Genomic DNA, 244,570 nt, shown 5'->3' on the forward strand with positions numbered 1-244,570 from the left:
GGTTTCTGTTGACTCCAACATGGCGGCTAATTTGACTATTGTTCTGAGCGCCGTCTCAGATTATTGCATGGTTTGCTTTTTTGAAATCTGACACAGCGGTTGCATTAAGGGGAGGTATATCTATAATTCCATGTGTATAACTTGTATTATCATCTACATTTATGATGAGTAATTCTGTTGAAACGATGTGGCTATGCAAAATCCCTGGATGTTTTTGGAACTAGTGAATGTAACGCGCCAATGTAAACTCAGATTTTTTTATATAAATATGAACTTTATCAAACAAAACATACATGTATTGTGTAACATGAAGTCCTACGAGTGTCATCTGATGAAGATCAAAGGTTAGTGATTCATTTTATCTCTATTTCTGCTTTTTGTGACTCCTATCTTTGGCCGGAAAAATGGCTGTGCTTATTGTGGTTTGGTGTGACCTAACATAACCGTTTGTGGTGCTTTCGCTGAAAAGCATATTTGAAATCGGACACTTTGGTGGGATTAACAACAAGATTACCTTTAAAATGGTATAAGACACATGTATGTCTGAAGAATTTTAATGATGAGATTTCTGTTTTTTGAATTTGGCGCCATTTTGCCACAACTTTGGAAGTATGCTTGGGGTCATTGTCCATTTGGAAGAACCATTTGCAACCAAGCTTCCTGACTGATGTCTTGAGATGTTGCTTCAATATATCCACATAATTGTCCTACCTCATGATGCCATCCATTTTGTGAAGTGCACCAGTCCCTCCTGAAGCAAAGCACCCCCACAACATGATGCTGCCACCCCCGTGCTTCACGTTTGGGATGGTGTTCTTCGGCTTGCAAGCCTCCCCCTTTTTCCTCCAAACATAACGATGGTCATTATGGCCAAACAGTTCTATTTTTGTTCCATCAGACCAGAGGACATTGCTCCAAAAAGTACGATCTTTGTCCCCATGTGCAGTTGCAAACCGTAGTCTGGCCTTTTTATTCCTTGTTGAGCGGCCTTTCAGATTATGTCAATATAGGACCCGTTTTACTGTGGATATAGATACGTTTGTATCTTCACAAGATCCTTTGCTGTTGTTCTGGGATTGATTTGCACTTTTCGCACCAAAGTACGTTCATCTCTAGGAGACAGAACACTACTCCTTCTTGAGTGGTATGACGGCTGCTTGGTCCCATGGTGTTTATACTTGCGTACTATTGTTTGTACAGATGAATGTGGTATCTTCAGGCGTTTGGAAATTGCTCCCAAGGATGAACCAGACTTGTGTAATTTTTCTTCTGAGTTCTAGGCTGATTTCTTGTGATTTTCATATGTCGTCAGAAATAAGAAATAAAAGCTGAAATAAATCATTCTCCATACTACTATTCTGACATTTCACATTCTTAAAATAAAGTGGTGATCCTAACGGACCTAAAACAGGGCATTTTTACTCGGATTAAATGTCAAGAATTGTGAAAAACTGAGTTTAAATGTATTTGGCTAAAGTGTATGTAAACTTCCGACTTAAACTGTACATCCACAGGTACACCTGCAATTGACTCAAATTATGTCAATTAGCCTATCAGAAGCTTCTAAAGCCACAACATAATTTTCTGGAATTTTCCAAGCTGTTTAAAGGCACAGTCAACTTAGTGTTTGTAAACTTCTGACCCACTGGAATTGTGATACAGTGAATTATAAGTGAAATAATCTGTCTGTAAACAATTGTTGGAAAAATTACTTGTGTCATGCACAAAGTAGATGTCCTAACCGACTTGCCAAAACTATAGTTTGTTAACAAAAAATGTGTGGAGTGGTTGAAAAACAATGATGTTTGTTTGTGAGTGATTGTTTGTTTGTAATACTGTCCGTTATTGTTGGCTCGAATTATTGTGTTGTATTTGTGAATATTTGAGTAAATTACATTTATTACTCATATTTGCTGTCCTGCGCCTGACTCCTCTACACCAGCTACACACAGGCAATATTACAATTTTGAAAGAAAACAAATAGTTTGTGATCCCAGGTCTTTCTCTCAATATACAGTATGGTCTTACGCTAACTTCTCAGTTCACTGGTCCCGATGGCTACACCCACCCGTAGCACGCGCTCCAGCAGGTGTATCTCACTGATCATCCCTAAAGCCAAAACCTCATTTGGACGCCTTTCCTTCCAGTTCTCTGCTGCCTGCGACTGGAACGAATTGCAAAAATCTCTGAAGTTGGAGACTTATCTCCCTCAACAACTTTAAAAATCTGCTATCCGAGCAGCTAACCGATCGCTGCAGCTGTACATAGTCCATCTGTAAACTACCCACCCAATTTACCTACCTCACCCCCCATACTGCTTTTATTTATTTACTTTTCTGCTCTTTTGCACACCAGTATCTCTTCTTGCACATGATCATCTGATGATTTATCACTCCAGTGTTAATCTGCTAAATTGTAATTTTTCGATTTATTGCCTACCTCATGCCTTTTGCACACATTGTATATAGATTCTCTTTTTTTCTACCATGTTATTGACTTGTTTATTGTTTACTCCATGTGTAACTCTGTGTTGTTGTCTGTTCACACTGCTATGCTTTATCTTGGCCAGGTCGCAGTTGTAAATGAGAACTTGTTCTCAACTAGCCTACCTGGTTAAATAAAGGTGAAATAAATAAAATAAAATAAAAATAATTTAAAGTCCTTGAGGATAGCACGAAAACGTCAGACGGTGTCAAAGCCCATTGTGGTTCTCCTTTGTGAGAGCAAGCAGGACACGACAGGTGTTGTCCGGTACATTCGGCCACCCCAGCTTAATAGGGAAGCCCTGCTGAGACAGTTAAACCAATCACAGGTATGACATTCCTGGGTTCAAACACAGGCCTATTGAATTCCAGGAAATACATTCTAGGAAGCAAAAGGAAATAACATCTTGTTTGCCTGATAGTGTCTGCCATTGGAACGTTGTCACATTCTTAGCTGCACAATAAACTGGTGAACTGTAAAGCAAAGTGAAGTGAAGTGCAACGCAAGAGTGAGGAATTCACTGAATGACACCAACCACTCCACAATCAGTCTCTTGAACAGAACACTATCCCTAAAAAATACTGTATTATTAGACAAGACACTGCTCAAACAATGACTCATCATGCACAATCATATAGCATTATAATGACTCATAACAACAGTGCATCATGTCAGTCCGACCGACCATTTATGCCGTAACACTGTCGAGAGCATCTTGGTTGCCAAAGCAGTGGCTGCAGTTTGGCCCCTGCTGTGACAGAGATAGATCAAAGAGAGAGAGAGGGATACAGAGAGAGAGGCAGAGCGGCAGAGAGAGCTGAGCCAAGATCAATGGAGCCAGAGACTTCCTCTCTGATTCAATTTAGCTCTCAGTGCAATTCACAAGGCAAGGCCAAACACTGCCTATCCCCTACTGCCTCCCTCTCACTCCTTCTCCCCATTGCCTCATGAATGGCAGCCCAGTGATAACGTCACCACACAGAGTAGTAGTGTATGTGAATTGTGAATGGAAAGGTACGTTAGGGACTGTGGTTAAAACAGACATCCCTGATTCTGCAACATTTTACAGGTTTACTTTACCCACACAATGCATTATTATGTGTTTAGAATGCATTGTAAGAATATTCACAAGTATGCATTATAATGTGATTTTATCATCTCATAATGATCCTGACTAAATAATAGCCAACTAAAGTCCATTTAAAATTTGCTATAAACCAATTATAAGACAGGAGGGAGGTGTTAGAAAACTTCAGAAGAGGCTAAAGCTAAAGGCTCGTGAAATAAAGTCGCTTCTAAATCCCTCCCCTCCCTCCCCATTCATTTACTCAGGCACATCAATTATTTATAGAGGTCGTTGTTAGTTGTGCTGTTCATCAGAATCAGATCGATTCCACTGTAATATGGGAGCCCCTCTGTCCCTGGTCTGGTCACTGTGCTGCACTGCGATGATGAACTGTGCCCGCTTAGTGGGCATAGTAATGGGCATACTGGGTTTCCACTTTCCACACACTTCCTGAGCAAAGCTATTGTATCCTGGTGAGGTGAGGAGATACGGCCGTGTTTTACACGCCTGGCAAATTGCAATAACACTTATGCTGATTCACACTAGTGGAAAGTGGATATGTAATTTAATTATTCTGTTTTCCTATTGTTTTATATATCCAGGAAATGGTGCACTGCAACATTTTTTAGACATACTATAGTGCCTTTTCAGTCTGGGACCCCCAAGCCATATGATAGAAACATAATGCGTAACATTCTGCAATTTATTCCTCTCTTTCTTTCATCTTTCCAAACACATTTTAATGCATGCTGTCAATTAAAGTATAGTTCATGTCCTCATGGTCTCTGGTTCGTGTTACTAGAATCAATCCAAACATTTTGATCAAATTATTATTCATTTTTTTTATGAGACATGGCAGACCGTTTGAGACTGTCGAAGAATCGTGACACGGGCAGCACATAAAGAACATTCTCAAATTCCTTGACAGTGACACGACCTATATCTGCATTTTGTCGTGTTCTATTATGTTCATCGCTTCCTGTTTCATTCACAGGGTCTTCCCGCTCTGCCACATCCCCCGTTGTGTTGTGCTTGATCTCCCGTGTCACCTTGACGGAGCTTGTGTATGTGTGTGTGTGTGCGCGTGTCTGTCTATGTTTCATGATTAACTACTCATGGTGTGATTGTGATAACATACAGGAAGTCAAGTCATTTTGTTCACCCGACCTACAATACCTCACAATCAAATGCCGACCGTATTACCTCCCAAGAGAATTCTCTTCGGTTATAATCACAACCGTGTATATTCCCCCTCAAGCCAATACCACGACGGCACTCAAAGAACTTCCCTGGACTTTATGCAAACTGCAACCACATATCCTGAGGCCGCATTTATTGTAGTTGGGGATTTTACAAAGCAAATTTGAGAAAAACGTTACCGAAGTTCTATCAACACATTGACTGTAGTACTCACGCAGCTAAAACACTCGACCACTGCTACTACAAGGCCCTCCCGTCGGCAAATCTGATCACGACTCTATTTTGTTCCTCCCTTCTCACAGGCAAAAACTCAAACAGGAAGCACCTGTGCTCAGGACTATTCAACACTGGTCTGACCAATCGGAATCCACGCTTCAAGATTGTTTTGATCACGCGGACTGGGATATGTTCCGGGTAGCCTCCGAGAATAACATTGACGAATACACTGATACGGCGACTGAGTTTATCAGGAAAGTGTATAGGAGATGTCGTGCCCACTGTGACTATTAAAACCTACCCTAACCAGAAACCGTGGATAGATGGCAGCATTAGCGCAAAACTGAAAGAGCTTTTAACCATGGCAAGGTGACTGGGAATACGGCCGAATACAAACAGTGTAGTTATTCCCTCCTTAAGGCAATCAAACAGGCAAAAACAGAGATTCAATTCAATGCCTCAGACATGAGACGTATGTGGCAAGGTCCACAGACAATCATGGACAACAAAAGTAAAACCAGCCACGTCGCGGTCACCAACGTCTTGCTTCTGGACAAGCTAAACACATTCTTCGCCGCTTGAGGATAACACAGTGCCACCGATGTAGCCCTCTACCAAGGACTGTGGGCTCTCCTTGTCTGTGGCCGACGTGAGTAAAACATTTAAGAGTGTTAACCCTCGCAAGGCTACCGACCCAGACGGCATACCTAGCCGCGTCCTCACAGCATGTGCAGACCAGCTGGCTGGAGTATTTACGGACATATTCAATCTCTCCCTATCCCAATCTGCTGTCCCCACATGCTTCAAGATGTCCACCATTGTTCCTGTTCCTAAGAAAGCAAAGGTAACTGAACTAAATGACTATCGCCCTGTAGCACTCACTTCTGTCATCATGATGTGCTTTGAGACTAGTCAAGGATCATATCACCTCTACCTTACACGCTAGACCCACTTCAATTTGCTTACCGCCCCAATAGATCCACAGACGATGCAATCGCCATCGTACTGCACACTTCCCTATCCTATCTGGACAAGAGGAATACCTATGCAAGAATGCTGTTAATTGACTATAGCTCAGCATTCAACACCGTAGTACCCTCCAAGCTCAGCATTAAGCTCGAGGCCCTGGGTCTGAACCCCGCCCTGTGCAACTGGGTCCTGGACTTCCTTTCGGGCCGCCCCCAGGTGGTGAAGGTAGGAAACAACACCTCCACTTCGCTGATCCTCAACACTGGGGCCCCACAAGGATAGGTGTTCAGCCCCCTCCTGTACCCCCCGTTCACCCATGACCCATGATTTAATCATCACGTTTGCAGACGACACAACAGTAGTAGGCCTGATTACCAACAATGACGAGATAGCCTACAGGAAAGAGGTGAGGGCCCTGAGAGTGTGGTGCCAGGATAATAATCTCTCACCCAACATCAACAAAACAAAAGGAGTTGATCGTGGACTTCAGGAATTAGCAGAGGGAGAACCCCCCTATCCACATCGACGGTACCACAGTGGAGAAGGTGGAAAGCTTCAAGTTCCTCGGCACAACAGCGCCTCAGGAGACTGAAAAAATTTGTCTTGGCACCAAAAACCCTCAAACTTTACAGATGCACAATTGAGAGCATCCGGTCAGGCTGTATCACCACCTGGTACGGCAACTGCACCGCTCGCAACCGCATGGCTCTCCAGAGGGTGGTGCGGTCTGCCCAACGCATCACAGGGGGCAAACTACCTGCCCTCCAGGATACCTACAGCACCCGATGTCACAGGAAGGCCAAAAAGATCATCAAGGACAACAACCACCCGAGCCACTGTCTGTTCACCCCGCTATTTATATTTGCCAAGGCAGGAGCTACTCTTCCTGGGGTCCAAACACACCAAAGCACCCACATTACGTATAAAACAAAAGATAAAACAGTGAACTATGTTTGTACTGAATGAGCTAAAGATAAAACAGTACATCATATAACATCCCTACACCACCACATATCCTCAACACAAAATGTTCAATAGCACCATACAACAATATCGCAATGTGTGCGTATGCATGTGTCTGTACCTTTGTGTGTGTCTCTTCACAGTTCCCATTGTTCCATGAAGTGTATTTTTAACTGCTTTTTAAAGTCTGCTATCATCAAGAAGGCGAGGTCAGTACAGGTGCATCAAAGCTGGGACCGAGACTGAAAAACAGCTTCTATCTCAAGGCCATCAGACTGTTAAATAGCCATCACTAGCACATTAGAGTCTGCTGCCCTATATACATAAACTTGAAATCATCATTGGCCACTTTAATAATGGAACACTAGTCACTTTAATAACGTTTACATATTTGTCATTACTCATCTCATATGTATATACTGTATTTTATTATATTCTACTGTATCTTAGTCTATGCATCTCTGACATTGCTCGCACAAATATTTATGTACTCTTAATTCCATTCCTTTACTCTAGATTTGTGTGCATTGTTCTGAAATGGTTAGATATTACTTGTTAGATATCACTGCACTGTTAGAGATACTGTAGAAACACAACCCTTTCGCTACACCCACAACAACATCTGCTGAACACGTGTATGTGACAAATAAAATGTGATTTGATTTGAGTGTACCTGCGTGCTTGTGTGTGTATGCATTCGGCGTGTGCATGCATTTGTGTGCGTGTGTGTGTATAACTGGGGATGTAGTGTGTGGTTTATGCAACACCGGTAGTGCTGCTACCCCCACACACACTACTGTTTCAATTGATGGGAGTCAGTGCAGAGGACTAAAAGTCAAGCCTTTCCTTCAGTGGGAGGGGTGGAGGAGAACAAATATTTCAGAGGAAACGGGTGGTAAAGGTTGTATGGGTGCGGTTAAGGGTGTCTGAGTCTGATGTAGCTATGAATGGTGTCAAAATATAATGCTAAAATAAAACCTTTAACTTGACAAATGCCAGGCATCCTCAGGATTGAATGAACTGCTGTGAAAAGACTACCAGGGAATAGCATCATATTCAACAGACTTCCTGAAATGGGACAAAAAGGATACGTGTCATGGCCATATAAGGAGGACACATGAGAGGGAAGGAGAGGAGTCATCCTAGTAGTTCATCAATCATCACTGATCATTTGACTCAGTAACCAACTACTAACTGGTTTGATTACTCATTTGCTCGGTTGGTGGTCGACTGAAATCTACACCCCCAGTAAGTAATTAATAGAAAATATTTTACTACTTGAAGAGATGTATTACTCTATGTGGACTTCATAACAGCGCTCATCAAATATTAACCTGCTGTTTCATAGCAGGTGTCACACACACACACAAGTATTTTGGATACTCAATGGTTCCACTTTAATGAATAATACATACAGTACAATATGTCATCCTCTGCTTAATAGGCAGGGCCTCTTGTTAAACATGTACATGACATCACCTCATTAATGACAACAGAGGAGGGGCACTTATTGTATTAGTCCCGTTTAACCCTTTAAGTCCAGCGGGATGTTCAGCCTTCAAATGCTTATTTTGACATCTGATACCACAAGTTTCGTAGACTAACAGTGGGAAAACGGGGACTGTCATGTGGATCACACGCACACACCTACATTCAAATGCTATTGAAATCTTTCAAACACTTGCAAACGCTAAAATAAATAATGAGTGTTTGCTTTAGCCTTCCTGGAGTGCCAGATGGGCAGTGTTTGCCGTTTTGAGACTTTAGTATTGGTTCCATTGCAACAGGCAAGCTTAATCAAGCACAGATAAGGTATTTGAAATGTTTTCAGATAGTCTACGAACCCAAGTCTGTGGAGTATCCGGAGGTTTCTACGTCAAAATGACTTGTCTTCTAACTTGGAGCCACTCGGAGATCGCCTGGAAGCAGACAAACCTGTCGGAAGAGTCTTATTGATTGTTCAATCAATACATCAAGTGCTCGATGCAATCTAAAAGCCAGGCCGTTTCCTGTCTAACTAGGTTGAAAGGATAAACAGACAGAGGCTATCATTGTTGCCTAATTATCTCGAGGATGTCGTTAACGTGTGGGTGGGCTTACCATCAGGTGGCATTGAGAACAATATAGGCCTACAGTAATTTCTTTAAAAAGGTAATTATTTTTATTTTTTACATTTAACCTTTATTTAACTAGTACAAAAACTAATACAAATTCGTATTTACTATGACGGCCCACACCGGCCGAACCCGGAAGACGCTGGACCAATTGTGAGCCGCCCTATAACGAATGAGTGTCAGTTTATTTAAATAATCATTAAAACCGATTCTAAAATCCCAGATTGGACCTTTAAATATAATGGTCTATATAGGTCTAATGCACACAGGCTCTGCTTTCTGAAATAAATGAGCTAGATTAATCAAATTCAAGGCAAAATTCAATCCCTTAAAAATATCACCAGAGGTGTCGGGTAGGACTATCAAGTAAAATAATAGCATTTTGGTTGTGCGTCTTTACACGTATGCGCTGTAGTCTATTACATGCCTACAATATGCTACTGAGTAGAAGATGCAACTTTCTCACTCTCACAATCATCCCCGACAAATGAGGAAACGATCAAATCCCAAGAGGATTTGTCTATAAAGAGAGCGGAACTAGTCTACACAGGAGATGGGGTCTGGAAGGAAGACTGAATGCAAATGCAAGATTATAATAGAATTTGGCAACATGGACATGGAGATAACGTTGTCTCTAAAACGATTTTTAAAAGGTAAGACCATCTCGAGACAAAAGTAATCAAAAGTTAAATGATTTGTAAGATTTAGAAATAAAAACAAGGTGTAGGCTCCTCAATGTTATTTTAAACAATATAAAATGAGGTTTTCATTTCTTTTTTGTGTGGCTATAGGCTAACTCTTTTCAGAGCAAATTACTTTATACATTGTACAACTGTATAGTAAGTGTAATTTTTTTTATCATTGATATAAATCTGTGGGGCACTCTCAAACATCATGACTTGTCTTGACTCTGAAATTACACTGCCTTTGTCTGGTCCTCTCCTTATACATTCTAGGGCAGTGGTCACCAACCATTTCTGAGTCAAGATCACTTTCGCAGTCAAAAAGCAAGCTGAAATCTAATGCTCAGATTTTTTTTACATTATGCTCACACAAACAGTTTTGTAGGAATGAGGTTTGGGCAGTTGGCCTAATACATTATCACAACATATTGGCTATATGATTGGCCTGCCAATAGTGTTAATCAGACCATTTTACATTTCAAAACTCGAGCTTTGATAACAAAATTGATCAGTTGGTTTAGCACTTGTGAGGCACTGTAGAGCATGAATTGAAATAATTAGCTTTTTTATTTTACTGGACTGATGGTACCTGCAATCTGATGTTCAACGAGGTCAAATCACGACGTCAGTGATCTTCAGGTTGAAAAGTCGGGGCTCTAGAAAGATGCCCGAGTTTCCGACTTGGAATTGATGACTGTTCAAAACGATTTTTCCCAACCCCCTCTCACCGTCCCTGCTCTCTCCTTCCTTTCCTCCGGTGAGACTGACCAGAGAGAGGGGACACCGTCTTCCACCTGATGGCGAAACTCTCGAGTCACACCGCATCTGCGTCATGCACAAATTCATGTTGTTCCTATGACCAGAGAAAGTTCAATATTCCTTAATATTAAAATCGACACGACGAGCTGCTAATAATAATAATACAACGCAGGGCTATCGATACTTGGCTACTCATTCATTGCGGCTGTAGGCCGAGCGGAAGTACGGAAAAGCGAGTCATGTAAAAGTGTTGAATAAAAACAGTGACAGTGTGGAATATACACTTAAACATGAACTCACTGATAAAAACGGCAGCTCTTTGCTGTATTCGTTGACAGTCTTTCTGTGCTCATGGTTTTAAAAGTTATTAAATCTTACGTAGGCTAGTAGCCTACTTGGCTGTGGCCAGGGTCATGGAAGCTCTGTAGCCACTAGCCACGGTGATTTGAGCTATCCGATTGGGCAGCACAGTAGATGCACTCGATTTAGGCACAGAATTGCCGGTCCGCAGGGTAGGCAGAGTTTGTCTCATGGAAACTTACCCGGTGCGCAGGACTTTTGAATCAAATGCACCTACTGGCATAAACTCAACACGATTTCAATAAAGGAGAGCAAGCCTTTTTCATTCGTTGGCTTTTCTACAGAAATATTTGGTGATCGACTTGGAATGCTTTGTCGATCGACCGGTTTGCGACCACTGTGCTGGGGCATAGTAGAAGGTAGAAGGCAAGAAGGTAGAAGGCAAGAAATCTGTAGCAATAATATGTCTTCCCAAACTGACTATTAAAAAAAACATATATATATATACTTAAATATATTATTTCAGTATATAGAAGTATGTCTGGGATAAATATAGTTCAGTATATTTAAATTATCTAAATTGGAACAATTTTAAGTATATTTAATGCATTTAATGTCAACTTTAATTGTGTTTTATTAGCATTTAAGTATATTAAATACATTTACAATGATCTAAATTGGGACACTTTTTTTTCTTCAATCAATCATTCAATCAAATGTATTTATAAAGCCCTTTTTACATCAGCAGATGTCACAAAGTGCTTATACAGAAAGCCAGCCTAAAACCCCAAACAGCAAGCAATGCAGATGTAGAAGCATTGTGGCTAGGACAAACTGCCTAGAAAGGCAGGAAGGAACCTAGGAAGGAACCTAGGAAGGAACCTAGGAAGGAACCTAGGAAGGAACCTAGGAAGGAACCTAGGAAGGAACCTAGGAAGGAACCTAGGAAGGAACCTAGGAAGGAACCTATAGGAAGGAACCTAGGAAGGAACCTAGGAAGGAACCTAGGAAGGAACCTAGGAAGGAACTAGGAAGAAACCAGGCTCTAAGGGATGGCCAGTTTTCTTCTGTTGTCCGGGGTGGAGATTATAAGAGTACCTGGCCATTAAGGCTAGATTGTTCTTCAAGATGTTCAAATGTTTATAGATGACCAGCAGGGTCAAACAATAATCACAGTGGTTGTGAAGGGTCCAACAGGTCCACACCTCAGGAGTAAATGTCAGTTGGCTTTTCATAGCCGAGCATTCAGACAAAGATTTTTATAACTTAACCAAGATAGACCACAGCTTGTCGGTTCAACTGTTTTTATTTATTTTTTATTTCACCTTTATTTAACCAGGTAGGCCAGTTGAGAACAAGTTCTCATTTACCACTGTGACCTGGCCAAGATAAAGCAAAGCAGTGCGACACAAACAACAGAGTTACACATGGGATAAAAAACGTACAGTCAATAACACAATAGAAAAGTCTATACAGTGTGTGCAAATGTAGTAAGATTAGGGAGGTAAGGCAATAAATAGGCCATAGTGGCGAAATAATTACAATTTAGCAATTTAACACTGGAGTGATAGATGTGCAGAAGATGAATGTGCAAGTAGAGATACTGAGGTGCAATAGAGCAAAAGATAAATAACAATATGGGGATGAGGTAGTTGGTGGGTAGTATATGGGGCTTTGGTGACAAAACGGATGGCTCTGTGATAGACTACATCCAATTTGCTGAGTAGAGTGTTGGAGGCTATTTTGTAAATTACATCGCCGAAGTCAAGGATCGGTAGGATAGTCAGTTTTACGAGGGTATGGATTGGAGATGCTTAATGTGAGTCTGGAAGTTTACAGTCTAACCAGACACCTAGGTATTGGTAGTTGTCCACATATTATAAGTCAGAACCGTCCAGAGTAGTGATGCTAGACGGGCGGGCGGGTGTGGGCAGCGATCGGTTGAAGATGTTTATTTTAGTTTTACTTGCATTTAAGAGCAGTTGGAGGCCATGGAAGGAGTGTTGTATGGCATTGAAGCTCGTCTGGAGGTTTGTTAACACAGTGTCCAAAGAAGGGGGAGAAGCATACAGAATGGTGTCATCTGCTTAGAGGTGGATCAAAGAATCACCAGCAGCAAGAGCGACATCATTGATGTATACAGAGAAAAGAGTCGGCCCGAGAATTGAACCCTGTGGCACCCCCATAGAGACTGCCAGAGGTCCGGACAACAGGCCCTCTGATTTTACACACTGAACTCTATCTGAGAAGTAGTTGGTGAACCAGGCGAGGCAGTCATTTGAGAAACCAAGGCTGTTGATTCTGCCGATAAGAATGCGGTGAATGACAGTATCGAAAGCCTTGGCCAGGTCGATGAAGACGGCTGCACAGTATTGTCTTTTATCGATGGCGGTTATGATATCGTTTAGAATCGTTTAGATCGTTTAGGTGCACCCATGGCCAGCTCAGAAACCAGATTGCTTGGCTTTTGAAGACTTTTGAAAGGCAGGGTAGGATAGATTTAGGCCTGTAACAGTTTGGGTCTAGAGTGTCTCCCCCTTTGAAGAGGGGGATGACCGCAGCAGCTTTCCAATCTTTGGGGATCTCAGACGATACGAAAGAGAGGTTGAACAGGCTAGTAATAGGGGTTGCAACAATTGCGGCGGATAATTTTAGAAAGAGAGGGTCCAGATTGTCTAGCCCGGCTGATTTGTAGGGGTCCAGATTTTGCAGCTCTTTCAGAACATCAGCTATCTGGATTTGTGAACAAAAAATGTGAACAAATGAGTCATAGTGGGCAAAACGATGGCCCTCAAGTGGCACAGCGGTCTAAGGCACTGCATCTCAGTGTTAGAGTCCTTACTACTGACCCTGGTTCAATCCTGAGCTGTATCACAACCAGCTGTGATTGGGAGTCCCATAGGGCGGAGCACAATTGGCCCAACGTTGTCCAGGGTAGGGGAGGATTTGGCTGGGGGGTAGGCCGTCATTGTAAAATAAGACTTTGTTCTTAACTGACTTGCATAATAAAATAAAATAAAATAAAAACGAGCAAGGAGGTGGCCAGAGCCAAGCATGCGCTAAAGATATCCTATTGCCACATTCTAGTATACATCTGCTTGACTTTTAAAAACTTTTGTAAAAGGTGAAATCTATAAAACTTAGTCCACTCTGTTCATAACATATTCTAGATTTGGGAACAGAAAACTGTATTGAGATCAAATATTTAATTGATGAGAAAATTTGCAGAATGTTGGCCAAAATCCATCTCGTTCCATCTTCTCCCACTGTCTGGATGCAGAATGTAAGATGCATACCACATATTCTGAGTATAAGATTTCAGTCTTTGACTAACCGCAGCACCACAGAGTTTTGATAAACAATGTGGGAGACTGCTATGAACACCAGAAGCTGCTATTTATTTCTGACCAGCTGATGTCCCTAATGTGCATTGTGTTAAAAGCTCAGTGTGATGAACGGTTTTTCTACACATTTGGTGAAAGCCATAAATGTTTCAGAATGTTTTCCCATCACTAAAGTTTGATGTAGTTGACCAATCAATGTTATTATATTATTAGTATACTAGCATGATCAGTTATATGTTATTTTAATTAAAATTCCTGTATTTTCTTTACAAATAAAGTGTATTTATAATGTGTTTTAAGTATACTTTTACAAATAGACTTCTACTCATTAGCCACATTTTTTATTACCGTGCACTAGTGGTATTTCACACTTTAGCTGTTCACATTACGGTGATAAATTAACATTTCAAAAAAATTGTAATGTGTATTTAAAAGTACAACATTATTCAGTTGGAAAATGAACATCAACACTTTTGAATGAGTAAATACGAGGAACAACATCATATCACAGAGTTTATAAACTCAGAGACGCAACATCGTGAGACTTCCAGGAATGCTTGCGAAGCAGAACAAGCAGACCAGGCCGGGGTTTGAGAAGTCAATGAGAGAAGTGTAAAATTCTTCCTTACTTGTTAATTTTCTCAATCTAAAGGCACAACCTAGATTCGAGCCAATGTCTTAAGTATTTGAACATGTTATTACTCCAACCTCGTGAAAGTGACAAACTGACACTTTTTATCTTAATCAAAAACTACTTTATATCTACGATGGAGTCCCTTCGATTTGACGGCCTGCACAGGCAGTTCGGCGCGAGACCGTTCCACGGAACCCAAACCGGCTGCGCGTGTGCGCCATCGTGCGTTATCGTGCATAAATGTATTTTGTCCCAAAACACCAAACGCGATCACGACACGCAGGTTAAAATATCAAAACAAACTCTGAACCAATGACATTCATTTGGGGACAGGTCGAAAAGCATTAAACATGTATGGCAATTTAGCTAGTTAGCTTGCACTTGCTAGCTAATTTGTCCTATTTAGCTAGCTTGCTGTTGCTAGCTAATTTGTCCTGGGATATAAACATTGAGTTGTTATTTTACCTGAAATGCACAAGGTCCTCTACTCCGACTATTAATCCACACATAAAACGGCCAACCCGAATCGTTCTAGTCATCTCTCCTCCTTCCAGGCTTTTTCATCTTTGAACTTATATGGTGATCGCATCTACACTTTCATAGTATTACCACGACAACCGGCAAAACAGTTTGTCTTTCAACCACCCACATGGGTATAACCAATTAGGATTTAGCAAATCAAATCAAATCAAATTTATTTATATAGCCCTTCGTACATCAGCTGATATCTCAACGCGCTGTACAGAAACCCAGCCTAAAACCCCAAACAGCAAGCAATGCAGGTGTAGAAGCACTGTGGCTAGGAAAAACTCCCTAGAAAGGCCAAAACCTAGGAAGAAACCTAGGCTATGAGGGGTGGCCAGTCCTCTTCTGGCTGTGCCGGGTGGAGATTATAACAGAACATGGCCAAGATGTTCAAATGTTCATAAATGACCAGCATGGTCAAATAATAATAATCACAGTAGTTGTCGAGGGTGCAGCACCTCAGGAGTAAATGTCAGTTGGCTTTTCATAGCCGATCATTAAGAGTATCTCTACCGCTCCTGCGGTCTCTAGAGAGTTGGTGGGTACCTGCTCATTAAGAGTATCTCTACCGCTCCTGCGGTCTCTAGAGAGTTGGTGGGTACCTGCTCGTGGGTACCTGCTTCTATAAACTAATGGGGAGATGGGAGAGGCAGGACTTTCAGCACGATCTGCGTCAGAAATAGAAAATAGTTCTATTTTAGCCCTGGCAACGCAGACGCTCGTTGGCGTGCGCGAGCAGTATGGGTGCAATAATTGAATAACATGGATTTCTAAATTTATTTTGCGAAGCTCGCGCACGCGACGTGTCCGGTCTGGTCAGCATGTTAGACCCGACAACGTATTTCTATGCATGACTTTAGCTAGCCGTTGCCATGACATCACAGATAGAATAATGAGACAGATATTTCACCGGATGTATAAATGTGAAGCATCCGCTTGGCGTTCCACTCACTCCCAAATATGGTAGGGAGAGGAAGCCAACTGTTTGTCTCAATACAGTTTTCTGTTCCCAAAACTATAATATGGAATAGACTTTACCCTTTGCAACAATTTTTTTTTAAATCACGTTGTTTAGACAGAGTGCAAAGACTAATTAATTTATTGCACACGCACACTTACTTCACAGAGTAGGCATTCCCTAACGGAAATATGCATGCTTGAACGGGTCAATAGGATCTAGCTTGCTTATGTGTGGAAATGCCCACTTGTTCTGCCCACTATGACTAATTTGTTCCCATTGGAAACGACAGGCTGTGGTCTATATTGGTTTAGTTATAAAAATATTTATAAAATATTTGATGACATTGCCTACAAGTGTGATCTGGGATTTCTATTGGAGAATCAGTTTTAGCCTATCTTCATACTGTACTGTCTTTGATCATATTATAAATCAAAACTTAATCTGCAGATAAGGATGCTGGGTAATATGCAAAAATATTTGCACATTCTTTTAAGAAAGTATACTTAGAATATTAGATCTACATGAGTGCAAGTCTCACCATGGCACGGACCGTGGCGATACGTTGACACATGAGAATGATTAGATAATGGCAAATATTAGTCAATTATTGCATTCTATCCATACTGGCTTTTGTGGGCTACATGAGACATGAAACAGGTAGTTGGGAGAGGATACAGGCTTCGCCAATTTATTAATGTGCAATTTGCCTAAATGGACAACGGAAACATGTCAACTACTTCATTTTTATTCGACACTCTAGGTTTTGCAGCAAAAACATTTTTTTATAGGGGTGACGTCATTACTTTCAGCTGTTTTTACATGCACAAGACAGTGGAAACTAACCGTAGTAGTTAATTGTTGCATTTATTTCCTATGCAAACTTTCTAAACGTCAACACAAAATCACTGGACAAGTTAATGGGTTCATAGCTAATAGGAATTCAGAAAGTACTTTGAAACGCATTATTGGCACTGAAACTATACTTATAGTGTACTTGATCACTCGCAAGCAGAGTTTAATAACAAAAATCTATGTTTCAACTTAAAAACAATGCAAGTGTATTTGTAATTAAAATACAATTAAGTAGACTTTTAAGTGTAATGTGTTTAAAGGTCAACTGCCCCTTAGAATCAACTTATCTGGCTTTAAACAGCCTATGTGCCATTGATATTCTAACCTTTATTTAACTAGGCAAATCAGTTAAGAACAAATTCTTATTTACAATGACAGCCTACACCGCCCAAACCCGGACGACACTGGGCCAATTGTGCGCAGCCCTATGGGACTCCCAATCACAGCCAGTTGTGATACAGTCTGGATTCAAACCAGGGTGTCTGTAGTTAAACCTCTAGCACTGAGATGCAGTGCCTTAGACCGCTGCGCAACTCAGGAGCCCATGCCATATGTGCCAGAAACATTCATTCTAGTATCAACATTTACTACAATGCGTAAATAGGATAATTTTGGTCAGAAAGTCAGTCTCAGCTAAAACTGTTTTCAATTTGAGTCAGTCATGACTTACTGGAGGGTTGTGTATAGATTAAGATCATGCCAACTTGCCAAGTGCCCAGTAACACGAGAGAAGCAGCTGTGCTGATTGCCCTCTATCAGCTGAACCCACTCTATCCAATAGCAGCCAGAACCTCCAGACAGTGAGACAGACCTGCCCATTACACAGCGCCTCAGACTTGTTTACACAATACAACACATTACAAGTGGAGTGGCCACTTGCTGATGTGTTTGATAGTGTATTACTCAATCCGCCACTTTTTCGGGCAACATTAGAATTGAGATGATCACTTGTATCCGAACTGCAATCCGAGCGACCTGTTTTGTAATATGATTTACTGTAAAACACTGCCAGACAGTAATAGATAGTGAGAAAGTTGTAAAAAACAAAACAGCACCAAAGCATACATGTTGCCACTTGCCAGTGACTTGATAAACTCATTGTGGCCTGGCTGCTCAATGTGCCTGCTAGCTTGTGTCCATAGCCACAAGAAGTAAGGATGCTGAGGGTGCTGCAGCACCCCCTTAAAAATCGGAATAATAATAAAAAATATTTTTTTAAATCACAAAAGTGCACTGGGCCTTTAATAGTCCTGTATCAGGGACCAATTTAGCCATCTGCAGCGCGAGCAAAAAATGTTTGTCCAGCTCCAACGATAATCTTATTCTCCATTTCTTTTAACCAATCATCAGTCATCTGAGTCAGTGACGTACACGTTGAGTGACATTTTATGTATGCATGCTGAAAGTCAGGAGTTAACTTGTTCTCTGTTCTATGTATTTGGTCAAACACAATCCTCTCCATCAGTTTACTCAGAACAGGCAGCAAACTGATTGGGTGGCTGTTAGAGCCAGCAAAAGGATGCTTTACTATTTTTAGGCAGTGGAATTACTTTAGCTTCCTTCCACGCCTGTGGACACACACTCCTTTAGACTTTGGTTAAATATAGCAAATAGGGGTAGCAATTCAGATAGCTAACATTCTCATTATACCATGGAATTGTTGAATACTTGTTTCTGATTGGCTTGAAGGGCATTCTAGAGCGTGCATAATATTTGCACGGTAGAATTCAATGGCTATAGTTCATTCTTATATGTTCTATGTCTATGTCTATGTCTCGCTTTTGAAAGCAAAAGTAGAATTGGAAACATTATTGGCGTTGTTGAATTTTCATAACGGGAAACTAGGACTGATGGTTTGGTTAGCTAAACTACCAGGTCTGTTTGTTTGGTTACCACGGCAACTACTGTAGCTAACGTTATCTAGTAAACTTGCTAGCTACTTCAGTGTATGTTGAACACATTTCTACCGGCAACTGAACACATTTCTAGCGGCAAATGTGTTACAATTGTAGTCATGGTATAAAAGGGATAATCAACTCGGGGCTCTATGCGTTCTCTGGAAAATAATATTCCAGCTCTGTGGAAGGTCAGTTCTTTGTGAACACACCTTCCACGTCTTTTATTATTTTCCATAGAACTCAGTCACTCGTTTATTATCCCTTACATTGTTTCCCATCTAGGTTGTCTATACCTGGTGGCTTATCATTATTGATAGAAAACAATCGTTTTTTTCCACCTCTCCCATACTAACTTGACCAAATTCAAAACAGCAATCCTTCTCTTTCATTATTAAATATTTTATACAAAAATATGTTTCACTGTTCAATGTTGTAATTTTTTCCACCTTACTAGTGAAATAGTCATTGAAATTATTGGTGTAACAGTATAACTTTAGTACGTCCCCTCGCCCCGACCCGGGCGCGAACCAGGGACCCTCTGCACACATCAACAACTGACACCCACGAAGCGTCGTTACCCATCGCTCCACAAAAGCCGCGGCCCTTGCAGAGCAAGGGGCAACACTACATCTAGGTTTCAGAGCAAGTGACGTAACTGATTGAAACGCTACTAGCGCGTACCCGCTAACTAGCTAGCCATTTCACATCCGTTACACTCACCCCCCTTTCAACCTCCTCCTTTTCCGCAGCAACCAGTGATCCGGGTCAACAGCATCAATGTAACAGTATAACTTTAGTACGTCCCCTCGCCCCGACGCGAACCAGGGAACCAGGGCACACATCAACAACTGACACCCACGAAGCGTCGTTTTCTTATATATGACCCATCAACTTCAATGAACGATGGAGATGAACTGGGTTTTCTGCCCATGATATAATTTAAGGTACTCCAAAGTACCTTTTCTTTTTATTGTATGTCATTTATCTTTGTTTGGTAATAACATTTATTCTTTTTTGTTAAATTTAGTCACAACATTTTTCAATTTACAGTATGTTAACAAATCAGCTGAGCAGCCTAACTTGTTTAGGCTGTATAATTTTCTTTGAACAATACCATTTTTCAATTCATCGTCAACCCAGGGGGCTCTCACAGTTCAAATCAAATCAAATTGAATGTTTGTCACATGCCGTGAAGTGCTTACTTAGAAGTCCTAAACCAACAATGCCGTTTTAAGAAAATACAGTTAAGAAAATATCTACTAAATAAACGAAAGAAGAAAAAGAAAAAAAATAGAAAAATAGAAAAGAAAGTAACACAATCAAATATTAAAACTGAGGCTATATACAGGGGGTACCGGTACCGAGTCAATATGCAGGGGTACAGGTTAGTTGAGGAAATTTTTACAGGTAGGTAGGAGTAAAGTGACTATGCATAGATAATAAACAGCGAGTAGCAACAGTGTAAAAAAAAAGGGGGGGATGGTGGTCATTGTAAACAATCCTGTGGCCATTTGATTAATTGTTCAGCAGTCTTATGGCCTGGGGGTAGAAGCTGTTATGGAGCCTTTTGGACCTAGACTTTAACCTCCGTTACCGCTTGCTGTGCGGTAGCAGAGAGAACATTCTATGACTTGGGTGACTGGAGTCTTTGACAATTTTTTGGGCCTACCTCTGACACCACCTAGTATATACATGTAGGTCCTGGATGACAGGAAGCTTGGCCCCAGTGATGTACTGGGCTGTACGCACTACCCCCCTTACGGCCGGATGCCGAGCAGTTGCCATTCCAGGAGGTGATGCAACCAGTCAGGCTGCTCTCAATGGTGCAGCTGTCTCCTGAGTGGGAAAAGGCATTGTCGTGCTCTCTTCACAACTTCACAACACATCACCAACAATTATGTGAAATATCTGTATGTAAACAATTGTTGGAAAAATTACTTGCGTCATGCACAAAGTAGATGTCCTAACTGACTTGCCAAAACTATAGTTTGTTCACAAGAAATTTGTGGAGTGGTTGAAAAACGAGATTAAATGACTCCAACCTAAGTGTATGTAAACTTCCGACTTCAACTGTAACTCGTCTGGTAGGCTTGTGTCACTGGGCAGCTCTCGGCTGTGCTTCCCTTTGTAGTCCCTAATAGTTTGCAAGCCCTGCCACATCTGACGAGCATCGGAGTCGGTGCCGTAGGATTCAATCTTAGTCCTGTATTGACGCTTTGCCTGTTTGTTGGTTAGTCTGAGGGCATAGCGGGATTTCTTATAAGCGTCCGGATTAGTGTCCTGCTCCTTGAAAGCGACAGCTCTAACCTTTAGCTCGGTGCGGATGTTGCCTGTAACCCATGGCTTTTGGTTGGTATATGTATGTACGGTCACTGTGGGGACGACGTCGTCAATGCACTTATTGATGAAGCCGGTGACTGAGATGGTATACTCCTCAATGCCATTGGATGAATCCCAGAACATATTCCAGTCAGTGCTAGCAAAACAGTCCTGTAGCGTAGCATCCTCGACATCTGACCACTTCCGCATTGAGCGAGTCACTGGTACTTCCTGCTTTAGTTTTTGCTTTTAAGCAGGAATCAGGAGGATGGAATTATGGTCAGATTTTCCAAATGGAGGGCGAGGGAGAGCTTTGTATGCGTCTCTGTGTGTAGAGTAAAGATGGTCTAGAGATTTTTTTCCTCTGGTTGCACATGTGACATGCTGGTAGAAATGAGGTAAAATGAATTTAAGTTTGCCTGCATTAAAGTCCCCGTCCACTCACAGTTAGTTTCTTAACAGGTGCATGTTTGTCAACAATTGGAGCAAAGCTCTGCAGCATTTGTGAATATTTGATCAATACAAGTGGATGTCACAGACAGAACACTATTGGTATGCACTCTGGTTGGTTGAGTGATAACCTGGGTGATATTACAGGCATTAGTCACAGTGAGAAGCTACCTCTTGAAAGGAAAGCTAGTTGTTAACCAGTCAATGTTCAGGTCACCCAGAAAATAGACCTATCTGTTACCATCAGAAACATTATCAAGCATTGCACACATATTATCCAAACACTGACTGTTAGCACTTGGTGGCCTATAGCAGCACCCCAAAAGAAGAGGCTTTAGATGAGGCAGGTGAACCTGCACTTCAACAACATTTGACATGAGATCCTCTCTAAACTTTAGAGGAATATCTAATCTAACATAATACACTTTCTACTTGTACTGTTTGATATTGGATTTCAAAGCTTTTGTTGATAACCATCCCATTGTTTTATCAGTGAATGTTGTTTTATCCACATATTGACTTGGTTATCTCTGTCTATTAATGTAGCACAGAGCTGTATGAAGAAGAGGGAAGGCCATGTCTGAGAAGAAATCCCGAAGTTCGGACATCTGTCCCAAATGCAGCATCCGAAGCTGGAGTGCCGACAGCTACGCATGGAGCTGCAAGAAACGCTCCCGGAGTTCCCGAAACGATCCGGGCCTTCGGGGTCCGGAGGGGGTAGGGCCGATGGAGGAGCAAGGAGCGCGTTCCACCTCATGTCTACGGCGACGGGGAGAGAGGAGATGTAGCTGTACCGTAATGGGGGAAGTCGACATAGACGTCCCCTGTCGGAAAGCCCTTTCTAGGCGCTCTCTCCGGCAGAAGTTCCAGGATGCAGTGGGCCAGTGTTTCCCTCTCCGCACTGACCATCACCACCACCACCACGGCTGCCCAACGGGGGCCTACCGGGGAGGCTTTTCTGTGCTCCTCTGGTCCAAGCGTCCGATCCATGTCACGGAGCTCATGCAGGACATGTGCCCCTTCTCGTCCAAGTCAGAGCTGGCCCACTGCTGGCACCTCATCAAGAAGCATGCCACCCACCCCAGCGCCATTGTGGGCCTAGAGGTTACCCAAGCCGCCAAGGCTGCACAGGCTGCTGGCAAAGAACCAGTCCCGTCCACTTCCACATCCCCGCCTTCGACACCTCTTTCATGGGAGGGCATCTGCTTGAGTAGGCCCCTGAGCCTTGAGGACTGGGATCTCTCCCATCCGCAGGGCAGAGCAGCCTATGGTGGCAGCCATACAGATTACATCCTTGTCCCTGACCTCCTGCAGATCAACAACAGCCCGTGTTACTGGGGCATTCTGGACCGCTTCCAGGCAGAGGAGCTCCTGGAAGGCCAGCCCGAGGGCACCTTCCTCCTCCGCGACTCGGCCCAGGACAAGTTCCTCTTCTCCGTCAGCTTCCGCCGCTATAGCCGCTCCCTCCATGCCCGTATCGAGCAGAACGGCAAGCGCTTCAGCTTCGATGGCCGCGATCCGTGCATGTACCGGGACCCCAGCGTGACGGGCCTGCTCCGGCACTACAGCGACCCGGCCACATGCCTCTTCTTCGAGCCCCTCCTATCCCGCCCTCTGACCCGGACTTTCCCATTCACCCTGCAGCACCTGTGTCGCGCAGTGATCTGTAGCTGCACTACGTACCAGGGCATCAAGATCCTTCCACTGCCTAATCAGCTCAGGGACTATCTTAGGCAGTACCACTACAAGTGCAATGGGGCTTGTGCAGTATAAAACAATGACAATTTCTGACGTCATAATTATAGTCCCATGGGTTACTACTCTTCAATATTGACCATGTTTCATTGGTTTTTAGAGACTTGTGAAAACCCTGAATGCTACAGTGCCTTCAGAAAGTATTCACACCCATAGACCTTTTACACATTTTGTTGTGTTCAAATTGAGATTTTGTGTCACTGGCCTACACACAATATCAAATAATGTCAAAGTGGAATTATGTTTTTAGAAATGTTTACAAATTAATTAAAAATGAAAAGCTGAAATGTCTTGAGTCAATAAGTATTCAACCCCTGGCAAGCCTAAATAAGTTCAGGAGAAACAATTTGCTTATCAAGTCACATAATAAGTTGCATGGACTCACTGTGTGCGGTAATAGTGTTTAACATGATTTTTGAATGACTACCTCCTCTTTAAGGTCCCTCAGTCGAGCAGTACATTTCAAACACAGATTCAACCACAAAGACAAGGGAGATTTTCCAATGCCTTGCAAAGAATGGCACCTATTGGTAGATGGGTAAAAAAAGCAGACATTGAATATCACTTTGAGCATTATGAAGTTCTTAATTAAACTTTGGATGGTGTATCAATACATCCAGTCACTACGAAGATACAGGCGTCCTTCCTAACCTAGTTACCGGAGAGGAAGGAAACCGCTCAGGTATTTCACCATGTGGCCAATAGTGACTTTAAAACAGTTACAGAGTTTAATGGCTGTGATAGGAGAAAACTGAGGATGGATCAACAATATTGTAGTTACTCCACAATACTAACCTAAATGACAGTGAAAAGTAGGAAGCCTGTATAGAATAAAAATGTTCCAAAACATGCATCCTGTTTGCAACAAGGCACTAAAGTAAAACTGCACAAAATGTGGCAAAGAAATGAACTTTATGTACTGAATACAAAGTGTTATGTTTGGGGCAAACCCAACACAACACATCACTGAGTACCACTCTTCATATTTTCAAGCATGGTCATGGTTACATCATGTTATGAGTATGCTTGTTATCGGCAAGGAGTAGGGATTTTCTTACCAAGATGACATTGAATGTTCCTATGTGGCCTAGTTACAGTTTTGGCTTAAATAGTCTTGAAAATCTATGGCAAGACTTGAAAATGGCTGTCTAGCAATGATCAACAACCACTTTGACAAAGCTTGACGAATGTTAAAGATAAAATAAAAGTATTGTACAATCCAGGTGTACAAAGCTCTTAGAGACTTACCCAGAAAGACTTACAGCTTTAATAGCTACCAATGGTGATTCTAACATGTATTGACTCAGGGGTGTGAATACCTCTGTAAATTTGATATTTTAGAATCTGATTGCATGTTACAGTGATGGATTGTAGTCGTAAGTACTGTAAATGTTATGAGGAACTGCGCATTTGGTTTGAAAGCGATCTCTTCTGGATAATGTAGCCTAACATCCCGATACAATAATCCTTGCCTCCTCACAGTGACTGCTGTAGATGTGGAGTATGATAACACACAGAAACACTTTAGTGTATTTTATTATGTACATTTACACATATAATGCAATATGTGAGGACTGTTTAAAACTGGTTTCATGGCCTAAATGTGGTCCTCGTTTTTATACAGAACTTCGATTTTCAGTCTCTTTGCTGGAGGATGCAGAGGGATGCAGTCTTATCTGACGCCACAAGATGGCGATATAAATGCACTGTTCATACTCAAGGTATGGTTTACTCATGCATTGCAAGTGGGTTAAGGCATCCTAATCATACAATACCGTACTTTACAGTCTCTCTTAGTAATACATAGTACAGCATATTGATGACCGGTATTCACCTCCTGGTATTCGTGTCTTAGTGGCTGACACAGTTTAGTTTCTAAAGTCTGTCTGTCTTGGTTGACACAACATTTCATGTTGTTTTTCAGCCCCAGCATAGTACATACAATGGATACTGTTTCATATTAGCCCTGTATAGAGAGCACGAATACCCCAGTGATATATTGAGTCATGGGCTTCATAATATTGCTTCCTCAAAATGCTAAAATTGTCAACCACCGAAGCAGCCTTTATTTAATATCATTCACTACATGGATACTGCAGGCTACTTCTCAATACAAACAATCAATGCTCCATCATCATACCTCTTTTCTGTGACATGCTATTTTGCAGAACGAACTATTTTTGTTTTCCCAAGTCGAGAACCTGTTGTCACATCAACAAAACGAATATCCTCGGTCTTGTAGAAAAGCACTGTCTTCACACTTAACCATGCCCTTACCTCTTTCACTGATCTCTAAGACAATTTAATGGTTTGGAAATATTTGCCTTTCAAGTGTGGGGAAACAATTCCTAATGCTCCCTACAAATGGCACCTTTAAATGTCATCTCTATCCAGAGATTTGGAAAGAAATACATGGTACTGTATATTCTCCCTCTCTATCCTAATTCATGTCATTTGTTTATTTAGGGGTAATTTATCTTACACACTCTTAAGTGTTGTCATTCTGCAACTGAAGGTTGATGGGAGCTTAAACAGTAGTAGTATAGTAGACTATTGTTCAAAGCTGGTCAACATGTGATGCATGAAATAGTTAGGGGTAGCATCCCTCTTTTACACCCTTATCCCTAAGCACACTTCCTGCCAGGGATTTAACAATGGTGGAAACTCCCTCCAGCCAATGCTTATACCAAACTAATGCTTTAAAATCTGTGTGGGAAGTGTGCACACTTTTGGGTGAAGGATAGAGAATTAGGACGCAGATAATGTCTCTAGATGATGAAAATAAGTGGCTTCTCAATGACAGAGATGCAGGAGGCATACTTATTGATCTGTCCACACCACAGAAATGAAACACTAATGTGTCTAAGATGATCCAGCTATCATTGCAGTAAGAACCTATCCAAAGCTTAACATTAGCTTATATGGTTTCCATGAAGATGTCCAGTCATTTTTTGACGACAATTACAAAGTTTGCATAGAAATTAGAATAAAACTGGGCACAGACGTAAATTCAACGTCTATTTTTATAAAGGGAAAGTCAGCCACGTTGAAAATAACGTTGATTCAACCATTGTATGCCCAGTGGGGACAATTGCCTGCTACGGTGCGTTTCCATTGAACTGTCTGTCTTGTGTCGATAAAAACAGTTAGACGTAATGATGTCATACCCCCCCAAAAAACAAATGAGTGTTGAATAAAAGTGAAGTGGTTGAAGTGTTTCCATTATCCATTTAGGCAAATTGCACATTAATAGATAGGTGGAAGGGCATACAGGCCGTCACCAATCTGTTTCATGTCTCTGGTAGCCCGGAAAAGCCATCATGGATAGAATGCAAGAATGTACTAATTAAGTGATAATGCCCTAGAAGCCGGTGTTTGGAGGATATATTGGCACGGGTGTTGTTAGGCCAGAGACGAAGGCCAATATATCCTCCTAACACCGGCTTCAAGGGCATTATCACTTTTATGCAATGGGTTACCAACATTCAAATAATGATTGACATATTTTCATAAAAAAACGTTATTTTGATGAATTTATTCATACTCTTTCATCCTTCCACAAGATATAGTCCTGAGACAAATCTAGGGTTGCCACCCAATCCAGCTGGTCATTCATTCTATCGGTTCCATTGCTAGTTCTACCGGTTCCAGACGCGACCCAATCGTTCAGACCTTTTGTTCTGTATCTATGGTCGCGACCCAGTCATTCATTCAAAATTTTCCATAGCCATACTGGCTACCAACGTTCTTATCCCTTGCTTGCTAGCTAGCCAACTACAGCTAACTTACAGTCTGTTTTCTTCCATGCAATGTGCTCTCCCCAAGGCCAAACAATCAACACTTCTTATTATTAGTTCAATGGATTGTGGTCAGTAACCCCATATGAGGTTATTGTGTAGGTAGGCCTACTGTTACAATAATATTTAAAATAATCTAGCAACAAGTAGCCTAGCCTGCAATTACAAGAAAATACATTAAGCAAATCAATGAAGCCAATAGTGGGTTCAGCTATATTGTTATTGAAACAATGTAGGCTTTATAACCCTTTTAACCAATAAGAAAGATGTCAAATGACTTAGTCTAAAATGTGTATTTGCTTCAGTAGGCTAAGTGACTGAAATGCATCAGAAAAGTATTGGAAATTTCAGGGAAGCTCATCAGGTAGGCTATAGGCCTAATGTGTGCCTGTGTGTGTGTGTGTGTGAAGAAGATATGCATTCCTTTTAATTGCTATAATTATCATAAGCACTCACCTCAATTTAGCAAACATTTTCCAAACTAATTGTAATCAAATATCCAAACGGAGATTCAGTGAAAACAAAAATCTGACAATGGTTGATTTATCAAGACATGTTTCCATGCTTTTCTCAAAGCAGCACAATGATGCTGTCCCAATCCAAACGGTGCTGGAATTATCAGTTGACCACACATGGCAATTGCTTTACATTTATTATGACCAGTGTTGTAGTGGTTTTTTTTGCCTACCGGAGCACCATTTCTTATTGTTATTATGTCATAATTTCTGAATGAAAGTTGGTACCGACATGTTGCCTAATGTATAAAATCATTTTAGAACATACACTACCAATCAAAAGTTTGGGGTCACTTAGAAATGCCCTTGTTTTTGAAAGCAAAGCTAATTTTTTGTCCTTAAAATAACATCAAATTGATAAGAATACATACAGTGTAGACATTGATAATGTTGTAAATGACTATTGTAGCTGGAAACCGGCAGATTTTTTTATGGAATATCTACATAGGCGTACAGCAACCATCACTCCTGTGTTCCAATGGCATGTTGTATTAGCTAATCCAAGTTTATAATTTCAAAAGGCTAATTGATCATTAGAAAACCCTTTTGCAATTATGTTAGCACAGCTGAAAACGGTTGTTCTGATTAAAGAAGCAATAAAACTGGCCTTCTTTAGACTAGTTGAGTATCTGGAGCATCAACATTTGTGGGTTCGATTACAGGCTCAAAATGTCCAGAAACAAAGAATTTTCTTCTGAAACGCATCATTCTATTCTTGCTCTGAGAAATGAAAGCTATTCCATGCGTGAAACTGGCAAGAAACTGAAGATCTCGTACAATGCTGTGTACTACTCCCTTCACAGAACAGCGCAAACTGGCTCAATCCAGAATAGAAAGAGGAGTGGAGGCCCCTGTGCACAACTGAGCAAGAGGACAAGTACATTAGAGAGTCTAGTTTGAGAAACAGACGCCTCACAAGTCCTCACCTGACAGCTTCATTAAGTAGTACCCGCAAAACACCAGTCTCAACGTCAACAGTGAAGAGGCGACTCCGGGATGCTGGCCTTCTAGGCAGAGTTGCAAAGAAAAAGCCATATCTCAGACTGGCCAATAAAAATAAAAGATTAAGATGGGCAAAAGAGCATAGACACTGGACAGAGGAACTCTGCCTAGAAGGCCAGCATCCTGGAGTCGCCTCTTCACTGTCGGAGCTTGCGCACAGATCCTGCATGCTGCGACGGACGCGGAGACGTCAGGAACCACGGTAGGCCACCAAAAGCATTGTTGCACAAAGGCCAGGGTCCGACGGGAGCCCGGGTGGCAGTCAAGCTTGGAGGAGTGGGCCCACTCCAGGACCGAGGAGCGGACAGCGTCAGGAACAAACATCCGGCTTTCTTTGTACCCCCAGGGTTTGGCTGGGAACTCTGCGCCTTATGAACCTGCTTCCCCATTCCCCAGTTGAGTGCCATCGCCAGGTACGAGTTGGGAAGGATGGTCTCGGGTTCCGGGGGTGTAGCCGCGGGGCTGTAGCGGCGTGACGGATCCCAGTCGGTATGAGAGGGAGAAGTTGAAACGGGTGAAAAGCAGGGCCCACCTAGTTTGCCTGGAATTGAGACGCTTGGTGGTGCAGAGATATTCCAGGTTCTTGTGGTTTGTTCACACAATGAACGGATGTTTCGCCCCTTCCAGCCAGTGCCTCCACTCCTCCATCGCCATCTTCACCGCAAGAAGCTCACGATTCTCCACATCATAGTTCCTCTCCGTGGCGTTGAGGCGATGGGAGAAGAAGGCGCAGGGATGTAACTTGAGGTCCAGGGAAGAATGTTGTGCCAGGACAGCCCCCACTCCGACATCCAAAGCATCGGCCTCCACCACAAACTGGTGGGGCAGGTCAGGATGAACCAAGATGGGAGTTGTGGTGAAACGGTGTTTGAGATCCCGGAACTCCCGGTCAGCAGCTGGGAGCCATGTGAACGGAACCTTGGGAAAGGTGAGTGCAGACACGGGGGATGCCAGTGTGCTATAACCCTGGATAAAGTGGCAATAAAAGTTGGCGAATCTCAGGAAACGTTGCAGTTGCACCCTGGATGTAGGCTGGGGCCAATCCACCACTGCTCTCACCTTCCCGGAATCCATCTGTACACTCCCTGCAGTGATGATGTAACCCAGGAAGGGAAATTCACACTTCTCTGGCTTCACAAAAAGCTGGTGCTCCAGGAGGCATTGGAGAATCTGTCGGATGTAAAGCACGTGCTCCCAACAAAACGTCCCGGAGCAGGCTGTGCTGACCTCAGGCAATGAGCGTGGCAGAACGGGCTCCAGCCCATGATGGCACCAGCAGACCAGTCAACAAGGGGATTGTCTCGCTGGAGCCAAGAGAATCCCAATACCACGGGAACTTGAGAAGACTTAATAAGCAGGAATTGCATCGTCTTGCTGTGGTTCCCTGACATAAGTAGGTTGATGGGGATGGTATTGTGGGTGACCAGACCTATAGAGCACCCATCAAGCTTTCTAACATCGATGGGAATGGGATGCCCAGCTTGGAGTAGGGATGCCCAGCTCAGACGCCAGGGTAGCGTCCATGAAGCTCTCATCAGTCCCAGAGTTGATGAGTACCCAGAGAGATTTCGACTGGTTCCTCCACAGCAAGATGACATGAAAAGGGGTGTGAGTAAGGGGAGAGGAAAAGTTCTCCATATGGTCCACCAGAGTACTCGCTCTTACCGGTGAGCCTGGTCTTTTAGTGTACAGGTGGCCACGAAATGACCAGTAGTCTCGCATTACAGGCAACTCTTCGTGTGAAGCCTGTATAGCCGTTCAGCTGGGGACAGCCTAGCTCTGCCTAGTTGCATCGGCTCACAATGAGGTAAATTGGCAGACTTAGAAGACTCTCGGGGGAACTCGGGTAGCCTCGGGTTCTCTGGGCAATAGAGCCGTCAAGGACTTCCGGGATGTCTTGGAGGCGAGATGGAAGCTTTGGGCGGGCAAGTGAAATCGAACCTCCTTTCCTTCCTTCCCTCCCGTAGTCACTCATCGATCCGAATAGTCAAGGCGATGAGTGAGTCGAGAACCGTCGGTAGTTCCCGGGCTGCAAGCTCTTCCTTCACTTCCTCCGATACTCCGTGCAGAAACATGTCGAACAGCGCTTCCGGGTTGCAGGCACTCAGAAATCCATCGCATAGTCTGCCACACTGCGGGAGTCTTGCCAAAACTGGAGTAACTTCCGGGCAGTCTCTCTCCCGGACAATGGAGCATCGGAAACTTTCTTCACCTCCGCCACGAACTCATCCAGACTGAAGCATACGGCCGACTGTTGTTCCCATACTGCCGTGGCCCAGGTGAGAGCGTGAAGAGGTACGCTATCTTAGAATCCAAGGGGAAGGAGGAGGGCTGCAGCTCGATGATGAGGGAACACAGAGAGAAACGCCCGACAGGTGCCCGACTCTCCATTAAAGCGTTCCGGGAGAGGATAAGCAGGGTTCCCGGGAAATCAGGGGTGGCGGCACTGCTAACAGCCGGGTTACTGAGGGACTGAGAAGTTACCGTTGTGATAGGCTGCCTAACAGACAACCCGCGGAATTGCTCCAGCAATGTGTTCTACGCTCAGTCATGGCGTTCAGCCAAGGTCTGGAACCCTTCCATAAGACCACGAAGTAACTCCTCGTGCCTTCCAATGGTGGCTCCTTGGGAGGAGATGCCGTTGCGGAGCCGGTCCAAGTCATGGCCAGTTCGTACTATCACATTTCAGGAGAAGACCCAGATGCAGACAGTGTCGAAGTAACAAAAATGTATTACCAGAACAAGGGGCAGGCAAAACAACAGGTCAAGGACAGGCTGAGGTCAGTAATCCAGATCAGAGTCCATAAGGTACAGAACGGCAGGCAGTCTCAGAGTCAGGGCAGCAGAGGTCAATAATCCAGGGTGGTGTGACAAGGTACAGAATGGCAGGCAGGCTCAGCTTCATGGAAGGCAGAATGGTCAAAACCGGGAAAACTAGAAAAAAGGAACTAGAAAAAGACAGGAGCAAGGGGAAAACCGCTGGTAGGCTTGACGAACTGGCAACAGGCAAACAGAGAACACAGATATAAATACACTGGGGATAATGGGGAAGATGGGCGACACCGGGAGGGGTTGGAGACAAGCATAAAGACAGGTGAAACAGATCAGGGTGTGACAATTGGAGATTGATTTGCATGACCACCGTGCCCTTAACCACCATGTGAAGTTCATCATAACTTTATAGGCAGATAAAATACGTGTACATGCTTTTTGACGTCGTTGTGGTATAACGCGATATCATCCAAGTTTACTTTGATATGACGTTATTATATCAATATTTGTCCATAAAGGCGTTTCCACCGCCAGACACAAGAAGATCCCACCGTGTTGAACGAATAAATCCACAGCTCTATGTTATTTTTTACCATGATTGAATCAGGTTATTAAGTCATTAACCCCCTAGAGTCGATGTCCGCGTCCCCACATAAATCTAATTAGCATAATACAAACATCTGTCAGTTTAAGCTAGAGGTGATCTGTTTTTTTGCATTGGATGGGTCTCGCACTTCCGCATCGGCGGTGAAAGGTGACAGACCTAGTGCGGTGTTTGTCAGACCATGAGACATCCCGAAAATTGGTCCTCTCACAAAATCGTCTGTAGTGTCCGAACAGTTTGGCCTATGAACTATTACTATTAACTAGTATTTCTGTCTGTAACAAAGCCCCTTTGTTGGGAAAAAAAACCTCATTCTGATTGGCTGGGCCTGGCTCCCCAGTGGGTGGGCCTATGCCCTCTCACGCCCACCCATGGCTGCACCTCTGCCCTGTAATGTGAAATCCATAGATTAGGACCAAATTAATTTCTTTCAATTGACTGATTTCCTTATATGAACTGTAACTCAGTAAAATCTTTGAAATTGTTGCATGTTGTGTTTATATATTTTTTCAGGATAAAAATGTATTATGTTTTCTGATATTTTATTATATCTCTCAGATATAGGACAGACACTTCAGAACAAATATACTTTTGATTTTCTTTTTTGGGACTATCTATTGTTCCATGTAGTGAATATGTTATTCAATGGTTTGTGTCACGCCCTGATCTGTTTCACCTGTCCCTGTGATTGTCTCCACCCCCTCCAGGTGTCGCTTATTTTCTCCAGTGTATTTATCGCTGTGTTTCCTGTCTCTCTGTGACAGTTCGTCTTGTATGTTTTGTCAAGTCAACCAGCGTGTTTTTCCCCTTACTCCTTTTCTATCATTTTTTGCTAGTCTTCCCGGTTTTGACCACTGCCTGACTCTGGACTACTTTCCCGCCTGTCTGATCATCCTGCCTGCCCTGACCTTGAAACTGCCTGCACTTCGGTACCTGTTGGACTTTGAACTGTTTTTGACCTTTTGCCTGTACACAACCATTCTCTTGCCTACCCCTTTTTGGATTAATAAACATTGTTAATTACTAAACACTCTAACCATCTGCCTCCTGTGTCTGCATCTGGGTCTCGCCTTGTGCCTTGATAGGTTTATATATATACTTCAAGGGGTCTTAAAATTAAAAATCATATAGCAAAATTATCCTTGGTATGACCTTCTTAAAACAATTCCATATAGCTTAGTAGAACCCCCCCCCCGGCAGGGCTTAGACTCTTATGGGTTAAAAACAGAGGGCTCAATGCAGGATGAAAGCAGGATCAATGAGTTAGCTAGCTAACTTTGATAAAAAACAGAAATAACTATAGATTTTCTGGTGTAACGCCCTGACCTTAGTTACTATAGCAATGTTTTCTGTATTATTTTGGTCAGGTCAGGCTGTGACGAGGGTGGGTATGCGTGTTTTGTCTTGTCTAGGGTTTTTGTAGATCTATGGGTTTTTGTACCTTCAGGGATTTGGAAATTGCTCCCAAGGATGAACCATACTCGTGGAGGTCTACATTTTTTTTGGTCTTGGCTGATTTCTTTAGATTTTCCCCATGAGGTCCAGCAAAGAGGCACTGAGTTTGAAGGTAGGCCTTGAAATACATCCACAGGTACACCTCCAATTGACTTAAATGAGAAGCTTTAGAATCAGAAGCTTCTAAAGCCATGACATCATTTTCTGGAATTTTCCAAGCTGTTTAAAGGCACAGTCAACTTAGTGTTTGTAAACTTCTGACCCACTGGAATAATGATATAGCGAATTAGAAGTGAAATAATCTGTCTGTAAACAATTGTTCGAAAAATTACTTGTGTCATGCACAAAGTAGATGTCCTGACCGACTTGCCAAAACAATTTTTTTTTTTAAACATTTTTAAGTCATTTAGCAGACGCTCTTATCCAGAGCGACTTACAACTATAGTTTGTTAAATAAATTAGTGGAGTGGTTAGAGAGATTAAAGTAGATGTCACACGTCAAAATTTGATGGATGCCCCTATGTGAACCTATGTGACCGCTATGTGAACCCTATGTCCTGTTGTAGGAGGCCTGCACATATTTGGGCTGCCGTTCAGGACATCCTGATGGTTAGGGGGGGCTGGTTGGGTAAGTGTCAAGCTGTCAATGTCGTAAATCAAAAAGGATCATGATTTATGACCCTATGTAGTGATTGATGACCCAATGGCGTGTAGAAGGGGGGCATGCATATATTTGGGCTTCAGGTCAGGACATCCTGGCAGGGGTGGGGCTTTTTGGGTAAGTGACCAGGTGTCAATGTCGTAAATCAAAAAGATCATGATTTATGACCCTATGTAGTGATTGATGACCCAATGGCGTGTAGAAGGGGGGCATGCACATATTTGGGCTTCAGGTCAGGACATCCTGATGGTTAGGGGGGCTTTTTGGGTAAGTAAGTGACCAGGTGTCATGTCAACCTGTTCCTGGATGTCTAGTGTTGGGTGTTGTTAATGAACATTTCAAAGAGGCTGGCTTTGCAGAAGCCTTATAAAGCCCCAGAACAATGTATGTTTAAGACTGTACAAGATAAACCCCCTGAATATTAAACAAAAATGACACATATGCCAATTTATGGTATGTTATGCTCGGCTTGTCATGAACCCAGTGACCAAAGCATTGAGGAAGTTCTGTGTGAAGCTCCAGAATGTTTTAAAGGATTTTTGGGTACGAGTGAGGGCCACATGTCTTACATATTCCAGCCGGAGGATTCTACGGTAAAGATCTTCAACGCCAATGGCCCCAAACCCGTTTATCCGGCAAAACCTGGGAGTTTTTCTCCTGCTCTTGGTATGAGAGAATGGCTAAAGATCAGGCTTGCGCTCTGTAAAATTGAACAGGTCCTGAGTGGTACACCTGTGCCCGGCTATGCGTTGGAAGAACAGGTCTTCGGGGGCAGGGATCTCAAGGCTCTAAGAATTGCTTCAATGGACTATAGCCCTGACAACAAAGTGACAATTTTAGCCTGTGAAGTTTATGATGCGTGTAATGCTACAAAGTCTGTCAATTCTCCAGTAGCATCCAGAGCATGCAAAGATGTCAACTTTTTTATTCCTGTGTTTAGTTTTAAATGGGTGGATTATCCAATTTTCATAACACTTATGAATAAGCTGGACATTCTCTTCAAAAATCGCGAACAGTTAAGGCGCTGGCCTCGGCTGTCCTTGAGACATAGCCAGGACCAAAAGGCCCGACGTAGGATCTACCCCTGGAGTGAAAACTTACCAAGTGTTGATGAACCTTGCAAGAGATCCCGGCATTTTGATGACCAACTGGACACTGACAATGGGGGGTGGTTGCATCAGATCCCTGGATCTGTAAGAAAGGCTTCGTAAAATACCATAATAATGTAAGGCTATAAAATGTATGTACTAAATATTTTGAATGAAATAAATGTTTTTAAAAGCAGAATCTCACCATGTCATGAACTCGTTAGTTTGTTCACTCTTAGCGCATTCTGTCCCTCAGGGAAAAACATTTCTAGGTGGGCTTAAACAAATCTACAGTGAAACAAAAGTGTACATTTTACACATATGTTTATCGACTTTTAAAAGAACACAGTAACATGACCGATATAGTGGAGATGCATGCTACACAAATCTGCTAGTGGATATTCAATGTACAACAGGGGTCTTCTGTAACAAGCAATACGTGTTAAATATGGGGCCACAGTCAATCATGACAGCCTCTTTAGGAAAGGCCTTTACTTATGACATAAACAGAATAATTTTCTACACAGCTTATTCATTAATGCTGTGGGATAAATCAGGTGTTTCTAGCTGGGCTTAAACAAATCTACAGTGAAACAAAAGTGTACATTTTACACATATGTTTATCGACTTTTAAAAGAACACAGTAACATGACAGATATAGTGGAGATGCATGCTACACAAATCTGCTAGTGGATATTCAATGTACAACAATAGTCTTAGGTAACAAGCAATACGTGTTAAATATGAGCCACACTCAATCATGACAGCCTCTTTATGAAAGGCCTTTACTTATGACTTAAACAGATTATTTTTCTACCCATCTTATTCATTAAAGCGTGGGGCATACCCCAGGATTTACATGCCGGACGGATTAGCTACCCATGCAGGGAAAACCAAAAATGCCCATGCATCTGCGCTCAAGGCTCTCTCTCTCTCTCTCTCTCAGTAAATGTTTTATCAACAGTTATAGAAATATTAAACAAGCCTTAGTTCAAAACATAATTTAGGTTTTAGGGTCTAATGTGGCAAGCAATACGTGTTAAATATGGGCCACAGTCAATCATGACAGCCTCTTTATGAAAGGCCTTTACTTATGACTTAAACAGATTCATTTTCTACACAGTTTATTCATTAATGCTGTAGGATAAATCAGGTGTTTCTAGGTGGGCTTAAACAAATCTACAGTGAAACAAAAGTGTACATTTTACACATATGTTTATTGACTTTTAAAAAGACCACAGTAACATGACAGATATAGTGGAGATGCATGCTACACAAATCTGCTAGTGGATATTCAATGTACAACAGGGGTCTTCTGTAACAAGCAATACGTGTTAAATATGGGGCCACAGTCAATCATGACAGCCTCTTTAGGAAAGGCCTTCACTTATGACATAAACAGAATAATTTTCTACACAGCTTATTCATTAATGCTGTAGGATAAATCAGGTGTTTCTAGGTGGGCTTAAACAAATCTACAGTGAAACAAAAGTGTACATTTTACACATATGTTTATTGACTTTTAAAAAGACCACAGTAACATGACCGATATAGTGGAGATGCATGCTACACAAATCGGCTAGTGGATATTCAATGTACAACAGGGGTCTTCTGTAACAAGCAATACGTGTTAAATATGGGGCCAAAGTCAATCATGACAGCCTCTTTAGGAAAGGCCTTCACTTATGACATAAACAGAATAATTTTCTACACAGCTTATTCATTAATGCTGTAGGATAAATCAGGTGTTTCTAGGTGGGCTTAAACAAATCTACAGTGAAACAAAAGTGTACATTTTACACATATGTTTATTGACTTTTAAAAAGACCACAGTAACATGACAGATATAGTGGAGATGCATGCTACACAAATCGGCTAGTGGATATTCAATGTACAACAATAGTCTTAGGTAACAAGCAATACGTGTTAAATATGGGCCACAGTCAATCATGACAGCCTCTTTATGAAAGGCCTTTATTTATGACTTAAACAGATTATTTTTCTACCCATCTTATTCATTAAAGCTGTGGGCCTAACCCAGGATTTACATGCCGGACGGATTATCTACCCATGGAGGGAAAACTTACGGAGCTTTGAGGGAGTGTGCAAGCGTCTTAGCGATCGGATAATGGTCAGGGCTAACCAGACCTCTGGATCTGTAAGAAAGGCATCGTAAAAGACCTTAATTATGAACGGTTATAAACTGTATGTACTAAATATTTTGAATTAAATAAATGGTTTTAAAAGCAGAATCTCACCTTCTAACGATAAGAATAAGTCCTTTCCTTCTATCACCAAGCATGCCCCTGAAAATGACCATGCATCTGCGCTCAAAACTCTCTCGCTCTCTCTCTCTCTCTCTATGCATGGGGGGTCGTTTGAAACCAAGATTTACACTATCCGACAAAACAGATGCCTACCCCCTCAACAAAAATATTGTGTCTTACGCCTCCTAAACACAAAGGCCTTTCAAAAACAAATTTTTTAGTTTTTTTTTTTTTTTGGGGGGCTAAAAAAGTCATTCAGCCCAGCGATGTCGAGACCTCCCCACCCCAGCATCTAGATGCTAGCCCCCCGGAGATTTTAGAATATCAAAAGGTACCTAATGTTTAGACACCCCCAATACCAGGTGTTTGAACCAAATACCATGTGTTTGAACCAAATACCTTAGGCTTCAAAGATAGCGGGGGTCTAGTCCTAAAAAAATAAAAAAAATAAAAAAAAATACGACACCCCAGGCTCTGTAAACTCATTCCGTACTATCACGACTTTTGAGCCAAGGCCGCAAACTTCTCAACGAGTCCAGTGAAACAGATAGTTTCCCACTGTTAGCATCGTTTTTAGCGCAGTTACACACATGCAGGACAGCAGAATTGTTATCGGACTTACCCGTTAAAAAGATAATCTGGGAAACCCTCCTAATGGACCTTTCTATAGGTTAGTTCGTGAAATAAATATATATATATATATATATATAAGCTGTATATTAGATTTAGGATGCGGGGACTTGTTTGAACATTGTGAATGTTATAGGAATATTAAACAGGAGTTATAGGGGTTTTAACCGATGACAACAATGATTATTTTATTTAAGTCAAATGTACATATTCATGTAATTTAAAACGTTCGCAGGATATGCAACATTAAGCCATCTGCATCCCGGGGATAAAGGATATGGAAACGCCTTCATTAGAAAGGAATTCCGAAGAGCAACGGATGGACACAGACTTTTACGAGATATCTATATGTAAACTGTATATATTTTTTATGCTAAAATGTACACCCGAAATCGAAAATCATACAACCCTGGAGGACATAATCGAAACGGAAGGGGGGTACCCCCGGAACATGAAGAGTAAAACATTGAATTCGGACGATTTCCCCGCTTCAAAGGACATTTCGGAGGTCTCTGATTTGCGGTTGTTTGTGATGGGCAGAAAACAGGTTAAGGTTATGTTTGTATATATATATATATATATATATATATATGTTTGTTACAATATCACAAATAATGTTTCTCGGACTAACACACTGTAGAGTTTCCTAATTACTAAAGAACAATCACTAAGACAAAACACAAAAAGTTGTAATACAATCAGTATACATGGCATTATATATGGAAAACTCTACAGTGTGTTAGTCCGAGAAACATTATTTGTGATATTGTAACAAATGTTTTTTGTGGGAAACTATCTGTTTCACTGGACTCGTTGAGAAGTTTGCGGCCTTGGCTCAAAAGTCGTGATAGTACGGAATGAGTTTACAGAGCCTGGGGTGTCGTATTTTTTTTTATTTTTTTTATTTTTTTAGGACTAGACCCCCGCTATCTTTGAAGCCTAAGGTATTTGGTTCAAACACATGGTATTTGGTTCAAACACCTGGTATTGGGGGTGTCTAAACATTAGGTACCTTTTGATATTCTAAAATCTCCGGGGGGCTAGCATCTAGATGCTGGGGTGGGGAGGTCTCGACATCGCTGGGCTGAATGACTTTTTTAGCCCCAAAAAAAAAAAAAAAAACTAAAAAATTTGTTTTTGAAAGGCCTTTGTGTTTAGGAGGCGTAAGACACAATATTTTAGTTGAGGGGGTAGGCATCTGTTTTGTCGGATAGTGTAAATCTTGGTTTCAAACGACCCCCCATGCATAGAGAGAGAGAGAGAGAGCGAGAGAGTCTTGAGCGCAGATGCATGGTCATTTTCAGGGGCATGCTTGGTGATAGAAGGAAAGGACTTATTCTTATCGTTAGAAGGTGAGATTCTGCTTTTAAAACCATTTATTTAATTCAAAATATTTAGTACATACAGTTTATAACCGTTCATAATTAAGGTCTTTTACGATGCCTTTCTTACAGATCCAGAGGTCTGGTTAGCCCTGACCATTATCCGATCGCTAAGACGCTTGCACACTCCCTCAAAGCTCCGTAAGTTTTCCCTCCATGGGTAGATAATCCGTCCGGCATGTAAATCCTGGGTTAGGCCCACAGCTTTAATGAATAAGATGGGTAGAAAAATAATCTGTTTAAGTCATAAATAAAGGCCTTTCAAAAAGAGGCTGTCATGATTGACTGTGGCCCATATTTAACACGTATTGCTTGTTACCTAAGACTATTGTTGTAGCATTGAATATCCACTAGCCGATTTGTGTAGCATGCATCTCCACTATATCTGTCATGTTACTGTGGTCTTTTTAAAAGTCAATAAACATATGTGTAAAATGTACACTTTTGTTTCACTGTAGATTTGTTTAAGCCCACCTAGAAACACCTGATTTATCCTACAGCATTAATGAATAAGCTGTGTAGAAAATTATTCTGTTTATGTCATAAGTGAAGGCCTTTCCTAAAGAGGCTGTCATGATTGACTTTGGCCCCATATTTAACACGTATTGCTTGTTACAGAAGACCCCTGTTGTACATTGAATATCCACTAGCCGATTTGTGTAGCATGCATCTCCACTATATCGGTCATGTTACTGTGGTCTTTTTAAAAGTCAATAAACATATGTGTAAAATGTACACTTTTGTTTCACTGTAGATTTGTTTAAGCCCACCTAGAAACACCTGATTTATCCTACAGCATTAATGAATAAGCTGTGTAGAAAATTATTCTGTTTATGTCATAAGTGAAGGCCTTTCCTAAAGAGGCTGTCATGATTGACTTTGGCCCCATATTTAACACGTATTGCTTGTTACCTAAGACTATTGTTGTACATTGAATATCCACTAGCCGATTTGTGTAGCATGCATCTCCACTATATCTGTCATGTTACTGTGGTCTTTTTAAAAGTCAATAAACATATGTGTAAAATGTACACTTTTGTTTCACTGTAGATTTGTTTAAGCCCACCTAGAAACACCTGATTTATCCTACAGCATTAATGAATAAACTGTGTAGAAAATGAATCTGTTTAAGTCATAAGTAAAGGCCTTTCATAAAGAGGCTGTCATGATTGACTGTGGCCCATATTTAACACGTATTGCTTGCCACATTAGACCCTAAAACCTAAATTATGTTTTGAACTAAGGCTTGTTTAATATTTCTATAACTGTTGATAAAACATTTACTGAGAGAGAGAGAGAGAGAGAGAGAGCCTTGAGCGCAGATGCATGGGCATTTTTGGTTTTCCCTGCATGGGTAGCTAATCCGTCCGGCATGTAAATCCTGGGGTATGCCCCACGCTTTAATGAATAAGATGGGTAGAAAAATAATCTGTTTAAGTCATAAGTAAAGGCCTTTCATAAAGAGGCTGTCATGATTGAGTGTGGCTCATATTTAACACGTATTGCTTGTTACCTAAGACTATTGTTGTACATTGAATATCCACTAGCAGATTTGTGTAGCATGCATCTCCACTATATCTGTCATGTTACTGTGTTCTTTTAAAAGTCGATAAACATATGTGTAAAATGTACACTTTTGTTTCACTGTAGATTTGTTTAAGCCCAGCTAGAAACACCTGATTTATCGCACAGCATTAATGAATAAGCTGTGTAGAAAATTATTCTGTTTATGTCATAAGTAAAGGCCTTTCCTAAAGAGGCTGTCATGATTGACTGTGGCCCCATATTTAACACGTATTGCTTGTTACAGAAGACCCCTGTTGTACATTGAATATCCACTAGCAGATTTGTGTAGCATGCATCTCCGCTATATCTGTCATGTTACTGTGTTCTTTTAAAAGTCGATAAACATATGTGTAAAATGTACACTTTTGTTTCACTGTAGATTTGTTTAAGCCCACCTAGAAATGTTTTTCCCTGAGGGACAGAATGCGCTAAGAGTGAACAAACTAACGAGTTCATGACATGGTGAGATTCTGCTTTTAAAAACATTTATTTCATTCAAAATATTTAGTACATACATTTTATAGCCTTACATTATTATGGTATTTTACGAAGCCTTTCTTACAGATCCAGGGATCTGATGCAACCACCCCCCATTGTCAGTGTCCAGTTGGTCATCAAAATGCCGGGATCTCTTGCAAGGTTCATCAACACTTGGTAAGTTTTCACTCCAGGGGTAGATCCTACGTCGGGCCTTTTGGTCCTGGCTATGTCTCAAGGACAGCCGAGGCCAGCGCCTTAACTGTTCGCGATTTTTGAAGAGAATGTCCAGCTTATTCATAAGTGTTATGAAAATTGGATAATCCACCCATTTAAAACTAAACACAGGAATAAAAAAGTTGACATCTTTGCATGCTCTGGATGCTACTGGAGAATTGACAGACTTTGTAGCATTACACGCATCATAAACTTCACAGGCTAAAATTGTCACTTTGTTGTCAGGGCTATAGTCCATTGAAGCAATTCTTAGAGCCTTGAGATCCCTGCCCCCGAAGACCTGTTCTTCCAACGCATAGCCGGGCACAGGTGTACCACTCAGGACCTGTTCAATTTTACAGAGCGCAAGCCTGATCTTTAGCCATTCTCTCATACCAAGAGCAGGAGAAAAACTCCCAGGTTTTGCCGGATAAACGGGTTTGGGGCCATTGGCGTTGAAGATCTTTACCGTAGAATCCTCCGGCTGGAATATGTAAGACATGTGGCCCTCACTCGTACCCAAAAATCCTTTAAAACATTCTGGAGCTTCACACAGAACTTCCTCAATGCTTTGGTCACTGGGTTCATGACAAGCCGAGCATAACATACCATAAATTGGCATATGTGTCATTTTTGTTTAATATTCAGGGGGTTTATCTTGTACAGTCTTAAACATACATTGTTCTGGGGCTTTATAAGGCTTCTGCAAAGCCAGCCTCTTTGAAATGTTCATTAACAACACCCAACACTAGACATCCAGGAACAGGTTGACATGACACCTGGTCACTTACTTACCCAAAAAGCCCCCCTAACCATCAGGATGTCCTGACCTGAAGCCCAAATATGTGCATGCCCCCCTTCTACACGCCATTGGGTCATCAATCACTACATAGGGTCATAAATCATGATCTTTTTGATTTACGACATTGACACCTGGTCACTTACCCAAAAAGCCCCACCCCTGCCAGGATGTCCTGACCTGAAGCCCAAATATATGCATGCCCCCCTTCTACACGCCATTGGGTCATCAATCACTACATAGGGTCATAAATCATGATCCTTTTTGATTTACGACATTGACAGCTTGACACTTACCCAACCAGCCCCCCCTAACCATCAGGATGTCCTGACCGGCAGCCCAAATATGTGCAGGCCTCCTACAACAGGACATAGGGTTCACATAGCGGTCACATAGGTTCACATAGGGGCATCCATCAAATTTTGACGTGTGACATCTACTTTAATCTCTCTGTGGTTGAAAACGAGTTTTCATGACTCCAACCTAAGTGTATGTAAACTTCCGACTTCAACTGTATGTAAATGAGATATGTATTTAATTTTAAATTAATTTGCTAACATTTCTAAAAACATGTTTTCACTGTCATTATGGGGTATTGTGTGTAGATGGGTGAGGAAAAAAATATATTTCATCCATTTTGAATTTTGGCTGCAACATCAACAAAATGTGGAGTAAGTCAAGGGTTATGAATAATTTCTGAAGGCAGTGTATGAATTGGTTGAAACTTTCTTCGCAGCTTGTTTGGTTTGCAGCAGTATACTTGTTTGAACATTAGAACCAATGCAGTGAGTGTGCACATGGGCATGACTGACAGGGTTCGTCATGGTCAGTTCCGAAAGAACGGAAAATGAAAATCTGTTCTGATTTGACAAATTCAGGTACTGAACACCACCCTGATGATATAAATCTGTATACACTGACAACTTTAAACGCAACATGTAATGTGTTGGTCCCATGTTTCATGAGCTGAAATAAAAGATCCCCGAAATTGTCCACAAGCACAAAAATGTTGTTCACAAATTTATTTACTTCCCTGTTAGTGAGCATTTCTCCTTTGCCAAGACAATCCATCCACCTGGCAGGTGTGCAATATCAAGAAGCTGATGAATCCGCATGATCATTACACAGTTGCACTTTGTGTTGGGGACAAAAGGCCACTAAAATGTGCAGTTTTGTTACACAACCCAATGCCACAGATGTCTCAAGTTTGAGGGAGAGTGCAATTGGCATGCTGACTGCAGGAATGCACTCATGAGCTGTTTCCAGATAAATTAATGTTAATTTCTCTACAATAAGCCACCTCCGTCGTTTTAGAGAATTTGGCAGTACTTCCAACCGGCCACACAATTGCAGAACACATGTATGGCGTTGTGTGGGCGAGCGGTTGATGATGTCAACATCATGAACAGAGTGCCCCATGGTGGCGTTGGGGCTTATTGTATGTGCAGGCATAAACTACGGACAACGAACACGGTTACATTTTATCTATGGAAATTTGAATGCACAGAAATACTGCGACGAGATTGCATGTTGTGTTTATATTTTTGTTCGGTATAGAATATGAAGAAAAAAGAAATGGCTGGAGAAGTTAGAGGCTAGTTCCATTAGGGTGTAATTTAATGAATAATACATGGCAGATGTAGGGAAAGTTATGAAAAAAACAAAATGGAGAATTTGCATAAAGAACCCAAAATCAGATGTGAGTCTACCTAGGGTGAGTTGGGATTCATGATAATATCCGTTTGTTATTCCAGATACGGCCAGAGCAGCAGTGGGCGGGTCGCCAACACAGCAGCCATACAATAGCACAGGAGGAAGAGGTGGATGAATAGGGGGATGAAGAAGAGGGTCAGGAAAAATTGATGGACGAAGGGGACACAGCAGAGGGCAAAAGACGATGTAAGTCAAAGGGAATCCCTCCATTTCCTCTCTCACCCCTATGATCTCCTGCATGTCAAAACAATCAATACCTGTGTGTTGTTCATTAGGGCACACAGTAGCAAAACGCTTTGAAACGGAAGTCGAAAATGATTGTTCTTTTTGGACAAGTCGTGGTAGTCCCTCCCAGTTTCTCCCATTTGGTGCCTAATGAACACAACCCTATCTTTATAAGGCAGTCCCTTCAGCCAAGGGATTTAGACATGCAGGGTAAAGACAAGTCAGACATAAAGACAAGTCAGCATAGATGTTTAAACAACAATGTGTCTAAACTAATTTACTCTATGTAAACATAGCATAAGACAAGACCTAAGGAAAGTGCTTGTTAACACCAAGAATTTACTCGGCAATGGGTGTTATACATGATATTATCATGCATTGTTAAACACTGGCCTTCTTTCCTTCCTTACAGTAAGCAAAGAGGGATGTGCACTGTAAAAAAATATTGTGCCTCTTTTACTTTAAAAAAATGTAGGTAACTATTTGCATCAGCCTTTTAAGTAAATCCAACAATGCGGATCATTGAAGTATAATATACTTCGCTTTTAGTGCATTACAAACACAAATATATTAAGTGATAACAACTAACAGGATCTCAAATTCCTTTCATTCAACTTAATTTTATCAGGTTCAGAACAGTTTTGTTTTAGTTTGACCAGCTTAAGTCCTTCAAGTCCCAGAAATAATGTTATAAGTTTATATACTTAATGTCATCAGTTACAGAACTAATATTGTAAGTTTAATTTGCTGAATTTACTCAGTATTGTAATTGATATTCTGTTTTATCTACAAATGTTTTTTGCTCAGTTACTTATGATACTCAGGTTAGTAAAATGTATTTAAATTGGGTTCCTACTACTCAAATATATACTCACAACTATACTTAAAAAGCTGATGCAAATAGTTACCTCAATATACTTGGGATAATTTACGAAAAAGTATTATTTCTATACAAGAGAATATGCAAAAAGAAACAGTGCTCAATTTCAAACTTCAACACCTTTATTTTGAATAAAGGTTTTCTTCAAACTTCAATCTCAAATTGCCCCTTAAACCCTACTCCTTAAGCATTTGTGGAGAGCTCATTATTTTGTCATCTTTAAGCATTCTGGGTATAACCACCTTGCCTCCTTAGGTAAAGTTACATCCAGATAGCTTGCACCTGACTACAAATCATTTCAGATCTTCACAACTGCATGAAGTTTAGGTGATAGTTTGGGATTAGCACTTTGACCTCACATCTTGTACATTTTGGCAATACATCTCTGGTGGTCTGTGTGCCCCTTAACAACAAAGTGATATTTTAACAGAAACATAAGTTAACGATGTATCTTAATAGACTTTACACAAAGCACAATATGAACTTTAGCTCAAATACAACCTCATTCAAACTGTTTTAGATCAATAAAAATATGGGTTTTCAAAACATACATTGCACATATTGTTACAAAATATATGCCAAATTGTCCCTTAAACCTGACTCCATTTGCACTAGTGAAGCCCATATGGACATATTATTTTGACAGGTCTGGGTATAACTCCACCTTGCCTCCTTAGGTAAAGTTACATCCAGATAGCTTGCATCTGACTACAAATCATCTCAGAAATCCACTAGTGCATATGAAGTAAGTTTTAAAACAAAGCTGTTTTTTTTAACCAGGAATTGACAATGTCTCTTATGACTTCACCTGACAAAGAGCATCATGTAAACTGTAGCTCCTACACCACCTAGCAACTAGCTTTTCATTCTTACTGAGTAGGGTGTAGACCACAGTTTGAGTGGCCCTTTGAGTTCTCATAGATATCTTTAGATATCTCTGAAAACAAGTAAGTTCATCTTTAGAGCTTGGACCCGTGGGGAGGTCCTGAGATCATCAAGTTCCAAGAATACTTTTTGGAACACCTCAAAAGGCATATATGTCAGTTCTAGATGAGGCCCAAAAGAAAGGTACATGACTAACACTGCAAATACCAGCCAGGACCTCTGCTCCTTCGATGCAGATCCCATGCTCTATATTCTGGTGCAGATCCTTCACAGTGAACACCTGAACGAGGTCCTGAAGCTCGTTCTGAACGAGGTCCTCTCGTATCAAGGTGTCGTCGGCATCCTGAGTGAAAAAATTAAGAAATAACAGACTAGGCTATTACATTACAACTGTGCAACTTCAGGAAGAGAGGGAAACAAATGAAGATACCTCATTTAGATATAAATAAGGATACAAAAATAAAAACCTTTACCTTGTGTTCTGTAATAAGGTCTTCAACCCTCTCGCCAAGGGATATGACCAGGCCACGGATCACACTGTCTCTCCTTTCCTGGATGGTGTTGCACTGTAATATGATGTTATACAAATAATTGCATATAATACAGGCAACTAAATACATACAGCATAAACAATATACTATTGTGAAGGTGTTACTGTGCATACCCCGTACAGAACTTCAAAGATTTTCTGCATTCCCACCTTTACAGCACCTCCTTTCGACTTAAACAATTCCAATAGTTTTGGTGTATATTCGTCCCGCTTCTGGATAAAGGTGGACTCAGGAGAAACAGTTGTAATTCTTCTGAACTCTTCCTTAATCTGAGAGAGCGAGAGAGAAGGGCGAGGAAACATCTTCTGATCAGATAAGGACAAAAGATGATCTGAGAGCCAGAATGCTATTGGGAAACCCCTCCCAAAGCATGTGCAGAGTGAGAATGTTCAGACTAATCTTTAATACATATATCCTGTCTAGCCCCAGCGTTCCGCTAGCGGAACTCCTCCCACATTCCACTGAAAAGGCAGAGCGCGAAATTCCAAAAATATTTTTGAGAAATATTTAACTTTCACACATTAACAAGTCCAATACAGCAAATGAAAGATACACATCTTGTGAATCCAGTCAACATGTCCGATTTTTTAAATGTTTTACAGCGAAAACACCACATATATTTATGTTAGCTCACCACCAAATACAAAAAAGGACAGACACATTCACAGCACAGGTAGCATGCACAAAGCCAACCTTACTAACCAAGAACCAACCAAACTAACCAAGAAACAACTTCATCAGATGACAGTCTTATAACATGTTATTCAATAAATCTGTTTTGTTCGAAAAATGTGCATATTTGAGCTATAAATCAGTTTTACATTGCAGCTACCATCACATCTACCGTCAGAAATAGCACCGAAGCAAGGAAGGCCGCTCAGCAAGGAAGAAGCCACTGCTCCAAAACCGCCATAACAAAAGCCAGACTACGGTTTGCAACTGCACATGAAGCATGGGGGTGGCAGCATCATGTTGTGGGGGTGCTTTGCCGAATACCTAAACCAAAGAACAAATGGCTTTCTTACCTTGTCCAATGACATGGTAAGGGAGCCAACATGTAATTTTGTAATTTTGGTGAAATATCCCTTCTTAAGGCTAGGGGGCAGTATTCGGAAGTTCAGATGACTGATGTGCCCAAAGTAAACTGCCTGTTACTCAGGCCCAGAAGCTAGGATATGCATTTGGTAGTATTGGATAGAAAACCCTCTGAAATTTCTAAAACTGTTAAAATAATGGCTGTGAGTATAACAGAACTGATATGGCAGGTGAAAACCCAAGGAGAATCCATCCAGATTTTTTTTGTTGTTGAGGTCACCACCCATTGAAATGCTTGTCTATAGGAAATTCAAAGGAAGTCCTCCCAGATTGCAGTTCCTATGGCTTCCACTGGGTTTCAGGCTTGTTTTTTGAAAAATGAATTAATACTTGTAGTTTTTCAAGGTGGCTCTCATTTTGACTGTAGTCTTGTGGCGCTTGTGGATGAGGGCATGCACCTCGTTATTTATCTCCGGTATTGAACATACTACATTCCGTCTTAAATTTGATCGTTTATTTACAAATTAGGGTACCTGAGGATTGATTAGAAACATTGTTTGACTTGTTTGGACGAAGTTTATTAGTAACTTTTGGGATTCCTTTGTATGCATGTTGAACTAGTGGAACGGGTGGATTACTGAATCAAACACACCAACTAAACTGACTTTTTGGGGATATAAAGAAGGACTTTATTGAACAAAATGGCCATTTGTTGTGTAGCTGGGAACCTTGGGATTGCAAACAGAGGACGATCTTCAAAGGTAAGTGATTTATTTTATCGCTATTTCTGAATTTTGTGATGCCTCTGCTGGTTTGGAAAATGTTTTTAATGCTTTTGTATGTGAGGTGCTGTCCTCAGATAATAGCATGGTATTTTTTCGCCGTAAAGCCTTTTTGAAATCTGACAAAGCTGCTGGATAAACAAGAAGTTAAGCTTTTAAATGATGTATGACCCTTGTATTTTCATGAATGTTTAATATTACGATTTTTGTATTTTGAATTTCGTGTTCTGCAATTTCACCGGATGTTGTCGAGGTGGGTCACTAGCGCCCCACCTAGCCCAAAGAGGTTGTTAAGATACTGTTACAATTTTGGTAGTGACATATTGTCATTGATGGCCTAGAGTTTCTGGGGATCATTTGACAAGTCCATCGTAGTCACTCAGAAAAGGGTTAATGTTTACAGAAGAAGGGTGAATTGTTTAAATCAAATCAAATTGTATTTGTCACATGCGCCGAATACAACAGGTGTAGACCTTGCAGTGAAATGCTTACTTACAAGCTCTTAACCAACAATGTAGTTAAGAAAAATAAGTGTTATGTAAAAAATAGATAAGTAAAAAAAATAGCAGTAAAATAACAGTAGCGAGGCTATATACAGGAGGTACCAGTATCATCTCCTTTGTTTTGATCACGTTGAGAGAGAGGTTGTAATCCGGATACCACACGGCCAGGTCTCTGACCTCCTCCCTATAGGCTGTCTCATTGCTGTCGGTGATCAGGCCTACCACTGTTGTGTCGTCTGCAAACTTAATGATGGTGTTGGAGTCGTGCCTGGCCATGCAGTCATAGGTGAACAGGGAGTACAGGAAGGGACTGAGCACGCACTGAGCACGCCCTGAGAGGCCCCTGTGTTGAGGATCAGCGTGGCAGATGGTTTTTTACCTACCCTTACCACCTGAGGGCGGCCTGCCATGAAGTCCAGGATTCAGTTGCAGAGGGAGCTGTAGTCAATGAACAGCATTCTCACATAGGTTTTTCCTTTTGTCCGGGTGGGAAAGGGCAGTGTGGAGTGCAATAGAGATTGCACCATCTGTGGATCTATTGGGTTGGTATGCAAATTGGGCTGTGCCTAGGGTTTCTGGGATAATGCTGTTGATGTGAGCCATGACCAGCCCTTCAAAGCTACAGACGTGAGTGCTATGGGTCGGTAGTCATTTAGGCAGGTTACCTGAGTGTTCTTGGGTACAGGGACTATGGTGGTCTGCTTGAAACATGTTGATATTACAGACTCAGTCAAGGACAGGTTAAAAATGTCACTGAAGACACTTGCCAGTTGGGTCAGCGCATGCTCGTAGTACATGTCCCGGTAACCCGTCTGGCCCCGCGGCCTTGTGATTGTTGACCTGTTTAAAGGTCTTACTCACATCGGCTATGGAGAGTGTGATCACACAGTTGTCCGGAACAGCTTGTGTTCTCATGCAGTGTTGCTTGCCTCGAAGTGAGCATAGAGTTTCTTTTAGCTCATCTGGGAGACTCGTGTTACTGGGCAACTCGCGTCTGTGCTTCCCTTTGTAGTCTGCAATAGTTTGCAAGCCCTGCCACATCCGACGAGCGTCGTATGTGTAGTATGATTCAAACTTTATGCTTTACCTTTATGCTTTACCTGTTTGATGGTTCGTCTAAGGGCATAACGGAATTTCTTATAAGCACCCGAGTTAGAGTTCCACTCCTCAAAAGCGGCAGCTCTACCCTTTAGCTCAGTGCGGATGTTGTCTGTAATCCATGGCTTCTGGTTGGGGTATGTACGTATGGTCACTGTGGGGACGACTTCATCGATGCACTTATTGATGAAGCCAGTGACTGAGGTGGTGTACTCCTCAATGCCATTGGAAGAATCCCAGAACATATTCCAGTCTGTGCTTGCAAAACAGTCCTGTAGCTTAGCATCTGCGTCATCTGACCACTTCTTTATTGACCGAGTCAGTGGTGCTTCCTGCTTTAGTTTTGGCTCGTAAGCAGGAATCAGGAGGATAGAATTATGGTCAGATTTGCCAAATGGAGGGCGAGGGAGAGCTTTGTACGCATCTCTGTGTGTGGAGTAAAGGTGGTCTAGAGTTTTTTTCCCTCTGCTTTCACATTTAACATGCTGGTAGAAATTAGGTCAAATGGATTTGAGTTTCCCTGCATTCCCCGGCAACTAGGAGCCTCTGGATAGACGTTTTCCTGTTTGCTTATGGCCTTATACAGCTCATTGAGTGCAGACTTAGTGCCAGCATGGTTTTGTGGTGGTAAATAGACAGCTACGAAAAATATAGATTAAAACTCTTGGTATATCGTGTGGTCTACAGGTTATTATGAGATACTTTACCTCAGGCGAGACTTCCTTAATATTAGATTTTGTGCACCAGCAGTTGTTTACAAATATACATAGACTGCCACCCCTTGTCTTACCGGAGGCAGCTGTTCTATCTTGCCGATGCAGCGTAAAACCCACCAGTTGGATTTGATCCATGTCGTCATTCAGCCACAACGGTGAAACATAAGATATTACAGTTTTTAATGTCCCGTTGGTCGGATATTCGTGATCGTAGCTCATGTCTTTTGTTATCCAATGATTGTACGTTGGCTAATAGGACTGATGGTAGAGCAGGGGTGGGAAATTCCATTCCTTGAGGGCCTGATTGGTGACCCAGCCCCAGCTAACACACCTGACTCCAATAATCACCTAATTATGATCTTCAGTTTAGAATGCATTTTGATTAATCAGCTGTGTTTGCTAGTGATGGAGGAAAAGTGTGACACCAATCAGACCCTTGAGGACTGGAGTTGCCCACCCCTGTGGTAGAGGCAGATTACCCACTCGCCGGTGGATCCTTACAAGGCACCCCGACCTATGTCCACGATATCTCCTTCTCTTTGTCCTGCAAATGACGGGGATGTTGGCCTTGTCGGATGTCAGAAGTGAATTCGTCGTGTCCGACTCGTTAAACAAAAAATCTTTCTCCAGTACGAGGGGAGTAATCACCGTCCTGATATCCAGAAGATCTTTTCGGTCATAAGAGATGGTGGTTACAAATAATGCAAAAAAAACACAATTGCACAATTGGTTAAGAGCCTGTAAAACGGCAGCCATCTCCTCCGGCGCCATCTGATGTTTAGCAACAAAACCGATGCATGCACAACCATGAAGCAAAACAGATGGGGTTGGCTTCGAATCAAAGAAATGTTTTACAACATGTAAACTTTATTTCCTCTCCAAATCTATTGAAAACATAAATACCTTTGCATTTGGAGCACTTGTTGCCTCTCATGCATCGTTAGTTGTTGATCAGCTAGCTAGCAAATTTGAGCCATATTACCATCGACATGACATGGCACCTCAAAACAAGACATGTTATCAATAACAAGCTATAACGAGCTGAAATAAGCCAACTTCGATTCCCCACATGGCTGCTTCTTGTCATTTTTGCTAGCTATCTGACCGTCCAGAATCATAACAGACGGATGCGCGCGCATCGTTTTCGTGACGTTGTCAGCTAACCCATCTGTTGGACACCTCAGTAAAGCTGAGGACCAGTGCTATTTTTACCTTCTGCAAGTCCGTGCAGAGATATTTTGTTTGTGTTGGTCAACGGCCCCTTCCTCTTATGTGCAAAAAGTCAAAAATATTCACCAGGATATATTTTTGTGGTAGTTCTTAGTGGCTATTGCCTAGTTTGCCTTCAATTTTGGACTCTGCCGTGCCCAACTGCCCTCCTGACAAAAACGGATATTAAAAATCTAAAAGATAATCATATTTCTAGAGGCACTTTCACAGGCCAGTACTTGGGCACCTGTAGCCATCCCCACCTCCCCTTGCCCCCTGGCCACATACCCGACCCTCTGAAACCCCAGTATATTCTAAACTGATATTATATGACTTGCATTTACCTTTGTGATAGAGTAACCTCAGAAAACACACTCTGCATTCACATCTGTGCTTGTGTTGAGCTCCCGTTCGTGACCCTGCACTCACCAAGCCACTTAGCGGAAGGGTGGACGACACTCCACACAGCCTAAAGGAGGGGAAGAGTGGATGAGACAGAAATGGAGGCTTTATTTGTCTGTTGCTTGGGAACCCAGTGTGTCTGGGGGTTATGGGCACAGTGCCTTGATCTTATGATAATGATCGCTCAAGGGTCTGTGTGTGTGTGTTTGTGTGTGTGGTCGTATATTAGCTAGTAAATGTACAGCAGGCGACCGGGGGCACATTTTAAGGCTCATATTCACTATTCAGTGATTCGGGTGAAGAATAGTAATTGTAGGTTGTGAGAATGGGGAGATTGTGTCCTGCCACTCCGCTTGATGACTCATTACGGCTCCATTTACGTCCAGGGCTAGGTCTCAAATGGCACCCTTTGTCTCTGCCCAGTGAGCAACACAAGGAGAAAAGGCTGCTGAACGAGAAGAAGTGGTCCTGTCTGTCAATAGTGATTACACATAGCAGGATGCAATTTAATTAAAACTGCATGGCTGAGTCGCGCCCCGTGTGTTTGTGCGTGCGCTTGGTTGTCTTGCTGTGTACAATACAAATGTCACATTTGGTTTGCAATTAAGTGCAATTTAAGACGGTTTTGTGAAGAGTAATATTGAAAATGTTTCTATTGCATCTGTATTATGATTTTCAGATGTATCCTCTCACTCTTTTTTTGTTCAGTCCTGGACAGAGTGGGCGAAAGGACAGTCTGGAGACACGGCAGATCTGAAGAAACGAAAGAGTGGAGAAGCGGAGGACAGTGGACACGAGAACGGATCGTGCGAGGCAGAGAACAGTGCCAAAAAGAAAAAGCCCCTAGACACCTCAGCCAACCTCTCAGCGTTCGCCTTCAACACAAATTAAATATAAGGCTATATCATGGACCGATTTATACATTTTGCTCCCCATGTCTGTTTAGTTAGGGTCATAGGTCACAGCGAAATAATTCTCATTTGTGAGGTGTTTTCACGTTGTCATTGAGGGGTGTTGTGTGTGGATTGATGAGGAAGGTCCGAGTGCATAGCATATTCATGTCTGTCAAGTTATTGTTTAATTCCAAATGTAATTCAATTGCATTGTTATATCGTGAAAGGAAACAATAAAAGCTATAAATACCCCAGAAAATATTATAATTTGTGGATTGGTGCTGAGTATGAGAACTTTTAAGATGTATTTGGTATAATACGTAGTCTCCCAGGTGTCTAGAAATGCTCATTAGAACTGTTTGGTATGCCTGTTATGCAGCCATCGTCGATGTATAATTTTTTCCCCGATATGTTCCCTGGGGTTGGAGGAATTTCATAAATGACATCAAAGCGAAATATCTCGAGCACTTGAAATAGCTGTGAAAATGTCATCGTTTTAGCTTGTATTGTTTTTGTTGAAAAAAATAATTATATATTTACTGTGCTTGTATTGTACATTTATAAAACCTTTGAGGGTTAGTTTCAGTGTCATAACAACCTACATAATGCATTATTCATAATTGTTTTATAAATAAAAGTCCTTTCAAACAGAGGTGAAGCTAGGCCATTCCAGATTGAATATTTCCCCACTCAATCAGGCTGGCTGTAACGTGTGCGCTGGGAGTCGGGAAGCAAGTTCAGGGAGTGAATCATTTAATAAATAAATTAAAACATAATACAAAACAAGAAACACGAACAACGCACAGACAGGAAACTGAAACAGAGTCAGTCAATAACACCTGAGGAAAGAACCAAGGGAAGTGACAGATATAGGGAAGATAATCAAGGAGGGGATGGAGTCCAGGTGAGTGTCATGAGGCGCAGGTGCGCAAGACGAGGGTGACAGGTGTGCGGGATAATCAGCCGCCTGATGGCCTAGAGCCCGGAGAGGGAGTATACGTGTACACAGTACACCTCCCCGACACGCAGCTCCAGCCGCAGGACGCCGTCAAAGGGGACAAACCCGGGGATCAGGAGCGGATCGGTCACCCCTGCTGATGCTCGAGAACCTGTCATGCCAGCTGAGGGACGGGAACCTGTCGAGTCAGCTGGGGCGCGGGAACCTGATAGATCGGTTGAGGCTGACTGAGGCAGGAGAACCTGGTGAGCCGGTGGAAGCAGGGGAGCCTGGCGATCCGGCTAAGGCATGAATGCCCGACAAGCCGGCTGAGGCAGGGGAGCCTGGCGATCCGGCTAAGACATGAAAGCCTGACAAGCCAGCTGAGGCAGGGGAGCCTGGCAATCCGGCTAAGGCATGAAAGCCCGACAAGCCAGCTGAGGCAGGGGAGACTGGCGATCCGGCTAAGGCATGAAAGCCTGACAAGCCAGCTGAGGCAGGGGAGCCTGGCGATCCGGCTAAGGCATGAAAGCCCGACAAGCCAGCTGAGGCGGGGGAGCCTGGCAATCCGGCTAAGGCATGAAAACCTGACAAGCCAGCTGAGGCGGGGGAGCCTGGCGATCCGGCTAAGGCATGAAAGCCCGACAAGCCAGCTGAGGCAGGGGAGCCTGGCGATCCGGCAGAGGCATGAAAGCCCGACAAGCCAGCTGAGGCAGGGGAGCCTGGCAATCCAGCTGAGGCATGAGAGCCTGTAGCAGTTCCCGGACCCGACGTCATTACTCAGACAACTAGGACAAACCCTCAGCGCCGCAATACTGGTGGACCAAACCGAGTATCGCCCAGGCTGGTACACTGTCACAAGTAATTAAAATCAAGGACAAATCCCAAACGAGATGGCACAAGCCAAACCGAGTGGGGGGACAGCAGAGCACCCAGGTGGATAGGCTAACTAGCTAGCTGCTCCAAGCTATTGAATAGCTGCGGGTATACTTCTGCGCTTATACACTCTAACATAGAGCTCTTTCCAAGTGAATCTTCTCTGGAATGAGCCGAGAAAAGGAAGAGGTGAGAGTAGTGCAGATCAGCCACGGCACTACCCGGTACACAGGACTAATCGGACTATATTCTTACTCCGAACATACCCTGCCGAGCAGAAGGATACCATATTGGAGTGATCCAATATAGTGCTACATAACACAAAGTTTAAAAAAAAATCAAAGTATGCTGCGTTCGCCTCGCAATGGAGCTTCCAACTGCAAGGGGGCATTGCGTTTTTACTCCGTTGTGGACATCTCCGTTGAAATGCATGACACCCGGTGCAACGTAACAGAGTGCTTATTAGTAATGTGAACGAAGCTTAACGTCTGCCTGATGCCTGCATCTAAAGGAGGCTACACAGTTTACGTGCATGTTCGTGGCTGGAGTCATTTTTGGGGGGGCAGAGGATTATTTTTGTTGCATTACACCCAGAGAGGAAGTCCACCTTGTGTAGTGTATATCCAATTGGGGGCTTGGGGTGCCAGAGTAGCTTACTACGCAAGCCGAGGCATGACTAGCTATCAACGACATTTGATCTTCCGGATCCGGTGGTATATGCCTATTTATAAGTACTAGCTAGCTAGTTACATGTCAGGCTAGTCTGGTGTTCTATAGACGCAACAATTTGAAAATTCTACCAGTATATACACGTAATTATAGGCCTAAAAGTGGCATCCCAGTAAGAGGATAAGGGGCTATGTCAAAAGCATAGGCTACCACTACACAGTTGTTACAGTACACATGTGATACCCTTCAAGTTCCAGTTCAATACTAATGGAAACACTTATTTTATTATAAAAGGTTATTCTGGCCTTGATGACACCAAGAAGATTGCTACACGCGTCAGCACTCGGCGGTCCCGTTCTGTGAGCTTGTGTGGCCTACCACTTCACGGCTGAGCCGTTGTTGCTCCTGTATGTTTCCACTTCACAATAACAGCACTTACAGTTGACAGGGGCAGATCTAGCAGGGCAGAAATTTAACAAACTGACTTGTTGGAAAGGTGGTATCCTATGACGGTGCCACATTGAAAATCACTGAGCTCCTCAATAAGTCCATTCTACTGCCAATGTTTGTCTATGGCGATTGCATGGCTGTGTGCTCGATTTTATGCACCTGTCAGCAACGAGTGTGGCTGAAATAGCCGAATCCACTAATTTGAAGGGGTGTCCACATACCTTATATATACACAGTATCTGACATATTTCTGCCTTATATACACATATTCAAATGTTTATTACATATATGTCCCTTATATGTCACTATACATGTAAACAATATAGGCTCCCGAGTAGCACAGCAGTCTAAGACACTGCATCTCAGTGCTAGAGTCCGTGATTGGGAGTCCCGTAGGGCGACGCACAATTGGCCCAACGTCGTCCGGGTTTGGCCGGTGTAGGCCGTCATTGTAAATAAGAATTTGTTCTTAACTGACTTGCCTTTTGAAATAAAACATACATGTTACTGGAGCATTATTTCAGTGATGCTTGTAGTCATGGTAATAAAACATTAGAACAAATGACCAATTTTTATTTAATCCTATTCATTCAATTGTTCTCTCGCCCTGCTTCTTAAAATCAGCCATTTTACTGTTTTAAGCCATTCCCACTTCCCCCACCTGGGAAGTGCTTCATGACAGCATCTGTTGGGGGAAAGCAACAAATATTGACATTTTAGTCATTTAGCAGACAGTCTTGCGACTTACAAATGAAAATGTAAGCACTCACTGCTGTAAAATAAAGGGCAGTTAGGGGTTGGGTTTGGGGTCATAAATAAAAATAAATGATGGAAAAACTTGTGAAAAGCTTATCAGATTCAGTTTAATAAGAAATCATTGACCTTTAATTCCCTATTTGCAATGATTGATTTGTAAATTCAATTAACGGATAGTTCACTTTTTTACAGCCGGTCTGCTGGTTCCTTGCTCTGAAAGTAGTCTATGGGCCAGGAGAAACTGTAATCCATGGTTTAGGGTTGTTTAAATAGCCCCTATTAACTTGAGGGGATTTTGCCACTAACATGGAACTTTGTCTAATTGCCCCCACCACCCACAGTGTTTTTGTTAGCCAACTGACTATACATTATTTTTTAAAGTGAACTAACCCTGTTTTGGGGTATTCATTTTTAAAGGGATACTGAGAGTCATGAATACCATTTGAATGAATACCAGTCTCAACGTGCAGTTTGGAGATGAATGAAGTCAACATGCCATGAGTCATAATATTATTTTTTAAATATCATGACAACACTGTAAAATGCTCATTTCCAATCGGTGAACAAAAACCTACTCACCAGTTATTGCGGCCACTTTTTCAGGATCCAATCTTCATTTTTTTCTCCCCATCATCTCCCCTTTTAGCTTTGCCACCTAGAATTGTTTAAATGAAATAACTTAAGTGTCATAAATACTTATCCAAAGTCATAATGACACAGCCAGATATTTACAATTTAGTTCGGTCTGAAGATGTGCAAAGCTTTCATCAAGGCAAAGGGTGGCTACTTTGAAGAATCTCAAATATAACATATTTTGATTTGTTTAACACTTTTTTGGTTACTACATGATTCAATGTGATATTTCATAGTTGTGATGTCTTCACTATTATTCTACAATGTAGAAAAATCCTGTAATGAGTAAGTGTCCAAACTTTTGACTGGTACTGTACCACAGCCATTGTCGCATAGAATTAGAATGAGAAGAACGGACATTCCCATCCGAAACAGTGTAACAGCAAGTAACCCTTTTTCACAGGCGACGCATCTCCGACACAACGCCTGTTATCCTTATAGTATGTGCATTCTGAGATGGAGACCTCCCAAAAATTATCCAGTGTTATTGGATGTTCTTCGAACTATTGAGCCTGAGAACTCTCCTCACACCCAAGGCAGAGCCCCTACTAGCCATGATCTAAGGGCCTATACCCCTTCTAGTAATTCTTAGGTCTATACAAATCTCTGTATATACACCACCCAGGTTGTTTTTCAGCAACATGTCGACATCTACAGCAGGGTTTCGCAAACTCGGTGGGTGCACCTCCCAAGAGAATTCTCTTCGGTTATAGTCACAGCCGAGTATATTCCGCCTCAAGCCATGAAGGACGTCAAGGAACTACACTGGACTTTGTGCAAAAAATTTGGAGGAAAATACTACCGAAGTTCTATCAACAGATTGCCTGGAGTACTCACGCTTCATAAACTCTCGATCATTGTTACTCTCCTTTCTGGGATGGCTACAAGGCACTCCCCCGCCCTCCCTTTCATAAAATTAGATCACGACTCCATCCTGCGCCTCCCTTCCCATAGGCAGAAACAAAAAGAACAGGAAGTACCCATCAGGAGGTGTATAGGGGATGTTCCAACTGTGACTGTTAAAACATGCCCAAACCAAAAAACATGGATAGATGGCAACTTTCAGCAAACCTGAAAGTGCAAACCACCGCATTTAACCACAGCAAGGTGACTCAGAATAGGGTTGAATTCAAACAGTGTAGTCATTCACTCAGTAAGGCAAACAAACAGGCAAAGCGTTAGTACAGAGACTAAGTGGAGTCGTAATTCTACGGCTCAGACACGAGACCTATGTGGCAGGGTCTACAGACAATCACAGACTACAAAGGGAAAACCAGCCACGTCGTGTATACCGACGTCTTGCTCCTGGACAAGCTTTGCCCGCTTTGAGGATAACACAGTGCCACCGGCGTGGCCCACTCCCAAGGACTGTGGGCTGTCGTTCTCCGTGGCCGACCTGACTGCACACTGCCCTATCCCATCTGGACAAGAGGAATACCAATGAAAGAATGCTGTTCATTGACTATAGCTCAGCCTTCAACAACACAGGATCCTCCAAGCTCATCCTTACGCTCAGGGCCCTGGATCTGAAACCCACCCTGTGTAACTGGGTCCTGGACTTCCTGACGTGCCACCCCCAAGTGGTGAAGGTAGGAAACAACATCTCCACTACACTGATCCTCAACGCAGGGGCCCCACAAGGGTGCATGCTCATCCCCCTCCTGTACTCTGTCGTGTCTTTGGCTATGGCGGATTAAGGGATATGACATGCTATTCTAAAACATCCTTTCTCTGTAATTAATATTACCTGATTGAGCTAATCGTGTAAATGTAATTAACTAGAAAGTCGGGGCACCACGAAAGAGTGTTTATAGAGCTGTTATCTTCCGAAGAAACTCTTAAAGACCTAGTCATATTTTATATCAATAGCAGTCAATATTAATCGTCACCTTATTTCAGTCTCATCTGAAAGTTGTAAATTCTTGGTTTTCACGAACCCTGGCTAACAAGTTGAATCAGCAATACAAAATTGGGTTAAATTATTTATTTACTAAATATCTAACTAATCACACAGAATTACATATACACAGAATGCAAATTATGTCATACAGAAAACCACCCTGGTGGACGGAGCCGACATGACGGCTGGTTACACAAAGGAAAGGGGGGTTGGGTTTGAGTGAAAGAGCGGGAAGACTGAGGAACAAAGGGAGAGGCTATGCTATCGTAAATACAGTTTCTTATGCATTCTAAATTACCGCCCATTTGGAAAAGGAAAATGCAATAAATATTTACTCTGAGCTGCGCTTCGGTAGGTTGGTCGTAGATGCTGGCCGTATTGGCCAACAGAGATCTTTCTGTCCTCGGAAGAATGTCTCTGGTGGTACATTGGATACGTTGTAGTATCGCTGTTGTGTGTTAGACTGGATACGTTGTCCGTCCTTTCCTAGCCCACGTTTACAGCGGCCGCTGCTAACTCAACGGCTAGGAGGTATCCCTTCTGTAGTGAATAAGAGTTCAAAGTTCATACCATTCGCCACCAAAGCTCACGCCGAGGTTGGCTTAGTTCTGTAGTTATCTGACTCCTTCTGACATCGGACCATCACCCTAATGTACCCCGAACAGAAAGTTATTCTCCCTTTTAACGCAGAGGCCGCAGGCGTACTCGGAATAGAAGGTTACATTTGTCAAGGACTTATATAGTGGAGGGAGAGAAGGGTGTGTTTCATAGTTTATAACCAATGTCTCTTCACAGGGGCGGGCCACTGATAGCGCAGAGCTCTAACCTTATGAAAACCCAATTCTCTCATTTGGAAGCTACAATTACATTTAATCTTTTCACAAATAGTTTCATATTCAAACATTTAAATTGCACAACAATTCCATGTGAATCTGATAACTAGAATGTGTAGACTTTCCCAGATACAGTTTATGTCATCCTGTTATCAGTCATAATGTCTCAGATGACAACCGAACTGACATCATATTCATTAAGTACCAACGCATATTTTCAACTGGTTCTATTACCGAAATATGGTTCCTTTCCCCCCACTTGTTTGATGTTCCCAGACTCTGTTTAACAAAGGCTATTCAAGAGTCCTTCAGTAGAGTCAGAGAGAGAGGGAAGGGAGAAGGTATTTATGGGGGGTCATGAACCTTACCCACAGGCCAACGTCATGACAACTCCCTCATCACCCATGATTGCGTGGCCACACACGCCTCCAACTCAATCATCAAGTTTGCATACGACACAACAGTAGTAGCCCTGATTACCAACAATGACGAGACAGCCTACAGGGAGGAAGTGAGAGCCCTGAGCGGTGCCAGGAAAATAACCTCTCCCTCAACGTCAACAAAATGAAGGAGCCGATCGTGGACTTCAGGAGACAGCAGACACTCCCCTATCCACATTGACGGGATCGAAGTGGGGAAGGTGAAAAGCTTCAAGCTACTCAGCGTACACATCACTGACAATCTGAAATGGTCCATCCACACAGACAGTGTGGCCTGTTCAACCTCAGGAGGCTGAAGAAAGTCAGCTTGGCCCCCAAGACCCTCAAACCTTTACAGAGAGCATCCTGTCGGGCTGTATTGCCACCTGGTACGGCAACTGCACCACCCGCAACCGCAGGGCTCTCCAGAGGGTGGTCCGGTCTGCCTAACACCGGGGACACACTGCCTGCCCTCCAGGACACCTACAGCACCCCAGGAAGGCCAAAAAGATCATCAAGGACAACCACCCCCTGTTCACCCCGCTATTTCATCTTTATTTAATTAGGCAAGTCAGTTAAGAACAAATTCTTATTTTCAATGACAGCCTAGGAACAGTGGGTTAACTGCCTTGTTCAGGGGAAGAACATCATATTTGTACTTTGGGGATTTGAACTTGCAACCTCTTGGTTACTAGTCCAATGCTCTAACCACTAGGCTATGCTGCCACCCCAGAAGGCAAGGTCAGTACAGGTTCACCGAAGCTAGGATCGAGAGACTGAAAAACTGCTTCTTTCTCAACGCCATCAGACTTAAATAGCCATCAGTAGCCGGCTTCCACCCGATTACTTAACACGGCAACTTAGAGGCTACTGTCCTATGTACATAGACATGGAACACTGGTCACTTTAATAATGTTTACATATTGTTTTACCCATTTCATATGTATATACTGTATTTTAGTCATTGCCACTCTGACATTGCTCGTCCTAATATTTATTTCTTAATTCCTTTTTAGATTGGTGTGTATTGTTGTGAATTGTTAGATACTACTGCACTGTTGGCGCTAGGAACACAAGCATTTCGCTACACCTGCAATAACATCTAATATGTATACAGTATGTGACCAATAAATGTGATTTGATTTAGCTAATACAATGACTTGTATTTAAAAATATACCTTCCAAGTATTTATCTTAACCTCGTGCACTGTTTCAGTAAAAAAAATGCCTTTGAATAGTGTGAGCGGACCAAGTAATTGGGCGTCACTCTAAAGCGGGAAGGTGGAACAAACGAGTCAGGAGTAGGTTTTCTTGATTGAACAAAGTTCTATATTGAGGGCATTTGGACAACACAAACACTACAACAGAATCAATGAAACTCTCAAAAGGAAAAAACATATCTTCTTCTCCAGAGCAAAACAGGAACACAATACGATTGTCTTTAAATTACCACAAAAAGTCACGCCATTGTCACCGTCTTAATGGTTCTTCATAGATAGCTCCTCTGTCTCGGTGGCCATCTTCCAGAGATAGTCCCCCCCCTCCTTCTTGCTGGTTCCATACTCTCTCTTATAGGGGAAGGAGAATATCTCATTAGTAGTGTCAGCTGTGCTTAATTGCCTCTGGTTACCTTGTCTCCCATGCCTTGTTGGGCTACCATCCGTGAGCCCAGCCTGCCCTCTGGTGGTCCTTCCACAATAGCTAAATGAACAATAAACCAGTACAGCCATTTAAATACAGAGCCAGCTAACGGTAGCCTCTAAGCTAATAGCAACCATATAGGCTTGACAGGCTAGAGCGGGAGATTTATGACTCCAGTGTCAGTCATTTTTGCAATTCATTCCAGTCATTGGCAGCAGAGAACTGGAAGGAAAGGCGGCCAAAGGAGGAGTTGGCTTTGGGGATGAACAGTGAAATATACATGCTGGAGAGCGTGCTATGGGTGGGTGTTGCTATGGTGACCAGTGAGCTGAGATAAGGCGGGGCGTTACCTAGCAAGACTTATAGATGAACTGTAGCCAGTGGGTTTGGTGACGAATATGTAGCGAGGGCCAGCCAACGAGACCATACAGGTCACAGTGGTGGGTAGTATATGGGGCTTTGGTGACAAAACGGATGGCACTGTGGTAGACTGCATCCAATTTGCTGAGTAGAGTGTTGGAGGCTATTTTGTAAATGACGTTGCCGAAGTCAAGGATTGGTAGGATAGTCAGTTTTACGAGGGTATGTTTTGAGTGTTTGAGTGAAAGAGCGGGAAGACTGAGGAACAAAGGGAGAGGCTATGCTATCGTAAATACAGTTTCTTATGCATTCTAAATTACCGCCCATCTGGAAAAGGAAAATGCAATAAATATTTACTCTGAGCTGCGCTTCAGTAGGTTGGTCGTAGATGCTGGCCGTATTGGCCAACAGAGATCTTCCTGTCCTCGGAAGAATGTCTCTGGTGGTACATTGGATACGTTGTAGTATCGCTGTTGTGTGTTAGACTGGATACGTTGTCCGTCCTTTCCGTCCTTTCCTAGCCCGCGTTTCCTAGCCCATGTTTGACAACATGAGTGAAGGAGGCTTTTTGTGAAATAGGAAGCCGATTCTAGATACAATTTTGGATTGGAGACACTTAATGTGAGTCTGGAAGGAGAGTTTACAGTCTAGCCGGACGCCTAGGTATTTGTAGTTGTCCACATGTTCAGAACAGTCCAGAGTAGTGATGCTAGTCAGACGTGGGCAGCAACTGGTTTAAGAGCATGCATTTAGTTTTACTAGCATTTAAAAGAAGTTGGAGGCCACGGAAGGTGTGTTGTATGGCAATGAAGCTCATTTGGAGGTTTGTTAACACAGTGTCCAAAGAAGGGCCAGATGTATACAGAATGGTGTCGTCTGCGTAGAGGTGGATCACAGAATCACCAGCCGCAAGAGCGACATCATTGATATATACAGAGAAAAGAGTTGGCCCGAGAATTGAACCCTGTGGCACCCGCATAGAGACTGCCAGAGGTCCGGACAACATGCCCTCCGATTTGACACACTGAACTCTGAGAAGTAGTTGGTGAACCAGGCGAGGCAGTCATTTGAAAAACCTAGGCTGTTGAGTCTGACGATAATGCGGTGATTGACAGAGTGGAACGCCTTGGCCAGGTCGATGAATACAGCTTGTAACGGCTTTCCTCCTCCTCTTCATACGAGAGTGGTGATTCGACCAAGACGCAGCGTTGTTACTTGACATTATATTTATTAAACAAAACCGAAAAACAGGAAGAACACTTGAATAGATACAAAACAACAAACGACGTAGACTGACCTGAACGTAAGAACTTACATGAAACACGAAGAACGCACGAACAGGGAAAAAACAGACTACACAAAAACCAAACGAACAAACAAACCGAAAACAGTCCCGTGTGGCGTAACATACAGACACTGACACAGGAGACAACCACCCACAAACTAACAGTGTGAAAACACCTACCTTAATATGACTCTCAATCAGAGGAAATGAAAACCACCTGCCTCTAATTGAGAGCCATATTAGGTCTCCCTTAAACAAACATAGAAACAGAAAACATAGACTGCCCACCCAAACTCATGTCCTGACCAACTAACACATACAAAAACTAACAGAAACAGGTCAGGAACGTGACATAACCCCCCTTAAGGTGCGAACTCCGGGCGCACCAGCACAAAGTTTAGGGGAGGGTCTGGGTGGGCATCTGACCACGGTGGTGGCTCAGGCCCCTACGACTGACCACCCTCCTATTCCACCCACTTAATTTTTTGGGTAACATCGAGACAAGGGGCAGCACCGGGACAAGGGACAGCACCGGGATAGAGAAGTAGCTCAGGATAGAGAGGTAGCTCAGGATAGAGGGGCAACTCCGGACTGAAGGGCAGCTCCGGACAGAGAGACATCTCTGGACTGAGGGGCAGTTCTGGATAAATAGCCGCTCTGGGCTGACGGCTCTGGACGCTCATGGCTGGCTGACGGCTCTGGACGCTCATGGCTGGCTGACGGCTCTGGACGCTCATGGCTGGCTGACGGCTCTGGACGCTCATGGCTGGCTGACGGCTCTGGACGCTCATGGCTGGCTGACGGCTCTGGACGCTCATGGCTGGCTGACGGCTCTGGACGCTCATGGCTGGCTGACGGCTCTGGACGCTCATGGCTGGCTGGCGGCTCTGGCAGATCCTGTCTGGTTGGCGGCTCTGGCAGATCCTGTCTGGTTGGCGGCTCTGGCAGATCCTGTCTGGTGGCGGCTCTGGCAGATCCTTTCTGGTTGGCGGCTCTGGCAGATGCTTGGGCAAGTTGCTGCAGGGGGTGCAGAGCTGTTGGCCGGGATAGGGGTAGCCAGGTGGAAAGCCTGGCCAGCCGTAGAGAAATGCTTATTTAAATCTACGATAACTTCATCGGTGGTGACAGTGTTTCCTAGCCTCAGTGCAGTGGGCAGATGGGAAGAGGTGCTGTTATTCTCCATGGACTTGTCCCAAAACTTTTTGGAATTAGTGCTACAGGTTGCAAATTTATTTTTGATTAGGCTAGCCTTCACCTGTGTATGGTCAAGGGCAGTCAAGTCTGGGTTGAACCAAGGGCTATATCTGTTCTTAGTTCTACATTTTTTGAATGGGGCATGCTTATTTAAGATGGTGAGGAAAGCACTTTTAACTTCACTAGGGTAGGGGGCAGCATTCGGAATTTTGGATGAAACGCGTGCCCAAATTAAACTGCCTGCTACTCAGGCCCAGAAGCTAGGATATGCATATAATTGGTAGATTTGGATAGAAAACTCTAAAGTTTCCAAAACTGTTAAAATAATGTCTGAGTATAACAGAACTGATATGGCAGGCGAAAATCCATCCAGGAAGTACTATTATTTTGAAAGGCTGTTTTTCCATTGAAAGCCTATCCACCATACAAAGACTTAGGACCCAGTTCACAGTCTATGTTTTCTTCTACATGTGGCCAGTCTTCAGGCATTGTTTCAGGCTTTTACTCTGAAAAATTAGGGAGATACAGCACTTTCAATGAATGGACAGTGGAAATTTCCAGACATGAGCCCAGCGCGTGATCGGGAGCACGCCTTTCTTGTTTCTCCTTTTCTATTGACGAAGCTTTTGTCCGGTTGAAATATTGATTATTCATGACATAAACAACGTGAGGATTGATTTTAAACATCATTTGACATGTTTCTACTAACTTTTATTGTACTTTTTAAACTTTTCGTCTGGATGTTGAGAGCGCGCTTTGTGCCTTTGGATTACTGAACTAAACGCACCATCAAAACGGAGGTTTTTGGACATAAAGAGGTACATTATCAAACATTTATTGTGTAACATGGAGTCCTGGGAGTGCCACCAGATGAAGATCAAAGATAAATGATTAATTTAATTGCTATTTCTGACTTTTGTGAGTCCTCCTTTGCTGGAAAATGTCTGTATGGTGTTGTGGCTAGGCGTTGTCCTAACATAATCACATGGTGTGCTTTCATCGTAAAGCCTTTTTGAAGAACAAGAAGTTTCTTTAAAATGGTGTATAATACTTGTATGCTTGAGGAATTTAAATTATGGGATTTCTGTTTGAATTTGGCACCCTGCAATTTCACTGGCTGTTGTCGAGGTGGGACGCTAGCGTCCCAATGATATCAGAGAGGTTAAAGAGCAACCAGGCATTCTCTGACGGGATGATGTCAATATCCTTCCAGGATACCCGGGCCAGGTCGATTAGAAAGGCCTGCTCGCTGAAGTGTTTTAGGGAGCGTTTGACAGTGATGAGGGGTGATCGTTTGACCGCGGACCCATTACGGACGCAGGCAATGAGGCAATGATCGCTAAGATCCTGGTTGAAGACAGCAGAGGTGTATTTAGAGGGCAAGTTGGTCAGGATGATATCTAAGCGGGTGCCCATGGTTACGGATTTGGGGTTGTACCTGGTAGGTTCCTTGATAATTTATGAGATTGAGGGCATCTAGCTTAGATTGTAGAGTGGACGGGGTGTTAAGCATATCCCAGTTTAGGTCACAACAGTACGAACTCTGAAGATAGATGGGGGGGCAATCAATTCACATATGGTGTCCAGGGCACAGCTGGGGGCTGAGGGGGGGTCTATAGCAAGCGGCAACGGTATCACGGCACAAGGTCTTACAATGTTTATTAATCCAAAGGGGTAGGCAAGAGAATGAATGGTCGTGGACAGGCCATCTGATCTGGTCAATAGCAGATCAGAGTCCACTAGGTACAGAGTGGCAGACAGGCTTGTGGTCAAGGCAGGTAAAGTCCAGAAACAGGCAAGGGTCAAAACCGGGAGGACTAGAAAAAGGAGAATGCAAAAAGCAGGAGAACGGGAAAACCGCTGGTTGACTTGGAAAAATACAGGACGAACTGGCACAGAGAGACAGGAAACACAGGGATAAATACACTGGGGAAAATCAGCAACACCTGGAGGGGGTGGAGACAATCACAAGGACAGGTGAAACAGATCAGGGCGTGACAAACAGTGAGATACTTGTTCCTGGAAAGGTGGATTATTAAAAGTAGAAACTATATACTGAGATCATGTGACATATCATTTGACACTTAGATTGCACACAGGTGGACTTAATTTAACTAATTATGTGACTTCTGAAGCTAATTGGTTGCACCAGATCTTATTTGGTCACCTAATAATCCCCAGTTTACAATTGGCTCATTCATCCCCCTCCTCTCCCCTGTAACTATTCCCCAGGTCGTTGCTGCAAATGAGAACGTGTTCTCAGTCAACTTACCTGGTAAAATAACGGTAAAATAAAATAAATAAATAAAAAATTTAGGGGCTTCATAGCAAAGAGGGTGTATACATTACACGCACCACTTTTCTGTTTTTTATTTTGTAGAACTTTTAGAAACAAGTTATTTTTTTCATTTCACTTCACCAATTTGGATTATTTTGTGTATGTCCATTACATGATATCGAAATAAAAATCTATTTAAATTACAGGTTGTAACGCAACAAAATAGGAAAAACTCCAAGGGGGATGAATACTTTTGCAAGGCACTGTATATTTTTGCTGATTCAAGTGAGCTAGTGTATTCAAACCCGCTGTGGTATTATTTATAATGATTTCATGACTTCACACCTGAATGCCTATACATTAACTTGTAGAAGAAAAGAGGATGAAGGGAAGCGCTACTAAGGTACACAATAGTAAATGTTGGTAGACAGAAGGTGCTCTTTGGTAAAAGGGGTGAATTGGTCATCAAAAAGAAAGGAGGACCAATGCACTCTTAATATAATTAATTAAAATGTCTTTATTTGTATGGCATGTTCAATGGAAACTAAGTTTAAAAACTCTGGCGCGGTTTGGCTGCATGGCCTTTGTCAGGGAGTACAAAGAAATTATAATGCAATGTCCTCTTTTGATCAGATTTTTCCAATCAGCCCTGATTTGAAGAGGGACTGGTTACAGAAGTCATTGGACAACACCTAGTAAGCGATACTATACACATTAAAAAGTGAAGTACTGTAGATATGTTATCAAAAAAGTCAACTCAAAGCTAGAAGTATCAGAACACCTAGAAAGGTAGTTCAAACCTTAAATATGACTGGGAAAGGTGCCAAGAATAGGAAAGCAATCTATTCCATAGTACACTAGAACACAGCAAACATGGACAACAACAGTCCAAACATAGCTGAGGGCAATAGAGCAAAATGTCCACTAGATGACAGCAAATGGACCTATCACGACCCTTAAACCAGAGTACTTAGTAGTCTGTAGTTTGTAAATCCAAAAACTGTTTAAGACGGTCCTCTTTTCTAATTGAGGCCGGAACATGATCAATACCCATAGCTTGTAGGGAGGCAGGGTTGTCATAGTGTAAGAACTTGTAGTGCCGTGCCATGGGGTAGTCTTCATTGCCTACCCGTATGGGGTACTTGTGTTCCGCTAAGCGGTCTTGAAGGCATCTCTTTGTCCGTCCAATGTAGAACACCTTGCACTGTGGACATTCCATGTGACCTACTGACTTCAAACAATGTTCAAAATGTACACTCAGTGGGCCTACACATCACACACCCTTTTGTTTGTCCATTTTCATCTCACACAATTTTACAAGAATTTTCTATATTTTTCAATAGCTCCTTGGTCATGTGACCTACTGACCTCAAGGGTCAGAATGTCCACTGACTCCCCTTCTATATTGCATACCCTTTAGTTTGTCCCCTTCCCCCGGGATCTGTCGCGTTACCACACTGGATGACTTGCAGCGCCCGTCTCCGCCAGTCCGTGGACATTCTGAAATGAGAAAATTTGAAAAATGTATGTAAAAACGTGTGAGATGAAATGGACAAACTAAAGGGTGTAGGGCCTCTGATTGTACATTCCGAACCTTGTTTGAGTCCAGTAGGTCACATGACCAAGGAGCTATTGAAATTTGAAATTTGGAAAAATTAATGTAAAATCGTTTGAGATTGACAAGGGACAAACTAAAGGGTGTGCAATATAGAAGGGTAGTCACTGTGTCACGTTCTGACCATAGTTCTTGTGTGTTTTTCTTGTTTTAGTGTTGGTCAGGACGTGAGCTGGGTGGGCATTCTATGTTGTGTGTCTAGTTTGTCTGTTTCTATGTTTGGCCTAATATGGTTCTCAATCAGAGGCAGGTGTTTTGTGTTGTCTCTGATTGGGAATCATATATAGGTGGCTTGTTTTGTGTTGGGGATTGTGGGTGGTTGTATCCTGTCTTTGTGTTTTCGCTGCACCAGATAGGGCTGTATCGGTTTGCCACGTTTAGTTATTTTGTATCGTTGTAAGTGTTCACTGTTTTGTTTTATTAAACATGTTGAGCACTGGCTACGCTGCGTGTTGGTCCGATCCCTGTTACACCCTCTCTTCTAGTGAAGAGGAGGAAGGCTGCCGTTACACACTGGACCTTCTGAATCTTGTTTGAGTCCAGTAGGTCACATGACCAAGGAGCTATTGAAATTAGAAAGTTGGATAAATTAATGTAAAAAACGTGTGAGATGAAAAGGGACAATCTAAAGGGTGTGCAATGTGTAGGCCCACCGAGTGTACATTCTGTACGTTGTTTGAGGTCAGTATGTCACATGACCAAGGAGCTATTGAAATTTGATTGTAAAAAATGTTGTACTTTTTTACGCCCCCTAACTAATTCAACTAGGAATACAAAATTCTGCTCACATTTCCACGTGTTTATTAGCTTTTCAAAGCAAAATAATGTCCAAATCGTGAAAATATGTCCTGTGCAATGTTGTGCGCAATATTTCCAACATCCTGACACTTATTTGGAGTCTGTGGCTCAAGTGGTTTGAAAGCGATTGAGGTTTGAAAGTGCGAACATCCGTTGAATATCCAACTTGAAACTGTTTTTACCTCAGCGTTGATCAGAGGAGCTAGTCAACAACACAGCTAACACAATAACTTCAAACTGAAGCAGTAAAGACTGCAAACTAGCTGCACTTCGGTTCATTTGACCTTTTTTCAATTGACATATCTTTTATATATATATCCATAAAAATGATGTCAGTTGATTCATGATTTTGACTGGCTAAGAAATGTTGCCTACCTGTCTGTCTAGTCCCGACTCCCGACCCCTACAAGTTCAGTACAATGGGACAGCTGGAGATCGAATTTGAATTTTGAAACAATGTTGCAAATGTCAGAGAGACAGACAGCAAGGTTTATATAAATCTCTGCTGTTGAAAACGAAATATTAGTCTGTAAGAAACAATAGTGAGAACATGTCTAGATGCTTTATACAGTGGAGATGAAGTTTATGAATTGCCTGGCTGGGCTGATGAGAGTGGATTGCGCAGTCAGATGGAACAGAGTAAATAGATTTAGCCGGTGGTAACTTGTGGAATAGACACTGGCTGGAATGTACTTTTAACCAATCAGCATTCAGGATTAGACCCACCCGTTGTATAATTGGCATTATTAACTGTGTGGTTCGAGCCCTGAATGATGATTGGCTGCAATTTTTTTTTTACTGTTCTAATTACGTTGGTAACCAGTTTATAATAGCAATAAGACACCTCGGGGGTTTGTGGTATATGGCCAATATACCACGGCTAAGGGCTGTATCCAGGCATTGCGTCGTGCATAAGAACATCCCTTAGCCATGGTATATTGGCCATGTACCACACCTACTCGTGCCTTATTTCATAAATAATAACAGGCTTGTTTTTCAATGGAAATGTGTGGTGTTTTATGGTCAAATTTGTCTTGTGTTATGTGTTAAATGATGCAATGTGATTCCACACATTTTCATTTAAACATGTCGGGGTATTTTTGCTGGAAAATGTTGGCCCAGCCACTTTTACTTATTCCCAACAACACAGCAATTTCTTCCTACGCCTCTGCCTTCGTAAATATATTTATTGATCTGTTGTACAACAGAGCTGTTTGTCACCCTAAAAACACAAATTCGTTTGCACCTTTTGTCAGAGTGCAAAAACTAAAGTGTGTGGTAGCCTGTGATTCACTGTGGTTTCTTAACTATTAGTAAATTCTGATTTATTTTTTGAAAAACACACTGCAATATTGAAATATACACCTTTTCCAAAGATTGACGTGTGAATCGTGGGATGTTAAGTCTACTTTTGACAATGTTGTTTATTATATGAATACAAGATGGCTTATATTTTATTTTGCTTAATAGTGAATATCATGGCTACCAGTGGCATGGGAATATGGGATTAATCGGATCCATACAGAATTCGAGCAGTGCATGTTATCCATCTGTTTACCCCTGACAGAACGTGACGTATTCAAAATGCTCGACCAATAGAAATGCACAGGGATTATATATTTATAACGTCAGTTGGTACTACCAAAGCGTGCTTGTTTCAAATAATTTGACACGTTCAGCTGCCGACAGTGTACTCGGTAGGTGCGCCCTAAACAAAGCTGAGTTTGCGAAGCGAGAACACTGGAAAGCGCATCTTCCAAGTCGGAGAAAAGGTGAACGCGAAGGGACCTCTCGTCAAATCTGAACTATGGAGCGCTCAAAACAGAGTCACGACAACCAAGCTGACAGTAGACCGACTACAAACGAAAGTTCTCTTAACGGACACTTTGACAGCTTGGTAAAAAAAGACACCCGGAATGTGGGATGTCAAGGGACGGGGACCGCCGGTGAGTCGAGTTCGCACACAGGGTCGTCAGTCGTGGAAAACTGGAAGCATGAGCGCACCCGAAGTATAGAAGACAACGAGATGAGCTTGCCTAGTCTGGCAGCTGCCTACACCACTATTATCCGGGGACTCGGGGAAGACCCGCAAAGACAAGGACTTCTCAAAACTCCGTGGAGAGCCGCAACTGCGATGCAGTTCTTCACCAAGGGATACCAGGAGAAAATAATAGGTGAGTCAGTTCGGAATGCCCTTTGTCAAAACTCAAATATTGTCAACAATCTCCTATGTGGTCAAAAAAGTGACAACTTACCTTTTAATTTACCTGAGTTTTACATGTGATATTTAGATGTCCTTGACTTGGTTACCTAACTCTCATCTAAGACCTATGCAATATGCAAATATGACATTTATGGTGCTTATCTGACCATTACCCATCTATATACAGTACCAGTCAAAAGTTTGGACACACCTACTCATTCCAGTGTTTTTCTGTATTTGTACTATTTTCTACATTGTAAAATAATAGTGAAGACATCAAAACGATGAAATAACACATATGGAATCATGTCATAACCAAAAAGGTTTTTAACAAATCAAAATATATTTTATATTTGAGATTCTTCAAAGTAGCCACCCTTTGCCTTGATGACCGCTTCTCTCAACCAGCTTCATGAGGTAGTCACCTGGAATGCATTTCAATTAACAGATGTGCCATGTTAAAAGTTAATTTGTGGAATTTCTTTCCTTAACGCGTTTGAGCCAATCAGTTGGGGAGGGAGGGGTATTATACAGAAGATAGCCCTATTTGGTAAAAAACAAGTCCATATTATGGCAAGAACAGCTTAAATAAGCAAAGAGAAATGACAGTCCATCATTACTTTAAGACATGAAGGTCAGTCAATCCGGAAAATGTCAAGAACTTTGTTTTTGCGACTGCACTTGAAGAATGTTCAATCAAGCGCTATGATGAAACTGTCTCTCATGAGGACTGCCACAGGAAAGGAAGACCCAGAGTTACCTCTGCTGCAGAGGATAAGTTAATTAGTTACCAACACATGTCAACATCAACTGTTCAGAGGAGACTGCGTGAATCAGGCCTTCATGGTCAAATTGCTGCAAAGAAACCACTACTTAAAGACACTAATAATAAGAAGTCACTTGCTCGGACCAAGAAACACGAGCAATGGACATTAGACCGGTGGAAATCTGTCCCTAGGTCTGAGTCCAAATTTGAGATTTTTGGTTCCAACCGCCATGTCTTTGTGAGACACGGAGTAAAATAGTAATTATTGGCGCTGGAGAGACCAAATTCACTCAAATAAGAAATATTACATTGACCAATGTGATTTAGGCAGTCAAGTAGATAAGACGACATCAAGAAGGAAGGATGCACAATATATTATGTTCATCACACATTTATAGACAAGTAACCTAGCCCTACAAGAAATATGGTGTTGTATCTCAGATTCTCAATTGATGTACTTTCCCTCCCATCCATCTGTGAAATCCCCCTTTCTACACAATACCCCCATCCCTCCATCCTTACAAAATAAACCATGTGCACATCCAGGCTCGACAAATCCCCTGGTCATCCTGACCTGACCATATTGGTTCTCTTTTCCACGGTTGGGGCTGTTTTAGTGGTGGAGCTGGGGAGCTGCCCCTCACAATATTATTACCCCTATCCTCTTCCTCTTCCTCCTCCCCCTCTCATCTGGAGTTGGTTTCGTGTGGAGCACTTTGAGGCTCTGTGTATTACATTTTGAGAGAGAGAGAGACGCACGCGAGGAATGTGTTAGTAGCGCTCTCTGGCTCTCCGGAGCGTAAAAACATGCATCTGGAATAGCTTGAGAATGCTTGGAACCTGCCTGGTTTATATGTATGTACTCAATGCTCCCCCCCCCCCCCCTGTTTGAGGTATGTGTGGTTTGGGAACATGAGGGGACGAACCAAACTGTAAACCCTGCAAAAAGTGAAGAGTCACGATGATATAATGTGTGTGTTCAGCACAGGCATCAGTGGTGGTCTTCTCCCCCTTTTTGGATTGGTTCTTATTTTGCACAACCCCTTTGTTTAAACGTGCAATGCAGGACTAGCACATGCCGTGTGTGTGTGTGCGTGCATATGTTTCTTCATGTGTGTCTTCAATAGGGCCGGGACTATACCAGTATAGCGATAAGAGTTAGTATCGTGGTAAGGAAACAAAACAGTGTAATGGGAAACAAACCTCATTATGTTGTCATCCAGAGTCACGTTTATTTATTTTTTACTCACTATTTTACATACAGCAGGTTTTTAAAGGAGCGAAGAATTTGGTCTGCTTATTTGTCATTTAATTTTTTTCGCGATACTGGTATTGTCCCGGCCCTAGTTTTCATGTGTCTTTTGTGTGTGCTCATATGAGTGACTCATTGAGTGCCCAGGGAATACAGGAAGTGAGTTTGAAGGATGCAGGACTGGATCTTCTTACTCCAACAGTGGACACACACACACTATTTGTAAAAATTCTCACTTAGCCACAGAATTTCCATTTCAAATCCCTTTTTGCTGACCAAGACTTTGTCATTTCCATGTTCTAATAAAAACATTCACTGATGTTTGCTGTGCAAGACAGATTGTGTCCAACAGGGTGTGTAAAGGAATGAAAATCAACCCCTATGATGCTCTCTGTCCTTATTATATTCATATAGTGCATTATACAGTTTGGTTTATAAGACCTGGTCATAATGCCCTATGAATCTAGTTGCTAATTCATTGTTTATTTATATGCTATTAGGCAGTTATTAGCACCTATGTCATGCATGAAGAATAGCTCATAAGGTGTTATAAATGTGCTTATAATACATTGTGAAGTGGGTATTCATAGGAAGTGGTACTGTTCATATTTGTATATGATCCTATGTGCTTATAATGCATTATAAAGATGGTATTCATGTGTTAATGTTTATGTATGATGCTATGCGCTTATAAAGCATTGTTTAGGAATTATTCGTAGGAAGTGTTACCATTCATGTTTATGTATGATGCTATCAACACACATGACCTTCCAAGAAAAATCTGAATGACAGATTGTCACGAGAATTATGTTCTCCATGTTCATGAACCCAATTCAATGAATTACTCAGCCTGAAACCCAGAACTTGTAAGAAACTGGTTGAAATGAATCAGACGGAGGCCAGTCTACAATAGTCAGCAACGTTTATTTACGAGAGCTCTGCCCATCCTTACATGTACATTGGTTTATATACCTCTCATTTTGTCATAACTGTCCCTCCTCCTCTAAGACAATGACAATATAGTTCACAAGTCTTCTCCTTCTCATACATTGCCTGCCACCTGTTATACAATCTACTACAAGCCCAAGGTTTCTCCCCTCCCTGGGTGGGGAGACTTCCTTCCCTGTTATCAGTCCCACAGTGGTCACAAGTTGTCTGCCACAGTTCCTTTCCTGCTAACAGTCCCTATTTCTTATGGACAAACATTATTTATCATTATACAGAGACAGGGTAGAATTCTGTTAGTTATAGTTCTACGTTAAATGTATAAATAATTTAGTCATTATTCATAACACAGATCCTTCAGAACTGCATTTGAACAGAGGCCTGTAAGCAATATGCATGATCTCTCCTTTCACGTAATTAGGAGGTATCCTTTCACGTGGTCTCCTCTTTTATAAAGAACGAAAAGCCCACACTAGGAGCCGTTCATTGAGATTGATGGAGGAGTGGGAGGATGTGTAATACTGTCATTATCTCAGTCACTTGGGAAGACTGGCCTCAGGCTTTAATGTCGTCATTAGGTGTTGACGTGAAGGGGCAGGGGGAGGACAGCACTCCTTCAGGGGGTTGAGAGGGAGAGAAAGGGATCGAGAGGAGAGAGCAACGACTGGGAAAGAGAGAGACCGTGAAGTGGGTAGGGAGAGGAGAGAAGAGGATGAGAGGGAAAGGGAAAGCGTGAGAAAGCTGAGTATGAGCCAACATGGCCACCAGCCCTCTCAACCCCTTTGCGGTGTAACCATAGAGACTCATTGTGTGTGTATGAGATTGTTTGTGATTGTGCATATGTGCCTGCGTGCACGTTTGTGATTGTGTGTGTTTGTCTGAGATGACTTGGGGAGATGCTGATTTGGTTTCCTGTTCTTTTCCTGTTTGTGATTGTGCATCAGAATAGTGGTGTCTGCATTATGTTATGGGTATGCTTATAATCGTTAAGGACTGGAGAGTTTTTCAGGGTACAAAATCAATGTAATGGAGCTAAGCACAGGCAAAATCCTAGAGGAAAACCTGGTTTAGTCTGCTTTCCACCAGACACTGGGAGATGAATTCACCTTTCAGCAGGACTATGACCGAAAACACAAGGCCAAATCTACATTGGAGTTGCTTACGAAGAAGACAGTGAACGAGTGGCCGAGTTAGAATTTTGACTTAAATCTACTTGAAAATCTATGGCAAGACCTGAAAATGGTTGTCTAGCAATAATCAACAACACATTTGACAGAGAACATTTGCACAATCCAGGTGTAGAAAGCTCTTTGAGACTTACAGAGAAAGACTCACAGCTGTCATTGCTGCAAAAGGTGCTTATACACAGTATTGACGAGAGTATGAATAATTACCCTCGTCAAAATTACGAGAAATTAGATATTTCTGTATTTCATGTTCAATAAATTTCCAAAAATGTAACATTTTTTTCTTCTCACTTTGTCATTATGGGGTATTGTGTGTAGATGGGTGAGAAAAAAAATATTTAAACCATTTTGAATTCAGGCTGTAAAACAACAATGTGAAATAAGTCAAAGGGTATCAATACTTTCTGAAGGCATTGGTCTAAACATGCATAGTCCATCATCGAAACTTGGTTAGATGGTGATGACTGACTTATCACACCCTACGATGTATGGAGAACCTGTTACCGTTTTATTTTGTTGTTAGCCATGATCTCATCACGGCACCCAAACCTGGCAGCTGCTGCTCATTCAGGCAACGAGACGACGACACTGCATCAACACCGCAGGGCCCTGAAGCAACAAGTCAGACAATTGGCTTACCACAGAAACGTTCCTCCCACCCCAACCTCCGTAGATAGGCGGCCAGGAAATTAAAATCTCAGTCAGGGAGAAAGGAGGTCCGCACAAACCGCTATAACCGTTAGATTTATTTGAACAATTATATGAGCTCCGCTACGAGGGAAAACAAAACAGAGAGTGGTATATGGGGTCGAGAGGTAATTACAGTGTTTGCCAGAGAAACAACAGGCATACATTGCCTTGAAAAAGTATTTGCCCCCTTTCCGATTTTCTCTATTTTTGCATATTTCTGACACTGAATGTTATCAGATCTTCAACCAAAACCTAATATTAGATAATTGGAACCCGTGTGAACAAATGAGACAATGTTGAGACTTATTTAATTTATTTCAATTATGTAACACCCAATGCCACTGTGTGAAAAAGCCATTGTCCCCTTACACTCAATAACTGGTTGTGACATATTTAACTGCAATGACTGCAACCAAATGCTTCCTGTAGTTGTTGATCAGTCTCTCACATCGCTGTTGAGGAATTTTGGCCCACTCTTCCATGCAGCACTGCTTTCACTCAGCGACATTCGTGGGTTTTTGAGCATGAACCACTCGTTTCAGGAGGTCCAACATCTCAATTGGATTTAGGTCTAGACTTTGACTTGGCCATTCCAGAACCTTGAATTTGTTGCTTTTCAGCCATTCTAATGTAGACTTTTGTGTGTGTTTTGGTCATTGTCTTGCTGCATGACCCAGCTGGCTTCAGCTTCAGCTCACGGATGGATGGCCAGACATTCTCCCTGGATGGGAGATCAGATGCAGTTGGAAGTGGTGTTGGAGGGCTAATAGGAGGCACTCTTATCACTGGTCCAATTTTTTTTTAAATCCTAATGCACCAGGACATTGCCCTGTGTAAGGTGCAGTCTTTCGGATGGGATGTTAAACGGATGTCCTAACTCTCTGTGGTCACTAAAGATCCCATGGCACTTGTAGGGGTGTTAACCCCGGTGTCCTTGCTAAATTCCCAATCTGGCCCTCATACCATCATGGCCACCTAATCATCCCCAGCTTCCAATTGGCTCAATTCATCCCCCCTCCTCTCCCCTGTAACTATTCCCTAGGCCATTGCTGTAAATGAGAACGTGTTCTCAGACTCCTTACTTGGTTAAATAAATAAAACAAAGTAGAGTGCCACCATTAGGTAAAAAAAATGTTTATTTTGGAACAGTGACATATTTCAAACCTAGACTTTCAAATCTCTTATTCCCCAACATGGGTACAATTGGGGTTTTTGCCTTGTGAAAGCCTAACACTGTAAGATCATATTTTCTAACTTAGCCAGTCATGTTGGCAGTAGAACAAGCTTTCAAATCATTCCCACCTGACCCAGATTGCGATTTATAATAGACTGTTTTGGATTGCGCAATTGTGTGACGGCCGGGTTGTGTTCCAAGTGAAACAACTACACGTGTAGTTGCTCTAGTTCCTCAACGGCAGAGCTAGGAGAGTTTTTTTAAAGTACCTTTTTATAGTTGAAGACTTCTTTGAGTCATAAAAGTGCTTTGAAATTGATTAGGAACTGTGCACACTTTGGAGAGGTGTGTGGCCACTTGGCGACACCCGTTAGTCCTCTCACTCAAACCCTTGTCCTTGTTTTAGTCTTATGTTGCACCTACCCCACATTTTCCAGGAATAGTCTTATCGTAGTACTGAAAATATCCAGAGTATTTTCAGATTTTTTTTATCAACAAATGCTTCAAAAAGTACATGAAATGTAAAATGCACATAAAATCAACAAGTGTAATGTTTGGATTCAGTCTTGTCAGGTGAACTGTTGTGTACTCACCTTTGGTCTAATCATTTCCCCATAATCTCCAAACTGTTCCCTTTCAAATGCTACCGTGGTTATGCACTTGCTTTTCATATGTCTTCTGTAAGAATCTTTTCAATTTAGCCCTATCTATATGGGCCAATTCCCATGAGTTCTTCAAGGCTATACGCTGACCTTTTTTTACAAGGAGCACGTGAAAAATAGAGATGCACACAAAGATATTAATTAAGGAGCACAATAAAAAATATTTGCGATATTCATTTCTTAATTTTTCTTGGCACACTGGTGCTCCTGAACTAAAATTCCAGGTTGCACAGCAAAATATTTAGGAACATATGCGAGTAAAATGGTCACACCGTAGAGCCCTGTTCTGCATGGAAGTGTGTCTCTCGCTCGCTCAAATGCTAGGCCCACTATAGGTCCTATTTCTGCAACATTCAAATGTACAAACATGATTGATTTAGATTTTAGCATGTATTGATGGTTTAATGAGACATCAGCTGGTGATAATATAGTGCCGTCGATCGTTGCAATAGGCCCCTTGTTATTTGATTATATTCCAATTGGCTACATTCTGTAGTCTACCCGCTAGCCTATCCAATGTCACATAATGGACGGTGTGAAAACCAATAATAGGCATCTGTGTTCCCATGGCTGAGTTGATGAGCTGATTTGGGCCCTCAGTTGATTGACAGATGTAGGCCTACTGTAAAACAAACTATCCTCCAGTGTGGATGCTCGTCCACGTTTGATAGTTAGGCTACAGTATGTATAATTTGTCAATATAGTTTTGGTCTTTGGTGTGATTGAAAGCCTGTATTGTTTGGCTTTAATATTTCATTTTGTAAAGCTGTCAAGGTGTTTATGCGTTTGAGCTTGTCACGCCCTGACCTTAGAGAGCCGCGTAGGGAGCGGGGGCTACGTCCCGAACCGGAGCCGCCACCGAGGGTAGATGCCCACCCGGACCCTCCCCTATAGGTTCAGGTTTGCGGCCGGGTGTCCGCACCTTTGCGGTCAGGGTACTGTCACGCCCTGACCTTAGCCGTTTTATTTCTCTATTTGGTTAGGTCAGGGTGTGATTTGGGGTGGGCATTCTATGTTGTCTATTTCTTTGTTGTTTTTGCCTAGTGTGGTTCCCAATCAGAGGCAGCTGTCTATCGTTGTCTCTGATTGGGGATCATATATAAGTTGTCATTTTCCGTTTGGGTTTTGTGGGGTGTTTTCCGTTTAGTATCTGTGCCTGACGGAACTGTTCGCTTTCGTTTTTGTATTCGTTATTTTTTTTTTGGAGTGATTCTTGACAAATAAAGATCATGAACACTTTCCACGCTGCGCTTTGGGTTGTTTTGTATTATTTTGGTTAACGCTTTACTTGACACCCATAACCATGTCATATGTCATAACAGCTGACATAACTTGTTATAATATGGTCATAAGACCGTCATGGCACCTATATTTAGACCTGTTGTGATATACTGTATATTGTGTTATTTTATGGCTGGTTATGACACCTACATAAGAGTGTAAAAACCTACCACAGTAGTTATTTTATGACTGGTTAAAAGTCTTACTCACATCGGCTACAGAGACCGTGATCACACAGTCGTCCGGAACAGCTGATGCTTCATGCATGCTTCAGTGTTACATGCCTCGAAGGCAGCATAGAAGTTGTTTAGCTCGTCTGGTACGCTTGTGTCGCTGGGCAGCTCATGGCTGTGCTTCCCTTTGTTGTCTGTAATAGTTTGCAAGCCCTGCCACATCCGACGAGCGTCGGAGCCGGTGTAGTACGATTCAAACTTAGTCCTGTACTGACGCTTTGCCTGTTTGATGGTTCGTCGGAGGGCATAGCGGATTTCTTATAAGCTTCCGGGTTAGAGTTCCGCTCCTTGAAAGCGGCAGCTCTGCCCTCTAGCTCAGTGCGGATGTTGCCTGTAATCCATGGCTTCTGGTTGGGGTATGTGCGTACGGTCACTGTGGGGACGACGTCATCGATGCACTTATTGATGAAGCCAGTGACTGATGTGGTGTACTCCTCAATGCCATTGGAAGAATTCCGGAACTTATCCCAGTCTGTGCTAGAAAAACAGTCCTGTAGCTTAGCATCCGCTTCATCTGACCACTTTCTTATTGACCGAGTCACTGGTGCTTCCTGCGTTTGTTTTTGCTTGTAAGCAAGAATCAGGAGGATAGAATTATGGTCAGATTTACCAAATGGAGGGCGGTGAGAGCTTTGTACGTGTCTCTGTGTGTTGAGTAAAGGTGGTCTAGAGTTTTTTTTTTTGTTTTTTTTTTTTACCCCTCTGGTTGCACATTTAACATGCTGGTATAAATGAGGTAAAACCCATTTGAGTTTCCCTGCATTAAAGTCTCCGGCCAATAGGAGCGCCGCATCTGGATGAGTGTTTGCCGTTTATGGCCCTTTATGGCTCAAAATACAGATAAACTCTCTTGGTAAATAGTGTGGTCTACAGCTTATCATGAGATACTCTACCTCAGGCCAGCAAAACCTTGAGACTTCCTTAGATTTTGTATACCAGCAGTGGTTTACAAATATACATAGACCGCCACCCCTTGTCTTACCAGAGGCCGCTGTTCTATCCTGCCGAAAAAGCTTAAAACCTGTTGGGGATGGGGGCGCTGTTTAGACTATTTATGCTAATTGGGTAATTTTTGAAACGGCTTCCCACAAAATCCTTGATCGTACAATATGCATATTATTATTATTATTGGATAGAAAACAGTCTATAGTTTCTATAGGAGTTGAAATTTTGTCTCTAAGTGGAACAGAGCCCATTCTACAGCAATTTCCCTGACATGGATTCAGATTTCAGAAATGTTGGCCACTGTTCTGAAGTCAGTTAAAAGGGCACTCTTATTGCTATGACTGTACGGACACTTCTTACGTCTTCCCCTGGATGCCTTTACGTGATGACGATTCCAATGGGGTCGATTGCTCGTTCACAGGCCCTACAAATGAAAAAACCCTGAGGCTAGTCATTCTTTTGGAGCTGCGTCATGCGCCTAGAGGACACCGGCCCTCTCCTGTTCCAAGCATTAGTGAAGGGGGTAATATTACTCGGGTCATGTTTCTACTCGTTATGGGAGTTAAAAACATCATAAGGTAGTTAATTTAAAGCGTTTTATAGCAATTTATATCCGTTTAGTGCGATTTTGGGACATTTATTTTTGAAACGATGTGAATAGTTGGGCACGCTTTTCAGTTCATCCCGAACGCAGTTGGCATTTCCACATGGCAAGAGGACAGCTTTCCACCAAAAGACGATTTCTCCCAAGAAAGGATCCTTTGCCCAAGATACTGATGGAAGAACAGCTCAAGGTAGGACATTTTTATTATGATAAATCGTGTTTCTGTCGAAACATTTTAGTGGCTTAGGACGCCATGTTTTTTGACGTAGCTTCGCTTGGCGCAAACTGTATTGAAAAGTAAGGATAAATTAAAAAATGTAATTCCGCAATTGTATTAAGAATTAAATTGTCCATCAATCCCTGTCCACCCTATATTTTTTAGTCACGTTTATGAGTATTTATGTATAAGAGTAGATCACTGTCTAAGTGGCGCAAGGACATTTTCTGACCAGCTTGTCTACATTTCACATTGTCTAACCATGATTTTGGTGGCTAAATATAAACATTTGCGATCAAACTCTATATGGATTGTGTAATATGATGTTACAGGAGTGTCATCGGAAGAATTCTGAGAAGGTTAGTGAAAAAATTAATATCTTTTGGCGATGTTGACTTTTATCGCTCACTTTGGCTAGAATCAATGCTGGGCTGCTATGTGCTATGTGCTATGCTAATATAACGATTTATTGTGTTTTCGCTGTAAGACACTTAGAAAATCTGAAATATTGTCTGTATTCACAGGATCTGTGTCTTTCGATTCGTGTATGCTGTGTATTTTTACGAAATGTTTGATGATTAGTAAGTAGGTAAACACGTTGCTCTAAGTAGTTTTTCTATTCCATTTGTGACGGTGGGTGCAATTGTAACCTATGCCATCTACCTGAAATATGCACTTTTTTCTAACAAAACCTATCCCATACCATAAATATGTTATCAGACTGTCATCTGATGAGTTTTTTTTCTTGGTTAGGGGCTATAAATATCTTAGTTTAGCCGAATTGGTGATGGCTACTGGTGTTGGTGGACAAATAAAAGATGGTGGATTATGCTAATGTGTTTTTAGGTAATAGATGTACATCTTTACATATTGTGTCTTCCCTGTAAAACATTTTAAAAATCGGACAAGTTGACTGGATTCACAAGATCTGTGTCTTTCATTAGCTGAATTGGACTTTAATGTGTGAAAGTTAAATATTTAAAAAAAATATTTTTTTTGAATTTCGCGGCACTGGTTTTTCAGTGGGGGGGGGGGGGGTGTGCCGCTAGCGCCACGCTGATCCTAGACAGGTTAAAACCCTCCAGCTGTATGTTATTGATGTCGTCGTTCAGCCAGGACTCTGTGAAACATAAGATATTGCAGTTTTTAGTGTCTCGATTTTAGGATATACTTGATTGTAGTTTGTCTATTTTATTATCGATCGATTGTACGTTGGCTAATAGGACCGATGGTAAAGGTAGATTACCCTCTCGGCGACGTATCCTTACAAGGTACCCGGGACCTTTGTCCTCGATACCTCCGTCTCTTTCTTCTGTGAATGACAGGGATCAGGACCTTGGCGGGCATCTGAAGTAAATCCTTCCCGTCTGACTCGTTGAAGAAAAAGTATTCCTCTGGTACGAGGTGAGTATTCGCTGTCCTGATATCTAGAAGCTCTTTTTGGTCATAAGACACGGTCGCAGAAACATTATGTACAAAATAAGTTACAAATAACGCCGAAAAAACATACACAGTAGCACAATTGGTTACGGGATCGTAAAACGGCAGCCATCTCCTTCAGCGCCATTCTCAAGAGAGAAGCACGAAATTTAACTTCCCTAAACTTTCTACAGTTTTCCACTTTAGTTAACACTATCGACGTTTTTGCTCTACTGTGGAAATTCTGATCAAATAAACGCAATATTAGCCACTCTTAATGTAATATACCGAAACAAAACAAACAAGATTGCAAGATTTAGCATGCTAAACTAACTGATTTTCTTGTAGGCAGAGCGCATTGGAGTAGGATTCTATTGCATTGACGGGCACAACTAGACTCAGGCACATACTCTACACAGACCTGTGCGCCACAACCAATCAGAGCTGCGGTAGGCCTATATGCAAATAGCCATGGGCATTTATGGATCTGTGCCATTCTCTTTGAACTGGACTATGTTTAGGCTACAGTAGTCATGAGTAGATGTGCTTGTTTTGAGATCAAAGTGAGAGCTGTGTGTAGCCACCTGTGTAGCCACCTGTGTAGCCACCTGTGTAGCCACCTGTGTAGCCACCTGTGTAGCCACCTGTGCACATTTGTTCATTTTCTTAGTGAGTTATTAGCCCAGTTATAACTCATTTCTAGACAGTGGGGGAGTGTTTGCCTCCAAGTGCACAAAATGTGTGTTTAAAAGGGCAAGTGTTGTATTTTGAGACGTCTTGAATAAGCGAAGTAGCCAACAGGCAGAGCGTAGCATAATTTGTCTGATTCTCTGTAATAATGGTATGGGAATAATAATGAGTTTTATTTTGTTAAAATTTTAACATGTTAAAATGTTATGGAGTGTGTTTATTTCTCCATTGTTTTTGATGCTAGGCCACCCTGGTAGGCCTATATTATGATCAAATAGCCACAGTTGTCTACTTGGCCACTGTTAAAACTTTCATTTAAAGAGGGTACAGCCTCAATGTTCACAGTAAATGCGCGCTAGTAGTTTTCACAGAGTTCAAGTTTGCAGACCTGAAATTTACTCAGGGCCGACATTTCTTTTAGGGAACATTGGTTATGACACCTACATAAGTGTCAAAATCCACAAAACCTACCACACAAGGCAAAACATTTTGTTACACCATAGCCTACGTGTCAACAGTATGTTTTATGTTATATGTTTATTTGTTTTATTAACAAAATTCAATTATCACTAATTGCGCACACATTGATGTTAGACATGCACCAACCCCAATGCTCTGTATGTGATGCCTGGGATGAACGCAGGGGCAGAGTTCAGGAGCACGACAAGAAACCCTCTTTTTGTTGGATGGCTGATTTAAGGGCCTGTACCTGATAGGCCTGTCTAGCTTATATGATTATGTTGGTCATCATGCTTCTTGACAGTGTCATAAAGTTTATTTTCTACATGCTATTTAAAACATGATGAAAAGAACATGACTGTAAAGAATTTATTTTAACAAAAACTATAAAGGATTTAATGAGCAAACTTTAAAATGAAACTTTTTGGCAGTGAAATAACACATTTGAATAAATGTGGGTTTTGACACTTTTATGTAGGTGTCATAACCAGCCATAAAATACCGCAATATATGTCACAACAGGTGTAAATATATGGGTCATGACAGTGTTATAACCATATGACAGGTTATTTCAAGTTATGACACATTATGACCTTATCATCTCACCTTATGACACTGGGTGTCAAGTAATGTGTTACCTTATAAACTTCTTATGGCTGCAATCCCGTTAACGGGATCGATATGACGCCAAATTCAAACAACAGAAATCTCATAATTAAAATTCCTCAAACATACATAAAATACATACATACATAAAATCTTATACCATTTTAAAGGTAATCTTGTTGTTAATCCCCCCACAGTGTCCGATTTCAAAAAGGCTTTACAGCGAAAGCACCACAAACGATTATGTTAGGTCACCGCCAAAAAAACACAGCCATTTTTCCAGCCAAAGACAGGAGTCACAAATAGCAGAAATAGAAATAAAATGAATCACTAACCTTTGATGATCTTCATCAGATGACACTCATAGGACTTCATGTTACACAATATATGTATGTTTTGTTCGGTAAAGTTCATATTCATATAAAAAAATCTCAGTATACATTGGCGTGTTATGTTCAGTAGTTCCAAAAACCTCTGGTGATTTTGCAGAGAGCCACATCAATTTCCAGAAATAATCATAATAAACGTTGATCAAAGATCAAGTGTTATACATGGAATTTTAGATCCACTTCTCCTGAATGCAACCGCTGTGTCAGATTTCAAAAAAGCTTTACGGAAAAAGCTAACCATGCAATAATCTGAGGTCGGCACTCGGAGCCCAATCAAGACAAAAATATATCCGCCATATTGTGCAGTCAACAGAAGTCAGAAATAACATTATAAATATTCACTTACCTTTGCTGATCTTCATCAGAATGCACTCCCAGGAATCCCAGTTCCACAATAAATGTTTGATTTGTTCGGTAATGTCCATCATTTATGTCCAAATAGCTACTTTTGTTAGCGCATTTGGTAAAAAAATCCAAAGTCACAAAGCGCGTTCACTAAAAGCAGACGAAATGTCAAAAAGTTACGTAACAGTCAGAAACATGTCAAACGATGTATTGAATCAATCTTTAGGATGTTTTTAACATAAATCTTCAATAATATTCCAACCGTAGAATTCCTTTGTCTTCAGAAATGCGATAGAACAGAGCATGGTGAGCGCATGGTCAGCGCATGTTCAGGTCATGGTAGACCTTAATCAATCCCCTCTCATTCAGCCCCACTTCACAGTAGAAGCATCAGACAAGGTTCTAAAGACTGTTGACATTTAGTGGAAGCCGTAGGAAGTGCAAAATGACCCATATCCCACTGTGTTATTCGATAGGGGCTGAGTTGAAAATCGACCAACCTCAGATTTCCCACTTCCTGGTTGGATTTTTTCTCAGGTTTTTGCCTGCCATATGAGTTCTGTTATACTCACAGACATCATTCAAACAGTTTTAGAAACTTCAGAGTGTTTTATATCCAAATATACTAATAATATGCATATATTAGCAACTGGGACTGAGGAGCAGGCAGTTTACTCTTGGCACCTTTTCATCCAAGCTACTCAATACTGCCCCGCAGCCATAAGAAGTTATTTGGTATAATAAGACATTATAAAAAAAAAAAAATCTTCCTGTTGCTTCCCTTCAACATAAAAAAAATGATGAAACATACAGTACAAGTCAAAAGTATGGACACACCTACTCATTCAAGGGTTTTTCTTTAGTTTTATTATTTTCTACATTGTAGAATAATAGTGAAGAAGACATCAAAACTATGAAATAACACATATGGAATCATGTAGTAACCAAAAAAGTGTTTAACAAATCAAAATATATTTGGGATTTTAGTTACGTCAAAGTAGCCACACTTTGCCTTGACGACAGCTTTGCACGCTGTTGGCATTCTCTCAACCAGCTTCACCTGGAAAGCTTTTCCAACAGTCTTGATGGAGTTCCCACATATGTTGGGGACTTGTTGGCTGCTTTTCCTTCACTCTGCAGTTCAACTCATCCCAAACCATCTCAATTGTGTTGAGGTCGGGTGATTGTGGAGGCCAGGCCATCTGATGCAGCACTCCATCACTCTCCTTCTTGGTCAAATAGCTCTGTTGAAAAACAAATGACAGTCCCACTAAGTGCAAACCAGATGGGATGGCGTATCGCTGAAGAATGTTGTGGTAGCCATGCTGGTTAACCTCACTAGGGTAGGGGGCAGCATTCGGAATTTTGGATGAAAAGCGTGCCCAAAGTAAACTGCCTGCTACTCAGGTTCAGAAGCTAGGATATGCATATACTTAGTAGATTTGGATAGAAAACACTCTAGTTTCCAAAACTGTTAAAATAATGTCTGTGAGTATAACAGAACTAATATGGCAGGCGAAAACCTGAGGAAAATCCATCCAGGAAGTGCTATTATTTTAAAATGCCTGTTTTACCTTTGAAAGCCTACGATCCCTATGGCTTCCACTACATGTGGCCAGTCTTTAGGCATTGTTTCAGGCTTTTACTATGAAACATGAGGCAGAAACACCACTTTCAATGAGAGGACAGTGGAAATTTCCAGACATGAGTCCTGCGCATGACCGGGAGCGTGCCTTTCTTGTTTTTCCTTTTCTATTGACGAAACTATCGTCCGGTTGAAATATGATAGATTATTTATGACAAAAACAACCTTAGGATTGATTATAAACATCGTTTGACATGTTTCTACGAACTTTTATGGTACTTTTTAGATTTTTCGTCTGTCTGTTGTGACCGCGCTTTGTTCCAATGGATTACTGAACAAAACGCACCAACAAAACAGAGGTTTTTGAATATAAAGAGGGACTTTATAGAACAAAACAAACATTTATTGTGTAACATGGAGTCTTTGGAGTGCAACCATATGAAGATCATCAAAGGTAAGTGATACATTTTATCGCTATTTCTGACTGTTGTTACTTATCTACTTGGCTGGTTACTGTTTGTAATGATTTGTCTGCTGGGCGCAGTTCTCAGATAATCACAAGGTTTGCTTTCGCCGTAAAGCCTTTTTGAAATCTGACACAGCGGTTGGATTAAACAAAGTTTATCTTTAAGCTGATGTATAACATTTGTATCTTTTATGTATGTTTATTATGAGAATTTCTGTTTTGTTGAGTTTCACGCTCTGCAATTTCACCGGTTGTTGGAGACTAGAGGTCGACCGATTTAATCGGAATGTCCGATTTAATTAGGGCCGATTTTCAAGTTTTCATAACAATCGGAAATCGGTATTTTTGGATGCCGATTTTTGCCAATTTCTTTTTTTATATTTATATATTTTAATTGTTTTATATTTTTTTTACACCTTTATTTAACTAGGCAAGTCAGTTAAGAACACATTCTTATTTTCAATGACGGCCTAGGAGCGGTGGGTTAACTGCCTTGTTCAGGGGCAGAACGACAGATTTTTACCTTGTCAGCTCAGGGATTCAATCTTGCAACCTTGCGGTTAACTAGTCCAACGCTCTAACCACCTGCCTCACGAGGAGCCTGCCTGTTATGCGAATGCAGTAAGAAGCCAAGGTAAGTTGCTAGCTAGCATTAAACTTGTCTTATAAAAACCAATCAATCATAATCACTAGTTATAATTACACATGGTTGATGATATTACTAGTTTATCTAGCGTGTCCTGCGTTGCATATAATCGATGCGGTGCGCATTCGCGAAAAAGGACTGTCGTTGCTCCAACGTGTACCTAACCATAAACATCAATGCCTTTCTTAAAATCAATACACAGAAGTATATATTTTTTAATTTTATACCTGCATATTTAGCTAAAAGACATCCAAGTTAGCAGGCAATATTAACCAGGTGAAATTGTGTCACTTCTCTTGCGTTCATTGCACGTAGAGTCAGGGTATATGCAACAGTTTGGGCCGCCTGGCTCATTGCAAACTAATTTGCCAGAATTTTACGTAATTATGACATAACATTGAAGGTTGTGCAATGTAACAGGAATATTTAGACTGATGGATGCCACCCATTAGATAAAATACGTAACGGTTCCGTATTTCACTGAAAGAATAAATGTTTTGTTTTCGAGATGATAGTTTCCGGATTCGACCATATTAATGACCTAAGGCTAGTATTTCTGTGTGTTATGTTATAATTAAGTCTATGATTTGATAGAGCAGCCTGACTGAGCGATGGTAGGCACCAGCATGCTCGTAAGCATTCATTCAAACAGCACTTTCGTGCGTTTTGCCAGCAGCTCTTCGCAATGCTTCATGCATTGCGCTGTTTATGACTTCAAGCCTATCAACTCCCAAGATTAGGCTGGTGTAACCGATATGAAATGGCTAGCTAGTTAGCGGGGTCCGCGCTAATAGCGTTGCAAACGTCACTCGCTCTGAGACTTGGAGTAGTTGTTCCCCTTGCTCTGCATGGGTAACGCTGCTTCGAGGGTGGCTGTTGTCGATGTGTTCCTGGTTTGAGCCCAGGTAGGAGCGAGGAGAGGGACATAAGCTATACTGTTACACTGGCTATACTAAAGTGCCTATAAGAACATCCAATAGTCAAATTGTATAGAGAGAAATAGTCCTATAATTCCTATAATAACTACAACCTAAAACTTCTTACCTGGGAATATTGAAGACTCATGTTAAAAGGAACCACCAGCTTTCATATGTTCATGTTCTGAGCAAGGAAGTTAAATGTTAGATTTCTTACATGGCACATATTGCACTTTTACTTTCTTTGTTTTTGCATTATTTAAACCAAATTGAACATGTTTCATTATTTATTTGAGGCTAAATAGATTTTATTGATGTATTATATTAAGTTAAAATAAGTGTTCATTCAGTATTGTTGTAATTATCATTATTACAAATACATTTTAAAAAATCAGCCGATTTAATCGGTATCAGATTTTTTGGTCTTCCAATAATCGGTATCGGCGTTGATAAATTATAATCGGTCGACCTCTATTTGAGACAGTGGATTACTGAACAAAACGCGCTAACAAAACTGAGGTTTTTGGATATAAAGAGGGACTTTAACGAACAAAACTAAAATGTATTGGGTAACTGGGAGTCTTGTGAGTGTAACCATATGAAGATCATTTAAGGTAAGTTATTAATTTTATCGCTATTTCTGACTTTTGTTACTCGTCTACTTGGCTGGTTACTGTTTGTAATTTGTCTGCTGGGCGCTGTTCTCAGATAACCGCATGGTTTGCTTTTGCCGTAAAGTCTTTTTGAAATCTGACACCGTGGTTGGATTAACAAGAAGTTAATCTTTAAACCGATGTGTAACACTTGTATGTTTCATTAATTTTTATAATGAGTATTTTTTTTTTAATTTGGCACTCTGCAATTTCACCCCCTAGAGAGGGGGCCAACACCCCCTAGAGAGTTAAGTGTGCCTTGAATTCTAAATAAATCACTGACCGTGTCACCAGCAAAGCACCATCACACTTCCTCCATGTTTCACGGTGGGAACCCCACATGCAGAGATCATCCGTTCACCTACTCTGCGTCTCTCAAAGACACAGCAGTTGGAAGCAAAAATGTGGACTCAGACTAAAGGAGATATATGTTCAGATATTCAAATTTCCCCTTGCGACAAAAGATGGCACCACCAGTTATTGAGTGTAAGGGGGCAATTACTTTTTCACACGGCGGCATTGGGTGTTGCGTAACTTTGTTTATTAAATAAATTAAAGCAGTATCAGTATGTTGTGTTATTTGTTCACCCTTCATCTAATATTAGGTTTTGGTTGAAGATCTGATCACATTCAGTGTCAGAAATATATGCAAAAATAGAGAATCAGAAAGGTGGCAAATACTTTATCACGGCACTGTATGTCATATGGGATGGAGGGAGAGGGATAAGGTTGGGGGGGCTGTCTCGTCTGAGTGTCTCGTCAAGGGTCTCGGAGCTTTATGGCGTCGACTCGATGGCCCTCGCACTCATCCGTCTCCCTCTCCTTTTCTTTTGCTTCCGCAGATGTGCTGAACGATGCCATCTTCGACGAGGACCACGATGAGATGGTTATCGTGAAGGACATCGACATGTTCTCCATGTGCGAGCACCACCTGGTGCCCATCTTTGGCAGGGTAATATCACACACACACACACACACACACACCCCTATGCCCCTATCAGCACCACAGATCCATAGCAGTCCAAAGGTGTGCAATTCAATCACCAGTTATGGAGAATCTCTTCCAGAGGTGGGACCAAGTCATTGTTTTACAAGTCACAAGTAAGTCTCAAGTCTTAGCGCTCAAGTCAAGTCCCAAGTCAAGACAGGCGAGTCCGAGTCAAGTCTCAAGTCCAAACTTTGAGTTTTGAGTCCTAAACAAGTCAATGTGCTCTTCACCAAATGTAATAACATTTCATATTTTTAACAAGAGTAATAGTTAATATTACATTTACGCAAATCATGAATGCTTTTAAAAATATCAATATATTTATTACTTTCCAAATAAACGTTATATTTCCATGGAAATACATGGGTAGACATGAGAAAGATACATACCCCCTAATTGTGATCGACTATCGAGGATTGTTACGGGGCGCAATCGGATGATGTAGGCTTGTACACAATCTCCCAACCTTAACACACACACACTCTCTCTGTGTGGTTACAGTAGGCTAACGTATGTCAATGGTTTTAGGAACAGCAGTAACATCAGGCAGGATTTAGGCTGCCAACTGCCTAGCCAGTTGTGGCTCAATCTTGGGTGCAATGATCACGTTCCCGGACTGACTGACTGCGGAGGCTCATTGATTTAACGTTACGTTAGCCTACATGATACACCAGTAAAGTAATAAAATACACACCGAGTGGCGTAGCGGTCTAAGACACTGCAGTGCTCGAGGCGTCACTACAGATCCTGGGTTCAAACCCGGGCTGTGTCGCAGCCGGCCGCGACCGGAAGACCCATTAGGCGAGGCACAATTGGCCCCAAAAAGTGCTGAGAGTAATATGCTACAATACTGTAAATTACAATAGATGACACAGTTTTTACATTAGGCAATACACTTACATTACCAAGAAAATGTATACTTTCCATAATATCTATACAATGTGTGATCAATGAAGACATCCTCTAAAATCATTCTTGCAAAAATGTTTTTTTCTTTTTCGGATATAATTGCAATTACTGTCTGAAATTAAATGAAACAAATGAATGAAAATAAAACAATGTTCAGCACACATTCATTTGCATCAAGCCTGTCTTAATCATTTGGCCATAAATGATCATCCCCTTCACCTTGACAGGCCTGATCAATTTCGTTGAGTATCACAATGAGGTGGGCAGTGTTGTAGGACCCAAGTAATGGCCTACGTCCTACCACACCATCTTCAGAGATAGCGGTGCACATGGAGATGTTTCCCCCAAGTTGCCCTGGCACTCGGACGGTCGCCCGTGCGCCCATGGCGCTGAGTTTTGGCCAGGTTGAAGCCCACTTCGTCAACAAAGATATGCTTGTTATGGTTCACAGCAGTATCAAGCACCATCACCCTCTAAAAATATATATTGGTATAGTTATTTTTACAGTATAGTTCCAATATGATATTGTGAAGTAGCATGTGCATTAATAGTAACAGCAATACAGTATATAGTGTGGTACCTGAAAATACTCGGCCTGCAGTTGTTTCACCCGGTCGTTGTTTCTCTCAAAAGGCACCAGGTAAATGTGTTTCCTAGATACCTGGTTCCTCTTCAAAAGGTGTGCGACTGTTGGTAGGCTGATGGATGCCACATTGGCAAAGGTGTCATCGTTCTCTTCAATGACCTGCTTTATTTCAGACAGCCGTACGTCATTCCTGGCCCTCACCGTTTCCACCACTGCCCACTCCTGCTGGTCGGTCAGCACACGACCACGGACACCACCATTGGGGTCTTCTGTCGGTTCTGAGGGTAGAACAGAGTATACTGTCAATATATCATACTGGAAGAATTTTTTATTTATTTATTTTACCGTTATTTTACCAGGTAAGTTGACTGAGAACACGTTCTCATTTGCAGCAACGACCTGGGGAATAGTTACAGGGGAAAGGAGGGGGATGAATGAGCCAATTGTAAATTGGGGATTATTAGGTGACCATGATGGTTTGAGGGCCAGATTGGGAATTTAGCCAGGACACCGGGGTTAACACCCCTACTCTTACGATAAGTGCCATGGGATCTTTAATGACCTCAGAGAGTCAGGACACCCGTTTAACGTGTGAAATGTTTTGTGAATTTACATGCATTACAATATGTTGTGTACTGTATATGTAAATGTAAAGCATATCCTGCAGATGTACCAGTTCTCATGATCGAATTGACAATTTATCTTTTCAGATTAGAGTAAACTAATCTGGCAGCCTCTGCTATGGTAAGGTCTCTGTTTATTAGACACAACAGTTCCCTGCCGTCTGCCTCCCTCTCTCTGATGTCCACCTCTTTGACAGTGCCCATGCCTACTTCTTTGACCTTTTTGATGGGGCCCATGCCCACCTCTTTGATGGGGCCCATGCCCACCTCTTTGACCTCTTTGATGGGGCCCATGCCCCCCACCTCTTTGATGGGGCCCATGCCCACCTCTTTGACCTCTTTGATGGGGCCCATGCCCATCTCTTTGACCTCTTTGATGGGGGCCATTCTCAAAATCTATATACTGTAGACAAACCAGTTTAAAATCTATAGGTTTACCAAAAGGTTAAGTGATTTAACCATTAAGCACAGTTGGATTAGGTGATGGTCAAATGTATTTAAACATATGAGAAGAGAATCATATGAAAAGTATTGTAAATATTGCATTGTGAAAGGCAATTACTTTATATGAAAGATGTTTCTCGATGGTTTGGTGAAAAAGTTACTGTGTGATTTTTGTTTATTGTACTTGTGAAAATAGTACCAAAGCGATAAAAAAACCTCAAAGAAGACGTCATACAACGAGATTACAACCTCACGGTCTCTGCTACAACCAGAAAAAAAACATATTTTGAATTCCTTTTACAACCAGTAAACAACCTGACCGTGATGAAATAAAAGTCCTTTGAACCTGATTTTCCTGCTGGGTAATACTGTATGTTAAATCACTGAAAGTGGTAAAGTGGAAATGTTGTTCACAAAAGTGTCAGGAGGGTTTGTGGATTTTCTATCCAACTCCATCCATTTACATTACATTGAAGTAATTTAGCAGAAGCTCTTATCCAGAGCGACTTGCCGTAGTGCATACATGTTCATACTGGCTAATGATGCCCAATGGCGACCCATCATTCAGTTTTGTGCCCCAACCGGTTTTGCATGTTATGTTGGCATTAATACGTGTCACTTATTAGTTTGCAAACAATGTGATTTTTTTTTTTATTGAGTTAATAAAGCCGCATACGAACATTCTCTTTTTTTGCTTTCTTGAGTAAAGCAGCTCCAAAATGCAGGTGTTTCAGCCTAGCTCAGTGCCTTCTGTGGTGGTGGGGCAGCCAGCGGAAAATACGGAGCGTATGGGTTGGTAATGTTCTCTAGGTGTGCCGTGATTGGCTCAATGTCTGTCACTCATGGGGACACTATGTCACCACAAAATCTATGGGGAGAGCTCGAAAATTCAAGCCCCTTGGGTGCTACCATAGAGTTACATTAAAAGTGCCCATCAAAGAAGGCTCAAGGTCAAAATCACCCTGTGACGTACTGCACTAGCTTCGAATAATCCCTGCGATATGGAACTTTTCAGGGAAGCCAGGAACCAATACACACAGTCAGTTAGGAATGCAAAGGCTAGCTTTTTCAAACAGAAATGTGCATCCTGCAGCACCAATTCCCACTGTAAAGTCTATGGAGAATATATGTACCTCCTCCCAGCTGCCCAATTCACTGAGACTAGGAAACAGTGTCACCACTGATAAATCCATGATAATTGAGAATTTCAAAAAGCATTTCTCTACGGCTGGCCATGCTTTCCACCTGGCTACCCCAACCCCGGCCAACAGCTCTGTACCCCCCGCAGCAACTGGCCCAAGTCCCCCCCGCTTCTCCTTCACCCAAATTCAGACAGCTGATGTTCTGAAAGAGCAGCCAAATCTGGATCCCTAAAAATCAGCTGGGCTAGACAATCTGGACCCTCTCTTCCTAAAATTATCCGCCGCCCTTGTTGCAACCCCTATTACTAGTCTGTTCAACCTCTCTTTCGTATCGTCTGATATTCCTAAAGATTGGAAATCCCCCTCTTCAAAGGGGGAGACACTCTAGACTCAAACTGTTATAGACCTATATCCATCCTGCCCTGCCTTTCTAAAATCTTCGAAAGCCAAGTTAACAAACAAGATCACCGACCATTTCGAATCCCACCGTACCTTCTCCGCTATACAATCTGGTTTCCGAGCTGGTCACGGGTGCACCTCAGCCACGCTCAAGGTCCTAAACGATATTATAACCGCCATCGATAAAAGACAGTACTGTGCAGCCGTCTTCATCGACCTGGCCATGGCTGTCAATCACTGTATTCTTATCGGCAGACTCAACAGCCTTGGTTTCTCAAATGGCCGCCTCGCCTGGTTCACTAACTACTTCTCAGATAGAGTTCATTGTGTCAAATCGGAGGGTCTGTGGTCCGGACCTCTGGCAGTCTCTATCGGGGTGCCACAGGGTTAAATTCTCGGGCCGACTCTCTTCTCTGTATACATCAATGATGTCGCTCTTGCTGCGGGTGATTATTTGATCCACCTCTACGCAGACGACACCATTCTGTATACATCTGGCCCTTCTTTGGACACTGTGTTAACCTCCAAATGCGCTTCATTGCCATACAACACTCCTTCCGTGGCCTCCAACTGTTCTTAAATGCTAGTAAAATGAAATGCATGCTCTTCAACCGGTCGCTACCCGCCTGCCCGACTAGCATCACTACTCTGGACGGTTCTGAATTAGAATATGTGAACAACTATAAATACCTAGGTGTCTGGCTAGACTGTAAACTCTCCTTCCAGACGCACATTAAGCATCTACAATCCAAAGTTAAATCTAGAATGGCTTCCTATTTTGCAACAACGCCTCCTTCACTAATGCTGCCAAACTGACCATCCTACCTATCCTTGATTTCGGCGATGTCATTTACAAAATAGCCTCCAACACTCTACTCAGCAAATTGGATGCAGTCTATCACAGTGCCATCCGCTTTGCCACCAAAGCCCCATATACTACCCACCACTGCGACCTGTATGCTCTCATTGGCTGGTCCTCGCTACATATTCATCGCCAAACCCACTGGCTCCAGGTCATCTATAAGTCTTTGCTAGGTAAAGCTCCGCCTTAGCTCAGCTCACTCCCACCCATAGCACGCGCTCCAACAGGTATATTTCACTGGTCATCCCCAAAGCCAACACCTTCTTTGGCCGCCTTTCCTTCCAGTTCTCTTCTGCCAATGACTGGAACAAATTGCAAAAATCACTGAAGTTGGAGACTTATGTCTCCCTCATTAACTTTAAGTGTCAACTGTCAGAGCAGCTTACCGATCGCTGCAGCTGTACACAGCCCATCTGTAAATAGCCCATCCATCCAACCAACTACCTACCTCATCCCCATATTTGTTTTTGTTTTTCTGCTCTTTTGCACACAAGTATTTTTACTTGCACATCCTCATCTGCACATCTATCACTTCAGTGTTAATGCTAAATTGTAATTACTTCGCCACTATTGGCCTATTTATTGCCTTACTTCACATTTTTCTATTGTGTTATTGACTGTACGCTTGTTTATCCCATATATAACTCTGTTGTTTTTGTCGCACTGCTTTGCTTTATCCTGGCCAGGTCGCAGTTGTAAATGAGAACTTGCTCTCAACTGGCCTACCTGGTTAAATAAAGGTGAAGTTAAAAATTGGCCACAGATAAAATGACATCAAATCACGTTATATCTACCGTAGCTTTGATTGAACTGATCGTGTCCACATCATACTTTCAAAATCTTAGCAAGCAAGCTAGCAGTCATCTTCATGAATCACGTGGACAATCTACTGGCAAATGCTTTTCAATCCTTGTCATGGTGGTTTGGAAGGAATCAGTGGCTAACTGCAAGCTTTGTAAAGCAATCACTAGCCGGCTATTCGATGGAGTGGGTGTGTGGTTCAAGTCTGGGTTTAAGGGTCTCTTTTCCAAGCTTAAATGGATAAACATTCAACACCATGGGCATTGGCCATGCTGTCAATCCAGCATGACTTCTGTCGCGTTCAAAACAACTGGAAACTCAGAATTGGGAAATCTCAGACTTCAGTGAGTTCAAGACAACTGGGAATTCTGCTAAAAAAAACGAGCTCTGACTGGGGAAAATGAGTTTAGAACAGTCATCCAACTCGGAATTCCAAGTCAGGAACTCAGGCCTCTTTCTAGACCTCCGACCTGAAGATCAGTGACGTCATGATTCAACCTTGTTTTTTGTTTTTTAAAGTTCCCAGTTGTCTTCAAAGCACCATAAATCCATAGAATGCCTGCCTTTGATTACAAAGTTTGATGACAAAATTTGCCTACAAGGACTGCCACGCCACCTTCCTGTTCAAGTGAGCACAGCACATCAAGGTGAGTCCAAAAATGTTTGTAGGCTGCTGCATAAATTGTCATTTTCCAGGGAGATATGTATCCTGTAGCTAAGAAAGTAATACTAAGTGTATGTTGTGTAGTAAGCTGTTAGTAGCCCATGTGCCTCACCCTAATTATTTGGGCCTTTTCCCCCTCATAATTTAGCCTACTGTTCTGACTTGGTGGTGCCTGTTTTGGAGAAATGTAATCATTGAATATTGTAAGAGCTTTTATTGTCTTCTTATATACCCCCGTTATTTATCCTACGGTTCTGACTTGGTGTACAGGAAGAATACTGTAAGAACGGCCCATGTTCTGAATTCTGTCGATGTACATTTCAAAAGTGCTGAACAAATAGTTATATTGACTACGTTCGTCCTAGCTCACTCATTAATGTTTAATTATGCCATAGTTTGTACATCTCAATTGTAAGTAGAAACCACATTTGTTTAAGCAAGTCAGCCATAGAAGCTATGTTTTTTAAAAGGGCTATAAATGAGGCTGAATTAACCGTTTCGCTGATAGCCAGGTGTAGCAGTGGTAAGGATTCACTCCATGGTGCTGAAAAGACAGCTTTATGTAGGCCCTAACAGTTTGTGGGCACCGTTTGTCACCGTTATAGTGCAATTAATGTGTTGTATAGTGGCTTAGCTGGCATGCATCTAAACATTTTTGGGGGAGTTTGCCCCACCAAGATTTGCATGCTAAAATCACCACTGATGATGCCACAATTGTGAGAGGAGTAACGTACTGATAAAGGCTTTCTTTGTCCACTGATGAGCCTGTAATTGAGCCCAGCTGTGATTAAACTACTGGTAAATACAAATGGCCCGCAGCACTGACCAAGGTTGTGTTCCAAATGGCACCATATTGCACTGCTTTTGACCAGGGCCCATAGGACACTGATAAAATGTCGTGCACTATATTGGGAAAAGGGGGACATTTGGAACGACTCGCAAATCAGATGAAATCCCATTAGCGGGGATTCAAGTGAGACACGCTTGCCTCTGGAAATTCTCCTGTTTGACATTTAGTACCGTAGACCTAGCATCCTGCCCTCTATTCTTCACTCATCTTACCCTGCAGGTGTTTGCCATTTAAGACAAAGAGAGAGGCAATTTATACTTTCACATCCCTTTCACGCCTGCAAATGGGCCATGATGATAGAGGGAGCAAGCGTTACACATACACACACACAGACTGTGACTTTTTCTCTTTGTGCTGTGTGTGTTTGTTTGTCAGCAGCTGGCTGTCAGAAGGCCACTTTGTTTCCGTTCATCTCCTTCCCCCGCTGATAGCTCCCTGTCGTCGTCACAAGCGCTAGTCGCCTCTTATCCACGCACTCATCTATTTCCCTGCACTTCTATCCATGCTGCCCGCTGAGTGCTGTAATGACTCACCGATTTCTCCCCGCCAACTGAAATATGGGGCCGTTTGGTGCTCTTTTTGTCATCTTCGTCACGCCTCCAGTCAGTCAGTTGTCTTTTAATAACGCTTTTAATGTTTGTCATCACCTCGCGACGAGTTTATATTGTTTTTCATTGTGTTTGGCTTTAATGTATACCTTTACACCGCATACCTTTAGAAAACCACGAAACCCATCTCTGAACCCTACTTTTAATCCAACTTGAATCCCCTCTTTTCGAAGTGAAGTGAAAGTGTTGTTTATTTACCCAGTTCAGAAATGCGGATTTTAAAAGTGCAGCAGTGAGCCGAACGGAAGAAGCTGAAGAGCTTGGACCAAGATAGTTAAATGACGCCGTCTTTATCACCACAAACCAGAAAGAGAGAGAGGGGGGGGGGGGGGGGGGGGGGGGACAGGAGAGGAGGATAAATCCTTGCATGCATGCCCTTTCTCTCAGCCTGTTTCATCAAATTGCTACTGACATTTGAATGGAGGATGGAGGGTGAGGGGTGCCACTTAGCCTCCCAGTCATACGCAGAAGCAGGCTCAACCAGTTGGATTGGGAGGAGAGTCTAGATCTCGATCTGCTTCTAATCTTTTATCTGCTGTTTATTTATCCACGGGCAGACGTGACTCCCTTACCTCCCCTGCACTCCTCCGATGACCTTTAGATAATGTTGCCTTTTGTCTTGGCGTCTCATGATTCATGTCTTTACCACGCCTGTCATGGTGAAACACATGTTTAGCTTGCCTTCTTCATACTGTGTGATGCAGTGGCGGTCAGTGCCGTTTATGATGAGGGAGGATTTTTTTTCTTTTTTTTTCTATTACTGCATGTTGGATGACTGTCGTTCATACTCCATTCACCCGGTTCAATGTAACATCGATAGGTTTACGCTACTACATGATCCTCTAATTTTCCCTCTACCCATCATGGGGTTGAACCTAGCCTATGAATGAAAGTTTACAACGTAGGCGCACACAGGTCGAGAGAAGAATTTGAGATGACAGACAGTGACACATGGACATACCGCCTTGCCCACTTGCCTGCACCTAGCTTATCTAGGGTGTAATCATTAGTCCAACAGTATATTGGACAAATTCAAGTATTTCTATCCATGTTTCGTTTGCTTCCGTTTTAAGAAAAAAAAATCAACAGAATCAGCGGAATGAATACACCCCTGATAAAGAGGTTGTTTTCATTCTAGCCTCTCTTCACTCTCCTCTCACCTTTTCCCTTGGTTTGTGGACTTCAATGAACAACACATCAGCTGTATGTGACCAGGCGAAAAAACCTTTCCAAGCCCAAACCATGTCATAACCGCTACACACAGCCGACACCGTTGTCCCCATATTAGCTAAAGTAACGTTCTAGTCAACATAGCTAATAGAACTAATGTGTTAGTAAACCCGCTACAATCATGTAAGCAGATAGACCGGCGGGCCCTGGTGGCAATAAATTAATAAAACCAAAACCTTACCTTGACTTGGAAGAGTTCCAGTGTCGTGCTGGATAGTCATAGCCAGCTAGCTAACATAGCATCCCTCTGTTTGAGTGTTTGAGTAACTAAACTAGCCAGCTGCATTGGCTAGCTAGGTAAGTGAAACTGAAAGTTAAAAAAAAAATTACTCTCTCTCGCTTCTCCTTCATTTTTGAAGAAATTCATTTGTTGAAAACTGTTCAACTATTGTCCTTCTCTCTCTCTCTTTGAGTGAACTACTCACCACATGTCATGCACTGCAGCGCTAGCTAGCTGTAGCTTATGCTTTCAGTACTAGATTAATTCTCTGATCCTTTGACTGAGTGGACAACATGTCAGTTCATGCTGCAAGAGCTATGATAGGTTGGAGGACGTCCTCTGGAAGTTGTCATAATTACTGTGTAAGTCTATGGAAGGGGGTGAGAACCAAGAGCCTCCTAGGTTTTGTATTGAAGTCAATGTACCAATAGGAGGACGGAAGCCAGCTGTCCTCCGGCTACACCATGGTGCTACCCTACAGAGTGCCGTTGAGGCTACTGTAGACCTTCATTGCAAAACAGTGTGTTTTAATCAATTATTTGGTGACGTGAATATATTTAGTATAATATTTTACAATTTTCATTTGTATGTAATTCACTGAGTAGGATGGTCCTCCTCTGAGGAGCCTCCACTGGTATGATAAAAAATGTTTGTGAGATGAGTAACCTTGCCTGAGACCTGAAGGCTTGTGTTGCCTAGGCTTTGGCTTAGCGAGCTAACACAGTTAACCACTGAGATACATTGAGTGTACAAAATATTAAGAACACCTGCTCTTTCTGTGACATAAACTGACCAGGTGAATCGAGGTGAAAGCTATGATCCCCTATTGATTTCCCTTGTTAAATCCACTTCAATCAGTGTACATGAAGGGAGGAGACGGGTTTAAGAAGCCTTGAGACAATTAAGACATGGATTGTGTATGTGTGCCATTCAGAGGGTGAATGGGCATGACAAAAGATTGAAGTGCCTTTAAACGGGGTATGGTAGTATGTGCCAGGTGCACCGGTTTGTGTCAAGAACTGCAACGCTGCTGGGTTTTTCACACTCAACAGTTTCCTGTGTGTATCAAGAATGGTCCACCACCCGAAGGACATCCAGCCAACTTGATACAACTGTGGGAAGCATTGGAGTCAACGTGGGCCAGCATCCCTGTGGAACGCTTTCGACACTTTGTAGAGTCTGTTTTGAGGACAAAATAGGGGGTGCAACTCAATATTAGGAAGGTGTTCTTAATGTTTTGTACATTGAGTGTATACTGTACATTGACATACCAGTTGGGTCTGTTTTGGGAATTGCAGAATTTGGGGCAACATGATTTGCTGTCTGTGGTTGTGGATATGCTATAATAAGTATCTTGGACATCACTAATGACAGACATGGTCTCTCTCTTCTCCCCCAGGTCCACATAGGCTATCTCCCCAATAAAAGGGTGCTGGGCCTCAGCAAGCTGGCCAGGTAAGAGAGTATGGACAATTTAACAGTTTGTTTGCTATTGTTGTCAAAGATATAAAAAACATTTAATGGGTCAGCACTCTGCACACAAAAAGATGTCGCAAAAAGCTTACTTCATTTTTTGTTTTTCTAAATAATGTTTACTGGTTCAGGGATAGCATACCCAAACGTTTCAACTTAATAAGGATCCGCCCCTTTTTTTCAATTTTCGTCTAAAATGACATACCCATATCTAACAGCCTGTAGCTCAGGACCTGAAGCAAGGATATGCATATTCTTGATACCATGTGAAAGGAAACACTTTGAAGCTTGTGGAAATGTGAAATTAATGTAGGAGATAATAACATATTAGATCTGGTAAAAGATAATACAAAGAAAAAACATGTTTTTTTTGTATTTTTTTTGTACCATCGTCTTTGAAATGCAAGAGAAAGGCCATAATAAATTATTCTAGCCCAGGCGCTGTTTAGACTTTGGCCACTAGATGGCAGTAGTGTATGTGCAAAGTTTTAGACTGATCCAATGAACTATTGCAGATCTATTAAAAATGTTGTATCAATACTGCCCAAATGTGCCTAATTGGTTTATTCATACATTTCCAAATTCATAATTGTGAGCTCTCCTCAAACAAAAGCATGGTATTCTTTCATTACATTAGCTACTGTAAATTGGAAAGTGCAGTTAGTTTACCAATAATTTAAGCTTTCTGCCCATATCAGAAATGTCTGTGTCCTGGGATTTTTTTTTGGTTTCTTACAACCACATGCTAATTACATTAGCCTACGTTAGCTCAACCGTCCCGAGGTTGAGGCACTGATCCTGTAGAGGTTTTAATAGCCTTCTCCAGTGTGTAGGTATCGTTAGCTATTTAAATTCTTGTCAATATACCCGGGAACCGACCAAGGTTCCGAATTCACATGACAATAAAATAATAACAGGAAAGTTGACTATTGTGATATTGGAGGGATTGGGATTACCTAGACTCGTGCAGTATCATCGTGTGAATATGTAATCTGTTCTTCGAAAGTCCTTCATCGGTACGGTCACTTATTAAATAATAGGAACTAGAACACATAGCGGTGATGAGGCTGAACTAAGAACCTGATTCATGTTGTAACTCAGAGTAAGCTGGTCCTGGGTTTAGTGGGTTAGCGGTACATTAGCTTCTACAATGTAGCATTCGCATAACATAGTTTTAGCATAGCGCTAGTGTTTCCGGTGGGGCTGTTTAAGTGGAGAGGCTGCTCATGGTGGAGCTCTAAGCTGATTAGGAGTGTTTAAGTGACAAGCGAGGACTCTGATCCCACCTGACCCCAATACCTGAGCCCCTTTCACTAACGCCTATTCTTACTTCCCTTCCCTGGAGTCTCACTCACGACCCCAATACCTGAGCCCCTTTCACTAACGCCTATTCTTACTTCCCTTCCCTGGAGTCTCACTCACGGACATCTCACCAGGCACGCACGCAGACAGTCACGCATGCAAACTTTAAGCACATGGTCTTATACACTCTGTTAGCACACAAGCTGATACCCCAGTGCTTACACAAACACATAGACCACACATAACACAATATATTTCCAAATCACAAAGATACCTCCAAGTGATGTGATTGACAATACCTGTATAGTGGAGTAATATTTGTATATATGTGCATATTATACATTGCCTTCAGAAAGTATTCACACCCCTTGACTTTTTCTACATTTTGTTGTTACAGCCTGCATTTTTACTTGGTTAAATTTAGATTTTGTGTCACTGTCCTACACACAATACCCCATAATGTCAAAGTGGAATTATATTTTTTGAAATGTTTACAAATTCATTCAAATGTAATAGCTGAAATGTCTTGAGTCAATAAGTATTAAACGCCTTTGTTATGGCAAGCCGAAATAAGTTCAGGTGTAAACATGTGCTTAACAAGTCACATAATAAGTTGCCTGGACTCACTCTGTGTGCAGCAAGTGTTTTTTGAATGACTACCTCATGTCTGTACCCCACACATGCAATTATCTGGAAGGTCCCTCAGTCGAGCAGTACATTTCAAACACAGATTCAACCACAAAGACCAGGGAGGTTTTCCAATGCCTCACAAAGAAGGGTACCTATTGGTACATGGGTAAAAATAATACATCAGACATTGAATATCCCTTTAAGCATGCTGAAGCTATTAATTACACTTTGATGTATCAATACACGATACACCTTTCAAACTAATATATTTTTCTACTAACTTAAGCATCCCGCCAACGTTTTGCCTACTTTTGCCTGCGACAAAGCCTCTATTGTTATTTCTGCCAACCGACCTAGTCATGATTGTGGTAAAGTTCTGCGAACCGCTTAGTAGAAAATGTAGCTGTAATGCTGAGGCTGCATTGGCACGCACTACACTCTTTTTTTATTTTTATTTTTATTTTAAATTTTCTCCCATTTTCTCCCCAATTTTCGTGGTATCCAATCGCTAGTAATTACTACCTTGTCTCATCGCTACAACTCCCGTACGGGCACGGGAGAGACGAAGGTCGAAAGCCATGCGTCCTCCGAAGCACAACCCAACCAGCCGTACTGCTTTTTAACACAGCGCGCCTCCAACCCGGAAGCCAGCCGCACCAATGTGTCGGAGGAAACACCGTGTACCTGGCCCCCCTTGGTTGGCGTGCACTGCGCCCGGCCCGCCACAGGAGTCGCTGGAGCGCGATGAGACAAGGATATCCCTACCGGCCAAACCCTCCCTACCCCGGACGACGCTATGCCAATTGTGTGTCGCCCCACGGACCTCCCGGTCGCGGCCGGCTGCGACAGAGCCTGGGCGCGAACCCAGAGACTCTGGTGGCGCAGTTAGCACTGCGATGCAGTGCCCTAGACCACTGCGCCACCCGGGAGGCCCTCGCACTACACTCTTAAGCTCTTGAAGGTTGCTAGGCAGTGCCCGTTACTACTATCCTCCTGCCAGTTGTAAACTTTGTGAGGCATTTCACTTCACCCATCTCTTCGCATAGCCCACCCCATGCACTGTTTTCTTAACCACATCTTGGGCCTAACAACACCCATGCCAATATATCCTCCAAACACTGGCTTCTTAGGCATTATGACTTAAATATCGGGAAATCTAATGGAATAAACTCCAATTTAGTCCAAAGTATCCGTTAGATATATCAAGTCAGAATTGACCATTTACTGTAGTGGGGTAATATTTGATATGTGTATATCACTAGGCTGCCTGGGGCGGCAGGTAGCCTTGTGGTCAGAGTGTTGGGCCAGGAACCGAAAGGTTGCCAAATCGAATCCCCGAGCTGACAAGGTATAAATCTGTCGTTCTGTCTCTGAACAAGGCAGTCAACCCACTGTTCCTAGGCTGTTATTGTAAATAAGAATTTGTTCCTAACTGACTTGCCTAGTTAAACAAAGGTTCAATTTAAACAAATAATTTAAAAATCATATATACCTCACATGCGACGACTATGTAATTAGCCTATTAAAATAAAGATGACTTAGCAGTATGCAAGAGACTAAAGTTGAGGTACAGTAATAGACAATCAAGAAATGTCTGAGAATAGAATTCTAAATACAAGTGCATTTAATTACTTTGTAAAATGACTGAAATCATATACTGTACAAGGCATAAAGCTTAAGTTAGAAAGCATTAACACGCATTACAAAACATTATTCTAGGCATGATCAGAGTGGGAGAGAGATACAGTAAGTCATAGCCTGAAAGGCCATGCCCCAAGAGTCCATGGGGTAGAGAGAGGAAAGAAAGAAAGAAAGAAAGAAAGAAAGAGTATCTCCCCAGCACAGGTCAGGAAGAGACAATGAATCTGAGACCCCTTTATAACATCTGAGTTGTTTGGCTTCAAAATTGGAGTTGTTGACCAGTACTGTTGACTTAACTTCCAATCAGATGTCAGACCTACAGGGTATAAAGACAGCAGAACCTCTGCTTCTTAGAGGTGAGACAAGAGGGGGTTGGTGAGATTATGCAGAGAAGACTGACTTCCTAAAACAGCACTAGGGAATTATTGAATGGAGTGTAAAGAGTCACATGGGGGGCTGGGCTGTCCTACACCTGCAGTACTTTTTTTTACACTTGAGTTATAGGCCTCTATGAAGTGAACTCAGTTTGGTTTTGCATCCCCCCCAAAAAACGAATGAGCTTCTTTGAGATGGATGCAACACCTTTATACCTTCATATCGATGCATCTGCCCATTTTAAAAGTCTTCGTAATCCTCTTCTTCTGTGGCATTTTGCTGCGCAGAGTGACAGAGCTACAGCGATAGGAGAGGTCATGTTTGGAAAAGAGCATTGGGTCAAAGTGGAAGGGATGTCATACTATAACGAGGCTAGCGTGACTCGCCCCTCGCCTACTCACGTTGACTCACTGGTGATTGGAACGTGCAACTTGTTCTCAGTATTAGTAGCTAAGTTTCGAACCAATTGGCGAAAGATTTTCATGCAAATATTTAAAAAAATCTACATAAAAACAATATGCGCATTTTCTCACCAGAGATGTTTCCATCAAATTGACTTGTTGCAGATAAAAGCCTGTGCGTGACGATGTGGTGCACATAAAAAGAAAATGGGAAAAAGTCAGAATAATGTCTGTACTGACTACTGTAAATCAATCTGGTTAAGAGTGTCTGCTAAATGACTAAAATGTAAAAAATTATAATAATACCTTTTGCTCTTAAATAGCCATGTACTGAATAAAAAATGTAATATACTCGGTACTTTTTGTCGCAAAAAAAGTTGTACTGTATAGTGATTGTGCCTGCTCAGGTCTTGGGACGTGCGCTCCAGCCAACAGCTTCATCACGGATACAGTGCGGGTGTAGCCTACACGATGAGATTATTATGGACAAAAGAGCAAGATTATTTTGATTTGTCAAACGGCAGCCAAGCATCAATCATGTCATCAGAATAAGACCCTTGATAGTTGTTGGAAATGAGCATCACGCATCACGCTCATCACTGTGCACTTTCAACCCCCAGTGAAGTATTTCATCTGTAGCCTAAAACTGCATATTTTCCTGAGTCATAGTATGAGGACCACACAAACATACCATCTCATATCAATATTGGCTCATAAATATAATTTTACAGACACAAAAAGATCCCACCATGTCTAATGTATTTTGTTTTGTCGACATTTGGAAAGTTTACCGACAGGCCTGTGGTGAATGTTGACTTGGGGCTTATTTTACTCAAAGACTAATTGCAGAATATTCTCAATAAAATGTAAAAAGCAGTTTCTTACCACCATATACATAAAAAAATCACAAAGTTATTATTGGTTCTGAAGAGACACTGTAGCAGATAAACTCCTATTGTAGATAGATCATCCAATTTCTCAGTCATTGTGTGTGCACAAATTCTGCATAATCATTGCTGTGATGGATTTGTTGTCTACTCTTTAAACACACACATTACAACAGCATACCAACCCACTTGTAAAAGCACAATCTCTTAGGAACTTCAACCTGTCCGAACCGATACAAAACAACCTATTTGACTGACACTGTAAAATGAGACCTCTGTTGTGAAGAGCTCCCATGTCTCTCTCAAGCCTCCACTCTGTCCCTGAAGAATGTCTAATCCCTCTTTGTCTATGTAAGCCTCTCTGTGCCACTTGGGTTTTCCCATGTAATGGAAGTATTTCATCCTGCCTTTTCCCCTCATCTCTCCCCAGGATTGTTGAAATCTACAGCCGTCGACTGCAAGGTACTTCCATACGTTTTAATAATCAATTCATACACTTGATAGTTGACAGACAATACAATGAGCTGCACCTAGAGCTTTTGTGTGTTTTATGTAACACTTTACATTTAGTTGTTCTTATACCTGTACACTTACACTGTAATTACTACAGTAACGACATATTTGAGTAATTCCATTAAAATGCGATTATTTTTTTGAGTCAGTTGGTTGACTCGTAACAGTGCTGTTCTTGGAACCTTAGAACACACCTTACCAATAACCTGCCATGAACCTACCATGTCATGGGCGATGGTGTCAGAGGTTTGACTTTGCTCTCTTTGACGTTCTCTTACTTGGACCTTGTTGATCCGTCTGTTCTCTTTCAGTTCAAGAGCGGTTGACCAAACAAATCGCAGTGGCGATCACTGAAGCTCTGCAGCCTGCCGGGGTGGGCGTCGTCATCGAGGCAACGTATGTCTCTTTCTCCCTTTTTTTTTGTTTTTACACTCACCACTGATATTACCAGGCCCATACAGACAGACATTAAAAGATACACTATGGAATTTGTTGCTAATCGTTTGTCAATTTTTTTTCTGGAATGTAGGCTGGATGGTGCATACGCATAAATGAATATTAATACATGATCTCACAAATCCTTAGGAAAACAATATGCTTTTGCGCACAAGGTGTGCTCTTTCTGTTCAATGTGTTCATTTCTGGACAATATTTCTGTCCATTTAGGTGTACCCCCATAGGTAAAAGTACCTTATTGACTTTTTAGAATGATGCAATCAAAGCAGTCAAAACAGAAACATGCACAAATGAAACCAAAGATAAAGGGAGAGGCCATATCTGGACAATCTTCAATGTGTCATTAACAGAACATGTCCCATACTCCCAAATCTAATAACTATAACAGTAATGGATAATGATGCCTTTCTTCCTGCATGCAGTCACATGTGCATGGTGATGAGGGGGGTGCAGAAGATGAACAGCAAGACTGTGACCAGCACCATGCTGGGGGTGTTCCGGGAGGACCCCAAGACACGGGACGAGTTCCTCACCCTAATCAGGAACTGAGAGGGACGGCTGGCCCACGAACCTGCTGCCCAGCCCAGCGCAGCGCAGACCTCTCTCCCTGTTGTCTGCCTGGAGCTAGAGCAGTCCACACAGCAGTTTTGGTACGAAGCCTAGAGTCCGGGCTTGCAGAGAGTGTGTGTGTGTGTGTCTATCCCTCCACTCCCTTCCAAATAATCACACACATCACATGGTCACATGACATAGCTGTCTTGTGTGTGTTTCAAATCAAAATCAAATGTATTTATATAGCCCCTCTTACATCAGCTGATATATCAAAGTGCTGTACAGAAACCCAGCTTAAAACCCCAAACAGCAAGCAATGCAGGTGTAGAAGCACGGTGGCTAGGAAAAACTCCCTAGAAAGGCCAGAACCTAGGACATGACAGTCTTGCCAGTCTTGACAACCTAGGACATGACAGTCTTACTAAATGGTGTCTGTCAGGTGGCTGGCTTAACCTAAAAAGGAATAGTTTGGATCAATGATTAGTGTTTCTTATGGTTGCTTAATTTAAAGGACTTTGATCCTGTAAAAAAAGAAAATAAGTAACTTTTCATTAGATCGAACCTCCAAGTACGACAAAGATACTTACACCTACGTAGAAACATCCTAACATTAAAATCAATGTTTTTTTTTAGAAGCATTGTTATATTCTTTACTTCTTTCCTGATATATTTTTGCAAGATATCTTTATCCAAAGTAAGCTAGGCCCAGTAGGACCATATGTCAGTTTTAACTTTTTATTTTATTGACCCTTTATTTAACTAGGCAAGTCAGTTAAGAACAAATTCTTATTTACAATGACGGCCTATCAAAAGGCAAAAGACCTCCTGCGGGGACAGGGGCTTGGATAAAAATAAATATATTTTAAATATATAAACACAAGACAAAACACACATCACGACAAGAGAGATGACACAACACTACATAAAGAGAGACCTAAGACAATTTACTAATGGTATGCATTTAAACTTGCCTTGAGCCAAACCTCTTCAAAAGTAAAAGTGCCCTTTTCACATGGCATCATATTCCCACTCAAGCCAAATGCATCAAACCCATTCGTCAAACAATCAACACTTTGGTCAACCTGTCAGCCGGTTACAAGGCTCAGTCCTGGTCTACTGTAATTATCTTTAACTAGTAAAGGAAGGAGAGCAAAATGCTCGCTTTTAAATTTGGTAGCCACTGCTTTAAATACAATATACTGCACCCTGCAACTTGGGGGAACTAACAATGATGGCTTTCTGAAGGTTACTGAATAATATCCTACACAGGATCGGTCCCCCCCGCGGGACGGTTGAGCTAACGTAGGCTAATGTGATTCGCATGAGGTTGTAAGTAACAAGTAACAATTTCCAGGATATAGACATATCTGATATGGGCAGAAAGCTTAAATTCTTGTTAATCTAACTGCACTGTCCAATTTACGGTAGCTATTACAGTGAAAGAATACCATGCTATTGTTTGAGGAGAGTGCACAGTTAGGAACTTGAAAATGTATTAATAAACCAATTAGGCACATTTGGGCAGACTTGATACAACATTTTGAACAGAAATGCAATGGTTCATTGAATCAGTTTAAAACTTTGCACATACACTGCTGCCATGTATTGGCCGAAATCTAAATTGTGCCTAGATTCCATATATTGGCCTTTTTCTTGCATTTCAAAGATGATGGACCAAAAAAACGCATGTTTTTTTCTTTGTATTATCTTTTACCAGATCTAATGTGTTATATTCTCATACATTAATTTCACATTTCCACAAACTTCAAAGTGTTTCCTTTCAAATGGTATCAAGACTATGCATATTCTTGCTTCAGGTCCTGAGCTACAGGTAGTTAGATTTGGGTATGTCATTTTAGGCGAAAATTGGGGAAAAAAGGGTCTAATCCATAATTAACTGTGGTGTTCAAATTATGTGAGGTAATGTCGCTGTTAGTTTTGCATTTGTTCTATAACCAAAGGACCAAGGTTTCCAAGGGTGCAGTTAAAGTGACTGGACGATAACTGGCTAGTGCAACGAAGGATGATCAGATGGGACTAAAAAGTGTTCACTTTAGGTCACCCTGTCTTAATATGGACACCCTACATTATTCGCTAATAGTCTCACTCACTATTGTAGTTATTTGTTGAAAATGTCACGATAGTACAGATTCACAGACGTGTGACTGATATAGTCTGCTTTCTCTGTATCCTCCAAGTGGGCATTTCGCCATTCAGAGGATTTCTATTGGGCACCCCTTTGTATCTCTCTGTAAGTCGTGTAGGCCTATGTGCGTGGGTATTTGTTTGTGTGCGTTGAAGGCCAGCCCAGTATATATTCTGCTGTCCTTCTGCCTTACTGATTTTTCGCTTGATGCGTAGAGTTCACTTCCGCGGATGACTTTGAAGAGACTAGACGCAAAGGAATCTGCTCACGTTTTACTCTCTTACCCTTCTAACGTCAATTATGTTTTACACTTCTAAATATCTACGTATGTCAGTGTATAAATGTTTCAGAATTGTAGTGTACCTTTTCAAATGTAAAAAATATGCCGCCGTTTACAGAGTACAGCACATCCCTCTTTGCTACGTCACATATATTGTATGTATGCAATTTCATGTATTAACTCAGCAAATTAGGGATATTAAAATATAGTAACCTATATGAAAATGATGTACAGTGTTAGGATAAATAGGTATAGTAGCAAGGAACATATATTCTGATGAGCGGTATATTTTTTAATTGATTGGAAATATATAATACTCATATTGAAATGGGGAGGTTTTAACTAATATGATTTGGTCATTGGGGTTCAGTGTGTGTGTGTGTGTGTGTGTGTCGGGGGTTGGAGTATATGAGCGCTAGGCAGTCAGACAGCTCCTGCATCGTCTCTGTGGCCTTCTTTAGAAGGATTTGTTCTTTGGGTTCCTTCACTACTGTCGTTTACATTACACTTCTTACTGTGTTCATTTGAAAGAGTTTTCAACAAAGGAAAATAAATCTGTATGTGTGAACTAGGAACATGGGTACTGTGCTCTTCTTTGTAAAGCCCTGTTTATACCTGGTGGTAACATGCCTGTCCTGATCTCGTCCACATTCTGATTTGGGCTCACATTTTTAGACTGGTCTAAATAATGAAAATAACTGGTTGTGATCACAGGATGCTAGCATAATATATACTGTGCTTAATGCTGTGTTGGTAACCAAGTGGGAATTTACAAAATACGACTGGGGAAAAAAACACTTGAATGGCCTTCCAACTTATAATTACTAGTGGGGAACTCGTCTATCATCCTGTGCTCCTACTGCTTCCACCTGCTGACCTCTGACATCACCTACTAAGGAAATTACCTCTAATGCAATTTTCGGGCAGTTAAATGCAACAAAACATTATTTATGAAAAGCAATATTTATTTTATTTAACCTTTATTAAACTTGGCAAGTCAGTCAAGAATCAATTATTATTTACAATGACGGCCAAACCCGGACGACGCTGGGCCATTAGTGCATCGCCCTATGGGACTCCCAATTATGGCCGGTTGTGATACAGGCTGGAATGGAATCAGAGTCTGTAGTGACACCTCTAGCACTAAGATGCAGTGCGCCACTCGGGAGCCCCATATATACAGTATACTGGACAAAAATATAAACACAACATGTGATCCCGTTTCATGAGCTGAAATAAGATCACAGAAATGTGCCATATGAACCAAAAACTTGTTTCTCTCATGTTGTGCACAAATTTCTTTACATCCCTGTTAGTGAACAATTCTCCTTTAAGATAATCCATCCACCTGATAGGTGTGTGATATTAAACAGCATGAGGACTATTTGTGTCTGTAATAAAGCCCTTGTGGGGAAAAACTCATTTTGATTGGCTGGACTGGTCCCCCAGTGGGTGGGCCTGGCTCCCAAATGGGTGGACCTATGCCCACTCATGGCTGCACCCCTGCTATGTGAAATCCATAGATTAGGACCTAATGAATTTATTTCAATTGCCTGAAATCCTTATATGAACTGTAACTCAGTAAAATCTTTGAGCATGATGCATTTATATATTTGTTCATGGTTTTTGAACACATTCTCAGTTCCCCCTCACGCTGTCAAAACCACTATGCGGATGTGATTGAATAGAGCCCTTAGTTTATGGTTTACACAGCTTGTTGGCCATTAGCCAATCAGCGTTTCTCAACGAGTTCAAAGCACACGTATGCATCAAACTCGTAAATTCCCACCTCCCACTTGGCTACGAACGCAGCATAAGACACCCAGATAACAGAACATTGTGTTCACTTGCTATGGGGGTGCAGGGATTTTTTGGGAGAGAATGATTCAGCTTTTTTAGCTGGTGTTGTGAAGAGCGGTACCCTCCATAACTGGAACCCGTCTCTTGGCAACAGGTTTTATGAATGTGCTTCAGCTCCTCTGATTCGTGGAATTTTTGGATGAGTAGCCAGTAAAATCGTCTCCTGCTATGGTGTGACCTCCCAGAATGCAAGACGTATCGCTTTCAAGAAATAATCCAGACAATTTTACAAGTTATTCTTTAATACTTTTTTTTTTGTCTGTGGTTATCACAAAGACGTCAAGCATTTTAACACAGACGCCACAAAACAAAACATTCAGTATCTTTCACTCACACACTTAACAGCTCTCCCATTCTGACTACATGGCAACCACTCTCCCATAGACAAAAACAAACACGCAAATACATTTACACAGAGGACTCTCCATAGATCCATGTAGAACAGGACAGATGACCATCTACACTTCCGCTCACTAGCCAAACCCTGCCCGACGCAAGTAGCCAAGTTACAGGAACACAGAACCTGAGACAGGCTTTTGGCCGGGCATCAGGGCCGAATAACAGCAGCCTCCATTGGATCGGGCCATGTCATGTCGCAGCATTTCTGGTACATTTGGAGAAGATGTATTTTACAGTTACAGCATGACGCGCATGCACACTCTTTCTCACACGCAACATATACATCGGTTTGTTGTACAGACAGGTACAATTCATAACTTCATATCAGCATTGAAAAGTACCTAGAGTACAGAAACCAAAAAATATGCTGACAACACAAGGCTTCCATATTGTTTTTGTCTGAAAACGCGACAGCAACAAGACAAGTTTCAAAGTGTCCTAGAGGAGCTCGTATGCAGTTTGGAGGATGCCACCATTGTAACTGTCAACACAGCTCTAACTGGGTTGCTTCATGTAATACTGTTACCATTTTCTAAAGTCCATAGAAAATAATTTACATTTGGGGTAAATGTCTCGAGTACAAAAAAGGCACTGCCATTTGTTATTCAAAATATGACTTCCCAGCCTTGTGCATGCATTTCTAAAATGACTCCCCCCCCCCCTCTTCTTTTTGGAGGGGGGGCTGTTGAGTTTTATTCTTAAACATAAACAATTTTTTAAAATATATATGTAAGCCTGCAGTCAATACAGGATATTGGCTCTTTGATAACAAAAACAAAACAAATGAAAAGCACAGTAACGTGGTAGAACCTTTGTTACAGTGGATGATTGAGTATTCACCCCCCCCCCCCAAAAAAACCTCGCCATCGAATAATTAAGCGATATTTAACTAATGTGCAGCGTCTACGACAAAAAAAAACAGAGTAAAAAAAAAGAAAGAAAGCGTCAAGTCTTCATTTACACTAAAAAGAAAAAGAATATATTTGGAATATTATCATCTAACTGTTAATACTGCAGTGTGTACAGCAGCTCTCTCTCATCTCAGAGGGGAGGAGCCCTATAGAGTTTGGATGCACTTTGGAAAATAAAAAAAATACAACTCTGAGTAGCTTCCGGAGGAGTCAAAGTCTGATCCACGGCTGCAGTAATATATGAACGACATTGACTCCTCTTCTGTTTACTGCCTCATCACTCTCTCATAGGCACATACTGTAGTGTACACTACATGCAAACACACAACCTCATGGGCACTTGTGAGTGTGTACATCCCAACCTAGCATGCTCTATCCCCTGCCCTGCAGTTGTTGCCAATCTTATGGATGGGCTACTTAGCTTAGCCTTCCACTGTGATGTCATCAAGAACCACACAGGTGGTGGTTAGCTTAGTAGGCACTGGTCGGCCATTCCCATATGGCTAGCCCTGGACCTTCAATACTCATAGCCAAAGTCTATTAGCCGACAAAGTAGCAAGGGCCTTATCCCACACAAATAACCCCAGATGAACCACGTCTCTTGGCAATGTGTCAAAAGGGTTGTCGCCCTCGTATCCAGTTTGTTTTGCTGGTGGCTGGATCAAAAAGGGAACTTTGCGAACAGAGCATCGAGGTGTAACATTTCTATAAAAGAGCACACGCAGTATTCAGTCATTTGGCCAACCAGGATATAATAAGCATTTCACAAAGCGTCAGAAAAAAAAAACACACAAATCCCAAGAAGACACCGGTTGTGTGTCTTTCCTCCACTATCAAAGACAACAATTTGCGATTATAATGTAGTTCAAAAGAAGAATAACTATTATTTGAGATGTACTTATGGTCACCAGCCATAGTAAGTTAATACATATGGTACTTTAAATAATACATCTAAATGAATACAATAATCAACTCCGCAACAGTAATAGAAAAAAAAAATCAATAATAAATAATGATTTGAATCTGATAATAGTATTGATTCACATGGCAGTGACAAGTGGCTCTAACTACCATGTACTGTGTATCCACTGATGCACGTTGCATCGGTGTAACAATGCATACTGTATGCTGCCACTAAATATTTTCCAAGCCATGCCACAAAAGGGTCCATGCCAATTCATGCACCATTCACCTTCCCAGTTAAGGCCAATGCGTTTTTTAGTGAGCACACTTCCTGCAGCAGTGACGTTTGGCTGACTGAAAAGTCAGTGACATTTTGTCAATAACAGGTTACAGGTTTGACGGGGTGAGGTCGTCAGTCGTCAACCTTACCTTTTGACAATATGGTTCAGTCTAAGAACTTCAGTTCAATGTGCACTAGGGGAGTGGGCTGTAGTTCTTGTGGCAGAGAAAGGGTGCATTTGGCACGAAGCTTGTTTCATCTCACTACTCGAGTTCACCTCCCTTTCTCTGAACTGCAAAACCCGGAACTTTCCCTTTCCAAACCTTTGCTTCTCCCCACTGAGGACGGTCTATGGCACATACTTGGCATTTCTATTGCTGCACCTATTGGAATTGTTATTGATGGATTAGCTGTAGTAAAATAGCACGGCACCAAGTGCAGAACAAGAAAACAAGACTTTTTAAGAATAACATTTTTTTAAACAAAATAACCCTCACAAAAACACCATTTTGAATGGCTCCAAATTGAATCCAACTTGGGAAAAACCAACCAGGATGCCCATTCAGGCAAAAAACATCAGCATGACCTTCCATGCACAAAAAACCCATACAGAGCCAAACTGTTATAACTAAACTTTTAAGAGCTTATTTTAACATTAACCTACCCTTATAGTCTGTCATGCAGATAACAACGAACAGAGGATACATATAAAGACTAAAAAACAACAAGAAATCAAAGTGCCTGGCTGTCGGTAACTGCTTTTGGCCACCAGGTGGAGGTAAGTACTAAAAAGAGAGCAATCTCGGGGAGTAAAACTACTTTTAAACCCTTGCTATGCTGCTCGAGGGAAAGGAAACCTCCTCAGCAACCTTCTCATTCACTATGGCTACCTCCTGATTCTCCTGTCCTCTGTATAGATCCCTGGTTAGCATTCTCTCCTTCCTCCTCGATTCAGAACATCTTTGACCGTCTTTTACTTCCTAGTAAGATTGGGAGCATATAGCATACAACATGCAGCGCTATATCATCTACCCTGGACTGAAAACAAACAAGTGATCCTCATTCTAGTTCACAACAAGACCCATTGAAAATACTCCAGACCCACACTGACTAGCCCTAATTATAGACTAGGTCACACAACGTTGTGCACCTGTTACAGGAACTTCGCTCCAGACAAAGCCCAAGCAAATGAACAGCAACTTTCAATGCATAGTCTGCAGGTACAAAGGCTAAAATAAAAATAAATAAATACATACACACTACCGTTCAAAAGTTTGGGGTCATTTAGAAATGTCCTTGTTCTTGAAAGAAGAGCACATTTTTTTGTCCATTAAAATATCATCAAATTGATCAGAAATACAGTGTAGACATTGTTAATGTTGTAAATGAATATTGTAGCTGGAAAGGCCTCACAAGTTCTCAACTGGCGGCTTCATTAAATAGTACCCGATAAAAACACCAGTCTCAACATCAACAGTGAAGAGGCGACTCCGGGATGCTGGTCTTCTAGGCAGAGTTGCAAAGAAAAAGCCATATCTCAGACTGGATAATAAAAAGAAAAGATTAAGATGGGCAAAAGAACACAGACACTGGACAGAGGAACTCTGCCTAGAAGGCCAGCATCCCGGAGTCGCCTCTTCACTGTTGACGTTGAGACTGGTGTTTGCGGGTACTATTTAATGAAGCTGCCAGTTGAGGACTTGTGAGGCGTCTGTCTCTCGAACTAGACACTCTAATGTACCTGTCCTCTTGCTCAGTTGTGCACCGGGGCCCCCACTCCTCTTTCTATTCTGGTTAGAGCCAGTTTGCGCTGTTCTGTGAAGGGAGTAGTACACAGCGTTGTACGAGATCTTCAGTTTCTTGGCAATTTCTCAGAACAAGAATAGACTGACGAGTTTCAGAAGAAAGTTCTTTGTTTCTGGCCATTTTGAGCCTGTAATCGAACCCACAAATACTGATGCTCCAGATACTCAACTAGTCTAAAGAAGGCCAGTTGTATTGCTTCTTTAATCAGAACAACAGTTTTCAGCTGCGCTAACATAATTGCAAAAGGGTTTTCTAATGATCAATTAGCCTTTTGAAATGATAAACTTGGATTAGCTAACACAACGTGCCATTGGAACACAGGAGTGATGGTTGCTGATAATGGGCTTCTGTACACCTATGTAGATATTCCATTAAAAATCAGCTTTTTCCAGCTACAATAGTCAGGGTAGCCTAGTGGTTAGAGCGTTGGGCTAGTAACCGAAATGTTGCAGGTTCAAATCCCCGAGCTGACAAGGTAAAAATCTGTTGTTCTGCCCCTGAACAAGGCAGTTAACCCAGTGTTCCTAGGCCTTCATTGAAAATAAGAATTTGTTCTGAACTGACTTAACCAGTTAAATAAAGGTAAAACATATATATTTTTACAACATTAACATCATCTACACAGTATTGTATATATAATATGTCATTGGCCGGTGTAAAAGTTGAGTTTACCCTGAACTTTACCGTAACTCTGCTAGGCTATTTTCCTCTGTCTTGTTTCAAATCAAAGTCCCTGCCCCTGACATGAATCCATCATGGCTAAAGTCCTCTTCTCCTTCCAAATCACTTAGCCGAGACCATCCTGTGTCTCTCCACTTTCATTTCCCCTCCTCCCATCTCTCCTCATGCCTCTCTTTTCCTTCTACACACCTCCGCCGCATCCCTCTCTCTTTTTAGCGTTCTCTTTCACACAGTTTGGCTCCTGGTAAAGGAACAAAAAGCAAAAAAAAACGAAACAATGAATAAGTCCGTGGTAATAGTGATAGCTACTGTGAGACGTTAGTCTATAAAGCGACTAGTATGGGTAGTATGTCACTGCTTTACAAAAAGTTATAAAAAAAAATATCAAGAGATAATATTCATACCTGAAATGTATAAATGTTTGGGTACCCTTGATAGTAGCATCTTGTGTAAACAATACATACATGTATAAATGCTTTTTTTCTGTCACCTATTCAGAGCATAGGGTTCTCCCAAGCCTTTTGAAGAATGGCCTCCTTAAAACTCTCCCAAACAGTGGGAGGAAAAGCCAAGGCTTCTCTTACAAAGTGTTGCACATTGTTTACTTGGCTTGTTTGTTTTTGGCTCAGTGACACCGGGAGAAATGCTGACTGGTGTGAACTGGTGTGGGAATTGTGTTACTGGTCTGTAACTGGGACTGAGGGTAGAGAAGGGAACAGAGTCTGGAACTCTGTAACACGATGTACTACAGTACCCATAATGCACAACCCCCCCCATTTTAACAGACCCCAGGGCCATTCGGTTGTTGGCTGATGCCGACCCAAGTGATACTACAGTATATCTCCCACAGCCCGGCAGAGTGCACTGTTGTGGATAGTTATACTGCGGGCGACACTGTGAGGAGAGGAGTCTGTACTGCCTATCTTATCTGTCACTGAAGCCCAGATTCTTATGAGGGTGCTGGGGCATAGCTGCGTTTTGTCGAGATGGTAACATGCCAATTTGCTGCGGTGTTAGCAGTTTTTCACAGACTGGCTAATCTTGGAGTGATTTGGAGCTGGCCCACCCCCCCGGTTGACCTCTCCCATTGGCCGTGGGGGCGCCTGATGGGCAGGTGGGGTGGGGGGGGGGTGTGGGTAGGGGGACTTTGGGTGTTCGGCGAGCCTCCTGGGACCAGCTCAGTCTCTCCTGGTCTCCTTCAGGTCCTCCTCTCAGATGGTGGATGTGCGGTCGACTCCATCTAGACACACAGAATCGAGGGACACGGGACAAACCATCACATAGGAGTGAGAATAACACAACTGGACAAATACAGATGGAATGTTTCAAAGACAAAAAAACAACGGTTGCATCTTGCCTGGCTGGACAAACAGAGGACCAAATGGCACCCTATACCCTACATAGTGCACTACTTTTGACCAGGTCAATGGTCAAAAGGAGTGCACTATAAAGACAATAGGGGGTCATTTGGGACATGATCCCAGTGGTTCAGACAGAGTGAGCGGTGAGTCAGCTGAAAACTCATTACTACATTCATCAGAGGTATGTGCTTTGCGGTACTGTAGCACTAGTCGCGCTGGGTATACGTGCTGGATGTGCTTCTACACAGCAAATGCGTGTGTGACCAGCAGTACCAGAAACCAGAGGCAGTCACTGGGGGAGGTCAGAGACCCATGATGGACTTTCTTTGGGTCTTCGGGCTTTAGAAATGCACTATATAAATCCTATGTATCATAATGCACCCTATAGACCAGGGTGCATTACCTACAAGCGGTTTCATAAAGACTTACTATTACTGGAGTTCCTGTGTGTGGCCCAGGGTCTCATGACATGGGGTTGCATCCCAAATGGCACCCTATATAGTACACTACACTGGTCAAAAGTAGTGCACTATAAAAGGAATAGACTTGCATTAAAGTCATATATAGGCACCCTTACACTCGGCGCAAGTAAGCAAAATGCTAATAACTCCACCTTTCCCTCTGATAGGCTAGACGAAACTTTCACCGTATTGGATATACATCCTTTCAGATCTACAGAACAGCCTAGAAGGTTAGGGGCTGGAAGCATGCCAATTAGGGAAATGACTTGGCAACTTTCTGTCAAATTGGTCAAAAGAAGAGAGAGAGTTTGATCATTATTAGAGCTGGACGTGGTATTGCTGTATTTGAGCATGTCAGAGCTTTCTAATGGACATCACTTACTCTGTAAAGAACGGCTCAGGGGCATTCCATTCACCATGAGTACTTTCCTTATAATTTCTATTCTGTCCATTCAGTATGTTTCAGAGAGGAGAAGGGGCGTAGGGGTACAGCAGAGAGGAAGGGTCCTGTCTGAGACTGGCATTCCTCCGCTTCCCACCTCTACTCTGGGACTGTCCACGCAAAAATATACACACACACACACAAAGCGCTGCTTGTCCACCCCAGCTCCGCGCCGAGCACTGAGGGCCACTGTCTCTGCGCTGGTGCGGCCAGGGAGAAAAAAAACCTCAGCCCCTTTATTCAAAGCTAAACTCCACTTATAATGGGAACGGTTACTGCATTTATCCAGCTCCCTTCCCGTCTCCTCCTCGCAATACGTGTGGATTCATTGTGAAGTCACACCCTGGCTACAGGCAAACGTGGGTTCAAATACTATTTGATTGGCTGGAATTCCAAAGTTGTGTCTGTTTTTTTCTGTGCATGTGTATATGCTGTGGAGACAAAGTAGTAAAGTACTGGAGTGTAGTGAGGGAGTGTGTGTGTGTGTGTGTGTGAGAGAGAGAAAGTGTGTGTGAATCTCTATGTTTGTGTGTGTGTGCGAGCACACGTTTGTATAAACCAAGGGGTACAGCAGATTGATACAGTAGTGTGTGAGTATTGACAAAGTGCAGTAGTAACTGAGGTGTATGTGTTCATGGTAGTTGTGGTGCTCTTACCTCCCAGAGCGTGTTCCGTCATACTCAGACACAGAGACTCCAGCCGGTTGTTGATGTCTGGTTCAGTCACCGGCACCTGGAGATCTGGAGAACACCACCACCATGTTACAACATAAACACAACCAACTACCTGGAGAACACCACCACCATGTTACAACATACACACAACCAACTACCTGGAGAACACCACCACCATGTTACAACATACACACAACCATCTACCTGGAGAACACCACAATGTTACAACATACACACAACCAACTACCTGGAGAACACCACCACAATGTTACAACATACACAAAACCATCTACCTGGAAAACACCACCACCATGTTACAACATAAACACAACCAACTACCTGGAGTACACCACCACCATGTTACAACATAAACACAACCAACTACCTGGAGAACACCACAATGTTACAACATACACAAAACCAACTACCTGGAGAACACCACCACAACGTTACAACATACACACAACCAACTACCTGGAGAACACCACCACAATGTTACAACATACACACAACCAACTACCTGGAGAACACCACCACAATGTTACAACATACACACAACCAACTACCTGGAGAACACCACCACAATGTTACAACATACACACAACCAACTACCTGGAGAACACCACCACCATGTTACAACATACACACAACCAACTACCTGGAGAACACCACCACAATGTTACAACATACACACAACCATCTACCTGGAGAACACCACCATGTTACAACATACACACAACCAACTACCTGGAGAACACCACCACCATGTTACACCATACACACAACCAACTACCTGGAGAACACCACCACCATGTTACAACATACACACAACCATCTACCTGGAGAACACCACCACCATGTTACACCATACACACAACCAACTACCAGGAGAACATCACAATGTTACAACAACATACACACAACCAACTACCAGGAGAACATCACAATGTTACAACATACACACAACCAACTACCTGGAGAACACCACCACCATGTTACACCATACACACAACCATCTACCTGGAGAACACCACAACAATGTTACAACATACACACAACCATCTACCTGAAGAACACCACCACAATGTTACAACATACACACAACCATCTACCTGGAGAACACCACAACAATGTTACAACATACACACAACCATCTACCTGAAGAACACCACCACAATGGTACAACATACACACAACCAACTACCTGGAGAACACCACCACCATGTTACAACATACACACAACCAACTACCTGGAGAACACCACAACAATGTTACAACACACACACAACCATCTACCTGGAGAACACCACCACCATGTTACAACATACACACAACCATCTACCTGGAGAACACCACAACAATGTTACAACACACACACAACCATCTACCTGGAGAACACCACCATGTTACAACATACACACAACCAACTACCTGGAGAACACCACCACCATGTTACAACATACACACAACCAACTACCTGGAGAACACCACCACCATGTTACAACATACACACAACCAACTACCTGGAGAACACCACCACATTACAACATACACACAACCAACTACCTGGAGAACACCACCACATTACAACATACACACAACCAACTACCTGGAGAACACCACCACATTACAACATACACACAACCAACTCCTGGAGAACATCACAATGTTACAACATACACACAACCAACTACCTGTAGAACACCACCACCATGTTACAACATACACACAACCAAGTACCTGGAGAACACCACCACAATGTTACAACATACACAAAACCAACTACCTGGAGAACACCACCACAATGTTACACCATACACACAACCAACTACCTGGAGAACACCACCACATTACAACATACACACAACCAACTACCTGGAGAACATCACAATGTTACAACATACACACAACCAACTACCTGGAGAACATCACAATGTTACAACATACACACAACCAACTACCTGGAGAACATCAATGTTACAACATACACACAACCAACTACCTGGAGAACATCACAATGTTACAACATACACACAACCAACTACCTGGAGAACACCACCACCATGTTACAACATACAACCAACCAACTACCTGGAGAACACCACCACCATGTTACAACATACACACAACCAACTACCTGGAGAACACCACAACGTTACAACAACATACACACAACCAACAACCTGGAAAACACCACCACGTTACAACAACATACACACAACCAACTACCTGGAAAACACCACAACGTTAAAACAACATACACACAACCATCTACCTGGAGAACACCACCACATTACAACAACTACCTGGAGAACACCACAACGTTACAACATACACACAACCAACTACCTGGAGAACACCACCACGTTACAACATACACACAACCAACTACCTGGAGAACACCACCATGTTACAACATACACACAACCAACTACCTGGAGAACACCACCACCATGTTACAACATACACACAACAAACTACCTGGAGAACACCACCACAACGTTACAACATACACACAACCAACTACCTGGAGAACACCACCACAATGTTACAACATACACACAACCATCTACCTGGAGAACACCACCACAATGTTACAACATACACACAACCATCTACCCGGAGAACACCACAACAATGTTACAACATACACACAACCATCTACCTGGAGAACACCACCACAATGTTACAACATACACACAACCAACTACCTGGAGAACACCACCACCATGTTACAACATACACACAACCAACTACCTGGAGAACACCACAACAATGTTACAACACACACACAACCATCTACCTGGAGAACACCACCACCATGTTACAACATACACACAACCATCTACCTGGAGAACACCACAACAATGTTACAACACACACACAACCATCTACCTGGAGAACACCACCATGTTACAACATACACACAACCAACTACCTGGAGAACACCACAACAATGTTACAACACACACACAACCATCTACCTGGAGAACACCACCACCATGTTACAACATACACACAACCAACTACCTGGAGAACATCACAATGTTACAACATACACACAACCAACTACCTGGAGAACATCACCACCATGTTACAACATACAACCAACCAACTACCTGGAGAACACCACCACCATGTTACAACATACAACCAACCAACTACCTGGAGAACACCACCACCATGTTACAACATACACACAACCAACTACCTGGAGAACACCACCACATTACAACATACACACAACCAACTACCTGGAGAACACCACCCCCATGTTACAACATACAACAAACCAACTACCTGGAGAACACGACAACGTTACAACAACATACACACAACCAACTACCTGGAAAACACCACAACGTTACAACAACATACACACAACAAACTACCTGGAAAACACCACAACGTTACAACAACATACACACAACCATCTACCTGGAGAACACCACCACAATGTTACAACATACACACAACCATCTACCTGGAGTACACCACCACAATGTTACAACATACACACAACCATCTACCTGGAAAACAACACCACAACGTTACAACATACACACAACCATCTACCTGGAGAACACCACCACCATGTTACAACATACACACAACCAACTACCTGTAGAACACCACCACCATGTTACAACATACAACCAACCAACTACCTGGAGAACACCACAACGTAACAACATACACACAACCATCTACCTGGAAAACAACACCACAATGTTACAACATACACACAACCATCTACCTGGAGAACACCACCACAATGTTACAACATACACACAACCAACTACCAGGAGAACACCACCATGTTACAACATACACACAACCAACTACCTGGAGAACACCACCACAACGTTACAACATACACACAACCAACTACCTGGAGAACACCACCACAACGTTACAACATACACACAACCAACTACCTTGAGAACACCACCACCATGTTACAACATACACACAACCAACTACCTGGAGAACACCACCACAATGTTACAACATACACACAACCAACTACCTGGAGAACACTACCACAATGTTACAACATACACACAACCAACTACCTGGAGAACACCACCACAACGTTACAACATACACACAACCAACTACCTGGAGAACACCACCACAACGTTACAACATACACACAACCAACTACCTTGAGAACACCACCACCATGTTACAACATACACACAACCAACTACCTGGAGAACACCACCACAATGTTACAACATACACACAACCAACTACCTGGAGAACACTACCACAATGTTACAACATACACACAACCAACTACCTGGAGAACACCACCACCATGTTACAACATACACACAACCAACTACCTGAAGAACACCACCACCATGTTACAACATACACACAACCAACTACCTGGATAACACCACAACAATGTTACAACACACACACAACCATCTACCTGGAGAACACCACCATGTTACAACATACACACAACCAACTACCAGGAGAACACCACCACAATGTTACAACATACACACAACCAACTACCTGGAGAACACCACCACCACATTACAACATACACACAACCAACTACCTGGAGAACACCACCACATTACAACATACACACAACCAACTCCTGGAGAACATCACAATGTTACAACATACACACAACCATCTACCTGGAGAACACCAACACATTACAACATACACACAACCAACTACCTGGAGAACATCACAATGTTACAACATACACACAACCAACTACCTGGAGAACATCAATGTTACAACATACACACAACCAACTACCTGGAGAACACCACCAAATTACAACATACACACAACCAACTACCTGGAGAACATCACAATGTTACAACATACACACAACCAACTACCAGGAGAACACCACCACATTACAACATACACACAACCAACTACCTGGAGAATATCACAATGTTACAACATACACACAACCAACTACCTGGAGAACATCACAATGTTACAACATACACACAACCAACTACCAGGAGAACACCACCACATTACAACATACACACAACCAACTACCTGGAGAACATCACAATGTTACAACATACACACAACCAACTACCTGGAGAACATCAATGTTACAACATACACACAACCAACTACCTGGAGAACACCACCAAATTACAACATACACACAACCAACTACCTGGAGAACATCACAATGTTACAACATACACACAACCAACTACCAGGAGAACACCACCACATTACAACATACACACAACCAACTACCTGGAGAATATCACAATGTTACAACATACACACAACCAACTACCTGGAGAACATCACAATGTTACAACATACACACAACCAACTACCTGGAGAACATCACAATGTTACAACATACACACAACCAACTACCTGGAGAACATCACAATGTTACAACATACACACAACCAACTACCTGGAGAACACCACCACCATGTTACAACATACACACAACCAACTACCTGGAGAACATCACAATGTTACAACATTAACACAACCAACTACCTGGAGAACACCACCACCATGTTACAACATACAACCAACCAACTACCTGGAGAACACCACCACCATGTTACAACATACACACAACCAACTACCTGGAGAACACCACAACGTTACAACAACATACACACAACCAACTACCTGGAAAACACCACCACGTTACAACAACATACACACAACCAACTACCTGGAAAACACCACAACGTTACAACAACATACACACAACCATCTACCTGGAGAACACCACATTACAACAACTACCTGGAGAACACCACCACCATGTTACAACATACACACAACCAACTACCTGGAGAACATCACAACGTTACAACATACACACAATCATCTACCTGGAGTACACCACCACAATGTTACAACATACACACAACCATCTACCTGGAGTACACCACCACAATGTTACAACCTCCACACAACCAACTACCTGGAAAACAACACCACAATGTTACAACATACACACAACCAACTACCTGGAGAACACCACCATGTTACAACATACACACAACCAACTAGCTGGAGAACAACACCACAATGTTACAACATACACACAACCAACTACCTGGAGAACACCACCATGTTACAACATACACACAACCAACTAGCTGGAGAACACCACAACAACGTTACAACATACACACAACCAACTACCAGGAGAACATCACAATGTTACAACAACATACACACAACCAACTACCAGGAGAACATCACAATGTTACAACAACATACACACAACCAACTACCAGGAGAACACCACCACGTTACAACAACATACACACAACCATCTACCTGGAGAACACCACAACAACGTTACAACAACTACCAGGAGAACACCACCAAAATGTTACACCATACACACAACCAACTACCTGGAGAACATCACAATGTTACAACATACACACAACCAACTACCTGGAGAACACCGCCACATTACAACATACACACAACCAACTACCTGGAGAACATCAAAATGTTACAACATACACACAACCAACTACCTGGAGAACATCACAATGTTACAACATACACACAACCAACTACCTGGAGAACATCACAATGTTACAACATACACACAACCAACTACCTGGAGAACACCACCACATTACAACATACACACAACCAACTACCTGAAGAACATCACAATGTTACAACATACACACAACCAACTACCAGGAGAACATCACAATGTTACAACATACACACAACCAACTACCTGGAGAACATCACAATGTTACAACAACATACACACAACCATCTACCTGGAGAACACCACAACAACGTTACAACATACACACAACCAACTACCAGGAAAACATCACAATGTTACAACAACATACACACAACCAACTACCAGGAGAACCCCACCACGTTACAACAACATACACACAACCATCTACCTGGAGAACACCACAACAACGTTACAAGAACTACCTGGAGAACACCACCACAACGTTACAACATACACACAACAAACTACCAGGAGAACACCACCACAACGTTACAACATACACACAACCAACTACCTGGAGAACACCACCACAATGTTACAACATACACACAACCAACTACCTGGAGAACACCACCACAATGTTACAACATACACACAACCAACTACCTGGAGAACACCACAACAACGTTACAACATACACACAACCAACTACCTGGAGAACACCACCACGTTACAACATACACACAACCAACTACCTGGAGTACACCACCACAATGTTACAACATACACACAACCATCTACCTGGAGAACACCACCACCATGTTACAACATACACACAACCAACTACCAGGAGAACACCACCACCATGTTACAACATACACACAACCATCTACCTGGAGAACACCACCATGTTACAACATACACACAACCAACTACCTGGAGAACACCACAACAACGTTACAACATACACACAACCATCTACCTGGAGAACACCACAACAACGTTACAACATACACACAACCATCTACCTGGAGAACACCACCACCATGTTACAACATACACACAACCAACTACCTGGAGAACACCACCACAATGTTACAACACACACACAACCAACTACCTGGAGTACACCACCACAATGTTACAACATACACACAACCAACTACCAGGAAAACATCACAATGTTACAACAACATACACACAACCAACTACCAGGAGAACACCACCACATTACAACAACTACCTGGAGAACACCACAACGTTACAACATACACACAATCATCTACCTGGAGAACACCACCACAATGTTACAACATACACACAACCATCTACCTGGAGTACACCACCACAATGTTACAACCTCCACACAACCAACTACCTGGAAAACAACACCACAATGTTACAACATACACACAACCAACTACCTGGAGAACACCACCATGTTACAACATACACACAACCAACTACCTGGAGAACACCACAACAACGTTACAACATACACACAACCAACTACCAGGAGAACATCACAATGTTACAACAACATACACACAACAAACTACCAGGAGAACATCACAATGTTACAACAACATACACACAACCAACTACCTGGAGAACACCACAACAACGTTACAACAACTACCAGGAGAACACCACAATGTTACAACAACATACACACAACCAACTACCAGGAGAACACCACCATGTTACAACATACACACAACCAACTACCTGGAGAACACCACCACATTACAACATACACACAACCAACTACCTGGAGAACATCACAATGTTACAACATACACACAACCAACTACCTGGAGAACATCACAATGTTACAACATACACACAACCAACTACCTGGAGAACACCACCACATTACAACATACACACAACCAACTACCTGGAGAACATCACAATGTTACAACATACACACAACCAACTACCAGGAGAACATCACAATGTTACAACATACACACAACCAACTACCTGGAGAACATCACAACGTTACAACATACACACAACCAACTACCTGGAGAACACCACCACATTACAACATACACACAACCAACTACCTGAAGAACATCACAATGTTACAACATACACACAACCAACTACCAGGAGAACATCACAATGTTACAACAACATACACACAACCATCTACCTGGAGAACACCACAACAACGTTACAACAACTACCAGGAGAACACCACCACAATGTTACACCATACACACAACCAACTACCAGGAGAACACCACCACCATGTTACAACATACACACAACCAACTACCTGGAGAACACCACCACCATGTTACAACATACACACAACCATCTACCTGGAGAACACCACCACAATGTTACAACATACACACAACCATCTACCTGGAGAACGACACCACCATGTTACAACATACACACAACCATCTACCTGGAGAACACCACCACAATGTTACAACATACACACAACCAACTACCTGGAGAACACCACCACCATGTTACAACATACACACAACCATCTACCTGGAGAACACCACCACAATGTTACAACATACACACAACCAACTACCTGGAGAACACCACCACAATGTTACAACATACACACAACCATCTACCTGGAGAACACCACAACAACGTTACAACATACACACAACCATCTACCTGGAGAACACCACCACAACGTTACAACATACACACAACCAACTACCTGGAGAACACCACCACAACGTTACAACATACACACAACCATCTACCTGGAGAACACCACAACAACGTTACAACATACACACAACCAACTACCAGGAAAACATCACAATGTTACAACAACATACACACAACCAACTACCAGGAGAACCCCACCACGTTACAACAACATACACACAACCATCTACCTGGAGAACACCACAACAACGTTACAATAACTACCTGGAGAACACCACCACAACGTTACAACATACACACAACAAACTACCAGGAGAACACCACCACAATGTTACAACATACACACAACCAACTACCTGGAGAACACCACCACAATGTTACAACATACACACAACCATCTACCTGGAGAACACCACCACAATGTTACAACATACACACAACCAACTACCTGGAGAACACCACAACAACGTTACAACACACACACAACCAACTACCTGGAGAACACCACAACAACGTTACAACATACACACAACCAACTACCTGGAGTACACCACCACAATGTTACAACATACACAAAACCATCTACCTGGAAAACAACACCACAACGTTACAACATACACACAACCAACTACCTGGAGAACACCACCACCATGTTACACCATACACACAACCATCTACCTGGAGTACACCACCACCATGTTACACCATACACACAACCAACTACCAGGAGAACACCACCATGTTACAACATACACACAACCATCTACCTGGAGAACACCACCACATTACAACATACACACAACCAACTACCTGAAGAACATCACAATGTTACAACATACACACAACCAACTACCAGGAGAACATCACAATGTTACAACATACACACAACCAACTACCTGGAGAACATCACAATGTTACAACAACATACACACAACCAACTACCTGGAGAACATCACAATGTTACAACAACATACACACAACCAACTACCAGGAGAACACCACCACGTTACAACAACATACACACAACCATCTACCTGGAGAACACCACAACAATGTTACAACATACACACAACCAACTACCAGGAAAACATCACAATGTTACAACAACATACACACAACCAACTACCAGGAGAACCCCACCACGTTACAACAACATACACACAACCATCTACCTGGAGAACACCACAACAATGTTACAACATACACACAACCAACTACCAGGAAAACATCACAATGTTACAACAACATACACACAACCAACTACCAGGAGAACCCCACCACGTTACAACAACATACACACAACCAACTACCTGGAGAACACCACCACATTGTTACAACATACACACAACCAACTACCAGGAGAACATCACAATGTTACAACATACACACAACCAACTACCTGGAGAACACCACAACAATGTTACAACATACACACAACCAACTACCAGGAGAACATCACAATGTTACAACATACACACAACCAACTACCTGGAGAACATCACAATGTTACAACAACATACACACAACCAACTACCAGGAGAACACCACCACGTTACAACAACATACACACAACCATCTACCTGGAGAACACCACAACAACGTTACAACAACTACCAGGAGAACACCACCACAATGTTACACCATACACACAACCAACTACCAGGAGAACACCACCACCATGTTACAACATACACACAACCATCTACCTGGAGAACACCACCACAATGTTACAACACACACACAACCATCTACGTGGAGAACACCACAACAACGTTAGAACATACACACAACCATCTACCTGGAGAACACCACCACAACGTTACAACATACACACAACCAACTACCTGGAGAACACCACCACAACGTTACAACATACACACAACCATCTACCTGGAGAACACCACAACAACGTTACAACATACACACAACCAACTACCAGGAAAACATCACAATGTTACAACAACATACACACAACCAACTACCTGGAGAACACCACCACGTTACAACATACACACAACCAACTACCTGGAGTACACCACCACAATGTTACAACATACACACAACCATCTACCTGGAGAACACCACCACCATGTTACACCACACACACAACCAACTACCTGGAGAACACCACCACCATGTTACAACATACACACAACCAACTACCTGGAGAACATCACAACGTTACAACATACACACAATCATCTACCTGGAGTACACCACCACAATGTTACAACATACACACAACCATCTACCTGGAGTACACCACCACAATGTTACAACCTCCACACAACCAACTACCTGGAAAACAACACCACAATGTTACAACATACACACAACCAACTACCTGGAGAACACCACCATGTTACAACATACACACAACCAACTAGCTGGAGAACACCACAACAACGTTACAACATACACACAACCAACTACCAGGAGAACATCACAATGTTACAACAACATACACACAACCAACTACCAGGAGAACATCACAATGTTACAACAACATACACACAACCAACTACCAGGAGAACACCACCACGTTACAACAACATACACACAACCATCTACCTGGAGAACACCACAACAACGTTACAACAACTACCAGGAGAACACCACCACAATGTTACACCATACACACAACCAACTACCTGGAGAACATCACAATGTTACAACATACACACAACCAACTACCTGGAGAACACCGCCACATTACAACATACACACAACCAACTACCTGGAGAACATCAAAATGTTACAACATACACACAACCAACTACCTGGAGAACATCACAATGTTACAACATACACACAACCAACTACCTGGAGAACATCACAATGTTACAACATACACACAACCAACTACCTGGAGAACACCACCACATTACAACATACACACAACCAACTACCTGAAGAACATCACAATGTTACAACATACACACAACCAACTACCAGGAGAACATCACAATGTTACAACATACACACAACCAACTACCTGGAGAACATCACAATGTTACAACAACATACACACAACCATCTACCTGGAGAACACCACAACAACGTTACAACATACACACAACCAACTACCAGGAAAACATCACAATGTTACAACAACATACACACAACCAACTACCAGGAGAACCCCACCACGTTACAACAACATACACACAACCATCTACCTGGAGAACACCACAACAACGTTACAAGAACTACCTGGAGAACACCACCACAACGTTACAACATACACACAACAAACTACCAGGAGAACACCACCACAACGTTACAACATACACACAACCAACTACCTGGAGAACACCACCACAATGTTACAACATACACACAACCAACTACCTGGAGAACACCACCACAATGTTACAACATACACACAACCAACTACCTGGAGAACACCACAACAACGTTACAACATACACACAACCAACTACCTGGAGAACACCACCACGTTACAACATACACACAACCAACTACCTGGAGTACACCACCACAATGTTACAACATACACACAACCATCTACCTGGAGAACACCACCACCATGTTACAACATACACACAACAAACTACCAGGAGAACACCACCACCATGTTACAACATACACACAACCATCTACCTGGAGAACACCACCATGTTACAACATACACACAACCAACTACCTGGAGAACACCACAACAACGTTACAACATACACACAACCATCTACCTGGAGAACACCACAACAACGTTACAACATACACACAACCATCTACCTGGAGAACACCACCACCATGTTACAACATACACACAACCAACTACCTGGAGAACACCACCACAATGTTACAACACACACACAACCAACTACCTGGAGTACACCACCACAATGTTACAACATACACACAACCAACTACCAGGAAAACATCACAATGTTACAACAACATACACACAACCAACTACCAGGAGAACACCACCACATTACAACAACTACCTGGAGAACACCACAACGTTACAACATACACACAATCATCTACCTGGAGAACACCACCACAATGTTACAACATACACACAACCATCTACCTGGAGTACACCACCACAATGTTACAACCTCCACACAACCAACTACCTGGAAAACAACACCACAATGTTACAACATACACACAACCAACTACCTGGAGAACACCACCATGTTACAACATACACACAACCAACTACCTGGAGAACACCACAACAACGTTACAACATACACACAACCAACTACCAGGAGAACATCACAATGTTACAACAACATACACACAACAAACTACCAGGAGAACATCACAATGTTACAACAACATACACACAACCAACTACCTGGAGAACACCACAACAACGTTACAACAACTACCAGGAGAACACCACAATGTTACAACAACATACACACAACCAACTACCAGGAGAACACCACCATGTTACAACATACACACAACCAACTACCTGGAGAACACCACCACATTACAACATACACACAACCAACTACCTGGAGAACATCACAATGTTACAACATACACACAACCAACTACCTGGAGAACATCACAATGTTACAACATACACACAACCAACTACCAGGAGAACCCCACCACGTTACAACAACATACACACAACCATCTACCTGGAGAACACCACAACAACGTTACAATAACTACCTGGAGAACACCACCACAACGTTACAACATACACACAACAAACTACCAGGAGAACACCACCACAATGTTACAACATACACACAACCAACTACCTGGAGAACACCACCACAATGTTACAACATACACACAACCATCTACCTGGAGAACACCACCACAATGTTACAACATACACACAACCAACTACCTGGAGAACACCACAACAACGTTACAACACACACACAACCAACTACCTGGAGAACACCACAACAACGTTACAACATACACACAACCAACTACCTGGAGTACACCACCACAATGTTACAACATACACAAAACCATCTACCTGGAAAACAACACCACAACGTTACAACATACACACAACCAACTACCTGGAGAACACCACCACCATGTTACACCATACACACAACCATCTACCTGGAGTACACCACCACCATGTTACACCATACACACAACCAACTACCAGGAGAACACCACCATGTTACAACATACACACAACCATCTACCTGGAGAACACCACCACATTACAACATACACACAACCAACTACCTGAAGAACATCACAATGTTACAACATACACACAACCAACTACCAGGAGAACATCACAATGTTACAACATACACACAACCAACTACCTGGAGAACATCACAATGTTACAACAACATACACACAACCAACTACCTGGAGAACATCACAATGTTACAACAACATACACACAACCAACTACCAGGAGAACACCACCACGTTACAACAACATACACACAACCATCTACCTGGAGAACACCACAACAATGTTACAACATACACACAACCAACTACCAGGAAAACATCACAATGTTACAACAACATACACACAACCAACTACCAGGAGAACCCCACCACGTTACAACAACATACACACAACCATCTACCTGGAGAACACCACAACAATGTTACAACATACACACAACCAACTACCAGGAAAACATCACAATGTTACAACAACATACACACAACCAACTACCAGGAGAACCCCACCACGTTACAACAACATACACACAACCAACTACCTGGAGAACACCACCACATTGTTACAACATACACACAACCAACTACCAGGAGAACATCACAATGTTACAACATACACACAACCAACTACCTGGAGAACACCACAACAATGTTACAACATACACACAACCAACTACCAGGAGAACATCACAATGTTACAACATACACACAACCAACTACCTGGAGAACATCACAATGTTACAACAACATACACACAACCAACTACCAGGAGAACACCACCACGTTACAACAACATACACACAACCATCTACCTGGAGAACACCACAACAACGTTACAACAACTACCAGGAGAACACCACCACAATGTTACACCATACACACAACCAACTACCAGGAGAACACCACCACCATGTTACAACATACACACAACCATCTACCTGGAGAACACCACCACAATGTTACAACACACACACAACCATCTACGTGGAGAACACCACAACAACGTTAGAACATACACACAACCATCTACCTGGAGAACACCACCACAACGTTACAACATACACACAACCAACTACCTGGAGAACACCACCACAACGTTACAACATACACACAACCATCTACCTGGAGAACACCACAACAACGTTACAACATACACACAACCAACTACCAGGAAAACATCACAATGTTACAACAACATACACACAACCAACTACCTGGAGAACACCACCACGTTACAACATACACACAACCAACTACCTGGAGTACACCACCACAATGTTACAACATACACACAACCATCTACCTGGAGAACACCACCACCATGTTACACCACACACACAACCAACTACCTGGAGAACACCACCACCATGTTACAACATACACACAACCAACTACCTGGAGAACATCACAACGTTACAACATACACACAATCATCTACCTGGAGTACACCACCACAATGTTACAACATACACACAACCATCTACCTGGAGTACACCACCACAATGTTACAACCTCCACACAACCAACTACCTGGAAAACAACACCACAATGTTACAACATACACACAACCAACTACCTGGAGAACACCACCATGTTACAACATACACACAACCAACTAGCTGGAGAACACCACAACAACGTTACAACATACACACAACCAACTACCAGGAGAACATCACAATGTTACAACAACATACACACAACCAACTACCAGGAGAACATCACAATGTTACAACAACATACACACAACCAACTACCAGGAGAACACCACCACGTTACAACAACATACACACAACCATCTACCTGGAGAACACCACAACAACGTTACAACAACTACCAGGAGAACACCACCACAATGTTACACCATACACACAACCAACTACCTGGAGAACATCACAATGTTACAACATACACACAACCAACTACCTGGAGAACACCGCCACATTACAACATACACACAACCAACTACCTGGAGAACATCAAAATGTTACAACATACACACAACCAACTACCTGGAGAACATCACAATGTTACAACATACACACAACCAACTACCTGGAGAACATCACAATGTTACAACATACACACAACCAACTACCTGGAGAACACCACCACATTACAACATACACACAACCAACTACCTGAAGAACATCACAATGTTACAACATACACACAACCAACTACCAGGAGAACATCACAATGTTACAACATACACACAACCAACTACCTGGAGAACATCACAATGTTACAACAACATACACACAACCATCTACCTGGAGAACACCACAACAACGTTACAACATACACACAACCAACTACCAGGAAAACATCACAATGTTACAACAACATACACACAACCAACTACCAGGAGAACCCCACCACGTTACAACAACATACACACAACCATCTACCTGGAGAACACCACAACAACGTTACAAGAACTACCTGGAGAACACCACCACAACGTTACAACATACACACAACAAACTACCAGGAGAACACCACCACAACGTTACAACATACACACAACCAACTACCTGGAGAACACCACCACAATGTTACAACATACACACAACCAACTACCTGGAGAACACCACCACAATGTTACAACATACACACAACCAACTACCTGGAGAACACCACAACAACGTTACAACATACACACAACCAACTACCTGGAGAACACCACCACGTTACAACATACACACAACCAACTACCTGGAGTACACCACCACAATGTTACAACATACACACAACCATCTACCTGGAGAACACCACCACCATGTTACAACATACACACAACAAACTACCAGGAGAACACCACCACCATGTTACAACATACACACAACCATCTACCTGGAGAACACCACCATGTTACAACATACACACAACCAACTACCTGGAGAACACCACAACAACGTTACAACATACACACAACCATCTACCTGGAGAACACCACAACAACGTTACAACATACACACAACCATCTACCTGGAGAACACCACCACCATGTTACAACATACACACAACCAACTACCTGGAGAACACCACCACAATGTTACAACACACACACAACCAACTACCTGGAGTACACCACCACAATGTTACAACATACACACAACCAACTACCAGGAAAACATCACAATGTTACAACAACATACACACAACCAACTACCAGGAGAACACCACCACATTACAACAACTACCTGGAGAACACCACAACGTTACAACATACACACAATCATCTACCTGGAGAACACCACCACAATGTTACAACATACACACAACCATCTACCTGGAGTACACCACCACAATGTTACAACCTCCACACAACCAACTACCTGGAAAACAACACCACAATGTTACAACATACACACAACCAACTACCTGGAGAACACCACCATGTTACAACATACACACAACCAACTACCTGGAGAACACCACAACAACGTTACAACATACACACAACCAACTACCAGGAGAACATCACAATGTTACAACAACATACACACAACAAACTACCAGGAGAACATCACAATGTTACAACAACATACACACAACCAACTACCTGGAGAACACCACAACAACGTTACAACAACTACCAGGAGAACACCACAATGTTACAACAACATACACACAACCAACTACCAGGAGAACACCACCATGTTACAACATACACACAACCAACTACCTGGAGAACACCACCACATTACAACATACACACAACCAACTACCTGGAGAACATCACAATGTTACAACATACACACAACCAACTACCTGGAGAACATCACAATGTTACAACATACACACAACCAACTACCTGGAGAACACCACCACATTACAACATACACACAACCAACTACCTGGAGAACATCACAATGTTACAACATACACACAACCAACTACCAGGAGAACATCACAATGTTACAACATACACACAACCAACTACCTGGAGAACATCACAACGTTACAACATACACACAACCAACTACCTGGAGAACACCACCACATTACAACATACACACAACCAACTACCTGAAGAACATCACAATGTTACAACATACACACAACCAACTACCAGGAGAACATCACAATGTTACAACAACATACACACAACCATCTACCTGGAGAACACCACAACAACGTTACAACAACTACCAGGAGAACACCACCACAATGTTACACCATACACACAACCAACTACCAGGAGAACACCACCACCATGTTACAACATACACACAACCAACTACCTGGAGAACACCACCACCATGTTACAACATACACACAACCATCTACCTGGAGAACACCACCACAATGTTACAACATACACACAACCATCTACCTGGAGAACGACACCACCATGTTACAACATACACACAACCATCTACCTGGAGAACACCACCACAATGTTACAACATACACACAACCAACTACCTGGAGAACACCACCACCATGTTACAACATACACACAACCATCTACCTGGAGAACACCACCACAATGTTACAACATACACACAACCAACTACCTGGAGAACACCACCACAATGTTACAACATACACACAACCATCTACCTGGAGAACACCACAACAACGTTACAACATACACACAACCATCTACCTGGAGAACACCACCACAACGTTACAACATACACACAACCAACTACCTGGAGAACACCACCACAACGTTACAACATACACACAACCATCTACCTGGAGAACACCACAACAACGTTACAACATACACACAACCAACTACCAGGAAAACATCACAATGTTACAACAACATACACACAACCAACTACCAGGAGAACCCCACCACGTTACAACAACATACACACAACCATCTACCTGGAGAACACCACAACAACGTTACAATAACTACCTGGAGAACACCACCACAACGTTACAACATACACACAACAAACTACCAGGAGAACACCACCACAATGTTACAACATACACACAACCAACTACCTGGAGAACACCACCACAATGTTACAACATACACACAACCATCTACCTGGAGAACACCACCACAATGTTACAACATACACACAACCAACTACCTGGAGAACACCACAACAACGTTACAACACACACACAACCAACTACCTGGAGAACACCACAACAACGTTACAACATACACACAACCAACTACCTGGAGTACACCACCACAATGTTACAACATACACAAAACCATCTACCTGGAAAACAACACCACAACGTTACAACATACACACAACCAACTACCTGGAGAACACCACCACCATGTTACACCATACACACAACCATCTACCTGGAGTACACCACCACCATGTTACACCATACACACAACCAACTACCAGGAGAACACCACCATGTTACAACATACACACAACCATCTACCTGGAGAACACCACCACATTACAACATACACACAACCAACTACCTGAAGAACATCACAATGTTACAACATACACACAACCAACTACCAGGAGAACATCACAATGTTACAACATACACACAACCAACTACCTGGAGAACATCACAATGTTACAACAACATACACACAACCAACTACCTGGAGAACATCACAATGTTACAACAACATACACACAACCAACTACCAGGAGAACACCACCACGTTACAACAACATACACACAACCATCTACCTGGAGAACACCACAACAATGTTACAACATACACACAACCAACTACCAGGAAAACATCACAATGTTACAACAACATACACACAACCAACTACCAGGAGAACCCCACCACGTTACAACAACATACACACAACCATCTACCTGGAGAACACCACAACAATGTTACAACATACACACAACCAACTACCAGGAAAACATCACAATGTTACAACAACATACACACAACCAACTACCAGGAGAACCCCACCACGTTACAACAACATACACACAACCAACTACCTGGAGAACACCACCACATTGTTACAACATACACACAACCAACTACCAGGAGAACATCACAATGTTACAACATACACACAACCAACTACCTGGAGAACACCACAACAATGTTACAACATACACACAACCAACTACCAGGAGAACATCACAATGTTACAACATACACACAACCAACTACCTGGAGAACATCACAATGTTACAACAACATACACACAACCAACTACCAGGAGAACACCACCACGTTACAACAACATACACACAACCATCTACCTGGAGAACACCACAACAACGTTACAACAACTACCAGGAGAACACCACCACAATGTTACACCATACACACAACCAACTACCAGGAGAACACCACCACCATGTTACAACATACACACAACCATCTACCTGGAGAACACCACCACAATGTTACAACACACACACAACCATCTACGTGGAGAACACCACAACAACGTTAGAACATACACACAACCATCTACCTGGAGAACACCACCACAACGTTACAACATACACACAACCAACTACCTGGAGAACACCACCACAACGTTACAACATACACACAACCATCTACCTGGAGAACACCACAACAACGTTACAACATACACACAACCAACTACCAGGAAAACATCACAATGTTACAACAACATACACACAACCAACTACCTGGAGAACACCACCACGTTACAACATACACACAACCAACTACCTGGAGTACACCACCACAATGTTACAACATACACACAACCATCTACCTGGAGAACACCACCACCATGTTACACCACACACACAACCAACTACCTGGAGAACACCACCACAATGTTACACCATACACACAACCATCTACCTGGAGAACACCACCACAATGTTACAACATACACACAACCATCTACCTGGAGAACACCACCACAATGTTACAACACACACACAACCATCTACCTGGAGAACACCACAACAATGTTACAACATACACACAACCATCTACCTGGAGAACACCACCATGTTACAACATACACACAACCATCTACCTGGAGAACACCACCACAATGTTACACCATACACACAACCATCTACCTGGAGTACACCACCACAATGTTACACCATACACACAACCAACTACCAGGAGAACACCACCATGTTACAACATACACACAACCATCTACCTGGAGAACACCACAACAATGTTACAACATACACACAACCATCTACCTGGAGAACACCACCATGTTACAACATACACACAACCAACTACCAGGAGAACAGCACCACCATGTTACAACATACACACAACCAACTACCTGGAGTACACCACCACCATGTTACAACATACACACAACCAACTACCAGGAGAACAGCACCACCATGTTACAACATACACACAACCAACTACCTGGAGAACACCACCACCATGTTACAACATACACACAACCATCTACCTGGAGAACACCACCACAATGTTACAACACACACACAACCATCTACCTGGAGAACGCCACCACAATGTTACAACATACACACAACCATCTACCTGGAGAACACCACCACAATGTTACAACATACACACAACCATCTACCTGGAGAACACCACAACAACGTTACAACATACACACAACCATCTACCTGGAGAACACCACCACAATGTTACAACACACACACAACCAACTACCTGGAGAACACCACAACAACGTTACAACATACACACAACCAACTACCAGGAAAACATCACAATGTTACAACAACATACACACAACCAACTACCAGGAGAACACCACCACATTACAACAACTACCTGGAGAACACCACAACGTTACAACATACACACAATCATCTACCTGGAGTACACCACCACAATGTTACAACCTCCACACAACCAACTACCTGGAAAACAACACCACAATGTTACAACATACACACAACCAACTACCTAGAGAACACCACCATGTTACAACATTCACACAACCAACTACCTGGAGAACACCACAACAACGTTACAACATACACACAACCATCTACCTGGAGAACATCACAATGTTACAACATACACACAACCAACTACCAGGAGAACATCACAATGTTACAACAACATACACACAACCAACTACCAGGAGAACATCACAATGTTACAACAACATACACACAACCAACTACCAGGAGAACATCACAATGTTACAACAACATACACACAACCAACTACCTGGAGAACACCACAACAACGTTACAACAACTACCAGGAGAACACCACAATGTTACAACAACATACACACAACCAACTACCAGGAGAACACCACCATGTTACAACATACACACAACCAACTACCTGGAGAACACCACCACATTACAACATACACACAACCAACTACCTGGAGAACATCACAATGTTACAACATACACACAACCAACTACCTGGAGAACATCACAATGTTACAACATACACACAACCAACTACCTGGAGAACACCACCACATTACAACATACACACAACCAACTACCTGGAGAACATCACAATGTTACAACATACACACAACCAACTACCAGGAGAACATCACAATGTTACAACATACACACAACCAACTACCTGGAGAACATCACAACGTTACAACATACACACAACCAACTACCTGGAGAACACCACCACATTACAACATACACACAACCAACTACCTGAAGAACATCACAATGTTACAACATACACACAACCAACTACCAGGAGAACATCACAATGTTACAACAACATACACACAACCATCTACCTGGAGAACACCACAACAACGTTACAACAACTACCAGGAGAACACCACCACAATGTTACACCATACACACAACCAACTACCAGGAGAACACCACCACCATGTTACAACATACACACAACCAACTACCTGGAGAACACCACCACCATGTTACAACATACACACAACCATCTACCTGGAGAACACCACCACAATGTTACAACATACACACAACCATCTACCTGGAGAACGACACCACCATGTTACAACATACACACAACCATCTACCTGGAGAACACCACCACAATGTTACAACATACACACAACCAACTACCTGGAGAACACCACCACCATGTTACAACATACACACAACCATCTACCTGGAGAACACCACCACAATGTTACAACATACACACAACCAACTACCTGGAGAACACCACCACAATGTTACAACATACACACAACCATCTACCTGGAGAACACCACAACAACGTTACAACATACACACAACCATCTACCTGGAGAACACCACCACAACGTTACAACATACACACAACCAACTACCTGGAGAACACCACCACAACGTTACAACATACACACAACCATCTACCTGGAGAACACCACAACAACGTTACAACATACACACAACCAACTACCAGGAAAACATCACAATGTTACAACAACATACACACAACCAACTACCAGGAGAACCCCACCACGTTACAACAACATACACACAACCATCTACCTGGAGAACACCACAACAACGTTACAATAACTACCTGGAGAACACCACCACAACGTTACAACATACACACAACAAACTACCAGGAGAACACCACCACAATGTTACAACATACACACAACCATCTACCTGGAGAACACCACCACAATGTTACAACATACACACAACCAACTACCTGGAGAACACCACAACAACGTTACAACACACACACAACCAACTACCTGGAGAACACCACAACAACGTTACAACATACACACAACCAACTACCTGGAGTACACCACCACAATGTTACAACATACACAAAACCATCTACCTGGAAAACAACACCACAACGTTACAACATACACACAACCAACTACCTGGAGAACACCACCACCATGTTACACCATACACACAACCATCTACCTGGAGTACACCACCACCATGTTACACCATACACACAACCAACTACCAGGAGAACACCACCATGTTACAACATACACACAACCATCTACCTGGAGAACACCACCACATTACAACATACACACAACCAACTACCTGAAGAACATCACAATGTTACAACATACACACAACCAACTACCAGGAGAACATCACAATGTTACAACATACACACAACCAACTACCTGGAGAACATCACAATGTTACAACAACATACACACAACCAACTACCTGGAGAACATCACAATGTTACAACAACATACACACAACCAACTACCAGGAGAACACCACCACGTTACAACAACATACACACAACCATCTACCTGGAGAACACCACAACAATGTTACAACATACACACAACCAACTACCAGGAAAACATCACAATGTTACAACAACATACACACAACCAACTACCAGGAGAACCCCACCACGTTACAACAACATACACACAACCATCTACCTGGAGAACACCACAACAATGTTACAACATACACACAACCAACTACCAGGAAAACATCACAATGTTACAACAACATACACACAACCAACTACCAGGAGAACCCCACCACGTTACAACAACATACACACAACCAACTACCTGGAGAACACCACCACATTGTTACAACATACACACAACCAACTACCAGGAGAACATCACAATGTTACAACATACACACAACCAACTACCTGGAGAACACCACAACAATGTTACAACATACACACAACCAACTACCAGGAGAACATCACAATGTTACAACATACACACAACCAACTACCTGGAGAACATCACAATGTTACAACAACATACACACAACCAACTACCAGGAGAACACCACCACGTTACAACAACATACACACAACCATCTACCTGGAGAACACCACAACAACGTTACAACAACTACCAGGAGAACACCACCACAATGTTACACCATACACACAACCAACTACCAGGAGAACACCACCACCATGTTACAACATACACACAACCATCTACCTGGAGAACACCACCACAATGTTACAACACACACACAACCATCTACGTGGAGAACACCACCACAACGTTACAACATACACACAACCAACTACCTGGAGAACACCACCACAACGTTACAACATACACACAACCATCTACCTGGAGAACACCACAACAACGTTACAACATACACACAACCAACTACCAGGAAAACATCACAATGTTACAACAACATACACACAACCAACTACCTGGAGAACACCACCACGTTACAACATACACACAACCAACTACCTGGAGTACACCACCACAATGTTACAACATACACACAACCATCTACCTGGAGAACACCACCACCATGTTACACCACACACACAACCAACTACCTGGAGAACACCACCACAATGTTACACCATACACACAACCATCTACCTGGAGAACACCACCACAATGTTACAACATACACACAACCATCTACCTGGAGAACACCACAACAATGTTACAACACACACACAACCATCTACCTGGAGAACACCACCATGTTACAACATACACACAACCATCTACCTGGAGAACACCACCACAATGTTACACCATACACACAACCATCTACCTGGAGTACACCACCACAATGTTACACCATACACACAACCAACTACCAGGAGAACACCACCATGTTACAACATACACACAACCATCTACCTGGAGAACACCACAACAATGTTACAACATACACACAACCATCTACCTGGAGAACACCACCATGTTACAACATACACACAACCAACTACCAGGAGAACAGCACCACCATGTTACAACATACACACAACCAACTACCTGGAGTACACCACCACCATGTTACAACATACACACAACCAACTACCAGGAGAACAGCACCACCATGTTACAACATACACACAACCAACTACCTGGAGAACACCACCACCATGTTACAACATACACACAACCATCTACCTGGAGAACACCACCACAATGTTACAACACACACACAACCATCTACCTGGAGAACGCCACCACAATGTTACAACATACACACAACCATCTACCTGGAGAACACCACCACAATGTTACAACATACACACAACCATCTACCTGGAGAACACCACAACAACGTTACAACATACACACAACCATCTACCTGGAGAACACCACCACAATGTTACAACATACACACAACCATCTACCTGGAGAACACCACAACAACGTTACAACATACACACAACCATCTACCTGGAGAACACCACCACAATGTTACAACACACACACAACCAACTACCTGGAGAACACCACAACAACGTTACAACATACACACAACCAACTACCAGGAAAACATCACAATGTTACAACAACATACACACAACCAACTACCAGGAGAACACCACCACATTACAACAACTACCTGGAGAACACCACAACGTTACAACATACACACAATCATCTACCTGGAGTACACCACCACAATGTTACAACCTCCACACAACCAACTACCTGGAAAACAACACCACAATGTTACAACATACACACAACCAACTACCTAGAGAACACCACCATGTTACAACATTCACACAACCAACTACCTGGAGAACACCACAACAACGTTACAACATACACACAACCATCTACCTGGAGAACATCACAATGTTACAACATACACACAACCAACTACCAGGAGAACATCACAATGTTACAACAACATACACACAACCAACTACCAGGAGAACATCACAATGTTACAACAACATACACACAACCAACTACCAGGAGAACATCACAATGTTACAACAACATACACACAACCAACTACCTGGAGAACACCACAACAACGTTACAACAACTACCAGGAGAACACCACAATGTTACAACAACATACACACAACCAACTACCAGGAGAACACCACCATGTTACAACATACACACAACCAACTACCTGGAGAACACCACCACATTACAACATACACACAACCAACTACCTGGAGAACATCACAATGTTACAACATACACACAACCAACTACCTGGAGAACATCACAATGTTACAACATACACACAACCAACTACCTGGAGAACACCACCACATTACAACATACACACAACCAACTACCTGGAGAACATCACAATGTTACAACATACACACAACCAACTACCAGGAGAACATCACAATGTTACAACATACACACAACCAACTACCTGGAGAACATCACAACGTTACAACATACACACAACCAACTACCTGGAGAACACCACCACATTACAACATACACACAACCAACTACCTGAAGAACATCACAATGTTACAACATACACACAACCAACTACCAGGAGAACATCACAATGTTACAACAACATACACACAACCATCTACCTGGAGAACACCACAACAACGTTACAACAACTACCAGGAGAACACCACCACAATGTTACACCATACACACAACCAACTACCAGGAGAACACCACCACCATGTTACAACATACACACAACCAACTACCTGGAGAACACCACCACCATGTTACAACATACACACAACCATCTACCTGGAGAACACCACCACAATGTTACAACATACACACAACCATCTACCTGGAGAACGACACCACCATGTTACAACATACACACAACCATCTACCTGGAGAACACCACCACAATGTTACAACATACACACAACCAACTACCTGGAGAACACCACCACCATGTTACAACATACACACAACCATCTACCTGGAGAACACCACCACAATGTTACAACATACACACAACCAACTACCTGGAGAACACCACCACAATGTTACAACATACACACAACCATCTACCTGGAGAACACCACAACAACGTTACAACATACACACAACCATCTACCTGGAGAACACCACCACAACGTTACAACATACACACAACCAACTACCTGGAGAACACCACCACAACGTTACAACATACACACAACCATCTACCTGGAGAACACCACAACAACGTTACAACATACACACAACCAACTACCAGGAAAACATCACAATGTTACAACAACATACACACAACCAACTACCAGGAGAACCCCACCACGTTACAACAACATACACACAACCATCTACCTGGAGAACACCACAACAACGTTACAATAACTACCTGGAGAACACCACCACAACGTTACAACATACACACAACAAACTACCAGGAGAACACCACCACAATGTTACAACATACACACAACCATCTACCTGGAGAACACCACCACAATGTTACAACATACACACAACCAACTACCTGGAGAACACCACAACAACGTTACAACACACACACAACCAACTACCTGGAGAACACCACAACAACGTTACAACATACACACAACCAACTACCTGGAGTACACCACCACAATGTTACAACATACACAAAACCATCTACCTGGAAAACAACACCACAACGTTACAACATACACACAACCAACTACCTGGAGAACACCACCACCATGTTACACCATACACACAACCATCTACCTGGAGTACACCACCACCATGTTACACCATACACACAACCAACTACCAGGAGAACACCACCATGTTACAACATACACACAACCATCTACCTGGAGAACACCACCACATTACAACATACACACAACCAACTACCTGAAGAACATCACAATGTTACAACATACACACAACCAACTACCAGGAGAACATCACAATGTTACAACATACACACAACCAACTACCTGGAGAACATCACAATGTTACAACAACATACACACAACCAACTACCTGGAGAACATCACAATGTTACAACAACATACACACAACCAACTACCAGGAGAACACCACCACGTTACAACAACATACACACAACCATCTACCTGGAGAACACCACAACAATGTTACAACATACACACAACCAACTACCAGGAAAACATCACAATGTTACAACAACATACACACAACCAACTACCAGGAGAACCCCACCACGTTACAACAACATACACACAACCATCTACCTGGAGAACACCACAACAATGTTACAACATACACACAACCAACTACCAGGAAAACATCACAATGTTACAACAACATACACACAACCAACTACCAGGAGAACCCCACCACGTTACAACAACATACACACAACCAACTACCTGGAGAACACCACCACATTGTTACAACATACACACAACCAACTACCAGGAGAACATCACAATGTTACAACATACACACAACCAACTACCTGGAGAACACCACAACAATGTTACAACATACACACAACCAACTACCAGGAGAACATCACAATGTTACAACATACACACAACCAACTACCTGGAGAACATCACAATGTTACAACAACATACACACAACCAACTACCAGGAGAACACCACCACGTTACAACAACATACACACAACCATCTACCTGGAGAACACCACAACAACGTTACAACAACTACCAGGAGAACACCACCACAATGTTACACCATACACACAACCAACTACCAGGAGAACACCACCACCATGTTACAACATACACACAACCATCTACCTGGAGAACACCACCACAATGTTACAACACACACACAACCATCTACGTGGAGAACACCACCACAACGTTACAACATACACACAACCAACTACCTGGAGAACACCACCACAACGTTACAACATACACACAACCATCTACCTGGAGAACACCACAACAACGTTACAACATACACACAACCAACTACCAGGAAAACATCACAATGTTACAACAACATACACACAACCAACTACCTGGAGAACACCACCACGTTACAACATACACACAACCAACTACCTGGAGTACACCACCACAATGTTACAACATACACACAACCATCTACCTGGAGAACACCACCACCATGTTACACCACACACACAACCAACTACCTGGAGAACACCACCACAATGTTACACCATACACACAACCATCTACCTGGAGAACACCACCACAATGTTACAACATACACACAACCATCTACCTGGAGAACACCACCACAATGTTACAACACACACACAACCATCTACCTGGAGAACACCACAACAATGTTACAACATACACACAACCATCTACCTGGAGAACACCACCATGTTACAACATACACACAACCATCTACCTGGAGAACACCACCACAATGTTACACCATACACACAACCATCTACCTGGAGTACACCACCACAATGTTACACCATACACACAACCAACTACCAGGAGAACACCACCATGTTACAACATACACACAACCATCTACCTGGAGAACACCACAACAATGTTACAACATACACACAACCATCTACCTGGAGAACACCACCATGTTACAACATACACACAACCAACTACCAGGAGAACAGCACCACCATGTTACAACATACACACAACCAACTACCTGGAGTACACCACCACCATGTTACAACATACACACAACCAACTACCAGGAGAACAGCACCACCATGTTACAACATACACACAACCAACTACCTGGAGAACACCACCACCATGTTACAACATACACACAACCATCTACCTGGAGAACACCACCACAATGTTACAACACACACACAACCATCTACCTGGAGAACGCCACCACAATGTTACAACATACACACAACCATCTACCTGGAGAACACCACCACAATGTTACAACATACACACAACCATCTACCTGGAGAACACCACAACAACGTTACAACATACACACAACCATCTACCTGGAGAACACCACCACAATGTTACAACACACACACAACCAACTACCTGGAGAACACCACAACAACGTTACAACATACACACAACCAACTACCAGGAAAACATCACAATGTTACAACAACATACACACAACCAACTACCAGGAGAACACCACCACATTACAACAACTACCTGGAGAACACCACAACGTTACAACATACACACAATCATCTACCTGGAGTACACCACCACAATGTTACAACCTCCACACAACCAACTACCTGGAAAACAACACCACAATGTTACAACATACACACAACCAACTACCTAGAGAACACCACCATGTTACAACATTCACACAACCAACTACCTGGAGAACACCACAACAACGTTACAACATACACACAACCATCTACCTGGAGAACATCACAATGTTACAACATACACACAACCAACTACCAGGAGAACATCACAATGTTACAACAACATACACACAACCAACTACCAGGAGAACATCACAATGTTACAACAACATACACACAACCATCTACCTGGAGAACACCACAACAACGTTACAACAACTACCAGGAGAACACCACCACAATGTTACACCATACACACAACCAACTACCTGGAGAACATCACAATGTTACAACATACACACAACCAACTACCTGGAGAACACCACCACATTACACCATACACACAACCATTACCTGGAGAACATCACAATGTTACAACATACACACAACCAACTACCTGGAGAACATCACCACATTACAACATACACACAACCAACTACCTGGAGAACATCACAATGTTACAACATACACACAACCAACTACCTGGAGAACACCACCACATTACACCACACACACAACCATTACCTGGAGAACATCACAATGTTACAACATACACACAACCAACTACCTGGAAAACACCACCACGTTACAACAACATACACACAACCATCTACCTGGAGAACACCACCACAACGTTACAACATACACACAACCAACTACCTGGAAAACATCACCACATTATAACAACTACCTGGAGAACACCACAACGTTACAACATACACACAACCAACTACCTGGAGAACACCACCACAATGTTACAACATACACACAACCAACTACCTGGAGAACACCACCACAATGTTACAACATACACACAACCATCTACCTGGAGAACACCACCACAATGTTACAACATAAACACAACCAACTACCTGGAGAACACCACCACAATGTTACAACATACACACAACCAACTACCTGGAGAACACCACCACAATGTTACAACATACACACAACCAACTACCTGGAGAACACCACAACAATGTTACAACATACACACAACCAACTACCTGGAGAACACCACCACCATGTTACACCATACACACAACCATCTACCTGGAGAACACCACCACAATGTTACAACATACACACAACCATCTACCTGGAGAACACCACCATGTTACAACATACACACAACCATCTACCTGGAGAACACCACCACAATGTTACACCATACACACAACCAACTACCAGGAGAACACCACCATGTTACAACATACACACAACCATCTACCTGGAGAACACCACCACAATGTTACAACACACACACAACCATCTACCTGGAGAACACCACCATGTTACAACATACACACAACCAACTACCTGGAGAACACCACCACAATGTTACAACATACACACAACCAACTACCTGGAGAACACCACCACCATGTTACACCATACACACAACCAACTACCTGGAGAACATCACAATGTTACAACATACACACAACCAACTACCTGGAGAACACCACCACAATGTTACAACATACACACAACCAACTCCTGGAGAACATCACAATGTTACAACACACACACAACCAACTACCTGGAGAACACCACCACAACGTTACAACATACACACAACCAACTACCTGGAGAACATCACCACAACGTTACAACATACACACAACCAACTACCTGGAGAACATCACAATGTTACAACACACACACAACCAACTACCTGGAGAACACCACAACAATGTTACAACATACACACAACCAACTACCTGGAGAACACCACCACAATGTTACAACATACACACAACCAACTACCTGGAGAACACCACCACCATGTTACACCATACACACAACCAACTACCTGGAGAACATCACAATGTTACAACATACACACAACCAACTACCTGGAGAACACCACCACATTACACCATACACACAACCAACTACCTGGAGAACACCACCACCATGTTACAACATACACACAACCAACTACCTGGAGAACACCACCACAACGTTACAACATACACACAACCAACTACCTGGAGAACACCACCACATTACACCATACACACAACCAACTACCTGGAGAACACCACCACAATGTTACAACATACACACAACCAACTACCTGGAGAACACCACCACATTACACCATACACACAACCAACTACCTGGAGAACACCACCACAATGTTACAACATACACACAACCAACTACCTGGAGAACACCACCACAACGTTACAACATACACACAACCATCTACCTGGAGAACAACACTACAAAATACACACAACCAACTACCTGGAGAAAAACACCACAATGTTACAACAACCAACGTTCACGCAATTTACCACGGAGGGGTATACTACAAACAGAATCAATGAGTTAGCCAGATAACTTTGATAAACAACCAGAAATAAGTATTGATTTTCTGGTTCATTAAGAAAGTGGAACAACTTGACTGGCCTGCACAGAGCCCTGACCTCAACCCCATCGAACACCTTTGGGATGAATTGGAACGCCGACTGCAAGTCAGGCCTAATCGCCCAACACCTATGCCCGACTTCACTAATACTCTTGTGGTTGAATGGAAGCAAATCCCTGCAGCAATGTTCCAACATCTAGTGGAAAGCCTTCCCAGAAGAGTGGAGGCTGTTATAGCAGCAAAGGGGGAACCAAATTCATATTAATGCCCATGATTTTGGAGATGTTCGACAATCAGGTGTCCACATACTTTTGGTCATGTAGGGTATGTGATCAATCAAAAAAAAACATAAGCAAGATTGAAATGATGATGTTTTAGTGAAATGTATCTGTTTGGGCTTCTTATGCAGTCTACAAATGATTTGTAATTATGTTCTGGTCCCCTGACAATCCAGTCAATAATAAATCTTCCCGCGGTTGAATGGAGTGGTTGATCCCTGATCTAAAGGTCTCAATCCTATAATACCTTAACCTTTCCTGACATCACCACCCCCAGTTGGCAACGGACAAGAGGGAATTATTGTGGCCTCCAAATCCCTGTGTCATAACAATCACCTCCACTCAACCACGCCGCTTGTGCCGTTGTTAATCTGATTACACTACCGGGGTGGTTTGGCATGCGTGTGGTGTGTGTCTACTTCTCAAGTCTAAAGTCACCCGTTCAGCCACAAGGGGGACCCCCAAGCTCCCAAAAAAACCTTAGAAGTGACAGAGGGTCAATTGCTTACTTGCTAGCCGAGCAGCCCCCTTACTTCAGCTGTGAGCTCCTACCACGGGGGGATATCTAGGCTAACGGTCTTTAGCTGCTACTGCCTGCCTTGCCCAGGGCGGCTGTGAAAATCCCTTGGGGGTATAGAGAAGAGCGGAGTTAGGCACTCGGCTAGACAGAGAGAACAGTCCGCCACCGGCTATTTTTAGGTCTCAAATCCTGTCCCCCTCCACACACACACTCTCGTGTGCTCACATGCTTGTGCGCAATTTAAAAAAAAATATTTTAAAGAAGAATCAATAATTTAAAGAAGGGAGAGATGGAGGGTGAGAGTGAGAGAAGAGGGAGTCCTAGCTTTCCAGGCAGCTACATACTCTGGCCCGCTCCAACTCTAGCCACCTCTGAGTGCATGTGCAGTGTGTATGTCTCAGAGAGGCCGAGCGAGAGAGAGAGGCCGAGAGCGAGCGAGAGGCCGAGAGCGAGCGAGAGGCCGAGAGCGAGCGAGAGGCCGAGAGCGAGCGAGAGGCCGAGAGCGAGCGAGAGGCCGAGAGCGAGCGAGAGGGAGGCCGAGAGAGAGAGGCCGAGAGGGAGGCCGAGAGAGAGAGGCCGAGAGAGAGAGGCCGAGAGGGAGGCCGAGAGAGAGAGGCCGAGAGCGAGGCCGAGCGAGAGAGGCCGAGAGCGAGCGAGCGAGGCCGAGCGAGAGAGGCCGAGAGCGAGCGAGCGAGGCCGAGCGAGAGAGGCCGAGAGCGAGGCCGAGCGAGAGAGGCCGAGAGCGAGGCCGAGCGAGAGAGGCCGAGAGCGAGGCCGAGCGAGAGAGGCCGAGCGAGAGAGGCCGAGAGCGAGCGAGCGAGAGAGGCCGAGAGCGAGCGAGCGAGAGAGGCCGAGAGCGAGCGAGCGAGAGAGGCCGAGAGCGAGCGAGCGAGAGAGGCCGAGAGCGAGCGAGCGAGGCCGAGCGAGAGAGGCCGAGAGCGAGCGAGCGAGGCCGAGCGAGAGAGGCCGAGAGCGAGGCCGAGCGAGAGAGGCCGAGCGAGAGAGGCCGAGAGCGAGCGAGCGAGAGAGGCCGAGAGCGAGCGAGCGAGAGAGGCCGAGAGCGAGCGAGCGAGAGAGGCCGAGAGCGAGCGAGCGAGAGAGGCCGAGAGCGAGCGAGCGAGAGAGGCCGAGAGCGAGCGAGCGAGAGAGGCCGAGAGCGAGCGAGAGAGGCCGAGAGCGAGCGAGCGAGAGAGGCCGAGAGCGAGCGAGCGAGAGAGGCCGAGAGCGAGCGAGCGAGAGAGGCCGAGAGCGAGCGAGCGAGGCCGAGAGCGAGCGAGCGAGGCCGAGAGCGAGCGAGCGAGAGAGGCCGAGAGCGAGCGAGCGAGAGAGGCCGAGAGAGAGCGAGCGAGAGAGGCCGAGAGAGAGCGAGCGAGAGAGGCCGAGAGAGAGCGAGCGAGAGAGGCCGAGAGCGAGGCCGAGAGAGGCCGAGAGAGAGGCCGAGAGAGAGGCCGAGAGCGAGGGAGAGAGAGAAGGGAATGTGTGCCAGGGCGCCCCAGCCACCCTGCACAAAGAGACTCATTGTAACAGTCCGCTGACTCTTCCCTCTCTCCGTCCCTTCCCTTCCCTTCCCTTCCTCCTTCTCCGTCACATACTGCTGCATTCCCTCATACCCCCTGAAACTACCCTCCCCCTTCTTCCTCTCCATTCTTAAAAAAGGGGGGGATACACTTTGGTTCACCATGAAAGACAGGCCGGAGGAGGAAGTCCCCGCTGTCACATTGATGTCCTGCGGCTACAGCATCCAACCGTTACCGAGCAGAGCATTGACTTGAATGGGAATGTCTGTTCTGGTTATTCTATTTTCATGAGCCTGGCCAGCATTGGGGGTAATGGGACCAGTGTATCAGATGCTGTAATGCCACACACACACACACACACACACACAAATCTTGGGTAAAGCTCCCTGCAATACACTATCATCCTCAACACACTGCATTTAACACACCAGGAACAACATCTCTCTCCAGGTTAACAAAGAGGAAGTTAGTGAGGATGCTAGGCCGCTAAGAGTTTATCGAGACAGATGTCGATACAAAAAAGGAGAGGGAGGGAAAGAAAAAGACAAAGTGTGAGTTCGGGAAAAAAGAGGGACATGGTAAGATAAAGAGAGCAACGAAAAGAGAGAAAGGATTACCTTGTACAGTAGGGTAATGTGTAATAGTGTAACCGTGTGTAAGGTTTCTCTTACCGGACTGCTGGAACATAACCATGGTGTGTGGCGTGGTGTGGACAGGCAGGGAACGGGTCCTCTGCACCGAGCTGTGGGTTCGGCTGGGCATGCTGTTACTGCCCCCGGGGTTGGCGAACCACAGACCCTGTTGGACAAACTGATCGTCAGACAGGCAGCCACAACAGACCAGTAGGCTGGAGACTCATCTCTTTGGATCATTACAGACCGAGACTCACACACACTCCGGTATATCTTTGGATCATTATAAACTGGCACAACAACCCCAATAATGGGTGCCACAAATCTAACCACTAACAGAAATTGCTGGGAAATATGTTAACAGTGGCAGCTCATCCACTAAGGCGTTAATGACCCTACGACACCACAGTAATATGACATACAGTTCTGCACAATGTTGGCGATACTTGAAATGCCCCACACCCTGGCACCCAGGGAATTGTAGTTTCAGATCCTTAGACAAACTAGAGTGCACAACACTTAACGGTTGTAAAAATGTTCATTTATATTGATTTAATTCACACACTTGACTGCAGAATGACTTCTAGGCGAATGGTAGCGCGGTAGCACTAAATGCACAGGAGAGGCTACCTGTTGATAGTACACAGCTTAAATAATGTACATTTTGGTTCAACTAAAATCTGTTTAATTGAGACTTCATCACGTAACTAAATGCACACCCGGGGGTGGCTTTATAAGTGTGTAAAAACTGGGGAGGGCACCCCAGAAGTGTTACCTCTCTAGCCTATAACCACTGAGCCATTACACAGTCAACCTTTGATTTTTCTCTCCACGTTTAGCCTCAAACTACTGACACCTCTCTGGAACCTGCCTATTATACATTCAACCTTCTCTCTTTCTTCTCCTGCTCTCTCTACACTCTCTCCCCCACTCCCACTTTCCCTACTCCCTCCCTGTCCGTCTTGCTCTCCCCCTTTCCCGGCCCTCCCGTACAGAGGGCCAGCGAAAAAAAGGAAATGCCTGTGTACGGTTCTCACTGCCTCTGACGAGCTCATTCTCTCTCCGCCCTCCCTCTCTCCCGGGTCGCCCATCCCCCCTCCACCACCAACTCCCTAACTATGACTCACCCTCGCTCTCTCCTCTCTTTTCTTTAAAACACACACCTTTCCATCCTGTCCAAACAAACCGTCCGACGGAGAGAGTGTGCGAATGGCGGAGGAAGCGGTTTTGGAATTTCCTCGCATTGTAAGGATGCCGTAGAAAAATGCTGAATGGGAGGGGAGTGTCAGGTGAATGGGAGGGGAGTGTCATCACTGCTGCCGACTAGAGGACCGCTCAGCAGTAGTGATGTAGGGCCTGTGGAACTCATTTGACCAGAGTTCCAGCCACTTCACTGTTGCATTCTTCCCCCCTTATGGTTGTGTGTTTTGTATGACTGTTTTTTACAACTCTGGATTTCACAGGGAGGGATCATTCGTGACAGATGCTGAAAGAGGGAAAATGTGGCTCGGTTTGCACTTCTTCTCCGTGTGGTGGGACGATTCCAGACACGTGATCGAGTAGTGGTTCTCTCACTCTTTCCTTTCTCCAGTTATTATATTATCCCCCGATGCATATTTAAGCAATAAGGCCAGAGGGGAAAGGGGGATACCTAGTCAGTTGTCCAACTGAATGTATTCAACTGAAATGTGTCTTCCGCATTTAACCCCACCCCTCTGAATCAGAGAGGGCTGCCTTAATCGACATCCACGTCTTCGGTGCCCGGGGAACAGTGGGTTAACTGCCTTGTTCAGGGACAGAACGGCAGATTTTTACCTTGTCAGCTCGGGATTCGATCCAGCGACCTTTCAGTTACTGGCACAACGCTCCTACCCACCAGGCTACCTGCCACCCCTAGGAGGTGTGGTATATGGCCAATATACCACGGCTAAGGGCTGTTCTTACTCACGACGCATTGCGGTAACCAGTTTATAATAGCAATAGGGCACCTCAGGGTTTGTGATATATGGCCAATATACCACGGCTAAGGGCTGTGTCCAGGCACTCCGCATTGAGTCGTGCTTAAGAACAGACCTTAGCCGTGGTATATTGGCCATATATCACACCCCCTCGGGCCTTATTGCTTAAATACACAGCTCCTCTTGAGACTGAGAAGACAACAATGCTTTCGTTTTTTCATCTGGGGTCCTTTGTATCACGACCCACTACTGTAGCAAACCAAATTGACGCTGACGAGGATGGTTTGTCTTTTCATTGAGAGGTAGACTTACTCCACAACATGACATCACCGAACAAATCCACTCAGATCTACAGGAATGCACAAAATGGAGATACGTGTGCTTAATTCAGACCTCACACATTAATGCCAATAGGAGACTTGGGCACGCCACTATGTGGGCAGGGGCTAGATAGATGGGGCTAGGAGAACGTTAGATCGGAGCGTCCCCAACTATCATCCTAGCCCAAAGGGAGACTCCGCAATCTGGCATCACCAAATAAATAAAACATCAATTGCCTGGGCTATGGGTGGAGGCCTTGTGCCTATTGGCTAGGAGAAAGTTCAAGTCAGAAGTGTCTCCACCTGTCGTCCCTGCTTGAGGCCAGTGGGGGTGCTGCTGGCGCTATGTGGCGTGGGTCCCAGCAGGCCCAGCCTGGCGCCGGGCAGGCTCCGCGAGGGCATCTGGAACTGGCGCAGGCTGCGACGGGCTGCCGACACGCTGCTGCTGCCCCCCACGCAGCCCGCCGTGGGGAGAGAATTGGACTGGCTGAAGCCCCGGCTACTGCTGCTGCTGCTGCATGGGAGGAGAGAGAGAGACAATGCTCTGATCATCATTTGATCTTTTTCCCAATATTTTTTAGGCCGTTAGGAATCAAAGAAGGTAAAGTATTTTGGGACAACAGCACGTCACCCTCTCTCTCTGTGCGTGTGTGTGCGTGCGGTCTATAGCCTACCTCCTCTGCGCCCGGTAGCCGGCCATGTCCAAGAGGGCCTTCCTGGGGAACGAACGGATCAGCTTCTGCACCTGTTGTTTCCACGACAACAGCCGCTTCTTCTGCGTCTCCGTGAATGCCTGCGGGAGGAGAGGGGGGTGAGAGGGGAGAGGGGGGAAGGAGGGGTTGCAGGGCCAAAGAGAAGGAAATAGCATTACTCAGGGTTTTGCAGTCAGAACATTTTGAGACCTTCTAATGTGATACATTCACCCCTGAGCTAAATAAGGGTCTGAAGAAGTGTATAAAGAAAAGTCTTGTCAGTCAGGTGTGTGTGTGTGTGTGTCTGTGCGTGTACCTCGTGAAGAAGGCACTTGTCAATGAGCTGCAGGTAGGAGCTGATGTTCTCTTCGTCCGGCCTAGACACCAGGAGCTGTGTGCAAACTGGAGCGTGAAAGAGGAAAGAGTGAGGCAGGGGGAATTTGATGACACAGAGGGCGTTTGAGCGAAGAGGAAAGCTCAGGGGAAACCTGGCCCCACTGATTTACATCTTCCACATTTGTTCTGATATGGCCACTGTTTGCTCAGCACATAACACTGACATGGTAATGGAGAGGAAGGGCAGTCAAAAAATCAAAAGGCCCCATACTAGAATGTTCCTTATTCCACCCTTAAAGGGGCAATTTACTCCAAATCTTTTTCATTAGTCCACTTTTGATGCAGTCCCAAAAAGTGTGAATATCAGCGTTAGTTTTCAAGATATATCGCTTTCAGTCTCCTGATGCCCAAAACGAAGTAAATGCAAAAAGCCTATAATGTTGTCTTTTGCGTCATCAGACTTTACCAGGAAGTAGACACAGGCTTTCTATCAGGCTAGCTCTGACGCTCTCATGTGCAAAATAATGATATTTTGAGACCACATCGATGGTGAACTGGTGAGCAAGATATGAAAATTGTTTTTCGATTCAAATACCCCTTTAATATTGACCACATTGTGATCCCAGGTGTCTTTCAGTGCAGTCTCTCAGCAGCACCTACATCAAACGTGTTGTGTGTCAACTTCACTTCCCTACCTATGGGACTAAATCCTCTGTACCTTTGCCCATGACGCGGGTGAACTGGCCGGGGATGTCCCCCTCAGCGATGAGGGTGGTCCCCGTCTCCCCCTCCCCTCCACCCGGGCCGGCGCTGCTATTCCCCTCTGGGCTCAACAGGGGCCTGTGTGCGGTCGAGGAGGGCGAGCTGGGGGACGACTCGTCGCTGGCCACCGCCTTGATGGGCGTCAGGATCATCTGTTGGAGCTCGGCGAGAGGGCCACGCAGGTTACCGCCCTCCAACACATCCTGGGAGAGAGAGGGTGAGAGTGAAGGGGGAAATAATACAAGGAGGTGATGGAGAGAGATACAAGGGCAAGTAAACAAAGTGAGAGAAAGTTGAGAGAATAAAGGAATGAGAAAGGAGAGAGAGAGGTCACAGAGATGAGGGAAAAGAGGAGTGAAAAGAAAGGAGAAATCAGCACGATATGAAGGCGCTTCTTTAACATCGAAGACACACATCAGCAGCTTGTACACGTGGAGGCCTGGAGATGCTAAATGTGTTTATGCTAATTAATGGTCAATTACCGTGAGGCCGGCAGTCTTTTGCATGACACTAACCAGCAGACAAAATGTCATGACCACAGCCCTAGATGATACCAAACAGTTCCGGACCGTTACAGTAAGGGAGGCAAATACGCATAGTGCTATTCAGAGGAGAATCATTCTAGAAGTCTACGTCAGAGTCCTCTCTACACCAGCAGCTGTCAGGTGGGCGACGGGATACCAGCCATGAGATGACGAGGGAAAATAAAGTAGTTCCAAAAATACACGCACGTTTCGCTCCTATCCTGTCTGCGTCTCAAAGTGAAAGGAGAGCTTCCAAGGGCCCTCACTTGGACATCTTCCTAGTATTGTTTTCACCAGTCTTTTCCACCACGTGCCGACGGAAGGAAGAAGTCGAACAGAGGAAAAAGAGAACGAGCAACTGTCCTAACTCCAGTTGACTGACCCTTTAGAAAGGAAGACAAAAGTTGACCACAGTTGTCCGCCTATTTCACTCAAGCCCAATCCCAATCTCGACCCCTAGACCCTATGCACTCACAGATCTGAGAGGATTTGACTGGTGTAAGCAATATGGTAATAGCTCCACTTGTTCACAACGATATTGCTCACACTGTACCTATCAAATCCTCTTAGATTGCCACAAGTGCACAGGGTGTAGGGTTTAGAGGTTGATTTGGGATTGGGCCTCCAGACATTGTAGAAGCTTTGTGACAATTCCCTCAACCTAATAAAGTTGACAACTTGCACCGCTGACCTTCTCTAGGCAACGCAGCATTTTCTGACGCTCCTTCAGTTTCTGAATGCTGATCACTATCTTGTGCCGTGCCCCTTTGGTGACATTCTGCAGAAGAAAAACACAAGTTCACTCTTTCACAACATTCCTTCATCACACACACCAACCACATGTTAAATACACAGTGGAACTAATAATGAATTACTCAAAAGTGTTGAAACTGAAAATGTCTATCGCTTTACTTAAAGCCTGCGGTTATAATGCTTTATAACGTGTTATAAGCACGAATGAGCCGTTATAATGTCTTATTTGTAACGCTTAAAATACCGGTTCATGTCTATCAGCTCTTTTATGAAGACAACTTTGTGGGAAAAGTACAGTACTAAAAACTGAAGGCAATGACTTTCAATGCCCTAACATTTGCTGTTACATTCCTAGTACATTTTCCTTAGGTATTCCCATAGTTAGAACAAGCCATCTATGCTCTGGTTACTACTGACCTGTGATTCCAGCTGCTGTTCGGTCAGTGACATCATCTCGTCATACGTCATGGTGGAGAAGAGCGCTGCATACTTGTGGAGACGGAGGCTTTTCAGCCAGGCTGGCACATCTGTAGGCACACACACACACACGTCAGACCAATGTCACATGTCTAGGGCACAGCTGGAGTAAGTCAGGGACCTATGACATCACAGATGGGGTAGTGTCCTCCTTTCTGGTAATCCCGCTCACCATTAAAACTGGCCTAATGGCTCAGGGGTGTCCCAAATGGTACCCTATTCCCTATTAAATACTTTACTTTAGACCAGGGCCCATAGAGCTCTGGTCAAAAGTAGTGCACTATATAGGGATAATGGGCCATTTGGGAACCCTGCAACTCTAACCTTTCCTGTCAAAGCTGTGACGTAAACATCGATACAAGAGACCACCTCATATTTTGGTTGCTAGCTGAGAGAGTTTTTGTTCTATGACCATTAGTTGACTAGGAGCGTACAAAGGAAAATTATAGAGCTTGCTATGGTTGTTGTGTGGTGAGAGTGCAAATGTCAATTCACTTAGCGGTCTTTCACTTTACTGGTTTAAATCTTGTTTCATTGCCACCTCATAATTGGTAACATTGAATTTTAACAGTGTACTACTTCACACCTGGATGCAAACGATAGGCTCTAAACAAAGAATAAAAATGGCCTTCTTTCAAAATCTTTGACCCTAAGCAAAGACTTACAAATCTAGAAACCGACCACTGTTAGCAGGATGGACCGTTCAGGACCCGTATTCACAAAGTGTCTCAGAGAGTAGGAGTGCTGATATATGATCAGTTTGCGTTTTATATCGTAATGAATAATAGTATACGGACAGGGGGACGGGCCTGATCCTTATTCAGCACTCCTACGCTGAGACACGTTTGGAATATAGGTGATGATGGATGGAACGCGTCGGGGGAACTAATGTTTATATTGTTAACGCTTATCAATGCTTAGTAATCTCTATTCAAAGAACTCTGGTGGGACTTGACTGTAAATATACTGGTGGTTTTTATGAACTTTCCCCCCCCAACAACTCAAACAGGCGAGTCATCTCACTCTTCCCATAGATAGCTAAGGTGAAGTGAAGTTCAGGGTCATGTTCATTAGGCACCAAATGGAAGAAAATGGACTGAAACAGGGAGGGACTACCTGGACTATGAAACACCAATGTTCCATTTCAGTTGCAAAACGTTTTCAAATATTGTGTGCCCTAATGAACATGACCCAGAAGACGACTTGAACGCTATGTCAGTTATCTTTAGAGAATTTGACTTATCAGAGGGGGATGTGGTGCCAAGAAACGTCACTGTACTGTATGCAGGCAGGCAGGGACTGTTCCGATTTGTACGTCAGTCTGGATAAGGGGCATTTGCTGAACTAATACGTGTCAATGGTAGTGAGGGTCAAGTAGTGTTTCCCCTACCATTGTAAAGCTGGGGCAGGCCCCCCTGCCCAACTCGGTTGGTCCCCAGAGGGCCTGGGTGTTGCTTTGGGGGCCTTTGCGCCACGCCTGGACAATAATCTAAGGGAAAGACTGGGGTAAAGAAGTGGGGAAACTTGTGAAAATGCTTCAGCCGGCATCAACTATAAAGCCCCCGACTGATGTTAAGGGATCAGGTCACACATTTATGGAGGGATATTAATTCCAACATACATTTGATCTTGAATTCATTCATCTTGAATTTGTATTCATAAATTGAATCAACTTGTAAAACGCAAAGTAAAAATGATTAAATTCGTATAACATTTCTGTTGGCACTAATATCACCCCATACACCTTTCCTCACACACACTTTTCTCAAAACCAAATAACCCAAAAAATTCACACAACTACCCCAACGGAAAACCAACATCGGCTTAAAAACGAGAGGTAAGAAGGCCATCTGACCACTCAACCAAAACCATCCTTTTCATGATGTCCCATACATGTAGCTTCAGGGTTATATGGGGTATATGAACCAGAGGCCACTGTATCTCCGTGTCATGTCCTGAGACTGCGCATGCGACAGGGTCTAAAAGAAAGCCACCCCTGAAAGATGTCATCGGAGACTGACTGGAGCATGTTAGCTTGGGTCCCGGGCAATGTGTGCTCCTGCCCTGTCTGTGCCCCGCTGTTGCTACTGTAGTCAAGAATCAAGCGAGCCCTTAACATGAGCAGCAGTGGTGCATAACTTAAAATACCATGCGACAGGTGTCTTGTGTCCTGTTGCCACGTTCACTCAAATATGCGCACAGACCAGACATCAGAGATAGGTCTAATAAGTGATGAAACCATAGAATGTGATATATTGAACTATGTACAAAAAAAAAAAACTCATCCACAAAGTACCATTGATATGACCAATGTGGTGCTTTTCTGTAGGCTACATTCAGTATTATGTGACAACAGATGGGATGTTCATTTCTAAGAAAGGGAAGCTGGGGGAAGGGGCGGCTTGTGAACACCTGGAAAAAAGCAAGTTGCTTGTTTGGCTAGAGGACAAGGTTGCAATTGGGGGAGGGAGGTGGCAACCAAACCAATCAATCAACAATTGATCCAGAGGTTACCAGGGGTCATGAGTGATCTTTCACAAAAAACAAACAAAAAAAACTGACCAAACAGGACAGGTCGCTTCACCCTGCGAGAAACCACATCTCCCTCCTCCCTCTTCCTTTCTGGGAAATAGTCCCTCACACACCAAACATATGGTTTGAAAGGAGTTTCTGGAAAACATTATGGGAGAATCTCAATTGCATACTCCTCGCGTCCGCTCTCCTCATCTCTTTCTCAATTTATAGTGTAGTGATCTGGTCATTCATTTAAAAAAAAAATATGTAAAATTCAAATATCAGTCGCAATGTCAGTTGGAACAGAGCTTTTGTCCTGGTCTGAGGAGGGTTATTGTTAAAGAGGTGTCCTAGGGAGACTTTCAATTGCATGTTCTCTCTCCTCGTCTCTTCCTCAAAACCCATTGGAGGAAAAGGTCAGAGTGGAGGGAAATGTGGCTTTCTCATCCAATGGAGGCGAGAAGAGCGTACAGGAGGAGTATGTGGTTGAGTCTCCCTAGGACACCTCTTCAACAATAACCTCCTCAGACCAGGACAAAAGCTCGGATATTTACAAGTTTTAAAATTTTAAATCAATGACCAGATCACTACACTACAAATCTAACTGCCAAATGCAGGGGGGGGGCAGCATTGGTCACCTCAAAACAAACAATCGATGAGGGACATGCTGAAGTGAACACCCTCCACTCCCCTGGCCCCCAGCCCCCATGGCTGCCTCCTCCATTGCTACGCTGTCCACTGCGCCTAAGTTACGCATGAAAGCGGTGGAGTACCGAACTCACCCCTCATGCAGCTGCCCTCCTCGTGGAATGTGCTGCTGCGGTGCAAGCCTCCTCCATCCTCCAGGTGCTCACTGCAGCCGCTGCCCGACGACGCTACGCTGCTCTGAGGGGAGAGGGGAGCGTGGTGAGGGTCGCTGGGGGCCAGCCCCAGCCCCCCTCCTCCTCCTCCTCCTCCCCCTCCCCGGGGACCGCGCAGGTCCTCCTGGGAGAGCCAACCATGACCCAGACCCAGGCCCAGGGCTTGGCCGCCCGACGAGGAGGAGGAACTGGCCAAGGAGCTGCCGCTCATCGGGGGGGTGAGGGACACCGAGCGCTTCAGGGGACTGTGCTGCCCGCCGCCACCGCCGGACAGGACTGCAAGATACACACAAGAGACAGGGGGGAGGGGGAGGCCCAGACTGTTAGAAAGGGGCTCAGCGGACTGTCTACCATGATACTACTAGGACAACACACTGTGTTAGCAAGAGAACTAGTAGGGACATATGGACAGATGGGCATGGTGAGGCCCAGACCAGGCATGAGCCTTAGCCCACTGCTCAACTTTGATACTGTAATCAATGTATTGATGACAACACCCATTCACAATACACGATTCCCCAGCCAGAAGTCTCTGTCTGCACCAGAGGGAAGTAGGCTAGTGGTGATGGAGCTCCAGTGAGACGTGAAAGCAGCTTTTCAGTCAGAGCGTCTGGATTATGGAACACACTGCCAACCAGTGTGAGAGAGTACAGTACCTTTGCTAGCTTTCAGGAAAGCCTGAAAAAGTGGCTGAAGACAAACCAGTCACATGAAGACACTTCGACTCTTAAGATTTCAGATACTGTAGGACCAAGGGACATATAAAAACACTGATCTAATATTATAATTATATAGTCTATTGTTGTTTGTGTGTGTGTGTGTGCGCGTGTGTGCAGTTGAAGTCGGAAGTTTACATACACCTTAGCCAAATACATTTAAACTCAGTTTTTCACAATTCCTGACATTTAATCATAGTAAAAATTCCCTGTCTTAGGTCAGTTAGGATCACCATTTTATTTTAAGAATGTGAAACGTCAGAATAATAGTAGAGAGAATGATTTATTTCAGCTTTTATTTCTTTCATCACATTCCCAGTGGGTCAGAAGTTTACATACATTCAATTAGTATTTGGTAGCATTGCCTTTAAATTGTTTAACTTGGGTCAAACATTTCGGGTAGCCTTCCACAAGCTTCCCACAATAAGTTGGATGAATTTTGGCCCATTCCTCCTGACAGAGCTGGTGTAACTAGGTCAGGTTTGTAGGCCTCCTTGCTCGCACGTGATTTTAGAATTCTGCCCACAAATTTTCTATAGGATTGAGGTCAGGGCTTTGTAATGGCCACTCCAATACCTTGACTTTGTTGTCCTTGAGCCATTTTGCCACAACTTTGGAAGTATGCTTGTAGTCATTGTACATTTGGAAGACCCATTTGCGACCAAGCTTCCTGACTGATGTCTTGAGATGTTGCTTCAATATATCCACATAATTGTCCTTCCTCATGATGCCATCTATTTTGAGAAGTGCACCAGTCCCTCCTGCAGCAAAGCACCCCCACAACATGATGCTGCCACAACCGTGCTTCATGTTTGGAATGGTGTTCTTCGGCTTGCAAGCCTCCCCCTTTTCCCTCCAAACATAACAATGGTCATTATGTCCAAACAGTTCTATTTTTGTTTCATCAGACCAGAGGACATTTCTCACAAAACTATGATCTTTGTCCCCATGTGCAATTGCAAACTGTAGTCTGTCTTTTTTATGGCGGTTTTGGAGCAGTGGCTTCTTCCTTGCTGAGCGGCCTTTCAGATTGTGTCGATATAGGACTCGTTTTACTGTGGATATAGATAATTTTGTACCTGTTTACTCCAGCATCTTCACAAAGTAGATGTCCTAAACGGCTTGCCAAACGATAGTTTGTTAACAAGAAATGTGTGGAGTGGTTGAAAAACTAGTTACATACACCTCAGTGTATGTAAGCTTCCGACTTCAACTGTGTGTGTGTGATATATATATATATATATATATATAGAGAGAGAGAGAGAGAGACACAAAATGATGTGAAAACCCCTTTCAAATTAGTGGATTCCTTGCTGACAGGTGTATATATAAAAAATTAAATTGAGCACACAGCCATGCAAGTGACTTTCAACGTGGCCCCATCATAGGTTGCCACCATCAAATTTCTGCCCTGCTAGAGCGGCCCCGGTCAACTGTAAGTGCTGTTATTGTGAAGTGGAAATCTCTAGGAGCAACAACGGCTCAGCAGCGAGGGGGCCACACAAGCTCACAGAAAGGGGCTGCCGAGTGCTGAAGCGTGTAGCGCGTAAAACTATGTTCTCAGCTGCAACACTCACTACCGAGTTCCAAACTTCCTCTGGAAGCAACGTCAACACAAGAACTGTTAGTTGGGAGCTTCATGAAATGGGTTTCCATGACCGAGAAGCCACACACAAGCCTAAGATCACCATGCGCAACGCCAAGCTTCAGCTGTATTGGTGTAAAGCTCGCCGCCATTGGACTCTGGAGCAGTTGAAATGCGTTCTCTGGATTGTTGAATCACGCTTCACGATCTGGCAGTCCGACAGACAAATCTGGGTTTGGTGGATGCCAGGAGAACGCTACCTGCCAGAATGCATAGTGCCAACTGTAAAGTTTGGTGGAGGAGGAATAATAGTCTGGGGCTGTTTTTCATGGTTTGGGCATGGCCCCTTAGTTCCAGTGAAGGGAAATCTTAATGCTATAGCATTCACTGACATTGTGGACGATTATGTGCTTCCAACTTTGTGGCAACAGTTTGGGGAAGGCCCTTTCCTGTTTCAACATGACAATGCCCCACACAAAGCGAGGTCCATACAGAAATGGTTTGTCGAGATCGGTGTGGAAGAACTTGACTGCAGAGCCCTGACCTCAACCCCATCAAAAATCTTTGGGATGAATTGGAACGCCGACTTGCGAGCCAGGCCAAACCGCCCAACATCAGTGCTCGACCTCACTAATGCTTGTTTTATACATAGATATTTTAATAGTGTGTTACATTGTAGCATTGTATTGATGTTGATGGTTCTCCGCCCAGGGACTACAGATTAACTTTTGCTACAGCTAAATCTGGTGCAATGGCATGTTGTACATGGTCCCTGACAAATAAACAAAAAAATAAGCATGCTGCATGCTCAAAGTTGTGTGGTTAGGGGGCTAGCTACTGCGGGTGGGGTGGTGGAGGCGTAGGGTGTTGTATTATCAGAATCCCGCGTCGAGTCGACACAGCCTGCCTTGTGTTCAAACGGTTGTCTACCTTCTAACTCCTACCTTCTAACAAAATTCCTGTAGTTAAGACGGAGACCTAGAGAATCACTCCTGATTAAAACAAACTTTCCCTCCTAAAAACTGATCCGAGGGCAGCTGGCTTTGAAACATCAGCTTTCGCATTTAATAAACTGTTCCCAGGCCAGCCTCTGTGGAACTACATGGCAAAAGAGGCCGCTGAGCAAAGGGGCGGCAGGTAGCCTAGTGGTTAGAGTGTTGGGCCAGTAACCGGAAGGTTGCTAGACTGAATCGCCGAGCTGACAAGGTAAAAATCTGTCGTTCTGCCCCTGAATAAGGCTGAACACTGTTCCTAGGCCGTCATTGTAAATAAGAATTTGTTCTTAACTGACTTGCCTAGTTAAATAAAAAAAATAGAAGCCAGGTCACACAAAACTTGTCCTATTTGTGAGTGAGTGAGATATATATATATATATATATATATCTGTCACAGACCTTCCAGAAGAAGCTAGAGTGGGCACACTGGCTGAGAAGGCAAATGAGATGATGTACAGGAGAGCGCTTTGTGCCGCCCGCCAGTCTCTTTCTCCCCCTATATGCGGCACCACTAACTGTGTTGGCTTGGCTATGTATAGGACTTCACGGGCTGATTTAAAATAGGTTCCCAGCTAACATTACAAGCTCCAGTCCCTAAATATTAGCCATTTTCCTTACATACAGACTCTCCACAAAGGCTACCTTACATGGGTAAGCGATGGGGCTAGGGCGGTACAGTGCGGTAAAAGATGGGGAGGAATGATTTTACGGGAAAATTATTATACCAAAAGGTGAGGACAACAATTCACCTGACAAGACTGAATCCAAACATTACGCTGTTGATTTTACATTTACTGTAATTTTCGCCGCATTTGTTGATAACTATATCTGAAAATACTCTGGATACCATGACGAGAATATTCCTGGAAAATGTGACTCGTTTCAGGAAACTAGTCATATGTCGCACGTCACTACTTCACAGGAGAGGTATTTGAACATGTTTTTGAATGCGTTTTTTGGGCAGAAATGCCTTTTGGAACATGTGAACTTTCATGAGCCTTAATAACAAACTTGTAATGCCATTTGTAAATACGGATTCAATTATTAACTTACAAGCCTAGTTGGTTTAGCCACAGAAAAAGTCAGAAACCTTCACGCTAACCATGATTGGATGAGATAATAGATGGGCTGGACATCCCGAGAGATGAGTTAGATTGCAAGACACACACAATGGATTGGTATGCCATGCAGCATGCTTCTGTCTATAACATGAGCTGCTCAGTGTGAGTAGATAATCCATTCAACTGCAGCTTTTTTGAAAAATATCACGAAGAACTGCAATGAAGAAGTTGATCGAGTCTTGAAATCAGTGGAATGCCCGATGGAAGCAGAGTATGATAGCTAAGGAAATTCTGGCGTTTAATTTCAAATATGGGAAGGGAGTCGAAAAGAAAAAAATACAGAAGGCTGTTGTATGAAATGGATTACATTTTCAAACTAAGGGCAACCATGGCATCCGTGACAGAGAGGGAGAAGCCTTCATCCATGTATACGGGTAAGAGTCTGGCTAGCTACATTTTCAGATCTTACATGTTTCTAATTTAGTCAGAAAATCGTTTTCATTGCAAGTTAAAGCGTACTGTTAGCTAGCCACGTGTATAATCTGTGTAGTAATATTATTTGTATCTCAGAAAGCAATTTGCATTGTTAGTTATAGCCTAATGTTAAAAGGCTGCATGACACCTGCAACATGGTGGTCCAAAATATCACAAGCCCATTCGCTTAAAAATGTATTTATTAACTTAACATTAGCTAGCTAGCTAACAAAATAGAAACTAACAAAAACATTGTTTAGAGATTTGCTTTTAGTGGTCTGGTTTGCTAGATTGACATAGCCTAAATTCATTTTTAAGCGAATGGGCTTGTTGACAGTTGTGATATTTTGGACCACCGTGTTGCAGATGTCATGCAGCATGTCTTGTTGTGTTTATACTTTTTCATAAACGACAAGGACAAGTTTGATGTTGGACGACAATAGAATGTTCATGATGTCACTGCGACAACTGTCTACAAACATGTCAATAAAAGTAGTATAAACCAGCCTTTAGTCTTGAAACTTTTGGTCGTTAAGTACATGGTCTCACGTGAACCCTTAAAATAAAATATTATATTATTTCAGCTTTATTTAACCAGGTAGGCTAGTTGAGAACAAGTTCTCATTTGCAACTGCGACCTGGCCAAGATAAAGCATAGCAGTTCGACACATACAACAGAGTTACACATGGAATAAACAAAACATACATTCAATAACACAGTAGAAAAATAAGTCTATATACAGTGAGCACAAATGAGGTAAGATAATGGCAATAAATAGGCCATGGTGGCAAAGTAATGACAATATAGCAATTAAACACTGGAATGGTAGATGTGCAGAAGATGAATGTGCATGTAGAGATACTGGGGTGCAAAGGAGCAAGATAAGTAGAGTGTTGAGTAGAGTGTTGGAGGCTATTTAATAAATTACATCGCCGAAGTCGAGGATCGGTAGGATGGTCAGTTTTACGAAGGTATGTTTGGCAGCATGAGTGAAGGATGCTTTGTTGCGAAATAAGAATCCGATTCTAGATTTAATTTTGGATTGGAGATGCTTAATGTAAGTCTGGAAGGAGAGTTTACAGTCTAACCAGACACCTACGTATTTGTAGTTATCCACATATTCTAAGTCGGAGCAGTCCAGAGTAGTGATGCTGGACGGGCGGGCAGGTTGCATTTAAGAGCAGTTGGAGGCAACGGAAGGAGAGTTGTATGGCATTGAAGCTCGTCTGGAGTAGAGGTCGACCGATTATGATTTTTCAACGCCGATACCGATACCGCAGTTGGAGGACCAAAAAAAGCCGATACCGATTAATCGGCCGATTTTTTATTTTTATTTGTAATAATGACAATTAAAACAATACTGAATGAACAATTATTTTAACTTAATATAATACATCAATAAAATCAATTTAGCCTCAAATAAATAATGAAACATGTTCAATTTTGCTTAAATAATGCAAAAACAAAGTGTTGAAGAAAGTAAAAGTGTAATATGTGCCATGTAAAAAAGCTAACGTTTAAGTTCCTTGCTCAGAACATGTTCCTTTTAACATGAGTCTTCAATATTCCCATGTAAGAAGTTTTAGGTTGTAGTTATTATAGGAATTATAGGACTATTTCTCTCTATACAATTTGACTATTGGATGTTCTTATAGGCACTTTAGTATAGCCAGTGTAACAGTATAGCTTATGTCCCTCTCCTCGCTCCTACCTGGGCTCAAACCAGGAACATCGACAACAGCCACCCTCGAAGCAGCGTTACCCAAGCAGAGCAAGGGGAACAACTACTCCAAGTCTCAGAGCGAGTGACGTTTGAAACGCTATTAGCGCGCACCCCGCTAACTAGCTAGCCATTTCACATCGGTTACACCAGCCTAATCGATAGGCTTGAAGTCATAAACAGCGCAATGCTTGTAGCATTGCGAAGATCTGCTGGCTAACGCACAAAAGTGCTGTTTGAATGATCGCTCAGTCAGACTGCTCTATCAAATCATAGACTTAATTATAACATAACACACAGATATATGAGCCTTTGGTCATTAATATGGTCGAATCCGGAAACTATAATTTCGAAAACAAAACGTTTATTCTTTCAGTGAAATACGGAACCGTTCCGTATTTTATCTAACGGATGGCATCCCTAAGTCTAAATATTGCTGTTACATTGTACAACATTCAATGTTATGTCATAATTATGTACAATTCTGGCAAATTATTTACGGCCTGTGTTAATAAATGGACTTCACACAGTTCGCAATGAGCCAGTCGGCCCAAACTGCTGCATATAACCTGACTGCTTGCACGGAACGCAAGAGAAGTGACACAATTTCCCTAATTATAAGAAATTCATGTTAGCAGGCAATATTAACAAAATATGCAGGTTTAAAAATATATACTTGTGTATTGATTTTAAAAAAGGCATTGATGTTTATGGTTAGGTACATTGGTGCAACGACAGTACTTTTTCGCAAATGCGCTTAAATCATCACCCGTTTGTCGAAGTAGGCTGTGATTCGATGAGAAATTAACAGGCACCGCATCGATTATATTCAACGCAGGACACGCCAGATAAACTAGTAATATCAACTGTCTAGTTAACTAGTGATTATGTTAAGATTTATTGTTTTTTATAAGATAAGTTTAATGCAAGCTAGCAACTTACCTTGGCTTCTTGCTGCCCTCGCGTAACTCAGGTAGTCAGCCTGCCACGCAGGCTCCTCATGGAGTGCAATGTAAGGCAGGTGGTTAGAGCATTGGACTAGTAACCGGAAGATTGCAAAAACGAATCCCCGAGCTGACAAGATAAAAATCTAAAAAATATATATAAATATATATATATATAAAAAATATAAAAATAAAAATCAGCAAATCGGTGTCCAAAAATACCGATTGTTATGAAAACTTGATATCGGCCCAAATTAATCGGCCATTCCGATTCATCGGTCGACCTCTAGTCTGGAGGTTAGTTAACGCAGTGTCCAAAGGGACAGAAGTCTACACAATGGTGTCGTCTGCGTATAGGTGGATCAGAGAATCACCAGCAGCAAGAGCGACATCAATTGATGAATACAGAGAAGAGAGTCATCCCGAGAATTGAACCCTGTGGCACCCCCATAGAGACTGCCAGAGGTCCGGACAACAGGCCCTCCGATTTGACACACTGAACTCTATCTGAGAAGTAGTTGGTGAACCAGGCGAGGCAATCATTTTAGAAACCAAGGCTGTTGAGTCTGCCAAAAGACTTTGCCAGGTCGATGAATACGGCTGCACAGTACTGTCTCTTATCGATGGCAGTTATGATATAATTTATGACCTTGAGCGTGGCGGAGGTGCACCCATGACCAGCTCTGAAACCAGATTGCATAACGGAGAAGGTGGGATTCGAAATGGTCGGTAATCTGTTTGTTAACTTGGCTTTCGAAGACCTTAGAAAGGCAGGGTAGGATAGATATAGGTCTGTAACAGTTTGGGTCTAGAGTGTCTCCCCCTTTGAAGAGGGGGATGACCGTGGCAGCTTTCCAATCTTTGGGAATCGAAGACGATATGAAAGAGAGGTTGAACAGGCTAGTGATAGGGATTGCAACAAATTCGGCAGATCATTTTAGAAAGAGAGGGTCCAGATTGTCTAGCCTGGCTGATTTGTAGGGGTCCAGATTTTGCAGCTCTTTCAGAACATCAGCTATCTGGAGTTGGGTGAAGGAGAAATGGGGGAGGCTTGGGCGAGTTGCTGTGGGGAGTGCAGGGCTGACCTGGATAGGGGTAGCCAAGTGGAAAGCATGGCCAGCCGTAGAGAAATGCTTATTGAAATGCTCAAATATCGTGGATCTATCGGTGGTGACAGTGTTTCCTAGCCTTAGTGCAGTGGGAAGCTGGAAGGAGGTGCTCTTATTCTCCATGGACTTTAGTGTCCCAGAACTTTTGAGTTTGTGCTACAGGATGCAAATTTTTGTTTGAAAATGCTAGCCTTAGCTTTCCTAACTGCCTGTGTATATTTGTTCCTAACTTTCCTGAAAAGTTGCATATCACGGGGGCTGTTCGATGCTAATGCAGAACGCCACAGGATGTTTTTGTGCTGGTCAAGGGCAGTCAGGTCTGGAGAGAATTAAAGGCTATATCTGTTCCTGGTTCAATTCTTTTTGAAAGGGGCATGCTTATTTAAGATGGTGAGGAAGGCATTTTTAAAGAATGACCAGGCATCCTCTACTGACAGGATGAGGTCAATATCCTTCCAGGATACCTGGGCCAGGTCGATTAGAAAGACCTGCTTACTGAAGTGTTTTAGGGAGCCTTTGACAGTGATGAGGGGTGGTCGTTTGACCGCGGACCCATTACGGATGCAGGCAATGAGGCAGTGATCGCTGAGATCTTGGTTGAAAACAGCAGAGGTGTATTTGGAGGGCATGTTGGTTAGGATGATATCTATGAGGGTGCCCGTGTTTATGGATTTGGGGTTGTACCTGGTGGGTTCATTGATAATTTGTGTGAGATTGAGGGCATCAAGCTTAGATTGTAGGATGGCCGGGGTGTTAAGCATGTCCCAGTTTAGTTCACCTAGCAGCACGAGCTCTGAAGATAGATGGGGGGCAATCAGTTCACATATGGTGTCCAGGGCACAGCTGGGGGCAGCGGGTGGTCTATAGCAAGCGGCAACGGTGAGAGACTTGTTTCTGGAAAGGTGGATTTTTAAAAGTAGAAGCTCAAATTTTTTAGGCATAGACCTAGATAGTATGACAGAACTCTGCAGGCTCTCTCTGCAGTAGATTGCAACGCCGTTACCTTTGGCAGTTCTATCTTGTCGGAAAATGTTATAGTTAGGGATGGAAATTTCAGGATTTTTGGTAGTCTTCCTGAGCCAGGATTCAGACACGGCTAGGACATCCGGGTTGGCAGAGTGTGCTAGGGCAGTGAATAAAACAAACTTAGGGAGGAGGCTTCTAATGTTAACATGCATGAAACCAAGGCTTTTACGGTTACAGAAGTCAACAAAAGATAGCGCCTGGGGAATGGGAGTGGAGCTAGGCACTGCAGGGCCTGGATTAACCTCCACATCACCAGAGGAACAGAGGAGGAGTAGGATAAGGGTACGGCTAAAGGCTAAAAGAACTGGTCGCCTAGTACGTTCGGAACAGAGTAAAAGGGGCAGATTTCTGGGCACGGTAGAGTAGATTCAAGGCATAATGTAAAGGGCATGGTAGGATGTGAATACAGTGGGGGTAAACCTGTGCATAGAGTGACGATGAAATAGATATTGTCTCTAGAAATATCATTTCAACCAGGTGATGTCATCGCATGTGTGGTAGGTGGAACTAAAAGTGTTAAATAAGGGGTATTGAGCAGGGCTAAGGCTCTACAGTGAAATAAGGCAATATTCACTAACCAAAACAGCAATGGACAAGGCATATTGACGTTAGCGAGAGGCATGCGTAGCCGAGTGAATCAAAGGAGTTCAGTGAGTGGCTTCAGGCAGCTAGCAAGTTATCAGAGAGGCCTTGGAGGGACGTCGCAACGGACGAAAGTCTGTTGTGGCCCCCCCGTGCTATTACGTCGGCAGACAGATCAGCCGGGCTCCGTGTGGTAAACCAGGCCAATTGGCAAAATAGGTGGCCAAAGAATTTGTCCGATGGGCCTCTTAAGCTAACAGTCCAATGTGCTCTGGACAGCTAGCAGGCCGCGGTTAGCAGGCTAACGGATGGGCATTCAGGGGACGATGCGACGGCGGAGCCAGTTGAGAAAACCACCTCGGGCAAATCACGTCGGTGGTCCAGTCGTGATGGGTTGGCGGGGGTCCGGGCCAGTTGGCAAAATAGGTATTGTAGCCCAGGGAGTGGCTGATGGGCTTTTTTGGCTAGCCGGGAGATGGGCCAGGTAAGGCTTGCTCCAGGCTAACTGGTTCTTGCTTTGGGACAGGGATGTTAGCCAAGAGTGGCCTCTCGGATAGCAGCTAGCTAGCTGCGATGATCCATGCGATTTTTTTTTTTTTTTTTTTTTAAAGGTTCAGAGCTTGCGGTAGGAATCCGGCGATAAGGAGAAAAATAAGTCCGATTTGCGTCGCGCTGTGCAGACTGGCGAAAGTTGTCCGTGCTAGAGGTAGCTGATGACCGCTAGCAGTGGCTAGCTGAACACTAGCTAGTTAGCTGACTCGTTTCTGTTGGGGTTCCGGTTAATTAACAAACACATTTTGCATTTCCTGGCTTCCACACAAGCCACTAATGCTGACCTTTGGAACAACTACATTTTAAAAAGTCTAATAAATCCACCTTTACAATAAATCCATTCCTTATTTTAGACAGGTCTAAAGAAGCATGATATGAAGAAAATGTAGTCTATTTCAGAAGAACAGAATAGTATACTACTCAGAGTTGTTCTTATGTTAGGTCCTGATCTGGCTATGCCAAATGGCTGTGGGCTACACTAGTTCATTTAGCAGACAAGATTTGCTTAGAATTCTGTGGCATTATTTTATAGTATGAAGAAAACAATTGAACAAAGCTGAATAAAATAGAAAATATTCAAACGTTTTGAGGGAGTGCGCAAAGGCAAGTCAGAGGCAAGTCAAAGTCAAATCAGTTAAGAACAAATTTTTATTTTCAATGACGGCCTATGAACAGTGGGTTAAATGCCTTGTTCATGGGGCAGAATGACAGATTTGTACCTCGTCAGCTTGGGGATTCGAACTTGCAACCTTTCGGTTACTGGTCCAATGCTCTAACCATTTGGCTACCCTGCCGCCCCAAAGTTAACAAAGAAATAGGTACTCCTAAATGTTTAATTTAGAGTTATTAATGTAACTTTAGATGTTCTACAAACGTTGGGCTATATGTTTTGATTTTTGATACATTGTGAGGCTGCATGATGCGACTCTAATGATGATTTGAAAAAAGTCGCTTGAAAGGCATGAGCTCTGCTTTGTTTTTTTGCGCAGGCTGTACACACTAAATCAAAAATCACTCATTCACAATTTGACAAACCCTTGATAACTCCCAGAATTTAACAGCAGCATCCCCTTTGTGTCACTAAGTTAAATACAGGTTTAAAATTTTTTTTTTAAAAGCATAAAAAAATGGTGTGGCCGTAATGCACCCTAAAACAATCCATGCCTTTTGCGGCCAGTGCCGGCGTGCCCTTCTCCCGGAGTGCTGCACTCTCAATCACTGTGATCGGGTCTTCCTCACAGGCTACAAGGGAAGACAGACACATCGGAGATGCAACTGCACACGTTCTTATCCAATTCCGAGGTGCATATTGAAGATATTGGAAGAAGTGTCCACATTTACTTTTCGTCAGCTAACAAGATGAGTAGGCCTAATGAACAGCAATAGCACTAGCCTATCGATCTACTATCACCCATAGTACAAAAGTCGACCTATTCTATTCTAGAAATATTCCAAACAGTCTGGGACAGTTATTGGATGCGATAGATTCCTAATTAATACAACCACAAGCATCCCAATTTATTTATTTTTTTTAAGTATTTTTTTTTACACACAATGTGGCTGACGCAACAGATCAGAACATTTAGCTTAAAATGTTGCTAAACTATTCAGATTTTTCTTCACATTATAAGCACAGCAATGCAGCAATGCACACATGATAGTAGGCTATAAGCGCTAATGTTTCATTAGCGGAAAACACCTTTATGAAAAGTGAATGCAATTATGCATGTAGTGCTTTTATTATAAAAAGGTGCACTTTTATGGTGAAAATTACCTTCCCCAAACTTGAAACTCACACGGTGCTTATGTTAGTCTCTACACCACTTGTAAAGTGGATTAATGTGCTCAATTTTAAGAAGTAATTTGGCCACTTTAGTTGTGATACAATCATTCATAAAACATGTAGGCATATGGGCTAGGCTACATGAGGTGGGCGACTATGATTGGAAAAAGTAGCAAATAAAAAAGGCACTGTTTCTTATGATTGGCATCATTCACAAGTGATAGGCTAATATTGGCCACCCATCAGACTATTCTTGATTTAATCTTGCATTTAGTGTTCTCAGTCAACTTACCTGGTAAAATAACGGTAAAATAACAAAAAAAATTTTACAGTTGAAGTCGGAAGTTTACATACACTTAGGTTGGAGTAATAAAACCTTGTTTTTCAACCACTCCACAAATTTCTTGTTAACAAACTATAGTTTTGGCAAGTCAGTTAGTACATCAACTTTGTGCACGACACAAGTCATTTTTCCAACAATTGTTTACAGACAGATTATTTCACTGTATCACAATTCCAGTGGGTAAGATGTTTACATACACTAAGTTGACTGTGCCTTCCAGAAAATGATGTCATGGCTTTAGAAGCTTCTGATAGGCTAATTGACATCATTTGAGTCAAAAAATTTACCTGTGGCTGTATTTCAAGGCCTACCTTCAAACTCAGTGCCTCTTTGCTTGACATCATAGGAAAATCAAAAGAAATCAGCCAAGACCATTAAAAAAAATAGTAGACCTCCAAAAGTCTGGTTCATCCTTGGGAGCAATTTCCAAATGCCTGAAGGTACCACGTTCATCTGTACAAACAATAGTACGCAAGTATAAACACCATGGGACCACGCAGCCGTCATACCGCTCAGGAAGGAGCTTGGTCGCAAATGGGTCTTCCAAATGGACAATGACCGCAAGCATACTTCCAAAGTTGTGGCAAAATGGCTTAAGGACAACAAAGTCAAGGTATTGGAGTGGCCATCACAAAGCCCTGACTTCAACCTGATAGAAAATTTGTGGGCAGAACTGAAAAAGCGCATGCGAGCAAGGAGCCCTACAAACCTGACTCAGTTACACCAGCTCCGTCAGGAGGAATGGGCCAAAATTCACCCAACTTATTGTGGGAAGCTTGTGGAAGGCTAGCCAAAACGTTTGACCCAAGTTAAAGAATTTAAAAGGGAATGCTACCAAATATTGAGTATGTAAACTTCGGACCCACTGGGAATGTGATGAAATAAATAAAAGCTGAAATAAATCAATCATACTCTCTTATTATTCTGACATTTCACATTCTTAAAATAAAGTGGTGATCCTAACTGACCTAAGACAGGGAATGCTTACTCGGATTAAATGTCAGGAATTGTGAAAAACTGAGTTTAACTGTATTTGGCTAAGGTGTATGTAAACTTCCCACTTCAACTCTATGTGGGAACTCCTTCAAGACTGTTGGAAAAGCATTCCTCATGAAGCTGGTTGAGACAATGCCAAAAGTGTGCAAAGCTGTCAAGGCAAAGGGTGACTACTTTGAAAAATCTAAAATAAAAAATATTTTGATTTGTTTAACACTTTTTTGGTTACCACATGATTCCATATGTGTTTTGATGTCTTCACTATTATTCTACAATGTAGAAAATAGTAAAAAATAAAGAAACACCCTTGAATAAGTATGCGTCTCCAAACTTTTGAATGGTACTGTAACTATTTGACTGGCACCGTGTGAATACTTACAGTACCAGTCAAAATACAGTACCAGTCAAAATTACAGCTGTGAGGCTAAGAGCTTTCCACACCTGGATTGTGCAACATTTGCCCATGATTATTTTCAAAATTCTTCAAGCTCTGTCAAATTGGTTGTTGATCATTGCTAGACAACCATTTTCCAGTCTTGCCACAGATTTTCAAATAGATTTAAGTCAAAACTGTAACTTGGCCACTCGGGAACTTAATGTCTTCTTGGTAAGCAACTTCAGTGTAGATTTGGCCTTGTGTTTTAGGTTATTGTCCTGTTGAAAGGTGAATTAATCTCCAGGTGTCTGGTGGAAAGCAGACAAACAAGTTTCTTAGGATTTTGCCTGTGCTTAGCTTTATTAAGTTCATTTTTTATCTTGAAAAACTCCCCAGTGGTTAACAATTACAAGCATACCCATAACATGATGCAGCCACCACTATGCTTGAAAATATGGAAAGTGCTACTCAGTAATGTGATGTATAGGATTTGCCCCTAACACTTTGTAGTCCGTATATAAAGTTACCTACTTTGCCACATTTTCTTTGCAAACAGGATGCATGTTTTAGAATATTTTTAGTCAGTACAGGCTTCCTTCTTTTCACTCTGTCATTTAGGATAGTATTGTGGAGTAACTACAATGTTGTTGATCCATTCTCAGTTTTCTCCTATCACAGCCATTAAACGCTAACTGTTTTAAAGTCACCATTGGGCCTCATGGTGAATTCCCTGAGTGGTTTCCTTCCGGCAAATGTGTTAGGAAGGACGCCTGTATCTTTGTAGTGACTGGGTATATTGATACACCATCCAAAGTGTAATTAATAACTTCACCATGCTCAAAATGATATTTAATGTCTGCTTTTTTTATCCATCTACCAATAGGTGCCCTTCTTTGCGAGGCATTGGAAAACCTTTCTGGTCTTTGTATTTGAATCTGTGTTTGAACTTCACTGCTCGACTGAGGGACCTTACAGATAATTGTATGTGTGGGGTACAGACTTGAGGTAGTCGTAAAAAAAGAATATTGCACAGAGAGTCCATGCAACAAAACAAAAATATAAACGTGTTGGTCCCATGTTTCATGAGCTGAAATAAAAGATCCTAGAAATGTTCCCTATGCACAACAAAAATCTTATTTCTCTCAAATATTGGGCACACATTTGTTTACGTCCCTGTTATGTGAGCATTTCTCCTTTGCCAAGATAATCCACCCACCTGACAGCTGTGGCATATGAAGGTGATAAAAAAAAAAAAAGGATTACACAGGTGCACCTTGTGCTGGGGACAAAAGGCCACTAAAATGTGCCGTTTTGTCACATAACACAATGCCACAGATGTCTCAAGTGTTGAGTGTGTGTGCAATTAGCATGCTGACTGCAAGAATGTCCACCAGAGCTGTTGCAAAAGAATTAAACGTTCATTTTTCTACCATAAGCCACCTCCAATGTAGTTTTAGAGAATTTGGCAGTACATCCAACCGGCCTCACAACCACAGACCATGTGTAACCATGCCAGCCCAGGACCTCCACTTCCGGCTTCTTCACCTGCGGGGATCGTCTGAGATCAGCCACCCGGACAGCTGATGAAACTGAGGAGTATTTCTATCTCTAATAAATCCCTTTTTGGGTGAAAAAAATATTTCTGATTGGCTGGGCCTGGCGCCCAAGTGGCTGCGCCCCTGCCCAGTCAAGAGATATCCATAGATTAGAGCCTAATTATTTCAATTGACTGATTTCCTTCCAAAATCGTTGGAATTGTTGCACTTTGCGCTTATATATTTGTTCAGTATATTATGTGACTTGTTAAGCAGATTTTTACTCGTGAAATTATTTAAGCTTGCCATAAAAAAGGAGTTGAATACTTATTGACTCAAGATATTTCAGCTTTTCATTTTTTATTACATTACATAGTCCCTCCCCTCCCACCCAATTTCATTGTTGGGGAAGAATGATTGTTTGGGTCCAGTCTCCAAATTAGGGACTTTTAAGCAATGGAATATTTCTATCCAAACTTTCGAGAAGGTTTGTATAGAAATATTCCATATATATATATATACACGTTTAATTTAAACTTGTATTTAACTAGGCACGTCAGTTAAGAACAAAATCTTATTTACAATGACAGCCTACCCCGGCCAAACACTCCCCTAACCTGGACAACGCTGGGCCAATTGTGCACTGCCCCATGGGATACAGCCCAGGATCGAACCAGGGTCTGTAGTGACGCCTCTAGCACACTCGGGAGCCGCAAAAATACTTAGCAGATCTAGATGGGGGTTCCTAAACACTTCTTGGGTAGCCTAGAACAGTCCAATGACTTCACTGGTTGAAATGGTTGAATATAAAATCAAACTAGAGAAAATTACTTAATGTGGGTATAAGCTAAAATTCTTTCTAACCTGACCACTTTGGCTGATAGTAAATGTACTCACGTTGGGGTGATGATTACTAGGGCCACATTCAGTAAGCAAACATTGTGGATTGTTGCAAATTGAATAGAATAGAGCTGACATGATTCTACATATCAGGCATGTTTGTTGTACGTGACGTATCTCTATCTGAACGTTCTACAAAGTTGTGCCCAACCCAACCCAACCCACAACATCCTCGCTGATTGGCTGGCTAATCCCACAGTGACCGACCATTGGCTTAAAGAAGGGCAACTCTAGGTTAGAGTTGTGAAATCGTTCCTTTGTGCGATGGACATACTGCTGAAACTCCCAAGCCTAGTTAAAATAAAAATAAAAAAGAGGGTCTTGTGCAGGGCCCGGAGCTTTAAATGTGTCCTTATTTATATCCTCAGCTGTCTCCTTCATTGGAGAAAAAAAAAAAGACCATTGCATTCTTCGGCTGGAAATATCCTGCTCTAACCACAGATATGTTCAATCTGAATGGCTTTGGGATGCTGGAGCACAGTAGGACCTACTGTTTTAGACTTCAACACGGCGGGTAGACATTTTTCTTTCCTTTGTCAGAGGTGGCTACTGGCTGGCTGGGTGGGTTTGTTTGGAGTCTGTTTACCTACGTGACGGCCTGACCTCATTGGCTCCCGATATGGCCGATCTAGAATGTTCTAGTACAAAAAAAAATCGAATCAAATTTGATTTGTCATATGCTTAGTAAACAATAGGTGTCGACTAACAGTGAAATGCTTACTTACGGGCCCTTCCCATAACGCAGAGAGAAAGAGATCTAGAAAAAGAATAACATGAGAAACTAGGGAAGGATAACCTGGACGATGACAGATAATGGCACCTTCAGACCTACAGGGTTAGGGTCAGGCTTGGGTTTAAGTCCTATTAGAAATCGTTGCAGATAGAAATATCACAAATAGAGCTGACATGATTCCTTATCCTCCATATCAAAGAGGCATGACATCTCGATCTGAACTTCCTGAACATTCATTCAAATACTTCAGCCGGGCTTGATTGAGCTTGCCTGGCCCACTAAAACTAATAGAAGTCACAAAACTGAAAAACCCGGCCACCTGGCACTCCAGACAGGATAAAGAAAATACAAGGAGTATTAGAAATATTTCAAATGTATTTTAACCCAGGTCTGGTCAAATGGGAAGACCCTCTATTTGAAACGGTTGCTAATACACTAAAGAGGTGTAAAATGTCATTGTAAATCACACTAAACTATCGTTTCAAACAGTCCGGAGACGAGTTAAGTCCCTTTAATAAAGACCACCCTCTTGTCAGTAGCGTTCAGGAACCCTGATTATGCGCATGCAACTGCTGAGCATGCTGCTAAGAGTGTGAGTCTTCAAATACTAAAACATCCATCAGCGGTGGAGGAGGCCACGGCTCGACCTTCCTTTCCTCGTCTCCTTTCATGCACCACAACTGACGGTGAAAAGCCTGGGTAGCTTTTCAAACTTAACGACTTGCTCTTTGCAGGATAAGCCAGAATACTACTGTAATGCAAACAGGGTGTAAACAGTGCTTTATGAATTCAAATTGATCGATTAATTGGACTGCTTTCAGATCAGTGCTGATCCAGAAAGAAAGTCAACCAGGAGAAGACACGAGGAAAGGAAGCTATGTCAGACTTTTGGGACGTAACCTACAAAAAGCAGGAAATCGGAAAAAGAAAGAGCCACTCACTGCTGCCGCCCGTGCCAACCGTGTTGATACTCCCAGGCACCGACGAGGACGGGTAGAGCGCCAGGTGCCCGCCATTCTCACACCCTCCATGCCCCTGCTGCTGTTGGTGCCAACCACTGCCCAATCCCGAGTCCCTGGACCCCTGCCAGCCGTTGAGCCTATCATCCGAGCCGTAGCGCTGGTGGTGGTACAGCTGACCCAGGTGGCTCCCTGAGGAACTCCAACTGGACCCTGACAAGGAGTGTGTCGAGGGGGGCGTCTGATGGAGTGAGGCCGGGGCGGGGGGTGGCCGTTCCAACGAGTCGCCCCGGGCAGCGGCGCGCTCCTCCAGGTGGTTGAGCCAGAGGGCGAGGGCGGCGCGGTCGTCCAGCGAGGTGGCCGGGTGGATGAGGGCATAGGAGAGGAGTTGGCGTGACTCTTCGAGGTGGCGGCCGTGGTCGATGGTGTGCGCCAGGATGCGGGGGAGGAGGCGCATGTACTCGCCCTTGGCTTCGACGTTGCCCGGCTTGAGCAGGGGCAGGTGGGTGAGGACCAGGGAGATGACACGCTCCTTGGGCTCGCCCTGCCACTGGCTGATCACCACTGGGGGAGGAAGAGAGAGATGAAGGGTTAGTACAGCAATCTACAGTACAACATAACCGTGGCTTATTCAGGATGGTGCAACACTTTGAATTTTGCAGATAGCAAATGTGTGTGGGACGATCCCTTATCCAGCAAGTCAGAACATCAATTCTGTTCCACACAATATCTTTCGGTGGAAAAGTTCTGTAATTGCCTTTCGCACTGGGCTGAGTGAAGCCCGGAATAGACTCATAGTGTTTGTATTAGCTCGTTCTCTCGAAAGAGAGCGGCATGGTGGGTTTGACCTTCAACTCGATAGAACTCCAGGCAAAGCCACTCTCTCTTCACATCCCAACAGATTCTCAACGTATCCCCAACATATTGTGGGAGCTGGAAGGAAAATAAGTCATTCAGTGAATCCAAAACAATTATGTTGTGGGAGCTCTTGCTTTTGCTTGTAGGAAATCCAGATGCCTTCCCCCCCCCACCCTTAAACAGGACTTGACAGGAACATAATCAACAACCTGTTTACAACCACACATGGCGGTGGGCAGACGGAGAACGCAAGGGGTGGATGGAGGAACGAGAGGCGATAACGGACAAGATCGATTAAGAGGTCACTTTTTATTTTCCTACTTTGTTAAAATCGCCACGTTCAAATTCTTTAAAAAGTGCATCCCTCCTTCCTCTAAGTAATCACATTTTACAAATGAATGGACAGGTGAAAGCCATGTGGGTATTTCCCTCGAGGTCACTTGTCCAATCATGCCTAAAATCAGTGATAACATCCAAGGAAGAATGGACAATAAAAGGATTATCTAGAAGTCGAGAGTGGGTGGGTAGTTAGTTGAGCCCCTAGGCAGTGTGGTTGCTATACCTACCCTGTGGGGTCGTGGAGCCTATTGTTGCCTCAGCACTGCAGCCGTGAGAAGCATGCGTCGCAGAAACAGTGCGTCATTCCTATCAGATTGGGACAGAGGCTATACATACTTCCGGGTCGAAGCTGTGGGGCTCAGGCCTGACCGCCACCGAGAATAGAGGAGACTGTATTGTAAGAGTAGAGGATACTGCAGTCAGCCCAGGGGTTAACTTCCTGTTTAGGGATCGGGATGTGTGCATGTTTGTGTGACCCTTTACGTCATTGGTCAAACATAACAGGCCGGGCAGATGTAGGCTACTGTAGTCATCTCTAATTCTGATACATGACGAGAGGGAATAAATAAATACTTAATAAATGCTAGAATAATACTACAGTACACAGTATTCTCCAGAGGTCACAGCTTTGTCACAGAAAAAAAGGTTGTGTTCCAAATGGCACTCTATTCCCTATATAGTGTATTACTTTTGACGAGGGCCCATGGGTCAAAATTAGAGCACTATATAGGGAGTAGGGTGCCATTTGGGACACGTCCCGAGTCCGGAGGCTTGTTTAGGAACGAGGCAAGGCAAACTCCTTGTTTAGAAAGCACAGAGATGTCACCTAATGGGGACCACAGGCGGGCGGCTCTGTGGCCTATGATTAAGTGTCCCCTTCGGTAGCTAGGGCTTTTTTTTTTGGCACTGCCATTTTTAAAGTTCAGGCGCCCTTGACGGCGAGAGAGAGGAGGTAGAAAGGGATAGAGAGAAGGAAGACAGGGAGAGAGAGCAGAGAGCGACGGAGGGGAAAGAGGAGAAAGAGGCAGTGTAAGGAAAGGACAAAGAGGAAAGGAGAGAGTGTGCGAGAGAAAAAGAGAGCAACAAAATAGTGGGAAAGAGAGAGGACACCTTCCCAAAATCCTCTAGAGGAGATGTGATCTTTTTAATCAGCAGGCATGTACGCTACAACCATGCCCAGGGATGAAACACTCAAACCTGAGTCTACACTGCTTGCTTCAGGACCAAGTAAAGATGAAATTGGGATTTTATCTCTGGAAGAAGGAGCACCAGCATGTATTCGAGACCATCTACAGTATCTGCAGGTGTCAAATAAAGGGCAGGGGGCACCCTAGTGGTTAGAGTGTTGGACGAGTAACCGAAAGGTTGCTGGATCGAATCCCCGAGCTGCCATGGTAAAAATCTGTTGTTCTGCCCCTGAACAAGGCAGTTAACCCACTGTTCCCCGGTAGGCCGCCACTGTAAATAATAATTTGTTCTTAACTGACTTGCCTAGTTAAATAAAGGTTACATTTAAAAAAATATATAAATAACCAGGGAATGAGAAGATGTAGGTGTATTTTCCCATATAGTGGTGCCCCAGTGCTGTACCTACTGCCTATGGCTCTGTTGGGCTAAAGGCCCAGTTGATCTGGCAATCAAGTCCTCACGACCCCCAGTAAACGCCCCTCACTTGAGTGAGTGCACACTTGACTTGGCCTGAGCTCCTCCTCCTCTCCCTTTATTGCTTTTACTATCCACCGACTCTCCAATCCACCGGCTGCCCTACGGTCGCTCTCAGTCCACTGTGCTCCTCCACTCCCTCTCTTTTCACCCTTCCTTTCCCTCCACCTTCCCTTTCTCCTCCACTCTCTCTCTAAGGGGTTAGTTGTGCATGGGAGCAGCAGGCAGCTAATACAATAGCCTACTCATCTCTGGGATTCTCACTTCCTCCCTCCTCTCCCCCTTCACTTCCTCCCTGTATTCACATATAGATGACATCCAAAAACAGCTTGAGACCACAAGTCTTCCTCCCTCTAAGTGTCAGTTGGATTAATCTATTCCTTGCCTGTCCGGGAAGAAGAGCAACATTGATCACACTTTATTGAAATGGGATTATGTTACGTGCATTTTTTTAAAAAAACGGGTATCCATTCATCTTGTGCTGTGTGACACACACACAATCAACAATGTAGAATACAAAAAAGTCTCTCTCACACTCACTCACTCTCTCAAACACAGGACAGGTGAAAAGCAACATGGAAACCACCCTCTGGGAATCTGCCTCTGGGAATCTGCCTACACTTCATCATTACAGTTACAGTACAAAAAGGTAAGAAGACGAGACTAATATCACTAGAGATGCCCCCCCCCGGGGGTTGGAAAGAGTCAACAACAGCTGGACGAGTCTCAGTGGATGAGAACGCTTCCTTTACAAAAGAGAGGGAAACGAGGAGAAAGAGAAACCTGCCCAGACATTGCCTGTCAAGAGGTCAGTTTACAGCGTTCAGAGGTCAACGTGTGGTCACTAGGCTAGGGAAACAGGCCACTCGTGAACCCAGAGGAATGCAACAAGGAGAGTTCTGAAGTCTGTAGCAGACTTCTCCTCCGCTTTCCTCCTCCCTCTATCCCCACCCTCGCTGACCCCTCGGGGTAGCGTTAACCTCATCCAACTCCAGCAGAAAAAAGGGAGAGAGAAGAAAAAATGAAAATAAAAAGCAGAGCAGACACTGTTGAGGGGGTGTAGAAGTAGAAAGGAAACTGAGATGCCGTTCCTTACCTCCCCTCACTGGGCCTGAGTAATCGCTCCCTCAGTCTGCCATTCCTACTCATTTTTGTCTCTCCCGCTGAAAGATGTCAGTCTGAGTTCCTCACTCTCTAATAGCTCCCTCTGTCCTCCCCAACCTAACTGAGGGTGTGGCGACTGGCCTTAACAGAGGGAGAGGTCATTTCTGGGAATGTGTGGATCACATTCACAGTATCTCCCAGCCCCCCCGTCCACTCAGTCGGATTGGGCCTGTTCTCTCAACTAGACAATGCTTTGTTGCCTGGTGAACTCTACGTGGCACCCCGGGCCCTGCAAACAAAACACGTTTCCCCGCTGTCGCAGAGGTTGTGGCTTTCTAAAATTCCTGCATTGGGACATATTTGGTTTCTTTCTCTTCAGAAAGAAACCACATTTTCTCCCCAAAATATGATAAAAGAAATGTAATACAAAAAAATTATGCTAAATGAATGTAGGGGAAACACTTGGAACAGGGTGTCACTTGGACCAGCAGCCATTGCACACATCAAAAAGGGTGCGTCCTTCGCTCAGTGTATAAATACAGCCGTGTTTTTCCACTTGGGCCACTTTGCAGAGGCATGTGGTTCTCGCACTTCCTGGGCTCAGCCCAACTGTCTCCCTGCAAGTCTGGTGCCACAAACCCCATGGATGACACAGGAGAGACAGTTACCAACCAAAGAAATAGAAAATCAGGGTTAAAAAGGTTCCAAGCTCTTTCTTTGGAATAGATTCCTATGATACCAAGCCCTCATACAGGTCACCACAGGAAGGAAAAGGTTCGTCATCACCACCAACACCACCGCAGATCATTTTACTTGCCGGCAGAGTAGAAATGACAAAGAGACAGACAACTCGAAATAAAATAGACTCTTCAAACCCACTCCAAAGTAAAATGGATGCCTATAGATAGGGAGGTCTCTGCTTTAAATAGGATTACAAAAACGAACTCGGGAGTTTTCAAATGGTCGTCATGGCAGTGGTAAGCAAGGTTGTAGGCTAGGCTACGTCACAACTCAACAAAAAAACAACCCACACTGTATGTCAGAGCCTGACCTGGCTTCACCATCAGATGGTCCAACTTCGCTCAAGCTGCCTGAGCTGTGGCAAATGACACATCTTACAGTGGCTGGCTGTCCTTCATAGACAAGCCACAGCTTTGGTTTCTGAACTCACACAGAGACAGGGAGAGGTATAACATCGAGAGAGAGAGAGAGAGAGTGGTCACTGGGTCCATGCCAAACCCATTACATAGCCAACTAACTGTTCACAGGAAGTATCTCTTTTGAATCAAATCAAACTTTGAGACATCAAATGACAGAGGGTTGGATTGTAAATCGAGCAGCGCGGGAAGCATAACTTCTGTACAGATACAAGACAGACAACCACTTCTTAATCTATTGCCAATCCAGGTGTAGGAATTATGTCGAGTCACTGTGGAAAATGAGTTACACAAGTGATTTTTATAATTGCCTGAGATGACACACACACAGGGAGAGACTGTCAGACACATGATTCCCCTTGTTCTAAAAATAGGCCCGGTCAACATCACACACAGTCCCAACAACGCCGGGCGGGAGAGAGATAACACCCTATTTATACGAGACCAGAAGAGCACATCGACCGAAAAACAGCCAGCCAGCCACCACACATTGCGTGTACACCAAACACTCCACACGGGCCACAAAAAATGCCATTATTAGCCCGCCACTCTTACACACCACCCCCCCCCCCACACAATGCTTTGGGCCACCATCCACCCAGCGCTGCCTGTTTTCCATCTGACGTTAACCTCATGGCAGAGTTTAGAGCCAGGTTTATGGGGCCTAAGCCTACAGGCCTGTTTTCATCCTGTCAGCAAAACAAACAGGTCCCGGGCCCTCTACGTGCCCGCCGCGGTACCGGGGTCCTTTTTATAGTGTTGAGTCAATAGGGGGCGACTCGTTCCGTTCAACACAGCGTATTGCTGTAACATTTGCCTTCACAACGTGAGGTTTACCCTTTAGCCGCAGTTACACTACACGGCCAAAAGCATATGGACAAACCTTCATATTAACGGATTCTGCTTTTTCAGCCACACCCGTTGCTGACAGGTGTATACAAATCGAGCACACCGCCATGCAATCTCCATAGACAAACATTGGTAGCAGAATGGCCCGTACCGAAGAGCGCAGTGACTTTCAACGTGGCACTGTCATAGGATGCCACTTTTCCAACAAGTCGGTTCGTCAAATTCTTTCCCTGCTAGAGCTGCCCTGGTCAACTGTAAGTGCTGTTATTGTGAAGTGGAAACGTCTAGGACTAACAACAGCTCAACCGCGAAGTGGTAGGTAACAAGCTCACAGGACGGGGCCGCCGAGTGTTGAAGCGTGTAAAAATCGCATGTCCTCGGTTGCAACACTCACTACAGAGTTCAAAACTGCCTCTGGAAGCAACATCGGGAAAGAACTTTTCGTCTGGAGCTTCATGAAATGAGTTTCCATGGCCGAGCAGCCGCACACAAGCCTAAGACCACCATACGCAATGCCAAGTGTCGGCTGGAGTGGTGTAAAGCTCACCACCATTGGACTCTGGAGCGGCTATCTGGAGCGATGAATCATGCTTGACCATCTGTGTTTGGCGGATGCCAGGAGAACGCAACCTGCCCCAATGCATAGTGCCAACTGTAAAGTTTAGTGGAGGAATAATGGTCTGGGGCTGTTTTTCATAGTTCGGGCTAGGCCCTTTAGTTCTAATGCTACAACATACAATGACATTGTAAATGATTCTGTGCTTCCAGCTTTGTGGCAATAGTTTGCGGAAAGCCCTTTCCTGTTTCTGCATGACAATGCCCCCGTGCACAAAGCGAGTTCCATACAAAAATGGTTTGTCGAGATCGGTGTGGAAGAACTTGACTGGCTTGCAGAGCCCTGACCTCTATTCCATCTAACAACTTTGGAACGCCGACTGCGAGCCAGGCCTAATCGCCCAACATCAGTGGCCGACCTCACTAATGCTCGTGGCTGAATGGAAGCAAGTCACCGCAGCGATGTTCCAACATCTAGTGGAAAGCCTTCCCAGAAGAGCGGAGGCTGTTATAGCAGCAAAACGGGAGACCAACTCCATATTAATGCCCATGATTTTGGAATGAGATGTTTGACGAGCGGTTGTCCACATACTCTTGTCATGTAGTGTAGCTCTCTCAGAAAAGCTTGCTCAAAAGAGCAACAGGAGGAGTTTGGAAGTTTAAATCGAGCCAACGGACTGAGAGAAAGGGGGGAAAAGCAATGAAAAGCGTCCCAGAAAGAAAAATAGTCATAATAATTTGATGGGTGCTTATATATTTTTCTATTTCACTAAATGTTTTTTTTTTTTTGTATATGCCTGAGACACCCTCGCAGAGCGGGTTCACGGCCAAAGGGGTTGGTCTGTACTTTTACTCACACAGAGAGAGAAAAAAAACAATACTGAATTGGGCCATGGCAAGAGACCCACTGTGCGCACCTACACCCACTCACACGACCAACAACTCAACAGGATTTTCCAGGAGTGGAAAAGTAACGGGACGAAGGAGGGCAAAACGTACAAAATGTCAACTTTGGAAAAGGCAATTCAGAATGAGACGAAAGACCAAGAAGGGGGGTTGGAAGCCTTTCCAGAAAAGAAGGAAAGAAAGACGAGAGGGGGGAATGAAAGAAAAAAAAAAAAAAAAAGGGAAAAAGGTTTCCCACCCATATCCCTCCCTTCCCGGATGGACTCTCCAGCTCAGCAGTGAGGAATGCTCTGGCATACCACAGGTCCTAGCTGAAGAATGCAGTTTCCGCACGGGGCCAGAGCTGATGCTACATCCCCAAACCGGCGCTGGTTAGACAGAGTTTCTCTTTGAATCCCCCCTCCCCCTACACATACACTTGCTCCAGCCCTCTGTATCCCCAGCCCCTACCATAACAAACAACCAAACAACTTCTAATATGTTCCACAGAATGGAGAGGGAGAGAAAGAAGAAAAGTGGGGGAGAGACAGAGAAGTGGGGGACAGAGAGAGTAGGCTAAGGGGGACGGGGAAAAAATGGAGGTACTACCCGTGTCCCAATACAAATAGAAGGCTTCCTCTCATTCTCCACCATTGACACATGTACCTGAAAAGACTGGATAAGTTACTACAATCTAACTTTCACCAGAAAGTTTGTTCCATATCAGTGGTTGTTGGGAGGAAAAGGGACAAGGGAGGGAAACTAACATGCACCAGAATGTACGGACAAAGCCAATGTACAGTACCAGTCAAAAGTTCGGACACACCTACTCATTCAAGGGTTTTTCTTTATTCATTTTTTTTTTCTTTTTACAATTTTCTACATTGTAGAATAATAGTGAAGACATCAAAATGATGAAATAACACATATGGAATCATGTAGTAAGCTATGGCTTTTCCTCAAAGTCCCTCCTCCGTATGGTTATTCAGTTCAGCTGTCATCCAGCTGTGAGCCCCAGATAGTTCAGTTCGAGAGAAACAGAGAGAGAGGCAGAGAGACAGACAGACACAGAGTGAGAGAGAGAGACAGAGAGAGAGAGAGAGACACAGAGAGAGAGAGAGAGACACAGAGAGAGAGAGAGAGAGAGAGAGAGAGAGACAGACACAGAGTGAGAGACAGACACAGAGTGAGAGACAAAGACAGAGACAAAGACAGAGACAAAGACAGAGACAAAGACAGAGACAAAGACAGAGACAAAGACAGAGACAAAGACAGAGACAAAGACAGAGACAAAGACAGAGACAAAGACAGAGACAAAGACAGAGACAAAGACAGAGACAAAGACAGAGACAAAGACAGAGACAAAGACAGAGACAAAGACAGAGACAAAGACAGAGACAAAGACAGAGACAAAGACAGAGACAGAGAGAGACAGAGAGAGACAGAGAGAGACAGAGAGAGACAGAGAGAGACAGAGAGAGACAGAGAGAGGAGACACCAGTGCAAATGGACTGGGCTTACTCCGTTTCTAAGTATAGCAGCAGGCAGGGCTGGCTTCCCGAAAGTATACTGAGCTGACACGCTAACTTGGGGTGAGGTTTCTCCTAAGAAAGACCAGGGCTGAGGGAGGGAGGCAGGGAGAGACAGTGTGTGGGTGTGTGTGTAGGAGTGAGCTCATCGTAGGCCTCCCGCCTGGCCCACCCTCTCCACAAGCGGTGGAGGTACGCTGCAGGGCTGGGTCGACAGGCAGACAGGCACCCACAGGCCCAAAACCCAGAGACTTGCATCGCCTCAGATCCGGGTGAAAGGGGAGGTAGGAGAATGTGTGTGTGAGTGTGAGAGAAGAGACGTGAAGAGGGCAAAAAAAGAGGTTAAAAAGGGCTGGAGAGAGAAGAGAACGCAGGAGGGACGGAAAGAAAGTGAACAACAAAATAAAATAAAAAAGTGAGCGAAAGAAAAAGGAAGAGAAAGAGTAAAACAGAGAGAGAAAAGACTTAAAGTCCTGGCCTGCAGCACTTCTAAAGAGCCAGCCAGCTAGGCAGGAAGAACTGTACTTTAGTGACCAGGATCCCTGCTAGGCTAATCTGAAGGCTTCAGCCCTTGACTGACCCACTGACACAGAGGTAATGAGCAGACAGACAGGGCCCTGTCTAGAGCTCACACAGAGGAGAGGGAAGGAAAAAGAGGGGGCGAGAGGGAGGAGAGTGAGACCATGTGTGAAAGAGGAAGACATTGTGAGACAGGATAGGAAGAGAATTGTTTGTACCATTTTATAGTAAGAACAATACAATTTAACATAGCTGAATAAAATAAAGGATATTACTCCCCAAACGATTTCCGAGGGAGTGTGCATTCTGTGTTGAGCGGCTAACAAAAGAAACAAGTCTTCCTTTATGCTTAATTTAGAGTTATTTATGCAATTTTTGTTATTTTTTTAAAATTTCTAATACATTCTAAGGCTGCATGATGCGACTAATGATGATTTGAAAAAAGTCCCGTGAAAAAGGCAAGCGTTTTGCTGCGCAAGCTTCCTCAGCCTCGCAAGCTTCCTCAGCCTCGCAAGCTTCCTCAGCCTCGCAAGCTTCCTCAGCCTCGCAAGCTTCCTCAGCCTCGCAAGCTTCCTCAGCCTCGCAAGCTTCCTCAGCCTCGCAAGCTTCCTCAGCCTCGCAAGCTTCCTCAGCCTCGCAAGCTTCCTCAGCCTCGCACTCACAACTTGACAAGCACTTGATAATATTCTCACCCATTCTCAACTTAATCTGTTTTTTACATAAAACCTACTAATATACTGTATGTGTACTGAATTTGTATGTATTTATAATGTCCCACAACAAAACCAAAACAACGTAATCCGTAGCCTGTACTGGAATAGCATATGGAGGTTAGGCCTACCTGCAGTTACGTTTTTAATATGCCAGATAGGCTACACCATTCGTAAATCTGAATACGTCCATAAGCACTCCAGCCAACTGGTTTGCGCATGCTGTGAGGACGAGTCCAGGGATGCCGTCTGGGCAGGGAGCCCTGCGAGGGTTAACACACTTAAAATGTCTTACTCACGTCGGCCACGGAGAACGAGAGTGGGCCGCGTCGGTGGCACTGTGTTATCCTCAAAGCGGGTGAAGGTGTTTAGCTTGTCCGGAAGCAAGACGTTGGTGTCCACAACGTGGCTGGTTTTCCCTTTGTAATCCGTGATTGTCTGTAGACCCTGCCACATATGTCTAGTGTCGGAGCTGTTGAATTGAGTCTCCACTTTGTACTGACGTTTTGCCTGTTTAATTGCCTTACGGAGGGCATAACTACACTGTTTGTATTCAACCATATTCCCAGTCACCTTGCCATGGTTAAATGCAGTGGTTCACATTTTCAGTTTTGCTTGAATGCTGCCATCAATCCACAGTTGCTGGTTTGGTTAGGTTTTAATTAGAGGTCGACCGATTAATCGAAATGGCCGATTAATTAGGGCCAATTTTAAGTTTTCATAACAATCGGAAATCGGTATTTTTGGACACCGATTTGGACGATTTTTTTGTTATTTTTTATTCTTTTACACCTTTATTTAACTAGGCAAGTCAGTTAAGAACACATTCTTATTTTCAATGACGGCCTAGGAACGGTGGGTTAACTGCCTTGTTCAGGGGCAGAACGACAGATTTTTACCTTGTCAGCTCAGGGATTCAATCTTGCAACCTCACCCAACGCTCTAACCACCTGATTACATTGCACTCCACGAGGAGCCTGCCTGTTACGTGAATGCAGTAAGAAGCCAAGGTAAGTTGCTAGCTAGCATTAAACTTCTTATAAAAAACAAATAAATCAATCATAATCACTAGTTAACTATACATGGTTGATGATTTTACTAGTTTATCTAGCGTGTCCTGCGTTGCATATAATCGATGCGGTGGCATTCGCGAAAAAGGACTGCCGTTGCTCCAACGTGTACCTAACCATAAACATCAATGCCTTTCTTAAAATCAATACACAGAAGTTTATATTTTTAAACCTGCATATTTAGCTAAAGGAAATCCAGATTAGCAGGCAATATTAACCAGGTGAAATTGTGTCACTTCTCTTGCGTTCATTGCACGCAGAGTCAGTGTATATGCAACAGTTTGGGCCGCCTAATTCGCCAGAATTTTACTGAATTATGACATAACATTGAAGGTTGTGTAATATAACAGGAATATTTAGACTGATGGATGCCACCCACTAGATAAAATATGGAACGGTTTCGTATTTCACTGAAAGAATGTTTTATTTTCGAGATGATAGGTTATTAATATGGTTGAATCCAGAAACTAAGGCTCGTATTTCTGTGTGTTATGTTATAATTAAGTCTGATTTGATAGAGCAGTCTGAGCAATGGTAGGCACCAGCAGGCTCGTAAGCATTCATTCAAACAGCAATTTTGTGCGTTTTGCTAGCTTCAAGCATTGCGCTGTTTATGCCTTCAAGCCTATCAACTCCCGAGATTAGGCTGGTGTAACCGATGTGAAATGGCTAGCTAGTTAGCAAGGTGGGCGCTAATAGTGTTTCAAACGTCACTTGCTCTGAGACTTGGAGTAGTTCCCCTTGCTCTGCATGGGTAACGCTGCTTCGAGGGTGGCTGTTGTCGACGTGTTCCTGGTTTGAGCCCAGGTAGGAGCGAGGTGAGGGACAGAAGTAACTCCGTGAAAGAGTATGTTACAGTCCCTGATGTCACTCGAAGGAGATCCTCGCCCTGAGCTTGTCTACTTTACTATTCAGAGACTGAACATTAGCGAGTCGTATTCCTGGTTGTAATGCTGGTTAGTTACCGCCGCTCTGATATTCAAAAGTTCTTCCCGGTTGTATGTAACAACACTAAAACTGTTCTGGGCGAATAATGTAAGAAATAACATACAAAAAACAAAATACTGGAAAGCAGCTTAGGCGCTAGAAGCAGAGCTGCCATGTCTGTCGGCGCTATCTTGCTTTAAGCTTTCCCCATCTGGCAGTCCGACAGACAAATCTATCTTCCCCAATGCGTGTCCATGTGTCCTAACCTATACAGCAGCCAGACAAGTTTGCTATTTGATCTATCATAGTAGCAGGCTAACAAGAGGCAGCAGCAAACAGCATAGCTATGCTACATCTTCCAGCAGAAGAAAGAAAACTAATTGCATGGAAAACTTACTTTCTCTCCTGTGTTGATGTTTTTGCCCTACACCACTGTTTCTTCAGCGACAATCTTTCATGTCTGGATTTTGCACACTGACCTTCTCGACCCCGTTCTTTGTGCACCGTTACATGACATCCGTGTCAACACGTGGGCACGTTTGAGTTCGTTGTTATTTAGAGCGCTGATGGGTAGATCGTGGCATGATGCCTTAATTCCCGGGATAAATATATAATTCGGACGCTATCAGAAACTTTAACATTTGTAACAAGCATGGTAACAGGCATTCGTTGTTACACCCCTGTAATTACAGTTTAACTATGAATTATAACTACAACACTTGTTCCAGTGTAACTACATAGGTAACTACACTGTAATAAGGCCCCCTTAAAATGAAGCGTTACCAGGAATAAGTCAACTTAACTCCTATCTGAAATGTGTGTTTCCCTCCTTGAAGTTTCATTTATGTTTATGACCTCTAATCCGGTTCCGAGCAGAGTAGAGTAGAGTAGCCGCGCAGGAGCTAACTATCTATTGAGCTCAGCTGGAAGGACAACAAAATGGGAAACACCTTCTTCTGTCACAAGCCCCAGATCCAGCAGGCCAGCGTCTTCTGTCTGTGTGTGCGTTTGTGGTCACCTATTGGTTGAGCCAGTGACGATGAGCTACACGCTTTCAGGACGCTCTACTTCCTCTTCCACGAGGAAGAGGAAACGCATCACTGCTACCTAAAAGTAGTATCCCTGTACATAAAAGTGTGCTATATTCCTTTCACCTTTCACGATTCTGACGAGTGCTTTTCCAGAGAGTGACAATGCACATGACGATATGCACATGTCACTAACGAGAATTGTACAGGTGTATTAAAAATAATTTCATTGATAGCAAACCAACCTGCTTTCATCAGACAGACATTGTATGTATCAAGTATTGTAGCAATAAAGCACAAAGTAACTATTCCCTTCTTAATGACATCAACTCAATTTCTAGAAGTAATTGAGTCATTCATTGATATCCTTACCATCTCAACGGAAACCCAAGTCAACACATACCCTCCTCTGCTCTCCCGTCACCCCTAGCAATGAGGAGGAGGCGGGTCTACAACTGAGCAGTATTACCCAGGCAAGTCTGGAAGGTGGCTGTAAAAGCAATGAGAACAGAAGGAGCCGGCTGCACTCAAGTGACTGCAATTCCAGTCTACCTGTTGGAAACGGCTGCTGTGGCTGTAGTGGACTATTTTGTTGTGTGGCTCAGAATGTCACAGTCCTAACTATGCCCGGAATGCGAGCCTCAAGTCCAGCCCAATTGGAGCGGCCCCAGAGCTCTATTTAAGGAAATGGCTGGGGCCCATTCCGCCCTTACTCTCGACCCAGACTCATTTGGAGAGGAATGATCATTATTTTCCTCTCTGGAAGAAAGCTTGATTTCCGTACCTGCTGAGAACGGAGAGGGGGGAAAAAAAAAAAAAGTAGTTGGATACTTCCGCATAGGTTAGCTAACCATGCAGGTCAAGAGCGCACATGCATACGTTCTTTCCCCACAGATGTGCCCTCTCAAGGGCTGGCTAATGTGGCACTACCAGGATGGGTCAACCAGGAGCAAAAAGGAATAAGACCCCCAAAATGACCCAGGCAAGACGTCAGTTGAATGGCAAGGCTTTATGACGCACAGCAATGTACTGTATAGTGTAGTAGTATAATACTAGAATAATAGTGGAACCGCCACTTCAGAGCACACCACTACACAGTGCAGTGGGCTCAAACAGAGGTGAACCTGTGGAATGTCTATATAAAAACTCAGCTAAAAAGAAACGTCCTCACTGTCAACTGCGTTTATTTTCCAGCAAACTTGTGTAAATATTTGTATGAACATAAGATTCAACAACTGAGACATAAACTGAACAAGTTCCACAGACATGTGACTAACATAAATTGAATAATGTGTCCCTGAACAAACGGGGGGTCAAAATCAAAAGTAACAGTCAGTATATGGTGTGGCCACCAGCTGCATTAAGTACTGCAGTGCATCTCCTCCTCTTGGACTGCACCAGATTTGCCAGTTCTTGCTGTGAGATGTTACCCCACTCTTCCACCAAGGCACCTGCAAGTTCCCGGACATTTCTGGGGAGATGCAACAGGTGCCAGACGTGATTCGGACTCTTCGCTGGCCACGGCAGAACACTGACATTTCTGTCTTGCAGGAAATCACGCACAGAACGAGCAGTATCGTTGGTGGCATTGTCATGCTGGAGGGTCATGTCAGGATGAGCCTGCAGGAAGGGTACCACATGGGATGGGATGTCTTCCCTGTAAACGCACAGTGTTGAGATTGCCTACAATGACAACAAGCTCAGTCCGATGATGCTGTAAAACACCGCCCCAGACCATGACGGACCCTCCACCTCCAAATCCATCCCGCTCCAGAGTACAGGCCTCGGTGTAACGCTCATTCCTTCGACGATAAACGCGAATCCAACCACCACCTCTGGTGAGACAAAACCGCGGCTCGTCAGTGAAGAGCACTTTTTGCCAGTCCTGTCTGGTCCAGCAACGGTGGGTTTGTGCCCATAGGCGACGTTGTTGCCGGTGATGTCTGGTGAGGACCTGCCTTACAACAGGCCTACAAGCCCTCAGTCCAGCCTCTCTCAGCCTATTGCGGACAGTCTGAGCACTGATGGAGGGATTGTGCATCCCTGGTGTTACTCGGGCAGTTGTTGTTGCCATCCTTTACCTGTCCCGCAGGTGTGATGTTCGTATGTACCGATCCTGTGCAGATGTTGTTACACGTGGTCTGCCAGCTGTCCGTCCTGTCTCCCTGTAGCGCTGTCTTAGGCGTCTCACAGTACGGACATTGCAATGTATTGCCCTGGCCACATCTGCAGTACTCATGCCTCATTGCCTAAGGCACATTCACGCAGATGAGCAGGGACCCTGGGCGCCTATCTTTTGGTGTTTTTCAGAGCCAGTAGAAAGGCCTCATTAGTGTCCTAAGCTTTCATAACTGTGACCTTAATTGTCTACCGTCTGTAAGCTGTTAGTGTCTTAACGACCATTCCACAGGTGCATGTTCATTAATTGTTTATGGTTCATTGAACAAACATGGGAAACAGTGTTAAACCTTTTACAATGAAGATCTGTGAAGATATTTGGATTTTTACGAATTATCGTTGAAAGACAGGGTCCTGAAAAAAGTACGTTTCTTTTTTTCCCTGAGTTTAGAACTGTAGAGTGGCACATATAAGACCAACCACACAAAAATACAGTGAGACAGAGGGTGGACACACACAACCCTCTAGAGATGTGTGTAAAGCACAGAGCAACGGTGATTGTGCAGTAACAGCTCAGCTTGAACGCAGCAGTGACCAAATCGGTTGAACTGCATTCGTGTTTATTTACATTCACATTTACATCATTTAGCAGACGCTCTTATCCAGAGCGACTTACAAGTACATACATTCATACTTTTTTTTTTTTTGTACTGGCCCCCCGTGGGAAACGAACCCACAACCCTGGCGTTGCAAGCGCCATGCTCTACCAACTGAGCCACACGGTGCACATTTGCGTGTGCATGTCTGTGTGTAGCTGTGTGTGTGTGTGTGTGTGTGTGTGTGTGTGTGTGTGTCTAATAGAGTCCACCCAGTGCAGATTTGAGGTTGAGAGTTCCTGCACACTGCACAGACCTGAGAACATGGCATGAACCCAGGAACCAGGCTGAGCATAGGACAAACCTACAGTACAATATGGCCATTCACTGTTCACTGTGGACAAAGGAACAGTCAAAGACAAGACCGTTCATTGTTCAGTCTGGTACCATTGTCGTCGCCTGGGTACAGTACCACTACCTGACTATTTTTTATATTAAAAGGAAGTACATTGTCGGCTATAACAGAACATTTTTATGTCAACTCTAACTTGATGGATGTTAGTTGCAGGAAAGCCTCTCAGAACATGAGCTGCTATCCAAGTGGCTACTCCTGGCTAACTTCTCAGTCCCGAAGCAAGCATAAATTAGCCTGGAGCTAGCCTATGCTAGGCCCATCTACCGGCTAGCTGAAGAGGTTGCTTCAGCAACTTCCTTGGGCGACAATACCTATTTTGCCAATTGGCCTGAACCCGTTACTGCCAATACGGAGCCTCGCCAATCCTTCACGACTGGTCTACCGACGTAATTCGCCCAAGGGGGGTTTTCAACAGGCTCCTCCGTCGCGGCGTCCCCTGAATGCCTATCTGCTAGCCCCGGCCCGCTAGCTGTCTGAATCGCCGTGTCTCCAGCCTGCCTAGCTACTCACTAGACCCCATGATCACTCGGCTACGCATGCCTCTCCCTAATGTCAATATGCCTTGTCCATTGCTGTTTTGGTTAGTGATTATTGTCTTATTTCACTGTAGAGCCTCCAGCCCTGCTCAATATCCCGGTTGAAACATTATTGAAGATTTATGATAAAAGCATCCTAAGGATTGATTATATACATCGTTTGACATGTTTCTACGAACTGTAATATAACTTTTTTAGACTTTTCGTCTGGACCTAGTGCCTGCGTCTTGTGCATTTGGATTACTGGACTAAACTCGCAAACAAAAAGGAGGTATTTGGACATAAATGATGGACTTTATCGAACAAAACTAACATTTATTGTGGAACTGGGATTCCTGGGAGTACTCAGATTATCGCATGCTGTGCTGTGCTGTGCTGTTGCCATAAAGCTTTTTTGAAATCTGAAATCTGAAACCTGACACAGCGGTTGCATTAAGGAGAAGTATAGCTCTAATTCTGTGAATAACACTTGTATCTTTTATCAACGTTTATGATGAGTATTCCTGTAAATTGATGTGGCTCTCTGCAAAAGCACCGGATGTTTTGGAGGCAAAACATTACTGAACATAACACGCCAATGTAAACTGAGATTTTTGGAAATAAATATGAACTTTATCGAACAAAACATACATGTATTGTGTAACATGAAGTCCTATGAGTGCCATCTGATGAAGATCATCAAAGGTTAGTGATTCATTTTATCTCTATTTCTGCTTTTTGTGACTCCTCTTTGGCTGGAAAATGGCTGGGTTTTTTGTGTAGGCGTTGACCTAACCTAACCTAACATAATGTAAGCTCTGTGGTTGGATTAACAACAAGATTATCTTTAAAATGTTGTGTAATACTTATATGTTTGAAAAATTTTAATTATGAGATTTCTGTTTGAATTTGGCGCCCTGCAGTTTCACTGGCTGTTGTCCTTGTCTTCGGCAATGTCATTTACAAAATAGCCTCCAACACTCTACTCAGAAAATTGAATGCAGTCTATCACCGTGCCATCTGTTGTCACCAAAGCCCCATATACTACCCACCACTGCGACCTGTGTGCTCTCGTTGGCTGCCCCCCCTCGCTTCATATTCGCCGCCAAACCCACTGGCTCCAGGTCATCTATAAGTCTAGGTAAAGCCCTGCCTTAGCTCACTGGTCACCATATCAGCACCCAGCCTTATCACACGCTCCAGCAGGTATATTTCACTGGTCACCCCCAAAGCCAATTCCTCCTTTGGCCGCCTTTCCTTCCAGTTCTCTGCTGCCAATGACTGGAAAGAATTGCAAAAATCACTGAAGCTGGAGACTCATATCTCCCTCTCTAACTTTAAGCACCAGCTGTCAGAGCAGCTCACTGCACCTGTACGTAGCCCATCCAACTACCTCATCTCCATATTGTTTTTGTTTTTTGCTCCTTTGCACCCCAGTATCTCTACTTGCACATTCATCTTCTGCACATCTATCACTCTAGTGTTTAATTGCTAAACTGTAATTATTTCGCCACTATGGCCTATTTATTGCCTTACCTCATTTGCACACACTGTATATAGACTTTTCTATTGTGTTATTGACTGTATGTTTGTTTATTCCATGTGTAACTCTGTTGTTGTATGTGTCGAACTGCTTTGCTTTATCTTGGCCAGGTCACAGTTGTAAATGAGAACTTGTTCTCAACTGTCCTACCTGGTTAAATAAAGGTGAAAAAAAAAATTACATTGAAAATTAAATGTGGGGAAGGAAGGTTGTGTGTGTCAGGGCGGGTTAGGCGGGAATTGCTCCCAGTAGAGTTCCTGAGCAGGCCCGGCAGAGTGGCGAGTATGTGTGACGACAAAGGAAGCATCCGGCTTAGACCACATGACGGCAGCACTCGGTGGCCCATTGAGAAAAAAAACTACTCTACACACAAGTCTGCCCTCATTTCCCTCAGTCTCCAACAAGAAACTACAGGCCTCAGATTCATTGCACAGTCATAGGCTACTATAAAATGTAAATATTAGCATAACCAAGAGCGAATACGTTCAACTAGGCGCTTGTCATTCACAAGACAGCCATATTTGCCAAAGGTAAAATACACAACCTAGTTGCACTTTGTAAAGAGCCTTCGATCATGCAGCAGTACTAGTGGCCGTTGAGAACACATTAACAGAGCAAAAGGGTACCTTTGAACACTGCAAACAGACTAGTCACTCGACAATCAGGTAGACCCTAACAAGTGTCACCTTCAGCATAACGCTCCCCTCTCTAAGACACACACACCTCTAAGACCCGAACACTGGTTCCTTCGAGAGACTGGATGAGTGAGGTCAATCCCAACCCACCAGAGTCAAAGTCCCCCAGTGTTTCCGCTGCGGTCATTTAACTGTGGCGTTGCGCCACGCAAGGAAAAATCATTGCCGCCACGGGAAAAAAATATGGAACATACAGTTTGAAGATGCTAGAACAATCCACATTTACTTTCTCTGCAAACAAAACAAGTAATGAATAGAAAACTCAGACAACATCATAGTAGAATCGTGTTCTATGAGAGATATATATATATATATATATATATATATATTCCTCTCGAGGTGCATTCAAGTTAAGATTGCCATAGGGAGGCAAACATGCATTCTGACAAGCTGTCAATGCACAACAACTCTTCTAATCGCGAGGAAAACAGCAGTTTTAAAATGGTCTTTGTTAAAGAGGGGGAGCCCAGCATTCCATTCCTACTTGATTCATTTCTCAACTCCTAAATATGCATGAAATGCACCATTTCAAACCCAGAGTTTTAGGAGTGACATGGTTAAACATATTACTGCTCTTCAATTAGCTGTGAGTGCATAGGGGAGAAGGGGAGAGTGGGGCTAAATGTAACAGGTGAATTGTAGGGTAATTAGGGGTAAAACACCAACCTACCTCTATATTTATGGAGCGATTTCAATTGTGATGAGTCATGACATTTTTTGTTGAGCTAGAGTAGTGGCAAGAGTAGTGCTTGGGGTAAAAATGGTGACATGAAGTGGTTTTAGTGAGAAGTACAGGCAGGGGCCATATTACCCCGGATGACAGGTTACCCTAATACGTTGGGATACATTATATTCAGTGTTTATGTAATTTCTTGGGACATAACATTCATCAATAGGATGCTAACTAGTTAAAAGATCACATTTGGGATCAAGCTAATGATTACCCCAATAAGGTAAATGCAGATAGGTAACCCCATGCTTCAGCCTATCTATTTATAGCCACTATGCTGCATCGGTTGGGCTACAGGTGATCATGCTTATTGCATACCTGATAATATGGTCCATGCATAGAATATATGCATGGTCCAAATATGTAAAATTGTTAACAAATATTTGACCAATATGCTATTGGGCTCATTTCTGGAGGTGGAAATTAGATTTTTGACGGTGTCAGCATTCATTCATTTTGGAGGAGGAGTATGTCCTTTTTAAAAGTCCCCAGAACTGATCTTCTCAGTCCTTCTTCCCAGAGCTCCAGAACAAGGGGGAGGGGAGAGGACCCCCCCCGCCCCCATCCCTCCACAATGCTACACATTTTTACAAAGGAAACACTGAAGTCCCCTCTTGTGCTGATCTTACGAGCAACCATTGCAATGGGCTTGGACTCGCCTGCTGATGTCATCCAGACTCACCACACCAGTGATGCTGTGTCGGACAATCAGCTGGCTGTCAGGAGAAGTCAGTCAGGGAAAATGGAGGCTGACACCTTAATTCAGTGAGGGGAGAAGGACATGGCTGGAAGGGATGCAGTCAGAGACAGATTGTGTGTGTGTGGTCGACTGCCGTGACAATTAAACATCTTTCCAAGTGCTAAAGCCTCCCCTAAAATAGTTCTCAAACCCAGTTTGCCCAACTCTGTACATCAATAGCTCTAATGTACCGTACCAGTGACAAGTTTGGACACACCTACTCATTCATGAGTTTCTTTATTTTTACTATTTTCTACATTGTAGAATAACAGTGACGACATCACAACTATGATATAACACATATGGAATAAAGAAGTAACCAAAAAAAGTGTTTAACAAATCAACATATATATTTTAGATGATTCTTCAAAGTAGCCAACCTTTGCCTTGATGACAGCTTTGCACACTCTTGGCATTCTCTCAACCAGCTTCACCTGGAATGCTTTTTCAACAGTCTTGAAGGAGTTCCCACATATGCTGAGCACTTGTTGGCTGCTTTTCCTTCACTCTGTGGTCCAACTCATCCCAAACCATCTCAATTGGATTGAGGCCGGGTGATTGTGGAGGCCATGTCAACTGATGCAGCACTCCATCACTTTCTTTCTTGGTCAAATAGCCCTTACACAGCCTGGAGGGATGTTTTGAGTCACTGTCCTGCTGAAAAACAAATGATAGACCCACTAAGCGCAAAACAGATGGGATGGCGCATCGCTGCAGAATGCTACGGAAGCCGTGCTGGTTAAGTGTGCCTTGAATTCTAAATAAATCACATACGGTGTCACCAGCAAAGCACACACACACCTCCTTCTCCATGCTTCACGGTGGGAACCACACATGCAGAGATCATCCGTTTATGTACTCTGCATCTCACAAAGATATGGCGGTTGGAACCAAAGAACTCAAATTTGGACTCATAAGTCCAAAGGACAGATTTCCACAGGTCTAATGTCCATTGCTCGTGTTTCTTTGCCCATACAAGTCTCTTCTTCTTCTTGATGTATTTTAGTAGTGGTTTCTTTACAGCAATTCAACCATGAAGGCCTGATTCACGACAGTCTCCTCTGAACAGTTGATGAGATGTGTCTGTTATTTGAACTCCGTGAAGCATTCATTTGGGCTGCAATATGAGGTTCAGGTAACTCTAATGAACTTATCCTCTGCAACAGAGGTAACTCTGGGTCTTCCTTTCCTGTGGCGGTCCTCTTGAGAGCCAGTTTCATTATAGCGCTTGATGGTTGTTGCGACTGCACTTCAAAAAACCTTAAAAGTTTTTTAAAAGAAATTTTCCATATTGACTGACCTTCATGTCTTAAAGTAATGATGGACTTGGTCTTTACCAAATAGGGCTGTCATCTGTATAATACCCCTCCCTTGTCACAACACAACTGAATGGCTCAAACACATTAAGAAGGAAAGACATTTCACAAATTAACTTTTAACATGGCACACCTGTTCATTGAAATGCATTCCAAGTGACTACCTCATGAAGCTGGTTGAGAGAATGTCAAGAGTGTGCAAAGCTGTCATCAAGGCAAAGGGTGGCAGCTTTGAAGAATCTCCAATATATATGTCCACTTTTTTGGTTCCTATATGGTGTTATCTGATCATTTTGATGTCTTCACTATTATTCTACAATGTAGAACACAGGTGTCAAACTCATTCCACGGAGGGCCGAGTGTCTGCGGGTTTTCGTTCCTCCCTTGTACTTGATTGATGAATTAACATCACTAATTAGTTAGGAACTCCCCACACCTGGTTGTCTAGGGCTTTATTGAAAGGAAAAACCAAAAACCTGCAGACACAAGGCCCTCCGTGGAATGAGTTTGACACCCCTGATGTAGAACATAGTCAAAATAAAGAAAAGTTGTCCAAACTTTTGACTGGCACTGGTACTGTACATCAATGGCTCTATTGTCTCCATCACATACCGTATGCTACATAAAGGCTGTTATATCGGCCTGTAGTGGACAGTCAGTCCTGTCCCAGGCCAACCCCATGCTTGGTGCTCTGTGTTCCCAGCTTGTCTTCTTGATGTCTCAGCAGTGCTTGCAGTGAGTGCACACATAGTTAGTTGGGTTCTGGATGGCGCCCAAGCCTAGCTTCTGTATACAATGAAACGCACTGTTTAATGCCACCAAGAATGTCCAGCTGCCTCAGGAGAAAAGGCAGGGCTAGGGGCTATATAGGGAAACATCAAATGCTTGGTGTCTGCTGCTTATTCATTAATGGGTGTTGCCAATGTGTTTCACCTGTCGGACAGAGGGTGAAGACTGAACGATATTACATGCGCAGTCTCGGACACCAAGTGCTGATACGTTCACACCGTCGGTCAAACCACACAGCTGCTAAAAATGGTTAGCGCGACCGGTAGAAGCAAGGTTTCAGCCGTCGTTGCACCCCTTCCGTTGGTCTCAACCTAGAAGCTGTGGGCCAGCAGATAGCGGTTTAATTTCAACGGGTTTGGGCCGAACAAAATCAAATCTACGGGGAGGTAGATCACATAGCTCCATTTGGCAGCAGATGGTCTTACAATATCTTACCACACCCCTCCGCGCAGAATGCTCAACAGAAATGAGTCTCCCGAAATCCATACCAGTCCACTGGTAACGCATCAAAATAGTCCACAGCACTGAGCACTGCTTCACTTGGAATAACATTTGGCTGCATAAACCATGCGATAGAACTCCTGTTTCTGTAGCATGAGGCAGCTTAAGGTACAACCACACTCCCTGGACAGGACTGCTAGTCTATCGCAGGGCCTTACCCTATCTCCTGAATGCCAAGCAGAGACGCATCAGGTTCTTAGTCTTTGGTAATGACTCGGCCGTGCGTGGATTGAACTCCCAATCTAAAGATCTTACCACAAGTTGGAATCAAGAAGTGAATGAATCATATGACCACAGACAAAATATTGATCCATGTGTAAACCTATTCCTCAAGCAGATGAATCAAAATCACATCTTTTCATCAAAAATGTTTCCAGGTCAAAGAAATTGTCTAACTTGACATCAGTACTTTCATTCAGGCTCGACTCACACTACAGTAACTTCAAAAAGTATCCATACCCCTTGCCTTATTCCACATTTTGTTGTGTTACACCCGGAATTGAAAGTTGATTATTTCTCTGACCTACACACAATACCCCATAATGACAGTGAAAACATGTTTTTAGAAATGTTTGAACATTTATTGAAGATGAAATACAGAGATCTCATTTACATAAGTATTCACACCTGAGTCAATACTTTGTAGAAGCACCTTTGGTGACGATTACAGCTTTGAGTCGTGAAAAGCTGATAAAGCCAAGACATCAGGATTTTCTCAAATTCTTCCTTGTAGATTTTCTCAAGCTCTGTTAAGTTAGATGGGGAGCAGCAGTGAACAGCAATCCTCAGGTCTTTCCACAGATTTCATTGCGATTCAAGAGATAGCGCTTTGCATTCCGGCCAAAAATGTACATTTGTCTCATTACACCACAGAATCTTTTGCATTATGATCTGTCCTTTACGTGCCTTTTCGCAAACTCCAGTTGTGTCTTTTTCTAAAGGAGTTGGTGAAGTACTGTAGAAATGGTTGTCCTTCTGGTAGATTCTCCCATCTCAGCTAAAAGAACTCTGTAGTTCTGTCAGTTCTTAGTCACCTCCCCGACCAAGGTCCTTCTTGCCCAGTTGCTCAGTTTGGTTATACGGCCAGCTCTAGGCAGAGTCTGAGTAATTCCATTTGTTTTTCCAATTTCCCACTGATTGAGACCACTGCGCTCTTGGAAACTTTCAACATTCTAGAAATTGTTTTATACCCTTTCCCAGATATATGCCTCACCACAATTATCTTGGAGATCTAAGAACAGTTCCTTGGAGCTCATGGCGTAGTTTCTGCTCTGACGTGCACTGTCAACTGTGGGACCTTATATACACAGGTGTGTTTCTTTCTAAATGTCCAAACAATTGAATCGGCTACAGGTGGACTCCAAGTTGTAGTGACATCAAGGATGATCCAAGGAAATTGGATGCACCCGAGTTCAATTTGGAGTGTTATAGCAAAGGGGTGTGTATACTTACGTAAATGAGATACAGTACCTGTATTTCATTTTCCCCAAAATTTGAACAAATGTCATTACGTTGCATTGTGTAGATGGGTGAGAACTCAAGCTTTAACGACAAAATGGGGAATAAGTGAAGGGGTATGAATACTTTGAGGGCATTAGTGGCAGTGTGGTTCCCAATAGTCATTCGGAAGAGCTACAAAGAGAGCTTCCTCAGTCACCGTTTCTTTCATTCAGTGAAGTCGAGATTTTGGGCTGCCGTGTGAGTTGGGAAGGGGAAAAAGTGAGGTTTGATTCCGACTGTTCAGAGATGAGACTAGAAGGGATTTTGTTTGGCAGGTCCTCTGACCCACCATTCCGGAGGTTCAATATGAGTTCACAGAACATGGGGCCGAGTGGGCAGAAATAAACTGTTTGCTCACGCGTGGGTGCGATGAAATAGTTCGGCACCCAAACGTGAGACAAGCACTCTTCTCTCCAGCTAGACGACTGGAAGGTGGGATTTTTTTATTCTTCAGAAGAGCAGCTGGAAGGAGGAGGGTTGAGGCTGGGGAGAGCAAGTCGGGGTGTAAGCCACTGTAGAACGGGGGTGTCTGGGAAAGGGGTGGTAATAGTAGTTTCTGGGGTTGGAGGTTCAACTTCAAATTCCACTTCACCCACTACTACTTTTTCAATAATCTATAAAATTGTGTGTGACTCCATCCTGGAGGACATATAGTTTACATATACAGTGTCTTCCAAAAGTATTCACAACCCTTGAATTTCACATTTTGTTCTGTCAACCGATCGCTGCCCGCACCTGCCCGCCCGTCCAGCATCACTACTCTGGACGGTTCTGACTTAGAATATGTGGACAACTACAAATAGCTAGGTGTCTGGTTAGACTAAAATCTCCTTCCAGACTCACATTAAGCATCTCCAATCCGAAATTAAATCTAGAATCAGCTTCCGATTTTACAACAAAGCCTCCTTCACTCATGCTGCTAAACATACCCTCGTCAAAGCCTCCAACACTCTACTCAGCAAATTGGATGCAGTCTATCACAGTGCCAACTGTTTTGTCACCAAAGCCCCATATACTACCCACCACTGCAACCTGTATGCTCTCGTTGGCTGGCCCTCGCTTCATATTCGTGGCCAAACCCACTGGCTCCAGGTCATCTATAAGTCTTTGCTAGGTAAAGCCCCGCCTTATCTCAGCTCACTATAGCAACACCCACCCGTAGCACCCGCTCCAGCAGGTATATTTCACTGGTCATCCCCAAAGCCAACTCCTCCATTGGCCACCTTTCCTTCCAGTTCTCTGCTGTACACAGCCCATCTGTAAATAGCCCACCCAACTGCCTCATTCCCATATTGTTATTTATTTTTGCTCTTTTGCACCCCAGTATCTCTACTTGCACATCATCATCTGCACATCTATCACTCCTGTGTTAATGCTAAACTGTAATTATTTTGCCACTATGGCCTATTTATTTACTTACCTCCCTAATCTTACTACATTTGCACACACTGAACATAGATTTTTCTATTGTGTTGACTGTACGTTTGTTTATTCCATGTGTAACTGTGTCGTTTGTGTCGCACTGCTTTGCTTCATCTGTGTCGTTTGTGTCGCACTGCTTTGCTTCATCTTGGCCAGGTCGCAGTTGTAAATGAGAACTTGTTCTTAACTGGCCTACCTGGTTAAATAAAGTGAAATAAAAAATAAAATACAAAAATGTAACCCCTTCCTTGTGGCAAGCCTAAATATGTTCAGGAGTAAAAATGTGCTTAACAAGTCACATAAGTTGCATGGACTCACTGTGTGCAATAATAGTGTTTAACATGATTTTTGAATGACTGCCTCATCTCTGTACACCACACATACAGATAATTGTAAGGTCCCTCAGTCAAACAGTGAGTTTCTAAACACAGACTAAACCACAAAGACCAGGGAGGTTTTCCAATGCCTCGCAAAGAAAGGCACCTATTGGTAGACGTTGAATAGCCCTCAGTCACTACAAAGATACAGGTGTCCTTCCTAACTCAGTTGCCGGAGAGGAAGGCAACCGCTCAGGGATTTTAAAACATTTACAGAGTAATGGCTGTGATAGCAGAAAACTTGATCAACAACATTGTAGTTACTCCACAATACAAACCTAAATAACAGAGTGAACGTAAGGAAGCCTGTACAGAATACAAATATTTCAAATCATGAATCTTGTCTGCAATAAGACACTAAAGTAAAAGTGCTAAAAATGTGGCAAAGAAATTAAGTTTGTCCTGAATACAAAGTGTTATGTTTGGGGCAAATCTAACACAACACTGAGTACCACTCTTCATATGTTCATGCTGCCTCATGTTATGGGTATGCTTGTCATCGGGCAAGTACTAAGGAGATTTTTTTAAATTCCTAGAGGAAAACCTGGTTCAGTCTACTTTCCAATAGACACTGGTAGACAAATTCACCTTTCAGCATGACAATAACCTAAAACAAGGCCAAATATACACTGGAATTGCTTACCAAGATGACATTGAATATTCCCGAGTGGCTTGGTTACAGTTTTGACTTAAAACGTCTTGAAAATCTATGGCAAGACTTGAAAATGGCTTTCTGGCAATGATCAACATGACAGGGCTTGAAGAATTTTTTTATTATAAATGTGCAAATGTTGTACAATCCAGATGTGCAAAGCTCTTAGACTTACCCAGAAAGATTCAGCTGTAATCACTGCCAAAGCTGATTCTAACATGTATTGAATCAGGGGTGTGGTTACTTATGTAAATGAGATCTTTCTATATTTAATTTTCAATACATTTGCTAACATTTCTAATAACATGTTTTCACTTTGTCATCATGGGGTGTTGTGTGTAGATGGGTGAGAAACTTTTTTCTTTATTTCATTTTAAATTCAGGCTGTAACTAACAAAATGTGGAATAAGTCACAGGGTATGAATAATTTCTGAAGGCACTGTATCGATTCAAAATTACTTTTATAAAAATCCAATATGGCAACCAGAACTTCAGGGTTTTGCAATAGTAATGATTTGATGCTGGTCACTAGTGCACTGACTTATACAATACACTATTGCCCTGGTAGAAGAAAATGGCACCCCACAAATACAACAAGATATTGAAGCTGTCCTAACATAACTCCCTCCTATTTTTCCTTCTTATAATTTCCTAAACCATTACTTTTTTTTATTCCATTGGAAAGCCCTATTATATCCCCTGCGTTCACGCTCTTACTTCCCAACTATGTTCCATGTCTACATTCCTAGACAATATCCCCATCACCGGAACCCATTCACAACGTCAGCAAGGAATGCTGTTTTCCGTACGTGCTTTTTCCATCAGCGGTAGTGTAGTAGGCCAAGTGAAGGCTGGGGGAGTATGACGTCCAAAATGAGGTGACCAACAGCAGATGATTATAGACTACAACATGCAGTGAACCAATCAATTGGGAAAGGTGGTAAGAGATAAGCCTGGTGCCAGGTCTGTTTGTGCCATCCCTTAGTTGGGATCGCAATGACCACAGGAGTTCGCAAAACAGCACATACAGAACCAGGCAAAAAAAAAAAAAGATCAGACATGACCACTTCCTGAAGAGTCCTTCTATAGGGACAGTGTGGTCCTCACAAAGGCTGCTCTGACAGCCAGGTCCTCCTAATGTTACATGACAGCTCCCTGAGGTGACTATGCCATCATGTCTTTGCCACACTGAATTATCCTCGTCTCCGCCACTTCTCAATGAGCGAGCGGCGCTACCAACACTTGACCAATCCAGCTCGATGTCCCCTGCGGTACAACATTGGAGAATGTGTGCGATGGCACTGCAGACAGAATCTCAAATGTGACAGCCCTCCATTCTGTCCATAAAAGAAGATGCTCTTAGATGGAACTGGACAAGAGTGCCAGTGCTTCTTAGTCCTGACCAACAGAGCACCTGTTCAGTTTGAAGTGGATATCCCTGGACATATATACACAGCTATTAGCCTAAAAAGTAATAGGCTGAACATGACAGTGGAGGAAAATAGGATAATGGGACGTGTAGGTGTTGCATCATCTCCATTTTTCAATAAGAAAACTAGGTTTGGGGTGCTAAAGACACAGATATGGAGAAAAAGGGAGAGATACTGAGGACGAAAGAGGTAGAGGGAAGAGAGGGTTAGTAGAAATAGAAAGGAATAGAGAAACACACACATGCCTGAGCGGTGAGTGCCACAGAATAGCTGCCTGTACGTTAGCCACCCGCCCTTCCTGCCTCCCCTCTACCAGTCAGTCCACAGTGAAAAACGCTCCAATGAAGTCAGTCATTCATAACAGTAGGCCCCCCTGTCCTCGCCCAACCCCCACCCCCTTACCCTGTCCTGCTCTGCAGTCTGCCTCTGGGACAGAGGGGGTAGAGAGGGGTAAACACTAGAGGTCTTTACAGGTCCAAAAAGTTGGAACCATTCCGAAATGGACCTGCGGCTTTCCCACCCGGACCCAATATGCATAAATATTTTTGTTAAATATGGGAGACCAGTTCCAAACAGACCCGACGACAACTAGATTAGTTCCGTATAGACCTGGTTGGATCCAGACCCGCTCTGAGTCGCAGCAGAGAAGTAATTTTTGAAGCTACTTTATTAGCCAGAGCTGATAAAGCGCGAGAGGAGGGAGAGAGAGGTGCCGCTCTAGAGGGGCCGTACTGACCACAAATTGCGGCGTATTCTGATATAGGTGTTTCTTGATATCAAGTTATACTCATTGATCCATAGCAGTTTCTTTTGTGTCAAGGGCAACAGTTAACAACAGTAGCATTGTAGCTAACCCTAACACTTTTCCTAACCTCAGTCTCCTAACCTGCCACGCCAATTCACCTTACCTGCCACGCCAATTCACCTTACCTGCCACGCTAGTTATCCTAACCTGCCACGCTAGTTATCCTACACCTGCCACGCTAGTTATCCTACACCTGCCACGCTAGTTATCCTAACCTGCTATGTAAACAAATCATCTGTGTCGAGAAATCTTCAGTCTCATAACATCGGAACTGACCAATGGCAGGTATCAATGGCCATTTTCTGATATCAGGGAACACCCATATCAAGAAATTGCAGTCTGCAAATAGAACACATTTAAGTGACACAGGAAGCAGGGAGGGAGAGACAGCAACCAACCAGTCAGACTTGCGCTACAGTAGACTAATAACTGCCATAGCTAGGTTATTTATCATATGACTACATAGTACCTGTCTTGACTGCATCAAACCGGGAGAAGCTAGTTATGCTAGCTAACGTTAGCTAGCTAGGCTAATTGAGGCTGTAGTGCATGCCCTTTCTCATCCTACAACTACAAATAAAGTAAAAACTCCATTCAGAATATTAAGTAGCAGCCTACCTGTTGACTCTTGGTCGTTGTAGCCCATCCTTCTCCTTTAAACACATAATTCTATAACTTTAATTCCATCTTCCATTGATTAGATAGATCTTAAATTTTGCCACACACGGATCCGGGAAGACCTCTAGTAAACACCCCGCTTTTTCTCCCCAACTTTAAGATATCCAGTTGGTCCCGTCGCTGCAACACCTGTACGAACTCGGGAGAGGCGACGGCCGAGAGTAAAGGTCGACCGATTAATCCGCATGGCCGATTTATTAGGGCCGATTTCAAGTTTTCATAACAATCGGTAATCGGCATTTTTGGACGCCGATTACATTGCATTCCATGAGGAAACTGTGTGGCAGGCTGACCACCTGTTACGCGAGTGCAGCAAGGAGCCAAGGTAAGTTGTTAGCTAGCATTAAACTCATCTAAAAACAACAACAATCAATCTTCAAATAAATCACTAGTTAACTACACTTGGTTGATGATATTACTAGGTTAACTTCTTTGGGATAGTGGGCAGTATTTTGACATCCGTATGAAAAGCGTGCCCAAAGTAAACTGCCTGCTACTCAGGCCCAGAAGCTAGGATATGCATATAATTGGTAGATTTGGATAGAAAACACAGAAGATCTTCAAAAGGTAATGCATTTTTTATATCACTATTTCTGACTTTTGTGTCGCAACTCCCTGGTTGAAAATGATTTATGCATGTGTGTGCTGGGCGCAGTCCTCAGGTAATCGCATGGTTTGCTTTCGCCGTAAAGCCTTTTTGAAATCTGACACCTTGGCTGGATTAACAACAGGTTAAGCTTTATTTTGATCTATTGCACTTGTGATTTCATGAAAGTTTAATATTTATAGTAATTTAATTTGAATTTGGCATTCTGCAATTTCACTGGAAATTGTCGAAATGGGACGGTAGCGTCCCACTAATCCGCAAGAAGTTAACTTGCTTGTCCTGCGTTGCATTCAATCAATGCGGTGCCTGTTCATTTATCATCGAATCAAACGGGGGATGACTTAACAAAAGCGCATTTGCGAAAAAAGCACATTTGTGAAACGATTTTACCTAACCATAAACATCAATGCCTTTCTTAAAATCAATACACAGAAGTTTATTTAGACTTACACGGAACCCAAACCGGCTGCGCGCGTGCGCCATCGTGCGCTATCATGCATAAATGTCTTTTGTCCCCCTACACCAAACGCAATTACGACACGCAGGTTAAAATATCAAAACAAACTCTGAACCAATGACATTAATTTGGGGACAGGTCGAAAAGCATTAAACATGTATGGTAATTTAGCTAGTTAACTTGCACTCCTGGGATATAAACATTGAGTTGTTATTTCACTTGAAATGCACAAGGTCCTCTACTCCGACTATTAATCCACACATAAAACAGCCAACCGAATCGTTTCTAGTCATCTCTCCTCCTTCCAGGCTTTTTCATCTTTGAACTTATATGGTGATTGGCATCTATACTTTTACAAAGACAACCGGCAAAACATTTAGTCTTTCAATCACCTACGTGGGTATAACCAATGAGATGGCACGTGGGTACCTGCTTCTATAAACCAATGGGGAGATGGGAGAGGCAGGACTTTCAGCGCGACCTGCGTCAGAAATAGAAAGGAGTTCTATTTTAGCCCTTGGCACCGCAGACGCTCGTTGGCGCGCGCGAGCAGTGTGGGTGCAATAATTGAATAACATGGATTTCTACATTTATTTTGCGACGCTCGCGCACGCGACGTGTCCGGTCTGGTCAGCATGTTAGGGTTGCCACCCGTTCAATAAAATACAGAACAGTTCCGTATTTCACTGAAAGAATAAACAATTTGTTTTCGAAATGATAGTTTACGGATTTGACCATAATAATGACCAAAGGCTCGGATTTCTGTTTATTATTAAGTCTATGATTTGATAGAGCAGTCTAATCGGTGGTAGGCAGCAGCAGGATCGTAAGCATTCATTCAAACTTTACTGCGTTTTCCAGCAGCTCTTAGCAATGCTTGATTCACAGCGCAGTTTATGACTTCAAGCCTATCAACTCCCGAGATTCGGCTGGCAGTACTAAAGTGCCTATTAGATGGTATAGAGAGAGAAATAGTCGACGAGTCATAATTCCTATAATTACAACCTAAAACTTCTTAACCGGGAATTTTGAACCACCAGCTTTCATATGTTCTGCGCAAGGAACTTAAACGTTAGCTTTTTTACACGGCACATATTGCACTTTTACTTTCTTCTCCAACACTATGCTTTTGCATTATTTCAACCAAATTGAGCAATCTTCATTATTTATTTAAGACTAAATAGATTTTATTTATGTATTAAGTTAAAATAAAAGTGTTCATTCAGTATTGTTGTAATTGTCAATATTACAAACATATATTTTTTAAATGACAACAAAAAAATAATTATTGGCCGATTAATCGGTATCGGCTTTTTTCAGGCCCTCCAATAATCGGTATCGGCGTTGAAAAATCATAAAAATCGGTCGACCTCTAGTCGAGAGCCATACGTCCTCCGAAACATGACCTGCCAAGCCGCACTGCTTCTTGACACAATGCCCGCTTAACCCGGAAGCTAGCCGCACCAATGTGTCGGAGGAAACACTGTACAACTGGTGACTGTGTCAGCATGCATGTGCCCGTCCAGCCACAGAAGTCGCTAGAGCGCGATGGGACAAGCACTTCCAGGCCGGCCAAACCCCTCCCCTAACCCGGACGACGCTGGGCCAATTGTGCTTCACCTCATTGGTCTCCCGGTCGCGGCCGGCTGCAACACAGCCCGGGATCGAACCCGGATCTGTAGTGAAACCTCAAGCACTGCAGTGCCTTAGACCGCTGCGCCACTCCGGCAGCCTAAACACCCCTGTTTAGACAGGACAATGCTCAGCCACTTCAAACGTGATCTAATTGCCGCCCCCCGGGTATGGCCTAAAGATGTATTTTATAAATCGGGGAGGAAATGTTACATACCCCAAACAGCCATGTTTGAAAAGCCAGACTGCTCCACGAAGCAGAAAAAAAAACTAGATTTAGGTTAAATTACTTGCACTGAGCTTCAACTTCCAGATTCAATCAGCACAGCAGTAGGTCTGATAATGCTCTTATGTAGAAACCCAATGAGGAAATAGCATTGAAATTAAAATCAGCTCTACCCATTAACTCCAAAATAAATATATATACCACCGTTCAAAAGTTTGGGGTCTCTTGGAAATGTCCTTGTTTTTTAAAGAAAATCACATTTAAAATTACATAAAATTGATCAGAAATACAGTGTAGACATTGTTCATGTTGTAAATGACTATTGTAGCTGGAAACCGGCTGATTTTTTTATGGAATATCTACATAGGTGTAGAGGCTCATTATCAGCAACCATCACTCCTGTGTTTCAATGGCACATTGTGTTAGCTAATTCAAGTTGATCATTTTAAAAGGCTAATTGATCATTAGAAAACCCTTTTGTAATTATGTTAGCACAGCTGAAAACTGTTGTTCTGATTAAAGAAGCAATAAAACTGGCCTTCTTTAGACTAGTTGAGTATCTGCAGCATCAGCATCAGCAGAAAGCTAATTTGAAGCTGCCCAGAAGTTAGCCGGCTTGCTGGCTAGCGTTGGTGTTTCAGCTGCCCACGTTTTGTGGTCATCAGCTATTCCTTTAGCTCGATAATCTACCGGCACTTTTGTGCAACGCGACTCGGACCGGAGCATACCGGGCCTTTTTTTTCCTCTCAGTTTCCCCGGATTTCAGCCGCAGGCTCTGTACATTTGCACCTTGATTTCGCAGCTAGCTAGCTGCAAACCGTGTGACTATTGGCTTACGTCGATCCCGGAGCAAACTTAAATTATTCCGGAGCTAGCCAGCTGAGGAGTTCCATCAGCCATTCCTGGGCTACAGTCACCTATCCGGACCCGTTTTTTTTTTTTTGCTGCAGATACGGAGCCCCACCGGGCCTTCACGATTGACTGCCGACGTTATCTGCCCGAGGGAGTTATCCAACTGGCACCTCCGTCGCGACGTTACCTGAACGCTCACCTGGGGCCCGCTAATCGTTAGCTGTCTTATCGGCTGCTATCTTAATAAGTATTTCGGACAAAAAAAAATTTATTATAATTTTTTTATTTTTTTATTTATTTATATATATATATATTTTTTTTCTTGGGTCACTATATCTATTTTGCCAATTGGATTGATCCCCTCTACAAGACACGGAACCCCACTAATCTACCGACGGAAACGCACGAGGTGTCTAAAAAATAGACCTCCATCCTATGCTATCTTGCTACCGATAGCCATCTACCCGGCCAGCTGTCTGGATCGCCGTGACCCCAACCAACCTCTACTCACTGGACCCTTATTGATCACTCGATTAAGCATGCCTCTCCTTAATGTAAATATGCCTTGTCCACTGCTGTTCTGGTTAGTGTTTATTGGCTTATTTCACTGTAGGGCCTCTAGCCCTGCTCACTATACCATATCCAACCTTTAATTTCCACCACCCACATATGCGATGACATCACCTGGTTTCAATGATGTTTCTAGAGACAATATCTCTCTCATCATCACTCAATACCTAGGTTTACCTCCACTGTATTCACATCCTACCATACCTTTGTCTGTACATTATTCCTTGAAGCTATTTTATCGCCCCCAGAAACGTCCTTTTACTCTCTGTTCTAGATGCTCCAGACGACCAATTCTCATAGCTTTTAGCCGTACCCTTATCCTACTCCTCCTCTGTTGATGTAGAGGTGAATCCAGGCCCTGCAGTACCTAGCTCCACTCCTATTCCCCAGGCGCTCTCTTTTGATGACTTCTGTAACCGTAATAGCCTTGGTTTCATGCATGTTAACATTAGAAGCCTCCTCCCTAAGTTTGTTTTGTTCACTGCTTTAGCTCACTCTGCCAACCCGGATGTTTTAGCCGTGTCTGAATCCTGGCTTAGAAAGACCACCAAAAATTCTGACATTTTCATCCCCAACTACAAGATTTTCAGACAAGATAGAACGGCCAAAGGGGGCGGTGTTGCAATCTACTGCAAAGATTGCCTGCAGAGTTCTGTTTTACTATCCAGGTCTGTTCCCAAACAATTTGAACTTCTACTTTTAAAAATCCACCTCTCTAAAAACAAGTCTCTCACCGTTGCCGCCTGCTATAGACCACCCTCTGCCCCCAGCTGTGCTCTGGACACCATATGTGAACTGATTGCCCCCCATCTATCTTCAGAGCTCGTGCTGCTAGGCGACCTAAATTGGAACATGCTTAACACCCCAGCCATCCTACAATCTAAGCTTGATGCCCTCAATCTCACACAAATTATCAATGAACCTACCAGGTACCACCCCAATTCCGTAAACAAGGGCACCCTCATAGATATCATCCTAACCAACTTGCCCTCCAAATACACCTCTGCTGTTTTCAACCAAGATCTCAGCGATCACTGCCTCATTGCCTGCATCCGTAATGGGTCAGCGGTCAAACGACCTCCACTCATCACTATCAAACGCTCCCTGAAACACTTCAGCGAGCAGGCCTTTCTGATCGGCCTGGCCGATGTATCCTGGAAGGATATTGATCTCATCCCGTCAGTAGAGGATGCCTGGATATTTTTTAAAAATGCCTTCCTCACCATCTTGAATAAGCATGCCCCATTCAAGAAATTTAGAACCAGGAACAGATATAGCCCTTGGTTCTCTCCTGACCTGACTGCCCTTAACCAACAGAAAAACATCCTATGGCGTTCTGCATTAGCATCGAACAGCCCCCGTGATATGCAACTTTTCAGGGAAGCTAGAAACCAATATACACAGGCAGTTAGAAAAGCCAAGGCTAGCTTTTTCAAGCAGAAATTTGCTTCCTGCAACACAAATTCAAAAAAGTTCTGGGACACTGTAAAGTCCATGGAGAATAAGAACACCTCCTCCCAGCTTCCAACTGCACTGAAGATAGGAAACACTGTCACCACCGACAAATCCACTATAATTGAGAATTTCAATAAGCATTTTTCTACGGCTGGCCATGCTTTCCACCTGGCTGCCCCTACCCCGGTCAACAGCACTGCCCTCCCCTCTGCTACTCGCCCAAGCCTTCCCCATTTCTCTTTCTCCCAAATACAGTCAGCTGATGTTCTGAAAGAGCTGCAAAATCTGGACCCCTACAAATCAGCCGGGCTAGATAATCTGGACCCTTTCTTTCTAAAACTATCTGCTGAAATTGTTGCCACCCCTATTACTAGCATTTTCAACCTCTCTTTCGTGTCGTCTGAGATTCCCAAAGATTGGAAAGCAGCTGCGGTTATCCCCCTCTTCAAAGGGGGGGACACTCTTGACCCTAACAGCTACAGATCTATATCTATCCTACCCTGCCTTTCTAAGGTCTTCGAAAGCCAAGTCAACAAACAGATTACCGACCATTTCGAATCCCACCATACCTTCTCCACTATGCAATCTGGTTTCAGAGCTGGCCATGGGTGCACCTCAGCCACGCTCAAGGTCATAAACAATATCTTAACCGCCATCGATAGGAAACAATACTGTGCAGCCGTATTCATTGACCTGGCCAAGGCTTTTGACTCTGTCAATCACCACATCCTCATCGGCAGACTCGACAGCCTTGGTTTCTCTAATGATTGCCTCGCCTGGTTCACCAACTACTTCTCTGATCGAGTTCAGTGTGTCAAATCGGAGGGTCTGTTGTCCGGGCCTCTGGCAGTCTCTATGGGGGTGCCACAGGGTTCAATTCTTGGACCGACTCTCTTCTCTGTATACATCAATGATGTCGCTCTTGCTGCTGGTGATTCTCTGATCCATCTCTACGCAGACGACACTATTCTGTATACTTCTGGCCCTTCTTTTGACACTGTTACCAAACCTCCAGGCGAGCTTCAATGCCATACAACTCTCCTTCCGTGGCCTCCATTTGCTCTTAAATACAAGTAAAACTAAATGCATGCTCTTCAACCGATCGCTTCCTGCACCTGCCCGCCTGTCCAACATCACTACTCTGGACGGCTCTGACTTAGAATATGTGGACAACTACAAATACCTAGGTGTCTGGTTAGACTGTAAACTCTCCTTCCAGACTCACATCAAACATCTCCAATCCAAAGTTAAATCTAGAATTGGCTTCCTATTCCGCAACAAAGCATCCTTCACTCATGCTGCCAAACATACCCTTGTAAAACTGACCATCCTACCAATCCTCGACTTCGGTGATGTCATTTACAAAATAGCCTCTAAAACCCTACTCAATAAATTGGATGCAGTCTATCACAGTGCCATCCGTTTTGTCACCAAAGCCCCATATACTACCCACCACTGCGACCTGTACACTCTCGTTGGCTGGCCCTCGCTTCATACTCGTCGTCAAACCCACTGGCTCCAGGTCATCTACAAGACCCTGCTAGGTAAAGTCCCCCCTTATCTCAGCTCGCTGGTCACCATAGCAGCACCTACCTGTAGCACGCGCTCCAGCAGGTATATCTCTCTGGTCACCCCCAAAACCAATTCTTCCTTTGGCCGCCTCTCCTTCCAGTTCTCTGCTGCCAATGACTGGAACGAACTACAAAAATCTCTGAAACTGGAAACACTTATCTCCCTCACTAGCTTTAAGCACCAGCTGTCAGAACAGCTCATAGATTACTGCACCTGTACATAGCCCATCTATAATTTAGCCCAAACAACTACCTCTTTACCTACTGTATTTATTTATTTATTTTGCTCCTTTGCACCCCATTATTTCTATCTCTACTTTTTTCTATCTCTACTATCTCTACTTTTTTTACTTTTTTTTACTTGCTATATTGTATTTACTTCGCCACCATGGCCTTTTTATATTTTTATTTATTTATATATATATTTTGTTTGCCTTCACCTCCCTTATCTCACCTCACTTGCTCATATTGTATATAGACTTATTTTTCACTGTATTATTGACTGTATGTTTGTTTTACTCCATGTGTAACTATGTGTTGTTGTATGTGTCGAACTGCTTTGCTTTATCTTGGCCAGGTCGCAATTGTAAATGAGAACGTGTTCTCAATTTGCCTACCTGGTTAAATAAAGGTGAAATAAAAATAAATAAATAAATAAAAATCAGCATTCGTGGGTTTGATTACAGGCTCAAAATGGCCAGAAACAAAGACCTTTCTTCTGAAACTCGTCAGTCTATTCTTGCTCTGAGAAATGAAGGCTATTCCATGAGAGAAATTTTTGAAATGCCGTTTCCAGCTACATTAGTCATTTACAACATTAACAATGTCTACACTGTATTTCTGATCAATTTGATGTTATTTAATGGACAAAAAAGTGTTTTTCCCTTCAAAAACAAGGACATTTCTAAGAGACCCCAAACTTTTGAACAGTAGTGCACATGCTTATAGATCTCTCTATTTCAGGTGCTCAAAGTAGCAAATCAAATTACTTGAACCTAGTCAAAATCCCAAATCTCTCTGCCAAATCTGAAAATGTAATATCATCGAGTGACTAAAATAAATCCCCCTCTCCCTCACCCCAGTCTCTTTCTCACACACATACATCGTCTTTTGACTTGATGCTGTGACAAGCAGAAAATAAGTTGCATCACTCTGTTCAGGGGAACAAGGCAGCCTCTTCACGCAGTGAAATAAGTAGGTCATTGTGGATTCCTTTCATTAGTACAGCACTTTCCAAATAGTTGCGCCTTTCCACTCAACTTGGAGCTCCCAGCTGCAAGTTAACCCTGCGAGGGCCACAGGCTTCCATTTCTACCACAAAGATGGATATTTTTCCAATTCTCCCACAACTATTAAAAAAATTGACGACAACCACAACAAGTGTTAAACTTACACATCTAAAATCTGTCTGAGCCAATTAGCTTGAGATGATTTAAAAAAATGTTCCTTGCCATCCACACTTCTGTGTCTGAAGAGATGACAATGAACATGACAATAGATACGACTCAAACAACCGGCACACACTTGATATCAGTGTAGACAGAGAGCGAAGACAGTCAGTAGTCCTTACATTCCAGAAAGACTATGTATAGCCACATAATTGATCCATAGACAACATTGCAGCAGCACTGGAACAATGTTCCATTGCTGGGGGCATTGCCGACTGTCCCGCTCAACTTGTCGAGTCAACGGAAGCAGGGTCGACCGCAGGCTGACACAGGTGAGGCTGACAGGCGTGGCAAGACCCAGACAAATGGCTAAGTAGCTATAAACAGTGTTCCTAATAATCTTAGGTTGTGTTTTTATTTGCTTGCACTTTCTCCTTCAGGATTGCTAATCTGAATGGATTTAATACAGTAGGTGAAAACAGCAATGAGAAAATATACCCAGTCCATTTACACATCAATTGTCATGAAGTAAGAGAAACAAGGCAGGCAGATATCCAGAGGTACTGGGATGTACCCATTGAGCAGCCGATTGGCGACACTTCATAGCATCAAGATCCATACAGTCACATTCATGTCCAGTTCACCACCACTGTACAACCACTAGCCTGCTCCCAGATCTGTTCAGCGTGACAATGACCATAAGAGTTGGCCAAACAGATATGGGACCAGCCTACTATTAAAACAAGCTCCTTAAAGCAGTATGATCCCAAATGGAGCTAAACTATTCCTATAAACCCACGAGTTGATGATTTGAACCCGTCCTCGCCGAGTCTTCTCTGCCTCCTGTGATCTCTGACAGTGAACACTTGACTAGGGCGTGGGAGTGACCCGCTTAAGGGGATATTTGGGGGTTTTGCCAAAGAAGCCCTTTATCTATTTCCCCAGTAGCAGATGTAACGAGTTGATACCATTTTTATGTCTCGATGTGCAGTTTGAAGAAAGTTACTAATTGCTTACTCGCGTTAGCGCAATGACTGGAAGTCTATGGCAACACGTCCATATTTATATTGAACAGTAAGGGGCCATACTGCATTATAACCTCCTTGTATAACTGGGAGAACACAGTGGAGAGAGAAGCAAGGTGAGGCTAAAAGAGGCAGCCACTGCCCACAATAAACTCTGATGGGAAACCCATGTTGCTGTGTGTGTGCATGCTGTGCATTTATGTGTGTGTGTGTGTAGGAGAAAATGATAACGTATCCATCTTAACAGACGGTTTCTCATCAATACGTATTAAGGCAGTGCAGACAGTGGTGGTACCAGCTATACAGCTGTAGACATCAGATCAGTACACACACACAGTGTTTTTTCTCATCATCACAGCACACCAGCCAGAGCTCCACTCTATTTTTCATGAGTCAGTTTGGTTGCCAGGGTGTTTCCATAGTCACGTACCGGCCTGATGACACAAACCAGACCCCCAACTGATTTATCCCCACAGCAGAGCACTGGAGTCATGTATGATTTGGTGTCCAATTCAAAGATGGTGCGAGGCCAGCTAGTGCAATGACCTCATCGTTGCCATGCCACAATACACTGACTGGGCAATGGGCACGGTTAACCCTTCGCTGTCTGTAGAAGTGCGTAAGGCTGTTATAGGGAATGACATACCTTCAAATGTGTGTGTGTTTTTGAAGTGGCATCAGTACCAGAAGCACTAACCCTTCCCCAACTTCAACGGAGCACAGCCATTGGTAATCATCAACTTCAATGGACAGTCAAGATGGAGATAATGTGTGTCAGTGGGCCTACCTGGGTTATTGGCTTCCCCCTCCAACACGTGAAGCTCGGTGCACTCGGCCAGGCTGTGCTCCAGACACAGCTGCAGGAAGCGGGCCTGGGTCCGCGACACCCGCTTCAGCAGCGACAGCAGAGCCACCGTCTGCTCACACTCGTTCCATCCCTTAAACCAGCTTCCCAGGACACCCACCTGGTCGCGAAACATCATGGTCTGGGGGACAGGCACGAAGCAGAACGGGGAAACCAGTTAGAGTGACCCCCCCCTGGTGTCACGAGAGAATTAGGTTAACGGAGGTCTTGGTGCTGTGGTGGTTGAACTTTTGTCAAAGCTTGTGTTGTGTTCCTCTCGCTTTCTCGGGTTGGTTGTGCTCTTCTCTTTGCCCGTTTCTGTTGTTGATGTTGAGTGGACAGCAGTAGGTGTGCTCAGTTCAAGTGGCATAACATCATCCGGGCTTTTAGCATTGCAAGTGTAGCTTCAGCTTGAGGGGAGCAAGGTGCTCTCCTTGGTGCATCTGCCAAAGGGCGGGGGTTAACAGTCAGACGGGAGAGTCAGCTTTCTTCCTGCACTCTGCGCTGTCACACCAGCGTTACCCTTGTTGCCATTTTCCACAGGGATCCCCCTTAGACCTGAAATTATGGAAATAAATGGTTGAGAGACATGGTCACACACGCACACACAGCGTCCCAAAACCCATCCAGCAAAGTCTTTACCGACCGTGAATAAGAAAACACTGAGGAAATGTGACAGTGACCGTTGCTTCAGCAAACACTGCTCTCCGCAGACTTGAAAATTGACGATTATTGGAAGAAACTGTTCTCCTTTGAAAATCACGATATTAGTGACACCTATTCCTTACTGCAACAAAGCCTGTATGTATCATACTTTTCATCTAAAAGTAGTTACGCTCTACCGTATAGATGCGGGCTGTGGTATTCACCACCGGGACAAAAAATATGATTGTCAGTAGTTGGCGCAACATCCCGACTGGTATTTCTAAAGAGAAGGGCGCTGGTCCCTTATGTTTTAATGTTACAGACGGCTATGTTCAAAGTAGCTCTCAAAAAAAAACCCTGCGTAGCCTTTTCAGTGGTTCGCGTCGCCCATGGTTGTGTGAACTACAATTCCGACACTATGTTTAAATGTTTAGAAATAACCATTGTTTGCGAAACATATGAAAGATAAAGGGCATATCAGCAAAAAATTATCTTTCAAATAAAAAAAAGCATCACTATCTGTAGCAGTTTTGCACAGTGTGTGTGCCCCCAGTTGACGAACTACACTTCCTCCCCAGTTACGCTAAAGCTTGTCACATGCTTCCCAGTCAAAGCAGTTAGTGCATATATTAGGACACATTTTTGTGATGTTTTTGTTAGTTTCGGTGTTCGGCAGGTTTTTCTTCGGGCTGTTCGAGCTCACATTTTTTCTTGAGGCAAGTCAAAGTTCGGTAGCCGAAGTCTACTCCCCTTCATCAGTGATTGGTCAACAGTACTTCTTCTAGTAGGAGTGGGAACATTAAGTGTTTGTTATCATTCAACGAAAGAATGAAAAATACTGCACCAAACATCTTAGCTAGATGTAAAATTGCACAATTAAGGGTGTTTTCACACTTGGTCCCTTTCAGACAATTTTTATGACCTCTGTGCAGTTCGCATAATTTTTGGTGAATGGTTAACATTCCAAAAGGACCCCTCAGAAGAGCTCCCGAAGCAAACAGAACTGAGACAATCTTAAGAGGTGGTCTGAGTTCTGTTCGCTTGAATTCCATGGACCAGTTCCTTTTTCTAGGGTAATAAGAACACAAAGCTCCCCAGGTTGACTTGTAATTACACACACTACTGCAACACCTTTGCCCCTGCCAAAACCTCTCACATTGGTGCCACAAGAGAGAACATTTTGATGTGCAGTTTTGCGGGAAAAACGTGTGCCATTTTTGGATATTGATTAGCGATTGTCAAAGACGCACAGAAATTCCAAAATGTGTGTAGTTTTTAGTTCCGATTATTTGTTTGCAATATCTGATCTATAAGAGAGAGCTTCGTAAGCTGTTTATTCGATTGTGGGGTTTGAATGTTGTGAGAAGACAACATGTTTGGTAAGAATCACAAAATACTGTAGCATACAAAATCTATTCTACCTTTTAAAAGGGGCAGTAGCCTACATTGGCTGTACAATTTTCAATTACAGCATTATTTATTCTGCTATTTATTCTGTTACCAATAATATTTACATGTCTTCTGTATCTTCTGAATACAATTATTACAAAATGTAAGTAGGCAGTAACCAAAAGGTTACTGGATCGAATCCCAGAGCGGACAAGGCCATCCTGCCCCTGAACAAGGCAGTTCACCCACTGTTCCTAGGCTGTCAATGTAAATAATAAAACAAAATGGGTTACGCGAACTGGCAGAAGAGTTGAGTCCTCATTCAAAGGCTAGGCGAGTGTGAATACAAAGAGACCCCAGTTATTTCGCTTTTTTTACCCCAGAGGACTAACATCGGTTCCTTTAAAAAGGACTGTGTGAAAATACCCCAAGACCTCCTTGGCAAAAACCTCAAAAGTAATGACAGATTTCTTGATTTATCTTAGATCATTCAAACTATTTTGAGGAAGTGTTTCTGGCTATGTTGTTGCTATGGTGGCTCAGGAGGAACAAACAGTGTTCTAATTTGTCAAGCGAAGCTATTTTGGGAGTAGCCTATGCAAGCACATACATGGGTTCAGTTTGCCCCTAGGTGAATCGAACGTATGTGGACACCGTCACACACAGGTGTCAGGAGCAAGCTAGGTAGCTGTCTTCCAGAAACAAGCGCTGTAACATGGAGATATGGCCGTGTGGGAACACTAACCCTATAAAAAGGTGTGTAGTAATTTCACCATTTTAATTATTTCTCACCGATATGAAAGATGTGTCCCTTTTCCACAAAAACTTTACCGCAAGTAATGCGTTAACGTTCAGAACGGTAGATCGAAGCCTATCGTCGGAAGGCGCGAAAGGTAGTTAGCGTCTATGAATGAGTTATGTTCAAAGCATCGGTGTGCTGTACTATATGATGAAGCATAAATTACTAAATTCCACCACACATTGTTTCGAAGATAGCCTGTAGACTGTATAATCTGTGGACTGTCGACGCGACACAAATAACCTCGCATGAAAAGACCGCATTCGTATTCAATGTCGTACCTTAAAATAAAGTCCCCATGTCAGCACTAACGGGTCTCAAAAACGGCCACTTTGCATCATCAGCATTGGGGCAATCATAGCCCTACATGAGCACCGAGGATAGGCTAGATCATTTGTAAAATGTGGAGGTGATGCGATTCGTCTCGAGGAAAAGGAATACTTGGCTCTACGTGAAATAATTGAGTTCAAATGCGGAGTCTTAGAACATTCCCAAAATGTGGCCGATGCATAGCTATGCTACACTGTAATTCTACACATATGTATACTAGTTTCCATAAACTCATGAGATCCAGAACCGCGCGTTAACCATTCCGACGCTTATTTATACGCGTAAATACCAACCGTCAATGTCTACAAAATAAATGTCCAGCTGGATATATTTGTATTCTCCGAGATTTTTTTTTATTGTATCACATTTTTTTTAGGTTAGTACTTAGTAGCACATTTTCTATATTGCAGGTGTCCTACTGGACAGCCAACAAGAGAGCAGCTCAAACAAGAGTCTACAAAAATACTCCAGAAGCTTGTTAAAAGTTGCAAAGAAAATTGTTAAAACGTTAGGCTACTCACTTCTAGGCACAGTTGTATCGGTTGTGTCGGTCGCAGGACGCAGCAACAAAGTACACAATTGTGGGGAGCGGTGCCCCTTCACTCCGGATCTGTGTGTTTTGCCATCTTGACTAACTATTCTCCCTACAGTTAAGCTACTCTTGTTTTACCAGAGGCGAGTCTCGGCATTGCTTTCCACATGCTAATAATTAACACGAAGCATTACGTCAGGGGCTTGGCAGCACAAGGAAGCACAAAAATAGAGAATGGAGTTAGGGACAGATCACATAGCCTAACAGCAACCGAGACAACTGACAGGGATTAGCACATTTTTGGAAAAAAAGGTTTCCATAGCAAAGTGGACAAAATCAAAACAAAGTGACGATGCGTATGAATGTAAAACAGGGCGGGAGTTGCTTCAATTTGGCCCTTTCACTTATCTGTACAGTACTTTCAACTACATTTCTACACTTTAAATCATATCGGGTCCATTTTTCTCGGGGTTGATCATTAAGCAGTAGTTACTACACATACAGTATGAAGAGAAATGATATCAATTAAAGAGGAGTGCCTGCCTCCCTATTCATGAAGTTCTTCGTTGTTAATGTAGCTCTGATGTGTGCATTCCATCCAGCAGAGGGCCTCACCCTCCATCCTACCGTTTGGTTGAATTGAAAGCAAAAAAAAATATTTCATACATTGTTTCTATGAGAGTATAGAGTTAAAGTGCAGCAGCTGATACAATGTGTCGAGTTACAGTAGCAGTGAGCAAAATAAAGACACTAAGTGCTCCGGTCATACATTATATTTATCTGTCTCCTGAAATATAATTAAATTGTTTTGTGTGTAAAACCTTGATGTTTTTAATGTAGACTATACTGCCAGTGCTTTGATGGGTTGACTACATCAATGTATTCCTCATTCATTCATTGATTTTACATGAGCACATGTTACATTTGAACAAAGGTAAAACAATAAACATTTTTGGGTTATGAATGGGGGAAAATAATCCTAAATTGGGCCTCTATAGGGAAGGCTGATTTGAATGGCGAGGCCCACCACTTGTACAGATACATGATAGTGCCTCAAATGCATTCTTGGGCCATTGTTTGATAGCAGTGTCCTTTTCTGTCACACAATGCACCCTTACTGCCTTCAGCTGAGTGTGCTCAATATTGACTAAAAGAATTGGAGGGGGGGAAGGAATAGACGTTTTACCAGTGGGGAAGTGGACAGTTCTCTTGAATCGGTCAAAAGCTCAAGCAATCACAAATTGGATTGATATCTGACAAGGTGGCAATTGGCCTACAGTTGACCTCTGCATTGAGATATTATAGCATGAAAACTATATCAACTTAATTTTTAGGGTCCTAAATTGTGCTGTTTGTTGCTACTTGGCTACCTGCCAAACTTTTCGGTTTTTGCTTTTAATACATTTACCAACGTCTTTTTCCCCCTCGCTCTACTTTTTTCATTCAACTTTTTTACCCCTGACGCTTTATCTGGCCATTGTTCTACAGGACCTCCACCAGCCGAAAAAGCTAAGTAGTAACATTAACACTATGCCATCTAATTGCAGTTGCTGTACTCATAATATACAGAACTATCGCCTTATGGTGAGGATAGCCGTGTTTCAAGCATATCTTCAGATGCCATCGTTATGCAAGGGTAATTTAAGTGTAGGAAAGGATGAAACAGCGTCTGTGCCACCAGTAAGTACAGATAGTAGTATAAATCCCCCGCACAATCCCAGCAGCCGGACAATTTTCTCAAGGCTTCTGGAAAGAAATGCTGCCGGCATACTCAACCGGTATCGCTCATTCAGCCGACAGAAACTTTCAACCGGGTCCCCCCATTAAGCAACGAGTCGGAGTCAGAGGCCGAGCCTTCTCTGGTTACGGGGTCTGAGCCACCGAAGACTCCCACCATTACCTCTGACAAATTGAAAACCCTAGTCAACGGCGACTCCATTACCTACAATAGACTTAAAAAATAATCATCCAGTGATCATACACTGTTTACCAGGGGGCAGGGCCACCGACGTAAAGGCTCATCTGAAGATCATACACTGTTTACCAGGGGGCAGGGCCACCGACGTAAAGGCTCATCTGAAGATCATACACTGTTTACCAGGGGGCAGGGCCACCGACGTAAAGGCTCATCTGAAGATCATACACTGTTTACCAGGGGGCAGGGCCACCGACGTAAAGGCTCATCTGAAGATCATACACTGTTTACCAGGGGGCAGGGCCACCGACGTAAAGGCTCATCTGAAGATCATACACTGTTTACCAGGGGGCAGGGCCACCGACGTAAAGGCTCATCTGAAAATCATACACTGTTTACCAGGGGGCAGGGCCACCGACGTAAAGGCTCATCTGAAGATCATACACTGTTTACCAGGGGGCAGGGCCACCGACGTAAAGGCTCATCTGAAGATCATACACTGTTTACCAGGGGGCAGGGCCACCGACGTAAAGGCTCATCTGAAGATCATACACTGTTTACCAGGGGGCAGGGCCACCGACGTAAAGGCTCATCTGAAGATCATACACTGTTTACCAGGGGGCAGGGCCACCGACGTAAAGGCTCATCTGAAGATCATACACTGTTTACCAGGGGGCAGGGCCACCGACGTAAAGGCTCATCTGAAGATCATACACTGTTTACCAGGGGGCAGGGCCACCGACGTAAAGGCTCATCTGAAGATCATACACTGTTTACCAGGGGGCAGGGCCACCGACGTAAAGGCTCATCTGAAGATCATACACTGTTTACCAGGGGGCAGGGCCACCGACGTAAAGGCTCATCTGAAGATGGTGCTGGCTAAAGCTAAAACTGGCGAGTTTAGAGAGTATACGGATAATGTTATTCACGTCGGCACCAACGATGTTAGGATGAAACAGTCAGAGGTCACCAAGTGCAACATAGCTTCAGCGTGTAAATCAGCTAGAAAGATGTCGGCATTGAGTATTTGTCTCTGGCCCCTTCCCAGTAAGGGGGAGTGATGAGCTCTACAGCAGTCTCACAAGTCAATCGCTGGTTCTGCCACCCCCTCTTTTACGCTACTGCTACTCTCTGTTCATCATAAATGCATAGTCACTTTAACCATATCTACATGTACATACTACCTCAATCAGCCTGACTAACTGGTGTCTGTATGTAGCCTCGCTACTTTTATAGCCTTGCTACTGTATATAGCCTGTCTTTTTACTGTTGTTTTATTTCTTTACGTACCTACTGTTCACCCTAACACCCTTTTTGCACTATTGGTTAGAGCCTGTAAGTAAGCATTTCACTGTAAGGTCTACTACACCTGTTGTATTCGGCGCACGTGACAAATAAACTTTGATTTGATTTGAACTGTTTTCTGCCCCTCCCAAAAGATAGAATTTGTAGATTATTTACCCTCTTTCTGGGACTCGCCCACAAAGAGGACCAAGCCTGGCTTGCTGAGGAGTGACAGACTCCATCCTAGCTGGGGGGTGCTCTCATCTTATCTATGAACATAGACAGGGCTCTAACTCCTCTAGCTCCACAATGAGATAGGGTGCAGGCCAGGCAGCAGGCTGTTAGCCAGCCTGCCAGCTTAGTGGAATCTGCCACTAGCAGGCAGTGTAGTCAGCTCAGCTATCCCCATTGAGACTGTGTCTGTGCCTCGATCTAGGTTGAGCAAAAAAAAACATGGCGGTGTTCGCCTTAGCAATCTCACTGGAATAAAGACCTCCTCCATTCCTGTCATTATTGAAAGAGATTGTGGTATCTCACATCTCAAAATATGGTTACTTAATGTTAGATCCCTCACTTCCAAGGCAGTCATAGTCAATCAACTAATCACTGATCACAGTGGCGATTTTAGCATATAAATGTTGGTGGGGCAAACTCAAATGTTTTAGATACATGCCAGCAAAGTCACTACACAACCCTAAACAATACATTAATAGCACTATAACGGTGACAAACGGTGCTCACGAACTGTTAGGGCCTACATAACGCTGTCCCAACAGCAGAGCTTTCTTTTCAGCACCATGGAGTGAATCCTTACCACCACTACACCTGGCTATCTGCATTTTGGAGCTGCTTACTCAACTAAAGCGACCATGTTTGTATGTGGCTTTATTAACTCAATGATATATATTTTTTAATTGTTTACAAACTGATGTGACTGTTTTTTTTTTGCAAAAAATGTTGGGCTCAAAACAGGTGTCCTGAATGACGGGTCGCCACTGACTGATCATAATCTTGATGTGATTGGCCTGATTGAAACATGGCTCAAGCCTGATGAATGTTAAATTAGGCCTATCCTCCTGGTTACACTAGTGACCGTATCCCGTTAAAAGGCAGAGGTGTTGCTAACATTTATGACAGCAAATTTCGATTTACAAAAAATATATATATTTTTGTCTTTTGAGCTTCTAGTCATGAAATCTATGCAGCCTACTCAATCACTTTCTATAGCTACTGTTTACAGGCCTCCTGGGCCGTATACAGCGTTCCTCACTGAGTTCCCTGAATTCCTATCAGACCTTGTAGTTATGGCAGATACCTCCAAAAGGCTTTTGGAGCCATCATCAACTCAGTGGGTTTTGTCAAACAGGTCTCTGGATTTACTCATTGCCACAGTCATACCCTGCATCTAGCTTTGTCCCATGGAATAAATATTGTGGATCTAAATGTTTTTCCTCATTATGCTGGACTATCGGGCCACCATTTTATTACGTTTACAATTGCAACAAATAATCTGCTCAGACCCCAACCAAGGATCATCAAAAGCCGTGCTATAAATTCTCAGACAACTCAAAGATTCCTAGATGCCCTTCCAGACTCCCTCCACCTACCCAAGGACGTCGGAGTACAAAAATCGGTTAACCACCCAACTGAGGATCTTAATTTAACCTTGCATAATACCCTAGATGCAGTCGCACCCCTAGAAACATTCGTCACAAGACATTTGCTCCCTGGTTTACAGAAAATACCCATGCTCTGAAGCAGGCTTCCAGAAAATTGGAATGGAAATGGCGCCACACCAAACTGGAAGTCTTCCGACTAGCTTGGAAAGACGGTACTGTGCAATATCGAAGAGCCCTCACTACTGCTCGATCATCTTAATTTGAGGAGAATAAGAACAATCCAAAATGTATTTGATACTGTCGCAAAGCTAACTAAAAAGCAGCATTCAACAAGAGAGGATAGCTTTCACTTCAGCAGTGATAAATTCATTAACTTCTTCGATGAAAAAATCATGATCATTAGAAAGCGAATTAGACTCCTCTTTGAATCTGCACATTTCTCCAAAGTTCAGTTGTCCTGAGTCTGCACAGAACTGCCAGGACCTAGGATCAATTGAGACACTCAAGTTTTTTAATCCTGTACCTCTTGACACATTCATGAAAATAGTCATGGCCTATAAACCATCAAGCTGCATATTGGACCCTATTCCAACTAAACTACTGAAAGAGCTACTTCCTGTGCTTGGCCCTCCTATGTTGAACATAATAAATGGCTCCCTATCCACCGGATGTGTACCAAACTCACTAAAAGTGGCAGTAATAAAGCCTCTCTTGAAAAAGCCAAACCTTGACCCAGAAAATGTAAAAAAACGATTGGCTATATCAAATCTCCCATTCCTCTCAATTTTTTTGAAAAACCTGTTGCACAGCAACTCACTGGCTTCTCAAAGTCATAATGTATATGAAATGCTTCAGTCTGGTTTTAGACCTCATAGCACTAAGACTGCACTCGAAGGTTAGAAATGACCTTTTAATGGTGTCAAACCAAGGATCTGCATCTGTCCTCGTGCTCCTAGACCTAAGTGCTGCTTTTGACGCCATCAATCACCACATTCTTTAAGAAATTAGAAACCATAATTGGTCTACACGGACAAATTCTTGCCTGGTTTAGATCTTATTTTTCTGAAAGATATCAGTTCGTCTCTGTGGATGGTTTGTCCTCTGACAAATCAATTGTAAGTTAACGTTTCTCGAGGTTCCAATTTAGGACCACTATTGTTTTCACTATATATTCTACCTCTTGGTGATGTCACTCGGAAACACATTGTCAACTTTCACTGCTATGCGGACAACACACAGGTGTACATTTTGATGAAACATGGCGAAGCCCTAAAATTGCCTACCCTGGAAGCCTGTGTTTCAGACATAAGGAAGTGGATGGCGGCAAATGTTTTACTTTTAAACTCGGATAAAACAGATGCTAGTTTTAGGTCCCAAGAAACAAAGATCTTCTGTTGAATCTGACAATTAATCTTGATGGTTGTACAGTCGTCTCAAATAAAACTGAAGGACCTCGGCGTTACTCTGGACCCTGATCTCTTGACGAGCATAAAGAAAATTAAAGACAGATTTTTTTCCATCTTAGTAACATTGCAAAAATCTAAAACTTTTTATCCAAAAAGCTGCAGAAAAGCTAATCCATGCTTTTGTCACTTCTAGATTAGACTACTGCAATGCTCTACTCTCCGGCTACCTGGATAAAGCACTAAATAAACTTCAGTTAGTGATAAACACTGCTGCTAGAATCCTGACTAGAACCAACAAATTTGATCATATCACTCCAGTGCTACACTGGCTTCCTGTTAAGGCAAGGGCTGATTTCAAGGTTTTACTGCTAACCTACAAAGCATTACATGGGCTTGCTCCTACCTATCTCTCCGATTTGGTCCCGCCTTACATATCTACAAGGACCAAGCGGTCACAAGACGCAGGCCTCCTTATTGTCCCTAGAATTTCAAAGCAAACAGCTGGAGGCAGGGCTTTCTCCTATAGAGCTCCATTTTTATGGAATGATCTGCCTATCCATGTGAGAGACGCAGACTCGGTCTCAACCTTTAAGTCGGTCCTATGATTGAGTGTAGTCTGGCCCAGGGGGTTCGAATGTGAACGGCAAGGCACTGGAACGACGAACTGCACTTGCTGTCTGCCTGGCCGGCTCCCCTCCACTGGAATTCTCTGCCTCTATTATGGGGGCTGAGTCACTAGCTTACTAGTGCTCTTCCATGCCGTCTCTCGAAGGGGTGCATCATTTGTGTGGGTTGAGTCATAGACGTGATCTTCCTGTCTGGTTTTGCGCTCGTGCGGTGGAGGAGATCTTCCTGAGCTATACTCAGCCTTGTCTCAGGGTAGTAAGTTGGTGGTCTGTATCTCTCTAGAGTCGTGGGGGCTGTGCTTTGGCAAAGTGGGTGGGGTTATATCCTGCCAGGTTGGCCCTGTCTGGAGGTATCGTCGGCCACAGTGTCCCCCGACCCACCCGTCTCCAATATCTATCCTGCAATAGTCTGTGCTGGGGGGGCTAGGGTCAGTCTTATCTCTGGTGTAATTTTCCTGTCTTATCTGGTGTCCTGTGGGAATGTATGTATGCTCCCTCTCTCTCTCCCTCCCAGAGGACCTGAGCCCTAGGATCATGCCTCAGGACTACCTGGCTTTGACTTCTAGCTATCCCAGTCCACCTGGTCGTGCTGCTGCTCCAGTTTCTACTGTTCTGCCTGCGGCTAGGGAACCCTGACCTGTTCACCGGATGTGCTACCTTGTCCCGGACCTGCTGTTTTCGACCTTCTCCTCCTCTCTACCACACTTGCTGTCTCGACATCGGAATGCTCGGCTATGAAAAGCCAACGGACATTTACTCCTGAGGTACTGACTTGTTGCACCCTCTACAATGGCTATTATTATTATTTGACCCTGCTGGTCATCTAAGAATGTTTGAACATATTGAATAACAATCTGGCCTTAATGGCCATGTTCTGTTATACATCTCCACCCGGTACAGCCAGAAGAGGACTGGCCACCCCTCAGAGCCTGGTTGCTCTCTTGGTTTCTTCCTAGGTTCCTTCCTTTCTAGGGAGTTTTTCCTAGCCACCATGCTTCTACATCTGCATTGCTTGCTGTTTGGGGTTTTAGGCTGGGTTTCTGTATAGCCCTTTGACATCTGCTGATGTAAAAATGGCTTTATAAATACATTTGATTGATTGAGAGTCATTTGAATTGAATACTTCTCGGATCATGGAATGCATTTGTTCAGATTTATAATAAAAAGGTATTTTTTGCAGGTTGCAGAATTTATATATTTTTCATTTAATGCAACGATATTGGTTGCTGAAAAGTATGTTTTGAATGATTAAAATGACAACAATTTACTCAAGTAAGCCTATGCAATCATCAGGCCTGGACCTACGCCTGTTCTGTGAATTGTTTCTTTCTTTTCCCCAGTGATGTTCTTTTTGGAAGATATTTTTGGTGCCCAGTCCTTCCAAAAAGCATGCAAATAATATCCAGTAAAATTGTACTTCTTACTTGAAATATTGATAGTAGTATTGCAATAGTATGTGGTGGAAACAGGCCCACCTCACTGTTTTCCTCAATGGATGAACTCAGGCAGGCCTGAGGTTTGGACGCCACCTTGTGGGTATTAAGGCGTCCACATGCTTCTCGACCAAAACAGTTTATGGCGTGCATAGATTGATTACATTTTGTCACTGTTTTGGTTTTAGGCAAGCATTTTTTCGGCTGTTCGTGCACACAAGATTTTTTCCTGAGGCAAGCCGAAGTTCGGTAGCCGAAGTCTATACCCAATCGTCGGTGATTGGTCAGCAGTAGGGATTCTTCAATGAAGCGTTGGTTGTCATTGAACTAGAGAAGATGACACATTGCAACATTGTTGCAAAGGAGGTGCGATGACACAAAAGCGTAAGAATGGCGGTAAGTTCAGACCTTCGTCTCCTAAATACAAACCAAGTAACTTTACTTATTTACCTTTAGGTCTTCTTGCTCTCTTGAGAATCTCAAAATGGAGTCGGTTGGCAGCGGTGAGCTCTCTGAGTTTGAGCCAGACCAGGATGAAGTGGGCCTACCTGCAGCGACCGGTGTGGTAAAGACTTCCAATGTTTGCCCTGTGAATCCTACCGGAGAAGATTTTGGAATGGTGGGAGTGAGATTTTTGGAATGAGTGGATTGCTACTTTTTGGCCGACCCATACCTTGTGTCAAGCTGGGTAAAGGGAAAACTGGGAATGGATACATACGTGAAAGTTTTGAGAAGTGGATTTGTTTATTTTTTGTGCATCCTCCACCCAGAGGAAACCTGTGACGTGCTTTGCTCTCCGGAACGAACAGAGCGCCGCTCAAAGGGGTGCTCAGTAGGGTAGCGTTGAGTGTAGAGGTGGATCAAATGAAAAATAATGTTCCTGGTGTTTGTGACGCCCGCTGATTAGTGAAAACGTGGACCCGGTGGCATTGGCAAGTCTGAGAATACCCTGTCTGTCTTATTGAGCTTTGACACAGAGTGTCTACCTGATAAGGTCAGTTTACTTTATATTTTCTATTCTGTCAGGGCATATGTTCCAAACCCGCTACTGTGCTTTACGTGGCAAGGATTCAGACCTGTTGCAGCAGTGTGTAGAAGGGAGATCCCACAGTGTGAGAAATGTGCAGGAGGGCATAGTCAGAGGGAGTGTACAGTTGGGATAGAGAACGCACTGTGTGTCAACTGCGGGGGTGCCCATGCAGCTGGGGCCGAAGTGCCCTGTGAGAGAGAGACAGGCTGAGATTGCCAGAGTTTGAGTGGGAATGAAAGTTTCCTATGCTGAGGTAGTGAGTAGAGGATAGCCCAAGGGTGGGTGATTCAACTGGAAGCCCCCCAGTGAGAAGGCCTGAGAGAGATCCAGAGAGGATGAGTTTTAGTAAGGTTGGATTTCTTTCGTTTATAGCCATGGTGATCAACTGCACTGCGCAGCGGAAATCACAGAAGATACTGTATATGTGGTAATTGAAGCAACAGATAAATATTTTGCGGTGAGATTTTAGTGCAGCAAATCTACAAGAAGTTTTGAGAGAAGGGGTTACATCCTCCCATGCCGGCGGCCTGGTGTAGGATCGTGGTTTTGGGGGGGATAGTGTATAGGTGCAGGGTTAGATGGTGCAATTTAAGAATGTTTTGTATGTGACCCAAATGTGCGCGACTAAGACCTAAAAATGTAAAAATTAGATTTGAGTTGGATGAATTCAGACTATTTTGATTAAGTACACACTTGCTACGGCAACTCGAGGGACAAACTGTACTATTGCCGCTTTTTTCTCTCACCACTTTCCTAACCTTAACCTCAGTCTCCTAACCTGCTATGAAAGTCACTTCTAGTAGCTGTATCAAAGTGGCGTGAAGTGTGTTTCTCAGTTCTCTTCGTCCTGGCAATTGAAACAAGTTTAGTCTGTATTTTTTTTATGTAACCTTTATTTAACTAGGCAAGTCGGTTAAGAACAAATTCTTATTTACAATGGCTAAGTGGTATTTTGCATTGGTTACCCATTGAAGTTGTAATATTTAATGCATGCAATGGAAAAGGCTGTACATATCTTCAACAACCTCAGGATATCTGACATTGTTTAAACTCTTGTAGACCAAATTTATGAGACGTTATACGTGCCGTATCGTCAATTGGACATTCGGAGACTTGTTCCGAAGCCACTGCTGCGTTGTCTTGGCTGTGTGCTTAAGGTCGTTGTCCTGTTGGAAGGTGAACCTTGGCCCCAGTCTGAGGTCCTGAGCACACTGGAACAGGTTTTCATCAAGGATCTAGCTGTACTTTGCTCCATCTTTCCCTTGATCCTGACTAGTTTCCCAGTCCCAGAACAGAAGTTATTTCGACGACAAACAGCCACCTCAATCTGCAAAATGTAAACCTATCAATGGCATGAAGGCTACTCTAGAGAAAAATTATAACCGGATGACCCACATTGAAAAGTAAAATGAGGTTCTATTAACTACTTAATGGGCCAGGTAGAGGAATTGCGAAGGGAGAATTGTTGGAAAACCTTTTGCGTCATAATAATATATTCACATTTTGGGGGTCTCAACCAATGCAGAAAGAGGGCAGAAAATGTCTACATTTGTGGACCAGATGGTGAGGGAGTTCTTGGAAATCGATGCTGCTACACCTTTGGTCATGGAGACAGCCCACAGAACGGCAAAAAAAAGATATGCCGACTAACACCGTACCCAAACCGGCTGCGCGCCATTGTGCGCAAATTGATTTTGTTCCCCCACACCAAACGCGATCACGACACGCAGCTTAAAATATCAAAACAAACTCTGAACCAATTGTATTAATTTGGGGACAGGTCAAAAAGCATTAAACATTCATGGAAATTTAGCTAGATTGCTGTTGCTAGCTAATTTGTCATGGGATATAAACGTTGAGTTATTTTACATGAAATGCACAAGGTCCTCTACTCCGACAATTAATCCACACCGAATAATTTCTAGTCATCTCTCCTCCTTCCAGGCTTTTTCTTCTTTGGACTATATGACATCTAACTTTTCATTGTTTCACATAGCGAGTCTACACAGCCAACACATAGTATATACAATAATGAAATAACCTGGTACCATCATACATGGCAAGTCAAGAAAAGCCATTGTAACTTGTCCACACTGCAAACGGTAATTTAAAAACTTCAAAACACATTTACGAAGAAAGCATACACATTGCTTTGAAACCGTGTCCAAGGAAATATTTTTGGCATGTGAGTGCATTGATGTGAGAAATGGTGTTTGTAGTCAAATACATTTTCTGGTCGTGCAACACCCATACATGTTGTGAAAGAAACTTGGGCTAATTCAGTTCCAACTGTGTTCAAAACTGTTATGCATGCTGAAGTATAAAAAGTTGTTAATGTACTTTTTTACACTGTGTTCAGAAACATTGCTCGGATCTTGTCCCCTGGACCTTGGAGGACTTTGATCAGGTTAGATATTCCTTTAAATTATTCCACTGAACTGTACCATTTGATTGTCATTCCTTTATTGAAAATTGTACCTTGTTCACACCACAGGGCCTACCAAAGCAAGGTTTCTCAAACAACTGTGGGGTGTTTGTTTTGATGGTAAGATGCTGGCTATTCACTATATTATAAGTCCTATTTTCTGTTATAACAAAGTTATTTTCTGTGCTTGCAGCATGCAACGCACACTTATTGCTCATACTTTGTTTATTATTCTTTACATTCTTTGGGACCTATTTCCTACAGTTTTTAACACTACATACATCAAACTCCTGCAGAGCTGAATGCTGATGTGACATGCTGTGTCTTCTACATCCTGAAATATATTCCTGGAGGGGAGTTTTATTAGTTATAATAACTAACTAACATAACTATCAAACTTAACTTACAGTATGCGCTGTACATTGCTATGGAAGCACAGTGTGATTTCACTGAGGTATGTATAAATTATGAAATTCTCATCACTAGTGGATATGTTTTTTGGGATACTCATCCGATTGTGTGATTTTCTTTTAAAGGAAAACATGCAGCAAATTCGGCGACGGTGGTGCCTAGTTTTCCTGCAGAACCACGCCGTAAGTCTTGAACATTAAACTTAATTTCCATTCTTAATCATTTTCACTGTGGCCAGGCTGACCTGAATATATGTTCATATTGAATGTACAGTGGGGCAAAAAAGTATTTAGTCAGCCACCAATTGTGCAAGTTCTCCCACTTAAAAAGATGAGAGAGGCCTGTAATTTTCATCATGGGTACACTTCAACTATGACAGACAAAATTAGAAAAAAAAATCCAGAAAATCACATTGTAGGATTTTTAATGAATTTATTTGCAAATTATGGTGGAAAATAAGTATTTGGTCACCTACAAACAAGCAAGATTTCCTACGAACAAGCAATATTTCAAGCAAGATATTTGCTCATCTTTTTAAGTGGGAGAACTTGCACAATTGGTGGCTGACTAAATACTTTTTTGCCCCACTGTATGTCATTCACTCACTAAGGTCTGAAGAAGAGAGGTTGAAAGATAGAAAAGGGGTGTGAAATCAAAACACACTACAGGTAGGTGTCATGATGAGTGGTATAGTCTTAAACCAATGTTTAGACTTACCCCCCCCCCCCCCCTCCAATATATTTCAGGATGATGTAGATGTCCCCCTAGGAGGTCACATCAGCATCCAGCTCTGCAGGACCAGGTACTGTATAGGCTATTAGCTAAAGTAAGGTGCATTCCTGTAAACACATCCCTAGAGGTTCCCTTACATTACTTAATGACCACAATCTGTTTTCTTTCTAGACGATACTGAAAACATGCGCTGTGAACTGGGTAAGTAGTCTGTGTGTAATACTGAATACTTGACAAGATATAATAGTTGTGATGACTTGTTGAGTAGTTATCGATATCACTGAAAACCCCTTTAGTAATAGTGGCTTTTGTTTGCATGGTGGTATTGTGAAAGTGGGGTGTAATTTGTCTTGATCACCCAATGAGGCACTACTCTTAATATTTATTCTTTTTCTTCAAGGAAGCAGATGTTCTTCTAAGGGACACCCTCGAGTCAGCAAGGTGGTGCGAACGCCAAACATTTAAAGGCACCGTTTCCCTCCCTAGTGTAATTGGGATGGATGGGGAAGACCGCATTACAACCCTTAAAGAACTACAGTTATATGATGGCCTGGATGAAGAGGAAAATATTCTCCTCAAGGAACCAGTCATGTTACAGAGAGATTGAGATGTTCTATGTGGAGGCAGTTGACAAGAAAATGACTGTCTTTGCCTCTTCTGAGGAGCAAAGACATTTTTGAGGAGTGGTCAAACCTTGTTTTTGTCTGCTGTGTAAATTGTGTTATGTTGTTTAGTAAAGATGACGTAGAAGTCACCCGAGTCTCTGATCTCTTTACTGGAGCTGGTGTAACTTAATGTACAAAGCACATTCAGCTTGTCAGTATATCTGTATGGTATAGTCTGTCTCCATTCTCATGAGGAAAGTAAATAGCATTATAAATCAGAATAGGTAGTAACAGTATATGCTCAATGAAATATAATTCAAGTTAACATTTATCAACAATTTTAACAGTACATGACATACATAAGTCTGTTCACAACAACATCAGTAGCTTGTCTCATAGCATGAAGCAAAACGTGTTAACACATCTGCTGGTACCACTTTATAATATTTCTTACGATCATCAAAAATTAAATAGGTTTGAATTCAATGTGTGCCTTGCGCAAACGTGTGTGTTCAGTGTGTGACTGTCATATCAGATGGACAAAAAGGTGGGCGGGGTCAAACGTTTGACTTCGTCCACATTGAGCCCAGCCCTGAATTGCACACTGCAGCCAGGGATACATGCATATTTTGGTGCGAAGTTCTCCATGTTAAACAGGACATCACAGGTGTTACTCAACCAGACCCATGCCATCTCCTAGGTGTTGTTCCTGTGGATACACTCCAATCCTCTCCATTTAAATTGATAGATTCTTTAAGCAGCAGCAATGAAATGTGTAACAAAATGCTGGAAAAATGAACATGCACCCTCAAGATGTGGTTAGGTCTATGTGGGGAACTTGCTGACATGAAGAGAATTACATCAATCTTGCAACATAGGTAGGGTCATCAAGGACAACCGCCCGAGCCACTGCCTGTTCACCCTGCTACCATCCAGAAGGTGAGGTCAGTACAGGTGCATCAAAGCTAAGACAGATTGAAAAACAGCTCTCTCAAGGCCATCACTGTTAAACAGCAATCACTAACAGGGGCTGCTGCCTACATACACGAAATCATTGGCCACTTTAATGTTCACATAACTCATCTCAATACTGTATTTTATACCATTTATTGCATCTTACCTACACCGCTCAGTCACTGCTCATCCATATATTCCATTACTTAGATGTGTGTATTAGGTAGTTGTGGAATTGTTAGATATTACTGCACTGTCAGAACTAGAAGCACAAGCATTTCGCTACACTTGCAATAACATCTGCTAACCATGTGTATGTGACCAAAAAAAATTGACTTGA

General features: G+C 43.1%; 3 protein-coding genes and 2 long non-coding RNA genes across 11 annotated transcripts; 3 read left to right on the forward strand and 2 right to left on the reverse strand.

The window, feature by feature from the left end:
• Positions 1-22,287: 22,287 nt before the first annotated feature.
• On the forward strand, positions 22,288-23,723 carry LOC129813409 (suppressor of cytokine signaling 4-like). Its single transcript, XM_055865744.1, has one exon. The coding sequence runs from the start codon at positions 22,314-22,316 to the stop codon at positions 23,508-23,510; it is 1,197 nt and encodes a 398-aa protein (XP_055721719.1). The 5' UTR covers positions 22,288-22,313; the 3' UTR covers positions 23,511-23,723.
• An 11,188-nt stretch (positions 23,724-34,911) lies between these two features.
• LOC129813410 (uncharacterized) lies at positions 34,912-37,673 on the reverse strand. Its single transcript, XR_008753157.1, has 3 exons — positions 37,474-37,673; positions 35,592-35,674; positions 34,912-35,489 (listed from the first exon to the last, which is right to left on the reverse strand). It is a non-coding gene; the product is annotated as an uncharacterized LOC129813410 (long non-coding RNA).
• Positions 37,674-39,555: 1,882 nt separating this feature from the next.
• Positions 39,556-53,862, forward strand: LOC129812524 (uncharacterized). Its single transcript, XR_008753010.1, has 6 exons — positions 39,556-39,635; positions 39,738-39,806; positions 41,611-41,693; positions 41,796-41,885; positions 44,478-44,622; positions 53,431-53,862. It is a non-coding gene; the product is annotated as an uncharacterized LOC129812524 (long non-coding RNA).
• Positions 53,863-71,880: 18,018 nt separating this feature from the next.
• LOC129812525 (GTP cyclohydrolase 1) lies at positions 71,881-112,150 on the forward strand. 2 transcript variants are annotated; one of them, XM_055864149.1, is made up of 6 exons: positions 71,890-72,433; positions 91,436-91,545; positions 102,319-102,374; positions 108,059-108,090; positions 108,453-108,537; positions 109,020-112,150. In XM_055864149.1, exons 1-6 carry the CDS (start codon positions 72,067-72,069, stop codon positions 109,144-109,146), a joined length of 777 nt encoding a protein of 258 aa, XP_055720124.1. In that variant the 5' UTR covers positions 71,890-72,066; the 3' UTR covers positions 109,147-112,150. The 2 variants fall into 2 exon arrangements, with proteins under 2 accessions (XP_055720125.1, XP_055720124.1); XM_055864150.1 differs by lacking the exons at positions 102,319-102,374; positions 108,059-108,090; positions 108,453-108,537; positions 109,020-112,150 and adding an exon at positions 93,250-94,824 and having other exon boundaries at positions 71,881-72,433.
• A 1,507-nt stretch (positions 112,151-113,657) lies between these two features.
• Positions 113,658-230,102, reverse strand: LOC129812526 (protein Smaug homolog 1-like). 6 transcript variants are annotated; one of them, XM_055864152.1, is made up of 14 exons: positions 229,780-230,102; positions 226,039-226,653; positions 185,438-186,019; positions 166,988-167,341; positions 165,082-165,192; positions 163,632-163,741; positions 163,153-163,239; positions 161,894-162,140; positions 161,156-161,241; positions 160,822-160,940; positions 160,451-160,658; positions 157,909-158,035; positions 121,336-121,419; positions 113,658-119,655 (listed from the first exon to the last, which is right to left on the reverse strand). In XM_055864152.1, the coding sequence occupies exons 2-14, from the start codon at positions 226,232-226,234 to the stop codon at positions 119,627-119,629; spliced, it is 2,340 nt and encodes a 779-aa protein (XP_055720127.1). In that variant the 5' UTR covers positions 226,235-226,653; positions 229,780-230,102; the 3' UTR covers positions 113,658-119,626. The 6 variants fall into 6 exon arrangements, with proteins under 6 accessions (XP_055720127.1, XP_055720126.1, XP_055720130.1 ...); XM_055864151.1 differs by having other exon boundaries at positions 160,451-160,661; positions 229,780-230,101; XM_055864155.1 differs by lacking the exon at positions 165,082-165,192.
• Positions 230,103-244,570: the final 14,468 nt, after the last annotated feature.

Source organism: Salvelinus fontinalis, chromosome 16 (assembly GCF_029448725.1).
Source record: "Salvelinus fontinalis isolate EN_2023a chromosome 16, ASM2944872v1, whole genome shotgun sequence".
Taxonomy (NCBI): domain Eukaryota; kingdom Metazoa; phylum Chordata; class Actinopteri; order Salmoniformes; family Salmonidae; genus Salvelinus; species Salvelinus fontinalis.

Bases quoted from the DNA above. Each gene is read 5' to 3' on its own strand.
- LOC129813409 (XM_055865744.1), top strand. From the start codon at position 22,314: ATGTCTGAGAAGAAATCCCGAAGTTCGGACATCTGTCCCAAATGCAGC.
- LOC129812525 (XM_055864149.1), top strand. From the start codon at position 72,067: ATGGAGCGCTCAAAACAGAGTCACGACAACCAAGCTGACAGTAGACCG. The intron at 72,434-91,435 runs GTGAGTCAGTTC...TTGCTTCCGCAG, and splicing joins ATACCAGGAGAAAATAATAG to ATGTGCTGAACGATGCCATC. The intron at 108,538-109,019 runs GTATGTCTCTTT...TCCTGCATGCAG, and splicing joins GGCGTCGTCATCGAGGCAAC to TCACATGTGCATGGTGATGA.
- LOC129812526 (XM_055864151.1), bottom strand. From the start codon at position 226,234: ATGATGTTTCGCGACCAGGTGGGTGTCCTGGGAAGCTGGTTTAAGGGA. The intron at 163,240-163,631 runs GTCAGTAGTAAC...TTTCTTCTGCAG, and splicing joins AACAGCAGCTGGAATCACAG to AATGTCACCAAAGGGGCACG. The intron at 158,036-160,450 runs GTGGAGACACTT...TTTGTCCAACAG, and splicing joins GCCTCAAGCAGGGACGACAG to GGTCTGTGGTTCGCCAACCC.